The 281,255-nt window shown below is 43.5% G+C and overlaps 7 protein-coding genes across 22 annotated transcripts in view; 5 read left to right on the plus strand and 2 right to left on the minus strand.

The window, feature by feature from the left end:
• Nucleotides 1-16,793: 16,793 nt before the first annotated feature.
• ZC3HC1 (zinc finger C3HC-type containing 1) lies at nt 16,794-37,116 on the minus strand. The gene is made up of 10 exons (XM_049641856.1): nt 36,316-37,116; nt 34,696-34,807; nt 30,238-30,388; nt 29,615-29,698; nt 24,087-24,214; nt 22,554-22,708; nt 21,242-21,485; nt 20,217-20,429; nt 19,351-19,557; nt 16,794-17,223 (listed from the first exon to the last, which is right to left on the minus strand). The coding sequence occupies exons 1-10, from the start codon at nt 36,459-36,461 to the stop codon at nt 17,155-17,157; spliced, it is 1,509 nt and encodes a 502-aa protein (XP_049497813.1). The 5' UTR covers nt 36,462-37,116; the 3' UTR covers nt 16,794-17,154.
• A 12,284-nt stretch (nt 37,117-49,400) lies between these two features.
• KLHDC10 (kelch domain containing 10) lies at nt 49,401-120,989 on the plus strand. 4 transcript variants are annotated; one of them, XM_049641857.1, is made up of 10 exons: nt 49,401-50,631; nt 79,473-79,559; nt 94,927-95,148; nt 97,116-97,270; nt 98,446-98,594; nt 100,222-100,306; nt 101,395-101,461; nt 101,992-102,039; nt 104,091-104,230; nt 120,731-120,989. In XM_049641857.1, the coding sequence occupies exons 1-10, from the start codon at nt 50,460-50,462 to the stop codon at nt 120,944-120,946; spliced, it is 1,341 nt and encodes a 446-aa protein (XP_049497814.1). In that variant the 5' UTR covers nt 49,401-50,459; the 3' UTR covers nt 120,947-120,989. The 4 variants fall into 4 exon arrangements, with proteins under 4 accessions (XP_049497814.1, XP_049497816.1, XP_049497815.1 ...); XM_049641858.1 differs by lacking the exon at nt 120,731-120,989 and adding an exon at nt 104,865-109,996 and having other exon boundaries at nt 49,413-50,631; XM_049641859.1 differs by lacking the exon at nt 79,473-79,559.
• Nucleotides 120,990-134,808: 13,819 nt separating this feature from the next.
• On the minus strand, nt 134,809-171,019 carry TMEM209 (transmembrane protein 209). 6 transcript variants are annotated; one of them, XM_049641863.1, is made up of 15 exons: nt 170,943-171,019; nt 169,310-169,446; nt 169,090-169,148; nt 167,780-167,911; nt 167,012-167,253; nt 162,420-162,621; nt 157,317-157,492; nt 156,630-156,701; nt 154,568-154,664; nt 147,957-148,082; nt 145,528-145,625; nt 143,657-143,771; nt 143,466-143,563; nt 140,758-140,831; nt 134,809-135,084 (listed from the first exon to the last, which is right to left on the minus strand). In XM_049641863.1, exons 2-15 carry the CDS (start codon nt 169,444-169,446, stop codon nt 135,030-135,032), a joined length of 1,683 nt encoding a protein of 560 aa, XP_049497820.1. In that variant the 5' UTR covers nt 170,943-171,019; the 3' UTR covers nt 134,809-135,029. The 6 variants fall into 6 exon arrangements, 4 of the variants coding, with proteins under 4 accessions (XP_049497820.1, XP_049497818.1, XP_049497822.1 ...); XM_049641861.1 differs by lacking the exon at nt 170,943-171,019 and adding an exon at nt 170,597-170,679; XM_049641865.1 differs by lacking the exons at nt 167,012-167,253; nt 170,943-171,019 and adding an exon at nt 170,597-170,679 and having other exon boundaries at nt 162,420-162,566.
• Nucleotides 171,020-171,226: 207 nt separating this feature from the next.
• Nucleotides 171,227-182,372, plus strand: SSMEM1 (serine rich single-pass membrane protein 1). Of its 5 annotated transcripts, none has more exons than XM_049641869.1 (3): nt 171,227-171,309; nt 178,975-179,029; nt 181,522-182,372. In XM_049641869.1, the coding sequence occupies exons 1-3, from the start codon at nt 171,289-171,291 to the stop codon at nt 182,016-182,018; spliced, it is 573 nt and encodes a 190-aa protein (XP_049497826.1). In that variant the 5' UTR covers nt 171,227-171,288; the 3' UTR covers nt 182,019-182,372. The 5 variants fall into 5 exon arrangements, with proteins under 5 accessions (XP_049497826.1, XP_049497825.1, XP_049497827.1 ...); XM_049641868.1 differs by lacking the exon at nt 171,227-171,309 and adding an exon at nt 171,573-171,690 and having other exon boundaries at nt 178,972-179,029; XM_049641870.1 differs by lacking the exon at nt 171,227-171,309 and adding an exon at nt 171,573-171,690.
• Nucleotides 182,373-206,373: 24,001 nt separating this feature from the next.
• On the plus strand, nt 206,374-227,755 carry CPA2 (carboxypeptidase A2). Its single transcript, XM_049643015.1, has 11 exons — nt 206,374-206,542; nt 208,452-208,533; nt 209,206-209,340; nt 210,136-210,231; nt 211,997-212,098; nt 214,381-214,479; nt 215,829-215,939; nt 217,070-217,160; nt 218,726-218,925; nt 220,992-221,076; nt 227,521-227,755. The coding sequence occupies exons 1-11, from the start codon at nt 206,478-206,480 to the stop codon at nt 227,706-227,708; spliced, it is 1,254 nt and encodes a 417-aa protein (XP_049498972.1). The 5' UTR covers nt 206,374-206,477; the 3' UTR covers nt 227,709-227,755.
• A 2,413-nt stretch (nt 227,756-230,168) lies between these two features.
• Nucleotides 230,169-253,288, plus strand: CPA4 (carboxypeptidase A4). The gene is made up of 11 exons (XM_049643017.1): nt 230,169-230,640; nt 235,228-235,309; nt 235,726-235,860; nt 236,956-237,054; nt 239,908-240,009; nt 241,322-241,426; nt 242,165-242,275; nt 243,677-243,767; nt 244,985-245,184; nt 246,157-246,241; nt 250,735-253,288. Exons 1-11 carry the CDS (start codon nt 230,573-230,575, stop codon nt 250,920-250,922), a joined length of 1,266 nt encoding a protein of 421 aa, XP_049498974.1. The 5' UTR covers nt 230,169-230,572; the 3' UTR covers nt 250,923-253,288.
• A 14,704-nt stretch (nt 253,289-267,992) lies between these two features.
• The window catches only part of CPA5 (carboxypeptidase A5), a 21,563-nt gene continuing 8,300 nt past the window's right edge, over nt 267,993-281,255 (plus strand). Inside the window, exons 1-5 of one of the 4 annotated variants that reach the window (XM_049643001.1) lie at nt 267,993-268,512; nt 269,021-269,080; nt 269,583-269,794; nt 271,654-271,735; nt 272,774-272,908. In XM_049643001.1, the coding sequence (XP_049498958.1) occupies nt 269,679-269,794; nt 271,654-271,735; nt 272,774-272,908 (333 nt within the window). In that variant the 5' untranslated portion in view covers nt 267,993-268,512; nt 269,021-269,080; nt 269,583-269,678. Of the gene's footprint in view, nt 269,081-269,582; nt 269,795-271,653; nt 271,736-272,773; nt 272,909-281,255 lie in introns of all 4 variants that reach the window. The other 3 variants (XM_049643003.1, XM_049643000.1, XM_049643002.1) reach the window with 3 other exon arrangements.

The raw sequence follows: 281,255 nt of genomic DNA on the forward strand, positions 1-281,255 counted from the left end.
CGGGGAGGCAGTTTATTTTCTCAAATAACAGCAAGTCCAGGGGAATGATAGGCTACAGGTTAATGGTCCAGCGACCACGCGATGTCAGAGAATCTAGGTTCCTTCCGTCTCTCCCTTACTCCACCTTTAGTACGGACTTCATCCTCAGGCTGGCCGGAAAGGGCCCTGGCAGTCCCAGACTCACACACAGACACAACTGTGCAAAGGGAGAGAGACCATTCCCTCGTCCGGCTCTCTTTTGCCTGGATTCGCTTCTCTACTTTCTACTCAGACATATTGCTCTCGCAGTTAAGTCTCTCTCTCTGGCATCAGCACTTTTCATCATGTTTGCCCCACCCCACTGGATCATTCCATCGGCATGCAGACACTCAGTAATATCTTTGCTCTTGCAACAAAAACAGGCAAAGTGCTCTTCTAGCCACCACTCCTATTCTCTGTATAGCTAAAGCCCATCGGTCGTGTTACCTACATCGGTCTTCATTACACACACACACACACACACACACACACACACACACACACACACACATCATTGGTGTCTTTACTCCCATCAGCTATGGGCTTTGCCCCCACCACTGCACTGAAACCACGGCCTCCAGCTTGCCAAGGTCACAGTCAATTCCCAGCCCTCAACTTAGCCAAATGACACTGTTGATCATCCCCTCCTTAAAACTCCTTTATCACCTTTCAGGACACATCCTCTTCACGTCCTATGTCCCTCCACCTCTTCTCTTCTTGGCTTCTAAATATCAGGGTTCCCAGAGCTTGGTTCCTTGGTTGTCCCAGGTGACTTCCTCCAGGCCCATGACCTTAACACCAAGTGTACTCAGATCATCTCCAAATTTTCACCTCTAACCCAGCCTCTTCCTGGGGTTCCAGGCTCATATACTGCCTGCCTGCCTGCTTTCCTTCCTTCCTTCCTTCCTTCCTTCCTTCCTTCCTTCCTTCCTTCCCTCCTTCCTTCCTCCCTCCCTCCCTCCCTCCCTCCCTTCCCTTCCCTTCCCTTCCCTTCCCTTCCTTCCCTCCTCTCCTTTCCTCCCTCCCTCCCTTCTTTCCTTTTTCGTTTTAGTATGGGAAAATTCCAATCTATAGAAAATAAAGAGAACAGAATGATGAACCCCATGGTCCTAAGTGCTTCCAAGATATCTTGCCATGGATTCCTAACGAGTATCTCAAAGTTAACTACAGCCAAATTAAAACTCTTGACACCCCCTCAAATACGCTGCTTTCTCACTCTTTTCCTTTCTATATGCTTACCCCCAAACCCAGCTTGTCATTCTTTGTTGAAGGACGGGCAAGCAAGGTCCAGACCATGCAGATCCTGTTATCGACCCTATGAAATCCCAGCCCTGGAGCTGGTAAGGGCTGCACGCTTATCTCTGCCCTCAGGGTAAATATACACCCTCAGTAAATAGGAGGCTATAGAGCCCTTACCTACCAGTGCTGGGAGGTTACCCTTATTTAAAAAAATTTTTTTTCATCTTTATTTATTTTGAGAGAGAGACAGAGTGTGAGCAGGGGAGGAACTGAGGGGAGGGAGACACAGAATCCGAAGCAGGCTCCAGGCTCTGAGCCGTCAGCACAGAGCCTGACGCGGGGCTCGAACCCACGAACCCCGTGAGATCATGGCCTGAGCCGAAGTTGGATGCTTAACCGACTGAGCCACCCAGGCGCCCCATCCTCATTTTAATGAAAACTAAACCCAAGGGCTGACACAGAAGCTCTCTCATGTACCTCCCCCTTGCTGAAAATGTCAAGTGAGCTGGAGAGGAGCCACAGAGGTGTATCTTAGGTTACAACCTTCCTATTGCTGCCACACGCAGGCCACACACCTGCTGGGACACTCTCCTGCTCTTCGTTTCTCAGCCTTAACATCGTCCCAAATCTCCCCTTTCTAGCCCTTGGCTAACTTCCCCATCCACTTCTCACCCCAGTCTGCTCTCTTCTCAAGAGGAGGGCAAAGCATGTCTTCCCGACCCCTGTCAAAGTAGGTTCTTCGAGGGACCAGAATGGAACCCCTCGTCTTCATGCCGCACAGTCTGCAAGACAGTGAGTTTTGACTCCGAACTCCCGCGCCAGCTCTGGACATCGATTTGTTCATTTACGCAGCAAATATTTCCTTAGCACTCTCTCTGGGTCAGGCGCCGGGCCGGGCACTGGGGATACAGGAATGAGGAAGATCCACGAAGGGGGCAGCAGATGAAGTAGCTGAGAAGTCCTGAGAGATCGCCTTACACACGACCTCACGTTTTTTCAGAGCTCAGTTGCCTCCGTCCTCTCTTCATTCCTCACATCCTTTTCTGTAACCGTTGTGCCCTGCTGAAACTCAGGCCGAAGATTTTCAGAGCCCAAGGGAACAATCACAATCAGCTTCTCATTGGAAAGCTGCTCCTGTATCAGGCATCAGTATGCCTCAAGGGCACCCGGTTCCTTTGTATGGAACAGCTTTTTCTGAAATGGAGACGGAGGTATCCTGACTCCGAAGCTAAACTGGCCTTAGGGTGCTAAAGGCAAAGGGCAGAGGACTGTGGAGGGGAGGAGAGGTTGTGTCTGTCTCCTTCCTGGCCTCCTCTGTCTTGCTTCAGGTCCCATATGGTTTGAAGACGAGGGCCAGAAGCTTAACCAAACCATTCACAAATGGCTTTGGGAGACTTGGACCGTGCACTGAAGCTTTGGGGTGCGCTGACAATGCTTGCCACTAAATCAAGGAGAGGGGTATTGTTCCCGCATAGACAGGCAGTCCACCTTCTTGGGGCACCTGGAAGCATGGGGGCCTGGGCTCCCTCGAGAAGCTGTGTGGTCAGCCGGTGGGAGCTGAAGCCCGGTATAAGATGCCCGGTGACAGACTGGCTTGTGGATGCTAGTGAGGCACCCTTTGGGGACTCCCTGAGAGAGCTGGGGACCTTGGGTGGCACTAATTTTCCCCTAGGGCGGTCAAGGGGGTAAAAATCAGAATTCTTGGGGCACCTGGCTGGCTCAGCCGGTGGGGCGTGCGACTCTTGATCTCGGGGTTTTGGATTCCGGCCCCACGCAGGGTGTAGAGATTACTTAAAAAGCAAATCTTTTTTTTTTTTTAACATTTATTTATTTTTGAGACAGAGAGAGACAGAGCATGAACGGGGGAGGGTCAGAGAGAGGGAGACCCAGAATCCGAAACAGGCTCCAGGCTCCGAGCTGTCAGCACAGAGCCCGACGCGGGGCTCGAACTCACGGACCGCGAGATCATGACCCGAGCCGAAGTCGGCCGCTCAACCGACTGAGCCACCCAGGCGCCCCAAAAGAAAATCTTTTTTTAAAAAAATCAGAATTCTCTAAGGATTGTCTTACTTGCCTAGGATGGACCCAAACCCATGATGGGGTGACCCGTTCTGCAGAATTAATGTCATCTCTGGCATTCACGCCCGACAGTCTGCAGGCCTCTGCTGTTTGCTGCTGGCTTAGCGAGCAGTGTCCAGAGACGGGCACAGCCTGGCATCCAGACGTCGCGTCCGTCAGTGGACAGGCTGGGGACTGACCGCGGGCCTGCATCTAGCTCCGGAGGGGAAACTTCGGCGGCTGCCGAGGGAAACAACGTCCCTCTGCCTGGGGCATCACCTGACACAGCCCCAAAGCTTCTCAGCTTGACCTCTCTGGGTCCTCGCTCCTTGGCTTCTCACTGCCGTCTCTCCCGTCTTATCTTTCCCTGTTCTTGACTCAGATACCAGCCGCTGTCTGCACACCACCCCCACTCTTGTGGTAGTGCCCCTCCTCCTCAAATCAAGTCCCAACTCATCGCAGCTCACGTGGTATGTGTGTGTTTGTGAGTGTGCGCGCACGCGTGTGAGAGAGAGAGAGAGAGACAGATAGACAGACACTTTCCAACTTCCCGGAGGCTCCTTGGCCTCATCAGTGAGTTCTAAACAAGTTAGATAGTTACTACTACCCCATTGGACAGACAGACTGAAATGGAGACTGGCTTGCCCAAGGTCATCAGGGTGACAGGCAGTGCTGGGGCACTGGGACCACCAGGCTCCCCGTTTCCAGCCCAGTTGCCCCCTGCACCACAGTACCGCCTGCATGAAGTGCGCCGGGCACAGAGATGGTGTGTCCCTTGTCCTCTAGGGCAGTTCCAAACTGTCATATTTTCACGAACTCGGTCCGGCTCTGGGACCGCATGTCCCAGGATATGTGGTGATGGAGAGCCTCCTGGCATCACAGGGCGCAGGCCCCGTCCCGAGGGAGTGGAGCCGTGAGGCCTTGTTTAGTGGAGGAAGCACACGGGGCCCACGCCTGGCTGGCCTCCGTGAGGGGAAGCCGATGGCTGCTCGCTGCCTACCAGGAGCCTTTATAAGGCCGTCGTAAAGGTCAGGGCCGGGAGTCACCCTCAGTCGGCAGGTCGACCGGAAAGCCAGGTGTGAGGACGCTGAGGTCACGTTCTAGGGAGCAAGGAAGAATTAGGTCTCCCTCCACCCTCCTGCCTTGCCTCTCCCTCCCCTCCAGGGATAATCTGTCATCAGTCTCACTTCCTGCCCAACTACAAAGTGTGAGGGGCCACGGGTGGCACCAGGAATGCTGAGGCTTTCACGGGGAGCAGATTGCACAGCAGGAGACGCTACTGCTGAGCCCCCCAATTACTTGGGGAGCTGCAGGGAGAGCCGGATGCAAGCAACAGCCACAGCTGTGGGGAGGCAGGGCCTGAGGCAACCCCACTAATCAGGTCCTCCAGCCCCCGGGGGAAGCTGGTCTCTTGGCCTGAGCTTGCTTTTATGGGGCTTTCTAGCTCTTTTCTTGGAGGAGAGAGCCACATCCCTAGGCTTCTGGGATTGCTGCCTTAAAACATTGCTTCCTGTGTCTCCTGTCCCACCTACAGTGTCCCCAGTTGGCCTTGTTGGGTTCTTTTTAGCAGCCGTGCCACAGATGGTCCTGACGGTGGAAATCACCTCAAGGCTGTAAACTTCCTCCAGTCCCAGAGAAGGGGCCCACCTTTTTCTTCTCTGTCACATCCTTCTAGTTTCCCTTACTCAGTGAGTCAGAAAGGGAGTAGGGGATTCTCATTCTTATTTCGTTTATACTTTCTGTGAGAGTACTTTCTAGGTCTAATCTTAAAATGTTTTTGCGAGGGGTGCCTGGGTGGCTCAGTTGGCTGAGGGTCCGACCCTCGATGTTGGTTCAGGTCATGAGCTCAGGGCTGTGGGATCGAGCCCCGCATCAGTCTCCGCACTGGGCGTGGCGCCTGCTTGAGATTCTCTCTCTCTCTCTGCCCCTCTCCCCAGCCTCTGTGCACTCTCTCTCTCTCAAAATAAATAAATTAATTAATTAAAAAAATGTTTTTGTGAAATACAGCACCTATTTTCTTCATTTTACTTCGGAAAAACCCTGGGTGGAACTAGTGGGAGTTGAGCCTAGATCGCTGCTGGCCTGCGGGGTTGGCCTGTGCAGCGTCGTGAGGACCCCTGAATGGGGGACAGGGAGCAGCTCAACGGTGAGGCTGGCGGGTGGTATGGAAGCGGCGAGGCAGCTGGCGCCCTGGCCGTTCTCTAACGCCTGGTTTCATCTCTGATCCATGGAGGTGACCTTCCGAAGGCTGGCTGTGAGGCCTCCGCTCTGGTTCTGCTCACCCCAGAATGAGCCCTGGCCGGGCTCTTCGCTCAGTCTGGAGCTGTGTCTCCGGAGCTAAACGGTCTCCGCTTGCTTTCGGGAGGGGAGAACAGGCAGGAAGCGCTGGCACTCGCCAGGTTGAGCATGCAGAAGGTGTTCCAGACTCCGGGCAGCCTGCCGGCCCAGGTCCAGACCCAGGTGGCTATAGGCTACGGGCTGGATGACTCAGGTAAGTTGTGCTAGACAAACAAGCCAGTATTCTCAACCCAGCAGGGTGACGACTGTAATTAGCTTTCCTGTCGTCATTATCCCACCTCATTCAGAGGGTGGGCTTGCCGGCCCGGAGCCAAGGCCTGAGGAGATGGGCAGGAATGTGGTTATCTTGGTCTGTGTCTTGTTGCCCAAGATGCCTTCTGATGCTTCTAGCGCTGGGCTGGGAGCTGAGCCAGCAGCACCTGCATTGTCTGATGATGTCACGAAGGCTGCTGGGCTAAAAGAGCCTACCTCGGAGTAAGAGAAAGGGGAAGAAATTCCGGGATGTCTCTTTCTCCTGAGCCCAACGTCTATTCTTTCACTGCTCCCTTCTCTCAGGAGACCCAGAAGGCCAGGCAAACTGGAGAAATGGCCAGCGAGACAACTGGGCTGGACCCAGTAGGGGAGCTGAGTGGCCAGGTGTAGAGCTAAGGATTCTCATACCTGCCTTGTTTAAATAATGCTACAAAAAATTAGCTATGTATTTTTAAAAATTTTTTAAAGGCTTATCCATTTTTCAGAGACAGAGAGAGACAGAGTGTGAAAGGGAGAGGGGCACAGAGAGGGGGAGACACAGAATCCAAAGCAGGCTCCAGGCTCTGAGGTGTCAGCCTAGAGCCCGACGCGGGGCTCGAACTCACGGACCGTGAGATCACGACCTGAGACGAAGGCAGACGCTCAACCGACGGAGCCACCCAGGTGCCCCTGCTACATATTTTTGTTGTTATCATTTTTTTTTTTTTACATTTATCTACTTCACTTCTCAAAACATCCCGACGATCTAGCTACTTGCATTAGCCTCATTTTATAGATGGAGAAACTGGGGCACAGAGGAGCTGGCTCGGATGCACACAGGTGGTAAGCAACGAATCCAGAATCTGAACCCAGGCTACCGAGCCCGAGCCCGTGCTTGTAACTCGCACAATCCTGCCTCTCTCCTGCTGTCATCCGGGTGTACAGGGAGTAGCACACAGCACCTCAGGATGCAAGGCCTGGCCCACTCACAACACCCATGGTGTGATCTTAGCTGTCACCCTGGCCTCCAGACTCCTCACTGTAGAAGCAGAGGTAGTGGAGGGGTTATCGAGCCAAAGGGTCTTTGCAACTGGGAGTTGCTAGTTCTATGGCTCTGGTCCACATAGAACAGCACGGAGGAAAGGTCCTGCTCTTCTCCTCTGAACAGCCCACGGGAAGTGTTTACTCCTGATTGTCAAGGGCAGCCTCGAGGGCATTTCAGCAGGGCAGTGATAAACTCGCGGCCTGGTGCCCCTGACTAATGGAGCAAAGCTGCTTCCCCACTCTATACCTCAGTTTCCCCCCACTGGACTCAGTGGAGACAATGACCTCTTTGTGCTCAGTGTTACAGTGAGTCATGGTTAATTACCATTAGTCACAGGCTTTGGAATCCTCACCAGAAAAGGGTCATCTGCTAGGTCCGGGCCACACTGCGGTCATGATGAGACACCATTCTGGCCCATGCCCCTATGAGCATGTCTTCAAAGCGTCACTAGTGGCTTGCCTAGCTTTGTGGGTTGACCCTGAGGTGACCCAGCTCCGAGTGCTGGTGCTGAGACTGGCAGGAGATGACGCCTCAGGAGGGCTATCGCACGTGTGCTGATGTCCCTGCCAGTGGCTGATCGTCCCCTGGGTTTCCTCTTACAGCTGAATTCCTATTCCAATCTGCTTCTCAACCGTGCTCCTCTCTCTCGCCTCTGATCCCGGACACGGGGTCCTAACCCTAAGTTTTGGTTTTTTTTTTTTCCTTCTCTGGCTCCTCAATAAACATCCATTCTATTTCTCTCTCTCCCTACTGACTGTCTCGTGCTTTCAGTCCATCTCTTTTTCCATCCTAGTACAAGCCTATGGTAGAAACAAGGCAGCTTCAGCCTGTAAGGAACATCAGTTTGGTTAAGAGAGAAGACCGGTAGCAAAAAGTAAGGACAATGGGAGACTGATGCTGAATGTGAAAATAAGCCACTTGAGAAAATAAGAGCAGTAATGTCTGCCACTGCCGATCTGTTAGTCGTTCATACAAAGCGGGGAGGCGAGGTTTGTCTGGTCTCTCTCTGTTCCTGCTAGAATTCAGAAAGCCTGCAAGGAAGTCAGATGCGGAGCATGGGGGCCATCTAGCGGCTCCTGGCAGGTACTGCTGCACCACCGCTCAGCACCGAGGCCACGCATCTGATCTTGATTCTCAAGTAGGCTACGGGGACCTCAGCTCAGACCTCAGCTCTTCCGGGACGCGGCATGACGGTTTAAGGAGGGGAGATCTTCTAGTCACTTAACATCTGGTAAGTCGCCTTTCACTTGACATGCAATTTCCTCGAATCTACAAAAGAAACTATCACGTCCACTTTCTTCCCTTATTAGAGGAGTAACTGAAATCCATGGAAGACCAAGACCACGGCACAGCCGGAGGGTCTCAGGGCAAAGACGTGTCAATAGAAAGAAAAGGGATGATGGGCAATGTGGCCCAAACCTAGGTGGTAAGGGTTAAAAGGACAGTGTTCAAGTGGTGGTTTGCTTCTGTAGAAGCGGCCATTTCTTTTCTTCGTTAATGTGGCAACAACAACAACAACCACCACCACCACCAAAAAAGCACACGTAACATAAAACATATCATCTCAACCATTTTTTAGAGTAGTGTTGACTACATGCATACTGCCGTGCTCAGATCTCTAGAACTTCTTCATCTTGCACAACTGAAACTCTATACCCACTGAACTTCCCCCTTCTCCCGGCACCTGGTAACCACGTTCTACTTTCTGTTTCTGAGTCTGACTCCTTTAGATCACAGTGGAATCACACGGTTTTTGTCCCGGCTTCTTTCCTTCGGCATAATGTCCTCAAGGTTGATCCATGTTGTCGCGTAGGACAGGATTCCTCCTCTATTTAAATGGCTGAATAATACTCCATTGTACATATAGCACATTTTCTTTATTCATTTGTCCACGGACATTCAGTTTGCTTCCAACTCTTGGCAATTGTGAATAATGCTGCAGTGAACACGGGTGTGTGGCCATTTCTTTGTTAACAGCTATGAAGAGACTCCGCTCACCAAAGGACGGGCTACACTCCACAGAGGAGCGAAGGTGGCTTGAAGGCGAACTTCGGAAGGAAGGGAGGGAAGGAGGGCACAGCTCCCTCTATATCCTTGACTGTAGGATTTACGACAGGTCACCCTCCTGCCCAGTCTATAAACTGTGAAAAACGATACCACTATGAGCTGGTAAGCTACAAAGGATGGGTTTTGTATATTTGTTTGCATATAAAATATTTACTAGAATGAGGTAATACATTACTTGTCCACTTTCAAGATAAAGCTTTATTATTATTCTTTCTGAACACTGCCACTTACTGCTATTACTTGTATTGTTTCTCACCTACCTTCTATCACAGGCATACAAAACAGAACAGGAAAAACAAACAAATACGAAAACTTAGATAGCTGGGGCTATCTTAGATAACTTAGAGAACGTAACGTGACCAGAAACCTTTGCTAGGCCACGGACTACTGATTGTAGAATTACAAAGACTAAGGAGACCATTTTTTTTTTTTTTAATATATGAAATTTATTGTCAAATTGGTTTCCATACAACACCCAGCGCTCATCCCAAAAGATGCCCTCTTCAATACCCATCACCCACCCACCCCACCCTCCCACCCCCCATCAACCCTCAGTTTGTTCTCAGTTTTTAAGAGTTAAGGAGACAATTTTTAAATTAGCCACACAAGCGGTAGGGTGACGATTAAAAAAAAAAAAATCCAAAGAACGTCACACGTCCCATTTTAATACATGAGCTTTTTATTCTCTCAAGTTTTCTTCTAGTCGTGGCCATGTAAACCACAGCGGAGGTACATGCCCTTGCACCGTTTTCCACACAGGTCACAAACAACTTTCTGCCCCACAACGGATTTATTACAACGATCGTTTTAAGAGTTCGAATTGTGTTCTGCCGATTTGCACTCTGTGGAGTTAATCACTCTTCAACCGTTAGATGGTTAAGTTACATTCAACTTTTTATGATAAGTAAGCATGTGCTGAACATCTTCCGGTAGATCACTTTTTCTCTTTTGAACTATATTCTTGGTTAGGAGGCAGATAGCAGAGGGTTAGGCAAGCAATGAACTTCTGCTTTAATTTCCTCACTTGTAAAGTAGAGATAGTAATGTGACTTCCTCATAGGCTTGTTCTGAGGCTTCAGTGAGGTAAAACATGTGGTGTTTAGAAAGGTGGGTATCAATAGCCCTTACAGGGAATGACAGCTATCTGTAGCAGCAGTAAATTCAATTTTCAGGGGTTCTCCTGTTCCAGAATGTTCTTCTCTGGCTCAGGTCGCACGAGAGAGGCGGGCTCCAGCTGCAGTCTCTGTCTCTCAAAATGGCTCGAAACCCACCCTGCCACCCAGGCACTCACATGTGTGTTTCCTTCTCCTTTGGTCCTAGTTAGGCTGGACAAGACTCGCTAGGAAATGGGCACCGAAGCTAAACAATGATCTTCTTATCTCTGGGACCTTGGTTTCCTCATGAAAACGGTGGGGTCCTGGAGGTAAAACCTCCTTCCTGGTCAGACATTTTATGTTCCTACTCCCATCCTCTCGATGGCTGTTCCTCACCTACTGTGGGCAACCGGCCCATTCCCCCCACCCCACCCCACCCACACCCCTACCTACTGCGATAGTGATAGGCAGCTGACAGAACTGAAGTCAGAAAGCTGAAAAGTGTATTATTAAAGTGGTCTGAATCTTTGAATAAAACCGCCAAGTCTCCGCGGCCTACTGCTCCTCCCCACAGACCTCCATACAAACTTGGCTTCCCCTTTCCTGGTCTTCCTAATTGGCTTCAGTTCCACAACAGACCAGAGAGGCACCATGGAAAGAAAAACAGTGGCCACCAGCAACACTTGAGCCACAGCCATGAGAGAGAAGAGAGAATGGGAGGCAGATGGAATGAGTGGTCTCTAATTAGAGACGCGGCATCTACTTCGGAAGGCATGGGTCAGCTGACCCAGATGACCGCTACATAAAGCCAAAGAAAACCCAGGGTAGGAATAAAACTAAAAATAGCAAGGAAAACTGAGGAGGAAGTGTTTGTACTTTTTGCTGCTGGTCAAGCTGTACGTGCAGCTGTTTTTGTTGCTAGGGTGGAATAGGGTGGGAAGGGATTTAAAAGCTGGCTCCGAGGGAGCCACGACTGGTCTAAGGGCTTGACGAATGAGGAAAGCCCCCAAACAGCATGTTGCACCCGCTAAATCGATTAAAGTCGGCTAAAACTTAAAAAGAGCCGGGCAAAAGACTCACCTCTGGATGCCAGCGTCCCACGGGCAGCTGCAAGATAGTCCGTTCAGCTGTGAGGGGCAGATCTCAACTCTGTGCTCGGGAAAGGAGGATCACAGAGTCACCACGCTGGAAGTTAGTCCCAGCTGTATGACCATGGAAAGATCAGAAGGGTGGGAAACACGGATTTAACTGCCAACTCTGCCACATTCTAGCTGTACGACAGCACTTATTGTTAAATGTCATTGAACTTCAATCTTTCCCAAAGCTACTTGGATGGGAAGTGCAACCTTTGCTAAAACAGAATCCTTGAGGGGCACCTGGGTGGCTCAGTCGGTTGAGCTCAGGTCATAATCTCACGGTCTGTGGGTTCGAGTCCCACGTTGGGCTCTGTGCTGACAGCTCCGAGCCTGGGGCCTGCTTCGGATTCTGTGTCTCCCTTTCTCTCCGCCCCTCCCCTGCTCATGCTTTGTCTCTGTCTCCAAAATAAATAAAAACATTAAAAAAAATTTTTTTAAACATAGAATCCTTGAGACCTTGGTGGACCAAAACAGTAAAAGGAGAGGCCGAAGGCAGGGAGGACTGCCGAAATGAGGGAGTCTAAATGACCCAGAATAGCAGGGGGTCTCCAAGATATGGCCACCCACCCTGATGCTGGGACCAAGACTGCAAAAGAAGGTTCTCACCTGCAAAGTAGATAGGAAGGCATTGGAAGTTCCATTTGCTGGCAGATGATGAACACAGAGATTCCACAGCATCCCCATAAGCTGCCTAGTGTGGCTAACGAAAGTAGGAAAATTCCCTACAATGATGGCTTATAATGCCACCTTGGAGGATGGTAAAGTAGCAAAAATGAAATTTTAGGCAGTTATCTTTAAAAAAAAAAAAACGACTTTTATTTATCTTGAGAGAGAGAGCACGCACATGCAAGCAGGAGAGGGGCAGAGAGGGGAAGAGAGAATCCCAAGCAGGCTCCGAGCTGAGCAGACTCCACCAACCTCACGACTGCGAGATCACAAGCTGAGCTGGTATCAGGAGTTTGGACGCTTAACCGACTGAGCCACCCACGTGTCCTTAGGCAATTATCTCTTTTAAAAGGGCCTGCCGAAAGAAAGCTGTATTTCCAAGATTTTAAGTAATCCGTACACCCAACATGGGGCTCAAACTTACAACCCCAAGGTCAAGTTGCATGCTCTACCGACTGAGCCAGCCAGGTGCCCCGAAAAATTGTATTTTCAGATAAAAAAATCAAATCATGGTGGGGGTGGGCTGGGTGGCTCAGTTGGTTAAGCGTCTGGACTCGTGATTTATGCTCAGCTCGTGATCTTGTGGTTTGTCGGTTCGAGACCTGAGTCGGGCTCTGTACTGGCCGTGTGGAGCCTCCTTGGGATTCTCTCTCTCTCCCTGTCCCTCCCCTGCTCACGCTGTCTCTCTCTGTCTCAAAATAAACTTTATAAAAATTTAAAAAGGGGCACCTGGATGACTCAGTCAATTAAGCGTCTGACTTCAGCTCAGGTCATGGTCTCACGGTTCGTGAGTTTGAGCCCCCCATCAGGCTCTGTGCTGACAGCTCGGAGCCTGGAGCCTGCTTCGGATTCTGTGTCTACCTCCCCCGCTCCCTGCACCCCCCCCCCCCCCCCCATGCTCTGTCTCTGTCTCAAAAATGAATAAACATTAAAAAAACTTAAATTAAATCAGGAAAAGTGGGTTTCTAGAGAGGCCATGCCAGAAAGAGTTATAGGAAGAACTCACAAGAAGAACAATAGCCCAGGGCTGAAGTGATGTCCTAATGTGTGGAAGAGACCAGCACCTTTAGGAAGAAATTCATGAACTCAATGCCATCGTTATCGGTCAGGGTTCTCTAGGAAAACAGAACAGGTAGAATATATATAGACACATACAAAGAGATTTATTATGGGAACTGGCCCACACAATGACAGAAGCTGAGGAGTCCCCTCCTCTGTCTCACGCAAGCTGGAGGCAAGCTGGTGGTACGGTTCCAATCCAAGCCTGAAGGCCCGAGAACCAGGAGGTCCGAGGTCCAAGAATAGAAGATGAAATGTCACAGCTCAAGGGAAAAAAGCATTCACCCTTCCTCTGTATTTGTTCTGTTCAAGCCCTCAATGGATTGGATGATCCCCACTCGCACTGGTGAGGGTGATCTTTACTCCTTCACCAACTCAAAAGCTAATCTCTCCCCGAAACATCTTCACAGATATGTCCAGCAATAATGTTTTGCCTGCTATGTGGGCATCCCTCAGCCCAGTTAAGCTGACACATAAAATTAATCATCATGGGGCGCCTGGGTGGCTCAGTGGGTTGAGAGTCCGACTTCGGCTCGGATCATGATCTCACGGCTCGTGGGTTCGAGCCCCGCATCGGGCTCTGTGCTGATGGTTTGGTGCCTGGAGCCTGCTTTGGATTCTTTGTCTCCCTCTCTCTGCCCCTAACCCACTCGCATTCTGTTTCTCTCTCAAAAATAAATAAACGTTAAAAAAAAATTTTTTTAAGTCAATCATCACGCCCTCTGAGAACACCCATTACCATTTGAAAGTATACTCAGTACGGCCTAGCGGAGTATGTACCAGAAACTTGAAACCGGTAGCCTCGAGCCTCAGGTACGCGGTGACACAGGCTGACGATAAGGTGGATGGCTTCACCTCCACGCAGCTCTCTAGATGGCAGACATTTGAAACAATGAGCCTTGACTTGAACATACTGGATCCTCTTCTCCGGTCCTCTGGAACATCATTTCTAGACAGACACTAACCCCAAAATGTTAAACAATACAACTACTTTCTTCCCTCCCCACCTGGATTCTTGATCTTGAATGGCTGGCCAGAGACCTCGAGGTCACCCGATTGCTCCTTTTTCTTCATGCCCAGACTGTTCGTGTTGAAGTTGTCCTGACATTATTCTCAAGCCATCCTCTGTCCTTGCCATCGTACCTCCCTTAGAGCCTTCCTGTCTCCCCTAATGCGTGCTATCCACACACACCAGAATTATCTTCCGAAGCACTAATGTCACTTCCCCGCTCAAAAACTCTTCGATGGTTTCCGTTTTCCAACAGAATCGAGACCACACTCCTCAGCAGAACATACAAGATTCCTATCTGGCCCAACTTTTATTTTCTTTTCCTCTCTCTTCTATTCCTCGGCGCAAAGGTCTAGCCACAGCAGAACACCTGCTCTTTCAGGAACACGTGAAATTCTGCTCATTTGCTCACAACACTCCTTTAGCCTCAAATGTCCTTATTTCATTAAGTGTCTATCGTGAGCCAGGCAGTTTCAAGTGCTGACGTTATAAATAAGACAGACAAGGGGGCGCCTGGCTGGCTTGGCTGGTGGAGCATAGGACTCTTGATCTTGGGGTCAGGAGTTTGAGCCCCATGTGTGGGGGTAGATTTAAAAAAAAAAAAAAAAAAAAAAAAAAAAGAGGCACAAGGTCCCAGTTCTCACAGAGCCTACATCTCCCACTCATCTCCAGGTCCAGGTCCAGCTCAAATCTATACCTTCCTGAAAATTCTCTCCAATTCCATACGTGAGAGTTGATTCTTATTTTTCTTAAATAGGCTCTATGCCCAACGTGGGGCTTGAACTCACAGCCCTGAGATCAAAGGGTCGCATGCTCTACCAACAGAGCCAGCCAGGCGGCCCTCGCTTCTTTTGTTATACTAATTCTTCCAGAGTATTGAGCACTCTGTCTTGTGCAACAGGTGTTTATAAACATGACTTTCAGCCTGGGAGACAGACTCCTTGAGGGCAGGAATCAGGCAGTCCTTCACCTTTGCATTACCCAAGGGCTTGTACAGGGCCTTGCACACGGAAGAGACTGAATGTTTCTTGAATTGCACAAAGCCCATCCCAAACTGCTTCCATTTATACTTTAAACACACACACATAAACAAAACTTGTGGAGCTTTGTCTTTTTTAAAAGAAATGTGACTATTTTCCCTGGAGGGAGGTATAAATTAAAAATTGCAGTGGAAGGGCACATGGATGGCTCAGTCAGTTGAGCATCCAACTCTTGATGCTCTTGGCTCAGGTCATGATCTCATGGTTCAAGAGTTCAAGCCCCACATAGGGCTTGTGCTGACAGTGCTTGGGATTCTCTCTCTCCCTCTCTCTCTCTGCTCCTTCCCCGCTGTGTGCACTCTCTCTCTCAAAATAAACTTAGAAAGATTTAAAAAAAAAATCTCTCTCTCCCTCTACCACTCTCTAGATCACAAGTGTGTGCACTCTCTCTCTCTCAAAAAAAAAAAAAAAAAATGCAGTGGAAAGACTTTTAAAAATTTACCCACATTATTATAACCTGGAATTAGGGTTGCAGTCCTTTTGAAGACCTTGTGTTAATGATTCTACACCACTCCTAAAGTGGTGACCTAGACAGGAGCTTCCAGAGAGCAGACTTCAAACTCACTTAGTCACCAGTCAGCAAAGGGCTTACCCCCTGGGCCCAAAGGCTCATGTCCATGAACATCAGAGAGCTGCCCGGCAGTGTGCCCCTCTAAGGAGACCACGGGGCCTGACAACGCACGCTCACGCTGAAGGCAAAAGAGCACCCCTACAAAATAACCTGGAAGCAGCCTCTCCTGGCCTCAGCCACTGACCGGGGCTTCATTCGGAAGAGATATCAACACTATTTACCCTTTTAAAAATTAGGATTGAAAAATGACAAATTAGAAAATCTGACATGCATTAAAAAAAGGGACTCTCCTTCAAACTAAAGAGATTTACGTAACCCATGATCTTGAATTGGATCCTGGTTTAGACAAATCAAATGTAAAAACATTCGGAATACCCAGGAATTTTGCATACGGACTGGGTATTAGATGATGTTAAGAGATCGTTAATTTTCGTTGGGTAAAGAAAATAGAAAAAATGTATTTAGAGATGGAAACCGAAGTTTTAGCAGGGGCAGAATATTATGATGTCTTATTTTCTTTAAGATACTGGAGTATAAAAGTGAGTCCTAATTGGTTAAGCGTCTGACTTCAGCTCAGGTCATGATCTCGTGGTTCGTGGGTTCAAGCCTCATGTCGGGCTCTGTGCTGACAGCTCAGAGCCTGGAGCCTGCTTCGGATTCTGTGTCTCCTCCTCATTCTGCCCCTCCCCTGCTCACTCTCTGTCTCTCAAAAATAAACGCTAAAAAATTTTTTTTTAAAAAGTGAGTCATAAAACTACAGTTACTCAAAGAAAATATGACATTTCAGAGAAATGTCTCTTTATCAGTGTCCCTTTATCAGCTTTCACAGTCCCTTTATCAGAGGGCAGTCTTATTTAGACGGGGCAGGTCAGGGTCAATCTTCACCACAGAGACTGATGCTCACCAGCAGCAGTGAAGGAGCCTGGGGTAGTCCCCCTCGGGGGAGCCATGTACCGGAAGGCATGTGGAGGGTGTCTCTCCTGAAGGACCTTCCTCCCTCACCTAGCCTATTGTTGTCAAAGTGAACAGAGAACACGAACAGCCTACCATTCACTGTAACACATCAGGAGACCTCCTGGTGACATAACGAACACTCTCTGGTTCAGAAATACCTCTTTGATGAGAATCACAAGCAAATTTCAGGCTTTGCGGCCAATCTGAAAACGAAAATTTTGATTCTGCCTACTGCTCCCCTGACGTGTGCTCAGTGTCTGCCTTGTTTATAACAGCCCAGAGGCAAGGAGGAACACAACTCGCCGGCAGTAAGAATCCTAACAAGTATTTTATTAACACGTTCTGTCACATTCCTGGGACACAAGAGTCTTCACAACACCAGCCCGTACTGACAGACACCAGAAGAGCTCAAGTGCTCGGTCCTCCATCTAGTTTAACAACCCCGCATTCCCTTAACAGAGCCAGGCTTGGCGTACTTCACCTGTCCAATCCCGGCACGGAAACAGGCTTCCCCTCAGGCAGACGCAGACAGTGACGCTGCCTTTTGCAAAGACGGGGGATCCTTGTGGTTAAACCGGGATGGAGAAATCAGCCGACCAAAAGGGAATTCAGACTCTTGTTTCTCCAAGTCACTCATTCCGCTTCTCTCCAGGAAGGGCTGGAATATCTTCAGGATGAGCATAAGGATTCCCACTGCCGGAATATTCGGAATACCTTCCTTGATTTCTCAGAGAGACTCTATAGGTAGAAAAGCTCATTGTTAGAGATTAAATTCTTTTATAGAGGTGAAAGACGGGTAACGGCGTTAAGGCTTCGTCTATAAATTCCTCCCACAGGGATCTAGGTACATCTAGAATTGAATAAAACCCATTTTATATTTCGTATTACTTTATATTGTATACATAACACACACCTAAAACCAGACTAAAAAGCTGCGTTCTGTCACAAGACTGCTAACACACTCTGAGCCTCTAACACATGGCTCATGTCCTCCCTCCAAGTATCTGCATCTGTCCTCATCTTTGTGAGGCTGACACTCCTGACCTACCATCAGTGCAGTGCACATATCACACCGGTTTCCGAATTGGCCCTGGTTCGTTATTTCTTGTGAACAAAGATTCACATTCATGTGATGCTTCGGTGGGGTTAACAGTATAATTCAAGGCCAAGGAGTAAAATAAATGACTCTTTGGAGCTTAAACTATGACCCTGGCCTTCTCAGCTTCATTTTTAGCCAGCAGAGCTAATAATAGGAAGACTCTCACTGCCACTTGATCATGCCTATGAAGTGATCTGAGATTCTGAGAAATGGTGTTACAGGGAGACAAAACAATTCACTAAAAGATAAAAGTTCTCAGAGAATCAGAACACGCTGATCTCTCAGCCTTTGAGAGGCACAATAAAGAGCACAGGGTCTCAATGAGAACATAAATAATAATCTAGCAGATAATCCATAAAGTTATCTCCAGTTTCTGACATCAGATGACATTTTCACTGTTTTCTCATCCTCTTTGTGGATGAATGTTTCAATAAAATAAAAGTCCCGGGGTGGGAGGTGAGGGTGGGGGGAGTTTGAGCTCTTACTAATGATCGAGGGGAATTTAGTTAATACGGTGACAACGTTAAAAGGAACTTAAGTTGAAAAACAACATAAGCTTTTTTCTAACATGAGGATCCTTTGTGTAGCCTCATTAAGCTCTGAACTTCCCAGTCACAGCAGCTGTGGGAAGGTTAAAAGACAAACCACCAAAAAGGATCTTAAAAGTCCTGGAAACCAGGGTCAATTATGAGGCCAACTTTTCCCACTACAAAAACAAAAAACCCCGTAAAAACCCTGTGGGATTTCTTGTTAGTAAGATAGTGACAGAGGGGAGTCAATAAAAACTTCCAGTACACTATTTCATGAAGATGTAGGCAGAAGAATTTACGTGCAGACATTTGTCTTCAGATAGCTTTATGTATTTTCAAAAGTTTTAAATTAGAAAAACGTAGATTTTCTACCTGCGGGAAAACCTGGAAAGCCTTCATTTGTGTATTTTAAGGGTACAGATGTACATTCTCGGGCTCGCTATCGTTGCCCCCAGTAGAATCCCATGATCCTACTGAACCACGAACCTGGGACCACTTCTTTTAAACGTGTACCGGCAAGTATTATTTTACTTTGTCCTTGGAGGTTACGGAAATCAGGAATTATTCTATTTACACCGTGCTAAGAGGCAAATTTGCCAATGAGCCAGCAAAGGAAAGCGAACCCAGTTTCCGTGATTCCTTAATGCTTACCCTCCTATCACTTCCATCCTTTACACACAGTAAACACGTGACCCGTCTTCTCAGCTGTCATGACGGATTTGCATTTGCCCACATGTGCGGTAGCAGCAATCACTACTGCCGTGGCTTGCTGAGGCTCAGTGCCCAAGTCTGGGGCTGTGGAACAGAGCCAAGTAACGTGCCCACCGTGAGGAATGAAATCGCAATCGTGGGGTCAGGGCACAGTACTCAGACGGCTAAGCTAACTGGCCAGGCTCCAAATGCAAGTGACAGCAACTGATAGAAAAAGCAGCTGTTGTGCAACATGAGGCCGGAACAGCCGCCTCATCATCTAGTTCTGGTTCTGTATTCCTTTTCTACTTTGAATCACTTTAGTTGAGAAGACAAAGAATTTACTAGAATTTGATGGAACGCCAAATGCTAAACTGCAGGAAGACTGAATCAGTTCCACGCCTGTTCTCCAGGACGAACCTGGACTCAGTCTAACCTGACTTAGGAGAGCTGAGGGCAGGCAGGGTGCTAATTATAGGACCAGCCCCTGTTCCTCATCCCGTAAACAGCGAGTGCTGCACACACAGAGGCAACGGCTTATCTCACCATGGAGTCTGTGTCAGCTGGCTGGCTGGACTGCTTGTGGGCCAAGAGGATGTTCAGCACGGCCTTCCAGCCTGGCTCTGCCGCGGCACTGGCATCTGTCTCAGTTCTGCCATCCTCCCTGGTATCCTGGCCAAATGCGACATTCACCCAAGGGCACCAGTCTCTGTGCTGAGAGGTGGGATCAAAGAAGCTTCGGGAAGATGTGTCCTGAGAGGAGGAAAAGAAACAGTGCTGATGAAGGGCAGAGGCCATGTCAATCCAGAGAGGCACTGCTGTGACTTGTCCAGTTCAGAATCTCACAACTGCCCACATTTCCGATTTGATGTCTCCTTTAAACACTGCCTATGTCGGGGCACCTGGGTGGCTCAGCTGGTTAAGCATCTGACTTTGGCTCAGGTCGTGATCTCACGGTTCATGAGTTCAAGCCCCGAATCAGGCTTGCTGCTGTCAGTGCAGAGCCTGCTTGGGATCCTGTCTCCCTCACTCTCTGTCCCTCCCCAGCTCATGCTCTCTCTCAAAATAAATACACTTTAAAAAAAAAATTTGAACACTGCCTATGTAGTGCCCACTCTCTTTCCAAATTCTTTCATTCCCTTTGTGTTAAATCAACAGCACCTGATCGGGTATGTCCTCCCATCCCCCTGCCATCCTCATGTGCTTGAAATAGTTACTACCTCTGCAGAACCATTCCAAAGAACTGAAATGACAAACCTCTTCAAGTTTTTTCCTTTTGGTCACCCAACTATCCCATCTTGAAACTTATTGTCTTCTCACAGCCACAGGACCACACCTGCTTCTCTGTACTACGCGGTGAGGGTCTCGCGTGCTGTCTGCGCTCCATGACCTCTACACGCAGGTGGACTCACCGAGCTGCTGGAAGAGCAGAGGCGAGCCCGTTTGGCTCTCCGGAGAGGGCTCGATGGCACTTCCAGGCCAGTGCCGTCTCCTGTTCCCATGCTTCGGGTCACAGGACGAGTTCTCGTGGTGGGGCTAGCAGCCTCTGGCTCAGGACGGTCAACGGGACTAGAAGAGTCCCAGCTCCGAGTTCGGGAGACGACAGGGCCTGGGCTCCTTTCAGCCTGAAGGAAAGGAGAGGGAAGAGAAGTACACCGACGATGGAAATGACTATGGTCAGAAGACGTATTTCTAGAAGCAGGTGAAAACAAATACTTCACAGTTTAAACTGTGAGAATTTACTTTCTGAACTGTCGACATATCTAAACTCTTCAAAAAATAATCGATTTTTATGCAAAATCATGAATTTAGCTTCTGCGTTGCAACTGGTGAATAAAAACATGCGGTATTTTGATCACTGTGGTCAGAACTAAAGCTTCCCCACCTAAGTTAATCTCCAACTTTTCCACCACAACACTTTTGGCAAGAATGCTTTTTTTTTTTAATGTTCATTTATTTATTTTGAGAAAGTGTGAGAGAGAAAGCACGCATGAGCACGGGGAGAGGCAGAGAAAGAGGAGGAGAGAATCCCAAGCAGGTTCCTCGCTGTCAGAACAGAGCTTGACGTGGGGCTTGGTCTCAAGAACCACTGAGAACATGACCTGAGCCAAAATCAAGAGTCGGAAGCTTAACCAACTGAGACATCCAGGCACCCCAAGAACGCTTGCTTACTTGCTTTATTATTTTAAATGTTTATTTATTTTTGAGGGACAGAGCACGAGCAGGGGAGGGGCAGAGAGAGAGGGAGACACAGAATCGGAAGCAGGCTCCAGGCTCTGAGCTGTCAGCACAGAGCCCGACGCGGGGCTCGAACTCGTGAATCCTGAGATCATGACCTGAGCCGAAGTCAGACGCTCAAGTTGGACCGAGCCACCGAGGCGTCCCCAAGAATGCCGCTTTTAAAAAGGCCACCCCAACAAGCCAAGTAAGTCTATACCTGCTCGGAGCCAGGGGAAAATGTGGCATCCTGACTCCGAGTCATCATCCTCCGAGGAGATTCAGGCACCAGAGGAAAGCGCTCTGCCCGCCCCTCAGGGCCTTGGATGGGGGAGCTGGTCAGGCCAAACGATGCGTCCAGTTCAGTCATGGAAGACTCCATCTGCTGGAAGCCCCAGAGCCCCACCTTCCTCGTACACTGTGAACAGCTTATCAAGGAGAGCTGCATGGGTTCCAGAGAAGAACTAGGTAGGAACAGAAAAGAGAGTTTTCTCAAAAGGTAACACTTCCAAGGGACTAAGTGTAATCATTTGTGAGAATGCTTTATCTCATCAAATAAGTCTCTGGAACAGTCCAGTGGATTGGGAATCATGGCATCTCGAGGCCCCTGTCCTCTGATCTCGGGACCCCAACTCCAGTGTCGTTCACAAAGTTCCTACAGAAAGATCTAATGGTCTTGGTGTCATCTCGAAGGCAAGACTACGTTAAAGCTTATTTTATAAATTTCTTCTGTTCCTTTTAAATGAAAATATCCCCGGGGCACCTGGCTGGTTCAGTCGGAAGAGGATGTAATTTTTGATCTCGGGGTCTTGAGTTCAAGCCCCACAATGGGTGTAGACGCTCAAGTCTACAAGACGCTCAACTTAAAGAAACTTTAGAATAAACAAACAAACAAACCAACCTTAAATTAAATAAAAAATATCCCTTGATCTATCAAAGAATGCATAGTTAAGGTAAATCAAGATTGGTTCAAACAGTTTTTTGTTTTTTTAATATTTTAAGTCGTCTCTATACCTAACAGGGCTGGAACTCATAATCCTGAGATCAAGAGTTGAATGTTCTACCGACTGAGCCAGCCAGGTGTCCCAGTTCCAACAGTGTTCTATCTCAGAGGGAGTCTATGCTAAATTGAGCAGCTGGAATACAAATACCAACATGGAGGCTCAGAGGACTCTGGCTGACGTTTCCTTTGGTGGTTTTTATGAACTCAACTGACTTTTCTTCCTTTCTATAAACAGAAAGGAGCTTCACTGCTCACAGGAGCACAAATTCCCAGCTGGGAAGCGACAGTAAAAAAAAAAAAAAAAAAAAAAAAAAAAAAAACAAAGTTCAGGTGTGTCCAAGAATTCCCGCGTTCTAATTCTGGAACTGTTACTGATTCTTATCATCCCCTCACCACCCTCTTAGGTTTTCCTTGTCTGCTTTTCTGACAGGAAAAACACCACGTGATCTACAAATACTATCAGTGACTGATGTAAACCAGGGTATGACGATGTCAAAGTTCATGTCACCCTGCAAACTCACTGACTGACCTGCATGCCCAGCCGCACAGAGAGAGGACACAGGCAGTGACGTGGACTTGGATGTCTGAGCCTAATTTGCTTACAGCTTTTCTCTCATCCGTTCGGTGATCAAGTTCGTCTTCAAGCAGGTGCAGGAGAAGACTGATCTTGTCTTCTGTCAAGCACTATAAAGGAACCAAGGTTCCTTAAATTAAACGTCCAACCACAAAAATGACATATAATGATGTACTTAGATGGTACAACGCAAAAATCATGAAAGAAGTGCCAAACACGAAGCCAATTCTCTTCATTACGGAAGGCTTACTTCTAGGACAGGGCTAAGGTATTACAAACCTTTCTGAATTGCTCCGGATCTACTGACTGAGAAAGGGAGCAGTTTTCCTAGAACTACTAAATCTTTTCTTAGTACTAATTTGTTTTCAATTTACCGATTGCAGGGGCACATGGGTAGCTCAGTCAGTTGGGCGCCCAAGTCTTGATTTTGGCTCAGGTCATGATTTCACGATTCATGGGACTGAGTTCCCTGTTGGGCTCCAAGCTGACGTGAGGAGCCTGCTTGGGATTCTCTCTCTCCTTTCAGCCCCTCCCCCACCTCGCTCTCTCAAAATAAATAAATTAACTTAAAAAAAATCAATTTACAAGAGTGCCTTGGTGGCTCAGTCCTTTAAGCACCTGACTCTTGATTTCAGCTCAGATCATGATCTGACCGTTGGGGAGATTGGGTTCTGCGCTGACAGTGAGAAGCCTCCTTGGGATTCTCTTTCTCCCCCTCTCTCTGCCCTTCCCCTGCACGTGCACTCTCTCTCCCAAAAAAAGATATTTACTAATTGCGGATTTTCTCTCAAACCTGTACACTTCAAACCAAAATAGGAAAAACAGATTACTATTTATATCTTGACCCGACACTAAATTTACTTCTTGACAAAATGAGAACTTACCAAGGTCTTTATTTTTGTATAAAGAACTGACAGGGTGAACAAAAAAGCTGCCTTGGCTAGGGACAAGGGACATTTATAATAGGCACAGAGGGTAACACTTCAGTTAAAATCCAAATGGCCTCGCAACCTGAGGAAGCAAAATAATAGCTACTATTTCCTACAGTAAAGCTTGTCTCCAGAGTGTGTGCAGGGTGATGAAACAGGACACTAGATAGGGACACTAAAGATAGGGCAGAGCATTTCTAATTTCTACGCACAGGGCAGAAGGGAGTTTGTAACTTCTCCTGGAGTATTTTCTTTGGGAAATGATAAGCAATAAACCATATGAAGTCACATTTCAGTATCTTCTGTTAAATAGTTTAAGTAACAACTCAAGATAAAATTGAATGTATGCCATTTAAAGAATATCTAGAAGTTTCGAGGGAACCATTTACTTAACTGTCAATAGCTGCCCTTCTAGCAGAGACTGAAAAAGTTCAGTTGAGGGGCAAACAACTAGCTCTCTTCACAGCAATCTGAATCCCCTGGTCATTTAAGGAAATGCTTCACGTACAATCGCTAGTGACAACTGAAGGCGGCTTCAGGCTCGCTAAGAAAAACTCACCATAGTTTTCAAGTCCTCTGGCCTCAGGGAAGGAAGCTGAAGGTCCAAGTGACAAAGGCTTTGAAAACGATCTAGGAATTCGCTAACAAGAACAGCAGGCTCATCCAACGGCAACATCCCAAATCGATCTGCGGACAAGGTAAACTGGAAGATCATATTGGTGTAAATGGTGAAAAGTCAAAGACGTGCATGGAACGACAGGGGACAGGTACTGATAAAACTGATCAAGTACTTGAAGATATTAAGAATCACTGACTTTTTTTGACAGAGCTGTGATGTTTTTGTGAATATGTTTAAAAAAGTAGATTTCTCGAGAAAGGTTTCTCAGAAGCAGTCAGGTCTAAGCTGAATTTGAGACCAACAACAGTGTGTAAAAGCGAAGGCCCAAAGGATGGGACAGGTGCGGAGTTTCTCAACAGTTTCACGGGACTGGAACCCAGTGCGCCTGTGGGGAAAGTAGTAGGAGACGGGGTTGAAGTGTAGAGAGTAACTAGACCATGATTTTACTAATGTATGTGAAGAGCAATTACCGAAAAGATTTTTTTAAAGGAGGAAGTGATATTATAGATAATATGCAGTAGTTTAGAGATCCTAAAGGGCCAGCTGGGATGCAAAAAAAAAAAAAATAAATAAGCTTAGCAGACATTAAAGTGACCTAAGGTAATAATCCCTGCAAGATACTGGTGGCATAAAGATGGAGAGAAGGAGCATCAATGTAATAAAACTCTTAATGATCAATGACACTTCATACTGTAAGAAAAATAGGGCATAGTAATATATAGTGTTAAATTGGGATAATGACATCAACTCCTGATGTTAAATAGAAATCTAGCAGTGATGGTTTCACAAGCCCACAAGTATGTCACAACTTACCAAACTGTATACCTAAATATGCACATTTTATGTCAATTATTCCTCAATAAGGCTGTTTAAAAAAAAGGGGGGGGTGGGGGTTCTGGGTGGCTCACTCAGTTGAGGGTCCAAATCTTGATTCTGGCTCAGGTCAACGATCTCACAGCTGTGAGATCGAGCTCCATGTGGGGCTCTGTGCTGGGTCAGACTCTGAGCTGGGCACGGAGCCTGCTTAAGATTCTCTCACTCGCCCTCTGCCCCTGCCCCGCTTGCCCACATATATGCGTGTTCCTGCTCTCTCAAAAAAATAAACAGAAACAGAAAAAAGAAAAGAAAGGGCACCCAGGTGGCTCAGTTAAGCGTCCAACTTTGGCTCAGGTCATGATCTCAGTTTGTGAGTTCGAGCCCCGCATCAGGCTTTGTGCTGACAGTACAGAACCTGCTTTGGATCCTCTGTCTCCCTCTCTCTCTGCTTCTCCCCTGGGTAAACTCTCTCTCTCTCAAAAATAAACATTTAAAAAAAAAAAGGAAGAAAAAAATCTCTTTTCCAGTTTTATTACTAAGAGGTACAGGGGCACCTGGGTGGCTCAGTTGGTTGAGCGTCTGACTCTCGATTTTGGCTCAGGTCGTGATTTCACGGTTCATGAGTTCAAGCTCCACGTCGGGCTGTGTGCTGACAGTGCAGAGCCTGCGTGGGATTTTCTCTCTCCCCCCCCCACCCTCTGTCAAAATAAATAATAAAAACTTAAAAAAAAAAGAGAGAGATACAAAAGTAGTTAACAATAGCACTTTTGTCTGCCATTTATTGTATCATTAACAACCAGATTTTGGTCTCTAATATTATTAAATATTATCAAACTACTTAAACCTGTTGCAAGTAACCAAATATGTCAAAAATATATGCCATCAATTTAAAAAGATGTATCATTTTACAAGGAATGTCTGATTATAAAAAACTAAGGTCAACAAAAAAGGTATGGACTTTACAAAATCAAGTGAGGTTTAACAATAAAAATAAAACATGTTCTGATGACCAGTGGCTCACGTTTGACAAAACTTAGGAGAAAAAAACAGATCCCAATGTCCTTCTGATCACCTTCCAATTTAGGGTTTGGTCTGATTCCGACAATTCTAAGAAAATACTAGTAAAAATTGATGAAGGCAAAAGAGCAAACAGAAGAAATTAAACCCATCATGTAAATGTTTTAACATGAATTAAAATATGTTTCATAACTAACATATGTGAGCATTTGGTCTACTTCAGTGTTTGATATGTTCAAAATAATCAGTCTAGTAAATTAGTAATTATAATTATTATAATTTGAAATGTTTAAAGGGATTTAGTTTTGTTTGTAAATACTGGTAAATGTTAGAAAAAATTACCTACAAAACTGTATTTATTAGATATGCTTAATAAATAAAAGCACTAAAAGTACAGATAGTTGTCGGTGTTCCTTTCTTCACACTAAAGTCTCTTGAATGTGAAAGAACCAAACCAAGGGATGATGTAACTGAAAGGTCACATTTCAGATTTGGGAGGTAGGATGGATAGGACCAGGTGGTGACAACAGGGAAGAGCATCTAAGGTGACTTCCAGGTTTCTGGCTAGGACAACTGGTGGGGGGGGGGGGGGGGCGGTGTCAGTACCATTTACCAAGATGGAGAACATAGAAGATGAGAAGCAAGTTCTAGGTATAAAATGAAGCATTCAGTTTTGTATATGTTGAATTCCAGGTCTGTGCAGCAGATATTACATGGAAATGTTTAGAAGGCAGCTGGAAGTGAGTCAAGCTCAAAAGAGAGGTCTGGATAGGAGTTAGAGGTATGCAAGTAGGTGGCAGCTGAAGTTATGAATAGGACCAAGAAAGCTGAGTGTGTAGTACCAAGAGGCAGGAGCCACCAGCAGGGTCCTGGGCGGATCCTAGAAACCTGGACAGGGCACACGGAGAGACGACTCACATCCTCAAGGAGCGAATGTGGTTGTACTATCCAGAGAAATAGCTGGGCCAACAGCAGAAACTTCCGTTACCATGACCTTCACTTTACAATGTTATTTCTTGGGTCACCTGAGTGGTCAGTTGGTTAAGCGACCGACTGCGGCTCAGGTCATGATCTCGCAGTTTGTGAGTTCGAGCCCCACATCGGGCTCTGTGCTGACAGCTCAGAGCCTGGAGCCTACTTCGGATTCTGTGTCTCCCCCTCTCTCTATCCCTCCCCTGCTCATGCTCTGTGTCTCTCCATCTCTCAGTAACAAATAAATGTTAAAAAAAAATTTTTTTTTAAATGTTATTTCTTGGGGTGCCTGGGTGGCTCAGCTGGTTGAGCGTCCGACTTCGCCTCAGGTCACGATCTCCCGGTTCATGGGTTCAAACCCCACGTCGGGCTCTGTGCTGGCAGCTCAGAGTCTGAAGCCTGCTTCGTATTCTGTGTCTCCTTCTCTCTCTGCCCCTCCCCTGCTCATGCTCTGTCTGTCTTTGTCTCTCAACAATAAATAAATGTTTTTTTAAAAAAAAAAAACCTGTTATTTCTCGGGGCACCTGGGTGGCTCAGTCGGTTAAGCATCTTACTCTTCCTTTCGGCTCAGGTCACAGTCTCACAGTCTGTGGGTTCAAGCCCTGCATCAGGAGCGGAGCCTGCTTGGGAATCTCCCTGCCCCTCCCCTGCTCACTCGCTCTCTCAAAATAAATAAAAACCTAAAAAATTAAAAAAAAATCATTTCCTAATAGTCCCTTTCTATCACCTGTTCATCTATCAGTAGATGGCACTCTATGAACATTTTCAATCTATTTTTTTTTTCCTTCTTAATGGTTATTCATGGAATATTCCCAGGTGTCAGTGACCCTGGAATTAGCCTGAGTTGTCCTACTGAAGTAATAAAAAGTATACCTACTTTTTGGCACTAATGTCTGGTCAAGCATTAAGTTTTGCACCTGGTCTTGGTGAGCCCTCCAGAAGGCTCTGCTGTAGAAGTTACTCACTCAGCAGGAATATGCCCATGTGACCAGTAAAATATTTAAAACTCCCACTTGTGACTACATTTTGGGCTCCCTCATTCTGAAGCATTTTGTGGATACAACACTTAAGAGTCTTTAAGATTCCAAGATACTATTGGGGCACCTGGCTGGCTCAGCTGGTAGAATACACGGCTCTTGATCACAGGGTCATGAGTTCAAGCCCCACATTGGGCATGGAACCTACTTAAAAAAAAAAAAAAAAAAGAGTATAGATACAATTAAAAAGAAAAAGAACTAAAATAACTTTAAAAGACATGGAAATATTGGGATGCCTGGGTGTCTGAGTAGGTTGAGCATCTGACTTCGGCTCAGGTCATGATCCCCGGTTTGTGAGTTTGAGCCCTGTGTCAGGCTCTGAGCTAAGAGCTCGGAGTCTAGAGCCTACTTCGGATTCTGTGCCTCCCTCTCTTTCTCTGTCCCCCCCACCTTGCTTGTGCTCTGCCTCTGTCTCAAAAATAAATAAACGTTAAAAAAAATTGAATTAAAAAAATATGAAAATGTTAGCAACTGCATCACCTTAATATTTTTCACAAAACAACTTTTAAATCAAGATCCTAAGACGAGTAACAAAGGAGCTATCATATATTTTATAAGGCAGGGCATTCTAGAGTATGAGGCTTCATAAAATTCCTGTCTCTTTGCCTAAGTATGAATTTTGGAACCATAAAGTAAACATATCCTGTTGTTAGTCTCCCAGAATACATAGTCAGATTCACTCTAAAGTAGCTTAGTTTTTTAAAAAAGTAATGATTAAAGTCAATAACTCAAGTGAAGACAATCACAAATTCACCAGATTCAAGAGAGGGCGCCTTGCCAAGGCCCTTAGAGAGGCGGTCTTTGGCTTCAATGCTGTTGTTTATATTGTGTCACTTCACTGGGACAAATTATACATTTGTAATCACTCTCATCTGGCTTCCAGTGAGTTGGTTTTAGGAACCGAACCCCAACTCCATTTAACTGCCACGGTTAGCGCACCAAAGGAAGCCTGGGGAGAACATGGGACTGCTTGCTATGGGGGGCAAAGCAGAGAGTCTGAAAGCAGATAAAACCACAGTTTTGCCTCCTCACCAGTTGGTTTTAAGATTTCTGATTCTGGGTGCCGGGGTGGCTCAGTTAGTTGAGTGACTGACTCTTGACTTCAGCTTGGGTCATGATCCCAGGTTCGTGGGATCGAGCCCCGTGTCAGGCTCTACATTGAGCCTCTTTTTTTTTTTAAATTCTCTCTCTCTCTCTCTCTCTCTCTCTCTCTTTCTCTCCCTCTCTCCCTCCCTCCCTCCCTCCACCCCTCTCCCTTACTTGCATGTGTGCGCTCTCAAATTAGAAAATAAAATAATAAAACAAACAAAAATAAAAACGTTAGGAAAAAAAGATCTCTGATTCTGTTTCCTCACTTAAAAAACTGTGTTGGTAATCTACCTCCCACAGCCCCTGTGAGAATTAAATGGGATAATGTATGCATGGCTAAGCTGCTGTCATGTCAAATGCCCTTAATAAAGTTAAGTAATAACCTAACAAGTAAATGAATGTAAATTCTTCTTTAAAAGCCCAAATAGAAAGGAAAAAATGAAACTCCAAAGACTAGATTTTCACAAAGAAACAGACAATATTAGAAATGCAACAACCAAGAAGGGATGGTCAATGGGAAATCTTGGAAATAAGTACCTGGGGAGGGGCTGTCTGGCCAGAAACAGAACTTCTCATGGGCGGTGCACAAGGCTTTCTTCAGCTCAGCACATCGGTCCTTATCTGAAACCCATACAGGCAGCAGTGCCTTAGAAAACACTATATGGATTCAAAATCTAATGACTAAGAACCTTTAAGAGTGTGGATAGAATTAAAAATAAAAATGACTAAGATAATTTTAGAAGATATGAAAATACCAGCAACTGCATCATCTTAATAATTTTCAGAAAACAAGTTCTAAATCAAGATCCTAAGGTCAGTAACAGTATTATGTATCTTATAAGGCAGGGCATTCTAAAGCACAAGGCTTCATAGAAGTGCTTTGTCTCTTTGCCTAAGTATAAATTTTGAAACCATGAAGTAAATATACTCTGCTGTTAGTTTCCCAGAATACAGAAAGTCAGGTTCACTCTAAAGTAGCTTAGTTTTAAAACACAGTAGTAACTGAAGCTAATGATTAGGACAGAGACAATCACAGATTCGCCTTGCTATATGTAACAGTACACATTCTTTGATCAAACACAAGTGACTGGTCTTCTTAGAAAACCAGTCTAATATATCTTTGAAAATGGAGGAAAACGTAATTTGTACTTTATACTTACATCTGTCAAAATCAAAAGCTGGTTGTAAACTGGCACAGAGAAAAGCCTGACAGCTGGAACACTTGAGCATATCACATTCAACTGTGACCCAGCCGTACTTTGCACAGACAAGTGGAGACAGCTCAGAGGGCTTACCTGCCCATTTCAGAGAGTATTCATGTTAAGAAAAACAATGCTGCAAGTATATTAAGATGAGTAAGTCAGAAATGAAAACTTTAACTCATTCTTTACATATATAGGAATAAACACGTTAGATTAAGAGGAAAAGCAAGTAAGGAAAGTTTGGAAAACTAATTTTTACTTTTTTATTTTTTATTATTTTGAGAGAGAGAGAGAGAGAGAGAGAGAGAGAGAATCCCAAGCAGGCTCCATGCTCAGTACAGAGGCTGACATGGGGCTCGATTCCAAAACCTGGGATCATGATCTGAGCCGAAATCAAGAGTTGGATGCTCAACCGACTGAACCATCCAGGCACCCTGAAAAACTATTTTTAAAGCACAGGCAGGGCGCCTGGGTGGCTCAGTTGGTTAAGCCTCTGACTTCAGCGCAGGTCATGACCTCATGGCTCATGGATTCATGCCTCACGTCGGGCTCTGAGCTGACAGCTTAGAGCCTGGAGCCTGCTTCAGATTCTGTGTCTCCCTCTCTCTCTCTCTGCCCCTCCCCTGCTTGTGCTTTGTCTCTCAAAAATAAATAAATGTTAAAAAAAAATTTTTTTTAAAGCACAGGCACATACTTCACAGAACAATGGAAGTCATTTGAGTAATAACCAGAGGGAAAAAAATTTTGAACTTTTCCTCTACAAAGCCCTATGTATTCTACATGTTTAAAATGTTGATGCTGGGACGCCTGGGTGGTTCAGTCAGTTAAGCGGCCGACTTCGGTTCAGGCCATGATCTCGCGGTCCGTGAGTTCGAGCCCTGCGTCGGGCTCTGTGCTGACAGCTCAGAGCCTGGAGCCTGCTTCAGATTCTGTGTCTCCCTCTCTCTGACCCTCCCCTGTTCATGCTCTGTCTCTCCCTGTCTCAAAAATAAATAAACGTTAAAAAAAAAAAAATTAAAAATAAATAAATAAATAAATAAAATGTTGACGTTATTAATGGTTGTGGGGTGGAATACAGAAGCCATTCCCTTTCACTTATTGTGAAATACTAGAGATTTAAAAACACTTGTAAAAGTACAGGGATAGGCCTCAGCAATAAGGATGGTAAAAGTCAAACAAGCAGAAATATTTTCTGCCACTCATCTATGCTCTTTTATTGTGCCATGTTTGCTTTTACATTCTAAAGAATAGTCAGCAAAATTAATAATAATAATATTCCTCATTATTTCCCCTGCCCAAAATTTGATTATTATGAACTAATGTGTGCACGTAGTCTATGTGTGTTAAACAGGCTGAGAGTACCCAGAGCATCTAGAAGCATGCGCTTGGGAAAATGTCCTAAAACATTTATTGATCTTTAAAACTCAATACTCAACATTTTACCTAAAGAGCTCTATTTTACAGAGCACACACACACCAACACACACACAACACATGAAAGAAGATGCAGGAAAGTTCTATATTTTTATAAGGGATACAGGAATTTGAAAACATTCTAATATTAGCAAAAGAAGGACTGAAGCCTAGAAAACAGAATTTAGATACAGATGTTAAAGGAGGTGGCATCACCTAAAATAAAAGTAACAGAATTACTTAACTGGCTAAGTGAAAGAAATGATTATCATACCCAAAGCGGTGGTCAATTTATATCCAATGAAAACAAAAAAGAACAAAGGACAAGGTTCCTTTGCAGAAAATGAGGAATTAGTCCAAGGCACGGCAGTAGATGATTAAAATACCTTCCTCTTCCTGAGAAATTTAGTCCTAGAGCCATCAGGTGGTGAGCAAGGAGAACAGCCAGGAGGGTGAGGGAGGCAGTTCAGCACAGGGTGTCAGAACCCAAGTTGGGTAAAGAGGCGCTGCACCTTGAGGTGTTGGGAGTCAAGTGGAGTGTAAAGAGAATCTCTAAGGGCCCCCACTCACCAAATCAGGGATAACTGTAATATCAAAACATATAATGATAGTAACAGATTAAAATCCACTGAAAAAGCAGCCCATGCTGCTACAAATAAATTATATAAAGTTTGATGAGGAACGGGATATTTGCGTATTTTCAAAGCACCTCTGCACAAAACACTTTTTTTTAATGTTTGTTTATTTTTGAGAGCTAGAGAGAGACAGAGAGAGAAAGAGCCAGAGCAGGGTAGCGGCAGAGAGAGAGGGAGACAGAATCTGAATCATGCTCTAGGATCCCAGCTGTCAGCACAGGGCCCAACTCGGGGCTTGAACACACGAACTGCGAGATTATGACCTGAGCCTCGGAGGTACCCCGCCCCCCCGCCCTCACCCCACTTTTTAATTACAAAAGAAGTGTTACAATGGAAAAGACGGGCAAAGATGGGCAGACACTCCCTAATCAAGTGATCAAAGTGATTATCACCAGGAAAGGGATAAATCAAATTCATGTGCCACCTGACAGGATACAGTGAGAACACAGCACCATTCTGTGATATTCCTAAGCTACTTGAATCTAACTATAAGGAAACATCAGATGGATGTGAATGGAGGTACTCTCTACAAAACTACTGGCCTGTAATCTTCAAAAGTATCACGATCATGAAATTCAAGGAAAAACAAGAATCTCAACTGGATCCTTTCACTATAAAGAATATTATTAGGGGGTACTCGGGTAGCTTAATTAGTTGAGCATCCGACTCTTGATTCTGGTTCAGGTCATGATCTCATAGTTCGTGAGTTTGAGCCCCACATTGGGCTCTGTGCTGACAGCAAAGCACAGAGCCTGCTTGGGACTCTCTCTCCCTCTCTCTCTCTCTCTGCCTCTCCCCTGCTCACTTTCTTTCTCTCTCTCTCAAAATATTTAAACCTAAAAAGAAAAAAAAAAGAATATTATTACAACAACTGATGAAATGACTGGGGTCTGAGGGTTGGATGGCAGTAATTTATTATGTGAAATTTCCTGATTTTGATGGCTGCATTGCAGTTACGTAGGGAAAAAAGTCCTGGTGTGTAGGAAATATCTGGGGGTAATGAGGTATCACTTTGGCAACTTACTTAAAGGTAGCTTAGAAAGGAAGTTCTTTGTAACCTGTGCGACCTTTCTGCAAGTCTATAATCATTTTATGTTTTTAAAAAATCACTCTAGTGAATAGAAAAGGGCACAAGTGATGGGATGCCACCTGTGAGATTAGGTTACAAAAAGAGCTTAGCTTCTGTCTTTGCTCTCTTTCACTTGCACACTCCGATGGAAGCCAGCTGCCACGTTTTGTGAACTGTCCCTGTCAACAGGCCCACGCTGCAAGGTGCACAGGGAGGTCTCTACCCGAGAGCCACTATAGAGCTGAAGCCCTCAATCCAGTAGCACGTGGGTGAGCTTCGAAACGCATCTTTTCCTAGCGGAGCCTGGAGATGACTGCAGCCTGTGAGGAACCCTGAGCCACAGGACCCAAGTAAGCCATGCCCAGATTCCTGACCCACAGGAATTGTGACAAAAAATGTGGGTTTTTTTTTTTTAATGTTTATTTATTTTTGAGAGAGGGTGAGTGAGCGGGAAAGTGGCAGAGAGGGAGGGAGGCAGAGGATCCAAAGCTGGCTCTGTGCTGACAGCAGGGAGCCCAATGGGGGGGGCCTCAAACTCATGAATCATGAGATCATGACCTAACCTGAAGTCGGACGCTTAACCTACTGAGCCACCCAGGCACGCCCCATGTTTGTTGTTTTCAGCCACTAAGTTTTAGTGTAATTTGCTATACAACAGATAACTAATATATAGGGGAAAATCCAGAAAGAGACAGGAAGTGTAGTATACATAGCCTCATGCTATAATCCTGGCTCTGCCATTAGGTAGCAGGCTGACCATAGGCAAGTCACATTACCTACCTGAAACTGTTTCCTCTTCTGTAAATGAGTATAATAATGATACCTATTTTCACGGGTTTAAGGTGAAGACTGAATGTGATAATGTACATGAAAACACACCACATACAAATGTTAGTTACTATTCCTTTTCCTCTCAAGCTCTTAGTGTTTTCTTCTGTAAAAAGAAAAGGTCAGAGGCACCTGAGTGGCTAAGTTGGTTGAGCATTTGCCTCTTGATTTCGGCTCAGGTCATAATCTCAAGGTTCGAGAGTTGGAGCCCCATATGGGGCTTGGGGTTCTGCTTGGGGTTCTCTCTCTCTCTCTCTCTCTCTCTCAAAATAATTAATTAACAAAACAACAAAAAGCAAAGGCCAGATCATCTCAAATATCCCTTTGAGGAATAACATTTTATGATGCTAATTTTCCTATAAAATATCTTACCAAGTTTAATTCTTAAATTTACAACATCAGAATAAGTGCTGTTATTCCTCGTTCCAGGAGCAGAAAGTGCAACTCACATGAACTAATAAAGAAGGATATAGAAAATGTTTCCACCCTGCTAAAGAAGGCTTCTTTGCTTGTAGATTCCAATGGCGGCTGTTCCGCTTGGGGTGACCCATTAACTGACTGGAATGTGGCAGAGGTGTCCTTCCTAAAATAAAGGAGCAGAACTCTCAGAAATCTTTCACAGCATCACTCTCCCTAAACATTTTGCATCTCGCTTCTCGGCACATCACAGCGTCCATCACGCCACGCTGGATTTTAACCTTTCTAAAAATCATTTCAGTAATGTCATTCCTCTGCTTAAAATTATTAATTAGCTTCACAATAATTATTAAATAGAATCCAAATTCGTCAGTCTGGCATTCAAATTTCTTTACTGTTCGTTCATATCTAAGTTTCAAGTAATTTCTACCTCCACGGTGCTCCACTAATCCTATACCGGAGAACTTCTAGCTCACTTACTGCTCTCCAACAGTATTTCACACAACTTTAGTAAACACAAAATGAGACTCAAAGCTTCTATGCATTACAAATTTGAGCCACCTTACAAATTGAACTCCTTTAAACACAGAGAAAAAGAATTTTGATAGCTTTCTACCTGAGTCGACCATTGATACCCACTCTCCCAAAACAGAGTTTCAGAATTCAAATCAAAGTAAAGATCTTTGGGCAATTTCATGAAAAAAATTCAGGGAGGAAAAAACCCAACAATACAATTATCTATTTTTAGTGAAAGGCATTTCAACAGCACCTGGAAGGGGTAGAGGGAGGAATCCTTGAGGACAAAAATCATCTTAATAAAAACAGGATGACAGCAGCTATTATAACTCGAAAGATATAAACTCATTCTAGGAATCTTTCTCAGAGAGCCAGCCTCAGGGAGGTGCGGTTCTTGAAAGAAATTCAGAGGATCCATAAACTTGGATGAGAAAAAAGTGATGTTTATTTTATTAACCTCTAGCTGAAATTCAGCACGTCCTTCAAATACGAATGAAGGTACTAAAAAAACCCTCACAAAACATAGTAGCATCAGCAGTACTTATGAATTTGTCACCAGTGGAAATCGCAGGCATTTTGTCACATTACGGTTGTTCAACATGTTGTGAAATACCACTTATGCCCATGATTACTTCAAAATTATGGTAAATAATAGACTTATTACTAGAGATTACTTAACTTTCCAGTAATGAGGCATGTTACTGCACTTTTTTTCTTTTACTACCTTGATAACCGCATTCTAAAGTAATTGGTCCCCTTTATGTTCCTATGCACTTTATTTTATGCATTTAAAAATATTCTGAAAAGGAATTCATAAGCTTTGCCAGGCTGCCAAAGGTGTCTAAGGCTCAAAAAAGATTAAGAAACCCCACTAACAGATGTCAGATGCATATTCAGTTAGCAGTCCTCTTTTTTTTTCCCTTCCGCCCCCAACCCGTTTTATAGCATTGCCGCCCGTGGTGCTGAAAGCAGTACATCCCGAGACTAAAACCGAGTAAACGTAGTAAACCCGGTCTCTTTCAGATCCCGGGACGTTGCCAACCCTACAGACAAAAGTGCCGACCCAGAGGATTCCCTCCACCCCCCGCCCCGGGCCCGCGTTCCCCAAACCCTCTCCAATCCGCCGGCGCCGGACCCAGGATGGACTCGTGAACTCACGCTTCGGCGCCTCCTTCTTCTGGAGCAATCCCCTCATCTATCAGCTGCCTGACTTTTTGGGGCGTCCCTTCTGGGGAGCGAATAACCGCACCCCAATTCTTTTCAACCCCCGCGACAAACGCCTGCCCCTCACTGGGCGCCGCCATCTTGGTCCGTTGCCGACTTGCTTCCCCGCGGGCTTGAAGGCTCAGGAACTTCCGTTCTGCGCGGTTAAGATCCTCCTCTGGAGGCGCGGTCCGGCGCGTTTGCCCACGCAACTCGCAGAATCTGACCGCGGGGCCCACCCCTTCGTGGCCATCTTAGAACGAGGTAAACCCTCATTACAGAACGAGGTAAACCGCCTTGGGAGCTCCTAGTGTTTAAGCCTAGGTTGAGGCTTATGATGTGGGGTGTTTGGAGCGGTGTTTCTGCAAATTCGACAGGGATGGGGGGCCAGGTTGAGTCTTAAATTAATTAACTGATAGGGCCTTCCTGAGTTACGTGTTTTTACAAGGGAAGAAATGGCGACCGTTTCTTGAGAGTAAAGCATTTCGAACTTTTCTTAGAAACCGAGTTACAGTGGGTTTCTAAGAGAGAGAGAGCGAGCGTCTGTGGCATTGGCACTGAACACCCTCCCTCCTTTGTCTAACAAGTATTTATTGAGTGTGCCCTACTGACGCCGTCCTAGGCGTTGTCAGTGACGACAGCGAACAAAGGAGACAGGTGTTAGTGAAGTTAGACATTCAACAAATACGTTTTCCTGTAGTTTTGAGATTATGATTAGAAATGCTCCGAAGACGTACTAAGTACTAGGGACCCAATTTAGTCTGTAAATTGTCCCGGGACAATCAGGTGCTGGAGCTAAAATAGATGTGATTGGGGGAAAGAGATCAGATTGGAGGGAGTTTGTCTCATCCGATCAACTGGCAAAAAAGACTTGTGACTGAGCAATAGGCCGAGATGAAAAGTGGGACCACCTTTAGCATAGGGTCGTGGAGGCAGTGTTGCACCACCGAGGGCCCCCTTTAGGAATAAAGAACTAAATCTCATAGCTCCTGGGAGTACCACCAGCAGGAAGCCCTTCCCTTAGCTGTCAGTTCCTGGAAGAGTTACTTGAATGAAAAGAGCCATTTGCCTTCCCCAGGGAATCCTGCATCCAGGGACTAATCAAGAAGGGGATATAAAAGGCCCAGCATCCTTGTCCCAACTCAGGACAATGCTAAAGGGCCATCCAGCTTTGGAGTTTCCTGTGGGGTCCCCTGGGGCCAACCTTGAGACATCATGGCAGTCCAGCTTCTTCCCTACCTTATCCTGCTTCCTTCCCCTCCTTTCCATGGTGTTGATCCCAAACCCTCTGGCATGCTAATCTCACTCTCAGGGTCAGTTTATCCACTTTATTTATCCCAGGGAAGCAGACAGTTCTGCTGATAGCTCCAGCTGTCAGACTGTCTTTATTGTATGTGTGGGGTGTTGTTTATTTATTTATATTTTAGTAATCTCTATACCCAACATGGGGCTTGAACTCACAACCCCCAGATCAAGAGTCACATGCTCTTCTGACTGAGCCAGCCAGGCACCCCCGTGTGTGTGTGTGGTTTTTTTAATGTGAGAATATACAAACATGTATGTAAGCTTTTTATGCCGTGTTGGACCTCTTGAGAATGAGTCAAATATACTATGTTTGCTAAGTACAATTCTTTCATAAAGTACAAAGGTGTGTCCAACAGCAAGATTGACGTTTTCAGTGAAAATTTAAATCTATAAAACATGACTAAGTTCTTAAGTGGGTATACATTTGTCAAACATTTTTTATTTCTTATGGGCTACTTTTTATTGATATGTAACTTCATAACATAACATGGTTTTTAGTATACTCACAGAGGTGTGCAACCATCACCACCATCTAATTCCAGAACATTTCATCACTCCGTGAAGGATCCTTGTACTCATTAGCAGTTATTCCCTATTTCTCCCTTCCCCCAGCCCCGGGTAACCACTAATCTATTTTTTTTTTTTTTTGGTCATTATGGATTTGCTTTCGCTGGGCATTTCATATAAATGGAGTCATACAATATGTATTTCAGAGATTTTATTTTTAAGTGATCTCTACACCCAACGTGGGCCTCAAACCTACAATGCCAAGATCAAGAGTTGCACGCTCCACCGGATGAGTCAGGCAGGTGCCCCAATATGTGGCTTTTCGTATAATGTCTTCAAGGTTCATTCATGCTGCAGTTTTTTTTTAATGACTGGATAATATTCCATTGTACGGATGGATGCCTTATTTTGTTTTTCCGTTACCCGTTGGTGGACGTTTGCGTCGTTTACATTTTTTGACTGTTACGAATAATGCTGTTGTAGATGTTTGTGTACCAGTTTTTGTGTGGACATAGGTTTTCATTTCTCTAGGGTATATATCAAGGAGTAAAACTTGAGTCAGCTGGTAACTCTAACATTTTGGAAACTCTTAAACTTTTCCAAGGTGGCTGTACCCTTTGACAATCCCATTAGCAGTGTATGAGGGTTCTAATCTCTGCACATTCCTCTCAACACTTATTGTCTATCTTTTTTATGTTAGCTGACCTAGGTAATGTGACGTGCCATCTTTTGTGCTCTTGATTTGCATTTCCTTAACCATAGTGGTGAGCATCTTTAAAAAAATTTTTTTAATGTTCATTTATTTTAGAGAGAGGGAGAGAGACAGCGCAAATCAGGAAGGCGGTGGGGGGTGGGTAGCAGAGAGAGAGAGAGGGAGACACAGAATCCGAGGCAGGCTCCAGGCTTCTAGCTGTCAACACAGAGCCTGATGCCGGGCTCAAACTCACGAACCCTGTAAGATCATGACCTGAGCTGAAGTCGGGACACTTAACCGACTGAGCCACTCGGGTGCCCCAAGTATCTTTTCATGTGGTTATTGACCGTTCTTTTTTTTTTTTTTTTTTTTTTAACGTTTATTTTTGAGACAGAGAGAGACAGAGCATGAACGGGGGAGGGCCAGAGAGAGAGGGAGACACAGAATCGGAAGCAGGCTCCAGGCTCTGAGCCATCAACCCAGAGCCTGACGCGGGGCTCGAACTCACGGACCGCGAGATCGTGACCTGAGCTGAAGTCGGACGCTTAACTGACTGAGCCACCCAGGCGCCCCAGTTATTGACCGTTCTTATTTGGAGAAGTGTCTATTCAGACCCTTTGCCCATTTTTCAACTGGGTTGTCTTTTTGTTGAGTTTTAGGAATTCTTTATATATTCGTGACATTAAACTCTTCTCAGATACATGCTTTGCCGATATGTTCTCCTATTCTGTAGGTTGTCTTTCACTTTCTGGAGAATGTCCCCTGATGTGTAAGTTTTAAATTTTGTTGAGATCCAATTTTTCTGTTTTATCTTTTGTTACTTATGCTTTTGGTGTCATACCTAAGAATCCCTTGCCAAATCCAAGATCATGAAGATTCACCTCTATGTTTTTCTTCTAATACTTTTATGGTTCTAGCACTTATGTTCGGGGCATTGATTCATTTTAGATTTATTTTTATATATGGTCTGAGGAAAGAGGTCCAGCTTGATTCTTTAGTGTGTGGAAAATCTAGTGGTTCGAGCACCATTTGTTAAGACTGTTATTTCTGCGTTAAATGTACTTGGCACCCTTGCCTAAAATTGGCCACAAATATAGGGTCCATACCTCTTTTTAATGAGGCATGTTTACTAGTGTTTTTTAATTTCTTCATTATATGGTATCTATAGTTTGTATTTATCCAAGGATTCCTTAAATCTATGAGACGTTGTACATGTTCTTTTTATACTAAAAGAATTAAATATGACTGTACATTTTTCCTCAAGAGAAACTTTTCTGGTTAATCTATAACCTCACAGATATATAAAAGCAGGAGCCTTTTACCCATCCAGGTCCCTTTGCCTTTATGCCAATAAAATTATCTGAGGCCAAATTCAAAGAACTTTTATTATCTAAAAAGTTGCTAATGATTAAAATCAATAACATGTCATAATTTCTTTATTTTTTACTCTGAAAGTAATAAAGTCATATTCTAGAACTTTCTAAAATTAGAGATAAGGAGAAAACAATCCATAATTTCACTCTTCAACACAATAACCATTAGCATTTTTCATCATTTCTCTCTTTCAGACTTCGTACTGATTCCACTTAAACCAGGGAATCTGTGAACTTGGATAGTATACTGGGTTGAATAGTGTCCCCCACCCCCCACCCCCACCAAAAGTTATGTCTCCCTAGAACCTATGAATATGACCTTATTTGGAAATGAGGTCTTTGTAAATGCAATTAAGTTAAGATGAGGTCACACTGGATTTGAGTGGGCCCTAATCCAATATGACTGGTGTCCTTATAGAAAGAGGGAAATTTGGACACAGAGATGCACAGGGAATGCATCATGTCACAAGATGGGAGTGATGTAGCTACAAGCCAAGGAATGCCAAGGATTGCCAGAAACCACCAGAAACTAGGAAAGGGACATGAAACAGATTCTCCCCCAGAACCTCCAGAAGGAACCAGTCCTGCTGACACCTTGATCTCAGACCTCGAGCCTCCAGAATTGCGGGAAAATACATTTCCATTGTTTAAGCCACCTACTAAGTGGGGTGTTGTAATGGCAGCCCAAGCAAGCCAATACACCAAGGAAACTAATGGTTAGGGAAAAAAGTCCCGTGATTTTCACAATCCCCTAACTGAAATTTAGCATTTCTGTCAATAGAAATGTAGGCAATAAACTGCAGTCGTATTTTTTTTCTTTTCTTTTTTTGAAATTTTATTTAAATTCCAGTTTGTTAACATACAGTGTAATATTATTTTCAGGTGTAAAATGTAGTCATTCCACACTTCCATAAAATACCCTGCGCTCATCACAATAAATGCGTCCTTAATTCCCATCAGCTGTTCAAACCACAGTAGTATTAACTGTACTGTCACTTTGTCACCCATAGAAATCCAGATATTGTCATATACCATTAGAGTTACTGCAAGTACCTTAAAATATTGTTTATACCGTTTTAAATATAGTAGTTCTGGAGACTCCCACTCAACTTTGTTATTTCATGTGTTAGTATCAGAGGCATATGATTTACTATATCAAAAAATTAATTCTTTTAATATTTTGATAGCTATCTTTTAGTATAATTAGTCTCCTTGGTAATTTTATACATTTTATTTTATGCATTAAAAAGATTATTCTGAAAAAAGTATCCATAGGCCTTACCAGGCTAAAAGAGTTTCAGAATCCTTGATTTAAGCAGTGAAATTTGCATGGAGAAACAAGAATATAGTCTTGTGAAATCTCTCAGGGGAAATGAAAGTCAGTGGAGTTTTTCAGCCTGCCATGCAGCATGGCCAAAGGTATTCCCAGATCCACCCAGACCTTGACAAATTATCTTTCCCATTTAGAGGAATCCTCCCTCCCAAATCCTATTCCTTTGTTTGTTTTTTGGTGTGAAAGATTATCCAGGTGCTGAAAGCAATTCCAACTTTGCTTGAATTTATTTGGAGTCCTTGGATTTCTTTACATCTTTTCGTTTGCTTTTTGCTGTGTTTGTAAATTTACATCCTAAAAGACAACATGCTGTTTTGGGACTAAGAGATCTTCACTCTTCCTGTTTCCACCAAAGGACGGAAGAATGTCTGCAGGTTAAAAAAGAATAACGAAATCCTGTTAAAAACTAATAAGAATGTGTCCAAGACATATTGTATAGAAGAGCAAAAGCTGCCTGCAGAATACACCGTGTAATCCCATCTGTGTAACAAACTAAAATAGAATACCTGCATGTGTGTGTAAAAGATCTGGAGGGGCATCTGGGTGGCTCAGTTAAGCATCCAACTCTTTTTTTTTTAATGTTTATTTATTTTTGGGAGAGAGAGTGGGGAGTGGGGGAACAGAGAATCCCAAGCAGGTCCGTGCTGTCAGCTCAGAGCCCCATGTTGGGCTCGAACTCACGAACCATGAGATCATGACCTGAGCCGAGATCAAGAGTTGGATGCTTGGGGTGCCTGGGTGGCTCAGTCCCTTAAGCGTCCGGCTTTGGCTTAGGTCATGATCTGGCAGTTCACGAGTTCAATTCCCACATCGGGCTCTGTGCTGACAGCTCAGATCCTGGAATCTGCTTCAAATTCTGTGTCTCCCCCCACCCCCAAAATAAATAAACATTAAAAAAAAAAGAGTTGGACACTTAACCAATTCAGGCGCCCCCAACATCCAAGTCTTGATTTCAGCTCGGGTCATGATATCACAGTTGTGAGATCAAGCCCCATGTTGGGCTCCTGCTTGGGATTCTCTCTCTCTTCTCCCCTTTCCTGCTCATGCTCGCGCTCTCTCTCTCTCTCTCTCTCTCTGTCTCTGTCTCTCTCTCTGTCTCTCAAAATAAATAAAAATAAACTTAAAAAAAAGAAAAAGATCTGGAAGAATAGACATCAAACCATTAACGGTCTTTTGGGGGTGGAGAGTAGGATTGGGTAGCAAGTGAATGGGAGAGTTTCACTTTTTCTATATCTTCTTCTATTTACAGATTATACAGTAAGGATGTATTCATTATTTTACAAATCAGAGTTTGATATAAAGACTCAAAATCATTTCCCATGTGGCTATTGGACCAATCTTGGGACTATTACAACTTTATGTATTTTTGTCTTATTTCACCTCTCCCAGCTGACTAATTAAAAAGCATTTTTTAAGAATCTACTTTGTGTAGGGTGCCTGGGTGACTCAGTCGGTTAAGCGTCCAGCTCTTGGTTTCGGCTCAGGTCATGATCTTACAGTTTCGTGGGTTCAAGCTCTGCATCTGACAGTGCAAAGCCTGCTTGGCATTCTCTCTCTATCCCTCTCTCTGTGTCCCCGACGTGGGCTGTCTCTCTCGAAATAAATAAATTAAAAAAAAAAATCTACATTACGTAGGAAATCCCTCACATTTGTATTATACTGTATGGTTTACACCTGTTTCTTACAACTCTCGAGGTAGTATATTAATTAGGATTATATTGGTTTCGCGTGACAAACTCAATTAAATCTATCTTAAGCAAGGAGCATTTGGTAGAACAGTATTTCTTAAAATAATTAATGTTCATTCTACCTTTTGATTTTATTCATCCTGTTTTACACAGAAGAAAACCTCCTCCTCAATGTTGACATGTTATTTTTATCAGAAGTTCAATGCATACATTATTTATAAGCTTATATATGCTTATAGTGCTTTAAAAACAAAATCAGAATAAACTTCTAAATTAAATAACCATATATTCAAAACAGTTCACATTACTGAATGATGTTTGCTGAACTATAATCACCAATGTTGGAGAAAAGTAGAAAAATATGGCCTGGTTTAGGCTCTTTATTTAATCTTCTTGTGTGTGATTTAGTTTCAATAGTATTAACATATGCAGGGAGTGCCTGTTCATATAAGCTTACCACACCAAAAATACAAAATGACATTAATAGTTTCAAGGTTTTGTTTATTTGTTTGGGATGAGACTTAATACTTGACAAATCTTTGCCAGAGAGCATTCTCCTGAAGTCAATTTAATGAGATGTCACTTAATATCTTCATAAAATTATCTTGTTCCTTTGCAGTTAAGTTAGTGTCACTTAAATCTGAATCAAATGAATATGTAAAACAATTATTACTGGAATTGGTAACAGTAAATCCTATCTGGACTTCAAGTTCAATATTTCAGATGTTGAAAAAACCGTCCAGGGGCACTGGGCTGGCTCATTCGGAGTGTGCCACTCTTGATCTCAGGGTCATGAGTTTGAGTCCCACGTAGGGTATAGAGATTATTTAAATAAATAAATAACTTACAAAAAAAAAAGTCTGGTTTTAGCCCAGAACTTTCTATTAGATTACTGAAGTAAATAAGTAAATATCCAAATGACTCTACACATAACTTTAAAAACAATTGACCATTATTCAGTTTTCTGTAGAAACTTACATTTCTTATTGGACTTGGAACATCAGGAGCACTGTGAAACTCGCTTTTGGATTGCTTTCTGTGATGGCATGCAACCTTCAAATATGCCATGAGTGTATTTTTTCATGTTATATGGCAGTCCTTGTCGTCTTCTCATTAGCCTGCAACAGCTAAAGTAATATGTTACTGCATCTCATTATGTCATTTTTCTGATGTCAAGTGTAAAAGTAAATTTATCAAAAGACAATAGACTAGTTTAATTCTGTTTCAGTCTTTCAGTTATAAAGCACCGCTATAAGAGTGTTATTTTTTTTTAGGTTTATTTATTTATTTCTACTTTTTTTTTTTTTTTTAGTTTATTTATTTTGAGAGGGAGAGAGAAAGTGCATGAATGAGTGGTGGAGGCAGAGAGAGGGAGAGAGAGAATTCTAAGCAGGCTCCATGTGCTATGAAGCACAAAGCCCGATGTGAGGCTCGAACCCATGAACCATGAGATCATGACCTGAGCTGAAATCAGGAGTCCGATGCTTAACCCACTGAACCATCCAGGCGCTCCAAATGTTTTTTTTTTAAATGTTTGTTTACTTTTGAGAGAGGGAGAGAGGGAGAGGGAGGGAGGGAGACAGAGGATACAAAGCAGGCTCTGTGCTGACAGCAGAGAGCCTGATGTGGAGCTTGAACTCACAAACTGTGAGATCATGACCTGAGCTGATGTTTAACTGACTGAGCCTCCCAGGCACTCCTATTTGTACTTTTTAATGTACAGGTTCCAATGTAGAACTTGAACTCACGACCCCAAGATCAAGAGTTTTTACTGAGGTAGCCAGGTGCGAGAGCATTGTCTTTATAATTGATTATAAGACTACATGGCTTAGTGCTAGAGCAATATTGCATTTAAGTCATAGCCTAAACAAGTATTCCAATCTTTTGTGATACTGCTCAAAAATATGCATGTGAGAATAGATTTTTTTTTTAAGTTTATTTATTTTGAGAGAGAGCACAAGCAAGGGAAGGGCAGAGAGAGAGGGAGAGAGAAAATCCCAAGCATTCTCCGCACTGTCAGTGCAGAGCCCCACTTGGGGCAAGGCCCCGGTTCCATGAACCGTGAGATCATGACCTGAGCCAAAATCCAGAGTTGGACGCTTAATGGACTGAGCCACCCTGGTGCCCCAACATGATAGATCCTTAGTGTGGCCAGGAGAAGATATTTGGGAGCAGAGGTCTTTTCCCTGAGGGTGCTGCCTATAGGCAGGTTCACCCACGGCAATGGACAGCCTCCCATATAAATCCTCAACCCAGTTCTCTGGAGTGATCTTTGAAAACTAATCTGATCATGTCACCTCTTTTCTTAAAGACTTCAATGACTCCTCACTCCATTGGGATTCAGCCTAAGCTCCTTAATGAGATTTGTCTTTCCGGTGTCATCTTAAGCAGAACTGTTTAATACCTTCCCTATCCAAAATGAAATCTTGGTTTTACCTTTACAAAGTCCAAGGCCTTTTTTCCACCTATCAAAGGCAAACTCAGGCTTTTATGTTTAAAGCTACACAAAGAAACATGGAAGCTTTGAAACAGTGGGATATTTGTGTGTGTGTGTGTGTGTGTGTGTGTGTGTGTGTGTGTGTGTGTGTTTTAAGTGGGGGTGGGATAAGGGCAAAGAGTTGCATTCAAAATTTCCATATAAGTTTTTTAGACAGGGCTGAAGTTACTGGGCTTCTGGGAACCTAAAACTTTGGTAAACACATTGGTTGCTTACCCTTTTGCTGATCAAATGCCTGCCTAAACATTGTGAGAGGGGAGCTTAAGGTTTCTATAACCCTTCAGAGGAGGCCCTTCCAACTTGAATACCTAGAGGCAAGGTGTTTCAAGACCTTCCTGAACCACTTTGTCCCCCCACCCCTTTATTTTCTTGCACTCTTACAGTTTCATTCTTCTTTTTAGGAAATACTGGTCATGTTCCATTGAATTGATTTCATGACTTAATGTTTCAAAAATGCTATGGTAGGTAATCTGCCTATTAAAAAACATAATATACATAAAAGTGCCTAGTTCACAACAGGTGAATCAATAAATGTGAGCCTTCTTCCTTCTTTTCTCTGGGCAGCCAGACCTAACCTTAGCTACAATTTATACTTTGCGTTTTGACGACATCTGTATGTGTGATGCTTATGTGTGTAATGTTTATGAGTAGATGGTTATAATTTTTGTAATTAAGTAAACTACAGACTCATTAGTTTGGGCTTCTCAGTATCAATGCTGATTTGATCTGGGCTGATGACAAACAGTTAGTCACCTTTGACTATTCACCAAGGAATTTGTAGGATTCTGGGTCATGTTTAATCTATGACAAACTAACCAACAATCCAAGAAGTAAACGTTTTTATTTTTTCTTTAAAAAAAATTTTTTTAACGTTTATTTATTTTTGAGACAGAGAGAGACAGAGCATGAACGGGGGAGGGCCAGAGAGAGAGGGAGACACAGAACCGGAAACAGGCTCCAGGCTCTGAGCCATCAGCCCAGAGCCCGACGCGGGGCTCGAACTCACGGACCGCGAGATCGTGACCTGAGCTGAAGTCGGATGCTTAACCGACTGAGCCACCCAGGCGCCCCTATTTTTAAAGGATTGCTATACATTGATTGATTGCTAACATGAGAATATGACCTTACATTTATATAAAACATACTTTTCCATGTACTTTCACATGTACTGTTTTTTATATCCTGTAAACGGATAGAGTTACACGTTTGACTTTATTCAGATTCAGTTTTTTGGCAAGAATAGTTAATCATAGGGGCCACTGGGTGGCTCAGTCGGTTGAGCATCCGACTTGAGCTCAGGCCATGACCTCATGGCTCATGGGTTCATGCCTCACGTCAGGCTCTGTGCTGACAGCTCAGAGCCTGGAGCCTGCTTCGGATTCTGTGTCTCCCCCTCTCTCTGCCCCTCCTGTGCTCATGCTCATGCTCTCTCTCAATAATAAATAAACGTTAAAAAATTTTTTTTAAAAAGAATAGTTCACCATCAATGATTATACTTTTGTTAGCACACACGTAATGTCTGCTTGTTCCTTTTTGTTATGCTAGCAGCCATTGATTGTCATTGCCTACCTCTATTATTTCGTTAGGGGTCACCACCTTCCCATTTTGTTTTTGTGTTATTTCATTTTGTTTTTCATTACATTGACTTATTGACGAAACCAGGCTAGATATAGTGAAGATTGTCTCCTTGGATTTAGTTGTTTCACATGTTATTTAACTTGTTCCTTTGTGCCCTGAAAGTTTCTGTAAACTGGATGTTAGAGGTTAAATCTTGAATAGATTCAAGTGAATATTTTTGATATGATGACTTCGTAGGTGGTATCATGTACTTCATGTTATGTTATGTTAGCAGGTACATATTGTCTGCATGCACTTAACTTTATTAACTTTTTAAGTAATCTCTACATTTAACATGAGGTTCAAACTCATGGCCCAAAGATCGAGAGTTGCATGAGTACTGACTGAGCCAGCCATGTGCCTCTGCATGCACTTATTTTGAAGGCCCCTGTCCAAATCATGTCAATGTCCATCAAAGTGTACCTATATTCCACATTAAAAAGTTTTGATGGCAACCTAATTTTTAGAAGGTTTTCAAAATAATTTAATAATTTTGGGGCACCTGGGTGGCTCAGTTGGTTGAATGTCCGACTTTGGCTCAGGTCACCATCTCAGGGTGTGAGAGTTTGAGCCCCATATTGGGCCCTCTGTCGTTGGCACAGGGCCCACTTCGGATCCTCTGTCTTCCTCTTTCTGGCCCTCCCCCATGTGCTCTCTCTCTCAAAAATAAATAAGCATTAAAAAAATAATAATTTAATATTTTAAATTTAGTTAAGAACAAAAGTTTCATTTTGTTTCTGGAATTAAAACTGATTATCATATGTATTACATACAAATTATATGTGTATTATATATACTACGTAATATATAATAACTACATGAGATAGTTTTCAGTTGATTCGTTAATATAATCTTGTTTTTGTAGACCTTTTTTTTTCCTTTTTATTATGAAGAGTTTCTAACATATACAAAGGTAGGGGCAACAGTATAATGAACAGTTCTTATGTCCTTCTTCACCACCCAGCTTCAGCTTATGGTTCATGTGTTTCATCTAGCTCCACATCCATTCCTCCCTTCCCATATTATTTAAAATTTTTAATTCAGATATAATCCACATAAAATCCACCATAAAATTTACCCTTTCAAGTGTACAATGCAGTGGTTTTTAATATAATAACAAAGTTGTGCAACCATTACTATTCAGTGATTCTTAGTATATTCACAATTATACCACTATCACTGGTCTCTTATCATATAGATTTTTCCTTCCAAATCTCTCATTTTCCTTTGTAATTTATTTGTTGAAAAATTTGATTATTCTGTAGAATTTCCATAGTCTGGATTTTGCGGTTTGTGTCTCTGTAGTATTTTTTTTTTTTTATATTCCTCTATCCTCGGTATTTCCTATAAATTGATAGATATAGATATCTGATGAGATTCAAGTTCAATTTTTCTACAAGACTACTTCATACTTATGTTTATGTTCTAGAGGCATATATATCTCATCTTTAATTTTGTGATGCTAGCAGTGGGTAATATTCAATAGGTTGATCTCTGAGTGTATTAAGGGTTGAAAAATGGTGATATTGTATTGTTCTTTATTTAGGGAATACTCCTATAAAAAGAAAATTTCCTTCATCTACTATTTGGTTTACTCAATGGTACAATTTCTTTAGAAAAATTAACATTTATTAATTTTGACTTTCATATTTTAGAGCCATAAACTTTTTTTTTTCAAGTCTCAAACATTTTCATAAGCAGTGCCTTATAGTGCTTACAAGGTAAAACACCTGCCTTGAGGGACTAAAAGTAGGAAAATAAGGAGGCAGGACCACTGGTGACATGAGATTTGACCAAAAGCATATGTAGGCAGCCTCAGCTACAGCAGATTTTCTCTTTTTTCCTTGCATCACATAAGGTTCTCCTATGTAAAGGTTTACAGAAAAAAAAGAAAAGCCACCGTACCTAAGAACCTTGAAAAGTTGTTTTCTCTGAAGAGTATATATGCTTTTCCCTTATTCGTAAACATTTTTAATAATCTGTATTTTCCCACTTTGCACTGCCCCCCCCCCCGTAAGTTCATAGCCAAGTTTTCTGTTTAATTTTGGAACAATAATTTGACAGTAATAATTTGACAATTATTTAACAATAAGAATTTCTGAACTGTACATCTGCAGTTTTCCTCAATCTTCATCTTCCGTACCTATTTCTGTGTTTCAGGTGATTCAGATTTTCTACTAGCAAAAAAGGGTTTGATTGGACAAAAACATTTTCATAGCCATCAGTCATCCATGAAATTACCTTTTTCCTGGTACTCTTCTTACTGATAGGTGTTATTTTTAAAATCTTTACTAACCTAATCAGCCAGAAATGGTTTCTCATTGGAGTCTTAATTTGTATTTCCAGGATTACTGGTTAGCTTCAACACTTCTTTATGTTTATTAACCAAGTTTAAAATTGCTTGCTTGGTAGGTGGCTGGTGTTTAATTGAGGAGCTCAGCCACTCAATTCAAAGACGAGACAAATGAAACCCAGACTACCTCACTTTTATATTTAAGTTATGACTCCGCCTCTGTTTTTTTTCCTCCTCCAACAGAGCCCTTTGCGTGTGTTAACAGTCAGGGAAAGGGGTCTCAGTCTGCACAGCCGGCGAAACACTGTATTGCCCCCAAACATGTGTATTATGTTCACAGCCTAGTTCTGATTTGAGTACTTATGGGAAGAGTTCCTGAACCCTAACCGCGGCTGGAAGACCGACTATCGCCGGGACTCTTTCTGCAGGCGTGGCCTCTCTTGCTCGGCCTTCGATTGGCCCTCCTGATCCCGCAGGACTCGCGACGCGGGCTTGCTTAGCGCGGTTGATGCGTGTGTTGAGTGGCTGCTTCTGCCTTTCTCTCTCTCCACTTTTTTTTTTTAGCCATAGCTATGGTTACCACGTCTCTCCCCGCCTCCCTCCACCTGCCAAGAAGGCGACTGGCCATTGGCTGCCTGTCACCAAGTAAGCCAGTCATTGGTCGCTGGTGAGGACAGGGCGCTCCCCCTACCCCAGTCTCCCGGGTCTCTTGAGGAGCCCAGCAAGGAGGCTCCGCTAGTGCCGCCGGGCCAGGGGCTGCCGGGACCCGGCTGCCGCAATCGTTAGCGGGTCATGTCGGCCGCCCAGGGCTGGGACAGGAACCGCCGGCGGGGAGGAGGCGCCGCAGGCAGTGGCGGCGGCGGCGGAGGTAGCGGGGCCGGCGGGGGCAGCGGGGGCAGCGGGGGTCGGGGGACTGGCCAGCTCAACAGATTCGTGCAACTCTCCGGGCGGCCGCACCTGCCAGGTGAGTCGTGGGACAGGGTCCTGCCAGCTTGCGGGCGCGAAGGGAAGGCGACTGCTACCTTTTCTTTTCTCCCTGGCTTTCTTTTCCTTGGGAGGAGCAAAGGCAGGCCCCACGCATAGCAGAGGAACTGGGGCTTAGAGAAAAGGAAAGGTGTCTTTGAGGTCAGGGACGGAGCAGGAACACAACGAAAAGAAGCATTTTTGCTTTGTTGAAAGCTCTGTGCTGAGAGTTGTGTTTTCTTTTCAAAGGAGAGGCCGATGTTTCATTGACATTCCCAAATGTTTCGGTGACTCTGTTCCCAGTCTCATCCTCTTCCGCAGTTTGATCCTGTAAAAGGAGGGTATTGGCGCCTAGCTGTGGGACATTATTTTTTAAAGGGTGCTAAGTTGAGAGAAGAGGGAGGAACATTCCAAAGAGTGTTTTTGTAAAAACCACCTCGAGTGTTTAAGAGTTAGGCATTCTGAGACTAGAAAGGAGGAGGAAAGGCGCGGGGAGGGGGGTAGAGGGTGTTGGGATGTGGATGGGGAACAGAACCAAGAGAATTAGGAAAAACTAGTTAAATTATTAATATTTTGCAATGTCCAGAGACAGAATCGATAACGTGGTCTAGATTTTAAGGGGAGAAAAATGAAGATCAAGAATATACTTGGTGACAAAATTATGATAAAAGCAGCTGATTGAGAATTGGAAAAATGTATCCAATGTGATTATTTTACGTTTTGGCCTACAATTTCCTATCCTGGAGTTCAGATGCTTTAAAAAACAAATCAAATCGATGTGTGTGTGCAGAGAATTTTAAAGAGGTACATTTGTAAGTGAAGTGTAGTAGAGGGAAGGTAGGGAAGTAAATATTGCACAGAATGTCAAATATTATATTGGGCAAGCGTATTTTTTTTACCTTGAAGAGAACGATCAGGAATGATGTGTTAATCATTCACCATATTGTTTGTGAATAATGTTGATTTTATCAGTGATATATTTGCTTAGCCGGTGAGTTTTGAGAACATGATGGTTTTTGAATTCATTTTAGTACCATGCCTGTGGTTCTAAGTAGTCAAAAATTATTTGATTAATTTGGAGACAACAAAGGGAATTTTGCACGTTCAATGAGACAGTTGCTTGCTGGTGATGAGGTTATTGATGTGTTAGAAATGCACATTAACCATTTATATGTGCCATTAAAATTCACATTGAAGCAGTTGTAAATAGTCAAATATATAATATACTAGGAGTTGAGTTTGAGGTGGTAGTATCAGACTGGGTATTTTAGAACTGCTATATATGTGATCTTAAACATGAAAAAGAAAAAAGGAGAAATCCTTTTACCTACCTCAAATTAACAGCAAACACTTCTATTTTTGTGTATTGACAGATTAGAAGATAAATCTCTTACCAAAGACTTTTACCGGTTTTCCCTCTACCACTGCGATCTTTAGGTCTTTGATCTCAGATTAATTATACCATGGACTACATATAGGCATTCCCAGGCTCCAAGAACCTAGTTGGTGCACTTCCTCACTGCCACCACCAGATGGCAGTGGAAGCCATGCTTTTTGATGTGGGGCTTAGGTGTGGAGCTATTTCTGCGTTTCCTTAGCACACAAGGCCACGAACAGCCATTTGTCCAGAGGGAAAGATAAAACGTGAAAAATTTAAACTGTGAGAATTCATGCAATGGGATGATCAGCCTCTTCTCTCTTTCTTTTCCTTTTGATTGGTGCTTCATTCTTCCTTCCCCAAGTAGGCAGCTTCTGTCATTTCTTTACTATCAGAATTGGGAACATCTGCCATCTCAATATATTTCAAATTCTTTTACACCAATTAATTATTTTCCCCAACATTGCATTTTGACCGTCCCCTCCCCCCACACTCATCGAAAGGTTGTGTATTGAGGTGTTTAAGAAGATTTTAGGTGCTGGTGAGGCATAGAAATATCTAGGCCTGTTTTATGGCTGACCCTGGAGGTTAAAAAAGGATTCTTTTTTTTAAGTTTTTGTAGCTAACTTTCTCTCTCCATTGACATCTAATCCCATTTTCCACTTTTTGTCCGGCTCTACCAAGACTGCCAGATACTAAGCACCCAGAACCCTTTCTTGCTTTTTGCACGCAGACCCTCCATCTAGTCCCTGATGAAACAAAATACAACACTCTGGTCTTCCTGGAGTGTTCTTGCGCTCTCCTTCAGTGGTGGCATCTTTATGCACGCAGTTACGCAACCTGAAACTTGGGCATCCTCCTGAAATTTGCTTCTCCCTTGTATTTCAGGTATAATTAATCACCAAGTTCCATCTATTTTATTTCTGCTCTATAACTCCAGCTCATGCTGCCATCATCCCTCACTTAGGTCTCCTGCAGTTTTCTAAGCAGTCTTCCTGCTTCTCCTCTTGCCCTGCAATACATATAGCACACTCACCTTTGCAAGCGCAAATCTATTCTCATCTCTGCTTACAGCCCTTCACTAGCTTTTCATTGCTTTTAGCGTAAGGCAGAAATCCTTAACATGACCTAAAAGGCACTGCATTGTGTAACTCTTGAGTTAATTTTACGTCATACGGTCTTGCTCTTAGATCGTTTTCTGCTACCTTAGACATATCATGCTCTTTCTGCCACGAGGCCATTTCACATGCTATCCCATCATCCAAGAACTCTCTAACTCCACTTCTGTTTTTTGGCTTTTAGGGTTTTTTGTTTTTGTTTTTTAGCTTCTCTTCCATTAGAACTTAACTCGATCACACTGTGTTTTCAGGGATGCCTTCTTTGACCTTCTGATTTATTCTCTTCTCTCTATACACACTTATAGTGCCGTGTGGTTCTCCTTGGGCATACTTATCATTTATGGGTGATTCCTTGATTTGCATGATTTGACACTCTTCGTATATGCACACACACTAATTGTGTATATACGTCTGTACATATGTACATGTACTTAAATTCTAGATGGATGCATTGGCATTATATGTAAGCAATTAGTTTCTTGTGAATTTGATTGATTAGTGTGGTTCAATCCTCTACAGCCCCATTGACTCTGGACAAATGGATAAAATCAAGTTCTTACACTTAAAAGTAGACCACACTCTGCATTCATGGTGACAGCACAAATGATAATTTTGTGAAACCTTGTTTGAGCAGCTTCTTGCCTTTTTGCTGTCTCCTCCTAAAATGCAGTCGTGAGTTTGTGTTTGTCCCATAGGCCAAGACATTCATAGCTTGTTGGTCCTGGATTTCTAATTCATAATCTCTATACACATGGTAAAGAAAGAACAGGGAACATTTTTGTAGAATAGGTATGCAGAGGTAGAGCTCAGGGGCACCCAGATCATGGAGATAATAGAGTGCAAGTTACTATTGTGATTTCACGGTGTCAGTTTGATTAAATGTATTACCTGCGATGACAGTTAGACATTGCTGCTAATGAAGGAACTGAAAAACTGACAAAGAGAAGGAAATATGTAACAACTGGTAAAGCTGGGCAAAAACAGTACTGATAACTTAAAAATGTGAAATGTGATATATGTTGCTGATATAAAATCCAAATGGTACAAAAGAGCATATGATAAAAGGCAAGTTTTCCTTCTACCTTTGACCCCAGCTGATTGGCTTCTTTCCCTAGAAGCAAGCAATGATAAATTTTGAGTGCACGTGCGTGTGTGTGTGTGTGTGTGTGTGTACATGCACATGGAAAGAAATGGTAGCATTTCTTTGTTTGGATGGGCATTTAAAATGTTTACAGTCTTGCTAATATAAATGATGATATGATGAATATCTGTCTATATATTTTTGCACATGAGTGAGTCTGTCTTTAGAATAAATTCCTAGAAGTGCAATTGCTGGGTCAAAGGATATGTACTATTTAGATTTTCATAGATATTGTGAAATTGCCTTCCATAAAGATTGTACCAGTTTTGTTTTCACTGTTGGTGTTGGAGTGCTTGCATCCCAGACCCTTGATAATAGAGTGGGTTATCAAACTTTCTAAAATTGCCAATTTAATAGGTGTATTTTTCTTCATCTTTTCAATAGGTATGAGAACCATATTTGTTAACTTTATTTATAACATCTGCTTATAGGTTTTATTCATCTGGTTATATTTTTTGTTCATTTTCTATCAGGATGTTTAATATTGTTTATAGGAACTCTGTGTTTTAAGGAAATTAGTTGTCTTTGCTGTGTGTTGAAGGTATTTTTCATAGCTCATCATTTGGCTTTTGACCTTGTTTATGGTACAGTTTTTCAGCAGAAATTAAAATTCTTTTGTAGTTGTAATTATCATTCTTTTTTGGATTTTAGATTTTGTACCATAAGAAAGGCCTTTCCTATTTAACTATTATTTCTGATTAAAATGAAAATTCTTGTTTTTTCTAGGTACTTTTATAATTTTACTTTAAGTTAAATGTACTTATCTATATAAAATATAAATTATGTAAAGTGTTAAGGTAAGAATCCGACTTTTTTCTAGGTGGCTACAAGTTATTGCAGTATTAAAATACTGTCTATAGGTGTACTTGATTCCTACATATAATTTGAGGTTCTTACTGGGCTTTTATCCTGTTTCATTGATCAGTTCACCTATTTATACCTTAATGACCCCATTCTTTGATTATAGTCTGCTCTTACTCTACTTGCCAGGGTTTTCCTGGATAGTCTTGCTTGTATAGCTCCTCTCCCCCATGCTGTTGATATTTTTATTGATAGAACATTATAGATTGATTTAGAGATATTTGATGTCTTTTTGCGGTTCATTCTTCTGTTCCAAGAGCAGGGAATATATTCATTTCTTGTTCAAGTCTTCTTTTGCATCTCTCAATAACATTTAAACATTTTTTCATAAAGACCTTTCACATTTCTTATGTTTAGCCCTTGGTATTTTATCTTTTTTGTTGCTATTGTAAATGGAGTTTATAGTTTCATTATATCTTTTATCTTGTTTGAATGTGGGAATGCTGTTAATTTCTGATGTTAATTTTGTATCTAGCCACTTTTAGAATTCTAATACTAGCTAGTTTCCCAGTTGTCTTTTTAGAGTTGTGGGGTTAAATAATCCTATCATTACCAAATAAAGATAATTTTATCTGCTTCTTTCCAGTTTTTATACTTCTTTCTTTCTTTTGTCACATTATTTTGGCAAGTACTTTCCAAAAAATATGAAACAGTAAGATAGTGGATCTTTGTCTTATTCCTAAGTTCATTGGGTGTTTTTGGTGCTTTCCTGTTGGAATGTGATCTGACTTCAGATTGAAGTGTACGTATTTAATCATGTTAAAGTAGTCCACTATTACCATTTTATTAAGATTTTTTAATACAGAAGTAAATTTCATCTAAAGCCTTCATCTATAGCTTCTTTGAAAATTACATAATTCTTATCCTTTGATCTACTTTTGTGGTGAATTGTACTACTGGACCATCCTTGCATTCCTGAATCAATTCACTTTGTCACAATGTATTACTATTTTAAATGTGCTGTTGGGTTCTATTTGCTAAACTTTATTTAGAAATTTTGTATCACTCCTCATAAGCTAAATTGCTCCGTAGTTTTTGGTTTATCTTTGTTGGATTATGCCACTTTCATAAAAGTTATTTCAAAGTTTTGGTTTTTTGTGCTTTTAGATTTGTGTTCTTTCTATCTCTGGCTAAATGGCATTGAAGTTAAAGGTTTGATTCAATTGCCTGTGAAATCTTTGGACCTTGAGTATTTGAGGGGAAGAAAAACTATTTGACAAATAATGTCTACTTTTATGATAATTTGGCTGCTTACAATATACATCTTTTAGGGGAAGCTTTGATAATTTTATTATCCTAGAAAATAACCCATTTCATCTAAGTTTTTAAAATTATTTTGTGTGACGTTGAACAGATACTCTTTTATGATTAAAAAAAATTTTCCTGTGTTTTTTTCTTGGTTCTTGGATTTTAGAACCAGCTCTTGGATTTATTTAAGTTAGTTCTACTATTTTCTTATTTATTACTTTTTTCTTTCATTGCTTTAAATCCTTCCTTTAGCTTTTCTTAGGTTTTATTTTGTGGTTGTATTTCTGTCTTTTTATGTTGGATGCTTAATGCTCTTTTCATTCTAAGTGTTTAAATCATAAGAATGCCTCTAAATACTGCTTTAGTTGTGTTCTGTAGGTTATAGGCTTCCTGTTGTAGTTATTTTCTAAATATCTTGCAATTCCATCAATTCCATTTTTATTTATTTTCTTTAGTACAAGAGTAGTTAATCCCTTTATTATTATTTTTTTTTAGCCCCCAACTCCCTAGTTAATCCTTTTAAACTCTTTCTTAACATTTCCATTTCTGTTTTCAATAGCTTGAGATACACTTCACATGTCAAACAAACAATTCACCATTTAAATACCAGGGTTTTTAAATATAGCCAGATATGTGCAGTTATTATCACAGTTGATTTTAGAACGTTTTCATCACCTCAAGAAGAAACCTCATATTTTTTAGCTGCACCTCCCTTATCCTCTTGCTTCCATTCCCCACCCCACCCCCACCCTAAGCAACCACTACTCTACCTTTTGTCTCTATAGATTTCCCTATTGTAGACTGTCTCATATGAATGGAATCATATAATATGTGGTCTTTTGTGACTGCCTTTTTTTACTTTGCATAATTTTTTCAAAGTTCATCCATGTTAAATTGGTGGATATCAGTACTCCATTCCTTTTTATGGATAAATAATATTCCATTGTATGGATAAACCACATTTTGTCTATCCATGTATCCACTCATGAGCATTTAGGCTATTTCTACTTTTTGGCTGTTAAGAATAAGACTGCTATAAATTGTGTAGAGATTTCTGAGTGAACATATGTTTTCATTTCTCCTGGGTATATACCTAGGAGTGAAATTGTTAGGTCGTATAGTAGCTCTGTGCTCTATGTTTAATATTTTGATTAACTGCCAAACTTTTCCAAAGTGGCTGGAATTTAACATTCCTACTAGTAGTGTATGAGGGTTCCAATTGCGTCCACATGCTCTCATCAACACTTGTTGTTATCTGACTTTTTATTTGTATTTATTTATTTTTATTTTTTTAAGTGTATTTATTTATTTTGAGAGAGAAGGAGTGAGGAGAGGTGGAGAGAGAGGGAGACAGAATCCCAAGTAGGCTCTGCACTATCAGCACAGAGCCTGATATGGGGCTCGAACCCAACTGCGAGATCATGACCTAAGGCAAAATCAAGAGCTGGACGCTTAACTGACTAACCCACCCAGGCACCCCCCACCAAATTTTTAAAAATTTATTTTTAGAGAGAAAGAAAGAGTGCGCACATGTGAACAGGGGAGTGGGGCAAAGGGAGAGAGGGAGAATCCAAAGCAAGCTTCACACTCATCATGGAGCCCGACAGGGGCTTGATCCCATGACTCTGAGATCACGACCTGAGCCTAAATCAAGAGTTGCTGCTCAACTCACAGAGCTACCCAGGTTGCCCCTGCCTTTTCACTTTTTTAATTGTGTTATTTGAAGTGCAAAAGTTTTAAATTTTGGTGAAGTCCAAAAATAAATAAATAAATTTTAATGAAGTCCAGTTTATCATATCTAAAACTCTTGCCAAATCCAGGGTCATGAAAACTTATCCCTATGTTTTTTCTAAGAGTTTTATATAGCTTCACTTTTACATTTATGTTTGATTCTTTTTGCGTAAGTTTTCATGTTTGGTGTAGGGTAGAGATTGTCTCAGTTGGCTGCCCTGTTGTCCCAGCACCATTTGTTGGAAAGACTGCTCTTTGCCCATGGAATAGCCTTGGCATTTCTGTCAAAAATCAGTTGACCGTAAACATTCAGGTTTATTTCTGGACACTTGATTCTATTCTATTGATCTATATGTCTGTCCATGTGCTGTTACCTCACTGCCTCCCATGCTTTTGCTCTGTAGCAAGTTTTGAAATCAGAAAGTATGAGTCCTCTTACTTTATTCTTTTCCAAGATTGTTTTGACTATTCTAGGTACCTTGCAATTCCATATAAATTTGAGAATCAGCTTGTCAGTTTATATGAACTCAACTGAGATTCTTATAGAGATTTGTGTTGAATCTGTATATCAGTTTGAGGAGTATTACCATATTAATAACATTAAGTCTTCCAAACTCGAACATGGGATGTTTTTAATTTATTTAGATCTTCTTTAATTCTTTCAACAATGTTTTATGGTTTTCAGAGTTCACTTATATCTTGCTTGCCTTTCTCAGTCCTCTTGTCCGTGTCCTTTACTATGTTTTCAGCAGTGTTTGTACTCCTTTGTGTTATATTCAATGAAGATTTCATTTCTGTGTCGGTTTTATTTTTTCCTTCCATTTCTTTCCTGCTTTCAACCTGCTTATATTTCATCTCTTCTATGGTCTATCTTCTTTGAGTTAGAATCTCTTAAATTTTTTCTGCCTTTGAAACATCATTAATTTTGGTTCAGTATGGTTTATTGCCTTCCACTTCTTACCACCACAATTATAAAAGGAATAGAAGCTCATTAGTAAAATTTGGTAAGTATTGAGTGAGCACTTGAAAATCATCCATTGTAATTCCGCTTAAAAACCACTATATCAACATTTTGATATTTGCTTTCCTTTTAGTTATCAGTGAATTGTTTTTTCTTTAATACTATGTAAGTAATTACATATCACTAGCAGCAACTTGGATTCTGTTAAAACTGTTGTGTATTTAGGGGCGCCTTGGTGGTCCCGTTGGTTGAGTGTCCAACTCTTGGTTTCGACTCAGGTCATGATCTCGCAATTCACAGGGTCAAGCCCGGTGCTGGGCTCTGTGCTGACAGCATGGAGCCTGCTTAGAATTCTCTCTTTCCCTCTCTCTGTGCCCCTCCCCTGCATGTATGCACTCTCTCTCAAAATAAATAAATAAACTTTAAAACAACAACAACAACAAAATAACCCAAAAGCTGTCGTATGTTTAAATATTTTACTCATAAACACTCATTTATATTTTCTATTATTAGGAAGAATTTGTTTCTCTATTATATGAATAACTTTTAGGTTTTCTTCTAGCTGATGTACTATTTTATTTCTTTTCTTTTTTTAAAAAAATTTTTAGTGCTTATTTTTTGAGAGAGAGAGACAGAGACAGAGAAAACACATGAACAGGGGAGGGGTAGAGAGAGAGGGAGACACAGAATCTGAAACAGGCTCCAGGCTCCAAGTTGTCAGCACAGAGCCCGATGCAGGGCTCGAACTCACAAACTGCGAGATCGTGACCTGAGCCAAAGTCAGATGCTTAACTGACTGAGCCACCAGGCACCCCATGTCCTGTTTTATTTCTCTCAGTTACAGCCAAGCTTTCAAAAAGAATAGACTCTGTTATTTATTTTAATTTCTTTTTTTTCTCTTCAATCTATTGCAGTCTTGCTTCTGCCTCCTTCATTCCACTCAAGTGCTCTTGTTAAGGTAATAACTTCCTAATTGTTCAACCCATTGGATACCTCTTAGTCTTCATCCTACCCAACTTCTCTAGATTTTTATTTTGACTACCTCCTGTACTAGAGCCTAGGAATCCATAATTAGACAAAGTCTCTATTCCTGAAAAGCTCTTAGTTATCCTTTTAGCTCTTGAACTTCTCATTAGTTTTCCTTTATCTGCCCCTTAATATTAGTATCCAAGAATATATCTGCCTGTTTATTTGTTTTCCCTTCCTACTCTTGTATTCTCCCTGGGTGATGTTATTAATTTCCTGACAATGCCTAAATCTGTCTCCAACCCAGACCTACTTTCCTGTTGGACTGTTTGCCTGTGGCTACCAGACATTACCACCCAAGTTACTGAAGAGTACCTTAAATTCAGTGTCTAAAAATAATTTCATCATCTTCCTGCCAAATCTGTTCTTTCTTCTTTGCTCCTTATCCTAACTAGTTTCATGGCTAATTCATCCATTTAGTGACCCAAGCCAGAAACCTGGGAATCACAGTAGATTCCTTCCTTTTGCTCACCTCTTACCCAACTGGTCACAGTCTTCTCAATTTCTCCTCCTTACCCTAACTCTTCAGTTTGTCCCTTTCTATCTCTCTAACCTCACCACTGATGTCTTTGATTTTATATTTCAGCTGTATAGAAGTATTTGTAGTTAGTTGCTTTACATTCTTGGCAAAAGGTAGGTTGGAGAGAGAGATTTAAAAAAATGTGTAATTTACTGTAATACTACAGTACATTTTATTTCTTCTTTCTAGAGTGCCATTCTCCTAATTGTCTTCTAAGACCCATTCAAGTGTACTTTATACAACTTTTTAAAATTCTCTTTTTTTTAAATCTCTTTTTTAATACAAATAGGTTGTTTGTAATGAGTAGGTACTATGTGTCTGGCCCTGTTCAAGGTGTTTTATAACCATTAACTTATTTAATCCTCATAACCTTGTGAGGAAAATAACTTTTGTATCTTCTTCTCTGATGAGGAACTGAGGCTTAGAGAGAAGCTACATAACTTGCCCAAAGGTATATAGCTAATAAATGTCAGAGTTAAGATTCAGACCAGTCTGTTGGACTTCAAAGCCCATGCTATTGTGCCCCTTCTTTGTGTCACCACCTTCCTTTGTATATATATACAAAGTGTGTATCACAGTACTGATGTATACTGAATTGCAATTCTCAACTTACCTGCTTGCTAACTATGGGTTCCTTAAAGGCAAAAGTAATGTCTTACTCTTTACCGTATTCTGCAGAGATTAGAACACTGTCCAGCTCATTACTATGCTTTTAGTAAATGTTTATTGAATGAGTTGGTAATTGTCAATGTCTGCAGGTATTGATGCAAGAGAGTTATTTTACATTACATGGTCTAAAATAGATTTTCTTTACTGAGGCATTTAGCACATACAAGAGTTGTATGGCTTTTCTAAATATTCTTTTTTTCCGAGTACACTTTTATGTTGAACATTATCATAAATAGTTGTACCACTCTTCCATCTGTACCTTGATTCTGTCCCCTCCTGCCTTTCCAGAAAATGTACATTATGTTCTGTGTCTTCAACCTTTTTCTCTCCATCAAATCATTCCTATAGCGTTATGGCTTTAAGTTTTATGTCTTCTAATCTCTCCTTTTCCTTTTTTGTTTTTAAGTTTATTTATTTATTTAGAGAGAAACAGCGAGTGTGAGCAGGAGGGGGCAGAGAGAGAGAGGGGGAGAGAGAATCTCAAGCAGGCTCTGTGCTATGAGCCCAGAGCCCAATGTGGGTCTCGAACCCATGAGCTGTGAGATGATGACTTGAGCCAAAATCGAGAGTCAGACACTTAACCCACAGAGCCACTCAGGTGCCCCTCTCCTTCTCCTTTGATAGCCAAGTTTGTGAAAGCATTGACTAGAGTTGCTGTCTTAATCGCCATACCTCCCCATCACGTCTTTGAAGTAGGTCTTGTTAAAGTCACAGAATGACTAATGTGTTATCAAATCAAACGAATGTTTTTCAATCTCCATTTTATTTGATCTCTCTTCATTTTAAAGCATCCTTTTCCGTCAGCTTTCTAGGTGTCGGATCTGCTCTTCTTATTATGAGTCTGACCTCTCATACCCAGTCTTAATTTTGTCAACTCTTCCTTTTCGACCAGGCCTTAATGTGAGTTCTCAAGTCATGGTCCTATGCCTCCACCCTTTTTTTTTTTCAAACTTAATTTTAAGTATTCTCTTCCAAATCCATGGTTTTCAATTTCTATCCATATGCCAATAAGTAAGGCCACTTTCTAACCTCTGCCCAAATCTCTCTTGAGGGCCGTATACTTACTGTCTTCACGTCTTCACTTACATGCCTTATATCCTTCAAGTTCTGCATGTCTGAAACTGAATTTGTGACCTTTCCTTATTCTAAAGGTGAAGGGAAGCTATTGGGCAGGTTTTTTTTGTTTTTTTTTGTTTTTAATTTTTTTTTTAACGTTTATTTATTTTTGAGACAGAGACAGAGCATGAACGGGGGAGGGCCAGAGAGAGAGGGAGACACAGAATCGGAAGCAGGCTCCAGGCTCTGAGCCATCAACCCAGAGCCCGACGCGGGGCTCGAACCCACGGACCGCGAGATGGTGACCTGAGCTGAAGTCGGACGCTTAACCGACTGAGCCACCCAGGCGCCCCTATTGGGCAGTTTTAAGCAAGGGATTGATAAGATGTGATTTACATTTTTTTAATGTTTTTTATTTAAATTCCAGTTAACATACAGTATAATATTAGTTTCAGGTATACAATATAGTGATTCAACGCTTCCATATAATACCTGATGCTCATTACAAGTGTGCTCCTTAAACTTCATCACCTATTTAACCCATCCCCCCACCTACCTCCATTCTGGTAACCATCAGGTTGTTCTCTATAGTTAAGAATCTGTTCTTGGTTTGTCTCTCCCTCTCTTTTTTCCCCTTTGCTCATTTGTTTTGTTTCTTAAATGCCACATATGAGTGAAATCATATGGTATTTGTCTTTCTCTGACTGGCTTAACAGTCCAAGTGTCTGTTGACTGATGAATGGATAAAGATGTGATATGTATATGTGTGTACACACACACACACACACACACACACACTGGAATATTACTCAGTCATAAAAAAGAATGAAATTTTGCCATTGGAAACGACGTGGAGCTAGAGAATAGTATGCTAAGCAAAATAAGTCAGTCAGCAATTTACATCTAAAAAATTTTTTTTAAGTTTATTTTTCAGAGATAGAGATAGAACATGAGCAGGGGAGGGACAGAGAGAGGGGGAGACACAGAATGCAAAGCAGGCTCCAGACTCTGAGCTGTCAGCACAGAGCCCGACACGGGGCTCAAACTCACGAACTGTGAGATCGTGCCCTTCAGCCGAAGTTGGAGGCTCAACTGACTGAGCCACCCAGGTGCCCAGCAATTTATATTTTTTAAAACTCCCTCTAGCTGCTGGATGGAGAATGGAGTGTGGGAATTGGCTAAAGTGAAGCATAAAAGCCATTTAGAAGACTTGTAGTTGTCTCCTCAAAGGATTATGGTGGCTTGGACTAGGGTATAGTGGTATAGGTGGTGAGAAGTGATTGAATATGAGATGTATTTTGAAAGTAGCATTTTTTTAAAGTTTATTAATTTTGTGAGAGAGACCACACTGTGTGTGTGTGTGTGTGTGTGTGTGTGTGTGTGTGTGTGTAAGCAGGGGAAGGGTAGAGGAGGGAGAGAAAGAATCCTAAGCAGGCTCCGTGCTTTCAGTGCAGAGCCCGACTCAGGGCTTGATCTCACGAACCATGAAATCATGACCCGAGCCAAAATCAAGAGTCGGATGCTTAACCTACCGAGTCACCAGGTGCCCCTTGAAAATAGCATTAACGGGATTTACTGTGAGGTATGAAGAGAGGAATCATATGTTTCTGTCTTGAGCAACTGGATGGATGATGGTGTCATTAAATGAGATGGAACAGACGGGAAGGAGCAGGATTGTGGGGGTAAGTCAAGAATTTTGTTTTGGCTATGTTAAGCATGTGATGCCTATATGACCTCCACGTGGAGAATATGGGGTAGGCAATTTTCATATATAAATCAAACTTAAGGGAGAGGTAGAGGGTCAATATATAAATTTTGGAATTATTAGCATATAGATGGTATTTTAAAGCTGCTGGGCTGGATGAGATCACCAAGGAAGAGTAAATAGAAATAAGCACAGAGGACTAACTTGAAGGTGGGAAGGAAAGCAGAAGCAAGCAAAGAAGGTCCGTAAAATAAGAGGAAAACTGGGACTACTTGATTTCACACAAGCCAAGAGAAGAAAGCCTTTCAAGAAGGAGGGAGAGAGGTCATCTCGTTCAAGGCTCTAAAATGATGGACTCTAATACTACGGTGCTCTAGTTACCATTGTCGGTGTGGTAGGCTTTGGTGGGCTGGCCTACGGACCTATGAACTGTTTATAACACAGTTCATATCACAAACCGAGATATAAATTTAGAATTTTGAAGCACAGCCTAATTTTTAATAGCCTCTATACTTTTTAAGGTTCACTTTGTTTTTCCTTCCTGAACTATTTTTAAGACCTTTTTAAAAGCAGTTTTTTAGTGGTTTTGAACCCTAAGATCACTAGACCAGATTACCAGTTGTCTATACTGAGCAAACTTGTAGAATGAATAAAAGTTATGCTCAGGCTAAAATATGTAAATATGATTTCCTGTTGTTGGACTCATCCTAGCCTATCCCCTAATATCTTTTCATAACTTTTTTAACTAAAAAGCACTACATAAATATGGTAAAATCAAATAGTATACAAAGGAGACAAAATTTCCCTTCTGCCCTAGATCCCTAGTTCTCTAGACTGTCTCCAGGGGAATCATCTGTTAAGAGTTTCTGGTGTACCTTTCCAGAAATAGAATTTGCATATGTATGCATATAGATACATTGTATCTTCATTTTTAAGCAATTAGAGTACAATATAAAGTATTCTTTATGAACCTATCCTTTTTTTTAACTAAAAATATATTTTGGGGGTAGTTCTATATTACTATTTAGATTTTGATTGATCTGATTGATCTGATTCTTCTTCATGGCTGAAAGTATTGTGTTACATGGATGTACAGTAATTTACCATTCATGCAATAGATACTTATTTAAACTGTTCCTCATCTACAATTTGAAAATATTGCTGGGGCGCCTGGACGGCTTGGTTGGTTGAGTGACTTTGGCTCAGATTGTGATTTCACGGTTCATGAGTTCAAGCCCTGCATCGGGCTCTGTGCTGACAGCTCGGAGCCTGGAGCCTGCTTTGGATTCTGTGTGTGTGTCTCTCTCTCTGCCCCTCCCCCACTCATGCTCTGTCTCTCAAAAATAAATATTAAAAAAAATTTAAAGAGAGAGAAAACATTCCTGCAATGGATAGTGATAAATATTACCAACTCACCCATATAATGTCTGTTTTTAAAGTTTTCTTCAAGTTATGGAACTAAAAACTCATGCTTCTATTTATCCCTTTATTTTACTCAACTTTCCCATCCATTTTGTCTGGGAGTGTTTAGGTTTAATCCTCATAATAATAACACTAGGAACTTTTATAAACATAACCCAGTGAGGGGTAGGTACTGTTATTGTTCCCTTTTCACAGAGAAGGAAGCTGAGACCAAGCATTTCTTGTCTAAGGCCATTAGCTAACTAGAGACAGAGCCAGAATTTGGAACAATCAATGTGGTTCTAAAGTCCATGCTCTTAACTCTGTGCTGTATTCTCTGCTGCCTGTCCTTCCCACTTCTTTCTCTTATTAATGTAATTCAGGCCTTCACTGCCTTATAACTGGATTATACTAATTAATGTTTCTGTCATTTCCTGTCTTCTTCTCGTATTCTATTCTACATACTGAAACAGGATTAATCTTCCTAAAGCAAAACTATGGTTTTTAGGATGTGCTTCCCAGATCAAAATCCTTCAGTTGCTTCCTGCTACATTTAGAATCCAACCTGATATCATGTTCTTATTATATTTGCTATACGGTCAGTGAATTTACTTCAAGCTTTACCTAAGATATCATTGATTTGTCTATAAGATTAGACAGTGAAATTAGGGGTGTCTGGTTGGCTTAGTCGGTTACGCATCTGACTCTTGATTCGGCTCAGGTCATGAGATCGGGCTCTGTACTGGGTCAGGCTCTGCACTAGGCATGGAACCTGCTTAAGGTTCTCTCTTTCCCTGTCTCTCTACCCCTTCCCCGTTATCTGGCTCACGTGTGCACGTTCTCCCTCACTTACAAAAAAAAAAAAAAAAGAATAAATAGTCTTTGGAGTTGAATAGTGCTTTTTCTTTGAGTTATTTCCCTTTTTACCCACAGTAGCTCCTACCATATGGTTTTATCAACAAACTCTCAACTCAGTTAATTTGAATCAGATGTGTAATTGATCAAAAACTGCTAACCACAAACATCTTGGTGTCACATAAAACAAATTCCTCAAAATACAAACATGCAAACCTCATGCAAGAACATGGAATTTCTTTTTCTTTTTTTTAAGATAAAAAAAATTTTTTTTAATGTTTATTTAGTTTTGAGAGAGACAGAGTGAGTGAGTCCAAGAGGGGGAGGTGCAGAGAGAGAGGGGGAGACACAGAATCTCAAAGCAGGCTCCAGGCTCTGAGCTATCAGCACAGAGCCCCGCACAGGGCTCAAAACCACGAATGACCTGAGCTGAAGTTGGACGCTTCACCAACTGAGCCACCCACATGCACCTTTTTTTTTTTTTTAAAGATTTTATTTTTAAGTAATCTCTACAGCCATCATGGGGCTCGAACTTACAATCTCAAGATCAAGAGTTGCATGCTCTACCAACTGAGCCAGCCAGGCACCCCAGAATACGGAATTTCTAATGTGCGTTCCAAACTGGGTACTTTAGAAAGAGGTAACATATTTAGTATTAAATGCACATGCATATACTAAACCAAACATTGAGAAAACCATTTCGGAAGAAAAATAACTTTTTAAAGCTACATCAGATTTTTTTCTGCTCATTTATAATTTTAAGTACAAAACTTCACTCTGCATTTATGGAAAAAGTACTACAATGCAAATGTTCTTGTGAAATGTATCTTTTGAAATTTTTATTTTTAAGGAAGGAATAGCTATTATTTTATTTTTTAGAATAGCTCTTCTTTTTTAATATGATGCTTCATGCAAGTATCTTACTAGAAGTCATGTCTGCTTTAGCAGTATTCAATCTGATATTTTTTAGTTTTGCATTTAAGTTCTTATTGGCTTTCTGCTTGTTACATGACAGGATTGTCACCAATTTTTCAAAATAGCTTCATTTTATTTTATTTAAAAAAATTTTTTTTAACGTTTATTTATTTTTGAGACAGAGAGAGACAGAGCATGAGCGGGGGAGGGTCAGAGAGAGAGGGAGACACAGAATCTGAAACAGGCTCCAGGCTCTGAGCAGTCAGCACAGAGCCTGACGCGGGGCTCGAACTCATACCGCGAGATCGTGACCTGAGCCGAAGTCGGACGCTTAACCGACTGAACCACCCAGGCACCCCTAAAATAGCTTCATTTTAAATATTGAACTTCTAAAAACAGTTTTGTATAAGATAGCAAACATTTATTATTTGGTGACTGTTTTGTTGCTTTTTTGCCAGGTTTGGTCCAACACAACTTTTATTGCTTTTGGTCAAGTCTAGATATTTTCTTTGAAGACATTGCGTTTGCCAACAGAAAATGGTGACTTGAGAGAAGGGAAAGTGAATTCATAAAGAACAGTCGTGTCTTAGGGTGCCTGGGTGGTTCAGTCGGTTAAGCGTTCAACTTCGGCTCTGGTCATCATCTTACGGTTTGTGAGTTCAAGCCCGCATCAGGCTGTGTGCTGTCAGCACAGAGCCTGCTTCAGATCCTCTTGTCCCCCTTTCTCTCTGCTCTCCCCTACTCTGTCTCTCGCTCTCTCAAAAATAAACAACAAAAAATAATTGTGTCTTCACTTCAAAATTGATTACTTTTCTAATTTTAATCAAGGAACAGAATGAGTAGCAAAGTATTAAATGACATTTCTGGATACAATCATTTAATAGAATTTGTGAATTCCTTCTACTTGATTCCTCAGTTTTACTTGCAGAAATAGGGAGTGTTCTGTGTCTGAAGAGCTAACTGCCTTTGGTGCCTCTTAAAGGAGGGAGTTTGCAAAATTTTAGTTCATCAGGCACTGTCAAAATGTATTGATTGAAAGATCTGTTTTTCCTATTCAGTCTGTTATATCTACACTCACTGAGTACATAGTGTTTCTATCTCTCCCTTAAGGATGAAGGATGTTTTTGGGGAGAAAGTTTATTCTCTGGATACTCATCAGAGTGCAGGAAATCCAGGAATATGAAAAGACCAAATCATGTAGTTTGACTCCTGAGTAGGTTATTACTATACATTTTTATTTCAGTATATTAGGATTCACATACATAGTTGTTAGTAAAGAAACTGGCTAAGTTATTTTCTAGGGTAGTAGGATGTATACCATACTCATTTTTTTAAACTATTTTTTTAAGTGTATATTTATTTTGAGAAAGACACAGTGTGAGTAGGGGGAGAGGTAGAGAGAGAGGGAGAGAGAGAGAGAATCCCAGCCAGCCTCCATGCTGCCAGTGCAGAGCCCAATGCAGTCCCCAAACTCAGAGTCCAGAGGTCATGACCTGGGCTGAAACCAAGAATCAGATGCTTAGCTGACTGAGCCACCCAGGTGGCCCTCTTTTTTTTTTCTTAAACAAAGTTTTGCTGGAGATAAAAAAGGAGATAATATTAAATTAAGAAAAACAGACTCTTGGGGTTCCTGGGTGACTCAGTTGGTTGAGCGTCCAACTCTTGGTATTGGCTCATGATCCCAGGGTTGTGGGATTGAGCCCCGCATTGGGCTCTGAGCTGAGCGTGGAACCTGCTTGGGATTCTCCCCCCCCCCCCCTCTATCTCTCTCTCTCATCCCCTCCATCTCTAAAAAGAAAAATAAAAGAAAAGAAGGAAAGCAGACTCTCTGGCTATGGTTTACATTTCAGGATGGCCACATTAACACAGATACTCATAGAATACAAATGCAGGCAGTTTTATTTATATTAAGTAATTAATTAATTAATTTATTTATTTATTTTTAATATGAAATTTGTTATCAAATTGGTTTCCATACAACATCCCAACAGGTGCCCTCCTCAGTACCCATCACCCACCCACCCGTCCCTCCCACCCCCCATAAACCCTCAGTTTGTTCTCAGTTTTTAGAAGTCTCTTATGTTTTGGCTCCCTCCCTCTCTAACCATTTTTTTTTTCCTTCCCCTCCCCCATGGTCTTCTGTTAAGTTTCTCAGAATCCACATAGGGGTGAAAATATATGGAATCTGTCCTCTGTATGACTTATTTCACTTAGCATAACACTCTCCAGATCCATCCACGTTGCTACAAAGGGCCATGTTTCATTCTTTCTCATTGCCACATAGTATTCCATTGTGTATATAAACCACAGTTTCTTTATCCATTCGTCAGTTGATGGACATTTAGGCTCTTGTTTATTTTTTTAAATCTTAAACACAGAAAATATTTTATAAGTAGTAAAAAAAAAAAGTTTTAAAATTAACTTTTTATCTTTTTCCTTTGTCCTCTCTTCTAAAACTCTTTAGAGCCATAAAATGTTAAAATTGAAAAAGACCTTAGAAATTAATTATCTTGCCCTAGCTTCTACACAATATGAGAATCCATTCCACAATAGTTCTAATCTTTTTATAAAATCTCTATTTTAATATTGTTGTTGTTGTTGTTGTTGTTTTATGTAAGCTCTATGCACAATGTGGGGCTTGAACTCATGACCCCAAGATCAAGAGTCACATGCTCTACTAACTGAGCCAGCCAGGTGTTCCTAAATCTCTATTTTAAAGATGTCTCCTTATTTTGACCTCTTAGACTAATGGACTACCTATTACATTGTGGAGAAAGCTGTCAAATTATGTGTTGGCTCTAATTATTACAAAGACTTGCCTTAAGTGCAGCTACAAATTCTATGACTTTCTCCCAGTTATATCTTCTTATAGGTTATAGAATGAATCTGTTCTTTCTTCCACTTAACCACCCTTTGGAAAACATTGATAACATTCTGGGTCTGAATTCCGTTTTACTTTTTAACCTGGGGCCATCAGTTCATGAGTCTGTCTTCAGGGGATGGGTCTTCAGGGGATTATATCATATGTAAAATTGTATATGTGCATTTTTCTGGGAAGGGAGCCAGTAATTTTTATTAGCCTCAATAGAACCTGATTCCCCACCAAAATTAATATGCCAGACCTACCGGGGTAGACCTGGTAACCTGCTTTTTGGTTTTGTTTTTATTTTTATTATTTTTAGTAAGTTTGCAATGAGCGGCTAGTCTAGCATCTCAGGAACTATCGCACTAGGTAATTTCTGAGATGCTTAGAGTATTTCCGACTCCATTGAGAATTGTAGAATTTTTAGAGCTTTAGAGACCATTTAGTTTATATATAGTTTATGGTATATTTATAGTTAATTCTATCAAAAGATTAAGCTGATCCAAAGGAGTAAGGTTTTTATTTAAAAATTTATTTGAAAACCTTGGCAGCCATTCATAAACATTAAGAATGTGGTAGTGCTATTTTAAATCAGGAGTGTTCCCAAGATTTTTTTTGTTAGACTTAATATTTTAATCTAACACAGGTTTATGAGTTATACTTTTTTATTAATTTTTAATCTGTAAAGATGTTAGCCTATTTTATTCTTACTATTCCGAAGGAAGGACAGTATAGCTTAGGATTCACTTAGGGGCACTAGTTTCAAATATTCCATGTACCTTTTAGAACAGTTTGAGCCTAGTAAACTCCTCCTGTGCCTACCTCCCTTTCCCAAAGACAAAACTCAACCAACGAGGCTTTTTTCTTTTCTCCAGTAAAGTAATACTTGAATAACTAATAATGTAAACCGAATGACAAAAAGCATCTTAAGATTTGAAGATGTCTTTCAGTGTGCTATGATTACTTCACTTTTCTAGAAGTCTGTGCATGATAGGCCTACTTTTTGCAACAAATGTCAGAGGAGTAAAGTCAGAAGAGACAAGAGACTAATGTGAAAGAAAACAGAAAAATGCAGCACAGCGGGGGAAATGAACATGTTTTAATAAACAGCAATGACAAGCAACAGAGATGGCAAGAACCAGCAATTTTCATTCATTTACCATTTATCCCTCTCTTAGTGTCAAAAGTACCTGAGTTAGCTTATAAACAGAGATATATCTGAAAATAGAATGTTTTTTATAAGTAGGTAAATAAGTAAATGGTGTAGTTGAAGACAGATGATATGACGTATCTGGTATCTGGGGGGTATACAGCTGCTTTTGCCTCAATATTGTAACTCCCTAAAGATACATTTCCTGTGTATGTATTAGGGAAGGCGAGTAAGTAGTCAATAGCTGCTTACCCCTAGCTCGAAGGCCCTTGAACCAGAGTGCATGCTTCTTGTTTCCTAAAAGCCTAAGGGATGAGAAACACTACAGTTGTTTCATTCATTACAATGACTTACTATGGCTTTTATTTTAATAAGGGTGGCAATATGATGGTATATGGGGGGGGTGGTGCGGGTAACACCAGACTCTTGGGAGAGGAGAACAACTTCTTTGGAGGGGTTGGGAGAATGTACCTTTAGTTGAGAGTCCTTGCCTTAATGTTCTTTCATTTGTTCATTCGTTTGTTCAACAAGTATTTAGCAAATGCCTCTATTAGACGCATTTCTGAGGTGCTGAATTGAATTGTGACTAAGAGCATTATCATAGAGTCGTTAAGAGTGGTTTGAGTCTAAACTGCATGGGTTTGAATCCCAGATTTTTCATTTGCCTGCCTAAGTGACCTTGGGAAAATTACTTAATTTCTCTGTCTTGGTTTCCTCCTCTGTAAGTTGGGAATCATAATAGTATCTGTCTCATAACAGATGTGGTGAGGATTAAATGAGTCCTGGAACAGTATTGTTATTAAAGGGAATTCAGTTGTTTTTATACACACACACACACACACACACACACACACACACAAACACACACACACAAACACACACAAACATGTATATGTAAAATGCTGCCATGACTAAGCCATACACAGTACAATATAGCACTCCAATTTATATTTTAGTTTGTGTTGATTTACATACCTCTTTGTCTCCAAAAGGATTTGAGACCGATCCAAAGCCTCCAAAAGAATACCCTGTATTCAACTAACACAACAGAATTAAGATTATGGGTTCAGATCTTCTTGCTTTGAGAGGCAAAAGACAGAAACTTAAAAATGAGTGTATTTAACTGCTAGGAGTAGAGTAGACACTGGATAAATGTTAATTCTAAGTGTAAAAGAAAGTCATTTACTTGAAAAAGTGGTCACTGCCAGCCCAAAGTGTGCTGTTATGCAAATTACTTAAAAATGCCTCTTCCAGGGGTGCCTGGCTGGCTTAGTCGGTTGAGCATGTGAGTCTTGATCTTGGGGTTGTGAGTTCAAGTCCCACGTTGAGTGTATACTTAAAAAAAAATAGGGGTACCTGGGTGGCTTATTTAGTTGCGAGTCTTGATTTTGGCTCGGGTCATGATCCCAGGATCATGGGATTGAGCCCCGCATCGGCCTCTAGGCTGAGCATGGAGCTTGCTTGAATTCTCTCTCTCTCTCTCTCTCTCTCTCTCTCTGTCTGTCTCTCACCCCTCCCCCTCTCTCCGTCTCCCCCTCCGCCTCCCCCTCCGTCTCCCCCTCTCCTCCACTCATGCACTTTCTCTCTCTCTCTCAAAATATCTTAAAATAAATAAATAAATAAATAAATAAATAAAGCCTTTTCCAGGTAAGCATAGTCCTGTTAGTACACTGGGGAGTAGAGTGTTGGCTGGATTTTAGCCTCACTTAGCCACTTGGCCTGGAGCTCTTGTGCAGTGTGCAACCTACACAACGGTGCAGTGATTCTGAATACAGTATTAATTTGCTTCTCTTCTGAAATTCTTTATAGACACTGAATTGTATAAAGCAATAGGATCATGCCACATGGCATAGCCACCTAAATCAGAATTCTTAGATCATGTTAAATAGTTTGGTTTATTAAAATATTTATAATTGTTTCAGACATAGCATTTTGAATGCAGTCTGCCCCATATCAACGTAATCAGTTTTTGTCATGTTTTTAATACTTTTTCCTTTGAGATATTGTAGATTTACATGCAACTGTAAGAAAGAATGTGGAATGCTCCATACACCCTTCGTTTAGTTTCCCCAAACGATAACATTGTGTTACTATTGTGTAATAACACAACCAGGAAGTCAGCGTTGATACTGCTTGTTTGACCTTACTTTGATTTCATTAGTTTTGCACGTGTTCATTTGTGTGTGTGTTTGTATTGAGTTCTAGGCAGTTTTATCCCATGTGTAGATTTGTGTGACCACCTAGTCAAGATATAGAACAGATCCATCACAGTGACTCCTCATGTTACCCTTGTATAGTCACAGCCATCTCCCCTGGTAAGCCCCTGACAACCACTAATCTGTTCTCCATCTCTATAATTTTGTCACTTTAAGAACGTTATATAAATGGAGTCCTACAGTTTTGGCATTGACTTTTTGGCATTGACTTTTGGCATTGACTTTTTTCATTCAGCACAATTCCCTTGGGAGCCATCTAAGTTGTTACACATATCAGTAGTTCATTAATACTGAGCCTTATGCCATGGTATGGATGCACCACAGTTAAATTACTCATTCATTGGAAGGTTGTTTCCAGGTTTTGGCTGTTATTGATGGAGCTACTATGAACATTTGTGTACAGGTTTTTGTGTGAGCTTAAGTTTCTTTTTTTTTGCAGTTTGGTATTTTATCCAAAGGTTTTTTTGCACCGATTGAAATGATGTTGTGGTTTTTCTCCTTATTTTGTTAATATAGCGAATTATACTGATTTTTTAATGTTAAATCATTCTTACATTCTTGGAAGAAATTTTACTTGATCATGATGTATTATCCTTTTATATAGCTTGATTTTATTTGGTAATATTTTGTTTGGAATTTTTGTGCCTGTTTATAAGGGATTTTGACCTGTAATTACTTTTAATGTTTTTATCAGATTTTGATATCAAGGTTCTATTAGTCTCCTAAGTGAGTTTCTCTATTCTCTGACAGCATTTGTGTAAGATGGGTGTTATATATCTTCCTTAAATGTTTGGAGTGAAGCCATCTAGTACTGCTACTAATTTTTTTGCACAATACCTAAATTTGTGTTTTTCTATCAATATCTGTATTAATCACTTTCTGCATCTTTCTTCTAAACAAGGCAAAGACTTTATTCTTCTGCTTTCCCTCCTCTCAACCCCCTTCTTACCCTCACAGTGATTCCTGTCAATATCACCTAAGATTGGAGTTTTGAATGTTAGTAAACTTTTGTGTTTTGTTCTTTTCCCAATCAGCACTTAACTTCAAGATCTTACTGGTTTCCCCCCTTACTCTTTTCTTGTACCTTGTTTGTTGTTTTTGGATTAATTTTTTTTAGCTCCAAGTAAAGTTTTTAAGTTTATTTATTTGAGAGAGGGAGAATCCCAAGTAGGCTTTGTACTACATGCTAAGCCCAACACAGGGCTCAGTCTCATGGAGCGTGAGATCATGACCTTGAACCGAAATCAAGAGTCGGACACTTAACCAACTGAGCTGCCCAGGTGCCCCAAGTATATAGCTTTGAGTAATTCTTTTGCCAGAAGTCTGAAAGAAGCAAAATTTTTGTTTCCTAGTACATTAAAAAATGTCTTAATTTCACTCTCACAATTGAGAGTTTGAGTAGATATAGAATTCTGGACCATCTGTTGAAAAGACTGTTCTTCCCCATTGAGTGGTCTTGTCACCTTCGTCAAAAGTCAGTTGACCATAGATGTACGGGTTTACTTGTGGACTTTCAATTCTATTCCACTGATCTCTATGTCCATCCTATGCTAGTACTAAGTTGTTTTGAATACGGTATTTTTGTAGTAAGTTTTGAAGTCAGGAAGTGTGAGTCTTCTAATTTAGTTCTTTCTCAAGATTGCTTTGGTTTTCTCGGTTTCTTACATTTCAATATGAAGTTTACAGTTAGCTTGTCCATTTCTGGAAAAAGGGCAGTTGGAATTTTGGTAGAGATTGCTCAGTTCTCTTTTATATCTTAACTTTTGAAAATACTTTCTACTTCTTTTTCCTTCTATACTATATTCTGGTGAATTTCTTGGCCCCATCTTTCATTGTAGTAATTTAGTTTGCTGTTTAACTGTGTCTTTTCAGTTCCTAGGTTTTTTAGTTTGGTGATCAAAATTTAATTTCTGAGAGTTCCAATTGATTTTTTTTTAATAAATGTATTATTACTTTGCATATCTGTGAGGATATTAATTATACTTGATGTAAGGTCTTACTCTATTTAACTTGTTAACTCTCTTTCTTTAGTCTGAGTTCCTCTGTTTGTCACGTTCATGCCTGAGTCTTTTTCATGTCTGAGTCTTGGTTTTTTGCTTATTCTTCTTTATTTGAGAGTCCTAGTTAGCCTTCCTGTGAATATTACATCTGTTGCTGCAGCAGATCTTTAATGGTTGTGGGGAGAGATGAAATGTTAAGTAGGATGGAGCCACCATTGCCAGGGTCTTCTTTAGTGTGAGCGTCCCCTCTTCTACCTGGGAGTTAGTATCCACCCAGGGCTCTGTCCTGTCTGTCTGACCCGGTGTTTATAGTCATTGTTCCTACCCGGGGAGGGGAGGGACACCTCTCCTTTGATGCCACCGTTTCCCTCTGGAGCAAATACCTCTGTTCTGTAATGGTTGACCCAAAGAGGTAAATGAGCGGGAGAGGCTGATCTGCTTTGTACCTTCTGTGCTGGCCCCCAACCTGTAAATTCTGTAAATTGTGTCAGTTCTTCCTGCTGTTTTCCACCTCTGGGCTTCATTTACTGTGAGGTCTGCTCTGACCACTTGCAGTAGCCCTCTCCTCTGGGTGTATCGGACTATGTTTTTCACGTTGCAGTGATTCCTGATAGTGTTAGTCCACCGAAGACATTTCTTGCTTTCTTTTGATTATGGATTTGTAAAAAATTCAAAAATTCAAAAAGATTTAAAATGGCTTTTGTGTAATTTGCTGGGCTTTGGAGAAAGGAGAATGTGCTTGGCCTAATAGCCTATTTCAGCCAATGACTATGTCATTTTTATAATGAAATAAATTTAATAAAAAAAAACATTTAAAAGCAAAAAATAGGGGTGCCTGGCTAGCTCAGTCGGTAGAGCATGTGACTCTTGATCTTGGGGTGGTGAGTTTGAGCTCCATGTTGGGTGAAGAGATTACTTTAAAAAAATAACAAAAATCAGCAAAAATAAAATATTGATGAAATCATTGAAGAAATTATCCTTTTTGTTTTTGTTTTGAAGAGTAGAAGCAATCACGAAGGAAGATTGGCAGTTTGAATTTATACAAATGAAAGCTTTAACGAGCAAAACTTCAGACCAGGAACATATCTATATGAATTTGGAACGGCATATATTTGCTCTATTGTTGGTTTCTCTCTTTTTCTGATCTTTGAGTGAAGGAAGAAAACGTGGGTTCTGAAGTCAGTGCCTACCTTGTGTGAATAACCTCAACATTAGCTTATGCCTATGACAGACTTCATGTTGGCGGCTGAGTGAGGCCAAAGATGTTTGGCAGAGCTCTGAGAAAACATCAAAAGCATTTTTTATTATAACTTTGATTCAGTCATTTTCAATGTTATTCCCTCAGTGTCATTCTAAATTTGCTTGTGTTTTTCCATTATAAAATATGTCCTAGAAATTTGGATAATATAAAAGAGATGATAACCCTCAACCCTAATCATAACCACTGTTAACGCTTTGGTATGTTTCTTTACAGTATTTTTTTAACATAGCATAAATAAATTAAAGTAATATGGTATTATTTTTCTTCCAGTCCAAAAGTAATGCCTACTCAATGGGAAAGCTTGGAAAATAAAGACCAGCATTAAGGAGAAAAATCCAAAAATCATTCATAATAACCACCCAAAGTTAACCACAATTAAAATTTGATGTACATCCTTCCTGTATTTTTTGTGAATCTATACAAGCACTTTTTTCTTTACTAATATGGTATCAGACTCTAGTACTATTTTGTACTTGCATTTTTTTGTTTGCAATATATTGTGAATGTTTTCCCATGTTAGTAAATATTCTTGTATATACTTTTTAGTGGTGTGTGAAATATGAACATATTTAAGTATGTTTATTTAGCATACTTACTTAACCATCCCCCTATCACTGGACATTGAAAGTGTTTCTAATTTTTTGCCATTATGAATAATATCATAGTGAGTATCTTTGTCCATACATCTTTCCATGCATCTGTGATTGTTTCTTTAGGAATAAATTCCTAGAAGTGGAATAGCTGGGTCAAAGGGTATGTACATTTTAACACTTTTGATACATAAAAATGTCAAATTTTAAGCTAATCACTTGTTATATTCTGTCTTGTATTGCTATCTAATTGTTTTATGTGTCTGTCTTGTCTCCCTAATTAGAATATAAGCTTCTTGAGGGCAAGGGAAGTTTCTTATACATCTTATGTATCCTTTGACAGTGTGGTTTATAATGTTGGACTTCTGAGTCATCAACAAAAATTGTATTGATTTAACCTGTGATTCTCCAGACTTTTGGATGTCATAAATTTGTAATTAAAAAAACATATATATGCATATATATATGTATATACACATACATACGTATATATGTATATGTATATGTATATTTTGGGGATACGCATAGACTTGAAAATTTTCTGTTTTTCTAAGAAAGAATAATTCAACCAAAACCAACTAACCATTTCCTCTAACCTTCATCTCATAAAATGAAGCATATTTGATCAAAAAAAATTTCTAATCTCTGAAAAAAGGACAGGCCATTTACTTAAATGGAACATTTTCCTTTAAAAAAAAAAAAATCACTACCTTGTCCGCTTTTTTCTCATTTTGTTTTGGACTGGTGAATCTTCACCTTAGCCTAGCAGGGGTCTGTAGAGCAAGATTTGGGCATTGCTGATTTAAAAGACTTAGACAATTAAAAGATAACCCCTTTTGCAAAACAAAGAATTCTTCCCCTTGCCAAGGAGTCTGTCTACTCCACAGTATGAAGTGCGTAAGGCACGCACCAGTAATGCCTTTTCATCGCACAGGATTTGTGTACCAGAACCTTGCTGACGAACATCTAAGTATATTTGCAACTGCCAAACCCAAAACCTATACGCTTTCTAATGAATATGAGACAGGAAAGTGTGGTGTAGTGGAAAGAAGGCAGGTTTTAAAGTCAGGCTGAGCTTGGATCCTGGGTGAGGCGTTAAGTCGCTTTGCTACCTGGCTTGTAAAATTAAGATGATAACATCTTTCTCAAAATGTCTTTACGGCCACTGTTATGGCAGTTACTTCACTGTAATGTAATTGTTTGTTTAGACATCTGCCTTCCTCATAAGACCAAGAGCTGTTGAGGGTAGGGGACATATCCTTGCGCTACGCTAGAGCCTGGCCGAGGGCTCAAGGCATAGCAGATGCTTCATGAAATAACTGTTGAAGCCGTACAGGATTGTTGTGAGGATCAAATGAGGTAACATGCGTGGAAGCTCTTTATAAACTTTAAACTCTATACAAATGTTAACTTTTTGTATTGCCAGTAAAAGCCATCTTTGGGAGCTATCAAAACTTTGGAAAGAGACAAAATTATTCCTTTAACAGTTCAATAATGCTTTGTATTTCTCTACTATATTACAAGAAAACAAGCTTTAATTGGGGTTAATATGGAACTGGTTTCTTCCTTGGAAGGCAGATGAATTTCCTTTTTTCTCTCTCCCAGTGGAAGTGCCAAGATATTAAATGTTTGCTTTATTTGGTTGTCACCATGACATTTTAATTATAGCAAGATCTGCTTATTTCATATTCAAAGAATGGTGCCCATTGCTTTATTAACTCTTAACCATATAACCGATAAAAGAATACCAAACCCGGAAGAGAACAGGAGCCTGCATTATGTCGAATTAATTTTAGTCAGTGCTCCTTTTTTGACATTCACTGATTTTTTAAAATGTCATAATTTCTAATTTGTTTGTAAAGCTACTGGTGAATTTTTGCCACAAGATGGCATTGGTGATTATTGAATGCATGTTCTGTTGAACCAGAATTCTGAAAAATGGTGCACATATTGTTTGTATTCTTTGGGGGTGAGTTGAATACCTTCATCACTGCTTGTATATTAATTTAATTTTGTTTTGACTTCCAAAACAGGGTTAAATGCTACTTTACATCACTTCTTTCTGTATTCAAGTATTGTTTTGTTTCCTGTTTTTCTGTCTTTATAGCTACAGTAACTATGTATTATTTGCCATGTGTTGTATGTGTCTGACTTATTGCTGATGATTGTGGTAACAGGTAAGAAGAAAATACGATGGGACCCAGTTAGGAGGCGCTTCATTCAGTCCTGTCCCATCATAAGGATCCCTAACAGGTTTTTGAGAGGTGGGTGATAACTAGCAAGAGATCTGTGCTTCATATGGGTTAAAGGGAACTTTGAATTTTCTAAAGTCAAAACTCTGGTTTTTAAAAATTGTCTAAACAGCTAAAATTGCAGTAAGAAAAGTCTAGAACTTAATTTTAAACCTGTGTCTCATATTGACCACTGTTGGAGTTGGAATTGTAAGTTTTAGGGAGTTAGAAACACTTAATGTGTACTAGGTGGTAGAAATAAATCATCTAACTGATATCAGTATTATTCCACTGTAGCCATATGAGAGAGAACTTTGAGTGAATAATCTATAAAATATGGGCGTGGGAAAGAACTTTCTAAATATCATCTGAGGAATAAATAAAGATTAACTTATGTGACAGTATAAAAATTAAAAACCTCTATGTCAAAAACCATAAATAACAAGATAGATTAAAAGGGGGAAATATTTGTAACAAATGGTTACTACCATGAATATATAAAGAGCTCTTATAAATCAATAGTTTAAAAGCAAATGCCCGCTAGAAAAATAGATAAAAGAACATGAATAATCAATTCAGAAAAAGGAAGCATCAGTAAATATGAACAAATACTTATTTTCACTGTTATATAAACATGATAATTAAAATAATAAGATCTCATTTTCACGTATGAGGTTGGCTAAAGGCTAAAAATAAGAATGCCCAGTGTTGGCAAAAGTATGGGGACGTGAAGCTAATATATTGAGGGAAGTGTAAAGTTAACACAGCCTATCTGGATTCAGTTTGGCTATATGATATAAAAAACCTTAAAAATGTTGACATCCTTTGACCTAGTAATTCTTACTTTTAGAAGTGTTGCATTCCTTCTATTTCTTATTTTTTCTACCAGAACATACTCCATACTGAAAAAGAATCTCAGAAGAGGGTTGAAAACTGGTTCACACTGTTTTTCTAGGTATAGCAAATTGTCAGACAAGCATACTTAATGTGATGATTTAGACTTTATTAAATTATTTATAAGCCAGTATATCTAATTTTGACTGAAGATTATTACAAAAAAAAAAAAAATCCTGCAGCTGCTATAGATGTTTCTATATCTAGTACCTAATCTATTTTTAGCAGCCATGTTCCACAGCATGGAAAGAATGAAATCTGGACTTAATGGTCAAAATAAGATACTTAGGGTATTATGCTCCCTTTTAGAATGAATAATGATTTTATTGATACAGACTAAGAGATAATTTTAATATTATATGACAAAACCATTTTTGCATATGTGGCCAAACAAGTGGCACATCTAATTCTATAACATTTTTTTCTTTTTTCTATTTATAAATTAAAATGCCAATTTATTGATTTACAATGAGAAGGCTAACTTGGGCTGACTAAATTTAAGCACAATTAAGAAATTGTTTAATTAGGATATAGAATTTAATATAATACAGTTTTGTACAAATGTAAACATAAAAAAAAAAAACAAAGGAAACTGAACCAACATTATATCTGGAGGGTGAGATTTTATTTCCTTTTGAATATTCTGTTTTTCCATTCTTCAGTCATGGAAAAAAGAGATTAGTACAGGTAAGTTGCATATCTTCGGTTCTTTTGTAAGCCCTAAATTGCCTCCAACAATGAATGGCCTAGGAAGATGGCCTCTGCCTGTGCTGAGAGGGAGGTGGGAGTAAAACCAGCATCACCATCATCAGTCACCAGTGACTGCCTCTAAATCAGTGGTCTTGTCTTAGTTCTCGCTTTCTTTGACCTGTTTGTAGTGTTTGATGCTGTTGACCACCTGCACCTTCTTAAATATTTCTCTTCTTTTGGGTTACTTTCCTGTACAATCCTAGATGTTTTCTTCTTCTCTTTGATTGTTCATTCTGTTTCCTTCACTAGCTTCTTTCTTCCTACCCACTACAGGTGGGCATTTCTCCAGCGTTCTGTCCTTCTCTCCATTATCTCCTTTGGTTCTCTCATCAGCTTTCACAGACTTAACTCTCTCCGTTCGTTCGTTCATTCTTTCATTCTTTTAGTATTTCTTGATTGCCTCCTGTGTAGCAGGCAGTGTATCAGCTCAGTATCTAAATAACAGAGAATCAGATAAACAATTACAGAAAATAATTTGAGTGTAATTCTTTGTGATAAGTGTCCTGGTGAGGTAGCATGGTATGGGATTGCACAGAAGAGGCTCCTGACTCAGCTTGTGGGGAGCACAGACAGAGGAGTGGCCATCAGGATGACTTTTCAGAAGAGATGTACTTAAACGCTGAGTAGGTGTTAGTTAGCAAGGGAGGGTTAGCAAGGGAGAACATCTCAAACCATGGGGACCACATAGCTTAAGGAAAGGCAGTTAGGCAAAACAGAGCATAGTCTCCAGAGAACCGTAGGGGGCTCAGCATAGGGGGAAGGAGTAAGGAGAGAAGAAGCTGGAGAAGGTCCAGATCAAGTGGGGCACAACCCAAGGGAAGTTTTCAGAATCATTTTGTGTTTTTAACCAGTGAAGATATTTAATTGAAAGATTAGTTACAAGGTTATTACAGTTATTGGGGTGAGAAACGATGGAGACTGCAGTGAAGGTAGTTGTACTAGGAGTGGAGAGTAGGGAGTTGATTTGAAATATAAGGAAGTAGAATTTGATGACACTTGATTCGACTAATATTGAAGAGGAGGAGCTTTCTGTGTGGACCTTTGTGCTCTTTACCCATGTTAAATGGGTGGAGAGTGGGGCAGATTTGAAGAGAGGATGATACATTCAGTTTAATCTCCCCAAGCCAATAATAACGTATCCTTGAGCCCTCAGGTTAAGAGTTATTTCCAGGGAAGTTCCTGGGAAGGCCTGGCTCTGCCCCGATGGCACCCTCGGTGTACCTGCCTGTGTCATAGCACTTATCACACTGAATTACAGTCATCAGTTTCCTTGTCCGTGCCTGCCGTTAGACTGTAAGCTCTGCAAGGGCAGGGATGGTGGGACAGTGCCTGACATTTCTCTGTCTCCAGTTTGTAGCACAGTGCAAGTGGTAGGCATATCATATGTATTTCAGTTGAATTGAATTATTAAGGTCACTGTCAGGGAATAAATAGGATGGGACTAAAATTTTCGTATGTTCTCAACTTCTCTCTGGTGATGTGGCAGTAAACTAGAGTTGTTGAGAACACAAAAATGCTGTCATTTATCGTTTTCTTAGATTAAAAAAAATCTATGCTTTTGAAGTTGCCACCTTTAAGTCTTTCATTTTGGGAATCCTATGCATTACCTCTGTTGATTCTGATTTAACAGTTTCAAAGGGCTCGTTTTCTGTCACTGGATTCCCTCTCTAGAACCTGCATTTTCTCTGAAAGATATTTCTACCAATTAAAGTGTGGTGTGAAAACAATATTGGTGTAATAAAAACAATGGGTTTCCATTACAAAGTGATGGCCTAAACATACCCATTTATCTTTCCATACTTCTTAGATATCATTGCAAAAGACAAAACAGACATAAGAAAACTAATAAATCGTGATTGTAGAAAAGAAAGGCTTTGAATCCAAATTATCTATGTCTGAATCCAGGCTCCACCATTTACCAACTGTGTGCCTTTGGGCAAGTTCCTTACTCTTTTTTTTTTGTCCTCAATTTCCTCATCTGTAAAATAAGGATGATGATAGCAGTGCCTACCTTCTAGAGTTATTGTGAGGACCGAGAGAGGTAATGTGTGCAAAGTACTTGGAGTTTTTATATTTAGCCAATGTCGAATTAATGTTAGCTGCTTTCATTATTATTTGATGATACCAGAAAGTCTAAGGAATTTCGAGGTAATAGAAAGCAGTTGGAATTTTATTGATTGAGAAACCAAAACAGTAACATGGAACTCAAAATAGGTGCTCCGGCTGCATGCTGAAGTCAGAGAATTCTCCATAGGGCCTCTTTACTGAAACTCCAAGCCTAGAGTCTGCAAGTGTGGCAGTAGGGAGCAGGTTTAGGAAAAATGGAACATCAAGGCAAATAATTAAGGGACTTCCTCCAAAACAGTCACTTCCCTTCTTCCGTCTCTCTATAGACAGAGCTCTGGCAACAGCTTTAGTTCCTAGGATAAAGCTACGAGAACAGCTCTTCAGGTGGAGTTAGGGGATTTGCTTTGGGGATGGTTGAGCAGGCCCTGTTCCCATGGACTTGGACTGGAGAGAGAGTGGGAGCACAAAGCAGAGCTTTAGGTAGTGTGCCTCCACAATAGATGGGTGAGGAGGATGGAACAGGAGCAGGAAAAGAAAGGGAACTCAATCCGGGATTGACGTACATTAAAGGACCCTACCGTCAAAATACGGCCTTATTCTGGCAATCCTGAGGCAAAACTGCTTACCTTTTCTCAGCTTCTTTCGAAAGGGAAACCTGTCTGTCAGTGTACCTCCACTGCACCACTTACCTGCAGAGACCCACAGTGAAAGAGACCTCTCATTTGGAGTCTTGGAGACAGAGTAATACAACTGTTGAGGAAACCCATGCCTCTTACAGTCACTAACCCATGTGGTCCTTCACTTACTAATATAAATAGGTGATCCAGGCCCATCAGACATTTGCAGGAGACTAACCTTGAAAGAGGATGACTAAGATGAACAAATAGCTGACGTGGGAAAAACAGAGATAATGAGGAAGCAGAATGGAACTTTAGGAAGTTCTGATCATAGGAGGTTTCCTCAGAATCAAGAGTGAATTGGGCCCATAAATTAAAAACCAACTGCCGTGAGAAAAAGGAATGATTAAAGAATTAGTTCTGTGTTGAAGTCTTTTTAAAAAATGTTTATATTTATTTATTTTGAGAGAGAGAGAGAGAGAGAGAGAGAGAGCAAGCACATGCAAGCATGGGGCAGAAAGAGGGAGAAAGAAAATCCCAAGCAGGCTCTACTCTCTGTCAGCACAGAGCCTGACATGAGGCTCGATCTCACGAACCATGAGATCATGACCTGAGCTGAAATCAAGAGTTGGCCACTTACCTGACTGAGCCACTCAGGCACCTCTGTGTTGAAGTCTCGATTGCTGAAAGAAAAATGCAGTTGGAGTGGTCAGTAATAGTCTTAAGACCAATTTTTACAAAAATAAAGGAGGAAATGTAGAGACCATAAGGCAAGAAGACCAAAAGAGAAAATACATGAGAGAAACTCATACTGTCGGGACAAATCTAAGTGGTCAATATTCATTTTGTAGAGTTACAGAAGGAAAGATCAGACAATGGAAGGGAGAAAATAAAGAAATGGAGAATATTTCCCTAAAATGAAGAGGCTATGAAGGGGCCACCAAGGAACAAGCAGGAAGAACACAAACGAAAGCTTCTATCTGTACATGGGTGGACTCCTTATGATTCCAGAGACAGAAAATAGTTTACATGGAAAGACTGGTGTTGCATTTCTCACCTGCAACATGATTTGCTTGAAGAGAAGTAGCTTCAGTGTTCTAAGAGAAAATTATTTTGAACAGAAACTCTGCACCCAGCCTCACTAATGTTTATGTGGGGGTCAAAATAAATGAGAATTCTGAAAGTTTACCATACACACCCTTTTTGGAAAATTACTTTGAAGAGATACTCCCAGTAAAATGAAAACAAATCCAAGAAAGAGGGAGATTTGGATATAGAAAGCAACAGTGTGCAAAGAAACCAGTAAAACTTAAAGTTGTGTCCAGATAAAGGGGCTATGAAGCCTAGTTTGATTTTTAAGAAAAGATTTATAAAAATGTAGAAGTATAATATAAATGAGTGTATGTGTATGTATGTGTGTGTATATATGTTATATATACAACATTCTGTAACTAAAAACAGGATAATATAAATATGTGTATGTGTGCATGTTTATGTGTGTGTGTGTGGATAGATAGATATACCTGTAAATAACATTCTGTGACATTTCAGGTGATTTAAACAAATTGGGGGTAAGGAGAAAGTGAAACTGCTTAAGATCATCTGATTTTTTGTTTTAGAATTTACAGGTGTAATATGGGTTTATTAAAACTCAAATAATACGGAAGTACATAGGAGGGTGAAAAGTGAACGTCCTTATCTCAAGCATATATAACAAACTTAACAGATTAGTAAGAAGAAAATAGACATCTCAATAGAAGAATGTATTAAAAGCTTGAGCAGGCATTTCCCAAAGAAAAATCCAGTTGGTCAATAAATAAAAAAAGGTAATGAGACAAATGCATATTTTTTCAATGTTTAGTTTTGAGAAAGAGTGTGTAAGCGGGGAGGGGCATAGAGAGAGGGAGACACAGAATCCAAAGCAGGCTCCAGGCTCAGAGCTGTCAGCACAGAGCCTGACGCGGGGCTCGAACTTATAGACTGCGAGATCATGACCTGAGCCGAGGTCAGATGCTTGATCCACTGAGCCACCTAGGCACCGCAGAGACAAATGCATATTAAAACCATGATGAAAAGAGGTCTACAAACCTTTAGGAATTGCTAAATTAAAAAGACTGACAATACCAACTATTTTGTAAACAGGCCTTATCTAGTAAAGGTAAAGATTTACACTATGACTCAGAAATTACATTTCTAGATTTATAGCCTACAAACATTGACCCCTGTGCACCTGAAAACTTGTACAAAAATGTTTATAGCAGCATTAAGAACCACTAATTTGAAACAACCCAAATCACCATTCACACAACATAGAGTGGATAAATCATGGTATATATTCACACAAAGTAATACTATTTGGCAATGGAGATGAACAGACTAATTCACCCCAACAACATGCATGAATCTCAGAAACTTAGTTATGAAAGAAAGAGCCCAGAAAGAATACATACTATATATCATTCTATTAAAATACAATTCAGGGGCACCTGGGTGGCTCAGTCGGTTAGGCGTCCAACCTCGGGCTCAGGTCATGATCTCACGGTCTGTGGGTTTGAGCCCCACATCAGGCTCTGTGCTGACAGCTCGGAGCCTGGAGCCTGCTTCGCATTCTGTGTCTCCCTCTCTCTCTGCCCCTCCCCTCCTTACTCTCTGTCTCAAAAATAACATTAAAAAAAATTTTTTTTTAAATACAATTCAAATTTAGGCCAAAATAAACAATACTGTTTAGGAATGCAAACTTAGGTATGATAAAGCCTTTAAAAGAAAGCAAGTTTAATAGTTGCCATAAAAATCAGGAAATATATTTCCTCTAGAAGTGAAGGAGGTGGGATGGATGGAGTTGTGACCAAAAGAAGCAGGTAAGGGGTGTCTCAGCGCTGCCAGTATTCAGTAGTTTGACCTGGGTGATGATTACATATTGCCTTTTTGATAATTTGTTAAGCTACACATTTATAGTTTTATGTGTTCTGTACATGTGTTATATTTCACAGTGAAAGAGATTAAATTAAAAAAGCAAAGGTCCTACTTTATATCTTTATTCTCCACTTTATTCCCCTCTGCAGAAGTAAATGCTGTTAATAGCCAGCTTCCTTTCCATATGTGGTTTATTCTTAATATTGTTAGAAAAACCAAAGTTTGTGGGTTTTAAAAATTATTAGAGGTTATAGGATGAAGATCTGCCTAGGAAAAAAGGAAAGGAAAATAAGAAAGCTTAACTATTTCAATAAAATCAGAAAAGTGGGAAAACAAGCTTTTTTGATATCAAAAAAAGCATTTTATAAACTTTGATTCTCAGTGTGTTCATTTTGTTAAGTGTTAAATGCATCAAGCTGTACTCTCCTATGCAATTTTCTCTATGTTACATTTCAGTAAAAATTTTATTTAAAAAAATCATACCCATTCCTGACAGGGAACATTTGCAGGCATCCAAGAAAAAAGGAAAATTTATTTTATTGATAGGCTATCTATAAGAACCCAGTTAATTGTAGGGGCACCTTGGGTGGCCCACTCAGTCAGTTAAGCATCAGACTTCGTTCAGCTCAGGTCATCATCTTGCAGTTCGCAAGTTTGAGCCCCACATCAGGCTCTCTGCTGCCAGTGCAGAGCCCACTTTGGATCCTCTGTCTCCCTCTCTCTCTGCTCCTCCCCCACTCATGCTCTCTCAAAAAAAATTGTTAAAAAAGAAACCAGCCGCAAGTATATATAATGGTGAAACATTACCAATATCTTCATTAAAGTAAAAATAATGGAAACCAATTTGACAATAAACTTCATATACTGAAAAAAAAAAAGTAAAAATAAGACAAAAATGCTTACTATCATCTCCACTCTTCAACCTTATTCTGGAGGTTTCAGCCAATACAATAGAAGACAAGGAAAAAAATTAAAGGTACATATATTGGAAAGAAAGCAGAAAGTTGTCATTAATAACATATATATCATTGTCTACTGTAAAATTCAAGATAATTAATGATAACTAATACCAGAGTTCAGACAGTTGGCTGGATGAAATTTAAACTTGCAAAGATAAATTACTTTCCTATACAGTAACAGCAACAAATTAGAAAATAAAAGAGATATCTAGTCACAATTATATGGAAATTTGTAAAGTACTTAGAAATAAAAACAATGAAACTACTGATGACTATCAAACAAGATGAGGATAAAAGGCTAGAGATTATGTTCCTTCATGACATAATTTCAGATTCAACAGAGAAGCTACAAGAATGGTAAAAAATTCTGTCCCTTTTGCCCAGATTCTCCAAATGTTAATATTTGATCACATTTGCTTTATCCTATTCCCTCTCTTCTCTCTCTCTCCTCTCCTCGCCCATCCCCCCCCCTTTCTATATGTATAACACATGTATACATATACATGCATATTGTTTGTTTGAACCGTTTTTGAGGGTAAGCTACAGACATCATGCCCCTTTGCCCCTAAATACTTGTGTCTTTTCCTAAAAAACAAGTAGTCTCTTTGACTGCAGACTCGTACACAAAATAGGAAACTATAAGTAATGGATAAAATTAACACTAGTGTCTAATTTACAGACCTTATTTTCAGATTTTGCCAATTATTCCGATGATATCCTTTTTAGTAAAAGAAAATCCCAGATCACGTGTTGCGTTCAGTTCTCATCTTCAGCCTTGATGTTGATATTTTTGAACAGTAAACACCAGTTACATTGTGCAGTGTCCCTTACATTCAGCTTAATGCATTTTTGGTAGGAATACTCTGAAGTAATGCTGTGCTTGTCTCATTGCACATGGTGTTGATTTGTCCCATTATGACCCCGTTAACTTTGATCATCTGTATAAGATGGTGTCTTATACCAAAGAACTTCTTATAGGTTTTTAACAAACTGATTTCAAAATTCATTACATGAGTAATGGAGAAGAACAGCCAAGAGGTTTATGAAAAAGTAACACAAAAGGGAATTTCCTACTAGATGTCGATTGATACTTCAAAGCTAACATAATTAAGACAGTGTGATAATGGTATAGGAATAGACAGTGGAATTGAACAGATCCCAGAAGCCCATGGCCACTGATCCCTAGAACAGTGTGACTGCTGTCTCAAGTATGCTGTGCTCAGCACTTGAAACTAACTCATGATAACACCAGAACCTGTCAAAGCGAATTTATTTTATTGCTGCCATCTTAGACGCTAAAGATTACTCTGCCCTGAGAAGCCAAATATTTACATACACATCTCGTATAGGGCATAGAGTCTCTTTGGTAGGAAATGCTTACACAACTAAGTGATATTGCATGCTGATATGAATGGGTTGCTTTTGCCTGAGCAGCTTGGACTCTGGGAGTAGTAAAAAGGTCTGGTTGCTGGTCAGGGGCGGGAGCTAGCTGGCTCAGTCTTCCTTGGATTTCCTGTCAGGTTTCCAGGTGTACAACAGAAGACCTGTCTTCTCCGGCAGAGGTAATGGAAAGCTTCACATTTGGAAAAAAGTGACCAGTTAAACAATTTATCCTTTAGCTATTTGATATTTATAACCAGCTAATACTTTTAGCGGTAAAAGTTCTTATTTTTTTAATGGCCTCCCCACACATATTTGATAGAACATTTAGAGGTGGCTACATCTTGTAAGTAATAGACTTATTAAGCAATAAATGTTAATATGCTATTTTATTTGCAAGCTTTTGCCATTAAGATTTTGTGGTTTTGCTTTGTATTGATTGTGTGCATTCTTAAAGAGTAATCGATTTTGTGTCTAAATTTGTGATTAGACCTGGATAATTGGGATTTTCCTGATTCTACTCTAGAACATGTCAATTTCGTGTCTGATAAAGGTGATATTTCGATTCAGTATAGAAGAGGTGGCTTTCCATAAATGGTTTGGGGGCAACAGCCTATCCATTTGAGAGGAACAGTTAGAGCCCTACCTCATATAATACACAAAAATAAGTTCTGGATGTATTCAGGTTCTGAATATAAAAAGTCAAAACTATAAAATTACTAGAAGTAAGTGGGAATTTTTTATAATTTTATAATGATTTAGAAATAAATGAGATACAGAGCAGCCTTGTTTCTTTTTCTTTTTGCAAAGAAACCTTAGAAGAAAAGATTGAAAGATTCAGACGAAAACTTCCATCTGTTAAAAGATACCATAAACAAAATTGAGACAAGTAGCAGGCTGGAAGAAAGAAATATAATAATCTCTATAAACCTGTGAGAAGAAAACTCAGTAGATGGAAAAGTAGGCAAGAGATGTGATCAGGCAGTTCCCCAAAGAAGAAATAAAATGGGCTGATAAACATGTGAACTAGTAAAAATCAGGGAAATACAAATTACCTGACACCAATTTGCACCATTCTGATGGGCACAAATGAAAGAGGTTGAAGACAGCATGAATAGGCACTTCCGGAAATCATTGCTGGAGTGTAAATTGTTCCAGTCTTTTTGGAGAGCAGTATGGCTCTATGACAACATTGCATCTGTAACAGATCAAAGCATATATTCCTTTGACCCAGAAATACTGGGACATTTGCATCTCAATATACATAACGGAAGCTTTGTTACAATATTGTAATGGTGAAAACAGCAGCAACCTAATCATCTATCCCCTCATGGGGGACAGCTAGCTTCTTCCTTCCTCTAGGCTGGAAACTAAAGCCCATTTCCCTGGTTACCATAAGCTCCTGCTTAGTCCCTGGGGTAAACAGCAAGTTGTTGTGACAGGGTGAGCACACAGAAGAGAAGATGGCTCGGACATCGTAGGTGCACACTGCCTTAGCTGGAGGTTGCCTTCTGGATATTAGAAGTTCACCTCCGCACACAAGTTCACATTGGAGTTTTTTACATTTTCTAGTGGAAGTTCCTGAATCAGGTAACCTAGTTCTCTGGGTGATTTTAATAGTAGCAGGTCATTTTTAGGAAGGTGGGATTTACACGTGGAGAATTTGGGGGAGGATTCAGAGAACTATTTAACAATCTAAAACCTGATTTTATTTCGGTCAAGTTGATCAGCCTATGCTATATCCCACATAATGAAAATCAATGCTTAGTCTCCATGACATTATCCCTGACAAACTCCCATGATTTATGCAAAATAAAATTTGACTTTCTGATATGTTAGTCACTCTTGGGCTATAAATATGTACAAAGAAATCTCTAGTTACTGACCAAAGAGAAAGAAGAGTAACCTCTTCACTCCCGGCTATCAGACTTCTTGACAGGATGTTTAATATTTATCAAAAATTGATCAGATGCTCTTTACCCAACAGTCTAATTTGCATAGATAATGAAATTACTTACAAAAGCCAGCAATTGAGTTAGACCAGCCCTGTTCAATAGAAATGTTACGTGAACCACAACATTTAAAAATTTCTAGTAGCCACATTAAAAATGTAAAAGGCCATTTGTGCTCTTTTTTTTTTAATTTTTTTTTAATTTTTTTTTTTATGGTGCTTGAAGTAAAACAGCCCATCCTCTGCAAGTCCATCGATGTTGTTCCTTAGGCATTCTCTCTCTGCTCAAATTGTTGAAGGATGGTGGTTTGTTTCATGGTTTTTGTATTTGAGTCTAATGCACGTTCTAACATGATAGAGGCAATGCATTATTGTGTAGCCACGGTTTTCTGGAGAAGTTGATATTTTAGGAATTGTATTTCAGATCTTAAATAAAATTTGTTTCTAAATTTCAAAGCAAAAAAAAAAAAATGTAAAAGGCAGGCAACATTAATTTTAATAATACTTTTATTTAACTCAGGATATAAAAAATTTTTCAACATGTATTCAATACGAAAATTTGTAATTTTACATTCATTTTTGGGTATTAAGTCTTTGAAATCCAGTGGGCATTTTACATTTAGAACATATCTCAGTTTGGACCATCCTCATTTCAACATTAATGTTGATTGATTAATTAATTGATTGATTGATTTAATTAATGCTCAACATTAATATATGACTAGTGGCTACTGCATTGGACAGTGTAGGACTAGCCTTTACAAGCTCTAAAGGACAGAAATGGTTATGGTGTCTCCATTCTCTATCACTGTATCCCCAGCATCTTACACAGTACCTGGTACATAGCAAGTATCTGATAATATTTTTGGCTTAATGAACGAGTGGATAAATCTAAAACTGTCTTTTCACTAACTCCTCAACCTTTCATACATTTGAGTTATAGTTGTCACAAAAATAGTTGCCAATAAACTTATAATGGAGTATCTGCTGTACAGCCATTTAGAGAAAATCCTAGAATAGACTGTATGTCCTTTCTGTCCAAAAACAGTTTTAAAAAATTGTCTGTTGACTGCAGGTAATAAAAGTGAGTGACGGTATAGAGATTCTTAGAGTTCCCATCTGCTGACCACGGCAATTCTGTTTTTTCTTTAAATTTGCCTCACTAATTTTTATTTATTTATATATTTTTAAAATATACATATTTTCAATAAATATTTATTTTTAATAAGTACTATTTATTTTTGAGACAGAGAGAGAGAACAAGCAGGGGAGGGGCAGAGACAGAAGGAAACAGAGGACCTGAGGCTGGCTCTGTGCCGACAGCTGTGAGCCCAGTGTGGGGCTTGAACTCATGAACTGTGAGATCACGATCTGAGCCGAAGTCGGACTTCGGGCGACTGAGCCACCCAGGTGCCCCTAAATTTGTCTCACTAATTTTTAGAAACATTTATATTTTGAGAAGACCGTTGTGTAACCCAACTCCTGCCCCCCAAATCGTATATCTCTTAAGTATAATTATATCAAAGTCCACTGAGAGCTGGACTGTTTTGAGCGTCCCTGTCATTGTTTACTCTGACTTAAAATCAGTGAAACTTCTAGTGCCTTAAATATCTCCAGCTGTTTTAGGTGTTGGAGGTAGTACGGAATAATTGTTACACATGACCTTTCCCCTTGAGGAGCTTATAACCTATTTGGAGGAGAAAACCCATTAACAAAATGAGTAGAGAAGAATTAAATTTGTAAGTTTTTGTTTAGTGTTTTCTGTGTGCCTTAGGCTTGGTGCTAGAAAGATGAATACAAGTACATTTCTCTCTCTTCAAATAGCTTGCAGATACGTTGAAGATTCATATCTAAACCAATAAACATTTTAGGGGCACCGGGGTGGCTCAGTCAGTTGTGCCCGACTTCAGGTCATGATTTCACAGTTCATGAGTTCGAGCCCCACGTCAAGCTCTGTGCTGACAGCTCGGAGCCTGGAGCCTGCTTCAGGTTCCGTGTCTCCCTCTCTCTCTGCCCCTCCCCTGCTCGTGTGCATTCTGTCTCTCTCTCTCAAAAATAAATAAACATTAAAATAAAACTTTATTAATAAACATTTTAATAGCAGTATGAAAAATCTGTGAGGTACAAGAATAATATCCCCTTATGCAGATGAGGAAGCTGAGACTCAGTGAGGGTCAGTGACTTGCTCAAGGTAGCAGTTAGAAAAAAACCTGGATTCAAATCTAGATATTTGTAGGAGCCTTTGCTGTTTCTTCCACACCACACTTTCTGTATTTCAAGATTCCTAGAAAGAGAAATTGAGTTCTTCACTTGAGGTAAATCACGGCTCATGAGTCAATTTTCTAACTGATTCTAGATTGCCTAATATATTCATGTGTTTACATAATCTTATAGAAAGTGCATATCCTATCATTTGAATTGTAGGGTGCTGAACTGTAAGGGCCCTAGGGTTTTATTGGTGAGAAAGCTGTAAGGGCTGGACTTGGAGGCATTTCCACAAGTAGGCATTGAAGGGTAGGAGGCCAGGCCAAGGTCTAAGGGAAGCACTCGCCTTTCCAAGCAGGGAGACAAACTTAAACAGGCAGGAGTGTGAGAGATCAGGACAAAGTGAGGTCATCAGAGGCCCTAAATCACTAGTTGAACACTCCGTACTTGAACAGGAAGGCACCATCAAAGATTCTCAAGCAGGACTAACAGGTCGGAGTTGAGTGATTCGGTGATTCATGGTTCATTAGTTTTTAGTTTCTCTTAGATCTGTGCAATTTCTTTTCAGTTCTTATTTAAAACTATACCTTAGGAAGTGGGATTTTGATTAAGAATATATATATATAAGGCTTATGTTAGGTTGATAATAAATGTTTTTTTATATGACAGAAGTTTGTTAGGTGCCTAGCATCGTCCTAAATATTAATTAACATTATACTAGTGCCTGTTCCTAATATAAGAAATTAGATAAGTCCTTAAGGTAACAGACAACTATAGTAGCTTCTTATTCTATCCAATATGTTATTTAAGCATCTTTGGTTCTATAGCTATGTAAGGGTTTGTGTAGACTTGTATAAACAATTGTAAGGATAATAGAAACCATATAAAATTTTAGGTTTTTTTTACTCTAAAATAATTGTGAAGTCGTTTTTAGTGAACTAGGTGATATAATTTCAGCAATTACAGAAAGCTTCAGAAAGCTTTCAAATATCAATTGTAGAAATAGCTTTCCTTAGTAAAGCTCTTAATAGGGTGAAAGATGCTCTTTGAGATAAGTATAAGGATATTTTTTGTTGACTGCCATAATGTCTGGAGTGGGATTTAAATTCTAAATTTTGCTATAACTCTTTGAAAGCCAGTTTTCTTTTTAAGTGTGTAATTATATACTGTGGACAAATCATAGGTTTTATGTGTGTGTATTTTTATTTATACATGACTCATTCACATTTGTGATTATATTTATGTAGTTCTCTAATATTTTCAGTTTAATTTAGTTGGCCTGTGTTTTTGTTCTCCTCTAAGGCAATAAGAAAATTTGTCCTGTTAGCTTTTGGATTATTAAACCCCTCCTCCTTCTCTTGCAAATTTCAAGTTGTCAGCCATTTTCTTGAGTTTATAATGCTATTTTTCCTCCCTTGGAAAAAAATTTTTTTACAGTTTCCAAAATCTGAAAGTAGTTGTATGAAATAGAAATGGAGACTAGCTCCTTAAAATTATCTTAAGTAGTATGTGCGAATGTCTAAAATAACCTAAGCAAATAAAAAGTAAATCCACGTTATAAATCTTCCCCATCCCCTCTTAAAGCTAAAATGATTATGACCAAATTTTGTTTGTGTTTTTAATCTGCTTGGCCATCTGTGGAAGACTGTCCTCTTCTTTCCTAGGCCACAGACCTCCACCAGCACGAAGTGGACATCGTTGTGTGGCAGATAATACCAACCTCTATGTGTTTGGAGGTTATAACCCAGATTACGATGAATCTGGAGGGCCAGATAATGAAGACTATCCTCTCTTCAGGGAGCTTTGGAGGTATCATTTTGCTACAGGAGTATGGCACCAGATGGGCACAGATGGCTACATGCCCCGGGAATTGGCATCTATGTCACGTGAGTGCAAGCCGTCCTGAACTTTTGACTCTTTCATAATTAAGCAATGTCTGTGAGAACAGGTTCAGTGCCGAGTGTTTTTTGTTCATAATTTATAATAATACTGTAATATGATTAAACCCTGTTAATGGGTAGACTTTTCACTATGGTAATACTATAGCATGGTGATTCAGAATCACTTGGCAGTTGGATAGTCCTGAGTTTAAATCTAGCTGTGTACCATTTGCTTGCTTGATGAGTTTTAGCGTCAAGTTCCTTACCTGTAAACTGGGATTAGTAATATCTCAGAGGGTTCAGTATAAAGTTTCATATATATGTATGTATGCTAAGCACAATGTAGTAGAAGATCAACAGATGGGGCTTATAATGGCAATGATAGCTTCTGAACAAAGTACTTCACGTGTAGTATCTGTTTACCTAATGACGTCTACGTAATGCACAAACTAGAATTACTGCCATTGTACAAATGAGAAACTGAGTGGAAAGAGCCCAGGTATGTCCATCGACTGATAAATGGGTAAACAAGATGTGGTATACACACACACACACACACACACACACACACACACACACTGGAATATCACTCAGCCATCAAAAAGAATGAAATCTTGTCATTTGCAATGACGTGGATGGAGCTAGAGTATATTATACTAAATGAAATAAGTCAGAGAAAGACAGATACCATATGATTTCACTCATGTAGAATTTAGGAAGCAAAACAGATGAACATATGGGAAGCAGGGGAAAAGAGGGAAGTAAATCACAAGAGACTCCTAATGATAGAAAACAAACAGGGTTGATGGAGGGAGGTGAGTGAGGGGGGTGGACGAGATGGGTGATGGGTACTAAGGAGGGCACTTGTTGAGATGAGCACTGGGTGTTATATGTGAGTGATGAACCACTAAATCCTATTCCAAAACCAGTATTATACTATATGTTAACTAACTAGAATTTAAATCAAAATTTGGAAGGGAAAAAAAAAAGAGAAACTGAGGCTACAGAGATGCCCTAAGGAAATGGCTAAGAGTGCAGGCTCTGGAGTTAGATTGCCTGGAATTGAATCCTAGCTTGGCAAGATTCTTTTTGGGAAACGTTCAACAAGGTTAAACCACTCTCCACTTGTTTCATCAGCTATAAAAATGGAGAAGATAAGATTAGTTCCCACCTCATAGGGCTGTTGTGAGGATTAATTTGGAGATTAAATAACTTTCCTGAGGTCACATGAGAATTGAAACCTAGCTCTAGCTGGCTTCAGAGCCCATGCTGATTCTTATTCTATATTAACTGAATAATTGATTTTAGAAAAGAAATGCCATTGAAATAATACAGTAGCACTATTTTGGGAGCATTTGTCATCAGAGAGAAAGAATGTGTGTGTGTGTGTGTGTGTGTGTGTGTGTGTGTGTGTGTGGTGGCGGCAGGAACAGAAGAGATCTAGAGAAGAACACCAAAGTTACCAGCAGGATATTGGTGTTTCTTTTTATCTGGTGGAGGATTAAGGTGACAGAAACCATAATTTAAAATGTAGAGATCATTCATTCCCCTGGCAAAAACAGAATGATCATTTTATCCCTTCATCCAGAGCCCTGCTGGGCCTTTGCTAAGACAAAGATAATACTTCATGTTCCTCTGCTTTGCTGCGTACTTGAACCGCCTTGAGCCGCAGTGGTTCATGTCATTTAGTATTATTATCCACAGTGTTTCATGAACTCCACAAATACGCATTGAATACATGTCACACACCTAACAATGAGCTGGCTACATGACACAGTCCATAGAGTGTGAATTAAACCTTTTTCTGCAGTACTTTGTATTAGTTAGATGTCAGTGGTTTGGTCTATCTTCTGAGAGCATTAAAGCAGGCTTTTTTTTTTTTTTCCCCCAGTTTCTCAGCGATTCTGGGTTTATGTGGGAACATACTACAGGTAGCCAGTACGTAAATGGAATTTGTGCTTCTCCTTCCCCAGTTGTGCTGCATGGAAACAACCTGTTGGTATTCGGAGGTACAGGCATCCCATTTGGCGAGAGCAACGGCAACGATGTCCACGTGTGTAACGTGAAGTATAAGAGATGGGCTTTACTTAGCTGTCGTGGGAAGAAACCCAGTCGTATATATGGACAGGTACCAATCTGTGGCCAGTCACGGTGGATGTATTTCTGCAGATTTTTCTAGTTTGGGGGACAATGTCAGAATAATTATTTCCATGTTTTTAACAGAGAATAAATTCACTGGGGTTAATACTTGATTTTTCAGTTGTGATACGAAGTTGTAATTTATAAATCTGGTTGCTCGCCTTCTCCCTTCCTTTTTTTCCCTCACTCTTTGTTTCTAGTCCAATTGGGCATCGTGATCTAGATCTATACGGAAGTATTTTTCAGTGTCAGGACCCACCACATCCCCACCCCCACCTCCAGTGAGAGATTGGGCTGTACGTATGGTCTGCACGCTGCCACCTTTAGAACAATGCGATTCTGTGGAGAGCTTTCTAACCTAAGTTAGTAGAGGAGGTGATCTCCGCACTTTGGTACAAGACTTTTATAAGACTAATCTGAGCTAAAACACAGATTATGTGGAGATGAGTTTCTAGTTACATTGCCGTGCTTCAAATCCTAGGTTTGAAAAGTTATATCCAAAAAGATAGGGTGCGACCTACCAGCATCAGAGACCCTTTGAAAGTAATGGACTAAGCTTAAAACAGCTAAGCTTTGGCTTCTTGTTTAGCTGGCCAGCTTTCGTACTGGTAAATACCTCCCTTCTGAGCTATGTGTAGAGGCACACCCTAGATAACTCTGTCCCACCACAGGAGGCATTTAAACTCTGATAACATGATCGTAACAAAAGCTGAGCTTATGCTAAAGAAGAATCTGGTGGAAAATGTGAAGTTTTATGACTGCTAACTCTAGACATTTTACTTAAGGAGTTCTGGTGGCTTATTTTCATATCTGCTTCTTCTTCTTAGAGCAGTTTTCTTCATACTGCTTAGAAAGAGAAGCAGCTTTGCATGGAAATGCTAATGCCCCCGATGTATACATTCTTGGGTTGGCTAAGACCCGTAAGGAACATCCAGTCCTCTTGCCTATCTAGGTAGGACTGCTTTCCAGTTGAGCAAAGCTCTACCTTTCTAAAAGTAATCTCTGGGTTCTCTAAAATCTTTAATCCTTTAAACGTCTGATATTCTAGAAGGTTAAAAAGTACAAAAGAATTTCATAAAGTCTGATTTTGGGGTATTTAGTAAGTTTACATTCTTTAACAAAGTGTTCATGAGTCAGTGGTGTTCACATTTCCTTGTTTTCCAGGCCATGGCGATCATCAATGGCTCCCTTTATGTTTTTGGAGGGACAACTGGCTATATTTATAGCACAGATCTGCACAAATTAGATCTCAATACCAGAGAGTGGACACAACTGAAACCAAACAACCTATCCTGTGATCTGCCAGAAGAGAGGTAAGGTTCTAGGATTAAAGCATATTTATTCTTTCTTGCTAAGATTTGACTTTATTCAGAATATTGGTAATATATGGTTTAAAGAAAATTCTTAAAGCCTGGTTAAAATAGCTAACTGGCTGGTAGATCCCAGTTCAGCATTAAAGAAAGGTCTTCTGGTTAAGGAGTGCTATTTCTCCATTAACTATAGATTTTTTCCTCATGTTATTTTCTTTTATACCTCAGTTTTTCTGCATTAAGAAGATAGTAACACTTTGAAGAAGAAACCAATGGTAGCAATTGTAATTAAATACCATATTACAGACAAAACAATTACTTTCTAGTTACTTTTTTGATTTCCCTTCTTAACTTGCATATTAGGGTTCTTTGGCTCATTTGCTCGCAGCTGTATACCCAGAAGAAGGCGCAGTGCCCGTGGCATCAGTTCCCATAGTAATACTCAATGAATGTTGATCGGATGGATGGGTGGAAAGGAGGAGGGAGGCCACTGATTTTAAGTGCCCTGTTAAGCACGCAAACATCACATGGTGCTCCTAGTTGCCTTCTAGGAACAGGTGTAGGCCTTTCACTTTTCTTTCCTGATAGGAGTTGCCTCTTAGCAGTAAGCTCTATGAAAAACTTAATTTCTTCCCCTCCTGTTTAAAAGTAAAGACAGTGGGGGCACGTGGCTGGCTCAGAAGAGCACACAAGTCTTGGTCTTAGGGCTGTGCGTACAAGCCCCATGTTGGGTGTAGTGATTACTTACATGAATAAACTTAAAAAAATACATATTAAATGCAAAGACAGTAAACATTTTTTTATTCACTCTGTTCAGATGAATGCAGTTAACTCTGTTTCCTTTAAACAAAATAGCATAGAGGTGCTAAGGAAGACTTTATTGCAGTATGTCAGTGGGCTGATGATTGTAGAACTACCGTGTGAGGACTTGGGAGGTGGACCGCTACTGGAATAATTTTGATGTAATTTATTTTATCAGCACCAGGGCCTTCAGGGAAAGGAGGAAATAGATTAAGTTTTCAAAGCATTTTCACATGGTTGCCTTCTTGAATCATTTTATGGACATATTATAAATTGTTTCAGCTTCTAGCTAGACTGCTTGGATGAAAGTTCTGGTAGGTGTTTCACATCATATTCACAGTTCTGAGTAGCGTAATTTTTCTGATATCTTTGTATCTATTAAATAAGTATCTTCATTTAAAAGCGCATAGTCTAGGGTTTCTAATGAAATGTAGACAGATCACTTTTTAGAAAATCTGGAAAATACAGATAAGCAAAATGAAGAAAATAAAAAAGCAAAACCTAAATCTAGGGATAACCAGGGTTAACATTTTGGATGTATCTCTGTAGTCCTTTTCTGTGCATATTTGTGTAACTATAAATTTTTAATGAGATTATAGCCTATCTGCTCTTACATGAGAGCATTTTTTTTTTAGTTAATGACACGAAAAGAAGTTTCCAATATATTAACCATCGTCTACACCTACTTTCTTATTGGAGCATACTAATCCATTGTATATATATTCTATAATTTACTGTGAATAATTATCCAATAAAAATATCCTGTAGCTAAATCTTAGGTAGATAATTTTTCACTTTATTATAAATGGATTTTATTGTGTATTTTCAGATACAGACATGAAATTGCACATGATGGGCAGAGGATTTACATCTTGGGAGGTGGTACTTCCTGGACAGCTTATTCCTTAAACAAGGTATATTTAAAAATAATAATAATGAGAGACAGAGAGAGAAGGATAGGAAGAGGCATGTTTCATACCAAGCAAGATAATTCTGTTACTGTAGATATTTAGATTTCTGGACAGGTTCTTCATTAACACCTGTTGTGTGTTACCTGCTCGTCGTAACAGAAGGCCGAACTATGCCTCTGTTACACTTTCCAGTCGACAGTTGTAGTGATCACACACTAAAAACACATGAAAATGAATCCTGGCACAAACTGGATGAGGAAAGAGACCAAAAGGAGGACACAGTAGCTTAAATGGAGAAACCGATGAGAACTGGAGCCACGTTGCTCAGAATGTCCCACAGAATGTCTCTCATCATCAGTGAGATGTCTAAAAAGAACAGTATTTTTAGGGCTCTGCATCACTCACTTTAGAAAGCTGTACTCTGAAGGTTTTTATTCATCCATTCCTATGGCATTTCTAAATGCACATCTCCCAGGGAAGATCTAGATTAGGCTACAGAGCTCCTGCTCTGCTTTGGAACCTTATTGATCTTTTTCAAGTTTTGTCAAAACTGCATTCTCATATTTTCTTATGAACAGTTGCTTTTTTCTGGTATAAAAAAATGATACACACGTTCGTTGTGAAAAATGTGGTAGTTGTAGAATTCCAACTTTTTTACTTCGTTTTTTTTCTGTGATTTTAAAAAATTGGAGTCCTATATCTGCTAGTTTTCAACTGCTTCATTTAATGTTTTTTGCCTTAATATTAAGGAAAATCAGAGAAAAGCAAAAGAAACGAAGACTTTTCAACCAAGAATACATGTTTATTACAGGTTGTTGTTAAAAATTCAGTTTTCAGGGGTGCCTGGGTGGCTCAGTCGGTTAAGTGTCTGACTCTTCATTTCAGCTCAGGTCATGATCCCAGGATCGAGCCCCACATCAGGCTCTGCGCTTAGCACAGAGCCTTCTTAAGATTCTCTCTCTCTCCCTTTGCCCCTCTCCTCCGCTTACACACTCTTTCTCTAAAAAAATAAAAAATAAATTTAAAAAATTGCAGTTTTCAGGCTAGCTAAAGTTATTTATGTGTGTGTATCTTCTCTTTTTCTCCCCAAGATCCATGCATACAACCTTGAAACGAATGCATGGGAGGAAATTGCCACAAAACCCCACGAAAAAATAGGTAAATTTAAATTACTGATTCATTTTTCTTTAATAACTATGCTTTATATTTTTACTTATTTTAGAAGAGAAAAAGTGCTTTTATTGAGTTATATGACAAGTATAATATCTGTTGTACTGGTATTATAACTTATTTTATTCCTTAGCCCAATTATGCTTCCTCCGCAACTGTGCAGAGACTTTTAATGGGGATTGTTGAGTTCTGTGGAAATAGGGAAATGTGGATGGGTTAGGAAGCAGGCACTTTGAATCAAGGTCCGCTTGTTTTTTGTGGGCATAAGGGCTTGGGAAGGCCATTAGTAACCCCGTTTTGTTCCCCTGGCACCTGAGCATTGTAGTTATGATGGGACTCCGATGGCTTTAATTTAATGTGAAAAAAGGAAGGGTTGGAAGGACTAATCAATGATTGCTTAATGCAACAAAGGGGTTGTTTTAAGTAAGTGACTCATAGGATGTCTTTCACCGTGGCACATCACCGTTATTCTATTCTTTCTGTGGATAATGGGTTATTTGTGTTCATGTGTTTGGCAGGTTTTCCTGCAGCCCGAAGATGTCACAGTTGCGTTCAAATAAAAAATGGTAAGTGTTCTAAAGAACATTCTAGTTTCATTTTTGTAATCGTATATGCCAAGAACGTCTTCTTTTTTTTATGTTTATTTATTTATTTTGAGAGGGTGAGTGAGAGTGCGTGAGTGGGGGAGGGGCAGAGAGAAATGATGAGAGAGAGAGAAGAATCCCAAGCAAGCTCCATGCTGTCAGCACAGAGCCCGATGTGGGGCTCAATCTCCTGAACCGTGAGATCATGACCCCAGCCAGAATAAATATGCTCAACTGACTGAGCCACCCAGGTGCTCTGAGAATGTCTTATTTCTTAATAATAGTTCCTTAAAGGGGGCATAACTTTGAGAAGAGTCTACTTCTTATAGTTTAAACTTAAAGGGAAACCCATAAAATTATGGTTCTCTCAGCAGTTTTCATCCAGTAACCTAGTGGGGTGTTTGGGTTCCCTCAGTTACCAGAGAACTCAAAAATTGGTGATAAGTAAGCTTCTATTACACCACCTGACCTTTCAGCACCTCCCCCCAACCAGTGTCTGTGGCTGTGGTGGGTGATACTAACAATCTTGACATACAAAATGGACACCTTGGTGGGCAAAGTATTAAAATTACAATGAGTCCTTCAGAGTGGTATTTTCTAAAGTTTATTCTGTGTTCTGTCAGATGCCAAATAGGACTCTTGGCTCACTCTTTGGCCGTATTACAACAGAGGCATTGTGTGGCTTCAGAAAGCAGCTGAGGCTACTTCATCCGAGTGTGATAAATGACTCCTCTTTGGACAACCCTCCTGTCTTTTAATTTACAACTTACTTTATCGTTTGGTATACCCCCTTCCATTTTCCCTGGGAGGAAGGTGTGTGTAAATGAATTTGATAGCCTGTATCCTTTCGGCAGTTTTGTTTGGATTTCACTAGGATCATGCTGCCATCTCTAATACAGAGGTACATTTTATTATGCTCCTGCTTTCTCGGTAGGATTTATAGATAGTGGCATCGTTCGGCTTTGCCTCTGGAAGAAGCAAAGCTGTACCTTGCTTTGGAGCTGAACTTTTCTTGAATCTTAGGCCAAAAAGTTTCCGGTGTATTTTGTAGTTTAATTAAGTATTGGCTTAAACCTGATCTAGACCTGAATTAAGACATCTATTCATTTGATTCGTTGAGGCCAGGCAGTATACTAGTGGAGTTCAGCCTTAGTTTGGGGCATTTAGTATGAATGTTTATGTAGACTTTGTTACAAGTCGTCCAGTTATAACTGTCTAATTTTACAAAAACAAAGCAATGACGACGGTAAAAAAAAAAAAAAAAAAAAAAGAAAGACCTTTGATTTTGGAGAAGGTTTAAAGAACTTAAAAAACTGTTTATCCAATGGGGCTTCAAACTATCCTCTTTTGGCTAAAGAAAATTTGTAAGAACTACTTTTTCTGCCCCCAAACTGAACATTGCAGTGAATGTTTCTCCTCAGGTTAAATGTCTACATAGAAGACATCTGTCTCTATGGGCAGATAGGTGTCCATCCTTTCCAGAGCATTATTTAAAAGAAGAATTTGTAAACTGGTGACCTGCAGTTATGTTTTGTCTGGCTCACATGTGTATGCAATTTTTTTGGATTAGAATCGAAGTGTTTCACTTAAAAAAAAAATCCAGATTTCCAGCTTCTCTTATAAAAACAGATCTGGCAGTTGCTGACCTTAAGCTCTACATGGTGTCAGTCAGCTGGTGCAGGGCATGTGCACTCTTCTTATTTGTTTCCCTGGATCTCCTGTTTGTGTATTTTCCCTGGACCTTCTCATTCATTCACTTCCTGTGCCTACAGGTATTTGAATTTGAGGACCCAGACACGAGGCCTGCATAGAGGCTTGCTGCATCCTTAGCCTTAGCAAAGATCCCAGCATAGTATCCATACTTTAGCAAGGGACAAGACAGCAGCAGGGGAGGACCACCCGGCTAGAGCCGTCTGTAGTAGGGGGGAATCCACTGAACTTGTCCCCTGTCAGCCTGCCAGGTGATCTACAAAACACGCTGTGGCCGTGACTCTTTTCTTTGGTGTGATCATGGGTCTCTCTCTTCTTGATAGACGTGTTTATTTGTGGGGGCTATAATGGAGAAGTGATCCTGGGAGACATCTGGAAGCTGAATCTGCAGACTTTTCAATGGGTGAAGCTCCCAGCTACCATGCCAGAGCCAGTTTATTTTCACTGTGCAGCTGTTACACCAGTAAGTTCTTGTTTTCATATCTTCCTTACATAGTTGCAGATGATAAGTCTTTACAGTGATATTAGCGAGAAAAAAAGATTCTGATGTTACCAACCTTGGATAAAGAATGTGTTTCTAAAACTTTCTTCAAGACAAAGCCAGCCCTTCTTCTGAGAAGAGGGGAGAAAAGCCATCATACACAGTTTAAAAGAGCAGCATAAATATAAAAGAAATGCTGTGCATGGCATTTAGGCCCCTGCAGTGACATAAAAGGTGTTTTCTGGAAGGGCAGGATAGCTCTATCCCCCCGATGCCTTGTTCTTAAAGATCCCACCAGTTTCTCAAGGCAAAGACCTTTATTTTCATCTTTGTGTTCCTAGTATTTGGCACAATGAATACTTAATATAATGTTACTTTAATGTTCGTTGAAGTAAAAAAAAAACAAAGAAAAAAGCTACAGTTTTCCCCTAGTAAACTCATTTATTATTTAAACGCCTCTTGATCTCTGCACTATGTTGGGATCAGTGAGAAATTCTTTTTGTTTTGCCCCGTCTCCATTTGGCCTACTGTGCATTTTGTCGCTGACTCTTCAGCCTAAGTTATCTGCTTCTCTCCCATTTGAATTTGTCCTCTTTTGACTGCCGTCTGTTCATAGGCTGGTTGCATGTACATTCATGGAGGAGTGGTGAACATCCATGAAAACAAACGGACTGGGTCACTGTTTAAGATCTGGCTGGTGGTGCCGAGCCTGCTGGAACTGGCATGGGAGAAGCTGCTTGCAGCCTTCCCCAACCTAGCAAACCTCTCCCGCACACAGCTTCTGCACCTTGGACTCACACAGGGACTCATCGAGCGCTTGAAATGAGGATTTCTGGACTGTTCATTGATACTGGAAATGTTAATTTAAAGAGACTCCTTTATTTATGGGCAGTGTAGAATTGGTTACCCTGATCAAGGCCTTATTCAGAAAATACATCAGATGCCTTTCTGTAAATTGGTTTTAAGTTTATGGCAATCTCACTTTCCCTCGTGCTTCTTTCTTTGCTTCTCTCCCTCCTGCCTCAACACACACACATACTCCCATACTCCCTCTTCCTGGATGGACTTGAGGGAAAGTCTGAAAGTACCTTAACAATGTTATGAATCATGATCAGATAAAGAATTTTTTAAAGGATCTCTGAAACTATGACCATGTCAGCCAGTGCTCCACAAATTAAAGCAGCATCATTGACAAAAACAAATAAAATTTTAAAAAATGTAAATCCAGCAACAACAATAACAACAACAAGAAGGCTGACCTTGAGAATTGTGCAGGTTACATGCCAACCTAGATGTCAACCTTACTGTTTTCCAAGACGCCTCTAATTGCGTGGCTGGATCTGATGGCAGCACCGGTTGACATCTTGCTGCATCGATACCCAAACCCATCCTTTGACTTTGGAGGAAAGTCAGGCGGCTCAGCAACTCTTGATCAGTGATTTCTTTCCACATTCTTCTGGTGCCAGCAATGGTTAGATTTGGCCGTCAAAAAGCTTGTGTGTGTGTGTTGTAGTTGTGCTGTTTATTGTTGCTCTTAGAAATTATGGCACCAAGAACGTTTCAAATCAAGGAATTGATGGTGGTCAAAGTTCTTTGTTCTGGGCAGTTTTGAAATTCCCTTGTGCTTATAACTGGTTTCAAGTATCTCTGACTTCTTCGTGGGGGGACTTGTAGACCCTAAATATGTGGCATAAATGCCATGGGGCGTAAAAGTAAGCTTGTGAGAGGCCAGAAAAGAGCAAGGCAAGGAGGGCTTCAGCTCCAGGCTGTGAGCTTTGACCATCATATTGGCCGTTTCCTTTTCAGAACTTGAACACTGGGCCATGCACCTGCCATTTTCTCAGGCAGTGGGTTTTATCTCTAGAAAGCCAACTGGCCCTTGATTTTTCCCTTAGCTTATTGCCTCTTTTTTGTCTGCTTTAATGTGCATGGTGCTGTGAGTAATTGTCTAGTTATTGGATAAAAGGTCTTGGGGGAAAAGCCACAGGCCATCCTTCCCAAAGAACTATTGTTTTCAAAACTAGCATGAGGAAGGAATGAAGCTGAAGATCATTAGCTTTTTGGTGTGACATTTTAGTTCTGGTTTGTTTTGTATTTTAACTCTAAAAAAAGGAGTGACCTGAATTTTCACTTCTTTGCCATCAGGCTGCTAGAGTAGTTGAGCAAGTCACTGAGACATGAACATTTGGAAGTCCTCAGGTGTACGAAAGGTGCGGAAGGCATGCAAGAAGGCACAGTGCTGATCATCCCGTTGGTCACCTCACAACAGGAGACTCAGACGGGAGATTTGGGACACATTTTTCCTTTAAGTGCCTCTTTTTCACTTAGCTTTTAAAGTTACTCTTCTTTTTTCCTTCATCCCAGAAGGGATCTCTTTAGCTCATGTGTGGATTTAAAATCACCTTTGAGTTATGGCTAAAAAGTCACCCTCCAGTGTTGAGTTCTGGGGAAGAGAAAACTGTGGTCTCTAGACTTGGACTCTTAACTTCCATGCCTTATTAGAACATCCCATCCATGTTGGGTTGAGTTCATGGAGCCCAAATTCTGCAAGGTCTTATGATACCACTCACCTGTGAGTTTGGGTCCTTTTGGGGGAATGATGGGTGTGGGGCAGAGGCAGGACAAGGAGCAACTCCTCTAGAGGTCCCACCCCCATCTTGCCATGACCAAGTCTGTTTGACATTTAACCTCTTACCGCCCACTGCTAAGCTTACTCCAGTGAGGAGCTCTCTCCGGAGCAAGTCAGGTCGAACAGCCCCATGAGTTCAAAACAAAGCTTTACCGCACGACTCCAGCCTGGTCTCTGGATATTCGGTGGACTATATCCAGTTAAATAAGCTGTGCAGTCTAGGGTGGTGAAAGGGTATTTGGTCATGGATTTACGTAGGGACCAAAGCCTTAGTGCTCAGCCTCTGTGCTTACCCTTCCGTGCTCCTTGGGAAATAAGCAGGTCTCTAGCTTTGCTACACTGGAGAGCTAGAAAGAGCGTCTAGTTCAGTCCACACTTGCTAGCAAAAAGGATTTAAGCCTTCTGAGGGCAGTCTTCTTTGAGGTAGACTTTGGAGGCCCGACATCCAAGACCTTGTGTGTGACATTTTTATAAAAGTACATATCCTTGGTCTAAAGTGTCTTCTTTTCATATAACACTAGTGAAAGCGATGTAGCATGACCAGCTCTGAGTGCTATAGAACCACACATATGCACATGTTCTGGATGCCAAATGAGACTGTGTGTATGATGACTTAAATGTAGATGAGCAGAATTTTATACAGGGGGTCCCCGACCATTTAGTATCCCTATAACCAGCACCCTGAATTCCCGACACTGTTACTTGGTTTAGGAAAGTTTATGCCTGCTGCTTCTCTGCCTCTTTGAGGTACTCCCTGCCATCTTACTGCAGTCCTGTAAATTCAAGTGCAATATATAGAAACACATATGGATATATACAGATTATATATAGGGTGTAACTATAAAGCAGGTAGACTACTTTTTTTTTTTTTTTTTTTTGAAATCTGCCTTGGGGAAAGCCAGCTCATTCCTTTAGAGTCAGCTTATACCAAGAATTTGAGATGTGACCAGCTAGCGTAAGCCAACTCTTGGTCAATCTGGATTTTCAAGTCCTTGTCTTCTTCCCCCAGTTCTTAAAGACTTCTTATTCCTTGGGTTTGTTAGAGTTGAGACTTTCCCCCGGTCATCTTTTGTACTATCTCACGCTTGCCTATCTTACTACATTTCTTGCCCACGAAAAAAGGAAGTCTACCTGTAAGGAATTTCTAAATGGAGAATTAAAATCTAATATTTAATACTGTCAGCTTTCCCATGTACATACTAATTTATCTGTGAATATAAGACTTTGTTAAACGAAGAAAATGATGCTTTCTTCATTTAATAAAATATTTTCCACATTCTGGAAAATCTTATTAACCAATATAGAATAGAATGAAATTTTCACTGTTCTTCAGGGGCCAAACTGAAATCCTTTCCACTGGCAGAATCTGTTTTCAGGGCCCTCGTGACATGGTGTAAAAATTTGCTCTAAATTATTCATGTCCATCACATAGCTAGATTTAAACATATGATGATAAACATTAACATTTCTAAGCAAAAGGTTTATTAACGGTGACCTTCGGTTACCCAGAGTAGCAAGAGTAAAGCACAGATAATTGAAACTCATAGATAATCAGCGTTTCAACTTTTCTATCAAACAATTGATCCATTTATATTCTTCCTCCTCCTTACCCCTTTCCCACAAGCACCTCCTTTTCAGTGGAGCAGGGCTAATAAGTAGTTAGAAATGAAAACGAAGAGTCACGGAGGGCTAGAAACCAGCAAGCATATAGGCAGCCCTATTAGCTGTAATTGTCAATTTGACGACAGCTGTTGAATGCTGAAATTAGGACCCACGGGTGGTAATCCTGAGTTGAGATGTTAACTCTTCACTCCTCTGCTTCGGCACGGTTTTCCTGCCCCGAGTTCTAGGCTGTCTCTCCTGTAACCACCAAAGAACTCTTAGCACCTAGAGGAAGAAAAAGCTGCTGTGTGTGATGCAGAGGGAATCCCATCGTTTGAACACATTTCTTTGGCTCTTGACAAATACTTGCTTTTCCTCTGTTCTTGCAGGAGCCTTATTTTTTCCTTTGGGAATACCTTTTCCAGCCATATAGCTTGGCATGTGGGAAAAGGTTGAATTACCCTGTAAGTCCGTGTTGGTCTTAATTCTGTAAAACCAGTTTGTTTTTATGTGGTCTTACAGATGTTTAGCAGGTGGCACCGTTACTATAAATCGTCTACCTGCCAGCACTCTGATGTAGCACAAGAAGCCGTTTTCCTTACTCTTCATTGTTCTGGCGTTGAGCTCCAGGACGGATGAGGGCTTACGGTCCCGTGATCACGAGCTCCAAAAACTGGTCACTGTTAGCTTAAAGTGCTTTGGTTCCCCAAATTCCTCGGGACTCTAGGGACGTTGGCAGGGCCCGAGGTCGGCTTCGTAGAGCTCTGTACCTCCCGTGTGTGCCGCCGCGGGTCGTGCCCAGTGATGCGGTTTCCCTTCTGAGGTCGCTGGGTTTGGTGGGAAGCGACCTCTTCTCTTACCTGGTGTTACAAAAAGAAGTTCTGAGTTGTGCTTCAAAAGCGGTACCATCTTTTTCGTTGTAATTTTCATGATTTTATTTTATTTTTTCACTTTATAGAAGTTTTTGAAAGGCCCTGCTTAGTCAGTGCGCAGCGTGAGTCAGAGGCAGTCTCGCCGAGCTGTAGTGATTGCTGTTTTACTAGTTGCACATTTAGAATACAAAGGAGGCATCAGAAACACACTGACTTTCTCTGAAGCCACTTCCTTGTACACAGAGTCTGAGCAGGGACAGCGCCAGGCATTTCCCTGTAAAGGCACCTGCCGGTGAGGATCTGACTGGAAGAACCTAGGCAAGAAAGGGGAACCTCTCACGCAGTCTCTGAGGGCAGGCCTGGGCTTGGCTCTTTGTACAGGGTGTGCTTAGGCCACACACGATGCTTGCCTTACTGTAAAGCTATTTGCCACAGTCCTGTTAAATAGTGTGGAAGTCCTTTTGCAGTCTGGTGTGCATGCCATATATGATCAGGACAGCTTTTCCACCTTATTTGGTCTCCTACGAGCAAGTAGGAAAAATAGTGAATTTACCCTAAAATGTCCAATCTGTATTTATGTACCTTGTCAGTGTTTTGCTGTTGGTTTTCTAAAACAATCTGATCAATAAATCTTATCCAAATCTATTTGGCTCAAGGCGACCTTGATTGTGGGGCGGTGATTTGCGTGTACGCGAGCTCACCTCTATGACGTAAGCATCAGTCTGCCCGCCTCCGCCACCCCTTTCCCACCCACCAGGGTGCACTTTTCTCTGTAATTAATATCTGTGAGTCATCTGCCTTCCACCGCCGCCTGCCGTGGGTCCCTCTCTCTGTTCACCATCCGGGACTCCTGGACCTACAACCGTCCCCTCAACAGAACGCTGTTCCCCTCAGGACACCAGCAAGGGAGCGAGTGACTGTGGGGCAGACCACACTCCCTTTTCCTGTCCCGTTCTGTATATTCCCCAAACTGCCACTAGCCGAGTCTGTACGGATGTCTCAAGGCTTTTCTGAAGAGTTGGAGGAGCTACAGGGAATTCAAAGGGAAGATGTGAAACTTTACATACAGAGTCACAACTGTCTCTGAGTCAAGGAAAAAACCCCAGGAGGAGCTGAGCCCTTCCCAGGGGGTCCTTTGGGGATGAAACCACAGTTCCTGGTTCTTGCCTCGGTCTTCCAGATGCTTCTTTCTCCAAAACCTCTGCTTTGTATCGCTTCACCCTCTGCTAGGATCCCTCTCCCAGCAGTGCTTTTCTTCAGGCTCTGAAGTCCGGTGTAGGTGTGGACACTCCCAAGTCTGGTCACTTTTAAGGTCTCTCATCCAGAATCGCACATATGCCTCTTAGTTTTCAGTGTTTCCATCGACAAACTGTTGGATCAAATATACCTTCCTGGGACAAGTAATCTTCGATATTCTGCCATAAATCGACCAGAGGAAAACATGACAATTTCTACCCCCTGATTTATAGGGCTTCCCAGCCCACGTTACAGTTAGTACGCAGAGCACATTCATTACGCAGAGCAGTCTCGTTTCCTTTGCTTTATTTCTCCTACGTCTTCTGAAGTATACTCCGCTGAGGCCCATCAGGGGCAAGAAATGGACCCTGTGCCTTTTAGACTTTAGACCAGCCAGAGCTTTGAAATGAACTCTTGTTGGTATCTAATTCGGTTCTTAGTTAAGCCCCGTCTCAGCTTGGGTGGGAAGAGGTTTCAGTGGCTTAGTTGGTTTGGGTGGTTTTGTTCTTCCAGTTACACGTGTAAGATTCTAGTTTGTCAAAATGCTATTACGAAGCTCTGATAACTGAACAGTAGGACCACAATTCTCTTGCAGTTAATCTTTGGTAGTAACTGCTTGATGGGAGACGACATTGGTAAAACCATCCAGTTTCCATACTTACCTTCAGATAAAAGGCCCAGCTTCCAGACCAGCGCAAAACCAATGGTTTCCTGCGGTGATGGAAATGTTCTATATTTGCGCTGTCCAGTATGTGGTAGCCACTGGCTATTCAGCACTTCAGATGTGGTTAGTGTGACCGAAGAACTACAATTTTCATTCCATTTAATTTTCATTTCTGTAAGTATAAGCTGTTACACGTAGCTAGCGGCTACCTCAATACAGTGCTGGAAGGAGATGGCCTGGAGAGCTGGAGAACCAAGGCTTGGTTAGCTCTTGGCTCTCGGCTCTCGGCTCAGTCCTTGTTATCGTGTGGCTGCAATAATGTGTGAGGTGCTTTGAAGCATGCCTGGCACATAGTAAGCAGGATCTAGGTATTTACCGTTCTCGCTCTCTACAGTTGATGGCACAGGGAATGAAGACGAAGTATTTACCAAAAGTTACAAAATTAACCAATAAAGAAACTAAGAGGACGAGACAAGGGAAGTGGGGTGACATAGGTGAGAGCTAAATCCTCATGTTCCATGGCAGGAAGGTAATATACAGAATATCTCAAATTAAGCACTAACCAGGAAAGCATATTGACTAGAGGCATAAAGGAAGGTATCAGAAAACACAAACAAAAACAGCCAGAAGAGCTAACAGTGGTAAGGTGGCCCGGGAGATGTAGAGGGCCACAGCAGGGACTGCTGGCTTTTTTAAGTATGTTCACGGTTTTTGTTCATTTTTTCCCCCTTTTCTCTCCTTTAGAAATCAGAACCCTTCATGACTCTTTCGATTTAGCCCTTTTTCAGGATACTGTGAATCTGGTTCCGTTCTGACCAAATCAGGCTGTAAAAAATTGGGTGATTCAAAGGGTAGGGCTGGAGTATTAGTATTTTTAAGTTCTTCATTGATTAAGAGGTAGCCTGACTGGTATTTGGAAATCTTTGATTTAAAAGCCCCTCTTGGAAGCCGGTAGGAGAAAAAAAAATCCAGGAGAGGGAGAGGAAAAAAAAAAAAAAAGTCTCAAGATTTAATTGTTGCCCGAAGACCATTCCTCACCATCCTGTCCCTTCATAAAATCAAGCAAGATAATACATTATTTTAAAGGCTTTTTCTGTCATCCACTCCACAGTGAGGGGAGGGGAGGGGAGGTGGAAGGCTTCTGAGCGATACACAAAGCAGACCCGGCAAACCCACCCATCCAGCACAGGCCTTGGGGTCTGGCCTCGAAGTCTCCGGTGGAAGAAGGAGACACTTTTCTCAAATCCTCAAACACACGAGTGTGTCTGAGTTCCTTTCCAATGGTCCGCCTAACAGGAGGGCCTCCGCAGCGCTCCTAGGAAGGAAGGCGCCGAGCTCAGCTCAGGCAGACGGGGCAGTGACCAGCCCAGCCCAGCTCAGGGCTGCGAAGGAGAGAAGGACAGAGACAGCTGGGAGCTCCGGCCACTTGCTATTTCAGGAGCCCGCACCCAGCCTGGAGCTGTAGGGTGGCTGTGCCCATGGCAACTGTGCAAAGAGAAAGCCGCTGTTAGTCCGCGTCACCTTAGACCACACCGGTCAGTTCGTCCCTCTTGCACCTTCCACCGAAAGCTGCCCGGCTACCGGAGCCGAGGTGGCTCTCCCTGCGACGGCCAAGGATGTCTACAAGAGCTCCTCCACTTGAAGTGAGCGAACTTGCTCCGGCCTCCGCCAGGCATCTGGGGTCTCATTTACTCCCTGAGCCTCACCCTGGAGGAAAAGGTAGCGTGCACTGCAACAGCCAAGGTCAGATCGTGGCTCAGGATGCTACCAACTGCCCTTGCCCCCTCCCCCCCCCCAAAGGAAGAGGCCCCCTTGCCACCCACAGAGAGGTGATCCGTAAGAACGGTAACGCGGACGTTGCACGGAGTGACATGTACCTAGGGGTGCACCGAGGCGCCCAGGACTGGAACTCCAGCCCTGCTCCCCCACCGCCAACCTCACCACCTCGGAGCCCACCCAGCCTGTGCCTCCTTCAAGCGCCAGCCGCGCCTTTCCCTGCTTCGTTTCTCCCCGCCAAAGCGGTACTGGAATGTTAAGCCTGGAGGGCTGACCCCCACTTGGTGGCAAGCCAAGCGCAGTGACGTGCCTGCAGAGAGAGTTACCCAGATCCGCAAAGCCCGGAGAAGGGGTGGCCTTGCCTGCAATCCCCCGCCCCACAACGGTCGCCCTCCGGGGCCCTGGAGCCCTGGGCCGGCGGCGAGGGCGGCCCGGCCGCCGCCGCCTCCCCCTCGGAGCGAGGCCCGCAGCCGGTTTCTCCCCCTGCGGCGCGCCGGCCTCGGGCCGGCGACCTCGCGTCCCGGGGCTTCTCTGTCTCCCCCTGGCGGGCAGCGGCAGCCGGCGGAGCTCGGCCGGGAGGGGGCGCCCGACCCCCGGCCCGAAGGCGGGAGCGCGCGGTGCGAAGGCCGGGGTCGGCGCCGGCGCGCGCCCGCTCGGACCGCTCACTAACTGAGCACCTAGTACGCGCCCGCGCGGGGCCGGGAGCCGGCCGGGCCAGGCGGCGGGGAGCACGCCTGCCTTCAGGGAGCTTCCACGGGAGGCGGGGAGCGGGGAGACAGCTGCTGTGAAGAAGCACGAGCGGCCGGACGCGGACAAGTTAGGGAGAGCCTCCCCGAGGATGCAATGACTGCGCGCCAGGAGCTAGAAAGCACATGAGGGAGAATGCCACTACATCAAGGGGCCAGAGCATTCCAAAGACAAAAACCCGGCCCCTGGCGGCTTCTGGAAGGGGAAGAAGCCGCGTAGCCGGAGGACGGGAACCCGGGAGGGGAGGCCAGGGAAGCAAGGAGAGGCAGGCTGGGCAGATGATGGAAGAGCCGGGCAAATCGTCTGGTTTTCATTCTAAGATCAACTGGAAGCTGGAAGGCAGAGAGAGGACGAACCGGTCCCCCCCGCTGCCGAGGGAGGGTGCCAGAGGAAAAGGGGACCTCGGTCGGGAGGCCACGGCAGTGGTGCGGGCAGGGTGAGGGTGCTTTGGGCCAGGTCACAGAGCGGAGCTGGACGTCGGCTCCCGTCGCTCCCCCCCCTCCGCCGGGCGCCCTGGTGTCGTGACCGACCGACCACCGCCGAGCAGAGGCCGGCGAGCCCGGGCGGCACGACAAAGGCTCCGCCAACCCCCCGCACCGGCGGGGAGGAAGCCGGGGCAGGCAGAGCGCAGGCGGACGGGGAGCCCGGGGCGGGGGGTGCGGAGTAGCCTCCAGACCCTCTCCACTGATCTCAGGGCGCGGAGCCGCCGTCCGCGGCCCACGCCTAGTTGGAGAGCCTACTTGGAGAGCCTCTCGGGGGTAGAGCGGGGAACCGCTCCGAACCGGATTGATCTGGTTTAGAGCGGCTGCCTTCCCCTCCTCCCTCCCTCTCCCACAGCCGCCCTCCCTCCCCTTACAGCGACTGGCTGGTTTTTGCCGCAGTCCCTGACCAAGGTAAACAGAAGAGGGAAGTGGGAAGAATGCTTCGTTTCCATGGCAACCCAGAGGGCAGTCGGTGCGGCTCTCTTGGATGTGCTTCAGGGGAAGAAAAGGCTCACTGGAAAAGCAACAGGGAGACCGGCCCCTTCCACAGACGCACGGTGGGGGATTGTTCTGGAACGCGGTGTGGGCCTGGATGGAGGGAGGAGCGGGGGAGAGGAGTCAGGCACCATCCGTGCTGTGGCAGATGAGCGGGGAGGGCCAGGGACACACCAAAAAAGCAACCACACATGCTACTGTGACAGCTGTCGGTCAGTGGCTCCATCCCCACACCTAGGGGGCAGAAAACAGGGATGGCGGAGATCTCAGAGCCTCCCCAAGTGTGCACCTGGCTGTCCCTTTCCAGAAAAATCCTTCCGTGGGGCAGCTCAGCCGGAGGGCAGCCACAGAGGCTGGATCCAGAGCCTCAAGGCCATAGATAGGTTTTGTCTGAAACAGAGAAGCCCACAGTTCTCCTGCTGCGGAGTGAGCTGGAGGTGCCCACCCTCCCCCCTCCAGGGGACAGGTGCTTTCCATTTGTCGCCACGTCACTCCAGCTGCTGACCACAACTCCTGCACGCTGAGGGCATCAGAAACCTCTTCTGGTTTCCAGGCTTCATAAGAGATTGATCAGAAACTGGCTCCACCTCAGGCATGGGCCTTCCTGGCTGGGGGCGGGGGCGGGGGTGGGGTGGGGGGTTCACTGTTCGGCTCTCACCTGTGTAGGCAGAAATGGGAGAAAACCTGGGACAGAAGGAGGTGGGAGGCAGTAAGCTTCCTGCCACCGCAAAGCAGAAAGAAGGTGGATGCTTTGTGGGAAGCTGGAGGGAGGTGCCTCGGTTTCCCGGGGCAGATGCATCGAGAACCCTGGCGGCGGGACTACAGGCCTGGGAAGTGCTCACCTACACGTCGTGCAGTCCACACCCTTCTCCTTGAGTGGGCCCTTAGACGCTGGGGTCTGCCTGGAAGACGCCTTCAGGACAGGACCCAGGGCTGGGAGGGAACACCTGCAGAGAACAGGATCGACAGACTTGCTTTTCCCTTGCAAAACACCCCAAAGTGCCAGGTTTACTCAGCTCTTTCCATGGCTCATGGATTCCAAATTTCTGTGACCTTAACTCCTGCCACTGCCCCTTTGCTCGTTCTATTCCAGCTCCCCTTTGCTGTTCCTTGACCAGTCAGGTTTCCATGCCAGGTCCATGGCACTGGCTGTGCCCTGGAAAGCTCTTTCTCCAGCATCCACATGGCCAGTCTCTCGCCTTCAGTTCTTTATTCAAATGTCATCTCAACGAGGCAGGACCAGGGTGAGGTAAACGAGGCAACACGGTCTTCCCTGACCCTTGGTTTAAAATTGTATGTTTCCAGGGGCTCCTGAGTGGCTCAGTCACTTAAACGTCCAACTTCAGCTCAGGTCATGATCTCACAGTTCATGGGTTCGAGCCCCGTGTCGGGCTCTGTGCTGACAGTTCAGAGCCTCGAGCCTGCTTCAGATTCTGTGTCTCCCTCTCTCTCTGCCTCTCCCCTGCTGGCCCTCTGTCTCTCGCTCTCAAAAATAAATAAAACATGAAAAAATTTTAAAAAGTGTGTATTTCCCCCCCCCCCCCCCCCCCCCGCTAGGTCTCCCTTATCCTCTTCACACCCTGTCACTTGTCATTTATCTTGTTTATTGTCTGACTGCCTCTGTTAGAATGGAAGCACCAGGAGGGCAGGCATTGTCTCTGTCATGCACCAAGAGGTCTCCACCACTGCAGGAGGTGCATTGGGAGGGGACGTAGGGATGGTGGTGCAGAGAAGGGGGGAAGGGACCACCGCTTAGAACCACACTGGCTCTTGTGTCGAGGAGCCTCGACACCTGCGACCAGGGGCTCCTGTCCCTCTGCCTCAGGAGGCTACCGCTGTGCCTCTCCTCGGCGCAAAGTCTCCTGTAGCCAACTGGCAACAGCAGGTTCTACCAATCCGTCAGGCAAACCCCCCACTTGCAGTATGTCACCTTCAATTTCCTGCCTGCCTGCCTCTTTCCTGATTGACCTGATAAAATTCGGGACAGCTTTTATTGCTTTTGGCAAAAAACCGCCGTTAAGATTTACAGAGCCAAAAGCCGGTACAATGTAATCTTCAGGGTAATTTACACAGTGAGTTTCAAAAGATGAAAAGTTAGCATTTCAGAGGTAATTTCATAAAAGGGATTATCAGATTAATCACCGTGTCAATTTCATAGTGGTGTCTCCAATAATTAATTAGCTTTCTCGGGAGTCAGCAATGCAAAAAGGGACTCTAAGAGGAATAGAAATGGCTGTGTCAGACAGTAAGTGTGTTTTGGGCGATAGATCTTGAGACACTTCGCCTCGGAATTGCCTCCGCGGAATGTCTGGCATATGGGTTCTGCGGCTCAGAGACGTCGTAAGAGAAGAAAAGCGCTGGGAGCGCCCAAGTCTCCGGGAGACCTTTTGGATGTGCCGGGCTGAGGCTTGGCTGCACCTGCCGAGTGAAGGCCACCCTGCCACGTGTTGCATCGTCCCGTGACACCTGGAAAATGTGTCTAACCCCGCCGTGCGTTGACAGGCTGCTCTAGATGGGGAGAGCCAGGTGTGAGTTGCAGCCTGCTTGTGAAATCACCCGTGAGAATTCCGAGCCGGAATACCGCCAGGGACACACGCAGTCCGAACAGCGACATAGCCATGTGGCGCTCAGTCGGCCGCCACAGGTCAGGGCAAGGCTGTGTCTTCAGTGGGTGTTAATGGGTACCCCCCCCCCCCCGCCACCTCCTAAAATGTAGGTTGCAGTCCTAACCCCCTGGTATCTCAGAATGTGATCATGTTCAGAGACGGGGTCTTTTCAGAGGTAATCGAGTTAAAATGAGGTCATTAGGACGGGTCCCCATCCAGTATGACTGGTGTCCCTATAACAAGAGGGTATCTGAGAACAGACACACACGTGTAGGGAGGACAGCACTCGAGCACGGAGGCGGAGAATGGGGTGATGCGTCTGTAAGACCAGAGATTGCCAGCCAACCACCGGAGCTGGGGGAGAAGCAGGGAATGGACCCCCCCCCTCCCCGCAGGCCCCAGAAGGAACCGGTCCTGCGGACGCCTTGACCTCGGACTTCGAGCCTCCACCACTGTGTGAGAATACGTTCCCGTGGTTGAAGCGTCTCAGTTTGTGGTACTTTGTTGAGGCTGAATTGGGAAACTAGCTCGGGGGGTGGGGGGGGGGCATCGTGGAGACTTGGGTGTCATCGTTCTTAATAATTGTATTTCTGTGTGTTTTTAAGAGACTTCGTCTTTTTTTTTTTTTTTTTTAGCAGTTTTAGGTTCATAGCAAAATTGAGAAGGTCCAGAGATTTTCCCAAGTGCCTCCCCTCCCCCACCCCAGCCTTCCCCTCCAACAACATCCAGCATCAGAGCTGTACCTTGGTGGCGACTGATGAACCCACACGGACACGTGGTTATCACCCAGAGTCCGTGGTTTACCTCGGGGTCCACTCTCGGTGGGGCCCATTCTGTGGGTTTGGACTGATGATGAGTAATGACACGTATCCACCATTGTACGGTCTCATACACGGTGTTCTCACCGCCCTAAAAATGTTCCACCTATTCCCCCCCCCCCCCCCCCCACCAACCCCTGGCAACACCTGATCTTTTTTACTGTCTCTGTAGTTTTGCCTTTTCCAGAACGTCACACAGTTGGAATCACACGTTATGTCGCCCTGTCAGCTTGGCTTCTTTCACTTAATGATATGCATTCAGGTTTCTTCCATGTCTTTTCATGGTTTGAGAACTCACTTCTTTTTAGTGCTGAATAATAGTCCATTGTCTGAAGGTACCACGATTTGTCCCTTTCCTGTATTTTCTTCTTTATTGTTATTTATTTATTTTTTAATTTTTTTAACGTTTATTCATTTTTGAGACAGAGAGAGACAGAGCATGAACGGGAGAGGGTCAGAGAGAGAGGGAGACACAGAATCTGAAACAGGCTCCAGGCTCTGAGCCGTCAGCACAGAGCCCGACGCGGGGCTCGAACTCATACCGCGAGATCGTGACTTGAGCCGAAGTCGGCTGCTCAACCGACTGAGCCACCCAGGCGCCCCTGTATTTTCTTTTTTAAAAGATAATTTTTAAAACACCAGCTCAGGACAGAATATAAAGATACGACAAATCCAGGTAGTAGGTATAAGAGTATTCTCAATACTTTCTCTTAAAGAATTAGAGACTCGGGGCCTTTCTCTTGGGGTTGCTGACCAGATAGGCTGCGAGCCTGAAGCTGTGGGGGCCAGCGGCCTCTGTTGGAGGAGAGCCTGCCCTGCAGAGAACAAGCTGGCAGGCCCAGGGGGGCCCTGATGCCGCGGGTGCGCCTGGACCGGGGCACTGGCCGGGGCACTTTAGTTACATGAGCTTTAAACAGTACATGGCTTTGGGTCTCAGTGATTCTACTTAGAATGTGATCTTCTGGGCCTTGCCTTCCTCCTTTCTCAAATGAGGAAATCTAGGGCGCCTGGGTGGCCCAGTCGGTTAAGCACCGGACTTCAGCTCAGGTCATGATCTCACGGTTTGTGGGTTCGAGCCCCGCGTGGGACTCTGTGCTGACAGCTTGGAGCCTGGATCCTGCTTCGGATTCTGTGCCTCCCTCTCTCTGCCCCTCCCCTGCTCACGCGCTCTCTCTCTCTCTCTCTCTCTCTCTCAAAAATAAACATTAAAAAAAGTTTTTTAAATGAGAAAACCTGGGGCGCCTGGGTGGCTTGGTCGGTTAAGCGTCCGACTTCGGCTCAGGTCTTGATCTCACGGTCCGTGGGTTCGAGCCCCGCGTCGGGCTCTGTGCTGACAGCTCAGAGCCTGGAGCCTGTTTCAGATTCTGTGTCTCCCTCTCTCTCTGCTCCTCCCCTGTTCATGCTCTGTCTCTCTCTGTCTCAAAAATGAATAAACGTTAAAAAATAAAAATAAAAATAAATAAATGAGAAAACCTGCCCTCAAAAGTTGTGAAGATGAGACATAAGAAGAAACTCAGGGTGACCTGGAAAGTGCCAGAATATCCACAGCTCCATGGTTAGATACTTCCTGAGCAACTGACACCACACTTAACAGCCTGGAAGCAGCTCTCGTCCCAGACTCAGGATCCCCCCACCCCCACCCAGGTGCCTCTCACTGGCCCTGTTCACCCTGAAAGCCCCTTGTTGACCTTACGAGGGTGTCTCTCTGGGGTCTGACTTCAGAGGTCACCCTTCAGGGAGGCAGCTTCTTCCCACTGCATTCGGGCCACACCAACCTTTGCGGTCTGGGGTGCTCCTGGGAGGATGATGGCCAGTTCTTTCAGAAAGGGCCCTAAAGACCAAGATGACAATGACCCCCGGGGCCTGCTTGTGGTGCCTAACCCTTTGAACCGGGCAAAGCTTCCATGGCTATGAAGGAAGCTTCTATGGGCTTCCACAGGCTGTGGAAAAGGAGTCTGAGGAGGGGAGTGGGGTGAGAGGGGGAGCCAGCCAAGTGGCTCAAGGCTGAAAATATATCCTTCGGTGGGGAGATTTACCTCAGACTGTTTCCTCTTCCTTGTCCCTCTTGGGGAGGAAGAGCCTGAGCCCCTTCCTCACGGCACTTCAGAGCACAGAGCCTGAGCCCCAGGCTCCAGGTTCAACCCTGCTACTGTGGTGGAGTCCTTCCCGCTCCCCTTTGCCTCTTTTTCCCAGGGACACACCAGATGGGTTAAGGGCTAGTCGGCCATTGCCAGAGGAAGCTATGTGGGAATTTAAGGGCTGCCTCCCAGGTCTACACCCTGAAGCTCCCTCTCAGGGGCTCCTTGAAAAAGGGAGACCCAGCCTGAACCACCAGCACTCTTCTCTCTCAACTGTCACCTGCTGGGCACCTTGCCCATTCTGTCTTTCCTTCATAGATTTGAGTTTAGGTTCTCCCCATGAGAGCAAGATGGCCCCAGGAAGAGGTCTGGTAAGTCCTACACTTGGACCTGGAGGAGGAATTCAACCAATTTTCTTATCTTTTCAACCAGTGTAATTTATTTCCTGCTCTTAGACTTGTCCACGTTTCTTCACAGGGAGCCCTCTGTGGTGCCTTGAACTGTCAACCCTTCCCGAAGATGCCATGTTGGAATTCTGGGCCTGGAATAGGGAAGAGAGGAGGGCTGGTTTGGGGTGGGGGCAGTGGGATGCAGGAAGCAGATGATATATTAGATACAAGCTGTTTGGGGGGCACACATTTTCTTATTTGGGGAAATAAATTTTTTGTAAACTTGGATCCTAAAATGGCATAATTGCTCACTCTTCCCCAGGAGGGAAGTCAAGCCCAGATGGTGTGATCCATTTCCCAGGCACTCTGGCAAGGTCACTGGAAGGGCCAGCTGGCGGCTTTCTTGTTATTGTAGAGTTATTTTATTCTTTAACATTTTACTGATTAAAGTCCTTGAGTCTCAAGAGACCAGATGGAAGCCAAATAATATAGCTCTTTTGGTTTCCTTTTAATGAGATCAGGGTTGGGAGAGGACTTGGGCACGACAGAGATGGAGAAGCCGTCTGCTGGGTGCCCCGGGACTGGTTGCCCAGAGGGCTTGGTGAGCTGTGATTTCTTTCATCCTCTTCCCTGCAGGGATTCTTGTCAGTCTCTATTTTCCAGAAGACTCTCCTAATGGTTTCTGTAGGACTTTGTGCTTCGCAGGCTTCAATTAAAATTTGACTCCAGCTTGGGAGGTGGGGAGACGAAAAAGCCTGCCAAGACTTTGGACCCTTAAAGCCCCCAAATCCTCTTGCTCCATGGGGGGTTGGGGGCCGCTTGGCCTACGAGTATGGTGGGGGCTCTGAGGATGTGCTGCTCCCTCCCCTTGATCCTGCTGCCTGGGAGCTAAGGTGCAGACTCAGGTCTGGCGTCCTCTGGATAAGCTTTGAGCAGCCCAACAGCAGTGCCCCCCGTTCTGTGGGGATGGAAGGGCCTGAGCCCATCCAACCTAGCTCTCAACCACGCAGATGCAAGATGGCCACCGGCTGGGCTGCCTCAGCTGCACCCAGCTCTGCTGTGGGTCTGCCAGGAGCTGGCCCACCCTCACATTCACGTCGTGAAGGGGGTGAGGGAGGGCGGGCGGCCCAGGCAGGTCACCTCAGCCAGGTGTGGGTGCTGAGGAGACAGGGCCTTGCAGAGAGGGGCACACTACATCTCCAGTAACCGCCACGGGCCTCTTAAGAGTCTCTCTGTTAGTACAGAGCCTGATGCGGGGCTCGAGCTCACAGACTGTGAGATCATGACCTGAGCTGAAGTCGGACGCTCAACCAACTGAGTCTCTCTGGACCGTCTCTAAGCTGTCACCATTTTATTTAGCAAGCAGTTCAGCACCGGCTGTGTACAGAACCCCACGGTAGACCCTGGTGAGCAAAAAGGAAACAAAAGAAACAGGAACTGTGTTCTGTTTCTCAAGGATATTCTAAAAAGGTCAGGAAATACAAATATACCGACAAAATGGCCCGAGGACTAAACCACCCCAGCGGCTGTGCATACGTATTTATGGTACATAAACCATGAGGTTTCAAACGCTGAGGCAGAGGGGGCTAATCAGAGGTGACGTGAAAAGTTCTATACCACTCGGGGCACCTGGGTGGCTCAGTTGGTTAAGCGTCTGGCTCCTGGTTTTGGCTCAGGTTACGTACGATCTCACGGTTTGTGAGTTCGAGCCCCGCATCGGGCTCTGTGCTGACGGCGCGGGGCCTGTTTGGGATGCTCTCTCTCCCTCTCTCTCTGCCCCTCCCACTGTCAAAATCCATAAATAAACTTTAAAAAAGTAAAATTAAAATTTTTTTAAGTTCAAAAACACGTGCACGCAGGGGATGACTGTGACCCAGGGAGGCATCTGCTACCAAGTGTGAAGATGGGCCAACCTTCACACGTCCTCGCACCTCAGCGGGTGTGAAGGAAGCCTGCCCACGCCGTGCTCCCTCCAGGTGGGGGATTCCTGTGCACTCCTCAGTCATTGCCTCACGCTGGTCGGGCTGCGCGGGAAGGTGAAGGCCTCTGGCTATTGTTCCTTTACCAGCTCTGCCGTGGAGGAACCTCTTACGTCTCAGCTGAGATGTATTGATCTCATTTTTGCAGAGAAAATGGATACAGGGAAGGGCAGCGATCAGCCGCAGGTGAGAGCGGCGAGGCCCTGAGCATATTAAGAGCTCAATAAATTTGCTGACTGACGTTGAAGGCGGGGAAATGACACCGAAGTCTTGTAGCCAGATCCCTTCTTCCGAGGCCTTGTGTGGCGGTCAGGCAGTGGCGACAGAGGCCAGGGCGAGACCGGCCTGGCCCTTCCCTCTCTTAGGTCTGGCCAAGCAGGGCAGTGACCTTCAGCTTTCCGGACACACGCCAGTGCCCCCCACTCTTCTCCCCAACCAGGGCAGAGGAGCTTCTCAGGAGAGGAGCCAACTCACGTGACCACACGGGTGTAAGAGACCCCCTCCTCCTCAGCAGCCACAGGTACAGTTTTGGAAAGGCCGACATCCGGCCTGTGACACCCCCGGGTAACCCCGTGGATACAGAGAGAAGCCAGTGGAGCTGGTGCCTGAATAGCCACAGGGACCTTCAGGAGGAGAGGCCGTTGTTTCCCTACCTCCCTCTCCCGGGCAGCAGCCTAGTTAGAGGGCAGAGGTTAGGAACAGAAGCTCCTTCCAGGCCTGCAGCTGGGGCTGCTGCAGCTTCCTGGAGAAGGGGGGGCTTCCTAGTGCCCTTTCTTGCTTAATGTTTATTTATTTTTGAGGGAGAGGGAGACACAGAATCTGAAGCAGGCTCCAGGCTCTGAGCTGTCAGCACAGCCCGAGGTGGGGCTCGAACTCACCGACCGCCACATCGTGACCTGAGCAGAAGCCGGAAGCTTAACTGACTGAGCCACCCAGGCCTCCCTTCCTAGTGCCTTTTCTGAGGCAGGCTCCCTCGGACCCACGGCCACCCCTCTCAGGGCCCACGTCGGGGAGGGAGAAGCAGTCGACTCTGAACAGAGCCTTCTAGAAACTCGGGCCACAGTGGGGACCCAGGTGCCTTCAGGATGAAGGCCTGAGCCACTGGCAGCCCTGCGGCCTACTGGCGGGGATGAAAACCACTTGATTTCTTTGGCCCTCGGCCCCGCAAGGCACAGGGAAGCTGGTGGTCACCGGCCTGGGCGTCCCGGCCTGGCAGGGAGGCAGGGACAGCATCTGTCCTGGCCGGGAGGGCCTCCGCCGGGACAGGCAGGGCGCCCTTCCCTCCTGCGGTGCGGGGCCCGCCGCGTGCGACCGTCGGGCGGCCCCGCTTTGTCCTCCCGCCGCGGGGGGTGGGGGGCGCGACGGGATGGGGGTGGTGGCGGCGCCGGGACCGGCAGGGCCCCGCAGGCACAGATACCAGCGTCCTCTGGATTCACGCCAGGAGCAGGTGGCCATCAGATCCCCGGCTCCGGCCCCCACCCCGCGAGGCCCCCGCAGGAAAGCTGGCACCTTTCCCGGCGCCAGCTGCGCCGCCTGGCACCGAGTCCGCACCCAGGGGAGCCCGCGGCGCGCGCCGCTGCCCGGGGACTGGATGCGTGACTCACGCCCGCTCGCTAATCGCTCCCCTCTCCTCCGCCTCGCGTCTCGCGCAGCCTTCTTTCCCCCCCGGAGACAAGCATGCCCATCTGACACCCCGCCCGCCCCGCTCCCCGTGACACATTCATCTGCCCTTGCGCCTGCCCCGGCTCGGCGCGACTCCCACACGGCCGCCCTCCCCGGCCCCGGCCTCCCGCTCCGGCTCCCACCAGGAGGGCGTGCCTGGCCTCTACCCTGGCCAGTGCCCTCGGGGCGAGCCCTCAGCACCTACCTGGCAGGTGCGCCGCGTCCCGCCCTTACCTCTGTGCCCACCTCCACACCAAGGCCGCGGATGCCCAGCCTGGAGGCATCTGTGGAGAGGAAGTAAGTATCAGAGCGCAGTGGCCAAGCTCTTCAAGCCACCATTCAGCTCCCGAGGACTCGTGGCACATCCCCTAGAAGGAGCCAAGGACAGAGAGCCTCCTGGTTTTGTCTGCTTTGACCATACAGGCTGGAGGAAGAATCTAGCCCAAGTGGGCGCTGGGAGGTCCCAGGAGTGTCAACGATGCCTTGTGGCCTGGCACCACAGAGCCGGCCTGATGGGGACAAACGACTACCTCCTGCGGCACCGCGGAGTCTGAAGGCCGGACTTCTAGAGTGGCCCAAGCAGGACCCTGGGCAGGGGCAGGCCCTCTTTGGGCTTCTGGGTCTTCTGTACAATGAGACGGTCCAGCTGCTTGATCCCCAAGGCCACTTCCAGGCTTTCTAAGCTATGACAAGGAAAAACATCTCACCCCAAAACTGAAGCGGCCCCCAAAGCCAACACTGCTTGCCTGTGGTGTTTCACACAATCTAAAGAGCTCCTTGGGGCGCCCGGGTGGCTCAGTCAGTTGATCTGACTCTTGATTTCGCCTCAGGTCACGATCTCACGGTTCACGGGATTGAGCCCCACATCAGGCTCTTTGCCGGCAGTGCGGCCTCTGCTTGGGATTCTCTCTCCCTCCCCGCTCACACACTCTCTTTCAAAATAAACAAACTTAAAAAAGATACACACACACACACACACACACATCCTTTCTTTTACTAGGCTAAACAGAGAACTGGTGTCAAAGAACTGCCACCTGGACAGCCACCCAGGACCCCACACTTAGAAGGGCCTTGTGATTGGTTTAATGCTCTGTTGTGGCTGTCTTGAAATTCTTGGTAATTTTTAACAAGAGACCCCACATTTTCATTTTTTTTTTTTTAATTTATTTTGAGAGAGACAGAGACAGAGAGCACTTGGGCAGGGGAGGGGCAGAGAGAGAGAATCCCAAGCAGGCTCCATGATGTCAGCGCAGAGCCCATCGCGGGGCTTGAACCTGTGAACCTTGAGATCATGACCCACGCCAGAATCAAGAGTCAGGCCAACTGATCCACCCAGGCGTGTTCCCTGCCCCCCCCCCCCCCCAATTTTAATTTTGCACTGGGTCCCACAAATTACGTAGCTGGTGCTGGCTAAAAATACTTAGAGTGTTAAGCAGAAGCATTGTAGACGTCCCTGCAATGTTTTGCTCTACAGATCTTGGCATCCGGAACACAGAAATGTTGAACATTTCCTTATCTTCGGTGCCTGGGGACCAGGGAGAGGGTTAGGAAACCCTTGGTGAGTTAACACCGTTCCAGGGGACAATGGACTCTGTACCATGTTCATGGCCCTTGGAGGCAGGCACAGCCAAGGCTCTGTGGGTTTGTATAGACATCTCCTCGGTGACTGCTGCTGCTGTCCAACATCCAACCCCTCCCCTTCATCTGTAGTGCTAGGATTATTAGCTGGCCATGGCCATGATCATGGCAGACAGAACCTACTTTCCTCAGATTCCCCTGCAGCTTGATGTGTCCCTGTGATTAAGGGCTGGCCAATGGGATAGGCCTGGAAGTACCTGCCACTATGCAGGAGACATTCTTAAAAACCAGTTGGTGGGTGTCCTTTCTTCTAAGTTGTATTTTTGAGCAGAGAAGTTTTCAATCTTTAGACTGAGCTCTGGAGTCAGAAGAATATATGCCATGTGTTATTATCATTTCATAACGGAAATTCACATAAGAGCCAATCGGCGCCCCGTTGCCCATTAACGTGCAGTTCTTAACACAGGACGATGACGCAGGCGTCCCATCTCTAAAGGGGGGCGCTGGTGGGGGTAAGTAAAGTCTCACGTATGTGCAATGAAGAAGAGCTGAGCGGGGTAAGGGAGATGGTGACAGCAGTGCCATTTTAGGGTGGCAAGAAAGCGTCCAAGGAGGTGGCATTTGAGCAGAGCTCTTCCTGAAGACAGGAAGCAGATGTTACACACAGCTGGGGGAAGAGCCTTCTAGGCCGAGTGGGAGGTTCAGGCTATTTTGCCAAAAAGGGGATCTCTTCCCTAAGATTCAGACTTTATGTTTCCAGCTATCTGTTGTCATTCCATCTGGATGTCCCAGTTAACAGCTCGAACTCAGCGTGTTGAAAATCTCTCTTCTGCCAACCGGTTCTTCTTCCTCCAATTTCCGCGATTAGCGCTGCAATCGTCATAACCACGCAGGCCGAAGTCTCGGGGGCTGTGTCTACCAAGGTACCACGTTGTGACCGTTTCTGCTTTCACAAACGCTCTCCAAGCTTTCCTGCCCCACCTGGACTTCGGCAGCAGCCTCCCCCCAGGCCTCCCTGCCTGCTTCTGTCATCCTCGGGACAGCGGGCAGGGGCATCTTCCTTGGGCACACCTTTGACTTCAATCTCTGCTCAAAAAGTGGCAGAGTCTCTCCGGTCAACTCTGCAGCCTTAGGTGAACCTTTCCTTCGAGCCCCAACTTCCCAGGCTCTGGTAAACACGGCTCGGGTGGGATGCTTTGCAGTTTTCCAAAGTCAGCTCCCCTGCTCCTGTCTTCATGGCTGGATCCCTGCTGCTTTCTCCTGCTGAAGCTCATTTGCCACCTGTCCCACCTCACCTTCTCACTCAGCAGAGCCTTCTCTTCCTTTGACCTGTAAAATTCTATTTTGCACCACTTTCCCCCACCCCACCCTCCTTTCTGGACTTTTTTTTTTTTTTTTTTATTGTAAAAGCGACATACCATTGAGAGGGAATTGAAAATGGAAAAACAATCATCCACGTTCCCGTTTCAACAAGTGAGTTCACATTTGGATATTCTGTTGTAGTTGGCGATCCGCATGCATATTTTTACATAATTGTAACCACAGTAGACGTACAACTTTGATTTGCTGTCACTTCTACCCGACATTTCCCCCATCTTTTTACATAGTCTTGTTAGAGTTGTAGGAATTTTAGAAAGAGGTCAAGATAAGTCTGTAAGTATCTCATTCAAGGATAGATCTCACAGAATTGAGGTACAATAATTGATTAAACGGTTCTATCACTAGACATTTGGATGGATTTTGTTTTTAGCTATTGTAGACTAGAAACCATGGGAGGGGAAAACGGGTATATTAAGTCTCCTCTGTATTCCTAGCACCTAGCAAAAGAATTTAAACAATATTTACTGGGGGGATGGATAAATCAATAGGCAAATGCTCACAATGAATATCTTTAGGCATAACTTATTTTTTTCCTGTTGAATATTTTCCTAGGATACATTTTCCTGGGATCGATGAGCCAAAGAGTATTATCGCAGGAGGTGGGCATTGCACTTTGTGGTAGATTGTATTTTTCAAAAACGGCCACATCAACATATGACCCATCCCACATACTCTCTCCATTGAGAGGTGGGGTCTAGGCTCCCTCCCTTTGAAAATGGTCCGTTCTTTGTAGCCGCCTCGATCAACAGGATGCAGTGGAAGAAACGTGCAACTTTCGAGTCTAGGTTATAAAAAGTAATATGCTTCTGTCCCCATCTCCCCCCTCCTTTCTCAAGATACTTGCTCTTGGAATTAACAGGTGGCTCAGGCCGCATGTGGAAGCCCTGTGTGGGCATTCCGCCCACATTCCCAGTTAGGCCCCCGGCCAATAGCCAGCGTCGACCACGAGCCATGTGAATGAACGAGCCTTAAAGACGAGTCAGTCTTCCAGCTCCCCGGGGAAAAGTGATACTGAATGATGCTTTGGGGGAATAGTTTGTTATGCAGCAGGAGTGACGGAGATATACGTGCAGCCCCGTGTTATGTTCCGAAAAGGCCGTACTAATTTCCAGGGCCACCAGCAGTGGAGGAGTGTGGCCGATCCTGGTGCGGCGGGGGGGGCACAGACTCTAACTGTGGAACGGACGGACGCTATCCTCGGAGAAAGCATGTTCCAGAGAAGCAGCTCAGGAAGTACATCTTCAGGTCCAATGAGACACATACTTGGAGAAAACTCTGCAGTGTGCCAGGGAACGGGCTGATGGTATCCCGGGACCGGATCACGGGGTTCCCAGCTCTCACACCTCGCACCTATCCTAACACAGCTCCGGCTGTGTCAGCTTGCAGGATGCCACCAATTTTGCACCCAATTGAGAAACTGCTGGCAGGTGTGCATCTAGATGGCTCCACCCACTCCCAGGCGTATACGTACTCCTTACTATTGAATTAATTTCCATAGAGCCCAATAAAGAAGGATGCATGGAAATGTAGAGTGGGTCCTCTGACCTTCTTCTCTACAAGTTTAGAGCCAACTGCCAATTCCTAGCTTTTTTTTTTCCTCTCTGCCACCCTTCTACTCACCAGCCAGAGAGCTCTCTACGGTCTTCAGCATGGAAAGCACACTGAAAATTCCAGTCCAGAACAAGAAAACGATTGCTTTTCAAGTGAATTTCTACTCAATCCACTTGGTAATCCAACAAATAGTTCCTGAGTATCTCACATGCACCTGCCCTCAAGGACCTGAAGGAAGCCAGAGTCTCACAGAAGCTCCATCATTTACAGGAGTTCCACTGCCTGCTGGGCCTCTAGTTTTCCTCGGTATTTGTTCTAGCACTGCCCCATTGTTGCACCTGCCGGGACAGGGTCAGAAGGGCAAGCCAGTGAGAGCTGCAAATCCCTCACCAGCAGAAAACTACTGCGGGTAGGTGAGAGGGGAGGGCGTATGGGTGGGGAAACAGAGTCTTGAGGCGGGAAAAAGTAGCAACTTACTCAGAGATAGTTTCAATGAAAGATCATTTCTCTGGCTGCATAGAAAATACGTTGTGTCTCATTTAAGAGAATCCATAATTCTGGGATGTGGACGTTAGCTCCGAGTTCTAAGTACAGTCTAACCACAACTTTAAGGTAGTTAGCTCCAGGAATTTTCAAGATGGCTTAAAAAAGACTTTATTTTTTTTTTTATTTTTTTTTTCAACGTTTTTTATTTATTTTTGGGACAGAGAGAGACAGAGCATGAACGGGGGAGGGGCAGAGAGAGAGGGAGACACAGAATCGGAAACAGGCTCCAGGCTCCGAGCCATCAGCCCAGAGCCCGACGCGGGGCTCGAACTCACGGACCGCGAGATCGTGACCTGGCTGAAGTCGGACGCTTAACCGACTGCGCCACCCAGGCGCCCCTAAAAAAGACTTTAAAGAACTCATGCAGAACTTTGAACTGGAAGCAGAACATCGTACCGAATTTACTTTTTTTTCAAAAAAATTTTTTTTTCCATTTATTTATTGTTGAGAGACAGAGACAGAGCACAAGTGGGGGAGGGGCAGAGAGCGAAGGAGACACAGAATCCGAAGCAGGCTCCAGGCTCTGAACTGTCAGCACAGAGCCCGACGTGGGGCTCGAACCCACAAACCGCGACATCATGACCTGAGCCGAACGCTCGACCGACTGAGCCACCCAGGCGCCCCTTACTGAATTTACTTTTAAGAGTGGTTAACTAACTTGAGACGGATGCCACGTTAACACCTTTTCAAACCACCAGGTTTGGGGGCTGAGGGCTTTAGATCTTTCTTCTGCCAAGTCTTCCTTCCACGAGTTAGCCGGCCTGCTCTGCCCCGCAGGCTGTCCAGTGGATGATGCCCCTCCCCATTAGGAGCACAAGGGGCCTTTCTGTGGAGCTGGAGCTCAGGACGCTGATGCCTGTAGTCTGGGCCAAAACTATCACAGAGCTGCCCGGTTCCAGTCTACACACCATGTGTCTGAGGAAGAATCGTGCCTGGCCGCTGCCTGAGAAAACAAGTCTTGCCCCCAACGGAGCAGATCACCACCTTCTGACTTTCCCCCTATGGGATGCAGTTCATGAAAGCAGAGTCTGATTCAGGGTTGTTACTTTTTCCTTCTAGTTTAGAAATGGGAAAGGAAGGAGACGGTGTTTTCTTGGTAGACCAGAAAGCCCAGCCTTCAAGGTACAAAGGTAGCACTGTCTATGCTGGGGAAGGGCCAGATCTGGGGTGGGGGGAGGAAGGAGGGAGCAGGGGGCAGATCCAGCTGGGCAAGAGCAGTTGGGGTGGGGCAAGGGCCTGTCAAGGCCATGAAGATCTCCTGGTCCATGAAGGAGATAGTGGCTTCACAATGCCAAAGGGGCCATTTCTTACGTTTATGCTAATAGGCTGTTTGGGGACTTTGCAAAGCCAGTTTTTTCCCTACCTAAAAGCACTGTCATCCGTTATTTTAGCTTGTAGCTTCTCAGTGATCTCTGAATCAGAATCAGCGTAAAAGGTGATTACCCTGCGCCAGTCAGGGAAAAGAGCTCAGTCCTCCCAAGCCTCAGCCCATTCAGGCCAGTGGCTCTTCTAGCCAGACTGGTTTTGGAGTATTCATTTTGCTTTGGGGACATGAAAGGATGTAACTATAGCTTTATTGTATTAAAAAAATTTTTTTAATGTTTATTATTTATTTTTGAAAGAGAGAGCGAGCAGGAGAGGGGCAGAGAGGGAGACACAGAATCCAAAGCAGGCTCCAGGCTCTGAACTGTCATTACGGCACCCACGGCAGCAGCTGGGGACTGCCTGCAGGGGACATTGCGGCGAAACATCCCTGGGTGGACGGGGTCCTGCTTGCTCTGCAGCCCCATTCTGCTGTACCGGACTCCTCTTCCTAACCCTGACTGTGGAACCCACGACCTGTCCCCGAGGTGAGTACAGCTCAGTCAGTGTGGAAATGGAATCCTGGATGACCTTCCAGGGCTCGAATTAAAGATGTGGCTCAGAAGCAACACCTAACAACCCTCTAGACTCAGCAGAAAGCCACTGGCACACCCAGTGAGATGTGGCAACGTCACCAGGCACCAGGAAGCACAGGTGCTCGTTGTGCAAACCCCTCTCATTTTAAGTGTGCAGACAAGGCCCCCCCAGATCCTTCTCAGAAGCTTTCCCGCCAGAGAGCCCAGCCCCCTGTTGCTCACAGTCACGCGTTTTTGCCTTCGGCCACTACCCACGGTCTGGAGGCGGCCGGGACCGGAGTCACCGAGGGATGGGTGCAGCCCGCGCCCCTTCCCGTGGACGCTGTGGCATTTGGAACAGCGTGCTAAGGCGCAGGGCCTCACCCAGCTCACTGAGGAAGACCTTTGGGGTGCAGGGACCCGGTTGTGGCATTTTCCTCACACCTCACTCGGGCAGCCCCCCTGTTGCTGTCCGGTCCCGGGGCTGCTTCACTTCTCCTCAGGCCTAACACAGAGGGGAGGCCAGGGTGCCTGGCTGCTCGAAAGGCGTCCTTCAAAGAGGAGAATGCAAGCCTTTCCCAGAAGGTGGCTTTAGCCATTGTCAAGTCGTCCCGAACAGCAGGACAGCTCAGACTAGTAAAAAACTCCGTTCTTTTCGGCAGATGAGAAAAGATACGAGGACGCACCGTTAGACCAAAAGTCACTTCTGAATCTATTCATATGGCTGCTGAGTGCCAGAAAAGGGGCACGGATCCAATCACCCTGGGGGGAGAAATGACTGCCAGCTGGAGTGGCCAGGACTAGCTCCAAAAAATAGCAGGTTTAATCAGAGTGAAGTCTCAAGGCAGGGGCAGGCTGCTCTGGGGGTTCCCCAGAGAGTGAGGGGGACAAGCGGGAGGAAGCGCACAGAGAGCCCAGCGAGCGGCAGCCCGCCCTGGCTGGGCCCGAGGATCTGGGAGGAGAAGGCTCGCTTGGGGCCAGATTGTGGAGGGCTTTAAATGTCAGGCTAAGGAAGTGATCAGGGGAATGAAATGATCAAACAGGTGTTTCAGGAAGATGAATTTGAAGAGAACGTGCGGGATGAATTGGAAAGTCTGGAAGCGCGGCGACAATTAGGAAGCTGCGAGATGAATTAGGCTGTTGCAGTGGTCCTATGTGAGTTGATAAGGGTGCAAATGAGCACAGGGGCAGCAGAAACGGAAAGGGCCAGCTGCAAGAGACACTGTTAAGAAAGAATGGATGAGGTTTGCTGCCTAATTGGACTGGGGACCCAGGGAGCGAAGGAATCAAAGAGGACACCGGAGGTTTGAGCGTGGGCGACTGGTAGTACAACGAACAGAAAAAGGGAGGTTAGAAGAGCGAGCGGGTTTTGGCAGATGTGAATTCAGTTCCGGTCGCAGAGTCCACAGGACACGCGAATGGAAATGTCGGACGCCAGAGCTCAGGCGGGAGAGACGTTATGGTTGGTGGTAAATTTGGGAATCAGATGCAGAGAGGTGACAAACGAAGTTGTGGAGGGAATGAGATCTCTAAGGAAAAGCAGAGACAGGGAAACACAGGACCAACACTGACCTCTGAGGAAAAGTCCACATTTAAAAGATGGATATTCTAAAAAAATAAAGGACTTCTGTTCCAAAGCCGGGTTTAGAAGTGCCAGCCATATGCTACATGTCTTCACCACGGAAATATCAGTTTAAAGTGTACCATATATCAGTTCGAGAAAGCCAAGCAACACAGCATTTTTATGTCTTCATGGGAACTAAATTATGAACACCTAGATATGCCCCTAAAACAAATTTGGCTGAAGTAAAGGCTGATATTCATAGCGGGGGGGGGGGGGGGGGGGGGAAGGATAAATGATACAGAGAACATAATCTAAAAATCAACATAATTGGTGGATCTGATCCCACAAGGATGAGTCAAGCAATGAAAAGAAAAACTCGTGAAAAATACCCTATAAATAACATTTAATTAAAGTAGGTATTTACTCATTTTAACGCAAAGACCCAAAAATTTTACCATATTTGCAGTGCACTGTCTTCCTGACGTGTGAATGCCAACTAATTTATCAAAGTATTTTTAATAAAGGCTACATTAAAGTATAAGTTGGCTCAAACACTTGTGGAGACTAGTCAGTATAGGAAAACTACCGAGAATATAGTAACCCACGCTAGACTCACAGTATGCAAACAAAAGAGCTTTTCTTTTTTAGCATGTCTCTCTAGTCTTTTTACATGTATATTTCCCACATATTATATTTTCTTGATAGTCACAAAATAAAAATATTATAGCTTTGAATTTTTGGACTAAAAGCTGCCATAAGTCCTATAAAGAAAAAAAACCTTTGCCTTAACGTGTTAAAATTTTTCCCTTATTCCCTTTAATAAAGAATGTTAACCATGTAACAACTGTTATTCCGTGACACCTTCAATAAGTTTTGAAACAGTACTTAGATTTTCACATGTTCTCGTATTTAACATGTTTAATTGACATTTTCTTCTAAAATACCACAGCAAACATGTTCAACATACATCAAAAGCAGTGAAAAGAAACCTCCTTTCCTCTGGACATAGGACCTTCAAAACACAGGAACGACTTGTTGAAAAACAGAATTTACAAATTATTAAAAACGGGATGCACATATAGGACCAAAATGCAGTTACTCAGAAGATTCTAGTTTTGTTTCCAGGTTTCCGTAAGGTGACAGAAGTGGTCTCTAACAGGACGTCAATCCGGAAAACAAACACACTTGCTAGCTAGCCTTCAAGGTCCTATACATATATACGTAAGAAAATAGAGTCAAGCAAAACTCAGTCACTTCTTACTCTCCAGATATTTTGAACATATCTAAAAAAATTTAAACAGATATTGTATGATCTTAAAAGAGAACTCTTAAAATAACACAGTCAGATTGAATTTTTTTTTTTTTTTTTTAATTTTTTTAACGTTTATTTATTTTTGAGACAGAGAGAGACAGAGCATGAACAGGGGAGGGGCAGAGAGAGAGGGAGACACAGAATCAGAAGCAGGCTCCAGGCTCCAAGCCATCAGCCCAGAGCCCGACGCGGGGCTCGAACTCACGGACCGCGAGATCGTGACCTGAGCTGAAGTCGGACGCTTAACCGACTGAGCCACCCAGGCGCCCCCAGATTGAATTATTAAAAAAGCAAGAGTTTCTTAATGTCTTCAGCCTTTTAACCTAAGACCCAGATAGTTTAACTCTGTGAGTTAATCTGAGAGCTGACTTCTAAACATGCCAACACTGTCAAACCTCTTTCAATATTATTTAAAAATGCACATGGACTAATACAAGTTGATCTCATCTCTTTACATGTGGGCCTTGGGCTGATCTATAGAACAACAGGGAAGTAAAGAGATAAAAAAGGTGAATTAGCAATTTCCTTGTTTCTTTTTAAGTATTTACACCAAATAATGCGATTGAAAAAAATAATTTTTTTGTGGGGAAAAATCAGGTGGATGATTCTCATTTGTAGGTTACAATGAAAAAGGACTCAAATTTCTTAATTAAGGGGAAATTGCAGTTTTGGGTCAGTTTTTGTCAGTTTCACAGACAACTGAAAAATCTGAAAGGTAATAAAAAAAAGTGAAGGTAATGTCTTTTGGTGTAGAGAACACAGGAAATACTTTAACAAGAAGTTTCAAAATAGCTAATTTTTCGTTAAATCTAAAAGAGTCTGTTAACACACACATATGTATCTTATTTCAAAAGACACAGTGACTCAGAGATGCTTAGATTCAACTCCTGGTTCCATCAAATAAAAGTCCTAATGTTTGGAATTAAAAACGACCCACATTACTCGCCAAAAATCCACAAAATATTCACACCGGATAGACCAAGATTAACTCTCCTATAAAAAGAAAAAAAAAAAACTTTTTAGTTGAATTGATTTCCAAACATAAAGGAATACATATTTAACTGATAACATTTATGCCATTCTGTAATGAGTTATGTTACCTGTGGCTTATCAGGTGGACCCTAGCAATAGTAATTGCTTTCTTCACTGGGCTTAAAACCCCAATTTAGGACAAATGCGTTTACAGGGTGTGGAAAATTCAAGGAATATTACAGAATAATTTTAGCAAGATTAAAGTAGAGGTAGCAATTAAATTTTTTTTTTTTTATAATTTTTTTTATTTTTGGGACAGAGAGAGACAGAGCATGAACGGGGGAGGGGCAGAGAGAGAGGGAGACACAGAATCGGAAACAGGCTCCAGGCTCCGAGCCATCAGCCCGGAGCCTGACGCGGGGCTCGAACTCACGGACCGCGAGATCGTGACCTGGCTGAAGTCGGACGCTTAACCGACTGCGCCACCCAGGCGCCCCTAAATTTTTTACATGGAGGATATGATATAGAGCTGCTAGGTTTCTTAGAGAATTTTACCTATTAAACCCGAATTAAGAATTTACTAATTATTATGGATGCTTTAGTGAATTTGTACATGGGAATTCTTAATATAGCTTAAACTAAACCTACTTATATATAAACAAAAAGAAAAATCTACTTCTACTCTAGAGAGTACTATACAGTATTCAAAGTACAAAGGAGAGGGCTATAAGAGAAAGAGATTACTCATCTGACAAAGTAAGAAATCAACCTCTGATGTCCCAAACTGAAGAATCAAGAGACAGCTGCATGCCTCTATTATTTGGAACTATAATAATATCAGAAGAAAAAGGCTAAGAGAGTTTCAAGTGGCTGTCTTTAGTGGGCTTGGGGAACAGGGAACTGGTTATTTCTGTCATGAACTTCTAGCACCACAGGACTTGTAAAATTATGAGCAGTTATTGCTTTTGACAAAAATTTCAAAAATATATATACATATTACAAAAATGCCCTTCAAAAAAGGTCATTTATATATTAAGTGGCTTTTCCCATTTCTTCAAGGAACTCTTCACCAAAACTGCAAATGAGAGGGGCACCTGGCTGGCTCAATCAGTAGTGCATGCAAATCTTGGTTATCAGGGTTGTGATGTTGGGTGTAGAGTCCCATGTTGGTATATTAAAAAAAAAAAAGAATCTCAAAAAAAACCAAAAAAACCCTGCAAATGCTAAATGTCAATCTGATTGAAAAAAAAGTTTTAATTGTGGCTTGTTTTATATGAGGCTAACCAGCATCTTTTTGTGATTATTAGCCATATGCACAAAGCTTTTTTGGGTAAGTTTTTCATGTCTATGACCATTTTCTATATATTTTCTTTCTAATGAATTTATATATGCTCTTTACATATGATGGATATTAGCTTGGACTTGCTATATCTGTTGCAACTATAAAATTTTGTTTCAGTTTGTCATTTAGTTGTAGCTTTAAACTTTATTTATGGTTTATTTGCTGAACAGAACACTTAAATTGTTGTGCAGTTAATTCTGTCTAGATTTTTCCCCCTTTTGGAAGTAAACCAGTCATCTCATTCCAGGAACTGCACAAATATCTGGCATTGACTGGATAATGTATTTGGATCAATCTGCTGCTGCTTTATGGGCATGATTCCAAATGGACTCTATTTGAGCCACTTGCTTATTTCCTTTAAGTTATAGGATAGTTTTTAAGCATCTGATTGTTTTAGAATGTATCAAGTAGATTAATCAATCATTTAAAAAGTTAATAATTTCAAAGTTTTTCCCTTGGTTAAGAAAAAAAAATCTCAAATAAATAAAAGATGTATTAGTTTTAGTTTGAAATGTTTCTTTTCCACATTTAAGTTGCTCAATAAGATACGCACTTTAAAAATTGTATGAATTCTTCTTGGCCTCTAAGTAAGTCATTACCCCACTAAATATTTCTATCTTATTTTATTTATTTTTTAAGTAAGCTCTATACCTAACACGTGGCTTGAACTAATAACCCAGATCAAGAGTTGCATGCTCTACAGATTGAGCCAGCCTCCTAAATACTTCTGAAAATTTTCCATTTTTATGTGGACAAAGCGTACCTAGCACTCAACACAAACTTCAAGCTATCATGACAAATCATTAATGCATCAAAATGTCAATTTGGATCTAGAGAGGAAAAGATAAACTTTCAATTAAAACCAAACATTCGAGGGGTGCCTGGGTGGCTCGGTCAGTTAAGCGTCTGACTTGGGCTCAGGTCATGGTCTTGCAGTTCATGGGTTCTAGCCCTGTGTCCGGCTCTATGCTGACAGTTCAGAGCCTGGAGCCTGCTTTGGATTCTGTGTCTCCCTCTCTCTCTGTTCCTCCCCAGCTCACACTCTGTCTCTCTCTCTCTCTCTCAAAAATAAGTAAACATTAAACAAACACTTGCTGTTGATTTAAAATATCTTTTTTTATATAAAAAAAATATTTTTTTAAACATTTATTCATTATTTTTTTTTATTATTTATTTATTTATTTATTTTAACATTTATTCATTTTTGAGAGACAGAGACAGAGCGTGAGCAGGGGAGGGGCAGAGAGAGAGAGGGAGACACAGAATCCAAAGCAGACTGCGGGGCTCCGAGCTGTCAGCCCTGGGGCTCGAACCCACAAGCTTTGAGATCATGACCTGGGCCGAAGTCGGACGCTTAATCGACTGAGCCATCCAGGCGCCCCTAAAGTATTTTTCAATTAATTCTTGGCTTCAAAATAGCCCTTCTGAAGCATTAAGTGAGGAATAATTATAAAACATTATATTTATAACATATTCCATATTTCTAATACATATTCATGCACATATTTATAATTATATACTGCTAGAAATTTTAGGAAAAAGGTCTGTATTCACTGACATGGAAAAATGTCTAAGACAAACTGTGAGATTAAAAAGCAGAGCACAGGGGCGCCTGGGTGGCTCAGTCGGTTAAGCGTCTGACTTCGGCTCAGGTCATGATCTCTCACGGTTCCTGGGTTTGAGTCCCACATCGGGCTCTGTGCTGACAGCTCAGAGCCTGGAGCCTGCTTTGGATTCTGTGTCTCCCTCTCTCTCTCTGCCCCTCCCCTGCTCATGCTCTGTCTCTGTCTCTCAAAAATGAATAAATGTCAAAAAAAAAAAAAAAGATTAAAAAAAAAGCATAGGATAATATGTTTAGGCACAATACATGTTTAAACAAAATGAAAAATAAAACCCAGATCAACTTATTCCCAGAAAGTAGTCTATAAACATACACTTTTAACTGCTAACATTGGGTACTCAGAGGCAGTGGGACTGAGAGGCTGACCAGATGGGAATTTTCAATTTCTAGTCTATATACACTGCTGTAGCATTTAAGTATTTGCATATTGGGCATGTATTACTTTTGTAATTAAAAAATAAGGAAAAAAGAATAGTTTAGATGCTTCACAAAAGTGAGTTTCCTATTTAATCTTTCTTACGTTAAAACATATGTGACAATGGGACATATGGATGGCTCAGTCAGTTAAGCGTCAGACTTCGGCTTGGGTCATGATCTCACAGTCCGTGGGTTCGAGCCCCGCTGTCGGGCTTTGTGCTGTCATAACAGCTCGGAGCCTGGACACTGTTTCAGATGGTCTTCCTCTCTCTGCCCCTCCCCTGCTCGTTCTCTCTCTCTCTCAAAAATAAACATTAAAGAAAAAAATGTATACATACATACATATATACATACATATATATATATATATATGTATATATGTATGTATATATATGATAAAAGGGGATCCTGCGTAGCTGGGTCGGTTAAGCATCTGACTTCAACTCAGGTCATGATCTCATGGCTCAGGAGTTCGAGCCCTGCACTGGGCTCTGTGCTGACAGCTCAGAGGCTGGAGCCTGCTTCAGATTCTGTGTCTCTTTCTCTCTGCCCACCATCCCCAAAATAAATAAATATTAAAAAAAAATTTTTATATATGCTAACTAATTTGGATGTAAATTAAAAAAAATAAAATTAAGAAGAGAACTAAAAAAAAACTTGCTAGGATTTTGATAGGAATCACATTAAAACCATACACCGACTTGGTGAAAAAAAATTTTTTTGGACTGTTTATGTCTTTTAAAAATCTTTGAATCTAATATGTTTAAGGACAAGAACTTGGCTTTCTCTAGAGCAGTACTGTCCAGTAGAAATATAATGTGATGTCAGTGAAATGCAAACCACATACATCATTTAAAATTTTTTTCTAAATATATTTTTAATTTATTTTTGTTACTTCTTAAATTTTATTTATATTTAATTGTATTTATATTTAATTTATTAAATTTATTTGTTTACATTTAATCTTATTTATATTAAAAAAAATTTTATTTTAAGTGGGTTCTATGCCCAACCTGGGACTTGAACTCACGACCCTGAGAGATTGAGTCATGAGCTCTACTGACTGAGCTAGCCAGATGCCCCCATAATTTTAAATTTTCTAGTAGACATCTTAAAATTTTTTTAATTTTTTTTTTTTAACATTTATTTATTTTCGAGACAGAGAGAGACACAGCATGAATGGGGGAGGGTCAGAGAGAGGGAGACACAGAATCCGAAACAGGCTCCAGCCCGACGCGGGGGGCTCGAACTCACAGACCGTGAGATCACGACCCGAGCCGAAGTCGGACGCTCAACCGACCGAGCCACCCAAGCGCCCCTTAAAATTTTTATAAAAAGTAAAAAGAAACAGGTTTAATTAATTTCAGTAATATGTTTCATTTAATCCAATATATCCAATGTATTAATTCAACAGGTAATCAATGCACAAAAGTATTAATGAGATCTTTTGTATCCCCCTTTTTCTTGGGTCTTCAAATTCTGGTCTATATACATTACACTTACAGAACATCTCAATTCAGATTAGTCCTGTTTCAAAGGCTCATTGTCACATGTGATGGATGGCTGCTCTATCGGACAATGTAGTTCTAAAACACATATAAAACAGGACGCCTAAGCTAAACTGAAAAGAGGCATGCATATCGGAACTGGAATGGACCCCAGACGTTCTCCACTCCAAGCCTTTCCCTTCACATTTTCTTAACCTCAGGTTTTGAGAGTTCTAGACCTTGCATTACGAGATTTCCCCAGCCTTAACCAGTCCTCCTGCTTCAAAATATTATTTGATACGCTAATATTTCGTATCACCAAAATGGCCATATGACAATTCTGAAGTTATTGAAACAGGACGTGAGCTTCATTCTAAATATTTAGAACAACAAAGTAAACAATTTCAACTGACCATTTTTCCGTCCCAGTTAATAATATTATGGAATGGGTGCTGACTCAGTCTCTCTAGAAGTATAAACATTTTGCAGAAGGCTGTGTCTGAAATGGGATGGCTTTTGTTTTGTTCTGTTGATAAATTTTAAATTGGCAAGAGCTTGATATACATCCTCAGAGTTGCTTCTTGAGGGACACAACCGTAAAGCCAGTGAGGGAAACCAGTAGGGAAATGGAGGTTGGTGAGGAATCAATGGATTTGCCCGAGAGAATAGAACTGGTTAGTGACAGGGCTGAGCCAGTGCCAAAAGCCACATCTCTTGTTCAGGCCACAATCTTTTCAATATATGATGCTGTTTCTGCAGAATCTTAACATGGGAAGAAAAACAGTAAATAAGTTAAGTACTTGCATTTTTAAAGCATCAATACCTACCCAAGCATTCCTGACTCTTTGGTTTTTATGATGTAGAGAAACATTAACAATGTATGAAACATATTATTTCGGCCCTGGAACAAAGACAAAAAAAGACAGCAAGATTTAAACCAAGCCAAGCCAAAGATTATACAAACCAAACAAAAAGATAAATGCAGATCCTATCAATTCACATTCTACTAACTCAGAATTCCGTGTAATTCAGACTTTCATTTGCATGGATTTGTACAGAAACTTCAGTGGCCCAAAATATTAGCACTTATAAAGCTGGAATATTAAATTTGAAAAAAATGCAATTAATACTCTCTTCTAGGAATCTGATGGAGAACACGATTTATGATTATAGTCAATATAAAATTTTTTTGTAAAGAAGCTGGTAACAACAATAACTACAAAGCTCATCAATAGAACTGAAGTCTGCAGTTAAGAGTAAGATACCTGAATAGAAATGTAAACTGGTACATAACCTTTTGTATAAAAGTAGTTTGATGATATATTTTAAAAGCTTTGAAAATATTCTGTAACCAAGAATTCCACTTTTGGACTTTAACGAAATTACCCAAAATGTAGACCGCTATATCCATAAAGATGAATATTCAGCAGTATTTATAAAACAAAGATTTAGAACATCCAAAATGTTCAATGGTAGGGGAACGGTTGAATAAATTATGTTACAATTTTATAATAAACTTAAAACAATTCAGAAAAAAAATTTTTTTAATGTTTTTATTTATTTTTGACACACAGAGAGAGACACAGCATGAGTGGGGGAGGGGCAGAGAGAGAGGGAAACAGAATTTGAAGCAGGCTCCAGGCTCCGAGCTGTCAGCACAGAACCTGATGCGGGGCTTGAACTCACAGACTGTGAGATCGTGACCTGAGCCAAAGTCGAACGCTCAACCGACTGAGCCACCCAGGTGCCGCCCTCCCCCCCCCCCAATTTTTTTAACACTTATTTATTTTTTGAGAGACAGAGTGTGAGCAGGGGAGGGGCAGAGAGAGAGGGAGACACAGATTCTGAAGCAGGCTCCAGGCTCCAAGCTGTCTGCACAGAGCCCGATGCAGGACTTGAACTCACGAACTGCAAGATCATGACCTGAGCTGGAGTCGGATGCTTAACCGACTGAGCCACCCAGTCACCCCATATAATGATAACTTTTTTATAGCCATTAAAAAGTATTTCTATGAAATATTTTTATAGGATGGAAAATTATATTTAAGTTAATTAAATTAAGAAAGATTTTTTTTTTCTACCATTCACTTTAAAAAAAAAATTTAAATCCAAGTTAGTTACATAGAGTGTAATAATGATTTCAGGAATAGAATTTAGTGATTCATCACTTACATATAACACCCAGTGTTCATCCCAACCAGTGTCCTCCTTAGGGCCCATCGCCCATTTAGCCCATCCCCCTACCCAACCCAACCAGCAACCCTCAGTTTGTTCTCTGTAAGAGTCTCTTCCGATGTGTCTCCCTCTCTGTTTTTATCTTATTTTTGCTTCCCTTCCCCTATGTTCATCTGTTGTGTTTCTTAAATTCCACATATGAGTGAAATCATGTGATATCTTTCTCTGACTTATTTCGCTTAGCATAATACACTCTAGTTCCATCCATGTTGTTGCAAATGGCAAGATTTCATTCTTTTTGATTACTAGGTAATATTCCATTGTATTCATATACCACATCTTCTTTATACGTTCATCTGTCGATGGACATTTGGGCTCTTTCCATACTTTGGCTATTGTTGATTGCCCTGCTATAAACATTGGGGTGCATGTGCCCCGCCAAAACAGCATTTCTGTATCCTCTGGATAAATACCTAGTAGTGCAATTACTGGGTCATAGGATAGTTCTATTTTTGATTTTTTGAGGAACCTCCATACTGTCTTCCAGAGTGGCTGCACCAGTTTGCATTCCCAGTGCAAAAGAGTTCTTTAAGGAAGTTAATTTTTAAAAGGAAATAAAACTACATAAATAATACGATTTCAACCCATAAAATAGCACAGAGAAAAGGCCAAAATGAAATTTACCAAAGGCAATACAACAAAAATGTTAACAATAGCTGCCTTTAAGTAATGGAATGAGTGATCTTTCTTTTCAGAATTTATTTATTATGAGACAAAGTGTGAGTGGGGGAGGGACAGAGAGTGAGGAGAGAGCACGGATCCCAAGCAGCCTCCGCACTGCCAATGCCGAGCCCGACGTGGGGCTCAAACCCGTGAGCTGTGAGATCATGAACTGAGCCGAAGTCGCATCCTTAACCGACTGAGGCACCCAGGTGCCCCTGCTCTTTCTTCTTTATACTTTCCCAAATTAAGCATATATTACTTTTATAGTTTAAAAAAGGGACATTTAAGAAACTCATTTTCCCTAATTTAAACAGTTTACCTGTTCCTTAGACAAGAGACTTTAATTTAAAAAATATTATCAAAGCAAGTCACCATGACCTTCCTCAATAGCCATTTCTACATTTAGAAGTAACTTTGGGGGCGCCTGGGGGGCTCCGTCGGTTAAGTGTCCGACTTTGGCTCCGCCATGATCTCACGGTTCATGAGTTCAAGCCCTGCGTCCGGCTCTGTCCTGACAGGTCAGAGCCTGGAGCCTGCTTCAGATTCTGTGTCTCCCTCTCTCTCTGCCCCCCTCCAGCTCGTACTCTGTCTCTCTCTCTCAAAAATAAACACTAAAATTTTTTTTAAAAAGAAGTACCTTTGGAAGATTGTACACATGACGCTGGTAGATTAGCTCATAATGAGGAGGGTTGATAGCACTCTGATAGATGCAAAAAACATTCTCATTTGTCACATCTGTAAAGGAAATATGCTACATTAAAAAACAAGCTAAACCTCTAGATATATCTCATGTGAAAATCTCAACTCATTCTGTTAGGAGGTTTATACCTGGTTTATTTGGTGTCTGAACAAAGTGCTGAGAAGTAAATGTCTTCCCGTCAGGGTACTTAGGATGGGGAGGCAATCTGGAATCAAGGTAGGTGCAAAATACATGCATGATGATCTGAAGATGAGGAAACAATTTTTTTAAATCAGCATGAAAATCTATCATAGATATAAGCCCTTTAAAAACACTGCTGTTTATGATGACTCCAATCTTTAAATGTTTCTCTAAAGAGAGAACTAGCAAAATGCTTTCAAGTAGTTATATTTATAAGATGAAATCTATAAAATGAAAAGACAAAGCAAGACATTCCAAGTCTTCTGTTAAGTGGATCATTCATACTCATATGGTTAATAACAAAAAACCAAGATAAAAATAGACATACATTCTCAATTTGAATATCATCATTTGAAGCTTTATGTTTTCCACACTGACAGTCACTATTAAAAAATAAAAAACATGACCTTGAAACGCTTAAATGTTCAAAAACTTTACACTCTTTGATTTCATAAATCTTAATTCTAGGAATCTTTCTTAAAGCCATAATCCCCAAGAATAAACATGAACCATGATATTCCTTACAATATTAAATTTTTTTGTAATGTTTACTTATTTTTTTTTAAATTTTTTTTAACGTTTATTTATTTTTAGTATATGTGCTGCCGAAGCGAGCACGACGTTTATTTATTTTTGAGACAGAGAGAGACACAGCATGAACGAGGGAGGGGCAGAGAGAGAGGGAGACACAGAATCCGAAGCAGGCTCCAGGCTCTGAGTCATCAGCCCAGAGCCCGACGCGGGGCTCGAACTCACGGACCGCGAGATCGTGACCTGAGCCGAAGTCGGACGCTTAACCGACTGAGCCACCCAGGCGCCCCAATGTTTACTTACTTTTGAGAGAGAAAGAGAGAGACAGAGAGAGACAGAACGTGAATGAGGGAGGGACAGCGAGAGAGGGAGACACAGAATTCGAAGCAGGCTCCAGCCTCTGAGCTGTCAGCACAGAGCCCGATGTGAGGCTCGAACTCACAAACCATGAAATCATGACCTGAACTGAAGACGGATGCTTAACCGACTGAGCCACCATGACGCCCCAGTTACAATATTATTTAAAACAGAAAAACAAAAGTTCCTCCCCTACCACATTTCTCAAACTTTTAGGTCCAACATAGGAAAAGTTAATGGACATTGGGTAATAATGAAAAAATACTTAAACACAACAAAAGTGAAAAAAAAAAAAAAAGGATACAAAATTTTATGTATGGGATAACAACTATGATAAAAACATTAAAAAATAGCACAATCTTGGGGCACCCGGGTGACTCAGTCAGTTAAGCATATGACTCTTGATTTTGGCTCAGGTCACGATCTTAGGGTTGTGAGATCAAGCCCTGCGTTAGGCTCCGTACTGAGCATGGAGCCTGCTTAAAAGATTTTCTCTCTCCAGGGGGTGCCTGGGTGGCTCATCGGTTAAGCCTCCAACTTTGGCTCAGGTCATGATCTCACTGCTCGTGGGTTTGAACCCTGCGTCGGGCTCTGTGCTGACAGCTCAGAGCCTGGAGCCTGTTTCAGATTCTGTGTCTCCCTCTTTCTGTCCCGCCCCCACTTACACTCTGTGTCTCTTTCTCTCACAAATAAACATTAAAAAAAAATTAAAACAACAACAACAACAACAACAACCAAAAAACCCCACCAAACTATTAAGTGGTTTGAGATAGATGGCAGTGGTTAAGATAGATGCTGGTACAATTTTAAACTTTTATTTCTTAGTTTCTAAGTTCTTTTTAATATTTATTTTTATAATGGAAAATAAAAGCACATAAATCCAATTAACATGGGAAAATGGTAAACTGAGAAAACAGAAGTAGTGACTTACAGCTGAGTCAGTGGGCAGGTCTGTATCCCACTTCCGTCCTTTGAAGTCTCCACCTCTATTCCACCTAAATGAACTCATACAGCCTCCCTGAGAAAGTTCTGAAGCAACAAAGATGAAATTTAAGAAGCCAAAAATATGCAAAAAAAAGAAAAAAAAAAAAAAAAGAAGAAGAAGAACAAGAAAAGGCTAAGGGGTTACAATAAGGGAAGCATAACACCTTCAAAACCTGATGAAAACACCCTAACATAAACACAAGATATAAAATAGTAACTCACACATCACCATGAAAAAAAAAAAACCAGACAATTCCAAAACACAGAATAAAACTACCATTCGGGATTCTTAAAAAAGTCTACGTCATGTGGGGAGAAAAGGGGGACAGAACTGTTCTAGAGAAAGAGACCAAAGAAAGATAAAACACCATAAGGTAATGTGTGAAACCAGACTCTACTCTGGTTAGGAAAAAAAAAGAGTAACATTCTTTGGACAATTGGGAAACTTGAATATGAATTATATATTAGATGATTTTAGAAATATTGGTAATTTTAAAGGTCTGTTAAATGTACTAGGTTTATGTAAGAGAATGTTCTCATTTTTAGGAATTATCATACTAACAAGTAATGATGTCTGTAATGAATTTCAAATGGTAGAGTAAAAAAAAAAGTGTGTGTGTATATAGGTAGACAAGGAGAATCAACTATAGCAAAATGTTGCTGTTTAATCTAGAAGGCCTCTATCTGTTCATTGTACTTTTTTAAGTACAATTTTTTAAGCTTTTTTGTATATTTGATCTAGTATATAACAATACTTTATATGTACTTTGTATATATGTGTGCACACACATTTCTTTCTGGATATACAAACACCTTGCTATCTGTCAGGCAATCTTGCCAAAATATTGCAACCTGAATTTACACGAAATACAGAGGACAGAGGATCGTGTAAAACCATACCCCATGGGCATGCATTCAGTAAAATCCACAACGTGGACAACTCTACAGGACAAACAATCCAGTTTTTTCAACAAATAAGTTGTAAATGAAAAAAAGGATGGACAGGAAACCTATAGCTTAAAAGGAACTAAAATGCTGTACCAACTAGTCACAATATATGATAATATCTGAATCCCAATTCAAGCAATACCAAACAAAGTAATTACACATTTTATGAGATGGATGGATGGATGGAAATCCGTACATACATAGGCTATATATTTCATGATATAAAGAAATTGTTTTAAAAATAATAGGTGTGGGGGTGCCTGGGTGGCTCAGTCGGTTAAACGTCCAACTTCAACTCAGGTCACGATCTCATGGTCCGTGAGTTCGAGTCCCGCGTCAGGCTCTGGGCTGATGGCTCATAGCCTGGAGCCTGCTTCGGATTCTGTGTCTCCCTCTCTCTCTGCCCCTCCCCCGTTCATGCTCTGTCTCTCTCTGTCTCAAAAATAAATAAACGTTAAAAAAAATTTTTTTTTAAATAATAGGTGTGATAATTGTACTGAGGTTATGTTTTTAAAAGGCCTTATCTTTGAGACACATACAAAGCTGTTTACAGATGAAGTGACAACAGCACATAGAACTATATATAACACAGGAGGGGAGCAGGTAGATGGGGATATAGATAGGGCCAGGGGTGCCGAGAGGCTAAAGGCTGCCAGGCCCAGGGGCTGTGTACAGGAGGCTTGAGCACACTGTTGTGTTTAGTGTTAGGAATATCTGAATTCTCCTGATAAAAGTTTTTTTAAAAGTCATGAAAAATGCTTATTTCTGAACCCCAGTCCAAACCTGGGGGAGAGAGGGTACCATAATGTTTTCAAGTTAAGATTTATGATAAATCTGAAGAGTGAAATACTATTTCTAAAGCTTTTTTTACTGATGAGAAATTTTTACAGTTTATCCAAATAACAGCAGGGAAGCATAAAGAGAGTTTGGGAGTATCAGGGAGGCTAACTTTCCTGATTCTCAAGTCCGTCTCCTCAGAAGATCACATTTCCCTCCAAATAATCCGAATATAACAGAAATTCAAAGTAGCAACACATTAAATATACATTACAAGAATTGAAAGAAAGAAGGACCAACATGCTAAAATGATAAGGAATGTCACAGTGGCACCCGTTCTTAGTGGTTTAAGGGTAGAAAATAGGTGAAATATTTACTGCAGCCCATGTATCTCACATTTAAGTTTCCCTCTACAGAATGCAATTAATGAGCACATTTAAGGCTAACTACATCATTTTGACAATTCTTAGGCAATATGAAATATAAAACCCAAACGTTATTCAAGTATAATAAGCCTTAATTAAGCCCTAATTAAATATATGTTCATAAAACAAAAAAAAAAGTGATACTTAAAATTTTTTTCCCCTTGTTACTTTTATTTACAAAATCTCAAAGTAGTGAAATTTTTTTCCTCTTCAAATTACTAGTTACCTTTAATCCTTTCGAACAAGTATTCCTGATTGGGTGTAAGGTCTAGATACTGCACAATCGTGTTCAAAGTCGGGATGAGAGGAGCTTTGACCAGAGCAGCTTGCTTCAAGCTAGTAATGCTAGCCTCTGTTAAAAACAAAACACATAGGACACAGATTATTCTTCATGTGGCGTTCTTCAATAGGCGTTGAAGGAATAAGTGAAAGTAAGAATAGAATAGTTTATTTTCACCATGAGCATTATCTCCTTTACCTACAATTTATTTTATTTCTGGCATGGTGGCCAGATTTATAAAAACACACACCACATGCACACACATGCCAAAAGCAGCAGCCAGATCCATTCTGGTAAATCTATAAACAACTAATACAAAATTTTTTTGTGGGGGTATGTATAAAAAGATGCACGATAGCTTTCAAAATCAGGTTGAGCTGGGGTGCTTGGGTGACTCAGTCGGTTAAGTGACCAGCTCTGATTTTGGCTCAGGTCACGATCTTTCAGTTGGTACGTTTGAGCCCCCAGTGGGGCTCTGCGTGTAGGGCTCATCGCTGACAGCTTAGCCTGCTTGGGATTCTCTCTCTGCCCCACCCCTACTCAGCTTGTGAGAGCTCTCTCAAAATAAATAAACTTAAAAAAAAAAAAAAACGTTGAGGGGCGCCTGGGTGGCTCAGTCGGTTAAGCGGCCGACTTCAGCTCAGGTCACGATCTCGCGGTCCGTGAGTTCAAGCCCCGCGTCGGGCTCTGTGCTGACAGCTCAGAGCCTGGAGCCTGTTTCAGATTCTGTGTCTCCCTCTCTCTCTGACCTTCCCCCATTCATGCTCTGTCTCTCTCTCTCAAAAATGAATAAACGTTAAAAAAAAAAATTAAAAAAAAAAAAAAAACAAACGTTGAGGGGTTCTGGGTGGCTCAGTTGGTTATGTGTCTAACTCGATTTTGGCTCAGGTCATGATCTCACAGTTCGTGGGTTCGAGCCCCACGTCGGGCTCTGCACCGACAGTGCCTGCTTGGGATTCTCTCCCTCTCTCTCCCTCCCCTGCTCTCTGTTCCTCTCCTGCTTGTGCTTGCTCGCTCGCTCTCTCTCAAAATAAATAAATAAACTTAAAAAAAAAAAATCACATTGAGTTAAAAGTTGCCCCTTGGGGCACCTGGGTGGCTCAGTCAGCTAAGTGTCCAACTCCTGATTTTGGCTCAGGTCATGATCTCACGGCCGTGAGACAGAGTCTAGTGTTGGACTTCCTGCTGAGCATGGAGCCTAAGATTCTCATTCTTGGGGCGCCTGGGTGGCTCAGTCGGTTGAGGGTCCGACTTCAGCTCAGGTCATGATCTCACAGTCTGTGGGTTCAAGCCCCACATCAGGCTCTGTACTGACAGCTCGGAGCCTGGAGCCTGCTTCGGATTCTGTGTCTCTCTCTCTGCCCCTCCCCCGCTCATGCTCACTCGCTCTCTCTCTCTCTCTCTCTCTCTCTGCCAAAAATAAAAAAAAACTTAAAAAAAAAAAGATTCTCATTCCCTCTCTTTCCCTCTGCCCCTCCCACTCTCAAGTGCTCTCTCTCTCAAAAAAAAAAAAAAAGTTGCCTCTTAAGCCACTGACAAGCAGAAACTTTTTATGACAGTGATTTCTCTTATCATATCAGGAAACACAACTATACAAAGAAATTAATAAGCAAAAATTTTCAGAACGTCCAACCTTACTAGTAATATCCAGTGTTGGGGAAAAAGGCATTCTTCTATGTGACATGGTTGCTAGAGTATAAACTGGCATAAGCTTTTCAAAGGGTTAGGTACATCATCAAAGCTTTGATGTATTTATTCCTACTGAACTAACCACTTCTTTTTTTTTTTTTTTTAATGTTTATTTATTTTTTGAGAGAGAGAGAATGTGCGTGTGCCCACTGGTGAGGGAGGGGCAGAGAGACAGGGAGAGAATCTGAAGCAGGCTCCACGCTGACAGCAGAGAGCCCGATGCGGGGCTCTAACTCACAAGTCCTGAGATCATGACCTGAGCCAAGACCAGACGCTTAAACAAGTGAGCCACCCAGGTGCCCCAACTCCACTTCTAAGAAATTATCCCCAAGAAATCATTACAAATGTACACAAAGATTTAGGCAAAATGGTATTTACTCACAGCATTATTAATAACAACAAAGGGAAAAAGCCCTACATTTTAGATAATCAAGATCAGTTAAATACAATGTATTACACATATAAAAAAAAATACAATCTAGCCACAAAACCAGTACTGGAGAATATTTAACAAATAGAAAAACTGGGGGAAAAAGCAGTCAACAAAATTGTATGACCCTAATTTTTTTTTTTTTTTAATTTACATCCAAATTAGTTAGCATATAGTGCAACAATGATTTCAGGAGTAGATTCCTTAGTTCCCCTTACCCATTTAGCCCATCCCCCCTCCCACAACCCCTCCAGTAACCCTGTTTGTTCTCCATATTTATGAGTCTCTTATGCTTTGTCCCTCATCCCTGTTTTTATATTATTTTTGTTTCCCTTCCATTATGTTCATCTGTTTTGTCTCTTAAAAGTCCTCATGAGCGAAGTCATATGATATTTGTCTTTCTCTGACTAATTTCACTTAGCATAATACCCTCCAGTTCCATCCACGTAGTTGCAAATGGCAACATTTCATTCTTCTTGATTGCTGAGTAAAACTCCATTGTGTATATATACCACATCTTCTTTATCCATTCATGTATGACCCTAATTTAAAGTGGCTCAGTTGGTTGAGCGTGTGACTTCAGCTCAGGTCATGATATTGCGGTTTATGAGTTCAAGCCCCACACTGGGCCCTCTGCTGTCAGCACAGAGCTGATTCAGATCCTCTGTCCCCCTTCCTCTGCCCCTCCCCCACTTGCACACACAAGCGCTCTCTCTCAAAAATAAACATTAAAAAAAAATGTACAGCTAGGAATTTACCCAAGGGATACAGGAATGCTGATGCATAGGGGCACTTGTACCCCAATGTTTATAGCAGCACTCTCAACAATAGCCAAATTATGGAAAGAGCCTAAATGTCCATCAACTGATGAATGGATAAAGAAATTGTGGTTTATATACACAATGGAGTACTACGTGGCAATGAGAAAGAACGAAATCTGGCCCTTTGTAGCAACGTGGATGGAACTGGAGAGTGTGATGCTAAGTGAAATAAGCCATACAGAGAAAGACAGATACCATATGGTTTCACTCTTATGTGGATCCTGAGAAACATAACAGAAACCCATGGGGGAGGGGAAGGAAAAAAAAAAAAAAAGAGGTTAGAGTGGGAGAGAGCCAAAGCATGAGAGACTCTTAAAAACTGAGAACAAACTGAGGGTTGATGGGGGGTGGGAGGGAGGGGAGGGTGGCTGATGGGTATTGAGGAGGGCACCTTTTGGGATGAGCACTGGGTGTTGTATGGAAACCAATTTGACAATAAATTTCATATATTGAAAAAAAAAAATGTACATGTGTGATATATGTCCTCGGCTCCTAAATATACAGTTTTTAAATTTTAATGTTATATTATGGTATAACTTACAATTGATATACATATATGTAGTTAGTATCATAATCAAAAATAATAATTGTGACTTAAAATTGATAGTTGTTATCTCTGGAAGCAGAATTATGGATAATATTCTTGTGTATTTCTGTCTCTACTTTCCAGCCTTTCTACAATGAACATAATATACACTGCATTTTGTAGTCACAAAGCAATGTTGTCCTTTTTTATTTTAAAGTTTTTATTTATTTTTGAGACAGAGTATGAACGGGTGGATGGGCAGGGATAGAGGGAGACACAGAATCTGAAGCAGGCTCTAGGCTCCAAGCTGCCAGCACAGAGTCTGATGTGGGGCTTGAACCCACAAACCGTGAGATCAAGACCTGAGTTGAAGTCAGACGCTTAACCGACTGAACCACCCAGGAGCCGCCCCAGCAATGTTGTTTTTTTTAAAAAGCACATCACACTGGTAAAATGCTGTAGAAAATAACATTTTTATAGCTTTTAAAGAAAGCTCAAAGAAAACAAGCACAGGTTCAAATAACATTACCAAGATCTAGAAAGTAACTATTCTGGGCTTTGCAGTCTAACAGCTCTGGCCTCAAAACACTATTCTGTGTTGACACTGGGCAAGATACTTAATTTGTGTCTTAGCAGCCTCATCCATAAAATGGGACACTGACAGCTAGCTTTCAAGGTTGATGTGAGGGTTATACAAATTACACGAAACATTTAGATACTGAATAGACACCTTTGGGATATACAATTCTATTCTTAGTCTCCAGAGAATAAAGGCTGATCAAAAGACACCCAAAGTAAAAAAATAAATAAATAAAAGACATGCAAAGTAAGTAGAAAGTACTAATGTGCAATCCAAAGCACTTAAATATTTCAAGGAAAAATTTATTCTCTACAAAGAGGTGGTTGAGGGGCGCCTGGGTGACTCAGTCGGTTAAGCATTCGACCTTGGCTCAAGTCATAATCTCCCAGATCGTGGGTTTGAGCCCTGTGTCAGGCTCTGTGCTGACTGCTCAGAGTGTGGAGCCTGCTTCAGATTCTGTCTCCGTTTCTCTCTGCCCCATCCCTGCTCATGCTCTGTCTCTCTCTCTCTCAAATATACAACAATACAAACATTAAAAAAATTTTTTTAATAAAAAAAATAAGAAAGAGGCGCTTGACTAAGATACTCCTTTTTATTTTGAAACCTAATTACTTAACCCTAAATAAGTTATGGTAAATATATTTTTGGCAAATTATATGGAACCTTAATAGTTTCATTTTTTGCAGGTAAAAGAGTTGAAAATAGGTGATTTTCAATTAGCACTGTTACACATTCTTTATGCTTTGTACAACTTTGGAATTAATATCTGACAAGGGACTTGTATCTAGAACATAAAAAACACCTCAATGATAAAAAGACAAATAACCCAGGGACACCTGGGTGGCTCAGTCAGTTTAGCGTCCTTCTCTTGATTTTGGCTCAGGTGATGGATCTCATGGTTCATGAGTTCGAGCCCCATGTTGGGCTCTGTGCTGACAGTGTGGGACCTGCTTGGGATTCTCTCTCTCCCTCTTTCTCTTTCCTTCCCCTGCTCGTTCTCTCTCTCTCTCTCTCTCTCTCTCTCTCTCTCATAATAAACAAACTTAAAAAGAAAGACAAATAATTGAATTTAAAAATGGTAAAGGATCGGAAAAGGTATTTTTTTCTCCTATGAAAATGTATGAATGGCCAATGAGCACAAGAAAAGATGCTCAACATCAGTAGACATCAGGAAAATGCAAATCAAAACCACAATGAGGAACCATTTCACACCCATTAGGATAACTATAATCAAAAGGATAGACAAGTGTTGGTGAAGATGTGAGGAACTGAAACCCTCATACGCTGCTGGTGGGAATGTAAAACAGCACAGCTACTTTAGAAAATAGTCTGGCTGTTCCTCAAAAGAATAAACATGGAGTTACCACATGGCTCAGTCATTCTAGCCTGGAGAAATTAAAACCTATGTCCACACAAACACCTGCATGCAACTCTTTATAGCAGCATTATTCATGATAGCCCAAAAGTGAAAACTCAAATGTCAACCAACTGATAAATGGGTAAACAAAATGTTGTAGATCAATATAACAGGACACTGTCTGGCAATAAAATGAAACGAAGCAATGATAAATGTCACAACACACATGGATGAACCTTGAAAACATATTAAGTGAAAGAGCCAGTCATAAATGACAACATGCTATACGATTCCATTCATATGAAATATCTAGAACACACTTATCTATAGAGATAGAAAGTAGATTTGTGGGGGGGCGCCTAAGTAGCTACGTAGGTGGCTCAGTTGGTTAAGCATCCAACTTTGGCCCAGGTCATGATCTCGCAGTTTGTGGGTTTGAGCCCCACATCAGGCTCTGTGCTGACAGCTCAGAGCCTGGAGCCTGCTTCAGATTCTGTGTCTCCCTCTCTCTCTATCCCTCCCACACTCACACTCTCTCTCTCTCTCTCAAAAATAAATAAACATTAAAAAAAAATTTAAGAAAGTAAATTGGTAGTTGCCTTGGGCTGGGGAATGCGTTATTGGGAAAACAGGGTGACTGCTAAAGGTTATGTGGGGTTTCCTTTTTGGGTGATGAGATATTCTAAACTTGATTGTTTGCACAACTCAAATCTCTGAATTGTAGACTTTAAAGGGGTGAACTGCGGGGCGCCTGGGTGGCGCAGTCGGTTAAGCGTCCGACTTCAGCCAGGTCACGATCTCGCGGTCCGTGAGTTCGAGCCCCGCGTCAGGCTCTGGGCTGATGGCTCGGAGCCTGGAGCCTGTTTCCGATTCTGTGTCTCCCTCTCTCTCTGCCCGTCCCCCGTTCATGCTCTGTCTCTCTCTGTCCCAAAAATAAAAAAAAACAAAAACAAAAACAAAAACAAAAACGTTGAAAAAAAAAAAAAGGGGTGAACTGCACGGCAAGTAAATTCTAACATATATCATAAACATTTAGTTTTGTCCTCACCTCAAGATAACAAAGGAAGTTGTTAAACAGCCCAATAAAAAAAGAAAATTTCTACTTGGCAGATTCACTGAAGGAAAATCAAATGTTGCTCTCTATTTTCACATACCTCCTATCTGAAGCTCGGGACAGCCCATTCGTCTCATCTGTGTGCTGACAGACTCAATCTCTTGTACCAGTGGCACTAATATTGTCTCATTGATCCACTAGGGAAGAAACAAGGCAAAGATTTCACACACATAATTCTAAAGTATTTCTCAAATAATGATATTCATGAAACACTAAGAATATTTTTACTGTCTTGTACTTGAATATTCTGTTAATATTGTAAAATATTAGTGTAAAAAGTAAAAAAATAGTGTAAAAAGTTATACTCTTAAAGCACATATGCCTGCTTTTTGCTGACGAAAATATAAAAATTTTAGTTAAGTTTTTCTCAAAATTTCCTGTGGTTATTATACTTAGCTAAAAAAGGATAATCTCCGATTTACATTTCTACAGCAATTATCATACATTTATCCATGTCGTGTTTATATTGGTTTGTAATTAATAAGATAGTTTTTCAAACTAACATAATTAACTCAGCAGGCTTACTCAATTTGCTAACTACGTGGAAAACAGATCTATTTGATAGTGGTTTATGCATATTAAAATATTCCTTTAGGATTAGAACTTCAAATGCCACTTTGGATGGCTAACATCAATCCAATTCCGGATGTGAAAAGACTGTCCAAGGAAACACCCCATTTGAGTTGTTCGTGTGTTATGTGTTTCGCGTAGGTGTTCGTGGCAACTTTAACTGCTACTTTAGTTCTGTTTCCATGCTTCTGTTTAACTATAAAATGGAAGGGTGAAAAAGTTTCCGATGAAATACAAGTCTACAATTCCTTATACAAATTTGTGAATTAAGAAATCTATAAAAACAAAACTTTTCAGTAATCCATTTAGCAAGCAAATCAGATACACCGCAAGGCCTGAACTAAATTCCAATGAGGCTATTTACACACTTAGTGTGACTATTCACATGTTTTGCTACAAATATTGATGTCTTTGATCACCGAGTGCTAACCAGACTCTGCTAGTAAGTAGTATTACACAATATTATATGCTATATGCACACTGCTTTTTAAAAAATATCCAAAAAAACTTGAAACTTTCAAGACTGTAATTAGAAATAAAAGAGAGTACAGTACTAGGACATCATTTTACTCATTCATTCTTCCAACATTTACTCAATGCATTGTACTCGCGAGCCACCCTTGGGCTGCAACAAAATTACCCAAGGGGTTCAGGGCTATATTCCCTATGTTGTACCTTTCATCCTCGTGAGGGAATTTTTATGTTTAGAAAGCCATCCAGTGCTTCTGGTTCAAGAAAACAGGCTGCTATTTTCACTACTCCCTCCTGATACCTAATTAAAATTATAGTAAAAGAATAAAAAAGTAGACAAGTGATTTCAACGTATTTCTCGAAGATGTAGAGTGAGTGGATGAGTGTTGAAGGGTGAAATAGTGGAAGAAGTGGCAGCCTCCGTGGAATCCAAGCGGAACTACCTGCAGTGGAGGGGGGCCAGCGTGTCCAACAGAACTTGGGACATACAGAGACTACAGAGGGGCAGAAAGAGGCAGGGCTGAAACAAGGGAACTCACTTATTCTGTATGAATTGGCCAAAGAGAAGAGGGTTCTTCTCTAAAACAACTGAAGAAACTGAAATATTCTGAAGGAGCTTATAATATATATTACCTTCTCTCTCTAACTTAAAAGTTCCCTGAGGGCAAGGACCTCATTTTTGTTTCCCTCATATTTCCAGACATATAAAAGGTTCTGCCAGAAAAGCTCTTTGAAAAATAAAATTGAAAAAAAATTTTTTGAAAAAAAAATAAATAAAACTGCGCTGTTGGGAAGATCTTAATAACTAGATATGTTATTTCTTTATCCACTCCAAAGAAACTGATTTACTAAATATGGAGAGAAAAACAATCTGATGAAAACAGACACCATAAGGTAAATGTCATGTTTATCCTTACATGTGTGCCATCCATATTGCATTTTTCATAATAATTAATTCTGATACTCTAATTAGTAATTAACACCTCTAAATAATATTCTAATAACACACTTCGCATAGTAAGAGGCAACAGTATTGTCTGAAGAGTAATGTCAGAACTTACATTTCTGAACTTAGCTGTCCACGAATCCATATGATCAAGAAGTTGTCTATTCATAGTCACTCTTGCCCAAACCTATTAAAAATATGTTTCAAATGAACAATCAGTGAGGAAAAATCTTGTCAGAAATTGGTCACTTTCCTCAACTCTCAAAAATATGTGGAAAAAAAATCTGAAAAACAACTTCATCAACACTGATATTCATCTAATTAATATGCAAGAATTTTCTTACTACCCACTTGGTTGCTATTCATGCACAGATAGATCTTTAAAATTCCTTACGTTGGTATGTTTAAAAAACATTCCTGCTTTAACAAAACAAAAATCTTATTTTTGGTATTAAACTGATAAAGTTCAAATGTTCTAATCCAAATGTATTTTAAAAGCAGGAGTCTTGTATATACAAAGTACAAATAGATACTTGAGATACCTTCTTATAAATGAATGCAGAAAAATGTTTTAGGCATGATACTAATGTCAACTGTATGCAAGGAAGACTAAAACGTACAATACAATTCAGTTTTAGATACACGAAGTTACATAGGAGTCTCTCCAGTGTTTAATGTGTGCCAGATTTATGTTTCTGGCCAGTGAAAGTGAAGACTACAGACAAAAAATGTTCCAGAAGTAGAAGAGACTTTCTAACAATCTGCCATCAGAAATATTAAGTCATTTTTATTTTCCATTTACCTCCTCTGCAGCTTGTTTAGAACTGAGATCAGCCTCATCTTTGTTAGCACACGGGGCCTGAGACCTACAGGCAAGCTGATACTGAAACTTCTTCAAAGTCTGTGCATAATCTCCCATGGAACGATTGTAGTTCCAGAAGGTAGGACTGGTGGAAGGCGAGGTAGAATCTGGACTCCCTACAATAATGAATTTAAAGAGCATCAGTGTGTGCTGTAGTAACTGTGACACTTAGAGTTAGCACACGAACACTGGGTATCTGGGCACCTAGGCGATGGCAATCAAGGAAGACAAAGCCCCAAGGGACTCTTCTCTCCCCTCCTCCCTGACATTACCTCTTCTTTAGGGAACACAGACTGCCTGTGCTAAAAATTAAAAAGAACATTTTCTGAGCAATATCAATCAAGTGGTTGAAAGTATCTGTTTATTTTTGTTGTAAAATTAAGCTTGTTTCATTCTCTAAGACTTTCAAATGACTCAGCAAGAAACAAACAAAAGACAAATTTCCTCAGGAAATAAACAGGCTAAGGAAGTTCCTTGCCTGAATTTTTAGTAGCTCTTTCTGAATGGTACGACTACAGCTTCCTATTAATAAACTACTCTGTGGGCCAGCAGCTCCACTCACTCTTCCCTGTACTACACTGCATTCTCTTTATAGCCTGTAATAATTCCTGCGTTGCATTCAAAGAGACTGCCGATTACACTTTTAAATTTATAAATTTACTTTTAGGAAATGTTAATACTTAATATGGGGACTTAATCCTCTAGAGGATTCTACCAGAGCAGTTATTACACTTTAAGGCTACAGTCTGTCTTTTTACCCAAACAGAATTTGAGTTCCTTGAGGGCAGGAAATATTATTTTTCCCCAGCATCCCTGTGAGCTGATGCTGTGGCTGCTCTGGAGAATTCAGTAGGCTTTGGGAAACCTATCAGCTTGGATTTCACTGCCCAAGTGGGAAATGGTAATGAGGCAAAGGAGAGGTAGGGTTGGACTCAGACCCTTTTCTCCTACCTCTATCCCCTGTAGCCAGCACAGGGCCAAGAACCTCAAATGGCCACATTCTTGTAGATAAGGAAAAAATCTGTCCACTGGCACCAGGAGATAATAAGGAAACTCATCTAAGTTGTATGGGGATTTAAAAATTATCCATTTACATATGGGTTTAGAACACCCATTTATACTACCTGTGAAATCCAGGAACCTCCTAGCCCAGAAATTACCTAAGTTAGTTCAAGGTCATAATACTCCTTAGGTACTTGGCAGAGGCAAATACAAAACTGCTAGGAGACAAGGCTTGTATCCAGCCTGCCCAGGATAGAAAAGCACAGATAGAACTGTACTGCAGATAAACTTACCAAAAACAAACAAGAAATACATAAATCACAAGAGGAAACAGGGTTCCAAGCAAAGGAATCAACAAGACAAAAATGTGAGTATTTAATCTTCGAGAACTTTAGATAACTGAACTACAGGACAGAGACTTTTAGAAAGTCATGTTTAAAGTGACTGAGATAGGAAAAAATTGAAAACATAAGAACAAAACAAGATACACTAAAATAAATCATGCATATATGAAAGAGAACCAAGTAAAACCTTGAAAACTGGAGAAAAAAAAAGAACCCACCCACAACAAATGAAAAAACTCAGTGAGTTAAACAGCAGGTTAGATACTGCTAATGGAAGAACCAACCAGCAGCACAAACTGTGGGGTGAGGGGGACAACAGAAGAATGCCAAACTACTAAATGCAGAAGAAATGAAAGTATTAGAAAGTCTCCATTTTGCAACCACCACTGCGTTAACTCATTCAGATGCTAAAACCACCAGGTAAAAGGCTGTTGGGGAACAGGACTCACAAGTCTCAAAGTATCGCACTATAGATTATTTATTAATTACAAAAGGGAAAGGCCAAGGTTGCCATCATCTTGACCAACTGATCCAATTTAATCTCACCAATAAAGGGACAAAATGGTATCATGGGTCTCCTGATGTGATATGCTGAAAGGAGCACACTGCCACCTAAGTTGTAGTCTTGCCAAAAAATCGTATTTAAACTGATTCTTATCTAATCCAATAATGAAAAATGATCACACAAATCCAAATTTGCAAAACAACTAGGCTGACTTCTTCAAATGTAAATGTCATAAAAAAACAAAACAAAGAAGCACAAATGTTCTAGATTAAAAAGGACAACAGAAGCATGGCAGCTAAATATGGAAAAATGATCCTTGATCAGATCCTGCACCAGTAAAAGAAAAAAAGCTACAAAGGCCATTATTGGGTCAATTGGAAGAAATGTGAATATGAATAACACTAGTATCTCAAGTATGGTAATTACGCTATAGTCAGAAAGGAAAATGTTCACATTCTTGGGAGATGCATTCGAAATAGTTAAGGATGAAGTGACCAGGCAGCAAAAAAAGTGTGTGAGAAAGAGTAAATGTGAGTGTCTGGTTTCTTACTATTGGAGAAAGGAGTTACAAATATGAAAAGGGAGGAGGCTAGAATAAACCCTGCATAGTTGGACTGCAATTGGAGGTATCAGTATGTACTCATGGTTTTTAATATATAGATGGATGGATATGGAAACCCATATAGGTGTATTTGTGTGTGTATATATACATATATATTCCTGGCTGTCTGTTGAGAGGACCTAGAGTAATGATACCACATCAACAATGACATATCCAGTGCCCAGACATTAATTTCTCAACATCATTCTCCGCTAAAAGCAATCATGGTCCCCTTGGAGAAATGGACTGACTCCAGAGCTAGTTAATCAGGAAAGTACAAGAGAAGCCTGGACTATCTTGTGGTGCTAGACAGTAAAACAAAACAACAAACAAAAACCAGAAACCAGAGGATCCCACTACCCAAACCTGAAACAATCTAACCACTAAAATAAATGACATAATTGGGGAGAAGAAAAAGTTCTTACCTTGCAACAGAATGCCAACAAATGAACGTAAAAGGTGGTTGCACAACAATGTGAATACCACTGAATTATACTCTTAAGAATGGTTCAAATGGTAAACCTTATGCATATTTTAAACAAAATATTTAAATTTAAGCAAATTTTAAACAAAACCTTATGCATGTTTTAAACAAAACATGTTTAAAAATGTAAAAGGGAATAATATAGAAGGAATGATGGAATGAGATAGCCACTACAACACAGTAATAATTTTGAAAAGAAACTTAAAAGGATGTTAAAGCCAGTAAGTCAAATTTGATGAGGAAGAAGATACTTATATAGTCTCAAAGTAGCTCCTCACAAAAATACTTACTATTTAATTTATATAAATACTGAATTACCTAAAACCTACAGGCACAGAGAGTTCAAAGTATAAGGATGGACACGGATACACCAGGCAAATACTAACAAAAGAAAATCAGTACAGCTGTGTTAATATCAGAGAAAACAGATTTCAAGGCAAAAAGCTTAAGATAAAGATAAAAGAAATAACTGACCAGAATGATATTAACAATCATGAATTTATATGCACTTAACATAATTTCATATACATTTAGCAAATTTAACAGAATTACGAGGACACATTTAATGTAAAACAATCAGTGGGAGCTTTTAACCGACTTTCTTACTAATAGAGCAGGTGGATGAAGATTAAGAAGATAAAGAATTTAAGAACACGTTCAGGAAGTTTGGTTCAATGAGCAAATATGGAGCCAAGTATGTAGAGACTACGCCATCCTTTTCAGCATACCAAAACCCATTTATAAAAAGTGATCACACAACAGGCCTAAATGCAAGTCTTAAAAAATACCAAAGAATTAACAGGGTAGAGGTCACAATCTCTAGTGTAGCACAATTAACTTAGGAGGAAAAATAAAAGATAATCAAGCCTTCATTTCAATGTTTGGAAATTAAAAGCAACACCAATCACTAATATAACTTTTAAACAATAATAACACTTTTAAGTAAGTCCTATGGATCAAAGAGGAAATAAAAATGGAAGCCAGAAAATATCTCAATAAGACAAAGATAGGGAGAGGGAATGACATAGGTTGTTCTTTGCATTATACTCTATATAATTTTCAGAAAACTTGAAATAGTTCAAAATTTCACAAGAAGAAAAAGCATGCATCGACAAATAACAAGATAATATTGATTTGTTTCTTTGACATTTCTGGCACTTTCAGGCAAAATTAAATTAAAAATCAATGGAGAGATTTCAAGTGACACAAAGAGCCATGGTCCAATAACGGACTTCCTCATTGTGGCCATGCTTTAGCACCTAATGTGCTTTCTGTGAAAGTTCCTGAGGGGGAAAAATCATTACGTGGCTCAATAACCTAATTTGGTTTCAAATAATTGACTTTGTTATAATCAAATCCACCCCAAATGGATTAAGATTTGCTAACACTGTTTCTCAAAGTAAACTAAAGAGAAGTTCGAAAATGTTCTGAAAAACAGCAGCACTTCTGGAGTAAATATGTTCTCCCTCCTTTATCCCTCCCTGTCATGCCAATCTTCCCAAGGACCAAAAAGAGACAACTATCACTTCAATAAGCTTTGCTCTGCACCGCTTCAAAAACATTTTATAGCCTCAATTTTTGAATAGAAAGTATAACTTATATATAGAAAAAGCTTTCAATCTTAATGTAGATAAAAGGTTCAAGAATTCTCAGTTCAACTGCATTTTACTTTTTTTTTTTTTAATTTTTTTTTTTTTTTACGTTTTTTTTTTTTTTTTGGGACAGAGGGAGACAGAGCATGAACGGGGGGGGGGCAGAGAGAGAGGGAGACACAGAATCGGAAACAGGCTCCAGGCTCCGAGCCATCAGCCCAGAGCCTGACGCGGGGCTCGAACTCACGGACCGCGAGATCGTGACCTGGCTGAAGTCGGACGCCCAACCGACTGCGCCACCCAGGCGCCCCTGCATTTTACTTCTTAAATTTGGTGCACTTAAAATTCTAACTCTACAAAATATAAGAACAAAATGTATTTCTCTCTTAAGCTACACATATTAGTAAAAAAGAAGTATTTATGTACAGTTATCAAAATAATGAAAACAATAGGGTAAGGATAACATAAAAGCAACACCAAAAATGAGAGGTGGATCTGAATAAAAATATACATACCCAGCTTAACTCTATGCTGTTTCTCTTCTTCACTTCTAAGAAAAGTATCCAAAGTTCGTAGGTCTGTCATGTAGTCTTCTTTGTCAGTAGGCGAGTTATAGACGGTGGGTGAAGAACGGTAGCGAGATCTCAACCCACTGCCCTCCACTGGTCCGACAGTTGTAGGGTATGGAGAAGAAGGAGAAGGACTATAGCTTGCCAACTACACAAAATAAAAGAACTTTTTCTTATTGAAATTTGCTTTTGTGTTGGTTTTTGACTTTCAGAAGGTAACGCACCCATTAGAACGGCCAAAATCCAGAACAGTGACAACACCAGAAGTCGCTAAGGATGTGGAGCAACAGGAACTCTCATTCACTGCTGGTGGGAATGCAAGATGGTACAGCCACCTTGGAAGACAGTTTGGAGGTTTCTTGCAAAACTAAACTACACTTATCATCTGATTAGCAATCGTGCTCCTTGGGACTTAGCCAAAGGAGTTGAAAACTTAGGTCTGTACAAAAACCTGCCTACAGGTATTTATGGCAGCTTTATTCCGTAATTGCCAAAACTTGGAAGCAACCAAGACATCCTTTAGTAGGTGGACGGGTAAATAAGCTGCGGTACATCTGCATAATGGAATATTATTTGGCATTGAAAAGAAATGAGCTATCAGGCCATGAAAAGACATGGAGGAACCTTAAATGCACATGACTGACTAAAAGAAGCCAATCTGAAAATGCTACACTGTATCATTCCAATTATATGATGTTCTGAAAAAGACAAAACTATGGAAAAAGCAAAAGGATCAGTAGTTGCCAGGGATCGGGGTCAGGAGTGGGACAGGATGAATAGGTGGAGCATGAGGGACTTTTAAGGCAATGAAATTACCCTATATGATACCGTACCATAATGGTGGGTATACAGAATTATATAGTTATCTAAACCCACAGAATGTACACAACCAAGAATGAATCCTAAAGTAAACTGTGGACTCTGGGTGATAATGATGTACCAACGCAGGTTCATCAACTGGAACAGATGTACCACTCTGGTGGGGGATTTTGATATTGGGAAGGCTGTGCCCGTGGGGGGGCAAAAGGTATAGGACAGGTCTCTGTACCTTCCTCTCAGTTTTGCCGTGAAACTGTTTTGTTTTGTTTTTTGAGAGAGTGAGCGAGCGAGCGCAGTGGGGAGAGAGGCAGAGAATCCCAAGCAGGTTCCACATCAGGGCAGAGCCCCAAACCAGAGCTTGATCCCACCACCTTTGGGTCATGACCCAAGCCGAAATCAAAAGTCAGTCGCTCAACTGACTGAGCCACCCAGGTGCCCAAACCTAAAACTGTTCTAAAATATAAAGTCTATTTTTTTTAAAAAGCACTATGTGCACGTCTTAAAAAATGGAAAGTTTGAAGACAATAAGTCATACTTAGAACTACAACCTAGAGGTAATATAATCCCTTTTCATATTTTATGTATTTTCAAAATTTAAGTGCATATAGCTATATCAATATATCGTTTTTACATATTTTTTAAACAAAACAATTGTTTTTTAAACCTCATTTTTAACTTTTTTTCTACGAGAGAGAGAGAGAGAGAGAGAGAGAGAGACAGACAGAGACAGCACGTATGTGTGCGCACACAAGTGGCAGAGAGGCAGAGGGAGAATCCCAGCCCCGTGTGGAGCTTGAACTCACAAAGTGTAAAATCATAACCTGAGCCCAAATCAAGAGTCGGACGCTTAACCGAGTCACCTAGGTGTCCCTAAACCTCATTGTGTTTTTAAAGGTAACCAAGGATTTTCCTATAAAAATCCTCTGTAATATTATTCTTACTAGCTATACAATATTTCATTATACATACGTACCGTTATTTATTTTTACATTCAATACATTTGAATTATCTACAAGATTTGGCCACTGTAAATAATGCTAACATCTCTGTACATAAATCTTTTCTTTTCTTTTTAGTAAGTTCCACACCCAACGTGAGGCTTGAGCTCACGACCCTGAGATCAAGAGCCACATGCCCTACCGACTGGCCAGCCAGGTGCCCCTACATAAATCTTTTCTTAATTTCTGAGAAATGTCCTTCAGGAGATTCTTAGAACAGAAATGATCTGATCAAAGCATATGAACATTTAATACATATTCCGATTCTATTAAATGAAAATGTTGTGCTAAGTACTATTCAGAAAAAAGTTGATAGGCGGACCTATTTTGGTATATGTCCATTTCACTATTTTAAAATGTTTATTGGATATAGAAGAATTTTAAAAAATTTACATTTAACTTGTGTTTCCTTATGAAGTTAAACACTTTAAAAATATGGAGGCACGTGGCTGCCTCAGTCAGAAGAGCATCCAACTCTTGATCTCAGGGTTGTGAGTTCGAGCCCCAAGTCTGGTGTAGAGACTACCTAAATAAATAAAACTTAAAAAAAATACAACTACTGGTCACTGGTACTACCTATTTTATTAACTACTTACTCCAGTATAGTGGCAAAAGAAATAAAGTTGAAAAAAAAAGAAAAACGTTACTCCTCTTCCACATCGATTTTTCTTTTTTTTGAGAGTGAAAGAGAGCGTGAGTGTGTGAGCAAGGGAGAGAGGCAGAGGGAGAGTGAGGAAGAGAATCTTAAGCAGGCTCCATGGTCAGCACAGAGCCCAACACAGGGCTCAATCTCATGACCCTGAGATGGTGACCTGAACCGAAATCAAGATTTGATGCTTAACTGACTGAGCTACCCAGGCGCCCTGCTTTCTCTTATTTATTTTTTTATTAAAAAAAAAAAAAAAAAAAGTTTTATTTGAGAAAGAGAGCATAAACAGGGAGAGGGGCAGAGGGAAAGAGACAATCCCAAGCAGGCTTCATGCTCAGCACGGAGCCCGACCCAATCCCACAACCCTGGGATCTGACTCAAGCTGAAATCAAGAGTTGGCCACTGAACCGACTGAGCCACCCAGATGCCCCCTTCTCTAAGATCCTTCTATATGCCATGATGATATCTGCGCTATTCACTAATTGGTTTATTTTTGCTGAGGGGCACATCTTATGCATAATGTACATTATTTTATTTTATCCTCTCGATAATAAGTAAATATTACTACCATACTAATTTCAGATATGAGAGATTAGGTAATTCACTCACGATTGTCCCAGGATTTCAATCCAGTTTTCTGACTCTAGAAATGCACTGTACTAGTCCCTTCGTTTTTGTCTATGTTTCAACATTTCCAAAATCAAAAGTTGAAAAGTTTCTTGAAAACTTAAAAGAACTCAATGACAAAACTTCGGAACCCTAATATATTCTGCAGATATATTTGGTTAAAGTTCAAATTTTTTCTTATTTATTTAGGTTTTCTACCTATTAGTCAATCTCGGCATTTTTTCCCTAGAAAAATTACTATTCCATTTCATTAACTTTTCCATGGTATTAACTTGGTTCAACAAATATGTATATATAGCATCGATATTTCATATACTATGCTAAGAAAACAAACAAGAATAAAAACACACAATCCTGTACTCAAGAAGGTTACAGTCTAGGAGAAAAAAGATAATTAATGTTACCAAGTTTATACAGAGCTATTTAGTACAGATTAATAGTTTTTAAGAAATAAAAATAACTTACATATTCAAGAGTAAACTATGGTGTTTCCATTAGATGAGTATTAAGTAGCCATTAAACAGAAATTATGTTTGGTTGGTAAAACTATGAGTGATTTTTTTTCTCATGAAAACAAAAACTGTAAGTCATATTTGCCTATGGGTTATTAATTATCACTACACATACATTTCCTCATAAAATTTAACTTATACAAAATTTTCTAAATGTTATTATTTGCCAAAATTGTTATTGGGTAACCAGTAGTATGCAATTTCATTACAAAGAAATATTACGTAACGGGTAAGGGCAGTGTGTTGATTTCACTTCCAGACATTCCTCATTTAACTAGCAGCTGTAGGGATGTAGTTCTAACTAGTGAGAGCATCTGAAAACGTGACCATGCCCCCTTTAACACTCCTTTTATATTCTTACACTTCAGGCAGGAGTCACAATTTCAAATTTGTCAATTTTGCTTCTATCAAACCCACTTTGTGGAAGTTGGAATGGAGGTTTCTAGTCATCCCATGAAGGGTGGTGCCCATCATGAAGAGTCAAACTACACAACAATCCCAGTTTTTAGCTTAGGAGATATTCCACATGATGAAAAGCATTAAGATTCTGTAACGATATACAAAAGTTTCATATAAACAAGCAAAGAAAGAGGGCAAACATAGATTTAAAAAACTAAAGTAAAAAAATTATCATAGTCTCAACTTGTTTGAAAGACCCTGCAGAAAGATCCTAGAGGGTGACTCTCAGTCCATTATCTTTCCAAAAGCTGATTTTTTTCTTTCATTTTAGGGTGTGGTATACATAACGTCTGACTAGGTATCAGGATCTGGGTTCTGTTCTTGGCTTTTAAATGGGCAATTTGGGCAAGCCAATTACCCACTGTTTCTCAGTCCTGTCAGTGAGAAAATGAGGAGTTTTGATTCATTTGGTGATTTTCAAGGTAGCTCCCAATTCTAAAATAATGTGACTGGCCAGGAAAAAAGATTCATTACCTTATTATAACCACTGATGGGAGAGTAAGTCACTCCAGGGCTATAGGAACTGCTGCCACCTGATGACAGACCTTGCAGCTGAGGGCTGTATCCGGTTATACAGCTGGTGGTGAACTTGGGGCTGGTACTGGGTGAACGAGATGGGCTATAGCTCAACACGCTCTGACCCTGAATTGAAGGAGAAGGTGGCGAGGGAGGGATTTGGGTTGCTGCCAGATCGTGTGGAGGAGTAGTCTGTACAACTAGAAGGAAGGAAGGAAGGAAGGAAGGAAAGAATGAATGAATGAATGAATAAATAAGTAAATAAATAAATAAATAATATGTGCGTGCATGTGTAAGTAAAATTTCTATAAAAACAGACTTAATGAAATGAATCTTTTTCTTCAGGAAAAGAGAAAGTAATAGAATAACTTGGCTGTTAAATTACATATTATTACCTAAGGACACAAAATAGTGGTTTACCATTTCCATACAGTTTAAAGTAAGAGATTAGCTTCAATCCATAAGGGTTAGTCATTTAATTTTAACTGTGATTAAACAATGGAACAAACTTTCATGAGGTTGTTGAATAGTATTTCCATTCAGTTTATACAAATAGGAATGATAATCATTGGTCTTAAGACAATTTATTATAGACTTGTTTAATATAGTTGAACCAGATGGCTTTAGAAGTCCCTTCCAGCTGAGTCTATAAAAAGGGCAAATTAAATTGAGAAAGATTTATTGCCAACCTTTCCCCCACCTTTGCAAAAGATATAAAACACTTACCAGCTGTTTTCAACCCTAAAAGTGTTTGCTGTCCAGGGCTAACAACCAGACTTGTTGGTGCCACAGTATATTTGAAATACCTCCAAAAATCAAATAAGGCGTTTAGGCTGAAGAGGGACGCAAGGGCAAGCTCTGGAAGAGAACAGTTTATTTTTTTTAAGGGGGAGGATGGAAGGGATAACATTTAAAGGTGAGTGGAAAACAAAACCCTTCATACTTTAGCAATTTAACAACAAAACTGAAAACTATCTTCTTAGTCCTCATAACAGTTACCATTTAATGAATGTCTATTAGGTATAATGTCTATGGCATTTACTAGTAAATTTCAAAATATTATCAGGCACCTGGCTGGCTCAGTTGGTGGAGCATGCGACTTGATCTCAGGGTTGAGTTGGAGCCCCACGTTGGGTGCAGAGATTGCTTAAAAATAAAAAAATCTTAAAAAAAAAATCACTAACCCTCACAACCTTGTACAATAAACATTTTCACCTTCAGTTGACTAGAGGAGTCAAGTGACTTTTGCAAGAGCACACAGCTAGTTACCGAAGTCATGATTATACACTCAGGTATGCAGATCCCAAAACTCTTGCTTATTAAATTTTTTAATGTTTATTTATTTTTTGAGAGACACAGAGAGATAGAGCACGAGCAGGGAAGGAAGGGGCAGTGAGAGAGAGGGAGACACAGACTCCGAAGCAGGCTCCAGGCTCTGAGCTGTCAGCAGAGCCCAACGTGGGGTTCGAACCCACGGGCTGTGAGATCATCACCTGAGCCGAAGTCGGACGCTTATTCGACTGGGCCACCCAGGTGCTCCCAAAACTCTTGCTTATTCACTTGCCACACCATGGACTCCACATTAACATGTGTATTAGACTAGAAATTCACTTTAATGGCCGTAAAGACTCTTTATACCCTCTTTATACTGAAGAGCAGAGAGAAGTAGAGAGGAGGACAGAACGAGGAACCTGAGGAAGGCTTTAATGGAATAGAAATCTGATTGTTCTTGAAAGGAGACATGGTAGGGATTTAGGGAAGGCATTTCAGAGAAAATAAATGCGAATCACCACCACCAACAGTTATTTTTCATCAGAGAACTCTAATGATTACCTGGAACTGTACTGTTTAATTACTAGAATGTTCCTTCCATGAGGGCAAGGATCTTGTTCCCTGCCTGCTATATTCCCAGTTTTTGGAACACACTACACACTTGAATATTTATGGAGTGAAGGAATGAATACTAAGCTGAATTAAGCATGAATGCAGTTTTTCATTGGTAGCAAACCTAATCACGGTAAAAATTAATTACTTACCGATATACCAAAGGGGCCAGTATGTCACATTATAATATGAACTAATCAACTTTCCAGTCCTGAAAAAATTAAGAAGGCTTTTCAAAATCTTAAAAAACAAACAAACAAACAAACACAAAAACCAAACAACAGAAAACACCTAAAATCAAAAAAACACAAAAACCTGTGGAACCAACCACTGTCCTCTTTAAGTTTCACTTTTTTTGATTAATTAACTTACATTTCAGTATATATCATTCCAGCCACAGATACATTTAGGAGTCCCCAGGCTAAAACCACTTTCTTAGCTTCTGTTTCTTTTCTCATCTTGATGGTTCTGTCAATAAGGGAAGCACTAGGATTTGCCTCCCCTTGCATCTATCCAAAAACAAAAAAGCACAGGAATTACCGAAGAGAAACCACTTCCCCATTTAAGAAATCCAACTTGTGTCCTTTATAATTGGAACTAAAAACTGCACATATTTTCCCTTATCTTTAATGTCTTTCCAAAAAATTTTATTTATTATTGTATGAAAAGGAAGCCCTAAATTATAACTTTATAGGCACCATATTGTAATCAATAGGGAACTTGCTCATCACTTCAGAGAACACTTCCAATGAATAAAAATGTCTTATTTTGTAATTTAAAAGGGTGGTGATTTTATGTGCAATTATTCCGTATTGTTTTGGAATGTCACAAAGACTAGCCCCTCAAAATACCAAGCTTTGAGAGAAAATATTCCATATTAGCTACAAGCCATTAAAAACTCTCCTCTTGGGGCGCCTGGGTGGCTCAGACGGTTGAGCCTCCGACTTCAGCTCAGGACATGAGCTCATGGTTTGTAGGTTCGAGCCCCAAGTCGGGCTCTGTGCTGATAGCTCAGTGCCTGGTGCCTGCTTCGGATTCTGTGTCTCCCTCTCTCTCTCTCTCTCTCTGCCCCTCCCCCGCTCATGCTCTGTCTCTGTCTCAAAAATAAATATAAATATTAAAAAAAAATTTTAAGGCTCTCCTCTTAACATCTTCACGCAGAAGATCGTAAACAACTCTGCACTCGGACCGCTGGGCGCCAAAGATCCCAATTTTGTGTTGCCGCCGGTAAAGTGTGAGGACTGAAGTTTTATAAGGGTGAACGCTCCTGTTGTGAAGGGGATGAGAGCGACTGGGGAGTGTGCAGTTTGGGTCCACGCGGGATTTATATTTCCTTTGTTTCGCTAGGCCTCATCTCCGGCAGAAAAACATTAAGACTTCCATATCTGGAGTCGTTGCCCAGAAAGTACAGAGCAGCGCTCTTCCCGCCACCCAGTCCGCGAGTCAAAACTACCCAGTCCCGAGAGCTTCCCTCCCTGGGTCTCCCAGCACAAACTTCAGCAACCCCTATCATTTCTTTCTTCCTTTCCGCTACAGGTGGAGGGACGCCTGGCCACACCCCCCTTTGGCTGAACCCTCTGCAGATCCGCAGTCGTGGAAACCCCACAGCACGCGTGGACTCCGCGTCCACTAAGCACAAAAATAACCCCGAAAACCCACCATGTTCTTCGGCCGGAAGCTGCTGGCTCGCGCCACTCTCTACTGCACATGCGCGAAGCCAAGCACTAAGGCGTAGGCAACCAGTTTGCCGGACGACAGTTACCGGAAGAACGGACCTTCTCGCGAGAAGAGGAGGTTGGGGAGGGCGGCTGGGAGCCCTAGGGCTAGGAACGTTACCAGGGAAACAGCTTTAGGGTTTGTGCCTCCCGCTCAGCTGCGGGGAGGAGGTTGGGCAGCAAAAATTCAGACCAAGCTCTGAACCCGCAGTAAAAAGAAATAACTGTAACAAGCTGAATTTCTATATACTGATATAACTTTAGCTTCCTTAGAGCATTTATGGACTCACTTTTTAAAGCAGATTTTATTAAGCAGGGTAGCTAATTGTAGGGTAAAGAATGTGGTAATGTGTCCAGACGCCCATCAGCCTCAGCGAAGCATTTCTCACAAAAAAAGTGTTCTGACCCAGTGTAAATTCTTAAATATCCCTGTGATGAGGTTGCAGCAGTGAGAGGAAACCCCCAAACGTGTCAAAGTTGCTAGTGGTTTTGAGGTTTAAAAAAAATGCAATCGTTCCTTTTCTTGCATATTCTTCAGAACTGATCCCGAGGGGGAAAAGAGGTTCATCGGGGAGTTCAGTTTGGTTTCATCGAACGAATCCAAACGCCTACTTTGTGCCACTGAGCCGCGCCGGGATGCGAAAGTGGAGCTCCCTGGTTAGTGTCTGGAAGAGCTCAGCCAGCTGGTGACCTAGGTGGGCAGGAGAGGTGGGGGCAGGTGAGCCCAGAGGCGTGCCACGGATGGGCTCCCGGAAGGAGAGCTTCCTGGAAGAGGCGACGCCGGCCTAAAGCACAGGGCCAACAGCCAGGAAGAGCAGGGCCCTGGGACCCGCCGTTGGGGATGTGGAGAAATGTTACCCTAATGAAAACATCACACCTTTCCACAAGAAGCTAGTGGATTGTTACGTCATGTACGTCTCAATGACCCAAAAGTTTCCTAAAATGCATCTAAAGTCAAATAGAAGAAAATTGGTTCCTTAATAGATAATAATTATTATTTATTTACTGCGTATCATTAATATGCAATGGAATCTGCAGGTATGCTATGCTCTTAAAAGATCTAACAGATTTTTTTTTAAACTGCGATTTTAATAATTTTTGGACTGCCTTAGCAGCAGTAGTGTTTTGCTCTAGTTTTAGATTGAGACGGACTAACTCAAAAATGGTTCGCAGTGAAAGGGTTCAATGTACAGTCAAAATTAGAATACTAGGTTCCTCCCCACCCCATGTCTCTCTCCTAGGAAATTGTATACATTTGATGTCATTTACAACAGACTCCTCGTTCCTCTCTTGATGTCCTTAAGTTATCGTGCATTTGTTGAAGGCTTAAAAAGGAACGGTACTACTATCCAAATTTGATATATAGCTGGCATTATGTATTAGTTTGCTAGGGTTACTGTAAAAAGTACCCTGGACTGGGTGGCTTAAACAACAAAAATTAAATTTTTTCACAGTTTTCCAGGTTGGAACTGTTTTCTCCTGAGGCCTCTTTCCTTGGCTTACTGACTTCTGTGTCCTCACAGGGCCTTTTTTTTCTGTGTCCACATACCCCTGGGGCGTCTCTTACTCTTCTTATAAGGACATCAGTCATATTGGATTAGGGCCCTATCTTTATGACCTCACTTAACCTTAATTATCTCTTTTTAAAAATTAATTTATTTATTCTTGAGAGCTCGTGAGCAGGGAAGGGGCAGAGAGAGGGAGAGAGAATCCCAAGCAGGCTCTGCATTGTCAGTGCAAAGCCCTATGTAGGGCTCGAACTCATGAACCTGTGAGATCATGATCTGAGTCGAAATTAAGAGTCCAATGCTTGGGGCGCCTGGGTGACTCAGTCGATAGGGCTTCTGACTTCAGCTCAGGTCATGGTCTCACAGCTTGTGAGTTCAAGCCCTGCATCAGGCTCTGTGCTGACAGCTCGGAGCCTGGAGCCTGCTTTGGATTCTGTGTCTCCCTCTCTCTCTGCCCCTACCCTGCTTGTGCTCTCTCTCTCAAATAAATAAACATTAAAACAAAAAAGAGTCCGACGCTTAACTCATGGAGCCACCCAGCTGCCCCTCACCTTAATTGTCTCCTTAAAGCCCTATCTGTGATTATAGTCAAATTGGGGGTTATTCATTCAACGTATGAATTTGGGGGAACACAATCCAGTCTATAACACATTAGACCCACGTATGTTAATCTATATATGGTATGTGATACGATACGTGTAAAAGACACTGAAAAAAATGAATGAATACCTCAGAGGCTTAGATTTTATAGGCATTAAAATTTAAGGAAAATACAGTGTATACAAATTTCAAGAAAATAAAAAAAAAGATTAGGGCAGAATGCACCCTATTGACACAGGGGGTAAATACCATAACCTTTCATAGAAATAATTTACGTAAATCTTCCAAAAGCTTAGAAATCCTAGAAGTGTTTGCCGGTTCCTGTCACAGTTACTGAAGTGTATGTCATAATAGGTTGCCAAGGAAATTGTCATACACATGGAGTGAAGTACTTCTCTGTCATCTTCATTCTTTCGAGCATGCTTTATTTCCAAAGCGAGAAGCCATCATGGGAGACCTTTTTTCCTTATTTTGGGAGGTGGATCCTCCTCCCCTACCTTTAAGTTTTCCTATTCCAAGTCAGGATAATGAATGCCAGAAGGATGACTCTTGCGGGGCAATAGGGAGCTTCCTGCTTTGGTATTTTGTCATTATATTGGTCCTGATGTTCTTTTCGCGGGCTTCTGTCTGGGTAGGCTATCCGATTTCATTTTATATAATATGTTTACTGTAGAATAGGGGATTTTCCATAAAATAAATTCACTTTACTTCGATCCAACTACTTTTTAAAAGTTATTTTAAAAATAATGCAATCTCGCTCTAGAGCATCCAAGAATATGGAAAAGGATGAAGAAGAAAATTTAAGCTAATGTAATCCTATTCTCTAGAGATAACCGTTGTTAACATTTTGGAGTATATTCTAGTTTTTTTTTTCTTTTTCTCTATCTCAATATATTTCTCTCCATTTCTCCTTGATCTTACATTGTCGGCATTGTATTGTACATATTTTTGTATCCTGCTTTTTCAAAACTTAGTATTATATTGCAACACTTCCTCAAATCGTATTCACACAGCAGCACTCCTCATGACTGCATGACTGTCTTGTGGTTGCACCAGAACAAATCTGTGATTCTGAGACATTTAGGTTTGCAGTTTGTCCATAGGCTATGTAATGCTGGGATGAACTTCCCTACTGGTGAATGACCTCCACATTCCTTTTGTAGCCACGTAATTCTAATCAAAGATACTAAAGTTGTCGTATTTATAGAAGACGTGTTGTAGGATTTGGGAGTTTGTAGAATGAGGCACTATACTCTCCCGACAGATAAGATGTAGAAATAAACTAAACAGAACGAAGGTCGGCATTCTAGACCACCTACTAGCAGAAGAAAATACCATCCTCTTAGGAAGGAGATAGCCCAAATTTTCAGGACTGTGAATCTCCAACATATTATGAGTAACCGAGCTCTTATAAATTGCTGACATGGAGTCCTTGCTGGCCATTCATACAGGTTGATGATTACTCAAACCTCCATCATTTGGCATTACAGTCAGAACACAGGGCTGGCAATGGGCAGCTAGACCGAGTGCTGCATCAGCTCTAGAAGGAGAGCAGGAGGGTTGGTCTATCTATGCCAGCTGGATTCCATTATGATAATCAGAGACTCTTCCCCTCACCACCTCTTCCCCCTGAGAAGTTTCATCTAAAGTCTAAATGCTTCTTCAAGTAGATACTTTGCCAAAAGGAGATTTAGAATAGTGATCGCTGATATGTGTCCTAAACTCCCTAGCTAAGTATATTGAATTTGTCTGGATGGGCCAAAAAAGATACTTTAGAAAATTAACAAAAAATTGAAATTGATTCCTGGCAATTTCCTCATGAAGACCACTTACGAGGTCTAAGCTATTCTTCTGCTCCTTTGCTTGCGTCAGCTCTTTGGAGTCCCAGAGTCCTGAGCTTCAAGGACCTGAAGAGAGCACGTTGTCCTGCTTCCTTTCTGTAGGCGAGTAAGGTATCAGTATCCCTCCTTTTTTTTTTTTTTTAATTGATAAACCCCAAGGAAATCAAGTGACTTGTCCAATGTCACACAAGTGGTTAGTGACAGAGGAGATATAGACCATGGTTTCCTGCCATATACTTCGTTTGCTTCAAAGCATAGCTGAAATGTTGAATTAAATCTATTCAGTGCTGATTAAAACCTTAATTATCTTAGAGGTTTCGTCTTTCGCTTTGTATCCTTATGGCAGTTACAATTGGTTGAACTGCTTCTTCTGAAGGGTCCCAGATTTGAAATCTGAGAACCATATGAGAGCTAGTCAAGGAGGATGGAATTTTTCTTTCACTTTGAACTTCATTTTCTCTGCTAACCTATGAGCCTTTATTTACAAACCTTGAAGTAATGGTAAAAGTGTGATGGAAATGTGGTGGTAATTATCCTCCACTGCGAAGCACAGGGATTTCCTCTGGATTTGCCACTCTTCAGGATGCATGTACTTTTTTGCTTTCAGAGACTATGAATACTATATTTAGTTTACACATTTGTTTAGTGTTTATTCAGACTGCTGGTGCCGGTATTTTTCCCAACAATGCCAGTCCAAAGCTTCTTGTTTTGCATATGTGGAAACTGAGTTTAAGAGGTGTTAAGTGAATCGGAGAAATTGCAGAGTTGTCCCCTGGTAGCCTTAGCCTAGATCTCTCCTCTGTTCTACCCTACTCCTCAGGGCAGGCTCTGCTGCTGTTTTCACTCACGGAGTCACACACAGATAGTTAATAAAATGCTTTTGATAACCACAGTTCGTATGATTCCACTTAGCTTGATGCAAAATCTTTCTCAGGATTTTGTGATTATGTTTTAATGTGACATTAAGTCAAATATAGAGGCTTTCTGTGAAAATGATATAAACCTAATAAATGTTTTTAAACATTCCCCCTTCCTCATCCATTACAAAAGTATGCATTATAGAAAACGTAGAAATTATAGAAAAGTGCAAGCAATGAAATAAAAATCACTCCAGATTACATGGAAATAGCCAACTACTATAATTTTTAGGCTTATAAACTGCTAATCATTTAATAATTATCTCTATACATATTCAATTTAAAATAAGCCCCCCCCATCATTTCTAAAAGAGTCGTTTCTTTTATATATATATGTATATGTATGGATATGTATGTGTATATATGTACATATATGTATGTATATATGTATTATATATTAAATATACATTAAAATATATATTAAATTAAATATATATTATATATAAATTAATATGTATTATACTTATAAATATATATAATATATATAAATTTCTGTATAATATATAAATTTATAAATATATATTTATATATATTATATAAAAATATATAGGTTAATATATATTAAAATAAATATATATTAAATATACATACATATATACATATATATACATATATATACACATACATATATGTACATATATATTTAATTTAAATCCAAGTTAGTTAACATATAGTGTAATAATGATTTCAGGAATAGAATTTAATGATTCATGACTTACATATAACACCCAGTGCTCATCCCAACAAGTGCCCTCCTTAATGCCCATTGCATCTTTTGTTCAAAAGAGTGGTTTCTTAAAAGAAGATTCCATTCTTAAGGTTTTCAGAGAATGGTTGCCGTAACCCAAAAAGGAGAGAGGCACCTTGTTAAAGACACTTGCCTGCTATTGCAGAGATCAGATATTAAGAAAGGAATGGGCCAAGGGTCCTGGATTGTAGTTATGAATACCCAAGTACAGCACTTTCTACCCGAAGGAAGTTGGACTTTCTACAAAAATTCATTTTTTTCCTAACTGGAGACAACTTAAAAAGTTATAAGGAAAACTATCACTCTTTCACTCAAACTCAACCATTGCTAACACTTGTGGACATTGCTTAGTCTTTTTTCATATTTTTAGTGAACTTGTGATCATACTGCATATACAAATTTGCATCTTGATTTTTTAAATTTTATTTTTAATTTTTTTAAATTTACATCCAAATTAGTTAGCATATAGTGCAACAGTGGTTTCAGGAGTAGATTCCTTAGTGCCCCTTTACCCTTTTAGCCCATCCCCCCTCCCACAACCCCTCCAGTAACCCTCAGTTTGTTCTCCATATTTATGAGTCTCTTCTGTTTTGTCCTCCTCCGTTTTTATATTATTTTTGTTTCCCTTCCTTTATGTTCATCTGTTTTGTCTCTTGGATTCCTCCTATGAGTGAAGTCATAGGATTTTTGTCTTTCTCTGACTAATTTCACTTAACATAATACCCTCCAGTTCCATCCATGTAGTTGCAAATGGCAAGATTTCATTCTTTTTGATTCCCGAGTAATACTCCATTGTGTGTGTGTGTGTATATATATATATATATATATATATATATATATATATATATATTTATATACACACCACATCTTCTTTATCCATTCATCCATCGATGGACATTTGGGCTCTTTCCATATTTTGGCTATTGTTGATAGTGCTGCTATAAACATGGGGGTGCATGTGTCCCTTCGAAACAATACACCTGTATCCCTTGGATAAATGCCTAGTAGTGCAATTGCTGGGTCGTAGGGTATTTCTATTTTTAATTTTTTGAGGAAGCTCCATACTGTTTTCCAGAGTGGCTGTACCAGCTTGCATTCCCATGCATCTTGATTTTTAACTTAATATTATAACATGCATTTTCTTATGTTGTGACATGCCTTCATTATAATAGTTTTTACAACTATATATGATGATTGTACCATAATTTATGTAACCATTGCCTCCTTTTGAATTTTGCGTTTTATATTATCTTAATTACTTTCTGATTATTTTTGTGCATAGTCTTCTCTCTTTGGGGGATTATTCCCTGGATTATTAGATTCCTAGTGAGAATTATTGTGTGTCAAAAGTATTACCAGTATTTCTAAAATTTTGATACATTCTGAAAGAGTTGCTTTATATTTATATCTTTTGGCAAAATCACGTTCAGCATCAAAAAATGGGGCATGGATCTGAACAATGGAACAGACTTATTTATGGAATATTGGGCTAGAATATTTGAAATTGGAACTCTTCAAAGAAATCCATTTCTTTTTTGCTGCAAGATTCACAGATAATGCGTCATGGTTGCCTTTTGGAGGAAAGTTCCTGAAGGATTTAGGAGATATTAAGTTTATGAACTTTGGTAAAGATCTTCAAAGATAATAGAAAAGGAGACCTGATGAAATGTCCTTTACAAAGTAATTTAAGGGGTGCCGGGGTGCCTCACAGTCTGTTAAGCGTCTGACTTCAGCTCAGGTCATGATCTCACAGTTCACGAGTTCGAGCTGTACTGACAGCTCAGAGCCTGGAGACTGCTTCACATTCTGTGCTCCCTCTCTCTCTGCCCCTTCCCCACTCACACTGTCTGTCTCTCTCTCTCTTTCAAAACTAAATAAACATTAAAAAAAAATTTTTTTAAGTAATTTAAAATCAATCCCAGTACCATCAAATCTGTTTTTAAATGATATTTAGGGGCACCTGGGTGGATCAGTCGGTTCAGTATCCGACTCCTGATTTCTGCTTGGGTCATGATCCCAGGTTCAGGGGAATCAACACTGAGCATAGAGCCTGTTTGAGATTCTCTCCCTCCCTCTGTCCCTGCCCCTCTCCCCCACTCAAGTTCTCTCTCTCTCTCAAAAAAAAAAAAAAAAAAAAGAAAAAAGATGTTTAAATAACATGTCTTTGCAATGTGAATACAGGAAAACTTTATAACCTACAGATCCTTATCAGTATTGTTTTCTCTCAAGTCTTTGTTCCATTTGGTTTGGTTCAAAACACATTGGAAGATTTGGCATCAAAGCCTGATCTTCAGTGGGCAGCAGAAGGATCACTGTAATGGAAACTCAGTAAGAATTTATTGAATCGTACTGAATGTTTAAAATTAGACATTGTCCAAGAGTCTAGGGCAGCAGTGGAATTTTTTTTAAATTTTTAATGTTTATTTATTATTATTGAGAGACAGAGAGAAACAGAGCATGAGCAGGGGAGGGGCAGAGAGAGGGGGAGAGACACAAAATCTGAAGCGGGGTCCAGGCTCTGAGCCGTCAGCACAGAGACCGACACAGGGCTCGAACTCACAAACCATGAGATCATGACCTGCGCTGAAGTCGGACGCTTAACCGACTGAGCCTTCCAGGTGCCCCTAGGGCAGCAGTGTTTTACAAGTAAATGTAAGCGAAAACCAACCAACTGAGATTGCTATTACTAATCTGTATTTCTGAAGCAGATGTCAGAGAAGAAAAAGGAGGAAGACAGTGGGACCAGCACCTCGGTCAGTAAAGGTGAGCGTGGGTACATATTTGGTATTGGACTGTGATGAGAGAAATATGTGCTGAATGTGGAAAGCAAAGTACAGAGGAGAACAGCCCAGAATGGTTATAGGGCCTCCCCAGACCTGTGGTGGCCCCTTGCGGGAGCTCCTTGCTTTAGCCCAGGACAGCTTACCTGCTTTTGCAGAGCCGCTAGAGGCTATAAATTACTGGTAGGTAGAGCTCAAGCTCTCGCTTCATTCCTCAACATTCTCCCTTCACATAGCTCCCTTTTCATATACCTTTATTGTTCGGGTTGCTACAGCACTGTGAGCTTTGTATGACATCTTTTTAATTTTTTTTTTAACATTTATTTATTTTTGAGACAGAGAGAGATAGAGCATGAGCAGGGGAGGGGCAGAGAGAGAGGGAGACACAGAATCCGAAACAGACTCCAGGCTCTGAGCTGTCAGCCCAGAGCCCGACGCGGGGCTCGAACTCACGGACCGTGAGATCATGACTCATGGACCGTGAGATCATGACCTGAGCCGAAGTCGGACACCCAACCGACTGAGCCACCCAGGCGCCCCATGTATGACATCTTTTTAAATAACCTATAAGCTGGGGTGTGCTGTTAAGTGTTTTAACAACTGACTCCCCAAAAATGTGGATGTGTGTCTACGTGGGGTTTTTTTAAATGTCGCTGACATGAAGGATGTATGTCGCACAATTTACAAGTAACAAAACATGTAATACACTTTATAGTAAATTCCACATAGATCGCCAGTTGTAGCTAAATGCTTTCCTTGATTTTTGCCAGACCCTTGCATCCTTGGCTGGCCTGTGGCTGCAACGGACGAACAAGTGTAGCTCCAAAACGAATGTTCTTTTCCTTTAAGTTAAGGAGTAAGATGAAAGAAACAAGATGTATGTTAGAACTTAACCTGGTTGTCAATGATGTGACTTCTTTGCTGAATTGGATAATAGTTTTAGAATACTCTGGAAGCATATTTCCCTTGTTTTTGGGTGCTATTCAGAATGTGGTGGCTACAGGATGACACTTTTTTTTTTTTAAGTTTATTTGTTTATTTTGAGAGAGAGAGAGCACACATGTGTGGGCAGAGGAGGGACAGAGAGAAAACCCCAAGCAGGTTCCATGCCCAGCACAGAGCCCAACATGGGGCTCAATCCCATGACCCGGGAGATCATCACCTGCCACAACCAAGAGTCGGACACGCAACCAATGAGCCACCCAGGCACCCCATGACACTTTTATTTTTTAGTTTATTTCATTTTTTTAAAAGTTTATTTATTTGAGAGAGAGGGAGGGGGACGGGGAGAGGAGAGAGAGAATCCCAAGCAGGCCTTGCACTGTCAGTGAGGACCCCAATGCAGGACTTGAATTCAAGAACCAGAGATTATGACCTGAGCTGAAGTCAAGAGCCACCCAGGCGCCCTGCCCATGACACTTCGAAATGTAACCTATGTTAGTAACCTGTTTTTCATCACTTTAAGCCTAGACAATCCACAAAACCATAAACCGAGACCTGATTTTTAGTGCTTGTTGATTTCTACACCATCCATCAAAACTGATTTCAAATTACCAGTGTGATGTTACAGGGGAGAGATGCAGGGTAGCACATGATTACGTGGTATTTCCAACCAGATAGGACAGAAATAGCTTTAAGAGCCTACCTCATAATAAAATGTAATAAAATAATTAGGAAGTGATTAGTTTTGAATATTTATCACATTTATGTAACCTAAATTGATTTAATGGCGCGTTTGTATAATTTCATTTTTACTAATGGCTGTGTTTTAACAGCTATCTTATTAAACTCCTGAAAGCTTCACAATCTGTTTTTGCCAGCCAGCTGGGCAAAAGACAACTCCAGCACACTCACTGTGTAGAGAAAAGATCCTTTTTAGTTTCCCGCTACCCAAATCACATTCACATACATACTGGAATCTTTAAGACTTCGAGGCAAGGTTAAAAAGGGTCCTTCTCGGGGCGCCTGGGTGGCTCAGTTGGTTAGGCGGCCGACTTCGGCTCAGGTCATGATCTCACGGTCCGTGAGTTCGAGCCCTGCGTCGGGCTCTGGGCTGACCGCTCAGAGCCTGGAGCCTGCCTCAGATTCTGTGTCTCCCTCTCTCTCTGCCCCTCCCCCGTTCATGCTCTGTCTCTCTCTGTCTCAAAAATAAATAAACGTTAAAAAAAAAAAAAAAAGGGTCCTTCTCTGGAAAGGCTTAGAGGCCTTTCCCTTGGTCTTATATCGGGGGCCCACAAAACTTCAAAAGCCGTGTGTCAAGCTTCCATTTGACCCTTCTGGTCTTTAGGAGATTTGGTGTACAAGTGGTATAGATGCAAGGAGACGCCAACACTTGCAAGTGAGTGGAGAAAAGTGGTGGCTTGGCAAATGGCAACTGAGAGTGAGTCCACACGTGCCATAGGCTTCCTTAGGGAATATGAAGTTCCGGTGACCAATAATATGCCTAACATATTCATCTGTTTCCTTGGCTGTTAGCAAGCAAAGATACTTCCTTTAAGCGGCAAAGCAAAGATGGTGACTGGGCCTCTTTACAAATGATGAAAAAACCAAAGCAGAGCCAACTCACCCCTGTAACTGAGTCTGAACTGGCTTTGGTCAACGCCTCTCTGGAACAAAGACGAGCCAGGCTCCATTCTCAATTCAGCCGGGTGAATCAGACCCAACGTGATAGTGATTCTACCGAGTGTGACGGTGAAGAATCTAACTCGGGAGCCTCTTCGTGGAAGGAGAGTGAAAGTGAACATCACCCATCGCCAGCTAGTATTCAGAAGAGGAAAATAGCTCAGAGGCAAAGGAATGCGGGAAGCTACCAAACCAGGGAAAGGCCCTGCCTCCACTGCAAAGCCATGAGAACCAGTGAGTGGTTGACACGCCATTTCCTTCAAAACACTTCAGGAACAACCCACACGAAGGCAGATATTCAAGAGGAAAATCGTGTACCTGACATTAGCACAAAATACAGCAAAATTTGAATTTTATCAAGTCCTTACCTTACGCGAAGCCAAATGAAAGAGACGAATAAAACACAAAAAAAATCACCAGAGCTCTAGGTAGGGAGGCTTTTACAATAGAGTCTCTCTACTAACAACAAAAACATACTTGGAACCCAAAAGGTAAAATTTCTGATAATCCTTTGTCCAAAAACAGGCCAGTGAATTTGTTTATGGCACCGTTAGAACATCAAAGATCTGCATCTCCTATGGGTTTTGTTTTTTTTTTTTCAAAAGAGCAGAAGACATATATTATTCCTTGCGTATTTGTATTTTGTTTATGTCTGTACTACAAACAAGGAAGCTCTTTGAAAATATACTTATGTTCACAAGCCATTTAAATGTATTCGTATGTTTTGACGGTCTGACTGACTGAATGAATTCGGTGACATTGGTTGGCATGGAATGGACCACATTCTCCAGGTCCATATTTTCAGGTGACTCTATCTGAGCTGCATTGTTGCACATGCATCAGCTACAGTTGGTGAGGAGGAAGAAAGCCTGGAGAAAGACCCGAATAAGTTTTGGGCAATCTAATGTACAGCATAGGGACTCTGGTTAACAATACTCTTACAATGCCATCGTTGAAAGTTGCTAAGAGTAAATCTGAAAGGTTCTCACCACACACAGCAAAATGGCAATCATGCGAGGTGATGGAGTGCTAAATAATCTTATTGTGGTAATCTGTCACAATATATATGTGTATCAAATCATCATGTTATACACCTTAAACTATACATGTTATAGATTATGCATGTTATACGCCAGTAAAGTTGGAATTATATCTCAGCAAAGTTGAGATTAAAGAATTAAAAAAAAACTATGCCACAAAGTGCTACCAAAAAAAAAAAAAATCTATCAACCATTGCTTGAAAAGAAAAAGACTATTGTAATAGGGGTTAAATCTGTTGCCACTGGGGAGAAAATCAAGCTCAGCTCCAAATACAGCAAGGACGAGGGGTGATTTACAGCCAAGGAGCAGGATGGGGGGTGGTTAATGAATGGAAAATTACTAAGAGGAGACATCAAGGGTAGAGGATTCTCAACAAACTGACCTAACAGGATTCTTGCTAAAGATAGTCAAGGATTTAGGCATCAAAGATAGAAGAAGAGAATATTGATCAGATATTAAGGGTAGGGAGCTCTCACTAAACTTACTTAAGCTGGATTCTTGCTAAAAGTGGGGCCAGGCACCAAAGTTGAGATCTAGGTGTGAAGAAGGCTCAGAGGAGCCTGACTAAAATTTGGTCAGAGAGAGTCTTTATGGAAAGTTAGCCACAATCCAGACGTATGTGAGGTTGGGCTTTTGAGTTAAGTGGGAACCCCAGCAGTGGGACATTCAGGCAGGTCTCAGTAGATGGGTGGCCATTCTGGAGACCATTCTCCAGATGGATAGCAGAACCCCAGCTGGGATATGAAAGGAGGCCCCGGATCCCAGAGAAGAAGGCTGGCAAGGACAAGAGAAACAGCAGGGACTGTAGTCCCTGGGCTAGAGTTCAAAGAAGGCCTTGAATCTTGGGGAAGGACTTAGATATTATATATGATAAAGACTGCAACCTGACTGATACTGGGGACTGAGCCCTTCATGACTCACAAGCTATGATCACAAGCTATGATTTTTGGCTCAGGGGTTACTCCTGCTAATAGTAGCTTTAAAAAAAAAATTTTTTTTTTAACCTTTATTGTTGAGAGACAGAGAGAGACAGAGTGTGAGCAGGGGAGGGGCAGAGAGAGAGGGAGACACAGAATCCGAAGCAGGTTCCAGGCTCTGGGCTGTCAGCACAGAGCCCGATGTGGAGCTTGAACTCACGAACTCTGGGATCATGACCTGAGCCAAAGTCGGACGCTTAACCGACTGAGCCACCCAGGCGCCCCTGATGGTAGATTTCTTAACTGATGGCAACAAAGGGAACTGGGGGGCAATGTGGGAACCCCAACCACTGGAACTAGGTCACTAGAATCCAGGACATGGGTGAAATTTCTGAACTTATTTGCGGAGACTGTCTTGTTCAGATTGCCTGAGTTTTGGAACAGGTCTGAGGCCATGAGCGAAGAGCAGGACTTCAAGAGTCACCTGAAGCATCAACCTTTTCCATGAAAACTTCCCTAACTCCTTGACACCCTCTTCCACGTTGTTCCCTCAGGCAGAACTCACTGTGCACTCCCTTATGCCCTGGCGTACTTTGCAGCATTCTCTATCTCAGCATCCTTAACATTTTGATGAATGGATTTCTTTGCATGTCCCTCTGATCTCTATACATATTTGTCCACCTTTAAGGGAGAGTCCGTGATTTGTCATCTTAGTATCTCTATGACCCAGCACAGTGCCAGACAACATGACAGATAAATAATGCAGCTGAATGAATACAAAAAAGGATTCATGACTGCAAAAAGGAGGAGTTGGGGAAAGCCGAGACAGGACAGGACAGGGGCCAATATCCAAGACGTAGTGAATGATTCTGATGTTTCTAACTTGATATGATCAAGATGCTTGTTGTTTACCAAAATAGCACCAAACAAAAACCCAAACCCCCCAAAAACAACAAACACAAAAAACAAAGGAACAAGCTGAAAATATAGTAGCAGGTTGCAGGGACAAGATTTAGACCCGCATTGTCTGGCTTCAGAGGTTGGGCTCTTTTTTTTTTTTTTTAATTTTTTTTGACGTTTATTCATTTTTGAGAGACAGAGAGAGACAGGGCATGAGCAGGGAAGGGGCAGAGAGAGGGAGACACAGAATCTGAAGCAGGCTCCAGGCTCCGAGCTCTCAGCACAGAGCCTGATGCGGGGCTCGAACTCACGGACCGTGAGATCACGACCTGAACCAAAGTCGGATGCTTAACCAAGGAGCCACCCAGGCACCCCTCAGAGTTTGGGCTCTTAATTACCTTGATTTTAGCCATTATTCTCTGAAGATAAAAGATCTTGATTTTTTTTTTAAATTTTTTATTTATTTTTGAGACACAGAGAGAGCATGAACGGGGGAGGGGCAGAGAGAGGGAGACACAGAATCCGAAGCAGGCTCTGAGCCGTCAGCCCAGAGCCCAACGCAGGGCTCGAACTCACGGACCGCAAGATCGTGACCTGAGCTGAAGTCGGACGCTTAACCGACTGAGCCACCCAGGCGCCCCTAAAAGATCTTGATTTCAAGGTAAGTCAATCACCACCTCTCACACAGCCAGAAGTGATGTCCAAGCAACATGATCTCACCAGGAAAAGGAAGATGATGACTATTTTCCGGATAACAGAGTGAGGACCCGTGCCTCAGATGTTTTGCTTGTGGGTTTAGAGTTTAAATCACATTATATAATACAAACATTATAATCTGAAGAGTCCTATCAAAGACTGCTACTTTTCTTGGCCTTATCCATGGGGGCTAGAACAGATTAGAGTGGGGGATAGGAGATAGTGCGGGTAGAAGAAGGAATCAGGATTGAGTTAAACCAGGGGCTGTAAAGATGAGATTAGGGTAAATGTGTGAATACATTAAACCAAAACAGAGGTCCAGCACAGCTGGGGGGACATCCCAAGCCAAGGAGAGAAATGCACAGAATAAATGGAACAAGGCAAGGATGGGGTAGGGGAGGATCCAAAGCATGGCCAGGCATGGTTGGAAGTGGATTAATGGGAGAGGAATAGAACCTGTGAGGTAGGAGATCATTCACGAAACCAGGGCTGCAAACACTAGTCGTGGCTGGGTGTTGCTTGTCTGTAGAGCCTGGCATGAGCTGTAAGGATGGGGTCCCTGGGTTGCTCTACAGTTCTTCAGTCCCTCCTTGCTGCACGGGATAAAGTAAGCCACCTCTGCTTTTCATGGTTGAAGTTGTAACCTGTTTGGGTAGCTTGCTTGAGGGAAGGCATGGGGTTCTTGGGCTTGCTTCCTATCTGTGGCCCCTTCAGGCAGCTAAGCGGTCACAACTGACTTCTGGCCGCTTACATCACGCATCATACTTCTTGTCAAGCACTGAAATGCAGAGAACTATGGGGTGGAAGCAAGGGTCTAGCAGATGGATGTAGTGAAGGAAGAGTATGACACAGGAGGTATTTGGAGAGGGGCTGGAGAATGGGGAATGAGAACTATGTCTACAGGGTATACCGTCTCAAACTCTGAACCAGTATCTGCCTTCCAAGACTGGGTGGTGTGGTTTTGGCGGGAGAAGAGAGGAGCTGGTTAAATCGAAGCCAATAATAACAATAATACTGATAAAATAGGCAACATTTAGAGAATGTTTGTTATGTGCCAGCACTGAAGCAAGCATTTTATTTTATTTTATTTTACTTTGTTTTATTTTATTAAAAATGTTTTCTAGTGTTTATTTTTGAGAGGAGAAGAGAGAGACAAAGTGCGAGTGGGGGAGTGGCAGGCGCGCGCGCGCGCACACACACACACACACACACACACACACACACACACACAGAATCCCTAGCAGGCTCTAGGCTCTGAGATGACAGCACAGAGCTCGACGTGGGGCTGGAACCCACGAACCGGGAGATCATGACCTGAGCCCAAGTTGGAAGCTTAACCAACTGAGTCACCCAGGCGCCCTCATTTTATTTTACTTTTAAAGTTTATTGTTTTTTTTTGAGAGAGAGCCCAAGCAGGGAAGGGGCAGAGAGAGAGGGAGAGAGAAAATCCCAAGCAGGCTCAGAACTGTCAGCGCAGAGCCAAACGCGGGGCTCAAGCTCACGAACCGTGAGATTATGATCTGAGCCGAACTCAAAAGTGAGACACTCAGACGATTGAGCCACCCAGGTGCCCCCAGCATAAGCCCTTTTATAAGGATTCACAAGCCTGCAAAATAGGTGTTTTCCCAATTTCACAGATAATGAAACTGAGGGTCAGGGAAATTGAACGACATACCCGAGGTCACGTAGCTGGTGAGTGTGGGGGTGCTGGGTCTTGGGTTTTGTCTGGCCATAAAGATTTTTGTTTTCACCGTGATGGTAATACATTATCCATGTCCTTAATGGAGAGCAATTAGATAAGAACTTGGGAGACCTAAATACCAAACCGAGCCCAGATACCAGAGGAAGACTGTTCATAGAAAATGGAGTCAAGAATCAGAGATGGGAGCAGTAGGGTAAAACTGGGGAGGGTCCCCACCGTGGAGCGGAGAGACCTCACAGCGTCAGCTCGCCTCATCTGCCATTGGTGAGCGTGGCCAGCTTATTGATAGCTCAGGCAGAAACTCAGGGTGGCCTTTTGAAGAAAAGGAGGGAACTGGAAACTCGGCTGGGAGGGCTGGTGAGGATAGAAAACGAGCTTTGCACAGCACATCCAGGAACAAGAAGAGACAGTAGTGACTAGAGCAGTGAGGTTGATGGCCAAGGATTTGAGAGGAGAGCCAAGAAATCTGGGAGCAACCACAGCTCTTCCCCAGCACCAGCCCCTTTCTCTCAGGATGGAATGCTATCTCCCAACAGATCCTCGTGTTTTCAAAACAGCAACCCATTCATAGATTGTGAAATCAATTTTCGAGGGCTGTGACTAGCATTTAGGAAAAAATAAATAGAAAATAACAGTGTACTGCGCATAATAAGGGTAAGTACTGTTTTTGTTTCAGTGTGTGCGTACTGAGTTGCCATGCAAAATGTGTTTCTTACTCTGGCAAAATGAGAAATAAAAGCCGCGGCTCCGGAGTAGTGTTCTTTGTAGATTTTCTGTGTCAGGCAGCTTTTCCCCCAAGTTAGTGAAGGTGGTCGTCACTCTGCGTTCCCGATTGCTGTATGCTAGTACTTAGTAACTCTTCACCCACACTGTAGGATGGACCAACAGTCAAGATTAGTGAAAAGCTTGAATTAAACGATACTGCTTTAAAAGAGCTTCGGTTTATTATTTTCAAATAGAGTAGGTGGAAGCAAGCTAACCAACTGTTGCTTGGTAAGCAGGGGTGGGTTTTGCCTTGATGAATAAACAAGAGTAATTTGTAATTGACATTTCAAAGAAGGCTTAGAAACAGGCCAGCCTTTGTTTAAGTCATAATTATCCTGTTTGTATGTAAAAGGATACTTCTAAAGCTTTTCAAAACAACTCGTTCTTTTAAGTAGATAATTATTCCCCTTCCAATCTTGTTTACGCTATTCAGAACTTCAGCGAACTCTTTTTTTTTTTCTTCCATAGATAGTACAAAGGTTAACTTCAGCCAGCCCTTCCTCAAATGATCGCAAATTCCCAATTAGTACATTCTAAACAGGGTTTCCCTGTAACAATATACCAAAGACTTGTGTGATGTGTTCTTTATTGCTTTGAATAACATCTGACAAGTTTCCAAGTACCAGGCCACCTGGATCTTCTCTATCTGTCAGGAACATGTGGTCACAGAGGTGCATGGGAGGGTAAGAGGAAATACAAATTACGCACAAACATGCAGGAATGGTGAAGGAGATGAAAAGGAGAAGATACTTTTTTTTTTTTAAAGTATCTATTGCATGTGAACTGAACTGTACGTTGATAGGCACTTTTTAGCGGAAAGAAGAGCTTCACTTTATATCTAAATTTCACGAAGCTACAGATAAAAACAGAAAACGGAGCTTTTTTTGGTATGGAGACTGGAAGTTATTAGAGAGACCTCGAGGAGTTGGCAGAGGAATGATGTATTATGAAAAAAAATAGAATTGTCCTGTTTTGAATAACTTATTTCTCATTGCAGATTTCAGCTAAGTGCGCAAAGGACATGCATGAAATACTTTTCTAAAAAACAAAAATGTTATATAATCCCAGGCAATGCCCTCTTCTAGTTCTTACCTTTTATCTTTGGAGCTTGGCCTCTTTCATAGATGCTTCCTCAAGCTGCCTTATTACAAGGACCTGTTGTCTAGTATTGTCTTCATTTATTAGGGCCTTCTGTCACCATGAAGTTTCATGGGCTCAAAATCTTGATTTAGCAGTGAGAATATCAGGCGGGGAGCCAACTCTGTTACTAATTAGTATAAATCAAGAGAGGGAAGCAGGGAGATAGAAACCAGGCCCCAGTGGAAGGGTCTGCAGCCAGAGTTAGTAAGACTAACAGGTCATTGAGTTGAGTGTGGGACAAAGGGACTTGGAAAAATGCCACCTCAGGCCAGGGTCTTCTTGTCTCTTTGCATCTGTGGGGGTTTTCATTCTTGCCCCCATTCCTTTGTCAGCGGGTGGTTCACACGTGGGCATGGCAGCTAATTCTGGAAAGGGAAGTTTGCTGGTGGGGGGCATGCTGAGAAAGGTTTCTTCAGTCTTATAAAGACCTGCACAGGGAAGAAGTGGTCCCTTTTCATTTGGTGAAAGATGTCTAGTCTGCACGCGATGGCTGCAACAGTGACAGCTACCTGTATCCAAATGGAATTACTCTGAACACTTCCCAGCAAGAATATGGAAGAGATTAGGACCTGAGTTGCTGAATTAACAAATTCTGGAAACATCCTACTTTTCGACTTCTTTTGGGGCAAGAAAATTAGCCTTATTGAGCATTTTAAGTTGGTTTTGCTGTGATTTGCAGCTAATACAGGGTCTTAGCCATCTTTTTGTTCTCTGTGATTCTTAGAGAGGCTCCTTTCACCTAGAAGATAAATAACTTCTTTCATTTATTTAAAAAAAATTTTTTTTGGGGGGCGCCTGGGTGGCTCAGTCGGTTAAGCATCTGACTTCAGCTCAGGTCATGATCTCGCGGTCCGTGAGTTTGAGCCCCGCGTCGGGCTCTGGGCTGATGGCTCAGAGCCTGGAGCCTGCTTCTGATTCTGTGTCTCCCTCTCTCTCTCTGCCCCTCCCCTGTTCATGCTCTGTCTCTCTCTGTCTCAAAAATAAATAAACGTTAAAAAAAAATTTAAAAAAATATTTTTTTAATGTTTATTTATTTTTGAGAAAGAGAGGGAGATAGAGACTGAGCAAGGGAGGGGCAGCAAGAGGAGACAGAATCCCAGGCAGGCTCCCTACTGTCAGGGCAGAGCCTGATGTGGGGCTAGAACCCACGAACCATGAGATCGTGACCTGAGCCGAAACCAAGCGTCAGACGCTTAACCAACTGAGCCAGCCACGGGCCCCTTGAAGATAAATAACTTCTAATACAGTGTGTGTGCTCCTTGGATGGGGGCTGGACTTTGCCTGTGATGATGATGGTGGGAACTATTAATCTCTGAGAAAAGATCTTCATAAATGCTGTGGACCTTTTTCAGTTGACAGCCTCATTCCTTTTTTATTCCAGGAGATTCTTTCTCCCCCTGCTTCTCATGAATGTCGGTACATAGTGATCCTGCTTGTTCCCATCTCACTTTCACCCCATGCAGGCATGGATTTCAGAAGGAAAAGGATTTTCTTCCTATCAGAGTCCCTTCCTGCAGATTTGGAATTGGGACCAGGAAAGAGATCAGTCTCAGGTGACTGGACTTAGCGGCAGATTTTGGGGGTCCACGGTTCCCTTTACTTTGGGAACCAGAGAAGGCAGGTAGTGACTGAAAGATAAGAATGAAACCGACAGTGAAGAGCAGAGAGATGTGATGGCTTCCAAGTCCCTGATTCTAGTTAATTCCTGAGACCCCTTTGTTTATGCATTCATAGGCATCCGACACTTCACTAGCAGATTCTTATAATAATTTCCCCTTTTTGCTTACTCTAGCTCAAGTGGGTTTCTATTACTGGAAACCAAAAGAATCATTAAAACAGTGGTGTGCTGGTAAACGTTTAACAATCGGCTCTGATTGTTAAAAGCCTTGATTTTGTAGCGCTTGCTGATTTGCATGATATAAATACTCCCACTATTGCTTATTTCAGCCACCAAAGTGGCATCAGTGAACATGGAGTTGGGAAGGGAAGAGCAGGTTGGGTTCTGGCGAGCTGGTCTGAGACGGTTTCAGAACATCACTGCCTGAGGAATACAGCCCGCAGCACACTTGGCAGAAAATCCGTGTTATATAGGAGGTCCAGGGATATATCCTGGTGGTTGCTAAATTGGGAATACTGGTATTAAAAGTTTTTAATTGGGGCGCCTGGGTGGCTCAGTCGGTTGAGCCTCCGACTTCGGCTCAGGTCATGATCTCACAGTTTGTGAGTTCAAGCCCCGCGTCGGGCTCTGTGCTGACAGCTCAGAGCCTGGAGCCTGCTTTGGATTCTGTGTCTCCCAGTCTCTCTGACGATCCCCCCCTCCCCCCCCGCCCCAGTTCATGCTCTGTCTGTCTCTGTCTCCAAAATAAATAAACATTAAAAAAAATTAAAAAAAAATAATAATAAAAAAAATTTAAAAAAAGTTTTTAATTAATTTCAAATGTGCAGAGTCTTGGGCCTGAGGGAGTAGAGCAAGTAGGATTAAGTTTTTAAATAATACTGAAAAATTCTTTTTTTAGTGTAATAACGATCTGGGTGTATTGGGACTTCGTGGGAGGTAGGGGGCTCAGACCAAGGAAGGGAAAAAGGCTGGGAGTGCAACTGGAAAGATGTGGAAGAAGGTGACCTGTGCGAGGGCAGGATCTAGGCCTTGACCCAAAGGAGAGTGTTTACCTCCTGCCGGCGAGGAGAGGCATTCTGGGAGTGAGAAGCTAAGGCTACCACACCTGACTTAAGTTTGGTCATTCAGTTATTGCCTGTACAATCTGCTGCTCTGCTTTGTTTTTGTTTGAAGTTTAAGGAGGGAAAAGCCTTTTTTTTTTTTTAATTTTTTTTCAACGTTTTTTATTTATTTTTGGGACAGAGAGAGACAGAGCATGAACGGGGGAGGGGCAGAGAGAGAGGGAGACGCAGAATCGGAAACAGGCTCCAGGCTCCGAGCCATCAGCCCAGACAGAGCCTGACTCGGGGCTCGAACTCACGGACCGTGAGATAGTGACCTGGCTGAAGTCGGACGCTTAACCGACTGCGCCACCCAGGCGCCCCGGGAAAAGCCTTTTAAGGTATGAAATGTATATGCGGGGTTGAAACAATACTTTTATCATGAATGAGGTCAAATGATCAGTCAGTAAGAAGAAGCCTGACAGTGGATCCTTTCCTCCTTTGGTGAGGGGAGGATGAGAGGACTTTAAGAAGCCCCTTCCGGCCTAACCACCTTTCCCACACTTGATTCCTCTACCTGAAATGCCAGTCACCAACTCTTCGGATGTCGGACTCCTCAAATGTTGACGCCCTCCTCGCTATTAAGACCAATCTCAAAGATCACCGCTCTAGTAAATATTTCCTGTGGCTCTTCCAGGAATGCTGGGCTCCCACAGTTAAGCCCCCTGTTGTAGCCCTGATCCTATCGTACTATAAAGAACCCCCATCCTTCTTCCTCTCATGTTTCAAGGTCAAATAACTGGAATTTTTGGACATGATGCATTGATAACGCCTAACCTCCTTAGAAATTGGATTTTTGTACCTGAGGTCACAGATGAACATTTTAAGCAACTGCGTTTGTTTGCTTTCAATGGCATCGCCGTCTTTGTTCGTCAATGTTTATATATCTATTTGAATATTTAGTTCTTGACATGTATACATGGAAAAGTGAATGTGTTGATGTTAGCGATAAGAAAAGGAGATTTTACAAATTTAGTTCAGTTGAGAGAAAGCTGGAAATCATTAGACATCCTCGAAGTGGTGCATTTTAGCATCAGTCACCTATTCGGATGTAAGCCGGTTGACTCTGTTCATTTGTGGGGAAAAAAGAGATCAAAATTAAAGAACACGTATAAAATGCTGAGAAACATATTCCTGAAGAATATGTCTGAAAGGTGACGCGAACCAATTCCTTATATAAAAGTTAATTCCAGATGGAACAAAACTAAAAGATAAAACAAGGAAACCACAAAAGTACTAGAAAAAAAGCACTAGTAAAAAGTTTCCTAATCTCAAGGAAGTCTTGGGAAGACTTTTCCAAGCATAATATAGCTAAAATCCAGAAGTCTTAAAAGAAAAGGGTGTTACTTGGGCTACATACAAATATTTAAACTTCTGGAGAGAGAGAGAGAGAGGGAGAGAGAGAGAAAATCTCAGTAAATAAAGTGAAAAGGCAAACTGAGAAATTTTTTGGAACACAAAATTAGGACAAGCCCTAATATCCCCAGGATGTAAAGATTTTTTAAAAAGAAGACAAAGCCAAACTAGTTAGTAGCAAAATGATCTATGGAATAGAATATATGGATAGGAAGTTCACAGAAGAGGAAATGTGAATGATTCTAAATGATATGCAGAAAGATGCTCAACCTCACAATGAATTAAACGAATACAAAATAAAACAAAGTATTGTTCTTATGTTAGCCCAGCCTAGGTCCAGTGTTTGATGATATCAGTAGTGGGAAGAAAGGCCCTTTTGAAGCAGTATTGGTGGGAAAGAAAATTGGTATAATTTCTTTGGAGGAATATAAAAAATCTTCATGCTCTGTGACCTAGCAATCTACTGTTAAGAACTGGTCCAACAGAAATACCCTTTCAGGTGTATACACAAACAAAATAGGTACATACTTCAGGATATTCATTGAAATAGTGTATGTTTAGATTGCCAGGTTTCCAGAATCTGCTATTTATTTATTTATTTATTTAGTTAGTTAGTTAGTTAGCTTTAGGTAGGCTCCCAACGTGGGGCTTGAACTCATGACCCTGGGTTCAAGAGTTGCATGCTCTCCCAACTGAGCCAGCCAGGTCCCCCCCCTCCCTCCAACCCCAGCCCCAGAATCTTCTTCTTAAAAATGACATTTTTGTGGTGGTGTTTTCTGATTAGAAGTGCACAGGTGCATTGTAAGAAACTCACAGAACACAGTTACATTAAAATAGAGAGAAAATTCCACCCCAAATGTGGTTACTGCTAACAGTTCAGTGTATATTATTTCCAGGCCATTTTTGTGCATAAACACACGTAATAAGCTCAACTCTTGCTTTCCAAACCTAACAACTAATAGATTTGGACAAATACCCTGAGATACGTTTCTCTGTATCTCAACTCTTACTATCCATTATCTGAAACTCAGGACCTGAATACATTCAGAAAACTTAATATCCTTCACAATCTGAATTCACTACCCAGATTTTAACACTTGCTCTCTGAATTTAGAAATAAAAAATTTGGATAGCCAGGCAAAATGGTACAAATACTTTTTCTCTTACAAAAGTTGAATTGTAATGTACACTATTCAACAATTTGCCTTTTTTGCTTACATGTATATTTTTGACACCATTCTGTGTTAATTCATAAAGATCGATCTCATTTTTCATGTCTGCATAGTATTCCACTGTATAGTTATATCATAATTTATTGAACACATTTCTTATTGATGAGCCTTTACTGGTAACTTAAGTATATGCACTAACATGGAAAAATGTCCAGATAATACATATATTTTTCTCTTCCCTTCCTCTCTATGACTGTGGGTCTACTTTTAATTGAGAGCTACATGGTTTGGCTCTTAATTATAAGCTAGGTTATAATTATATGTTTAATGGAGGCATGTTTATCTCATCTTTCCATACGCTGTAAATTGTAGGCTCTTTGGAATGAAGGATTATCTTCACTTAGGTGTCTTCCAAAATACTTATAAAAATGCCAGGCACACATTTTTGCAGATTCTCAAAAAGTTACACATAGTGTTACCCTCTGATCCATCAATCCACTCTTTTTAAAAACAATTTTTAAATATGAATTAAAATTTCTGTTTTGTATCAACTGCATGTTTTTCTTTTTACCTTTTGACTTCCTCTACCCAAACAATCTTTTTAAGTTAAAAAGTATATTGGGCGTGGGGGGCGCCTGGGTGGCTCAGTTGGTTAAGCGTCCGACCCTTGACCTTGGCTCAGGTCATGATCTCATAGTTCATGAGTTCAAGCCCTGCGTCGGGCTCTGCACTGGCAGCGTGGAGCCTGCCTGGGATTCCCTCTCTTTCTCCCTCTCTCTGCCTCTCCCCTGCTCTCTCTCAAAACAAATAAATGAACTTTAAAAAAATTGTTTAAAAAGTATGCTGGATAGCGTGTATAGTCTGTCTAAAATTTTGTGAAAGAAAAAAATAAGCTGGTTAATATAAATTTTTTTCAACGTTTTTTATTTATTTTTGAGACAGAGAGAGACAGAGCATGAACGGGGGAGGGGCAGAGAGAGAGGGAGACACAGAATCGGAAACAGGCTCCAGGCTCCGAGCCATCAGCCCAGAACCTGACGCGGGGCTCGAACTCACGGACCGTGAGATCGTGACCTGGCTGAAGTCGGACGCTTAACCGACTGCGCCACCCAGGCGCCCCTAAGCTGGTTAATATAGATACAGAAAACAATTCTGGAGGAATACTACATCCAACTGGTAACAGTCATCAGAGGTACAGATTGGGACAAGGGAGAGTGGGCAACATGAGAGGTAGTTACTTTTTGTGTTAGAGTTTTCAGTTATGTTTAAATGTTTTTACTATGCAAATATTATTTTAGAAGCAGAAAAAGTAAACGTAAAAAGTATACAAAGGTACTACAAGCAGGGCCCCTGTGGGGCTCAGTTGGTTAAGCATCCAACTCTTGATTTTGGCTCAGGTCATGATTCCATGGTCATGAGATCAAGCCCCACATCAGCCTCCAGGCACTGAGCGTGGAACCTGCTTGGGATTCTCTCTCCCTCTCCCTCTCCCTTTGCCCTCACCCCCACTCACACTCTCTCTGTCTCTCAAAATAAATAAATGAACATTAAAAAGAAAAGTACTACAAGGATGTTTCTTAAAAGAAATTTTTTTTAATGTTTATTCATTTTTGAGAGATAGAGCATGAGCAGGGGAGGGGCAGAGAGAGAGGAAGACACAGAATCCGAAGCAGGCTCCGGGCTCTGAGCTGTCAGCACAGAGCCCGACGCGGGGCCCAGACTCACGAACCGTGAGATTGTGACCTGAGCCGAAGTCAGATGCTTAACCAACTGAGCCACCCAGGCGCCCCAGGAATGTTCTTTGTAATATTGGATGCCATAAATAAGAACTGTGTAAATATATTATAGTACATCCATATTGTGGAATATAATTCAGCTCTTCCCAGAATATAGTTATCATGTCACACTAACAAAAATAACTGATAACAACAACGTGGGTTTTTTAAATTATTATTTTTTAATTTACATCCAAATTAGTTAGCATATAGTGCAACAGTGATTTTAGGAGTAGATTCCTTAATGCCCCTTACCCATTTAGCCCATTCCTCTTCCCACAACCCTTCCTGTAACTCTCTGTTCTCCATATTGAAAGTCTCTTACGTTTTGTCCCCCTCCCTGGTTTTATGTTATTTTTGCTTCCCTTCCCTTGTGTTCATCTGTTCTATGTCTTAAAGTCCTCATATGAGTGAAGTCATATGATATTTGTCTTTCTCTGACTAATTTTGCTTAGCATAATGCTTTCTCGTTCCATCTACATAGTTGCAAATGGCAAGATTTCATTCTTTTTGATTGCCGAGTAATACTCCATTGTCTATGTATACCACATCTTCTTTATCCATTCTTCTATCGATGGACATTTGGGTTCTTTCCATACTTTGTCTATTGTTGACAATGCTGCTATAAACATTGGAGTGCGTGCACCGCTTCGAAACAGCACACATGTATCCCTTGGATAAATACTTAGTAGTGCAATTCCTGGGTCCTAGGGTATTTCTATTTTTAATTTTTTGAGGAACCTCCATACTATTTTCCAGAGTGGCTGCACCAGTTTGCATTCCCACCAGCTGTGCAAAAGAGATCCTCTTTCTCTGCATCCTTGCCAACATCTGTTGTTGCCTGAGTTGTTAATGTTAGCCATTCTGATAGGTGTGAGGCAGTATCTTATTGTGGTTTTGATTTATATTTCCCTGATGATGAGTGATGTTGAGCATTTTTTCATGTGTCGGTTGGCCATCTGGATGTCTTCTTTGGAGAAATGTCTATTCATGTCTTTTGCCCATTTCTTCACTGGATTATTTGTTTTTTGGGTATTGAGTTTGATAAGCTCTTTATAGATTTTGGATACTAACCCTTTATCTGATATGTCGTTTGCAAATGTCTTCTCCCATTCCGTCCGTTGCCTTTTAGTTCTGCTGCTTGTTTCCTTTGCTGTGCAGAAGTTTTTATTTTGATGAGGTCCCAACAGTTCATTTTTGCTTTTGTTTCCTTTGCCTCTGGAGACGTGTTGAGTAAGAAGTTGCTATGGCCAAGGTCAAAGAAGCTTTTGCCTGCTTTCTCCTAGAGGATTTTGATGGCTTCCTGTCTTACATTGAGGTCTTTCATCCATTTTGAGTTTATTTGAGTTATTTTGAGTTATTTGAGTTTATTTGAGTTTATTTTTGTGTATGGTGTAAGAAAGTGGTCCAGGTTCATTTTTCTGCATGTCGCTGTCCAGTTTTCCCAGCACCACTTGCTGAAGAGATTGTCTTTATTCCATCGGGTATTCTTTCCTGCTTTGTCAAAGAGTAGTTGGCCATACATTTGTGGATCCATTTCTGAGTTGTCTATTCTGTTTCATTGATCTGAGTGTCTGTTTTTGTGCCACTTAAAAAAATTTTTAATGTTTATTTTTGAGAGACAGAGAGAGAATGAGTGCGAGCTGGGGAGGAGCAGAGAGAGAGGGGGAGACACAGAATCCAGAGCAGGCTCCAGGCTCTGAGGTGTCAGCACAGAGCTTGGTGCAGGTCTTGAACTCATGGACCACGAGTCATGACCTGAACTGAAGTCAGACGCTTAACCAACTGAGTTACCCAGGCACCCCACAATATATTTTTTGTATAGCTAAAACTGTTCATTCTTTCTTTTTTTTTTTTTTCTCAACTTTTTAAATTTTTTTGGGGACAGAGAGAGACAGAGCATGAACGGGGGAGGGGCAGAGAGAGAGGGAGACACAGAATCGGAAACAGGCTCCAGGCTCCGAGCCATCAGCCCAGAGCCTGACGCGGGGCTCGAACTCACGGACCGCGAGATCGTGACCTGGCTGAAGTCGGACGCTCAACCGACTGCGCCACCCAGGCGCCCCGACCGTTCATTATTTCTAAGAGTACCTTAGCTTTCACAGTTATTTCTGTAATGTTTCAATTCTTAACAAGCAGCATGAATTACTTTTTCAATTGGGATAAAAGGTTATTACTTAATTCATGTTGAAATTGAGGATTTTACGATATTTTTTTTACCTCTTGAGAATTAATTACTCTACTCTATCAGGTAAGTCTACTGCTTAATTTTTATGTATTAGACTTTGTGCACATTTGCAGGAAACTGTAATGTATTTTAGTAGGAGACTGTTTAGATGCCACTTTTTTTTTTAAGTCTAGACAATGCTATTCAATAGAAATAACATACGTTATTTTAAATTTTCTAGTAACTACATTTTAAAAGGTAAAAGGAGGGCACCTGGGTGGTTCAGTCAGTTAAGTGTCTGACTTTGGCTCACTTCATGACCTCACGGTTCATGAGTTTGACCCCACATCGGGCTCTCTGCTGTCAGCACAGAGCCTGCTTGGGATCCTTTGTCTCCCTCTCCCCGTGTTTCCCCTGCTCTCTCTCGCTCTCTCTCTCTCTCTCTCTCCCTCTCTCTTTCTCTAAAAAATAAATAGACATTTATGGCACCTGGGTGGCTCAGTCAGTTAAGCGCCCATCTTTGGCTCAGGTCATAGTCTCACAGTTTGTGGGTTCGAGCCCCACATTGGGCTTTGTGCCGACAGCTCAGAGCCTAGAGCCTGCTCCGGATTCTGTGTCTCCCTCTGTCTCTGGCCCGCCCCCATTCACACTCTGTCTCTCCTTCTCTCAAACATAAATAAACATTAAAAAAATAATAAATAAATATTTTTAAAAAGGAAAAGGAAACCGATGCAGTTAATTTTAATAATGTTCTATCAACCCAAGATATGTATACTATCTAATCTACACTAGGTATACTATCTAACAAATGCTGTCATTTGACATGCAATGAATATAAAAATTATTAATGAGATATTTTATATTCTAATTTTCATACTAGTCTTTGAAATCTCGTGTGTATTTTACACTCACAGCATATCTCAATTCGGATGCTGAATTTTCAACAGTTAAAAATGTCCTACCAACACATTAAAGTGTTTAAAGGGAAAATATTTTACACTGTTTTAGCTCTAAAATTTAGGTTAAAGTTAATTAAAATAAAATAAAATGATTCAATTCCCCAGTCACACTAGTCACATTTCTTTAAAAAAAATTTTTTTTTTTTAACGTTTTATTTTTGAGACAGAGAGAGACAAAGCATGAACGGGGGAGGGTCAGAGAGAGGGAGACACAGAGTCTGAAACAGGCTCCAGGCTCCGAGCTGTCAGCACAGAGCCCGACGTGGGGCTCGAACTCACGGACCACGAGATCATGACCTGAGCCGAAGTCGGCCGCTCAACCGACTGAGCCACCCAGGCACCCCACTAGTCGCATTTAAAGTGGTCAATAGCCACATGTGGCGGGGCACCTGGGTGGCTCAGTCACTTAAGCCTCCAACTCTTGGTTTCAGCTCAGGTCATGATCTCACGGTTCATGAGTTCGAGCCCTACATCAGGCTCCTCACTGACAGTGACAGTGAGGAGCCTGCTTGGGATTCTCTTTCACCCTGTCTCTCTGCCCTTCCCCCACTTCACGCTTCCTCTCTCTCTCTCTCTCTCAAAATAAATAAACAAACTTTTACAGAATTAATAAGGGGCACCTGAGTGGCTCAGTCGGTTAAGCGTCTGACTCTTGATTTGGGCTCAGGTCACGATCTCACGGTTTGTGAGTTCAAGCCTCGCATTAAGCTCTGTACTGACAGTTTGGAGCCTGCTTTGCTTGGGCTTCTCTCTCTCTCTCTCTCTCTCTCTCTCTCTCTCTCTCTGTCTCTGTCCCTCCCCTGCTCACTCGCTCTGTCTCTCTCAAAGTAAATAAAGAAACTTAAAAAAAAAATCGCCACATGTGGCTGGTGGCTGCTTATGGGACAGCACAGATATAGAACATTTCCATCATTATAGAAGGTCTATTGGACACTGCTGGTCTAGACATCGAGCTCTTTGGCTGATAAAATCTTATCCATCTTTGAAGCCCTATTACTTAACCGCGCCGGTCATGTCGGAGATATTCCATAAATGAGGGATCCATTCATGGATCCTGAACCGGGACCATAAATGGGATGGTCGCATTTCTGATGCAGAAAGAGAAGGATGAGAAGGATGAGAAGGAAGAGAAGGATGAGAAGACGGTTCTTCACAGTTTGGCATTGGCTGGCTCTGTTGACTTCCAGCTGAGGAAAGACGAATAGTTATTGTACTGGAGGTCGTTTGAGCTTGGTGCTGCGAACAGCAAATGATCTACGGAGTCTGTTTGTTCTCAACTGACTTAATACCAAAAAGAATTTGTGTAATGGCCCAGTGTAAACTGGATCCCACTGGATCGACACAGTGGTTGTCTGCTGGGGGCAGGAGGGGGCAGCAGAGAGCTGCTGGGGTGGTGAGCTCTGGGGAGCCCCAAAATACTGACAGGTGAGAAAACGGAGTATTAGGGGGAACTCAAATCGGGAACTCACAGGCCAAAAGGAAAGCCAGCCTAGAAAGCACAGTATTAGGAGGGCTGCCAAACCAAGGTGAGACCAAGGAAAGATGCTGGGGTCTGTAGTTTCCTATCCCACCTCAGAGGGAGATTTGGTCTTTCTTTCTTTTTATTTAAATTTTAAGCAAAATGAAGAAAATTAACATTACTGCCAACCATGCAAAAGTTTTGGCCATTTGTGTAGACAAATCATTAGGTTAACCTTTGGGGGTATTTTCTTCCTCCGTATATAATCATTTTCTCCCCTATATAATCGTTTTGTTTTGTAAGTGGGTTTTTTCTAAAAAAATGTAATATTCTGTGAACATCTTTCCAGGTCTTTACATACTCTTTTTTTTAACATTATTTTTCAAATATTTATTGAAAGCTTTTTTTTTTATTATTATTTTTTGGAGAGAGAGAGCACACATATGAGCTGGGGAAAGGGGCAGAGGGAGAGGGAGAGAGAATCTTAAGCAGGCTCTATGCTCAGTGCGGAGCTTGATAGCGGGCTCGATCCCACAGCCCTAAGACTATGACGTGAGCCAAGGTCAAGAGTTGGACACTTAACTGACTGAAGCACCCAGGCGCCCCTACAACATCATTTTTAATGGTCCCTTCATCTTTGGTTTGTGTGGATTTCTGCCTGATTTAACCAATTGCCAGTTAGAAAACATCAGGATTCTTCCAAGTTTTCACCATTTGGAACGATATCAACCCCAGGTAAATCTTTGTGCCTGTCCATAACGATCTTCTTAGAACAAGCACCTAAGAGTAGAATGGCAGGCGCGGAGGTCCGCATTGGTAGATTTTTGGACTTCAATTGCCAAATCCCTCTCTTGGAAGGCTGTAACAGCATATACCCTTTCACTAGTGCTCATGCTCCCAAACCCTCAGCAGTTCTGGGTAATATTAAACATAAGCAAGCAAACAGACATCTATAACACTCCAAAAGCCCAACAATTTTGCCAACTTAGCAGGGAAAAAAATGGCATTTCATTTTTAAACATAGAATTTATCTGGTTATTAGAGATATTGAACATTTGAGAAAATTGGTCATATATTTGTGTGTATGTGTGTGTGCACTTGTGTTCCTATTGTTATTGTCCACTTTCTTTTTCTTTTTTTAAAACATTTTATTTTATTATTTTATTAATTTTTTTAATGTTTATTTATTTTTGAAGGAGAGAGAGCCAGAGCATGAGTGGGAGAGGGGAAGAGAGAGAGAGAGAGAGAGAGAGAGAGAGAGAGGAAGACACAGAATCCCAAGCAGGCTCTAGGCTCTGAGCTGTCAACACAGAGCCCAATGTGAGGCTCGAATTCACGAGCCGTGAGATCATGACCTGAGCCAAAGTCGGCAGTTTAACCGACTGAGCCACCCAGGAGCCCCTAAACATTTTATTTTTAAGTAGTCTCTACACCCAGCGTGGGGCTTGAACTCACAACCTGAGATCAAGAGTCACGTGCTCTCCCGACTGAGCCAACGAGGCATCCTATGCTATTGTCAATTTTCTGTAAGATACTTTCCTGTAGAGTTTTCTAAGTGCTGTCTACATAGTGAAGATATTAATCCTTTAAAGTATATACTGCAACAAACAAATAAATAGCTGTGCGTATTTCCCACTGTATATCATCTCTTCATTGTTTTTATATGTGGCTTCCCAGAGGTTATCTTTTTTTGAAACAAACGTTTTATTTTGGAGTAATTTTTGAAACAATTTCACATTTATAGAAAAGGTGCCAGGACAGCATTGAGAGTTCCTATCTGCCTTTCACCCAGTCTGCCCTAATGTTTACTTCTTAGATAACCGTGGTGTATTTGTCCAAACAGAGCAAATACCGTAAGATTTTAAAGTTGCCTGTTCCTGGGTGCCGGACAACCAAGCAACTCCTATCGTCTTCATCTTCCTCTGATGGAAAATTTGGTTTGAAGTTTGGCTGATGGAAATTTGGAGCGCATTTGTTTTTCAGACGCTATGATTTTGTGTATTTTCCGGTCAGAGCGCAGAAGTCTATGTAATCCGGAATGTTCTGAAATACATCATTAATAGTTTACTCACAGAGCTGCAGGACTCTTTTTACTATGAATAATAATGCTTCCACACGCCAAGGCATTCAGAGTTTTGATTTTGTAGTGCTCTGGAGGCTGGAAGCTCTGCTGGAGGGTTTAATTTGTAGTCGCGTCTCCCGTGGTTCCATTTAATCCTTCACTCTCCTTACTATCAGGCCGCTTACTTCCTGGGGTTAAAGGGCAAAAGTGGGCAGTGTGCCTAACATCATCCTTAATAGAAAGTAACATGCCATTAGAGCCCTTTTCTAAAGAGAGCTATCATCTTTCTCTTTCTAAATTACAGCTTCCCCACTGATAGATTGATAAAGAAGTATTTGGTCTCAAACGGTCTTTTCCTAGAGCAGAGAAGAATTACTTGGGATAACGGGACAGGCCAGTGTCAGAGCAGTGACCCGCAGAGCGAGGACGGAGCTCCTGGTACCTGCTCCACCTCTCATCAGCCCTCATCGGGGGGCTTTGCGTGGACCGCCTCCTCCCTGGTGCCTCATTTCCTCATCTGCAGAGCGAGGGGGCTCCGATGATCTCTTTCCGGTTGGAGATTTTCTCAGTGATTCTCAAAAATGGGCTTTATTGGGGCTGATGGATACGTTTATGATGTGGCTTGTGGTGAGGGTTTCTTGGGTGCATGCACGTGTCAAAACTTACCGAGTGGCGTATTTTAAATATATGTAGCTTATTGTAGGTCAAGGATATCTCAATACGGCTATCTAAAAAGAGATTTTATCCAGTTTAATCCAGCTTCCAGAACGATGAGGCAGTGGAAAGGATGGTGCTCTGTTCTGCTAAAAATCTGGTTCCATTGTCAGTGACAGAGAGACATAAACAGTGTTTTCTGGAGTTTTCATTACGGCCTCCAACTGAGGTTTGTGTTTTCTCCTTCTCTGATTTCTATTTGTTTTTTAAAATTACTGTTTTTGTCCGTTCCAGGCAATGTTCATTCTGCTCATCTCAGGCATCGGCCTCGAATTCTCTCTCACTCTTGAGGCTCAGGAGTGTGGGGTCCGGGCTTCTCTCGGATGCCTACTGCAGCTGTAGGCTCACTTCCTGTTTAAAAGACATTTTTGGGGGGTGCCTGGGTGGCTCAGTGGGTTGAGCATATGACTTCGGCTCAGGTCATGATCTCGCAGTTTCTGGGTTCGAGCCCTGCATCGGTCTCTGTGCTGACAGCTCAGAGCCTGGAGCCTGTTTCAGATTCTGTGTCTCCCTTTCTCTCTGCCCCTCTCCCACTCTCTCTCTCTCTCTCAAAATGCTTATTTATTTTTTGGAGGGGGGGTGGGGCAAAGAGAGAGAGACAGAATCCCAAGCAGGCTCCAGGCTGTCAGCACAGAGCCCCACATTGGAATGGAACCCCCAAACTGTGAGATCATGACGTGAGCCGAAACCAAGAGCTGGATGCTTAACCGACGGAGACACCCAGGTGCCCCTAGGTTCATTTCCAATAACCTTTTCAGGAAGAGGAGAGAACTCGCAAATCTCTGACATAGTGAATTCAGTTCATTGGGTAGTACTCCCCAGCAAAAAGTCCTCTTTGTTCGAAAGCGTGCTGTAAGGGTGATAACACAAATCCTTAAGGTGGGACTTCACAGTGTGACGCGTGGGTGCTGAGCTTTGGGGAGGCAGCGTGGAGATCGTGACCCGCCCCTCTTTTAACACCCGCCGGAAGGCATCCTGTCCCCGACTTCTCCCATCTGGTCAGGCTCCAGTCACTCACCACAGACCCGGGGTTCTCCCCCCTGCAATATCTTGGAGCCCATCTCACACATTCCCTCCGCCACCACCACCTAGTCCAAGCGTGTCACTTGCAATCTGGATTGTTCCAGGAAGCTCCTTACTTGGCTCTCTGCTTAAAGTGTCCCTGCCCTGCAGCCCATCCCGCAAGAGTCATCATTCTTAGGACTGCCTTCCTCAATCACTTACTGGCTCAGCAACCTCCTGCCGCTCTCCATAGCTCCCTTTCCTCAGGTGTAAACTCCTTCTCTTGGACTGTGAGGTCCTTACTATCGGCTCTTCTCATATTTTCTTCTCATATTTTACCTTTCTCACCATGCCCAGGGACACATCTGCCCAAGCGGTGCCCTGCTAGGCCCAACTGTCTGCCGTGTGTTCTCCAGTTCTGTACCTTTCTCATGTTTCCCTCCCCCCCAGGTCCCCCTCAGGAAATCCTGCCTTAAGACTCACTTAGCTCAGGGGCACCTGGCCGGCTCAGTCCATTAAACGGCCAACTCCTAATTTTGGCCCAGGTCACGATCTCGCAGTTTGTGAGATCGAGTCCCGTGTTCGGCTCTGGGCTGCACAGAGCCTGCTTGGGATTCTCTCTCTCTGTCAAAAATAAATAAATAAATGTAAAAAAAAGAAAGACTCATTCGGCTCAGACCCCATTTTTCCAAGAAGCTTTTATTGATTTTCCAAGTATATTCATTTCAATTTCTATGACTACTGTTTACTTGGTAGGTGCTGGGCATTTGAGGATGAATGATGGCCTCCATTTCTTGGTTTCTGTCTTCTCCCTGACACCCAAGAGAATGAGAAAACATGTTAATCCAGGAGTTTCTGAAACCAGACACACACTACACACACACACACACACACACACACACACACACAGAGCTTTCCCCTTCAAGCAGGTACTTGAGAATTCTAACCCAGCAATGATGCAGAGGACAGACGAAATATTCCTTGTGTCTTTTTTGTGGCGTATTCTTGCTGGGCTGAACATAATGTGTGTGAATGATTAAATGCAATAAAGTATGATTCCTAAAAATAGGTAGTTCTTTTTCTTTTGCAATGAAGAACAAAGTCAGATTAATGAAGAATTACGTTTATAGACAAGGGAAGATCACCTTTGTTTAAAAAACCCTTTGCTCAGGGGCGCCTGGGTGGCTCAGTAGGTTGAGTGTCTGACTCTTGGCTTCAGCTCAGGTCATGATCTTGTGGTTTGTGGGATTGAGCCCTGTGTGGGACTCTGCACTGTCAGCTTGGAGCTTGCTTGGGATTCTGTCTCTCTCTTTGCCCCTCCCCTACTCATGCTCTCTCCCTCTCAAAATAAATAAATACACATTAAAAAACAAACAAAAAAACATTTGCTTAAAAATCAGAATGGATGGCATCATCTAATCTTCAAGGGAAAGCTCTAAAACATAGAACAAAATTTGGAAAGGTATACACCAAATGATTTTCACTGGGTGGAGGAACCATGGGTGATTAAATAAAACACACTTTTTTACCCAAACTTTCTATAACAAGCACTTTCGTTGTCATAATCAGAAAGACATTTTCATTTTGGGAAAAAGCACAGAAACAAGGACATCAATTTGGTACAAATGCTGATGGATCACTTTAGAAAGAGTCCAAAATTGAATATTAAAAGGCCTTCTGTTTTGTTTTAATATAGAGTAAGGATGGGAATGGGCCACCTCTACAGGGAGATTCAGCAGATGTGGACTGAATGGTTGCAGCATTTCAGGGTAAACATTATAAAAATAAACAAATGAGCAAACTAATGGAATGTGATAGACAGGATGCCTGAATAATTAGTCTAAATGCTGTGCCCTTTTTTGTTATTTGGTTTTTGGTGTTTTGTTTTGTTTTGTTTTTTAGTCAGAGACCCAGAAAGGACTTTAACCTCAGGTCTACTAATCTGGCTTCTATCACTGGTCAGAGTTGGTGGCACTTTATGTTCTAAATCATAAATACATGATTTGCCCTTGGAATGCTCTAGCAATTTTGTTTTCTTTCCATCAAAATTTGTTATCTCATGGTGGGAATGGAAAATGTACGAATTGGTGATATCACACAGGTGGGTGTTTACGACCTTGAGAATTTGACATGCAGGTGGGAATTTTAACATGTGGGCATTCACTTGAGTTCTTAGACTGCCTACAGATCAGCCTCAGCCATGGGCCCTATAAATAAAGTTCAGGAATGACACTGAATTCTGGACTCTGGGAAGACCCTCGACCATGAAGTTGATCTTGGTTTTTGGTGCCCTTTTTGGGCATATCTACTGTCGAGAAACATTTGTGGGGTAAGTTATGTCTTCTGGCGCCTCTTTGAACTTTGTTGCCTGATTCACAGAGTCTCACTGGATGGTGGCAGAATAAAAAGGTGTAAGTGTTCAGCAGTTTCAGAGAAGTTCTCTTAGATTTGGAGAGGGGATAGTGGGAATAACAGAAATGAGTGACCAAAAAAAAAAAAAAAAACACCAAAAAAACAAAAAAACAAAAAAACAGAGATGAACGACATTTAAAGGAAAAAAACAAAGTGAAATCTGAACACATATACCTTTTTCTCTCTGTATTTACTCACATCCCTTGATGATCAGAAGGTAGGGATGGTAGACATCAGTGAAAATCAAGCTGTTTGGCCTACTGTCTTGGCGCATCTCACTCAGTAAGTGACAGGTTACTCTCCTACGACCTCCTCCCAGCCATTCTGGGCTCCATCCTCCATATCTGCCCTTCAGACCGAGTGCCCCCAGCTATGGAACCTCATGAAGTCGGAGAACCGGCGCTGCAGATTTCAGCCCAAATCCAGCTCTCACGGCTTTGTAGGATTCACCTTTGCTCCCAAGTGTATTGGTTCCAAGATTCTATGAAAGGTTTTAGGCAGCATTTCTTGGAGAGTGTTCCAGGGAGTTAAGGAAGTGGTCAAATAAATTTGACCCAAAGAAGTGGGTGGTCAAATAAATTTGGGAATCAGAGGGTTTAACAAACTATAGGATTTCTAGTGACTTTTACTAAATTCATATGCATTGTAAATCTATAAGAAGGGATCTAGGTTGGTACGTTTACCCATTTTTTTGATCATCAAACTCCTCCCCACTTTTCTTTTTTAACGTGCGGAGAAACTCAAAGGGTTACTCTTCCTCAAAACACAGACCAGTAAACATTAGCCCAAAGCAGTACTTTGCTCAGTACCTTCCCCTTATAAAAGAGGACTCCTGGGCGTCTGTGCACTAAACAAAAGGAATGAGACTCAAATGGAAGAATTTTCAGATCATGTGGCAGGTGGATACCTGGAGGCAGAAGAGCCTTGAAGATCTCACAGTCTGTTACTTATTTTGCTAGCGTTCACTGGAAGTTTGCACGGCACTTGGTTTCAGAAGACCCGGGTTCTGGTCCTTGTATAGGGCTCTATACCAACCCTTTCCCCACTGCACAAATGCTCAGGGCAGTGACTCAGGAAGGCAGCCTACTTGGAGAAAGCGGTAGAAGGCAAACCGCTACCACTGAGGAAGGGCTATACAAATCCAGATCTACTCCCAAATTTCTTTTCTAAGGATATGCGTTGGCTTGTTTTCCAACTTCTCTTTCCTGCCAAGGTGTCCTTGATATCCTTTATCAAAGATAAAGTGTGGATGGGTGCACGGAGTGAGAAGCACTCATGATTTTTCAGCGTCCTAATTGTCTTTGGCACACCCCAAGTTTGGGTCACATGAATGGGCTTTGGAGACGGCACTCTGATACATTTCAGTTAATGACGACAACAAAAACGTCCTAGGTCTACCCAGATGTGAATTCGATTTCTCTCACAAGCACCAAACTAATTATTCCACTTAAAAAAAAAAAAAAAAAAAGCCCCAACCTCATTTCTGAGAGGCAGAAAGAGTTTTCAAAGCTATCGCTTTATGACCAGCAGGTGTTATTTTAGAAATAATCATTAGCTAAAGGAAAGGTAACTTTAATGGCAAGCTTCCTGCTAGGAGTAGGTACACCTCTTAATTATTATCTAGATACCATTTCCTCAGGGGAAGTAAGCTCCTCATTCTGGGGATACGGGTCAGTATACCTTTTATTAGTTTCTCGATTGTCAAAGAGATTATTAACCGCTTCATTAAACTCCTTCCTATGTGCGGAGACTAACAGCAGGCGTAACGCAACAGGAAACGGTGTCCAGGGTTTGCTTTTAAGGTCATGTCTGGTTAATATCCTTAGGGACCAGGTTCTCGAGGTCGTACCAAGGAATGAAGAACAAATAAGACATCTGGTGGAATTGGAGGCTGAAGAACACCTTCAGGTATCTGTCCTACAGGGAGTTTCTGTTTTGCCACATGACTACTGCACAGTTAGACATGATGACTGGATCTCTTACTTTGGACTGTGGCTCATCTTTGACATGGTGTGAAATGTTAACTTCTGGAGCTGGGGTGTGGAAAACCCAGGCTCCAGTTTCAAGTCTGCGACATCGGGCAAGTCACCTGCCTTCCCTGTGTCTCATGATCCCGTTCAGTATAATGAGGATAAACATGCCATTCTTCTATCTCAGAGGTTTATTGTACGAGTGAAAAGAGAGATCAAATGTGAAAGTTACTTCGAAAAATTGCCGAACAGCTTTAATGCGTTATTTCCCTCCTCCAATAATTTACGGTATTAATGTTCTGTTATGAAATGAATTGGATCACTTGAATGTCAACTGTTAAAAAAAACTGCCATAGTTTTAAATAATCTTTGCCTTCTGTCAGTTTTAATATCTAACCACAGGGGGGGAAAAACAATATAACACATATGTTCATGCTTGGATATTTAAAAAAAAGACCCTCTTGCCATATCACAGTGACTCCATAATGATTCTAGTCTTGTGGGCTGGAGGCAAAATGGATACAAATTGATTTCTGGAAATCTATCCATGCTGAGCTGTCCATTTCCCTGGAATGACCCATGTATTGCCTTGGCCTTTTACCCCTTCCAGCTTGATTTCTGGAAATCACCAACCATCCCAGGGGAGACAGCCCATGTCCGAGTTCCCTTTGTCAGCGTCCAGGCGGTCAAAGTCTTCTTGGAATCCCAGGGAATTGCTTATTCCATCATGATTGAAGATGTTCAGGTATTTATTCCACAGACCTTGCTGGTCCACATGAACTGAAGGTCCATGCTTTTTTCTCCTTGAATACCCTCTGCCAGGGAAAGGACCTGTGGGTGCCACAAGGGCCTTCCTGCCATCGGGGCTACCCTGCAGAGTGGGTAGGGAGGCACTGTCCCTCTCCTGTCTGCATTTGGCATGAGTAGGATATGGTAATAAAAACAAAATTTGAGGGAAAGGGCAAAAGAGAGTCCCTGGCATGAAACACAGAGCGCAAACCAAAGCATGTTAGCTGAAGTAAATAAAAGTAAAACGTCACTCATTTAATTTAAGTTTATTTATTTATTTAGAGAGATTGATCGTGTGCGCACGAATGGGGGAAGCGCAGAGAGAGAGGGAGAGAGAGAATCCCAAGCAGGATCCGCACTGTAAACGCGGAGCCCGACGTGGGGCTCAAACCCAGGAACTGTGAGTTCAGGACCTGAGCCAAAATCAAGAGTTGAATGCCTAACTGACTGAGCCACCCAGGCGCCCCTCATTTAGTTTTTAATTGGGGGTTAACTCGGGCCCTGGGTTCCCAGAAAGGCAACCACAGGACTGTCATCCTATATTTTCAGCATCTGGCTGGCCCCAAAGTCCCGTTAATGCCTCCTCCCCTTTCAGGGTGCTCTCAGAAAGGAGGAAAGGCGTGACCCCAGAGCCTGGAGGACCGGAAGAGGATGCTTGGACTGAGGACCAGGGTCTTAGCATTTCCTTCACAACTGTAGATGCAAATGCATGGCTATAAGCTAATCAGAAGTGCAACTGGTTTTATCTTAGGTTCTGTTGGACAAAGAGAACGAAGAGATGTTACTCAATCAGAGAAGAGAACGGAATGGCAACTTCAACTTTGAGGCTTATCATACTCTGGAAGAGGTAGGTGTTTCAAAATGAGTATCAGAGCAATGGGCCATTTTCTCCTCTGATGACAAGGCTTTTGCTTCGGCCTGGTGATTTAATGGCAAGTATTCTCCTACTATTTCCTAACTTCTCCAATTTTCTCTGGGATTTCACAGCCAGTATCAGTGTCCCTGCTTATTTAAGGCAGGACCTGAAGCCCACATACCCATTCCAGGAGCCATTCCATTAGTTGGAACCGTCTAGGAGAGTCTTCAGGGAGCACACAGCCGCTCATGCTGATGAGCCTCTCCCCTCAAGGCCCCTTGGCCAATTTCTGACCTGTGCTACCCACGAAGCCACCTGAGAGTTGTGCTTCATGGCTGGAATTGATGAAGACAGACACCTCTGCCTGCCAGCGGAGGGTGGGGTCTCCCAGCCTGACGGATGTGCCCAGACCTCATAGAAGCCGAGGCTTGTGAGGTCTCTGCTGTCTTTTCTGTTGACCTGAAGAATGCCCCCTTTCCTCCAGCTGGGTCACAAGCTGCCCCCTGGACACCTGGGCAGGGCCGCACCGCACTTGCCTCTTTGTGACACTGAGCTTTTCTCAGGGTCCACAGGGGGTCTATTTGCACTAAATGATTTGGAGTGGGGGAATGGAGGGGAGGGGGTGACAAGACGGGGTGGGGGTGAGGTGGGGAGGTGGGGTTGGAGGGGAACAGGGAGAGGCGGGGGAATAGGAAAGAGCCAGGGCGGGGGAGAGATCTGGTAGGAACTCATCCCCTAAATCACCAATTTTAAATGCAAAGAACCCTGAAATCAATCGTCCCCCCCCCCCCCCGATTTATCCGATGGCAAAAGCTGACCCGACCTAAACGCATCTGGGGACAAACTCTGCCCTGAACTGCCTTGCTACTCATTTGTTTCACCGCCGGCAGTACGAACGTGTTCGAACACGGAGCCAGGCCACGTGCATCATGTGCAACATACGCTTCCCACGACCCTTCTGAAATTAAAACCCCAAAACGAAACGCCGCCACGATTCTTTATTTGAAATACTCAAGGCCCCGACGAAGCGCCGCCACGATTCTTTATTTGAAATACGCAAGGCCCCGACGGCTTGCGGACAAGGGACTGCGAACCACTGGGGAGAGCGAGGGGAAAAGGGAGCGGAGCAAGCGAGGCGCTCCCGCGCGCTCCCCGGGCCTCGCACACCGGCGTCCGTGTCCCGCGGACAGCAGGTGCCGGCAGCGGCCCCTGGAGGGGCTGTTTTGCCTGCCGGTCACTGTCCCGACACGTCTCACGCCCAGCCCCGGACGCAGCGGCGCAGCGTTTCCATCAGCCTCGCCAAGAGGGGCCCGAGGTAGCCGGCGGCGGACACGCCTCACGGGCCGGCGCCCCCGGCGTGAACCCGCCCCGCTGCCCGCAAAGCCACCTTTCTGCGGGTGCCCCTGGTAGTCGCGGCCCTCCGCCCGGGAGGGCGAGCGGGGGACGCCGCCCCGCAGGGCTGGGCGGGGGACGGCCTCGGGCAAGCCAGACAAGGGCCATTTTGTCGGAAGCACAAAAGTGGAACGAGCCGCCTCCGCTGCCACAAAATGGCTCCCCCCCTCGCCGGCCCCTGCAGACGCCCGGTGACTCATCATCTCTCCCCTCCGCTCCCCGCGTCCCCCATCCTGCGGCGTCGGCCGCGCGGCCCTCTCCGGGGCCGGGAGGGAGTGGGAGTGGAGGAGGGGGGAAAAGTCGCTCACGGGGGCGTCACGTCATTCATTTGCAAATGTCTGTTTGTTCATCTTAAACACTGCAGATTTCCCAAGCAATGGATAACATCGTTGCCGAGCACCCCGGTCTAGTGAGCAAAGTGAACATTGGCCATTCTTTCGAAAAGCGGCCCATGAACGTGCTCAAGGTACACAGGTGCAGCTGTGGGTTTTCCTCCCGAGAGGCTTCTAGAATCCCGGTCCTCCCAGGCGGGCCGTCAGTCCTGGCTCTGCCTGCAGAGCGGGTCCTTTTTTTTTTTTTTTTTTCCCTTTCCCCCTTTTTTCCCCCTCCTAACCGGTCCTTGCTGGTTTTGAGTATCCAGCTCCCCACAACCCCCGCCCCCCCTTTCTGTTTCTTTTTTCTCTTTCCTGCGCAAGCTGACGCAGGTCTGCAGGAGTGAATTAATGCTCTCATCTTGATAGATTCACTCTCCGGGAACCAGAGGCGAACGCGCCAATAGGAACGGAGGAAGGGGGAGGCGGTGCGGGCCCCAGGGCGAGGGGGGCGGATGGAGGAGGTGACGAGGGTCCCAGGGTGAGAGGGGGTGGTGGAGGAAATGACGAGGGCCCCAGAGTGAGGGAAGGTTGGGGGTGGCGGTGCGGGCCCCGCGATGAGGGGGGGGGGTTTGGGGGAGGGGGGGGGGGGCCCAGGGGGGGGGGGGGGGGGGGAGGAGATGGACGTAGGGGTGCCGCCTTGGGGTGAGCAGGGGAGAATGGGGGAGGTATTCTGTAATTAATCAAGGTAGGAGTTCTGTACCTTGTTTCTCTTCTCTTTTTCTTTTCTCTCTCATTTTTAAAGTAAGAGATTTACAAAGAAAAAAAGCGCCAAGTACTTGCCTGAGCTGCATTTAAAAAACAGAAGCGTTCCTGCAGCGAGCAGGAGAATGACAGGGCAACTTAACTGCGCAGGCAAATGCCCAGAAAACGAAGGCTTTTCTTTTCCTTCCTTCTTTCCTTGCTTCCTTCCTTCCTTCCTTCCTTCCTTCCTTCCTTCTCTTCTTCCCTCCTTCCTTCCTTCCTCCCTTCCTCCCTCCCTTCCTTCCTTCCTTTCTTTCTTGGTGCTAGTTGAAAAGGGTTAGGGTTTTACTCCAGCCTGTAACCTCTGACAGTCTTAGTGCTGATAGTTTCAAGCTTTTGCACTTTGCCCAGAAAGAATGAAATTTATTTCCGAGTTTCCTAGAAAGAGTTTGTGAAAGAGAGAGAGAGAGAGGGAAAGAAAAACAGAAAGATAATGTCACAACTCCCTACTAAATTTGGAAATGTTATGGCTGAGAACCAAGGGACTCATTGGGACAGATGGATTTCTCCAGAGTGTTTCTCCCAAAGCAGGCTTGAGAGGAGTGGTTTGCTTATTTTATGACACCGTGGTACATTTGCTAATATTTACTACCTTCTTTAAAAAAAATTTCCTTTTCTGTGTTACTGCTACCATTGGGCCAGGAAATCCCAGATTCTTCTCCCCCTTGGATTGTCCTGGCCTTCTCTTATCTAGGGTGGTTCGTGGTTGAGAATGTTCTGTGTTTTTTTGAAAGGTCCGCTTTTTACAATTGAGCTCTTTGGAGGAAAAGATATGAAACCCTTTCAACTAAAACTCTCAAAGCCCATGAAATGTAATTTTTAGCAAGGATTTGCATTTCTCATTTACCTTATCTGCTATGTTTAGAATGCAGCACTGAGACAGAAGTTGATGGTGCAAACAACCATCCTCTTTTCCTTCCCATTTACTGATCCAATTGATAAAGCCACTCTTCCAAATAAAACTGAGACCCTTAGGTCATAAAATTTAAACTCTGGAAAACACCTCCAGAGCCTACTACCTATTCTGCTTCTATGAAGGACTCGAAAGGTTATCCCAAGCATTTTTATCACAGAAATAACACAATCGGTGCACAAGTTGGAAAACAGAAACAAAAAAGGAAAAGCATCCCCATGTTCCTAATTCCACAACTACGGGGTGATCGGTGTTAATATTTTGTTGTGTATCTTGCTATGTCTGTGTTCTCTCTTCTTCCCCCTCTTCCTTTTTTCAGATGGTTGTGTGCATACGTATATAGACATGCGTGAACTGGCCTTTCGAGAGAATCAAAATGGCATCGCACTAGTCTGTAACCTGTTTTAGAAAATTTACCCCAAATGATGAACCTGTGTTTTCATGTCATTACGTTACCCGCAACGATTTTTTTTACAAACATCAAAAAGAAAGTCCACGCCCTCTTGTTAGCTTGCATTTAAACTTATGGTAAAAGCACGGGGCCAGGAAAATCACGTGAAATGGGAAGAGTTAGTTGACAACATCACTGTCTACACCTCCTCCTTCTCTCTCGATCACATCAAGTACAGAACGAGGGACAGACAAGGCCCCTGGGGGAAAAGAGGGGGGACAGGAGCCCGCAGAGGTGGAGCCGTTCACGTTTCTACGCTTGTCTCACAGTTCAGCACCGGAGGAGACAAGCCGGCCATCTGGTTAGACGCCGGGATCCATGCTCGCGAGTGGGTTACCCAAGCTACTGCGCTGTGGACAGCAAATAAGGTCGTTTTTCCTAAAATTCCTCGATTATTTTGACTTTCTGGGTTAGGCCCCACCCAAACACACAACAGTCTTTGTGATCCGAACGGCCAACGCTGATGCTCTCGGGGAGGCTTTCTCTTGTCGTACTGGCAGGAAGCAGGCCCATTCAACCTTTTTTCGTATTTCTGTATTGCACTGTCCCTGGGCCTGCCGGCCACTGTGTGCTCGGTTAACAGACACCGCCAGAAGAGATTGAGAGGGTGGTAAGTATAAGGACCCCAGGAGTCAGATTTCAGCATAAGAACAGACTAGAGAAAAATTGCTTCGCTGCCTGGAGCCGTGAGGGCTGAGGGACTTTGTGCTAGAAATCTACAAAATCACCAAAGGGGCTCAGATGGAAAATAGAAATGGGTGCCAGAAGAGTTTACTCTGGCCTACGGATCCAAAGTGAAATTAGCTAAGGGTTTTTGGGTTTTTCTGAAAAGTTTCCACATCAGGTTTTGAAGTCGGAGTGTGGCAATACCTTTCTTCCACATGTTCGTTGGAATTAGAGTCAGGACACCGGGCTGGGTGTGACCTAGTCTGGTATTGCTTAAGTAATTCAAAAATGACACGCTATAAATCAGAATGTTAATTCATGAGCAAAGGAAATCAATCCACATCAGATCATTCAAGCATGTGCAACCACGTGCATACCGACTGATACATTTTTCCCTTCAATTAAAATGCAGTTACCTTTAGGGTATTATGAAATGGATATTTAACAGTTGAATAATAATGCCTTAGGATGGCTGAGCACAGGAAATGAATAAATTTTAATCCAGCAGAAACTCCAGCCCTACTGCAATTGATGGCAAGTAGAAATTTAATTCCCCAAATGGAATTTAACCGGTTCTCTGTATCTTCAGAAAAGTCTCTACGCATTTAAGTAATCTGTTGTTTGTCATGAGTACTTTTGGAAAGCCTGCCTATGTGACGACGAAGAAAAAACTGAAAAACATTTCTTTGGTTCTTAGCTCCCCTGTAAGCCATACAACGCCATCGCGAAGTGCTTTCCCAGAATGAACAGAAAGAATTCTGCTTTTGAGAGAGAATGGATAGGCGATATCTGCGTTTTATTTCATATAAGTAAATTATCCTGACTAGAGATAAAAGTATAGACATTGACGTATTGAACACAGGAGCGTTGCAGGAGACCGGACTGTAGTCCTGGCAGGCTCTCATTGACCGGCAGTATCTGGTCATGGTCATGACCGTGGTCGTGGTATCTGGTTCATGTTTGAAAAAAAACCACACTGTCTTACTATTCCATCCCTTGTTCCCTGGTGAAAGGGGAGTGTGAGATTGACATATTTGTTGTCTCTGCTCAGATTGCCTCTGGTTATGGAACTGATGTCGCCATCACTTCCATTTTGGACACGATGGATATCTTCCTGCTGCCGGTTACGAACCCCGATGGATATGTGTTCTCTCAAACCAAAGTAAGCCTGGACCTTTTTCTTCTTCAATAAGAGTTGATGGAGATGCGTAGGACTTTAACAAACAAACGTAATCTTTCTGTTCTTGATTTAGCAAAAGTGGAATGACTAATTTCTCAGTAGTGGCCCTGGATGGAGGCACATAGTGGCGTTTATAATCACCTTATTCCAGCACATGATGTCTTTACGTATTGCCGCGGTCAGAGCCCATTTCAGCGGTTAGGCTGGGCTATTAGAGCTCAGCGTTCACAGTGAGTCACCTAGGAGATTTGTTCCGATTCTCTCTGCGTTTTTTGTGGTGGGATTGATAGAAAAGAGGAGGCGGATGCTACCTGCTGACAATTAGATGGCAGTAGGATTTGGGTAGGCAGTACAATGCATTCGGCATGTTACTTACAATCTGTAGAAGAAATCCTCTGTAATATCACTAAAAGGAGTAACGTAGTTTCTTTTCTTTTTTCATTTAAAGTCTCATTACAAAACACCGTTGTGGCAACTGTGACCCCACATATATTCAGAGTGAATCAGAGCTTCAAGTTTATTTTTGGAGGGAGCCGAGTACGGTAGTGTTTTCCAACGGGCGTTTAAAAAGAACTCGTACAAATACTAGTACTCAGATACCCTATGAATAGAGAGTTCCACAGTCAAGTTTGGGAAGTACCGCCTACTGTATCCCCCTCCTGGAGCATCGTAGAAAACATGAAAGTGTTAAAAAAAAACAAAAAAAACCCAAAAAACCCTAGAAGTGCTGAAGTAAATTAGCCAATTTAGCTCTATATTTTCCTGAAAGATTCCATCACAGAACCCTTGCTCTCTCCCCGCTTTGTTTATTGTTGTTTTTATTTTCTGTTATTGTTAAGAGAACTGGTATTCTATGGAAAATGGTTTGGCAGGTATTGACTTGAAGAGATGGGGATTATTTCTCGTCTCAGTGAAATGACCAAGAAGCTCCTGGCAGAACCCTGGAGGAGGACTATTCGCCACCTTTGTGGGCAAGGGAAATTAGCATCATTCCAAAGGGACCTTCCCGGGAGGAAGCAAGGGAAATTAACAGAATTCTAAAGGGACCTTCTCATCAGGCTGAGTGACGGTCCTTCTTTTTTTCTGTGTTCTCTTTCGGTTGGATTTTAAAGAATCGTATGTGGCGGAAGAGTCGGTCCAGGGTACCCGGAAGCCCCTGTGTTGGTGTTGATCTTAACCGGAATTGGGATGCAGGGTTTGGAGGTGAGCGCCGGGCCTTGCCCCCCAGGGATGGTCCGAAGTTGTCTGGCCCAACTGGCTATTTTGCATGGTTGTGCAGTGTCGTCAGCCTGCTAAGCCCATTCAGGATTGAAGCCATTTAAAAACCCATTTAAAAAACACTTAAGTACATTCCCTTCACAGGCGCGCAGCGCTGTCCCAGATCTCTGAGCAGCATTTAATATATTTTGTCTCACATCTTAGTTTTCCCACAAGCTGTAGCCCAGCTCGGCTTCGCTTCTGAGTTTTCAGAGCGAGACTCGGCACAATGGCGGGAGGCCTCAGGAAGCTCCAGACCAACCACTAGAGGGGGTTAGGATCTACTCAGAGGAGAAGCATTACATCATCTCTGGATGTTTCGAGAAATCAAACTAAAAAGAACAAATAGGATTAGGAAATTGATTTTCAAAAACAGATTCAGAGGGAAAATGCTGGCTTGCTGCTCTGGTCTCGTTGACTCGTGGCTCTAATTTTTTGGCAGGCTGGTTGGGGGGCTCCTTTATGCTTGTAGGGACCAGTTAAAACCCCTGTGTTTCTCTAATTACAGAATTGAAATTTGTTTGTATTTTTCTCATTAGGCCTGGTAACAGTGAGGTTAGGAACTGTCTTTTTCATCGTACTATCCCTAATACGTAGTACAGGTCTGGCATGATTTAGGCGATCACTAAATATTTGTCAGACGAATGAATTAATGAGAATTATTGAACCAAGAAAGGACCCACTAGGGAATTGTGACAGGATGTGGATGAGTGGCAACTTCATTCATCGCTTTTACAATAGTTTTTTTAGCGTAGGAAAAAAAAATCAAAGCATACGATCTAAAATACCGCGCAATGCCCAGGAATTCAACGTCAGGCTCCCCACGCCCCCCAAATGTTATTGTTCTTATTAACTAATCTTGAGATAAAGTGACAGGTTGTATTTATACTTTGTTTATATCCTTTAGAGACCCTGGGGAGTCCCAGCCCCTACCCAGCCCCTCGGAGTTTTTCTAGCATTCAGAGCCCTGGCCAGGTCATAGTGGACCACTTGGTGGTCACGAGTAACTCTAGTTGCTGAGAAAATCAAGGCCAAAGGTGGCCTCGTTGTCGTCAAGTGTAGTGATTTCCTCACCGCACAAAGGGTGTCAGGGTTCCTTGCATTTGTGGCTTTGTGATTTAGAAGTACAGATGCATAGAATCTTCTACTCTTGGACGCTAAGAATTGGAAGCAATCCCAGAAAAGAGCTTGCTCAACTCCCACCCAAGGCAGGAATTCCATCTATAATGTTAAATCTAGCTTTTCTTCCAGCGACTCCCACAGAGAGGAGATGATCTAATTTGATAGCTCTTTCTGCCATATAGAGGAACCATATTTCTAAAGAAGAGAGATGTGTCCAGAATCACTTCAGTTTGGCCTCCCCTGTGCCCTTAGACAGCAACTCGGTGTAGTGCATGGACAACCTTGGTCTGATTTCCAGAGGAAGAATTTAGTGATGCATGGTAAATGTATCCACATGGTGTCTCCTTAAAGCTCACTGTTTCTACTGGGCTTCTTCTGCATCCCATCAGGACCTGGAGCCAGCAACAACCCTTGCTCTGATTCCTACCGTGGACCCCAGGGTACCTGTGAAGTTGAAGTGAAATCCATAGTGAACTTCATCAAGAGCCATGGGAGAATCAAGGCCTTCATTACCCTCCACAGCTATTCTCAGCTGCTGATGTTCCCCTATGGGTATACATGTACCAAGCCTGATAACTTTGATGAGCTGGTAAGTTTCTGCAACTTCATTTCAGCTCAGCCATGAAGGTCCATTGTGTGGACAAGTGTCAGTTGTACAGTCAGGTACTGAGATGGGGGTGTACTAGTGACAGGTTACAAATGAATAGGTCCAACTGCTGAGAAGTTTGAGGTACTGGCAGATGTTTGAAAGACTGGTTGTGGACTTTCCTAAATTAAGTTTCTTTGGGAAATAGAATTCATGAGATTCCTGTTACCTTAATCCAGATGAGCAGGAGCCTAAATTTGACCATAAATTCCCAGGATGTGCTCTCTGTTGCTTAGGAAATAACCCACTTGAATTTGGACCCGAGGCTCTTAGCTCTGTAGTCAGATGCTGTTGTATGCCAGGGAATACTGTCGCCCAGCTCTGTGCCTCATACCTTCCTGGTGCTTTCGGCTCTATGACCGGTTATCATGCTGTGCCGATGTGTGACGTTGGGCATAAAACACTCAGCCTGCCTAACCTGCTACCTTCCATCATCTCTCCTGTTTCGGAATGAGCAAAATAGTGGTGACCTTAAGTCAGATGGTGACATCTCGGGGGCTACTTATAATTCAGCAAGAGCTATCTCCAGCTGAAGAGAATGTGCAGATATTCCCAATTTGGCTTTTAGGCTTGGTTTTCGAGACCCATGTGTTAGAGGTAAACCCTGAGATGGGACTTTTTGGTCAGTTTACTTTCAAATGCATTATTGACAGCAGCTCCTGGCAGAAATGGAATAAATTATTCCAATTCAGGCGTATCTCTCATCTCGTCAGTTGGACGTTAGCGCTGTAGGGCAATTTTCAGGGTTTTGATGGTGAGTATTACCACTCAAGGTCAAATCAGAGAGAACCTTAGGATTGAAAAGAACCTAAAAGGTACTTTTCGTGGACCCAGATGACCTTAAATTATCCAAACTGGGTGCTCACATCTCTGCCAGCCTGTGTTTGGACAGTTTTCTGCCTCCAAGGGATTCTATTCCATGTTGGGGTATAATTGATTGTTTGAGTTCTTCTTATGGAGACCCAAATCCTTCTCCTTAATGGTTTTTACCTGCCAGTCCTGGTTTATCACCTTGCTCCATAGAGCAAGTTTGTTTCCCTTTGAAAAGAAGCAAATCCGTTAATTACTTGAAGAGTGATAACCTGCTTTTCCTAGGTTTTTCCATATCCCTACTACATACCTGCTGTTCCCTCAAGCACTCATACCATGGTCCCAAGTTCCCTCGCCATTCTGGTTGCTTTTCTCCCAACATGCCTTGGTTTGTGCGTGTTCTTCAAGGGTAGCTCCCAGAAGTGAGTGTAAAACTTGTGTCGTGGGTTAACCAGCACAGAGCAGAGCATGACCATCACTGCCCTCATCCAGACTGTGCACTTCTGCTTAAACAGTTGAGGGTCACGTTAGTTTTTTGGCAGTAGCATCGTGCCGTTGACTCACGTTGGGCTTGTTGACAACTGAAACCCCCAGGCTCTCTGAGGATTCTGCCGAGCCAGGTTTCCCCCATCTGGTAATTGTACGGTTGTTTTCCTGGACCCAAGTTCAAGACCTTACATTTATCCCTAGCAAGGACAGTAAAGCCTCAATCAGTCAAAATTGGAACCCTCAAATAATGGAAACTATTTTGCTGAGCTCTACTTCTTGGAAAAAGAGACAATCATAGGGAAGGAAGCCAACGTAGGGATCTAGTAAAAAAAAAAAAAAAAATCCACTTCCCGGGTACATCCTGGGGTCAGTACGTATTTTCTTTAGCCCCTCACTCCCACCCTATTCCCATCCACACCCCTGAGCAAGGAGAGCTGGTGGCAAAATAATGACCCTGGTGTAGCTGTTGCAAACACCTGGAAGAACACATACACAGTGAAGGTCTTCGTGTTGTATTTTCCAAGCCAACAGAAGTGAGCTAGTGCTCGCTTGTCCGTGAAAATGGCCGAAACGAAAGGGCATGGTGCTTAAGCCTAAGTTAACCGGAGTCCAGTTAATCAGACTGCCTCGTGCCACATTCTGCTATTGGGCATCCGTTCTTCAAGCGACAAGTGTTATCCATCCACCTTTCCTCGGTTCTCTCACTCTAGAATGAAGTGGCCCAAAAGGCTACCCGGTCTCTGACAAGCCTGCATGGCACCAAGTACAAAGTGGGACCTATCTGCTCAGTCATCTGTAAGTATCTGATGTGTTTTCACAAATGACCCAGGTACGATGGCCGGTACGATGTGGTTTTGGGCCAGAGCCTTGCAATGCCCTGATGTGAAATGGAGAGGTCTTCATGCATGGCACCCGGCGTTGCCCAGTTTCCCTCTGTGAGGCTAGGTCCCTCCCATGGGATACTTATTAGGTGATATCTGGAACAGAGAACTTCTTAAATATCTGAGTTATGTACGTTCCTCTCTGTTCGTCCTGATCCTTACAGCTCGCTGTCATCGTGTGGAATCTTGTGGCCGAAAAATAAGCTTTTGTCAAGACGTGGTCCTACGTTACCACTTTTATTAATTATCCCTTTCTTGGCTAAGAGGGATGGTGCTGTGGACAGGGTGTGGGGACAGAATGGGTGCGACTTTTTAAAAGGACCCCGATATTTTAGTGGATGGCCTCTATCGCAGTCCTTTGTGCAGGTACCGTTTGGGGAGCCAGAGGGGAGGATAAGTCAGAAATACCGGCAGCGTCGGGAGTAAAGCTGGGGAGCCTGCTGGCGGGCGTTCTGAGACTCCCTTCTCCCACGGTGCACTGGGATAGAAACAGGAAACTGCAGTGCTGTGGGAAAGCCTAACGCATCCGTCCAGATTCTGAGTCCCCCAGAGGAATCCCCCGCTTCCTTAGGGACAGACCCAGAAACTCAGGACCCCACAGTCGAATGCTCAGGAGTCTCCCAGTGCTCCCGTGCCCGTGGATCCTTTGGAAACAAATGTCTCTTACAGGCACGCACTCTGCTCAACACGCATTTATTAAGCATCTACTGTGTGCGCATCATTGCGCCAAGTACTACAGACATAGAGAACTCATTGTTTAGTGTGGGAGACGAACAGGAAGACAAACGAGCTTCAGTGTGCTGTGTGCAGCAGTAGGTCATAAGTGGTAGACAGCTGGAAGGATTGGACAGTGGCAGAATCAGGAAAAGCCACATACGGGAGGAGGACAGGATTTTGATGGCAGCTCACCAGATGGCCGGGGGAGGAGAAAGGGATGGGGCAAAGGCATGGAAGTGAGAACGTGCAGAATGGGCTCTGTGACCCACAAGGAGATTTGGGACTGCTGGGATAAAAGTGGGAACAAGGGGAGCGGGGCGCTCAGGTTTTTGCGTGCCATGGTAAGTTTAGGTTTTAACCCAGAGGGTTCTCAAAGCCTTTGGAGAGTTTTCATCCGGCAGTGAGTGCGCTGAGGCTTCGTGCTTCAGGGAAGACACAACCAGCAGCAGTGTGGAGGACGGAGTGTGGTGGGCTGGAAGTACAAACATCCCGCAGGAAGAGTAGGAATTGTTCAGGGAGAAATGGTGGTCCACGCTAGTGTAGTGCCAGTGAGGGTGGAAGGCGGACATTAAGCAGGTAAAACCAAAAGGCTTTTGTCGTTCATTAGAGGGGAGAGCTTCTCACCGAGGGGTCATTAGATCTGGGCAAGTTGAGGTTGAGAGAACTGTAGCGTTTTCAAGTGGGGATGTCCTGTAGGCTTTGGGCTACGTGGCGCTGGGATTCTGGAGAGAGGCTTAAGAGTCGTTGACGCGGAGAGGATGGTTGGAACAGGAGAGCAAGGAGATCACTTGAGAGGGAAGAGCCCTGGATGGAGGAGGGGAGCAAGATGTCGGACAACAGAAGGGGTTAGTGAGGGAGGGACACACAGTGGGCCTGGGCAGAGGGGCCGGGAAGCTTGTGTTTCGGAAACCAGGGAAGGAGCAGTTGTTGGAAAGGAGGCAGTGGTTAACCATGACGAAAGGCTACAGAAAGGTCAACTCTGACAAGGACAGAACATTTACCATTGGATTTTTTTTTTTGAAATGTTTACTTATTTGTTTTTTTGAGAGAGCCAGAGAGAGAGCATGAGTGGGGAAGGGGCAGAGAGCGGGGGTGGGGGACAGAGAATCCCAAGCAGACTTTGCACCGTCAGTGCAGAGCCGGGTTGTGGGGCTCGAACTCAGGAGTTGCGCGGTCGTGACCTGAGCTGAAACCATGGGTCGGAAGCTTAACCGACTGAGCCACCCAGGCTCCCCCTTTGGACTTTCATCACTAGCTTATTGGTGGCCTTAACCAAAGCAGTTTCCTAAGCGTGGTGAGGGTCAGGGGAGAAGTACATGGGGTGGGGGAGAGCGGAGGTCCGGTGAGTAGACTGCTCTTTGGAGGATCTGAGATGAGAATGGAAAGAGAGAGGAATGGAAGGCTTCGTTTTTGAGATGAGAGCCTAACGTACTGACTGTGGGAAGAGGACCAATAGAGAGGGAGAGGTGGGAGATACGGGAGAGAGGAGAAGTGACCAAGGCAGTGCCGTTCCCAAGTGGAGGAGAAGAGGGGCAAGAGGGGTCCAGCAGAGGTGGGTAGATCAGGCTTGACTAGGAGGAGCAAGTGTGCAAGCATGCTCGAGGCACCAGCACGGCTCCATTTGTAGGAGGGGGGTGGTGGGAATCCAAGGGAAGGCACATTTGTTAGTCATGGTTTTCTCAATGGGAGTCTTGGAGAGCGGAGGAGGAATAGTTGACTTACCATATCTAGAACAATTGATGGAAATCCAGAAACTACTGATCATGAAAGTTTTTTTTTCCAGTTGGTGGTTTTTCTTTTCTATTTTTTTGCTATCATGATACATTTAAAAGACTTCATAATGGGGTGCCTGGGTGGCTCAGTTGGTTAAGCATCCGACTTCGGCTCAGGTCATGATCTCGTGGTCCGCGAGTTCGAGCCCCGCGTCGGGCTCTGTGCTGACAGCTCAGAGCCTGGAGCCTGTTTCAGATTCTGTGTCTCCCTCTCTCTCTGACCCTCCCCCGTTCATGCTGTCTCTCCCTGTCTCAAAAATAAATAAATGTTAAAAAAAAAATTTAAGGATAAAAGGCTTCATAGAAAAAAGAAATGGCAATAATCATCATATTTTCTTTCAATTTCATCAGTAATTTTGTCAGTGAACACAAATGTATCTAGTTGTAATCAACATCTGTATTCTATTTTGTGTCCAGTTTTTTTCAGTTAACGTTGTTTCCTGTATAGTTTCATGTATTTCCACTCTAGGTACTTGTTATTCCATTACATTGCTGTATCCTGGTTATTGGGCCTTTGTATTGTCTGCTAAATGGTGCTACTACATGTTGGTGCAAACTTGTTTTTCTTCTAAATGATCTCTTTGGTGTATATTCCTAAGGCAAGATTAGCAAGTCAAATGTTGAATGAACAGATTTGGAGTTATTGTTGCATATTGTTTTAGGCTATTCTCTGGGAAGACTGATCTGCTTCCAGTTGCCCAGACTTTTTTTTTTTTTTTTTAGGTTTTTTCTTTTTTGGGGGGGGAGGGCTTAAGCGGGGGGGGGGGGGGGGGGGGGGGGGGGAGAGAGAGAATCCCAAACAGGCTCCACGCTGTCCGGGCAGAGCCTGATGTGGGCTCGATCTCATGAACTGAGATCATGACCTGAGCCGAGATTAAGAGTTGGATGCTTAACCGACTGAGCTGCCGAGGTACCCCTACAGTTGTCCTGTTAAATCATGACCTTTTAAATCATGTTCCATGTGGAATTGTCCTCTCCTTTGGCAGAGGCACCTCCAAAAAGCAGAGCTCTCTGACTGGTGGCACTGGGGAGGAAGGCCGTCATGGCCACTTAAGGCTGAGGAATGCACGTTTTCTCTGTTTGGCAGCCTCTGAGTGGAGGCTGGAGTTCAGAATGTCAGCAAAATGGCATCATATGTCCCCCCACATGGGATCTCAACCATTTTATTACAAGGAGTCTAGTTTTTCACCTTTCTTATCTGCGGTGTGTACAAGGGAGGTAGATCTTGGAAGCCTGAGGTTTTTTGTGCTTTTCTTGGTAAGGTTACAGATATTTCTATTTTTAAAAAGTTTATTGGAGAGTGAGAGAGGAGAGAATCTGAAGCCGGCTCCACTCTGTCAGCACAGAGCTTGATGCGGGGCCCAAACCGTCAGATCACGCCCCGAGACGAAATCGAGAGCTGGACATTAACCGACTGAGCCACCCTGGTGTCCCCAGATATTTCCTTTTTTTCTTTTTAAATGTTTAACCATTTTTGAAAAGGAGAGAGAGTGTGTGTGCACAAGCGGGGGGTGGGGGCAGAGGAGGACAGAGGATTCAAAGTGGGCTCTGTGCTGACAGCAGTGAGCCCGAGGTGGGACTCGAACTCATGAACCGGGAGATCAAGATCTGAGCCGCAGTCAGATGCTCAATTGACTTAGCCATCCAGGTGCCCCATAGATGATCAAGTATCAGACAAGCATAGCGTTTGCTGTCTGATCTTTTGGAGCCTGACCATTAATGGTCAGGCAAGTTCTGGCTGTATCTTTGCCCAGAGCTGACTCTGTTTTCGTTGATTCTGGCCTCATTCCAGCTTGGACAAGCACTGCCTCTAAGAACAAGGCTCAATTAAGTACTTTTGCCTCCTGCCCCAGATTGGTATGTAGCTCTGGGCTGAACACCTGCTTCACTCCACCCACGAGGTGGCTGGACTTCTGTGGTGGGTGAGACATTTCCTGGGTAGTTTCTCACCTGGAAAGGGCTCTGAGAAGCTGCACCACAATAGGTGTTGTTACTTGAGTTCTTTCTTAGAGAGGTAGTTGGTGAAAAACCCAGACCCTGGGGGGGAGCGGCCTGGTTTTGAGTCCTAGTTCTGCCACTTTGAAACCAGGTGATCGCGGGCAGGCCACTCATTCTCCCTTTTTATGTATTTATCTTTTTTGTTCTTCTGTGAAGAAGCTTGTTGAGAAGCTCAAGACAAGAAGAGCTTGTTGAGAAGCTCAAAAGATAGAATGTGGAATGAAAGTGTTCACTAGCGTTAAGGCATTATATACATGTTGCTGGTTAGTTTCCTGGGGGATTATTCCCCTGCGGGTACCTCGTTTCTTTAATGTGGTCCAGATTTTTTGATAGGATCGTAGTCATTTATTCACGATGATGGTTCCAGTCACAACGGAAATTTATCGAACGCTTCTTCTGCATACTTTATCCCAGCTCCCTCACTTAATTTCTCAGAACCTCGGTTTCCTCGCTTGGAAAATGGGAATAATACTAGTATCTACCTTGTGGGGGTTAAATCAACCAATTTAGCGTAGTACCTAACACAGTTAGTAGGTGCTCAACAGGTGTTGGAGTCAGACACATAATATTATCCCACTGCATTTCTCACTGTGAGATAAGTACTGTAATATTATACCCGTTTGGCAGATGAAGCCTTTGGGAGTCAGAGAGGTAAGTGCCGTAGGTCCCCCAGCGAATGATCTGCAGAATCAGGATGCAGTCTGCAGCCAGGGTTCCGTCCACTGTGGGCCTCTTAGTGGGATAGGCTGGGTCACGTAGCATCAGTTAGTAATTTTGGTACCCTGGGGGATTTAGTGCAAGTTGGCAACCATTTGGGTGAAGGCCAAGGCACAAATCACAGGTGTTTATAGTGTTAGTTCACACAGTAACCACTAATTCTACTTCTCCCTGGTACAACGCCCTGGTCTCCCTGTCTGTCCAGCCCCATTTCTTTTTAATTTAAAACCATTTTTTATATATTTATTTTGGGAGAGAGAGAGAGAGAGAGAGAGAGAGAGAGAGAGAGTGTGTGTGTGCACACGGGGAGGAGCAGAGAGAGGGAAAGAGAGAATCCCAGGACGCATGGCTTGAACCCATGAACCGTGAGATCATGACCTGAGCTGAAAGTAAGACACTTAACTGACTGAGCCACCCAGGAGCCCCTGTCTAGCCCCATTCTTAGGGGCTAGGTGACTTCTTCCATCTCTCCCATCCGTTTCTTCCATTTGACCTCTACCTACCTTCCCTGGGAGGAGCTTCAGAGCTCATCCATCGCTCAGATCTTCTGAGTCACGATTGCCATTAAGTCTTTGTAGGCTAATGCCACCTTCCTTCGTCATCTATCACGTCAGTGGCCACGTGTTACACAGGTGCACATCACTTTATTGATGTAACCCATCACATATGGGTGCTGGGCATATTATTTGGTATCAGAATAAAACTCCCTCCACCCTTACGCTGAAAGTTCCCTGAGGGAGGGCAGGGGCCAAATCTCTTACTCTATTTGTAATCCCTCCTGTCCCATAAGAGAAAATAATGTCTACACCTAGCACTCATCTAAAGAAGGAAGTGATGGTGTGGCCTCCTTAAGGTGTAGAAGATGCCAATGAGGAGAGCAGGCAGGATTCCAAATGGGTAGATGAAGCCAGAGGCTCCTAAAAATGCCAAAGGAAGGCTAAGTATAGCGTCCATTTAAGTAACTTTTTGCTTTTCAGATTAATCTTGTAATTTTTCATAAGTGTGATCCCCTACAAAGCTATCTCTGCTTTCAAGGTCCATGAAGATAGGGGTCTGACTTATCTTTGGTAATGGTGAAACTTAACATGGAGGTTGATAGCTGGAGAGGCCAGCGGGAATAGCATAACCAAACTTTATTCTCATTTGCCCTTCAGACCAAGCCAGTGGAGGAAGCATTGACTGGTCATATGACTATGGCATCAAATACTCATTTGCCTTTGAACTGAGGGACACAGGTCGATATGGCTTCCTCCTGCCAGCCAATCAGATCTTGCCTACAGCCGAAGAGACCTGGCTTGGCTTGAAGACCATCGTGGAGCATGTGCGAGACCACCCCTATTAGGGCTCTGGGGAATAAACACCATTAAAAGTTCTTTGGTTTAAAGCAAAGTTGGGTTGTGATTATTCCTTTTTCCAATCCTGATCTAGGAGCACTATTTCTTTGATTTATGTTGCCCTAAAACATAGTAAGCCACTTAGGTTACCCCTTCATCTTAAAAAAAAAATCTGTCTTGAGTAAAAAGCTTCCAACATGCTTTAAAAAAATTTTTTTTAAATTTTTTTTTAACATTTATTTATTTTTGAGATAGAGAGACAGAGCATGAACGGGGGAGGAGCAGAGAGAGAGGGAGACACAGAATCGGAAGCAGGCTCCAGGCTCTGAGCCATCAGCCCAGAGCCCGACGTGGGGCTCGCGCTCACGGACCACGAGATCGCGAGATCGTGACCTGAGCTGAAGTCGGACGCTCAACCGACTGAGCCACCCAGGCGCCCCTAAAAATTTTTTTTAATTGCAAAATATACAGATCATAAAATTGATCATTTTCACCAATTTTTTTACAGGTTTATTTCTTTTGACAGAGAGAGTGAGAGAGAGAGAGAGAGAGAGAGAGAGAGAATGAGCAGGGGAGGGGCAGAGAGAGAGAGAGAGGGAGAGAGAGAGAGAATCCCAAGCAGGCTCTGTGCTGACAGTGTGGAGCCCAACAAGGGGCTCTATCCCACAAACTGCGAGATCATGACCTGGGCCGAAATCAAGAGTCAGATGCTTAACTGAGCCACCCAGTCACCCCCATTGTCACCATTTTTAAGTATGCAATTCACTGGCATTAAGTACATTCACAGGGTTGTGCAATCGTTACCACTGCCCATCTCCAGAGATTTTTCATTATCCCAAACCAAAATTCTATACCCATTAAGCAATAACTCCCCATTCTCCCTCCCCCCAGCCCCTCGTAACGTCCATTCGAGTCTCAGTCTCTATGAATTTGCCTATTCCAGGTACCTCCTATAAATGAAATCATATAGGATTTGTCCTTTTGTGGTTGACTTATTTTACCTAGCATAATGTCCTCAAGGTTCAACCGTGTTGTGGCATGTGTCAGCTGCTTCACCTTAACAGAGTAGTGTTTAGAGCTAGCAAGGGACTTTCGAGTTCATTTATTCAACAAACACTAATTAAACAACTGCATTGTGCCAAGCATTATCCTAGGTGCTGTGTGCCTTTTGCTTTTTTCAATTTCTAGTGTGCCGCATTATAAAAGCAAGTGGGGACTCAAACAAGTGACACTCCTTCTTCCTGGTTGCCCCATCAAGCCTGGGCTCTCCGATTCTCTATATGTTCTTTTTAGACATTCACTTCCATTAGGGATTGAGATTTTCTTCATGTTGATGGTTTTCTCTGGGAGAAAGGGTGGGAAGTAAATTTCAGCTTGCCTGGAATTCTGGGTACTTGATTCTTTAGTTCACATTTCTTGCCGATTCAGCTCTCAGCTCTTCTTTTTACTAATTTCGGAGCTGAAATCTGTGTCGGAGCCCAGCCTTCATTATGGACCAGGGTGGGTGTGGGAGTTCAGTTTCACTGCTGACAGGACAAGAGTCCTAATAAAGCCTCTAGCTCCATAATTCCTGACAAAGACTCCTTGGCCCAAACTTACTTAGGCTTCTCTGAGCCCTCTTTTTGACCTCTTTTGTCCGTGGGCCCTGTCTAAGTCAGTCTTAGCAAAGGATCCTGTGAAGTCATCCCCCAGTCCTTGATATCTGATTGAGTGCCTCATCCTCCACCTTTGATGACTAAGTCCTTGGTCTGCCTGCGGCAAGAACCCTGTTAGTCCAGTTAAACAAGAAGCCCCCTAGCCCTGATGTCTTCCCTCAGCAGTTTTCCATCTACTGACCCCCCCCACCCCTACTGTCTTTACTGTCCTAGGAGTTGAACACAATTGCTCTCTTCTGATGCATGAGCCCTATTGGAATAATCTTGAATAAAGTCTTCCTTACAGTTTCAACAAGGGTCAGAACAATTTTTCTTTAACACTCCCAACCGTGATCTTTGGTTGTGTCCACTCCCCTTGGGCAAGAGCAGAACGAATGATGTAGGGCATAGGGACAGTGGGATGGGGGGAGCCTTTGGGTGTGGGGCTCCAAATTTGAGGATTTGGAGGTCCCAGGACAGACTCGAAGGCCTCAGAGTCCCTGAAGAAGTTGTGGAGATCACGAGTGCCTTTCATATGTTCTGCTGTGATTCGGCAGAAAGGACACTAGACTGAGAGTATAGCGAATGTAACAGAGTCTTATTATTAATAATACCGTTAAGCCTTACCTTTACTCAGACCCCAAGGAAAACTGAGATTTTATCCAGACTAACACTTCTTCCTATCCCATTTACCTCCTGTATTTCTACTTTTTTAGTGGAGTCGTAAGAATTAGATGTCAGATTCATAACAGAGGTCACAAACTCTCATCGTTATGACCTGTTCTGGTGAAATTCTCTGACAGGGCTTATGGAGTGTGTGGTCTTGAAGTTGGCTTGGGGTTTCTTTGATAGTCTTCACTTTCTTTCTTATTCTAGAGGTAACTTCATTTCAGGTTTACAGTTTGGCCTCTCCTATCACCGTAAATTCTTTCCAGCACTGTGGGACTTCCCTGTTTATTCAAAAAACACTATTTAAATACCAAGTGATGAGCAACGTGGCACCCTTGGCACAGGCTTTTCCAGCCTGAGGAGCAAGTTCCTGACCTTGTAAATCAAGAGGGTTGGCCTTTATCACTCGAAAGGAATGGAAGAGGCATTGGTAGGTGCCCGTCTGACCTACCATCACAGTTGCAAGGGTGATTGGGAATCGCATTAGCATTTTTGAGGACATGAGTCTGCTTCAGACTCTTTATAAATACAGCTTGACTCAGTCACTCTATGACTGACACCCTTGGGACATGAAGTGGATACTGTTCCTTGGGGCCCTTATTGGGCTCAGCTTCTGTGGCCGAGAAAAGTTTTTTGGGTAAGTTCCTTTTGGACTTATTATTATTATTATTATTATTTGGCTAGTTCAGAGATATAGGAGCCAAATGGACTTGAAAATGAATGGCTGATTGTATCTCAGGTGGAGTGGCATTGGGAAAGAAGACATGAGCTTCTGTCCCAGTCCTTCTGGGACAAGTTCCTTCTCTCTCAGGCTCAATTTATCTGTGAAATCAGGACCAGGTGGGCGCCACAGTCCCTCCCCAGCTCCCTAATCTCCCATCAGTTCTCTTACTTCCTAGTTCTTATTTTTAAGGTCAGTTCCAGGCCTTTCCTACTTTCTTCTATATTATGAATTACTGAGAATTACCAGAAAGTGTTTCTAATTTCTGCCATGCTTAGGGGGAAAACTTGGGTCTTATTAGGCTTTTTGGTTTCACCTCTTTGTTAATGGTGAAGGCTTTGTAGAGCTGGTGTTTTCTCATCAGTGCCTGGGACGTGGAGATTGCATAGGTCTTGCCTAGCCACAGCTGTGAAAATTGACACAGAAGGATACACTTGTACACTGTGTGTGTGTGTGTGTGTGTGTGTGTGTGTGTGTGCGTGCGGTGTGTTTGCAGAATGCTTTGCGCTTTGCAGTGGAGAGGACATTTGGGAGGTAGGTGAGATGAAGGGGTGCCTTGGTCCCCCGCTAGAAGATTGAATTCTAGTAACTCATTACCGCATAATGCTTTGCCATTTGCAAAGAGCTTTCATGTGCATTATCTTTTGGATCACGCAGCAACTCTGCCAGGCAGGGGTGTTATTTTCCTCAATTTAGACATGAAAAAACTCAGCCTTAGAAAGGTTAAGGAACCTGCCCAAGGCCACTTAGCTGGTAAGCAGGGGAGCTGCAACTCTGGAGGCAAAACCCATACCCTTTTGCTATCACCCAAGTTAGTCTCCGGACAGAATCCCGTATCTCACAGATATGTCTATATGTGTTAGTTTACTCTCTAATATACTATCTGGCTGGAGGGACTTTGGGGATGTTTATTGACGTAATTACTTATACGAGATTGAGTAATTTTTATGGTGATGATTTCTTTTCACCCCCGGTGTCTACTGTCAAAGAGCTCAGAGAGGTTGGGCATAGCAGGTGGCCAGAGAAGGAGATTTTTCCGCAGGCAGCTCAGCAGTAGGTGTGTAATAACTATGCTCGCTGCCATGTGGGCTGACGCAGAGAGCCGTCAGGCTCTCACTGCAGCTATTCACGTGGCTGGAACAATCTTTATTTCTCCGGATACAGACTTCGCTTACAGCGCACTGGACGGACCCCTGAGTTGAGACAGCCGGGCCCGGCACTCGATCGCCCGCCACAGGGACTTGCACCGAAAGGGCTGCGTGCCTGAGCTAATTACAGCTGTTTTTAACTGCTGCTGTCATCCTCACCCCCCCAATCTGTTCTCATCCTATAGTAGGGAACCCAGTAAGGGTGGTGGTGGAATCCTTCCTAGGGTCCATAGACATGTCCCAGACACTTGGCTCAGTGAACGTTTCTAGCAAGGCCTTTCTGGGCATTCATGTGGTAGGAAGCCAGAACCCAGCTTGGCTGGGGGTTGGGGGGCAGTAGTGATGGAGATGAAGATAATGGTTGCTCTCCCCCCGCCCCCGCCACCCCCTAGCTTGTGTTTCTTTCACCCGACTCCCTACTTCCCCAGTGTGTCTCACTCTGCTGGGGTCTCGTGGCCTGGTCTTCGGCCATCTGAAGGATGGACGGCGGCCAGGATGCCTAGAGGTGCAGGGCAGGCAGAGAACAGGAAGTATGAAATGATGTCTTGGGGTGGCTGCAAAGCCCGGCCGGCGATCTGGGCGAGAAAGGCACAAGGGCCGGGCCTCTTGGCTTTGCCCTCATGGAAATGGGGGAAGGATAGAAGCTTGGCACTAGGGCGTCCAGAACATGGGATGAGTGTGAGGGTGAGTGAGAGGAGGTCACCAGCCATCGCGCTGGTGGCAGCGGGACAGCCCGAGGTGTGGAAGAGGACCAGAATTAGCAAGAGCGCAGAGATCACCTGTGGGGAGCATCAGGGGTAGACGTGGCAACTTGCAAATCCCAATATATCCCCTGTCCTGGACCAATCTTGCATTTCCAGGAAGAGTTTGAGGTCTTTGACTGGATTTCCAGATGGCAGAGATAGGTTGGGTTCGGCCACCCACACTCCCAGGACCTGGAAGGAGCATTTTGCAAACAGAGACAAGGACAATTAGGGCAAGAAAATGGCTGCCTTTCACCCGGCACCTACTTATGTTCTCTCTGCTTCTAGGCACTGGGGGGCTTACGCTTATGAGAATGATGTTAGATCCCCTCAACCCCCCCCCCCCCCCCACTTTTTAGGGCCATCTGAAGACCATCCCTCACGTTGCCTCCGGGTTGGGGAGAACCTCATGGCTGATGACATTGGTTCTTGGAGCCTGGGTGTGAGATTGCCAGGAAGATAAGGAAAAGGGCTAGCAACCAGGTAGAGGGAACAGCATGGGCAAAGGCACGGAAGGGCAAAGTACGCAGTGAATTTGGGATTTCGGTGAGGCTGGCGCTGAGAGAGTGTAGGAGGGAGAGGGGGAGGAGAGACAGATGGGGAAGGGCCCCACTCCGCACCAGCCCTTCGACCCTGCCTCCCTGCACCCCACAGTTGTGTCTTTATCCCCGGTAGCTTGGCTGATAGGGTATGATGAAATGTGCTGTGGATTTACTCACGCTCAGGGCCAGTTCGATTCACTGTGTTCCGCTGCTGTGTGGACTATGCCCAGGAGTGTGGACGTGCTGTTGTGAACTTACCACCCTGGGAAAGTAAAACACACGTTCGGGGTGCACGTGTAACGTGCCGTTCATACTCTCGAGAGCTCCTTGCTCTTGGTTCCTTTTTTTTCTTTTTCTATTCCCATTCCTTCTCCCTCCACTCCTTTTTTATGATTGTTCTAGTCAGCGTTGTGTTTTACAAGATGCCTCATTTTGCCAATCGAGATGTCAGTGCACAGGTGCTCTCTAGAACACTCATTTTAAAGACTCCTCGTTTCTGGAGTGCTGGGGGTGGGTTGCGACAGAGCGTAAGTTCGGCAGATGGGGCCCGGGACTTAGCCAGGAGTAAGGATTCCCCTTCTGTTTTCAACCTGTTCCTTTTTTGCGAGGCTGCTTGCCTGCGTCCGGGAAATGGTAGTCTGACTCCCCACCTTCCTAGGGCTGCAGTTCAACTCCTGGCAAGCCTGTTGGGCTCAGGCTGAGACCCCCCCCACCGCCCCAGCCCAGCCAGTGGCTTCTCCAGTGTGGCCTCAACAGCTCCGGGGGGATGGGCTCAGCTGCCCACCTCCAAGGACCCTGTGGAGACTGGACGCCTTGGGAGAAAGTGAGCCCTTGGCATTGGCATTTCCACCAGACCTCCCCCCCGCAGCGGAAGCAACCCTTGCCTCCTCGGGGCTGGACTAGACGACCCCCTGGAGATTCTCCAGAACCTCCCAGAACAAAGTTAGGCCCTGAGAGCCCCATCTGGATCGAGCCGGTTTTCTGATCAGAAGATGCGGATCTGCCACGTGAGGCTGCACATTTAGCTCCCTGTGACAGAACCATTTTCTCTGTCAACAGGTCCTTCAGCCCACAGCCCTCTCCAGCAGCTCTTCCCGCATTCATTCGTGTAAAGGGATGACGCATGTGACAGCGTTGAGTGCGGATTCATTCGGGCCGTCACCTAGCAACGGGCTAATGGCTCTCCTGGCTCCCTGAGCCGGCTGAGGGCACAAAGGCAGCTTTTCAGGCTCGGCCTTCTCCCGCCCACACACAGGACTTCGGGGGGCCTCTGCCCCTGCCGCTGCTGCGGAAGCTAAATGGTGTACACGAAGCGAGTTCAGGACAGAGGACAAAGGGGGGCTCGGGACTGGCCGGCTCCCTTCTGGGCCTTCTCAGGGCCCCCTCGGGAGGACTGAATCCCAAGTCAGCCCCAGCACCCTAGCCCGTATTGTAATTCGTATTTGTATAGAGTTCTGGAGCTGGACAGGATTGAGAGACCACCCAGCAAATAGCTAATAACCCTCCGAGGACAGAAGGTCTGTTCTCTTTTCCAGCTCTTTCCAGCACGGACCTTTAGCCAGAGTTTCAGTCCTAGCCCCTGACAGTGAAGAAGTGCTTCTTTATGTCTTGAGTTAGCTTTGCGTGTAACTCAGGAACATTCCTTTCTGCAAAATATATATGTTTTTCATTATAAAGTAATATGACCACATTACAGAAAACAGATACAAGGGGAAAAAAAGTAAGTCATCCATAATCCCACGACCCGGACATAAGCACTGTCAGCATTTGCTATATTTCCGTTGTCTGTTTTTCTTCCAATGCATCTGCTTTTTCCATACTTGTAATCATGGCATACATACAATTTTGTGTCCTGCTCTTTCGCTTAATATTTCCCTTCAAGTTATACTATAAGCCCTTTTTCACATTTGCCACGTAGTCTTATTTTTAATGGCTATACGTTATAACCAAAGACTAGACCGTTTCCTCTCATTCGGCCCAGTTATGTCTGGGAGAGTAGGCTTGGGGTTTATCTGCCAGCTGAAAGCTGACCATTATCTCTTGCTTTTTTTTTTTTCCCTCCCCCTCCAGGGACCAAGTTTTTAGGATTAACGTCAGAAATGGAGACGAGATCAGCAAACTAAGTCAGCTAGTGAACTCAGACAACTTTAAGGTACCTGGTTCTTCTTAGTCCTCTTGGGTATCTCTGACTTTGGTGAGAGACGATTAGCACCGCTGGCGATGTTGCTCCTGAAGAGTTTCTGTGCGTAGTCCTGTATCAGTCAAGTGCCTCCGCACGCCTAAGAGGGCTGTAGGTCACAGCGCTGCTGTCCTGGGAGATGGGAGGCCTCAGCAGTGGGCTCCATCTTTCTGTCTGCCATCGACTTTTTACTTCTTGGACTTTGCCAGGTATTGCCTTCTGCGTAGGCCTGACCAGACACCGCCGCGAAAAGGGCAGCGTTTGCCCTTGGGCGGAGCCCAGCTCCTCAGGGATCACCCTGGCTTTTGGCAGTTGTTCCAGAAGAATGAGCTCATTGTGCCTTTTACCTGAACTGTCCTTTAACCTGGTTTTATTTCTGTTCTCTTCAGCTCGATGTTTGGAAAGCTCCTTCCACCTTCAGTCGTCTTGTGGATGTCCTGGTCCCATCTGTCAGCCTGCAGCCAGTCAAATCCTTCCTGAAGTCCCAGGGCTTAGAGTACTCAGTGACCATCGGAGACCTGCAGGTGGGTAGAGCAAGGTCCCTAACTGGTCTTGCATAGGCCAAAGCATCCAGAGTGGATCCGAGACGCGTGCAAATCCTGGTCTTATCCTTCTCCATTCTATAGATGAGCTCATTGAGGCCTAGGGAGGTCAAGTGCAGTGACTTGTTAGTGGAACACGTAGTAGAAAAGAGCATTATGTCGGTTAGGGAACTGGGCAGATCTGGATCCAAATCCTGATTTTGCTAACTACCAGCTGTGTGACTTTGGACATGCTATTAATGTCTCGAGCCTCCATTTCTTCCTCAGTAAAATGGCACCAGGGAGGACCTACTTCCCACAATTTGTTGAGAAAATTAAGTGATTAAGCGCATGTAAAATGCCCAGCAGTGCCCGGTCTGTCGTAGGTGCCCCGCAAGTACTAAACCTCCGTCCCTTTTCGTATTTGAAGTCAGGAGGGAAGAAAAGAGTGTGCGTGTGTATGCGGGGGGGTGTGTCGGAGACCAGTCATGAAAAGCGCCTTTTGAGAAAGAGGGAATGTCACCAACAGTTCTCAGCAGAGGGGACATCACCACCCATCCAGACACCAGCCTCACGACCTGTATCTGAGCAGCAGGACAGTGCCTGGCTCATGTTCTCTCCTTCACCGAGGTGGGTTATGGACTAATTGGTGATTTGGCCCGGGAGTTTCCTGATGGCGTGAGCAGCTGTGAGCTTATTAATCATCCTCACATGTCACAGACATCTGCCAGGAGCCTTCAAAGTATGAGTGGTTATAAGAATTTCTTTGTTTCTGAATGGTTTCCCAAGCTGTGTATTTCAGAGGCACTGGATACCAGATGCGGGCTGATGCCTAGAGAATTCACAGCGTAGAATAACCAAATAGCACATATGTTGCTTTTGGGGAGTAAGTGGGTTTCGAATGGGGTGATGTACATCGGGTGCCAAGAAGTAAGCTTTTATAGATATGGAGAAAAAAATCTGACCCCCTTTTACACCCTGGCATTTGTGTGACGAGGGTGCCGCCATCTTGGCCAGCTCGTGCCAAGACATGGCAGAAACAACACGAACCTCCATGTCCAGTGGGTCACTTCACGACATTGCCGTGTCTTTTTTCAGGCCCTTTTAGATCATGAAGATGAAGAAATGCAACACAATGAGGGGCAAGAGCGAAGCGGTAATAACTTCAACTATGGGGCCTACCATTCCCTGGAAGCGGTAAGTGTCTCAGAGCAGGTTAAGAGAAAGGTCGTCAGAACCCTGGGTTTTGTGACCCGTTTTCTTACTTCCAGGAGGTAGGTGTTAGTCCTTAGCACAACACCCTTTTACTAAGGGGCTACAATGTGAACGCTTCAATTTCTTCGTAATTCTTGGGTCATTTATCTCCCACCAGCACCTAAGAGCACAGTGAAACACAACTGAACATTTTCTCCCACATGTATCCTTCTTTTCTAAGGCAACCCCTTAAAGAAAACCATGGAATAATTACAATCATTTCCGTCCTTGTAATTCAACCTTCTTATACCCCACCATAATCCCTGTATTTTACTCACCCAGATTAAAATGTTACTTATTCCAGGCAAGTAGACAAGTGGTTATTTCCAAGGTTAACCAAATATTTCCACTCATTTATCATGATTACTTACAACGTATATTTGTTCCCTAATGTGTTTTGGTGCTGTGTTTAGTTAAAAACCACTTTATATAGATGACTGACTTTCAAGGTAAGCCAACCCTTACAATAAAACACTTGGAGCAGAAAAATTTAATATGCTATTAGAACTCAAGGAATCAAGAGGGGCTAGAGAAGGGGACCGCATCACATATAGCAGAGTTTTGTTATGACCCTCGATGTCTTCTGCATTAGTCTGGAAGCTCTCTTCTAGCTCAGAACAACACCTCAAAACGAAATTGTTACTCTCCTTCCTGTACCTGCGTACATGTTGTTCTTTTTATCCAAAGACGGTGTTCCTGGCACGCTTTGCATGAGGCATATACTTTGAGTCGTTTTTTCTTCGAGATGAGGGGTGATTTCCAAGGTTGACCAACTGTTTTCACTTCTTTCCCCTGATTGTCAGTAGCTTTGTTTATTGTGTATACTTCCAACCGCCCTGGCCCTTGATCCCTCTTGTGACCAATGACACGCATCTGCAGAACAGCTGGATAAAGTTAGGAGTTCAGTCCCGGGCCATGGACAAAAGCAGAGCTCAGGGCTCACCCAGGGATCAAACCCGTGACGTTAGCTTCGTTAACGTGGGGCACTCCCTAGCTGAGCTTAACCGGTTGCAAATGTCACCCAAGACCCCAGGAACTCCGTCCCCTCGCCTGCCTGCCATGGGATCCTCACTCTCTCAAGCACTTGCTTTTGCCCTCTGGCTCTAGGTGTCCCCCCCCCCCCCACCCCTCCCGTGAGGCCCCCCGCTGGGCATTGGTGTGCTATCTCCCTCTTGGCTCCGTCACATGCAGTTCTTTCTAAAAACAGCTTTGAAGAGCTCTCATCCCGTAGCCACTTAGGCCTTCTTACGTCTCTGGTGGGAATCTCATGTTTGCTGTTATTTCTGTCAGTTGCTCGGCCGAGTTTCCCCTCATGCCGGCAGTGTGAATTGGACCCCTCCCTCCGGATATAGCTTGGCGTTGTAACTTTACCTGGGTGACTCTCTTGCCTGTCCTGGCTCGGTGCGGGCCTCCGGCTTTGGCTTCACTTTCTGGGGTCAGTAGGTAGAGTTTCCAGGCCCTTTTCGTGGCTGGAAGGGCTGGTTCCCAGCTGTCAAGTTCCAGCCCCTTGCCCACGCCGGGTCCTGTGCTCTATGTTGCTATTCCTGGTTTGCCGCAAACCCGCAGTGCCCATGGCAGGTGTTTGGTCCCCGTGTTGCGTTTTCTACCTTGCACCCAGATGGCTAGTTGTTCCCTTTTCATTTCTCGCCCCTGCGGTGTCTACTTTCTTGAGTTTTAAACTTGGCTGTGGGTTATTCTCATTGTAGTTTGCCTGGCTTGCTGTTATGCATGTGGTGGGGGGGGGGGGGTCGGTCTCTTGCTTCTCTGCTCAGTCTGCCATATTGACTGCAGCTCTGATAAACCATTGAAGCTTGATTTTATTTTATATTGACTGCACGTTTTCCTCCTCTGTAAAGCTCCCTCTTCCAATTTTAAGGTCTAAATATAAACTTATTTATTTCCTTCTTTTGACCCTCAAGAGGTTTGAGCAACTAAGATGGATGAACTCTATTGAAATCAAATTAAAAAAAATTGAAAACAAATGGAAGCATTTGTAACTATGATTTACAGTGCTTCACTTGTTCTCTTAAGGCCGATAGAGGAATCTCCAAAGTGGGGTGCTTGCACTACAGGGGGTAAGGAAGACGCCTCACTTAGATGGAGGAAGAAACCTTACAACTTCTTCTTTTTTTTTTTTTTTTTTTTTGAAACCTTACAACTTCTATTGACGTTCTACATATGCGTATATTTACTATCAATGCAATTATTAATGTTTTTGTTTCTTTGGGTTGTTTTATAGTGTACGTAGTATATTTTTGTGGTGCATTATTCCAGTGATATAACATACATAATATATGGTATGTATGTAGAATACATAACATATGCACATTATAAAACAAATACACACACACGCACGCGCGCACACACACACACACACACACACACGGGGCGTATGGTAATTAAAAAAAAAAAACACCTCGTGGAGAAAGTGATCAAAAAGCTTAGAGAGGATCGTTTTTCAAGAACCTTGGCTAAATGGGGCAATTGCTGATTTATCCAGTCTAGTATATGGCGCAAGGCACCACACTGTTGGAGAAGTATCTGCACAAGTCTCTCTCTAGGTTAGTGGCCTATAATTTTATGGACAAATAAAATGTGTTATTTTCTAGAATATTGTTGAAAAGGACTCTTTAGGCAGTTCTTCAAGAATAAGTATTCCAGGGCGATAATGTTGCCAATCCCACGATCACAGGGCTGGTAGAAATCACTGAGATCAGTAAGATGAAATTCACAGATACCTACCCAGAGCTGAACAAAATTTTTAAACGCCCCTGAGTTCACTTTTTCGTGCTTCAGATTTATCATGAGATGGATAGCATTGCTGGAGATTTTCCTGATCTGGCGAGCAGAGTGAAGATTGGGCATTCATTTGAAAACCGGTCCATGTATGTACTGAAGGTGAGACCCCAGGCTCTTCAAGGGGCCAGACTTGGACTCAGGCTCCTGGTCCCTTGTGTCTAGGACCCAGCCCTCAGGCCTCTGAAGGAGACAGCGTCTTAGGATCTCCTTGACTTCAGGGGCGTGGGGAGACATCTACTGGGGTTCAGGTTTGGTCTGACAGAGAGTCCTCTGCTTTTGCCTAATGTGGAACGAGTTAGAACTTAGAAGGAATCCATCCCATTGCAAGCTTTGACTGAAAGGCAGGATCAAAGGGAGTGGGGGTGAGGGGTAGTGGGGGTGGGCATGGGGTGGGTTCGATCAGTATTCCAGAAAGCTCTCAGATGGGCCACAGTCTTTTGCCCTCATTCCTACCTCTGTAAAGTAAGACAAATGGGGATAGTTCTACAAATTCTCTTCTGCTTTTAGGGGTACTTATTGGAAAAGCAATCTAGGAAGCTAATTTTAGGGTTGATGTAATTTTAAGCCCAGCCTATGCTCCTTGGCTGCACAAAGCCTAATTTCTAGATATTTCTAACAGATTCAGGTCTATATTGGCAAAAGAGGTAGGGAATTTATGGCAGGGACATAAATTACATAAATAATCCAGCCAAATGAATAAAAGGAATTTGGAGATAGGAACCACGGAGCAACTGATGGTGCTAAGCATTTGTCAAATCCTTAGCTTTGTATAAGCCGTGAGGAACCCTGGCTCATAGCGGTGCTTGAATTACCAGCCGGAGGAGATTTGCCACTGAACTGCTTGCCCTAAAATAATCCCCATAAATTTAGATTATTTGCCAATCTGATGCAGACTCTGGCTTCATTAGCACCACACTCTGACCCAAGGCGGCCCAGCCCCACACTAAAAGGCGGGAGCCAGAATTCATTTCATGCCATTTACAAAGAGCTATAGTGAACCTCTCTCTTCCTCCTTTTAAAATCGAATTCATTTATTGCATCAACGAGAACAGGCTGGTTCATGCACTTTTGTGTCTCTCTCTGTCGGGATACCATTTGAGGTCTTTCAAGAGACATAATATTATCTCTAATCACACTGGCATTATAATTCACAATAGCAATTGTTTCCCTTTCCCATTTGCTTCCAACCCGGGGGCAGCTCAAGCTGCCCGGAGCTTCGGCTGGGCCCTGACAGCCAACCAATTAAGCTCCCTGGTCACGGAGAAGCCTGATAAATAGATGGTGCCCTCAGGAACATTTGGTCTCTGAATTATCTTAAATGGATTAAATGAATAGGGGTGAGCTGGGGAGAGGAGAGGTGAGTGGAGACGTGGCAGGAGGGTCATTTTCTGGCCTCTTTCTCCTTCCACAGTTCGGCACTGCAGAAGGCGGGCGGCGGCCGGCCGTTTGGCTGAACGCAGGCATCCATTCCCGGGAGTGGATCTCGGTGGCCACAGCGATCTGGACTGCGAGGAAGGTCATGTCGCCTGGTATTAGCTGAGAATTCTGGTGGGCCAGGGGTGCCCCCGCAGCATCCCATGAGGCTGGGCCTGGGGGACGAGGTGGGAAGGCACTCTGCATAGACACAGTAGGCTGGGGGCCTTTTCAGATCAGAGAAGCAAGAGGTCAGAGCCCCTTGGTCAGGGCACTGCGGTTAAATGACAAAGTGCATTCATGGCAACGAGCAAGCTAATGAGCTGCAGAGGTGGCCCCGAAACACTGACCCGCAGTCAGCCCCGCAGAAAGGGAGCAGAGTCTCCTCAGCAGCGAAACTCAGACGAACTTTGCCTTCAGTCCCATCCTAGCCCTCCAGACCCTCGAGGACCTCATGTTGTCTCCGTGTCCCTCCGGAGGGTCTGCTTTAAGGCAGCGCTAGGGAGAGGAAGGGTGCTGCGCATGGAGGATTTATTTTCCCGAAGCTTTAGTGTGGGGGCCCAGATTCCCCCCAAACTATCATATGTGGCTCTTCCCTCCCCTCTTCCCACCCCCTGGAAGGAATGAATAAACCAGGCAGCCCTGGACTCCTTGCAAATGTTGACGTCCTCATTGAGCCATGTGCCCCCAGGTTTCGAAGTGCTCCAAGAGCTTTGCACGGGGCCGTGTCTATGAGGGCGGCAGGGAGGCTGCAGAGGGGCATCTGGGGAAGATACACCGGCTTAGACCTAGCACCCCAGCCTGCCCTGGCATCGCTGACGAGCTTCTCGTCTCTGCTCAGATTGCATCCGATTACGGGAAGGACCCAACCATCACCTCCATCTTGGAGAAAATGGATATTTTCTTGTTGCCTGTGGCCAATCCTGATGGATATGTGTACACACAAAGTCAAGTGAGTAATACTGAGCGGGCCGGGCTTGGAGTTAAGGAGAATTGGTTGAATCCCTTGCTTTGCCGCCTGCATAGCTGTATGAACGTGGAGAAAACTCGCACACGTGTGCATGTTAGGAGCTCTCTTGGGCTCTCGTTTTTCAGTCTCTCTCTGAGCCGAGAGTCACCAGGGAATATTTTTGTTAGAGAGAAGAGTCTAATGAACTCCCTGTCATGGCTCTTGAATAATTATCAACACTTTACCAATCTTCTTTTCATTTCTTTCCCTCCCACACCTTTCCCCCCTTTTCTTTAAAAGCAAATCCCAGACATCAGGTTATTTTACCCCGAACTCCTTTAGTATGCATCTCTAGTCGATGATAATTAAAACAAAACAAAACAAAACAAAAAAAAAAACCCAAACAATACACCACTGTCACCTTTTAAAAAATGAATGGAAGTTCTTTCATATCATCTAATTCCCCCAATTATCTTTAAAATGTCTTTTGACTCAATTTAATGAAATCAGTACCCACATAAGGCCTGCGCTTGTATTTGGTTGTTCTCGCTCTGCAGGCTTTTTAAATCTACAGCAGTTATCCACCCCCGCCCCACACGCATCTTCTAAAATGTCATTCATTTGTTGGAGAAATCGAGTAAATTGTCCTGCAGAATGTCTCACGTTCCGAATTTGGCTGATGGCTTCTTTGTTGTGTGTCATTTGTTTCCGGATCCCCCATATTTCCTATTCACTGGCAGTCAGATCCTGAAGTTTGACTGGATTCAGGTTGGTTTTTTAGGCAAGAATAAAATAGTTGCTGTGCACTTCCTGTCACTCGCGCCAGCGATCATTTGGGTATATGATGTCTGTTTGTCCTACTTTTGCTGAAACCGAGAGTTATCCGGTGGGTTCAGGTGGTATCAGGCTGGTTCTCGCATTATAAGGTCCTTTTTTTTTTTTTTTAATTTTTTTTTAATGTTTATTTTTGAGAGAGACAGAGACAGAATGCGAGGGGCAGAGAGAGAGAGGGAGACACAATCGGAAGCAGGCTCCAGGCTCTGAGCTGTCAGCACAGATCCTGACGCGGGGCTTGAACTCACGATCCGTGAGATCATGACCTGAGCCGAAGTCGGACGCTCAACCGACTGAGCCACCCAGGCGCCCCAATAAGGTTCTTATCAGGACACTTTGGGGGAGTCCTTCTCTCTGAGCCAGAAGGGCTAAGCCTTTCCTTCCTGGGAGATGAGCGGAGACGGCTCAGTCACTGAGGACCGGAGCCCCGGTGAAACTCCAGGCAGAGCCACAAGCAGCTTGCCCCCTCGGTGGTGCCCGTCTCCATCATAGACCCCAGAGAAAACCTTCGCCTCTCCTGTGCCCTGACCCGTCTCTGGATGTGTGTTCCTTTCTTGATGGACTTTTCAGAACCGATTATGGAGGAAGACACGGTCCATATATCCTGGAAGCCGTTGCGTTGGTACTGATCCAAACAGAAATTGGAATGCTAGTTTTGCAGGTAGGTTGGGGACATGGTTTTCAAAGCCTGGACCACAGGGCTCCCAGGTGGCGGCGAGGGAGCCAGTTTCTAGGCTGGCTCCATTCCTGCTTCACTGAGAGACTTGGACCAGTCCCTTACACTATGTCTTGGGTTTTTGTGTTTCTTGTTTTGGATAATTCTGAAAAGGAGCAACTCTGCAATTCTTGTTCTCCTAAAAGAACACTAACATTTGGGGCACTTGGGTGGCTCTGTTGGTTAAGTGTCAGACTCTTGACTTCAGCTCAGGTCATGATCTCACGGTTCGTGAGTTCGAGCCCCGCGTCGGGCTCTGCGCTGGCCGCTCAGAGCCTGGAGCCTGCTTCAGATTCTGTGTCTCCTTCTCTCTCTGCCCCTCCTCCTGCCCCCACCCCCCCAATAAATTAAAAAAAAAAAAAGAAAAGAACACTAATGTTTGAGAAACTGTTGTAGTCTTGGATATACAGATCCATGCCTTATACCCTGGTCACCCCGCTTCTCTTGGGCGGGTGGCTGGATAGATGGACGGGTTCCTGGTGGTAACTCGCAAGAGGGCAGCTTGCCTGCCACACACACCGTTGGCGGGGACAATAATGTGTCTGTGGGAAAGGAGCTGATAGAAATGTGGGAACCGAGGGCATCAAAGTGAAGTCAGATCTTCCCACAACTGGGGTGGTTTTACACTCATGCCAAATACCTCAGGGAGCTCTGTTGTGGAGTACAGAAGGCAGTATTTCTAAATGCCTGTCAAATACGAGACTTTGGCCACAACAATAGATTATTTTTGGCAGCCCTTGGCCATTAAGATCTGAACCAAGAGAATGAGTTGACACCAGAATAAATGGAGTCATTTTCATTATTAATTGGTCTTCATATTAATTATCTCGAATACTTGTTAATTACAACCCATTGTCAGGTATGATATTAATTATTTATGACAACTGTTGAGCGATACAATACAAGGTCAACTCTATCCGTTTAAAGGATTCCTCCCAGTTTTCCTCCTCTGGAGGCAGATGCAGTACCCTAACTTCCCACTTCTGCGCCCTCCCTGCCATGTACGCAGAGTGTGGACTAACTAGTCTCTTGCGGGGGGTTCTAGCATTGACCTGTCCACTGCCAACGCCTTCCGCCCTTCTTCTGGGTTGAGTGTCCTGCATTTCTGTTTTCTTGCCTACGGGTTAATCTTTCTGCTTGGGCCACCTCCCCACCCCCCACAGGAGAGGGAGCCAGTGACAACCCTTGCTCTGAAATATACCACGGACCCCATGCCAATTCGGAAGTGGAGGTGAAATCGGTGGTAGATTTCATCCAAGAACATGGGAATTTCAAATGCTTCATCGACTTGCACAGCTACTCACAGCTGCTGATGTATCCGTATGGATACACAGTGAAGAAGGCCCCAGATGCTGATGAGCTGGTGAGTGATGGGCTACCTTCTACCGAGCTCTGGGCCTGCTTGACCCTGGGGTGCTGCCACAGTGGTTGTTCTCCAGCTTATAGGGAAAGTCCGGGAGCTTGGGCTTATTTCATCGGGCCGGGTCTTCTCTCTCTGCCCTTTGGAATGTGCCATCAGACCTCCTGGGGGCAGGTAGAAGTCCGTTCTCATTATTTCTGTGTTTGCTGTGAGTTTCAAGGACTGTACCCTGCACCTGTCCTTTCCTTCTCAATTATTTTTCTGACCAAAATGTGTTACGGACCCACTGCTTGCCAAGAACTGTGGGTGGCACTGTGGAGGGTGAGGGGGAGGTGCTCCTCATTCTGGTCAAGGTATAACTTAAGTAGGGTGCAGGCTACAGCCTAGGGGTGCTCCGTGTCACATACAGTGACTCGCCCCAGGATGTGAACAGGCACTCAGGGTGGACTGGCTCAAGCAGGGCTGCACCTACAGGGCGACTGCGCGCTTCTCCCACTGTGCTGGTCGGTTCGAGAGCGCCCCCCTGCCCAGGGCCATAGCTGGCCTATAAACCTCCCGGCAGATGCAGGCCTCATGCTAGGTGTGGACTAGATTCTGGTCTCAGTCAGGCATTCTGCATAGGGCACATCCACATACGGTGGCCCCGTCTCACTTCCACTCCAGGAACGCCCAACTCTTAGAAGGTTTCCTCTGGGACGTAACTTGGCCTTCTCACATGTTCACGACCACGACATTCCCGTCCCTCGGGAGAGGTGAAGATGGTGGTGTATTTACTAGATTCCCAATGGGCTGGTGAGAAGCCCTCCACATCTCTGTGTATCAGGCTTTGGCTCTGGTTGGATGGGAAGGAAGGAGACCAGAAGGGAAACCCAGGGGAGGGGCCGAGAATCTTCCATACCATTGCAGTGCAGAACAGCTGGGGGATGTCAGGCTGTGGGATCCATTCTTTCTCACTCCGCCAATTCCCCCTTCTAGGACAAGGTGGCAAGGCGTGCGGCCAAAGCTCTGGCTTCCCTGTCGGGCACGACGTACCAAGTGGGTCCTACGTGCACCACTGTCTGTAAGTACTCGCTGTGTGCATCGGTTATTTAGAAAATGCTTTGAGAGGAAACTTGAGAAGAAGGAAGCGGGAGAAGAGCTGCAAGTTAGGCTTTACTGCACTGTAGTCGGATTGTTAGTTGTTAGCGGTAGACCAGATTTGTGTCAAGCCTGTGTGATCGTCCGTGCTGCAGGTGTCGTCCTCATCGGTACCGTCACCACTGCTGGGCCATTTATCACACGCCCACAGTGAGGTGAGTCCTGCTGGACTGCGTTCCTCACATTCCAGGAAAGATCCTGACGTAGGATTTTCAAAGGAAAATTCAAAGGAAAGCCACCTTTGGATCGGCAGACCGAGGTGGTGGTACTGAGGGTGGGGAGGGGGGTTCGCTCACCTTCCCGTCAGTAGTGAGCACGTGTTGGAGCACAGCATGCTGGGATCTGGGATCTTCTGTGCAATGGTTAACATCAAGCCGAACCGCCCGCCCCCCAAAAAACCTCTACCGAGACTCCAAACCTGAAGGTGGTCTTGAGGCTCATTACCTACAGCTTCAACCTTTGTTCTGGTTTCTCACTGAAGTGTCTCATCTGAGCATTTCACTCTGTTCCTGCTGAGAACCTTCCGGTTCCCTTATTCTGTGAGCCTGATCTTTAAAGGTCAAATTGAAGAATATTCTCGTTCTCTACGAGTCTAGCTATCAAGGGGAAGTAAAAATACAAACACAAGGAGCACAATTCTGGCACCTTTTAAGATGGCGCCCTTCTTTCCCCCCCCAGTGCCTCCTCTGTAGGCAACTTTCCGACAGTTGGTCCACCCTCAGAGCCCCTGCAAACTTGCTGATACTTCTGTCCTCTTCCATCCCATGACCGTGCCATCCAACTGCTTCATCCTCGGCTAGCTTGTCCCTTTCGCCTTCCCCTTCTGGGAGGATGCTCCATCCGCCCTGCTGGGCCCTCTGGACTCTGACCTCAGCCCTCTTGTCTGCCTTTCATACACCGCTGCCATCATGGCCACCGCCACTGCCACCGTGCTGTATAAAGCAATTAGCCTGATGTTGTCATTGTGTGGCTAATTGCAGCAACCGTCCATTAATTATTCATGGTTTATTGTTATTAGTGTTGTTAAATGGGGCCTCCTCAGAGGAGAAGCACGTCAGGAGAGTCTCCATTCTCTGCTTAATTAGTGAGGACAGAGTTCGGGACTACAGAGAGCTAGAGAGACTTGGTAGGAGTCCTTTGACAAGGCCTTCTCAAAAGAGCTTTGTGGGTCACCACAGTCGGGGCTTTGGGGTCAAACTCCAGTTTAAAAGATGGCCTTGTCGTCCCACATCAAACGCATTCTTTCCAGCTTAAGCTGTGCCAAAATCAAGAGATACTCGTCGGACTCCTCCAGAGCGAGAGGAAGAAGGCTCTCCTGAGTGTCGTCCAGGAGACATAATATTTCCTAAGTCTTTCCAGAGTGCATCTTCTGTATTCTTTAAAGGCTTTGTCTGCCCCCTTGGCTTTCCAAAATGTAATCAATTTTTGTGTAATAACACCCCAATTTTATGGGTTATTATTGCATGTGCTACACGAATAGTTGACATTCGTCCCTTCAAGTGCTGGACCTTTTCTTAGATTACCCATTTTAGCTGAAAACAGTTGTCAAGTGAATTTCATACTTTCTTGCCTTCTTTCTCTTTTTCCTATTTTTGAGAGAGAGCGAGAGCGTGCAAATGTAAGCGGGGGCGGGGCCAAGAGAGAGGGAGACAAAGGATCCAAAGCAGGCTCTGTGCACACAGCAGCGAGCCCGATGTAGGGCCCGAACTACTGTGAGATCATGACCCGAGCCAAAGTCAGACCCTTGACCGACTGAGCCACCCAGGTGCCCTGCTTTCTTGCCTTCTTAAACAGAGCATGGACAAGAGATTTAAGCTCCTTTTTTTTATGATGGAGTGGCCTTCTGAGCATCATTGGTTATGTCCTGAAGGCTTCCTGTGCCATACCGCGTTTTCAATCCCTGTGCTGGACAGCCCCAGCCCATTTTGCTTCTTTAATTCTTGTGTCTGCGTTAAAGAGTTTTCATGTCCCCTTCCTCTGGTCAGACTGTGCGGCTTCAGGCCACCTGCCTCTAGCAACCCTCGCCCCTTCCATTCACTGATTCTGGTCTACTCAGGGCTTGGACACAAGTTCTCTGGGCTCATCTGACTCGTGAGGATGAAGGATGTTCATGACAGCATCGTTTATAGTCACAGAAGACTGGTGAACACCTAAATGTCCATCAGTACAGTACTGAATAAAAGCATTCACACGGTGAGACAGTATGCCCCCCCCCCCAAATGAATGAGGTGCATTTATATGTGCTGATGGGGAATAATTTTCCAATGTTAATTTAAAAAGACAGTGTTTTTTTTTTTTTTAGTGTTTGTTTATTTTGAAAGAGAGAGAGAGAGAGGGAGAGAGAATGAGTGGGGGAGAGGCAAAGAGAGAGAGGGAGAGAGAGAATCCCAAGCAGGCTCTGCATGGTCAGCACCAAGACCAGCTCGGGGCCCGATCCCATGAACTGTGAGATCACGACCTGAGCCAAAATCAAGAGTCAGACGCGTAACCGACTGAGCCACCCAGGTGCCCCTACGTGTGTCTTTAATAGCATATTAGTAGTGTGTTCCCACTCGTGTTAAAAGAGTGGGTAGATTCTGAGCAGAGACCCAAATAAAGTGAAGTACGTGCACTTGATCACTTTGCTCAGCAGAGATCTTCTTGGCTCCTTCCTGAATTCAAAAGGTATTCTGAAATACTTGAGTTTGCCATATAAATAACCTCTAGAAATTTCTGGTGCCATCATCTGTTTTTTATTCAGCCTTTTCCCAGGGTAGAGAAGGACGTGGTAACCGCACAAGGATTTCGGAGACTATAGGAGGGTCTGTTCCATAACCTCAGGGGGCGTGTCATCGCAGTAGAAGCAGCATCTCTAGAAAAATCACAAATGCTATCATGGGAAACAACCCTCAGGAATTGTGGGAAAACAAAAGGAACCCATGTCTTCATTTAACAGACGTGTACTCTACTCAATGGACTGGGAGGAGGTTGAAGAAAGCACGGGCTTTTATCAGCAGAGGGACCCGGGTTTCAATTCCAATCCTGCCATTTTCTGTCTGTATTTCCTTAGGTAAATTACCCACTCTGAGCCTGGATTTCCTCATCTGAAAAATAAGGACAGTGTTACCCACCTCACTGGGGTTTTTATTTTTTATTTAAAAAAAATTTTTTTTAACGTTTATTCATTTTTGAGACAGAGAGAGAGAGACAGAGCATGAATGGGGAAAGGTCAGAGAGAGAGGGAGACACAGAATCTGAAACAGGCTCCAGGCTCTGAGCTGTCAGCACAGAGCCGGACGCGGGGCTCGAACTCACGGACCGCGAGATCATGACCTGAGTCCGCCCAAGTCGGACGCCCAGCCGACTGAGCCACCCAGGCGCCCCTCACTGGGGTTTTTAAAGATTAATGAGGTCATACACGTAAACTTTCCAATATAATGACGGGCTCGTGGTGGATGTTCAAGAAATGATAGTTGCTGTGGACGTCATTATTTGGCGACTCAGTGTCACCCACACTTTGCACTTTTAGCCAGTTTCTGCTCTAGTAGAGTTTGGCTGGGAAGAAGCAGGAAGGTAGGCCTCTTTCCTTTCCCCAGCCTTTTGGCAAAGGGACAGCCTCAAGGGCATGCTTCTTTCTCTCCGTGTATCCCTTATCTCTTGCTATGTAAAGAGTTATCCTAAAACTTAGCAGCTGAAAATAATATAAACATTTATTTTCTTCCGCTGTTTCCCTGGGTTAGGAATTCAGGAATGGCTTAGCTGCGTGACTCTGGCTCAGGGCCTCTCCTGAGGTTGCTAGTCTAGTTCCAAGGCTAGAGTCATTTAAAGGCTCGACGGGGCCGGATAGGTCTGCTTCTAAAGTGGCTCACTCAGGTGCTTCCCAAGCGTGCTGAGTATCAGCAGTACGCCTCAGTTCTTTGCTACATAGACCTCGTCACCGTAGGACGCTTTCTGACTGTCCTACTTGGCTTTCCCCAGAGCGAATGATCCAAGAGAGCGCGGTAGAAGCCACAGTGTTTCTGGTCTAGCCTTGAAGGTCACACACCATCATTTCTGTAGCCGCCTGTCAGTTACCCAGGCCAGGTCAGCCCTACTCACTGTCGGAGTGCACTGTGCAAGGATGTGAAGACCAGGAGACCAGGATCACTGGGGCTGTCTCGGGGGCTGCCTATCATACTCTGTGCAGACTGGTTCTGAGTGACCTGAAGGAGTCTCCACAGTGAGTTAGTGACAAGGTGGGCCTAAGGGTTTAAAAATCTCTTGGCTTGAGACTGTTGAAGATGCTCATCAGGCCAGTGTTCATGGGTCGTAGGCCTGATGACCTACAGAAAGGACTCTAGGTCCCTAAGGAATCACGGGCAGGCTGAACCCCTGGCTCCTTCCCTTCTAACCCTGAAAGAAGCTGGGCTTCAAAGTGTTTTCTTTTCTGACTTACAGACCCAGCTAGTGGGAGCAGCGTTGACTGGGCATACGATAATGGCATCAAGTATGCGTTCACGTTTGAGTTGAGAGATACCGGCCACTATGGCTTCCTCCTACCAGCCAACCAGATCATCCCCACTGCCGAGGAGACCTGGTTGGGGCTGAAGACCATCATGGAGCATGTGCGGGACAACCTCTACTAGACGAAGAGCCCCACCCTGACCCTGTCTTCCGTCATTTATCCCCGCGTCTGCCTGCCCGCTAAAGCACTACTAAAGGGAGCTTGTTCTTTCACGCGTGAGTCAGAGCCCTCTGGCTTTGTGGGGCACGCAGGGCAGCCCCTCTCCAGCCCTCATCCTTGAAGCTCGTATGTTCTGGTGGTGGACCTTAGAGAGGCGCTGCTGCTACCCTGCTGTGTTTTGGTCCTGCTGTTTCACTGGGCCCTTCGTAGGCCCTTCCGTTCATGTGATTGTCTGGGTAGGCCACACGTAGGGTCACTCCTTACTGGGTGGCATGCCTCTACCTCATTTTTGGAACAAAAAGACATTGAACGTGGTTCTCTAGCCTTATCCAATCTAGCCTAGCTGGTGACCTTGCTCTGTTGGGGCCCCAAGAGAGGCACCATGGGAGAGACCATGGCTCGTCTTTGAGATCAGTCTCTGAGATGACACCGAGCTTCCTTTCATTTATCTCACTCCTTCTTGAATATATTTGTCTTTGAAAAATAAATCTTGTAGGGCTATCCATGGAGGTCTTCCTCTTTTGTTTTCTTTTGTTGGGTTTTTGTTTGGTTTCGGTCTGATACAAAGTAGTGGATCACTCCTCCTCACTGGGCCCCAAATTCCCAGATACAACAGTCCCGATCACGGTCTTCCCTTTGTTAGGCGGTGGAACTGGGATCGCAGAAGGGGATCTGTGTCAGTGTAGGTTCCGCTCACCCAGGAACCCTTAATGAAGGGGTGAGCTAATAGCCGGATGGCTGAATTACCCCCATCTGTCCTAATGGGCTCACCTCTACTTTGCCTTTTGAACTTACTTCAAAGATCTTGCCCTCGCCCTACAGGTCCTCAATCACTCCTCTGGCCTGGATAATCTCACCACCCCGGCACATTCCTGTTTGTGCTCTGGTGCACCTTGTGTTTCTTTTGGTCTTAAAGTCAACTTCTTCTGTTTTGCATCCCGGGCCATGGGCGTCAAGATGGAGCAAAGATTCATCAGTCAGGCTTCTCTTGTTCCGTTCCTCCTCAGCACGTACCATCTGTCCTTTTTCCCCCCCTTTTTTTCAAACGTGTCCGTAAATCTTATCCTTCTGCCTAGGATTTGTGCGGCATCTGGTGTGTGCTCTTGGCCAATAAATATTCAGTATGAGTCTCATGATCACCTCCTATTCTTCGCCTTCACCTGAATGGAACCACGCCATGGTTTTGAATATGCAGCTCTTTCAAATGTCAAATGTCAATTTTAATCCCCGTCTGTATCGCGTGACATGTAGGAAGGCCTTGTCCATCAGGCCCAGGGGCCTCCAGGGCAGTGTTACCTTGGTGATTTTGCTCTGGTCCTGGGTCTCGTTCTTAGTTTTTCAGCTCAGAAGCTTGATATTCTCAGTATCCGTGTTGATTAGACTTGGGGATGCTGACTCACGCCCACAGAGCTCAGATGAGGCAGATGATAAAATCAGAATACGAATTTATTAATTTACATCATGGCATGTAACTGTTTAGTGGATTGAATCCTCACGTCGGTCTGAACAGTACATTCTCTCCCTGTAGGCAAGATACATGGGAAGCCAAATTATAATCAGAAGGTTGTTTAGTGAGCGGGGCGTCAGAGCAAGGAAAGTTAATTACAGTCTATGATTAGAATTTTTAATGGTATCCAGTTCTAATAGCATGATATATCCAATTCTATAACCAGAAGACACCTGCCAGCCAGCCAGCTGGTCGCTTGTGCTGGCTAGTCAGGGCTGCCTTGGACTAGACAATGCCCCAGTGGGCATGACAGTGCTTGCCTCTGTGACTCGCCTATAACCTGGCTCTATTTATAGACCTTCTCACCCCCAAGACTGAGATTGTCCTTTGGATTCCTTGAGGGAAAGATTTCTTACACAACACAGGAAAAGCCATAAAAGGAGTACCCGTGACTGTAATAAAACTAAGAGCCTCCGTTCCTTAGAAGACACCATAAAGAAAGTGAGAAGTGAAGTTATAAACTAGAAGGTATTCACTATATTCATAATACATACAACAAAGGACATATGAGGAACCCCGACAGATCAATAAGAAAAGCACAAATAACCAGTAGAAAAATGGACAAAAGCTATGAGCAAGCGTTTCACAGAAGAGGAAGCAGGTATGTCTGATAAACATATGAAGAGGGGCACCTGGGTGGCTCATTCGGTTGAGCGTCTGACTCTTGATTTCGGCTCAGGTCGTGATCTCCTGGTTCATGGGATTCAGCCCTGCATCGGGCTCTGTGGAGCCTCCTTGGGATTCTCTCTCTCCCTCTCTTTCTTCCCCTACTCCACTCACTCACTTTCTCTCTCTCTCAAAATGAATAAATAAACTTAAAAAAAAAACATATGAAGAGATGGTTACTGATTGAGGACATACAAGTCAAGACCACAATGAGATGCCATTCTATACCCGTTCAACTTACAACAATCAACACGTTGGAGAGGGGGTGGATGATAGGATCTCATATATTATTGGTGGGCATGTGAATTCATAAAACCACTTTGGAAAATAGTTCGGCGTTATCTTCAAAAGTTCACGCTTCATGGTCTAGCTGTTTCACCCCAGGCATAAACCCAAGGAATTCTTGCACATATACAACAGGAGACATATATGAGAATGTTCACAGCAACCCTGTTCATAATAGCAAAAACCTAAAAACAACTCAAAAGCCCACCAGGGGGAGAATGGGCGAATAAGGTGTGGCATTTTCACATACTGGAATACTCTACAACAGTCAAAACAAAATTTAGTATGACTTCCTTTCTAGAAAGTTCCAAATAATGGAACAAAATAGAAATAATAATTCCTTTTCAGGAAGACATGTAAAATTTGACAGAACTGTATAAAAAGGGAAGAAAGATAGGAGACATGCTCAGACCTCTGTTCCTGTTCAAGTGCACGGATTCCCAGCTGCCATGAGTGTTTTCTGCCAGCAGCTCCGTTCCTCTCTGGAGAATTGCCGCTAGCCAGCTGGGGGCTGACTCACCCAGGAAGCCGTGCACTTGCTTTTTCTGTATCACCTCCCCAAATGTCAGCCAATGATTGACTGACTCTGGGGCACAAACACCTCATCTTCTGCCTCAACGTAGGGTCATACCGTGGGGCAGTGTGTGCTCCAGAGCTCTGAATACCATTTCCACCTGATTCCACATCCTTGCTTAGCCTTTTTACTCTGCCCTGTCCTGCTTCCCAAACTCCCCTTCCCCTGAGAACTCCCTCAATAAGTCACCTAAACAGGATTCCCATCTCAAGCTCCATTTCCAGGGACATAGACATAAGACAACAGGAAATGAAGAGCCTGGGTTCTGAATGATGATTACCTTAGATGGGGAGGGGCAGGAGGATGAGTTAGGGGTAGGAACCTTAGGGTTAAATGCAGGGCCTTAGCTTCTGTTGTAGGTTCTGTCTTTTTTTCAGGTATTTTTTACCCGATTTAAAAAAAAAAACCAAACTAATTCAACAGCGAAATAAATCATAAAAGAGGGCCACGCATGTATCAATGAGGAACATGCCATTAGCCAAGGATTATGATTAATCTATTTCTGTGGACCTGAAGTCCGGTTTTAAAAATGTTTGTAAAGATACAGATTTCAACAAAGAAATGTTTGTGTCACAATGCATCAATATGCATTTTTTGAATGTCTAGTGTGTGCCAGGGACAGTTTTAGATGCTGGCAATGCACTGGCAAACAAGAAGACAAAATCCCTTCTTGCATGGAGTTTCATTGTAGCTGGAGAGACAGAAAGTACTCCTGAAAACAAATGAAAAATTTTAATTCGGTTACTGAGAGCTGCCATAAATAAAAGAAGACGGGCTGCTGTGAGGAGAGAGATGTGTAGTGGTGGGGTCTGTAGATTGGGAAAGTTCGAGAAGATGGTATTTGGGCTTGTGTTATAGAATTATTCTTAACTCTTTTCTTTGTATTCTTTTTGTACTCCCCAAGCTGTATGAAACATGTGGGCTAGATGTTATTATCCACATTTTGCAGGTGGAAAAATCTCAAGAGCAGTATGTTTCTTGCCTCTGGCAAATAATATTTTCTGTTCTCTAAGTGAAGACCCCATCGAAAAAGAGAAGGCTTGAGCCATTAAGCATTCATGGACACAACTTAAATTTCTGAAACACACTGAACTTTGAAAGGCTTTCATACCTCATCAAACCAGTCTCTATGGAATTTTCCACTATTAAGGACACCAGTGGGGATGGAAAAGGGATAATCCATTGATAATGGAAAAAAGTATTTTGAGTCCTCTTTTTTTTTTTTTTTTGCAGTACTGGGGGTGGGGTGGGGTTTGCCGAGCCATTCCTAAGTCTTACACCCAGTCTTGTTGGGGTCCAAAAAGAGACCTCTGTGAAGTAGGTGACAGGGTGAGGGATACAGTCCATGGCTGCCGATGAGATTAGCTATTATGCCTGTGTTGCCCACTTGAAACTAGAACCATCCATTGAGCTGCAGCCACCTGGGGCCTGACAAACAGACCACATCTGCTTCTGTTCTAGATGGTGAGGAGCAGGAGAGTAGCCCAGCTCCTGCTCTTGGCCATGAAGGTCGTTGGGTCTTAATGTAATTTCCGGGAGCTCAAGTTTCCTGATCTTTTCTTTTTTTAAGCTTATTTATTTTGAGAGAGAGAGAGAGAGAGAGAGAGAGAGAGAGAGAAAATGAATCCCAAGCAGGGCCCACTCATAGTGGGCTCAATCTCATGACCCTGGGATCATGACCGAGCTGAAATCAGCAGTTGGATGCCCAACTGACTGAGCCACCCAGGCGCCCCAGTTTTCTCATCTTTAAAATGAAAATAATGGTGGTATTTACAGTAGTGTATTAAGAGAATTCAGTAAGCTCATGCATTAAAGTATTAAGCACCTTACCTGGTAGAAGTTATGTGGTATGTGTTAGCTTGAATTATTATTCTCACCAAGTGGTAGAAATTCATTTACGAATCAGGTTATTGGCATTTCCCCTAACATCATCCTTTAGATTTTTCATGAGGCTTAATGACAAAGATTTCAACAGTTCACAAAAAGGCACTAGTTGGATGCTAAATCATTTTTAGTATTACATGGGTTTTGAAATACTGGAGTTCTTTCTCTGGGAGCTGATTTCTCATGTTAAATAGATCTTGATGCCCTTCTACGGGGTTAATACGAAGGATTATTGCCTGAAGCCGTTACAGGTCCAGCTTCCAACAATGTCAAGTCTATGGGGCCACCTTTGATTTTTACAGGTTCTGGGAAGACCCTGCCGTAAGGTAAATCTGTGGCAAGTGAAGTTGAGGGTAGGTTCTGGCTCTGGAATATCCTATGTAGGCTGCACATTGTTTAGGTCCCTATACGAGGACCGACTGTGAAGAATCATTTGTATTGTTATCATCATCATCCTTATCTTTCTGTTTGATGACTTCTGGAATTTTGCCAAACCAGACAGCTTGGAAAATAAATTCTCTCTACTATTTGTATCGGGCCCTAAATCATGAACACCAGCTGTTTCTTGTATTTGAGGTAAAGCTCCAGGTGTATTGGGGGCATCCAGAGAGCACAGTTTTTTCCTCCTCTACAGTGTATGGGTGCTGTGGTGCAGCTGGGCAGCTTTCTCCTTTAATCCAAAAAGTGAATCTCATGGTTGTGTGTGTGTGTGTGCGTGTGTGTGTGTGTTTTGTATCTCCTACAAGGTCGAGCTCAGCAGCTAGTAAATATTTGTTGATTTGATTTGCTGCAGGGGCAGTGAGTTAACAATTGCATAAGCCCTACTCTCAACAAGTTAGGGCAGCAGGAAGAGGGGACTTTTTCCAACAAATATTAATCAGTGGAATTCTGGAGAATAGTTTGGAACGCAGGTGCCTGGCTAAGTTCTCGGAGAGAGCATAAATGAAGCCTTCAGAGATAAGAAAGACTTGATATGGGCTAAATTTTGTACATTCTTGTAATGATTTATAGTTTTCAAAATGCTTGTCTAGATATTGGATAATTAAATTATCACAACCACCTGGTGACATATGCAGGATGGCTGTTTCTATCCCTGTTTGACTGATGAGGAATCGGAGTTTTACGGAAGTGAGGTGATGAAGCGGATGCTCAGGAGCAGCACGATAGGTTGTTGCTTCGGAAGCAATTTGAATACCTTTAAAATCCACTGAGTTCCTTCAGTGCCTCTGGTCTCACAACCCTGTATCTTCTGCCTGGCTCCTCAAACCTTTGTTTCCCGTTTTGCAGTGATGTGGGGAGGAAACAGGAGCTAGGTCTCCCTCCCTGGCTGCCACTGCTGGCTGATGACGACCACGATGGAGGGGCATTGTGTGTGGGTCCTATGGGTCTGCTCCTCTTGTACCCACACCCGAGATTGCCATCCAGGGAGAACTTGCGGGTAATTTTCAAATTATGATGAAACATCCAGAATGGACGCGAAACGCTATTTTCACTGTTCAGGGTCTTTATGCCCTTTCACTGGGATTCGACAACCCACAGAACCACCAAGCCCTGTCTTTAACTATTAGCTCTCAAAGTCTGGATGACAAAATGCCCACTTCTCTCAACAAGCAAATAGATACATTCTGTTTGAGTATTTCAACAACTTGGCCTAACCTTAGGAAAATGTTAACCCAGATTTGAGGCTTGTAATTTTCTCAAGGGCAGAGCCAAGGTTTTATTTATTTTGGATCCCTAGCACCGAAGCATATACTGGTGCATCACAAAGATATATTGAATGGATATCTGCACGCGGTGTCAGTTTCACACCTGATCCAAAAGAAGCCCGGCGTCGTCTTCCCACTTAGCTGTCTGAGGCGGCCTCCCTCCTTCAGCTCTGAGTACATTGCCGTGGCACTGTTCTTTTCTGATGGATGTGGGAAACACAGAGATCAGGGAAAGCAAAGCCCTTCTCCAATTTCAGCAAATCTCTGTTAGGGAGCTCAGAGACGCCAGGCCCAGTGGAAAGGGAAGGATGACCTAGCCCACTGTTGTGACGTGGTATTTCTAGAAGTCTTCCAGAGGCAGCTGGTGGCGGACAGGCGTTAACTTGTTAAGGAGGCACGTCGAAGCAGAAGGCACCGGATCTTCTTCCGCCCCCCTCTTGCCTAGGGCCATCAGTAGGATCAATATTTAACAGGCATGTTTCTCTGTGTCCTCAGGCTCCCTAGTACCTGGCAGGTCTGGGCCCTTCCATTTGCTCTGGAAAAGAAGTGAGGGACTTGCGTAGCCAGAAAGATATTTGATCAAGCCGGATAGTAGACAGGTTACTGGATTGGGGAAGGCCTGGTAACGAATAGCACTGGCCCTGGGGAGGGTGTTTTCCTCCCTTGCCAAGGCTTTAGGATAGTGGAAGGGTATAGATGCCAGCTCGGAGACCTCAGAGGCCAATGCCATCAATGACCTTTCGAAATGAAACGAGGAGATTAGGAAAAGTCGGTCCAGAAATATTTCCCTTATTCCCAATAGAAGAAGAAATCATAACAAGTTGATCCATGTTTTCCTGAGTTACTCAAACCCGACGTGGCTTTTCCTCCAGCAATATCAGGATTTTACTTAAAAAAATTTTTTTTTAACTTTTTTATTTATTTAAAACAATTTTTTTTAACGTTTATTCATTTTTGAGACACAGAGAGACCGGAACGTGAGCTGGGGAGGGGCAGAGAGAGGGAGACAGAATCCAAAGCAGGCTCCAGGCTCTGAGCTCTCCGCACAGAGCCCGACGCGGGGCTTGAGCTCACTGACCGAGAGATCGTGACCTGAGCCGAAGTCGGACGCTCAACCGACTGAGCCATCCACGTGCCCCTTTTTTTAATTTTTAATTTTAAGTTTTAAGTAATCTTTGTACCCAGTGTGGGCCTCGAATTTACAGCCCCGAGATCAAGAGTCACACACTCATCGGCTGAGCCAGCCAGGCAACCCCAGGATTTTGCTTGTTATTTCTCTGACCCTCGGATCCAAACTTGTGGACTCTTCCCTAACTCTTACCTTCGTCAATATGTGAGGAACGTACGGTTCGGCAACATAAGGTCGCTTAGGATTTAATGGCCCTGGGTTCTAAACCTCTGATTTTCAACCCCCCTGAGGTATCTTTCAAACAGTTTGTCATGATCTGAACACCCAGGGTATTTCTGTGGTCCTGAGAAAGGATAGGCCTTACTCTAATTGCGAGAACCGTGTCCAGCAACAGGCTCTCCTTTCATACAGGAGAAATTCCTGAACACAGCTGTACATAAAGGCCCAAAGTATGAAAGTCTAGCAGGAGACCCAGACTATGATGAGAAGTATATTCTCAGTGAGCCAAGATCTTTCTACTCAAAGTTGAATGCCAACATCTGGCTATCCCAGGGAGCTTGTCAGAATCTCTGGCTTTGCTCTGACTCACTGAATCGGAATCTGCGTTGCACATGAGTCCCAGGTAAATATACGCATATCATATACCCGGCAAAGTTTGCGAGGCCCTGAGCTAAACATGATTATTACTAATTACTTCTCACCTCATAATCTCTCGGACAGGTGGACTCCACCCTGTCTATACATCAGAATCACCCGGGGGCTCTTGTAAACTGCTGATGCCTGGGTTCCATCCCAGATCAGTGAAAACAATCTCTAGACATTGGTTTTGTAAAAACCTGCCCAGGTGATGCTGATGGACAGCCAAGGCCGAGACCTTCTGTTTTAAACCCGGTTTCCACGGCCCTTTCCCCGGTGTTTTACACATCGGTTGGGAGACGATTCTCCACGGATCACTTACGTTTCTACCTGCCTGGATCACACCAGATTCAAAGAACTGAAATCATAAAAGGTTTTGGGTTCCCTTCGCTCACGGTTCCTCTTCTGTGATTCTGCCCTACTCCCCGTGAAGGTGTCACCTGGCCCCCCTTTGTGGAAAGGGGGCCCACGGAACTGGCACAAAGACCGATATTGCCATGAGTGACAAAGTCCGTGTCTCCAGCCCCGGGATTTTTGTTTCTGCCGCCGGCATCCATGAAATTGTGGCAGGCTAACGTATTAGCTCGAAGGTAGGGCAGACTCTTCGAGCTTTCACAGCTCTGGACAACATCTTTCATAGTTTTGTTCTTCTGCCCAAATCAATACCTCGCTACCTGGGTTAATCCAACAAATGTCTGACGAGGCTATTTCCTGCGAGAATGTCAATCTCCATCGTTAGTTCAGTTGCATCAGGTTCACCTCAATTGTTTCATCATGGGCACTGGTTTACATTTTCCACTAATTTTTACAAAATATGGGCGAAACGCACGAACCCTGCTGTTTAGGTGAAATCAAATAAACTGAGAAGCTACACTGACAAGTGGTCCCCCGGCCGCCCGCTTGCGGTCCTTCCATTACTGCACAGAAGTCTGCTGTTGTAGAAGAGACTATTCCTCACGCAGAGGGAATGTTAGTATATAATTGGTGTCAGTCAAAGAGAGCCTGAAGTTAACATGGACCCAGCATTAGTTTTAAAATTCTTGATCCCAAAGGCCTGCCAGAGGAGGATGGTTCTTACTCTTAGTGACAAAAAGGAACAGCAAAGATTAAAATCCCCACCAGACATCAGGTTCCAAAAAGAGAACCTTGATCATAGCAGTGGTCAAAAAATAGCCCCCCCCCCCCCCGCACCCCGGCCGCATAATACACTGATTTCAAGGATAGTGAAATTCTTCAATATTTGTCCACATTGACTTAAATACATTTTAAATAAAAAATCAGATTTTGCCATCCAACATAATGTGAAAGGAGAGCCACTTACAGAAACAAAAGCATGACCGAGATAAATCGGTCCCTGATCATTAGGCCAGGATTCTTCAGATGTTTTTCATCCTGCACCCATATAAGGAAAACTTTTTAGGGGTGCTCTCGTGGCTCAGCCGGTTAAGCGTCCGACTTCGGCTCAGGCCATGGTCTCACGGTTCGTGGGTTCGAGCCCTGTGTCGGGTTCTGCGATGACAGCTTGGAGCCTGGAGCCTTCTTCGGATTCTGTCTCTTGGTCTCTCTCTGTTCCTCCCCCGCTCATGCTCTGTCTGTCTGTCTCTCTCTGTCTCAAATAAATAAACATTAAAAAAAAAAATTTAGCATATCACACCCAACATACGTAGTTACCTAGAAATCCTGTGCAAATACCATTGTACTATGTATTTTACAAAACACAAACAAAAATTGAAATAAAAAGGATGAGATAAAAGTACACCGAAGTCTTTTTTTTTTTTTAATTTTTTTAACGTTTATTTATTTTTGAGAAAGAGAGAGACAGAGCATGAATGGGGGAGGGTCAGAGAGAAGGAGACACAGAATCTGAAGCAGGCTCCAGGCTCCGAGCTGTCAGCACAGAGCCCGACGCGGGGCTCGAACTCACGGACCGCGAGATCATGACCTGAGCCAAAGTTGGCTGCTCAACCTACTGAGCCACCCAGGCGCCCCAAAAGTACACAGAAGTCTTAATAATTTCTTCCTTTCCCCCCAATAGGAGCGAATGCCTCACTTTTGGAGATCATTGGATTTGATGGGAATGCTTTGAACACGGGGCTCTGATTTCCCTTGAGCTCTGTCATGGCTTCTCATAGTCTTATAAATGAATGCCTGCCTCTTCCGTTAGACCAGGAGCAGGCAAACTATAGCCTGCAGTCTAAATCTAGTCTCTACCTATTTTTCTATAGCCCCAAAGCTAAGACTGGTTTCTATATTTTTACATGTAAAAAAGATAATTCAGTGAGAACACTTGCTCTCTCATACCTTGTGGTCCCCCCAAAGCTATTATGATTTATTTGGGGCCCTTTCTACAAAAGAGTTTGCCGCCCCCTTGGCAGGGAAAGTGTTTGGGTCACGTTCACCTTTCTTCCACACAGTTGGACTTCCTGAGCTCCTCACAGGGCCGTACAGGTGGCTCTCCAGTCCAAGGGGCTGGCCCTGGCTGTAGCTATACCCCTTGGCCTGTAGTCACCCTTTCTCCAAAGAGCAGGAAGTGGCTTCCTCAGTGGTGGCTGCCAACCCTCTGTGTTCCTGGGGACAGGCTCTTGGGCTGTGGTCCTGGGCACATCACAGTGGTCATTAGCTGGGTTCCGGGTGGCCAGACCCTCAGCCACAGGGTGGCCAGAACAGCGGGCTGGGAGCCAGAGCACATCACCGGACAAACCCTCGGCCCTGCAGAGACTAGGTGGAAGCCGGGGAGTGGGGGTAGCTCTGGGCTCCCTTGGTGGGTGGCCGGACCAGTGCGGAAGGGAGCAGGTGTAGTGCAGTTGGGAGGCGGCCAACTGGGTACCCAACTGAAGGCAGCCATGTGGCAAAGGGCGGCCTAAGAGCCCGTCACCAACTGCTTGGTCTAGGTTCAGGGACGGACACCGGTCCTAGGGGAGGAGAAGGCAAGACCCTGGTATTGGAGGGCTGCTCTTAAGGGTGACACCAGGTGAGGCCTCTGACTGTGGCGGGTGGGAATGGGGTCCAGGGAACTAAAACTGGGGAGCAGAACAGAGCAAAGGTTGGGGAGCTCTGAGTGGATGGATGCAGAACTGGTGGCACAGGCAGGGGCGAAGGCCTAGGAGGCAAGTGTGGGTTCCCCAAGCTCTGGGCAGTGCTCACTGGAACGAGGGAGTCAGCGAATCAGTCAATAGGTAGGCCGTGGCCAGTGGCCTGGGCTGCACGCAGGGCTCCCGGGTCACATAGGTGAGGATGACCCAAGGAGATTGTTCCATGTCTAGACTGATGCTTGCAAACAAGTAGAATCTATGCGGTTTGTGATGGTGGAGAGGGGGGCACAAGGCGTGATCAGCTAAATTAAAAGTGTGGTGAGTCAGCTATGGCTTCCCCGGGGAGGTGGCCCCAGTGTGGGGTTTTGAACCATGAAGTGGATCTGGAAACTCCAGAGCAGCATTAACCACCTTTTGGGGGGGTTATTGTTTTCTTGGATTTTCATCGCTCAAGTTCCTTGGAAAGCGCCTGTCTGGCATGTGTCTCGAAGGTGGGATAAGCCTGGTTTTTGTTAATTAAATCACATTTTGAGTGTACCGGGGGGAGCTGGCTGTAGTTAAGAAACTGTAGTAAATCCTCTTGTTAATCAAAGGATCCTTTTGTAATGTGAACGATGACACTCCTGTTATTCTGTGTTTTAAGATTCCACTTGATATATTTATTTCCGTTACACGCCCAAAGGGGACTTTTGGAAATCAAACATAATTTAGTTTGGGAGTTTTATGTGTAAATATTGGAGCACCTCATGCCATCTCTGGAGACCCTCAGGGAGGTCCCCAACCAAAGTGGGAATTAATACGTTTAATGAAGAGGGATTCAGGGCAAGAATCAGATTTCCTGCAACCTCCCCACCAGCTTCGGCTGGTTAACTCCTTCGTATCTTTACCTAACTCAGCTCAAATGCCACCCTTTTTTTGAGCTTTAAGTTTTTGGTGTTGTAAAATAGGCCTAACGTGAAATTTACCACTGTCATCGTTTTAGGCGAACGGTTTCGCAGCATTAAGTGTATTCACGTTGTGCGACCGTCGGTACCATCGACTTCCAGAACTTTTTCATCTACCCCGACTGAAACCCTGCCCCAATGAAACACTACTTCCCCCGTTGCCCCCACCAGCCTTTGGAAGCCACCCTTCTATTTTCTGTCTCTGTGCATTTGACTACTCTAGGTATCCAATGCTTCTTTTTTAATTTTTAAGTTTTTATTGTTTTTATTTTATTTCATTATTTTTAAATTTTTTTTTAACGTTTATTTATTTTTGAGACAGAGAGAGACAGAGCATGAACGGGGGAGGGGCAGAGAGAGAGGGAGACACAGAATCGGAAGCAGGCTCCAGGCTCTGAGCCGTCAGCCCAGAGCCCGACGCGGGGCTCGAACTCACGGACCGCGAGATCGTGACCTGAGCCGAATTCGGACGCTTAACCGACTGAGCCACCCAGGCGCCCCTTTATTTCATTATTTTTTAAAGTGTATTTATTTTGAGAGAGAGAGCATGAGCAGGAGTGGGGGAAGGGCAGAGAGAGAGAGAGAGAGAATCCCAAGCAAAGCAGGCGCTGAACTGTCAGTGCAGAGCCCATTGCGGGGCTCGAACTCACAAACCATGAGATTGTGAGCTGAGCCAAGATCAATAGTCAGACGCTTAACGTACTGAGTCACCCAGGCGCCCCTTATTTTTGATTTTTTAAAAGTTTATTTATTTATTTTGAGAGAGAGCGAAAGCGTGAGTGGGGGAAGGGCAGAAAGAGAGGAAGAAAGAGAATCCCAAGCAGGCTCCACACTGTCAGCGTGGAGCCCAATGTGGGGGGCTCGAGCTCACGAACCGCGAGATCATGACCTGAGCCGAAGTCGGACCCTCCACTGACGGAGCCACCCGGGCGCCTCTGCGATGCCACATTTTGAACTTGACTTTTATTTTAATTGGTTATACGGTACAGTGTTTAAAGAGTCAAATAGTTTCATAAGACTTGTTATAAAAAGCAGCCAAGCCCTCGTTCCTCCTTCCCACGTCTTGCTCTCCAGCGACAACCATATTGAATTCTTTTAGACTTGACATTCACATCCATAAGCCTAGGTAAGGTGTTTATATTGCTACTTCTTGATTTTTCTGTTTTAGGCATTTTCTATTGATTTCTCATTGTGCAAAATAAGAATTTAGCTTTCCCATAGTTCCTTTGAAATAGATTTTATTGGGAAGTATATCCTACAAAAGCCTGTATAAAACGTCCGTAGCCTTTTAAAAATAAAATCCTGTTACTTCAGTTTAAGAATGAGACCCTGACACTGTGAGAAGCCTGCATGTGCCCCTCATGGCACTCCCTTCTCTCTTCCAGATGAAACCACTAATCTGTACTAATAATTTCCTTCTGTTTCCTTATAATTATCCTGTGTGCACATATTCCTAAACAATCTAGTGTTACCTGTTTGTGAGTGCATTTAAATGGAAACATATGGTATGTTTTCTGATTTTACTTCTTTCACTCAGCTTTATGGTTCCAAGTTTCATCCACTGGATGCATGTAGCTATAGCGGGTCCATTTCCTCTACTCTGCTGTGTCCTATAGGAACACGACTAACTACATCCCCATTTATCCAGTCTTGTCCATATAGCTGGTAACCATGAGCAAGAGTTTCTCCAGGCCACACAGGTGGGAGTGGAATTGTCAGGGCGTAGGGTGTGCGGTAACGTTTCAACTTTACTAGGAAACAACTGTTTTGCGAGGTAATTTCATCCAAGTTCCACCAGAAGTGAATGAAAGTTGCTGCCCCCCCCCCCCCCCCGCCCGCAATCCTCGCTGTCATGACACTGGCTATTGACTGACTTCTTAATTTTGGCCAATTTGGTTGGTGTGATACGGTAATTTTAGTGCAGTTTTCATTTGCTTTCCCCTATTACAAATTTTCATGTTTTGAAAAGATCACTTGTGAGTCATCTTCTGTGAAATGGCATTCATATATTTTGCCTGTGAAAAAAGTTAATGCACAGGTGTTCTTGGTACATCACGGATATCAATAGTTTACTTCCAGTTTTATGTGTTGCAAATAGGTCCTCTCAGTTTGAAGTCGGCTTTCTTTTTTTTTCTTTTTTTTTTTAATTTGAGAGAGAGAGAGTGCATGCATGCGCATGCGAGCTGGGGCAAGAGGCAGAGAGAGAGAGAGAGAGAGAGAGAGAGAACTTTAAGCAGGCTCCACACTCAGCATGGAGCCTGAGGTGGGGCTTGATCCCATGATCCTGGATCACAACCTGAGCTGAAATCAAGAATCCGATGCTTCCTGGGGCATCTGGGTGGCTCAGCTGGTTAAATGCCTCACTTCGGTTCAGGTCATGATCTCACAGTTCGTGAGTTCGAGCCCTGCGTCGGGCTCTGTGCTGACAGCTCAGAGCCTAGAGCCTGCTTCGGATTCTGTGTCTGCCTCTCTCTGCCCCTCCTCCCCTCATACTCTCTCTTTGTCTCTGTCTATCTCTGTCTCTGTCTCTCTCTCTCTCAAAAATAAACATTGAAGAGTTGGATGCTTAACCAGCTGAGCCACCCAGGTGCCCCTGAAGTCAGCTTTCTACTCTGTCAAGGGTTTTAAGAACAGAAGTTCTTAAAATTTAATTTAACTTTACTTTTCTTGATTTTATCCATCCTTCCCTCTATGGGAAGGTTTATGTTCTTTTTTTTTCCCATTTGTGTCTTATTTAGAAAAATCATTCCCTATGCCAGTGTCAGGAGATATTCTCTATGTTGTCTTCCAAGTGTGTTATAGTTTTGCCTTTTACTTGTAAGTATTTGAATCTACCTCGAATTGCTTTTTACATGTGGTGCAATAGGGATTGAATTCCAGTTTTTCCATCTATACCTACAATTGTCCCAGTGACACGTATTGAATAGTCTGTCTGCTTCACAGTAATCTGCCGTGCCGAGTCTGTGAAAAATGAAGTTTCCAAATATGCTTCGGTTTGTTTCTGGGCTCTCTCTGTGCCAATACCATACTGTCTCAATTACTATAGCTTTACAATATGTTTTCCTGTCTGGCAGAGAAAGTCTTCTGTTCTTCAGGATCGTCTTGACTCTTCTTAGGATGTTTGCTTGTTTGTTTGTTCGTGTTTTTGGTATACATTTTTATCAGCTTGTGACAGTTGGTGAAATGGTTGGGTTTTTGACCAGAATTGCATTGAGTCTCTAGATCTATTTGGGATAGCTGAAGAATAAATACATGAAGGTAAAACTAAAGGACATCAAAGACAAGAAGATCTCCAAAGCAACCCGGGGTAGGAAAAGATCACCTACTAAGGAACAGTGAATAGACGAATTAATTACCTTTTAACGGTAAAAATGGAAACCAGAAGACTGTGGGAGGATGTTTCCAATGTGCTGACAGAAAAGCAATAATCAACCTGGAATTGATACCCAGTTAAACTCTTTTAAGAATGAAAGCAAGATAACAAAAATTTCAAACAAATGGAAACGGAGACTATCACGAAAGGAAAGTTTTAAGAGCTATACTTCAAGCAGAAGGAAAATGGCCATAGACGCTAGGTATGTTCTTCCAGGAGGAAGATCAAGGACTCTGGGGTTGAGGGAACTCTTCCGTGGGGAGAATTTGCTGACTTCTCTGATGTCTGCCTTTTACTTCTTTTGGGGATCTGTAGATTCTTACTTTCATGCCCACTCAGTGATGTGTTTTAACGTTTATTTATTTTCGAGACAGAGAGAGACAGAACATGAACGGGGGAGGGGCAGAGAGAGAGGGAGACACAGAATCGGAAGCGGGCTCCAGGCTCTGAGCCGTCAGCCCAGAGCCCGACACAGGGGCTCGAACTTGCTGACCGCGAGATCTTGACCTGAGCTGAAGTCGGATGCTTAACCGACTGAGCCACCGAGGCGCCCCTCAGTGATATGTTTTAAAAGTTATTAAAAATATTTCATTTTATCCAGAATTTTAGTGGATAAAATGTTTCATGTGGGCAGGGTTGTTTGGGTGTCTAAACCACCCACTCACGGGAGGTAAAAGTCCTCCAACAAAACTTCTTTCAGGAAACTCTCCCCGTCTCAGCGCGTGCAGAGTCCTTGTTATCTGTCCTCATGATAGATTGTATTTGCGCCTTAGAGCACATACGCCAGCTATATTTTTACAATTATTTATATGCTCTTTAAACTAATTGTCTACTCACCCCATTAGAAATCTAAGGTCCAGGTCTGTATTGTTCTCTGTTTTATTCCCATACTTTATTCCTAGTAAGCGAGTGCCTGGCACATTATAGATATGCAGTAGACGCTTATTGAGTAAATGATTAGATGAATAATTATTTTTTGGTTAGAAGCCAATATTAGGTATTAAGTCAAGCCCCGCTCTGTGTCTCTGCTTCATATCCAGCCATTGAAGGCACTGCTTTAGGGCTAGTGAATTCCCATAGAACTGTACCGTGTAATATGATAGCCATCAGCCACCGTGGTATTTAAATCAGTGAAATTAATTCAAACGAAATCAAATAAAAAATTCAATTCCTTAGTCTCACTGGCCACATTTCGAGTGGCTAGTGGCTATCCTATTGGATGGCACAGGCACGGAACATTTCCATTATCACAGAAAGTTCTACTGGAAGTTCTCAAGAATTCCGAAGTGCTCTTCTCTCTTCCTCTCTCTTTTTCTTTTGCTCTCGCTCTCTCTCTCTCTCTCTCCCTCTCTCTCTCTCTCTCATCCCACCCCTAAACCAAATACAGGGATAGTTGTCTTATTATTAGTGACTTAAATGATGCTTTTGAACGAGACGATGCTGGGTACTTTTGGTGCCTAGCACCATCCCACTTTTTTCTTTTAAATTCCTGAGCTGTTGTTTACTAGGACATTCTTTTATTCCTGTTTCTACTAAGGCTGAATGTTACTTGGGTGGAAAGCCTAATTGCTTTCTTTTCTAGGTCCTTAAACCCTTTGTTAATGTTTCTGTCTGAGAGTTCCCAAAGCCAGGGTTCTAGGAGAGTTTGGCATGTCTGAACAACTGAACCACGAAATAATGGAGTAGGTCCGGCGGGGTGTGGGAGCAGGGCATTCTGTCAATAAAAGAGCTCCCCTCTCTGCACACATGGCCAGTTAATTGGCCATTCTGGGAAAGTATGGATGGGGAGGGGGGCTTCTGAGAATCGCCGGTGACAGTTAAGTGGCCTTTTGTTGACGTCCTCTGCTGAACAACTTTGTTGGATTTAGTCTCTGCCTTCCCCCCCGCCCCCCGCCTCCTGTGGATTTTCTGTTAGTTTCATCATTTACCATTCACACATCATCTTTCACTCTCTCCTTCCAATATGACTGCTTTGTGTGCTGGCCTCGGCTTTATTCCTGCTATTCCCAGCCCATAAAGGGGGCTGTGTGGGCCTTCAGCAGGACTGAGAAATTGACTCTGCTGTCTGTTGAGAACTATAATGATTGCAGTGACCTTCATGTCTGGCAGAAAATCCACTACCTGTGCCGGCATAATGGCGGCCAGCTGAACATAGAGAAAAGGGAGTCTTCACTGAATTCCTTCTCGTGCTATATGGATTTCCTTTGTTCCCCTCTCTATTCCCTTCTGTCCCCCTTCTCCCCACTGCAACTGGAGTGCTGACCTAAGATGCAGCTGTGACTAAGAGTTAATGCTTGGAAATAATAATACATTCTATTTTGCAGGCTTTGCCAAGCCAGTTCACCCACGTTGTCTCATCTAATATTCCCCCCAACCCCTGTGAGGTAGGGAGGGGAGGTATTATTAACCCCATTTACTGATGAGTAAACTGAGACTTAGAGAGATTAGGGCAGTTGCCCGAGGTCTTTTAGACAGGAAGTGAGCCCATGGTCCCTGTCTCTAAACCCGGTGTTCTTTCAATGGCGTCCACACCCTTATGCGTAAGGGGGACGTGGCCCAGGGGAAGCGTGAGCGGATGGGGAGGGAGAAGGAGAGCAAAAGAAAAGAATTAAATGAGGAGGGAGGAACGGAGTGGTTTCCTGGGGACTTCCAGCTACTCTTCTCTTTCTCCGGAGAAGGAGGACTTGATGTTCACCAGAGGCTGGCCCAGCAAACCTCCAGGGAGGAAGGAAAGCCAAGAGCCTCGTCTTCCTCTTTTCCTCTTTCCTCTTGCCAGGAGGGGATTTGCCTAGCCGTGGGAAGGGGTGGCCCTAGCTCTGTCAAGGCCCTGCGTGTGGGAGCCACATGCTGGGTCTCCCCCAGAGAGAACCTAACGCCCCTTCTCAGGCCGGGCCTGCCGGCCTTTAGGTGCTGTCCTGTCCTGAGGCTTCGGCCATGCCTGCGCACGAAGAAAGGGCTTGAAGCTCGCCTGAAGGAAGAAGCATGCAGGGGGCCCCTGGAGGAGGCGTGGGCCCTGGGCTGTCCCCTGTGGACAGGTGGACGCTCCTGGTCTTCAGCTTTATTCTGGCAGCAGCTTTGGGCCAAATGAATTTCACAGGGTGAGTGGCTGCTCCATAGTGGGAGGAAGGGCTGCTGAGAGCTTGGGGACCAGATGTGCCAGCAGGGAGGAGGCTGTCTTCCTGGGACCTGGTCAAAGTAGAGGGAGTTGGGACCTCACTTCCCATTCAGGTCCATAATCTCCCACTCTCACACTCAAGGGTGGGACAAGCAGCTGTCTTACTGTCCTTCCCCACATGAGTTCTTTCTTCTTCTTCTTCTTCTTCTTCTTCTTTTTAAGTTTATTTATTTATTTTGAGAGAGAGAGAGCACGAGTAGGGCAGGGGCAGAGAGAGGAAAGGAGAGAGAATCCCAAGCAGGCACTGCACTGAGAGCCTGATGCGGGGCTTGAACTCATGAACCACGAGATCATGACCTGAGCAGAAGTCAGACCCAGGCGCCACCTCCCCCCCCGCCCCCCCTCCACAGCATGAGTTCTTAATCTGCAGCCCATGAGGAAGTTTCCAGGGCTCCAAGATTCCCCCGATTCTTGCTTATATGTAAAATTGTTTATCTATTTTTTTTCTGGGGGGATGGTTTCCTCTGATTTTGAAAAACTTTTTTGAATGTTTATTTATTTATTTATTTATTTTTATTAAAAATTTTTTTTAAAAGTTTATTTATTTTTGACACAGAGAGAGAGCGCAAGCATGAGCTAGGGAGGGGCAGAGAGAGAGGGAGACACAGAATCCGAAGCAGGCTCCAGGCTCCGAGCTGTCAGCACAGAGCCCGACGCGGGGCTCGAACCCACAAACCGTGAGATCATGACCTGAGCCGAAGTCGGACGCTTAACCGACTGAGCCGTCCAGGCGCTCTGAATGTTTATTTATTTTTGAGAGAAAGAGAGAGGCAGAGCGTGAGTGGGGCAGGGGCAGAGAGAGAAGGAGACACAGAATCCGAAGCAGACTCCAGGATCCCAGCTGTCAGCTGTCAGCACAGAGCCCGACATGGGGCTCGAACTCATCAGCTGCAAGATCATGATCTGAGCTGAAGTCAGACACCTGACCGACTGAGCCACCCAAGTGCCCCTGGTTTTCTCTGATTCTTAAAGACGTTAGTAACCCCCAGAAGACTCTGTATCCCTACCATATGGATACAGTATTGTCCTCCTTCGAATACGAATAAGCATTAGGATTTTACCCCAGGCCCTCTAGGGACATGTTTCTCAGCTTCCCAGACGTCACCTAATGGAATGACCCCAAAGTATCCCCATAGTAGTGACTGGAGGGGGTTGGGGGGGCGGGGTTCATCCTCCCTGATATCCAAGCCAGTCAGGGAGGGAGTCAGCGGCATCCCGGGGGGCGGACACCGGAGGTCACGCGCACAGCCTCTCGCGGCCTCTCCCCCGGGATGGGAAGGGCTCAGCTTCCTCTCGTATGTTAGCGTGAGGCTCATCTCCCCTTCCATGTCCTCAAGCTCTTGAGAGAAGGCTGGAAGGGGCACAGGGTTTGGACAGACCACGGCCTTCGGCCCTTGTACGAAGAGCACTCGGGGCCACTGTTGGTCTCCCCTGCCCTCTGTATCTATTCTTTTCTCCCCTTCGTTCCTTTTGTTTCCCAGGCCTCCTCCATTCTCCCATATTCCTGTCCCATACTTCCTCCCCTGTCTTGCTGCTGGGTTCATCACTAGTTGTGACGGGCTTTATTTAGTGGCTCGGGTGGTCTGTCCTTGGTCTGGAGAGACCGCTGTCCCATGCTGAAGGACTCGCGTGCTTCCCAGAGTGGCACGTCCTTCTGCTCAGTCTCCTCCAGCCTCCCAGCCTTCCTGCCGGGTCCCCTCAGCCTGGTCCTCAGGGTCCCCTAGCCCAGCCTTCCAGGGAGCCGTCTCAGCATCTCCCTCCACCCTCCCTGTGTCTTTCCAGAGACCAGGTTCTTCGAGTCCTGGCTAAAAATGAGAAGCAGCTTTCACTTCTCAGGGATCTGGAGGGCCTGAAGCCCCAGAAGGTGAGGACTCCTCAGGGCTGGGGAGTGTGTTCTCCACTTTCTTACAGTGGCCTGCATCTCCAGCCCCCTGTCCTGCTCCCCGAACCCCAAACCTGCCCCTATCATATCTGCCAAAGATCACAACACCGTGGAAAATCAAATGTGGGATCTTCTTCGGGAAAGGTTGGGAACACTCGCCCGGAGAGTTGGGTGGCCTTTCTTGGCCTTCTCCCCTGTCCTAGATGGGGAGCTGCCGAGCAGACCCTGTCAGGGGCCACCTCACAAATGACTGGAATGTCCGGAAGCCACCCGGGGAGTACATAGGTCTCTGGGTGGGATGCCAAGTAGTATGCAGACTGGACACATCGGTTTCCCCCGCTGAAACGGCTCAGCTTGGCGAACCTGTGTTTTATTTGGGTTCGTCCCTGTCAGCCCGAGCATTTGTTTCCGAGAACGTTTGTCCTCTGCGAGTATTCCACAATGGAAAACATTTTCTTCAACAGTTACAGTAGAAGGGTTTTGTTTGAGGGCTGCCGAAGCAACCAGGTGTTTCTGGATGTGGCCCAAAGCCCCTGTCCCTATTCGTCTGAGTGCCCCTATCTACCAGGACTCATAACACTTTATAAGAATTCTCTCCCTTTTCCAAGTTGGTGAGTAGACGTAGCATTTGGAGGTCATGGGAATCCAGGTCGGGTTCCTCCCCCCCTCCCCAGGGCTTGAGGGCAGGGATGCCTCCCCCTTCTGACCAGGGTTCTTGTCCATGTGAATGCCCCGTATGATGAGCTGTCTCACTTTTAGCAACTGTTTAGGGTTCTTGGGGTCCAGGCGAAGTTGGAGGGAGGCTGGGAGCGAGGGTGCTCGGAATCGGAGAAAGAAACGCAGCTCGGGGGTTTTGTTTGCCCCCATCTCTGTGCTCGGCCTGAGGGTTTTCATTTTGGAACTGGGGCCCTTTTAACAGTCTAAGAGAAGAAGACCGTCTGCCTGTCTAAGGTGCCCACAGGATCATGTATGAGGACACGTGATTAAACATATCCCATTTTCCTTTCCTTTGTGGCCAAGGTGGACTTCTGGCGTGGCCCAGCCAGACCCAGCCTCCCGGTGGATATGAGAGTTCCTTTCTCTGAACTGAAAGATGTCAAGGCTTACCTGGGCTCTCACGGCCTTGCTTACAGCGTCATGATAAAGGACATCCAGGTGAGGTCCTGCCCCAGCACCATGGCTAGGGTTTCACCTTCCACGTGCCTTTCTGGTTTGAGCCCAGCCCAGAAGAAAGCAACCCAGGGCTCACAGTGGACAGGTTTCTAGAGTTCCGTCTGCATTCTTGTGGACCTGCTGTAGAAGGAACGACACCTCACACTTCTCAGAGAATATGTAAAATCTAGGACAGAGCCCACGGTCAGGGGAGGGGGGGACGTCCTCCTCGTGTGGTAGTGGCAGTCACTTGTGGATGAGTCCTCTTGTGGGGGGATTTGCAGCTCACAGCAGAGGAGGAGACCAGGGAGGAGGGAGACAGCAGCAGGTAGCTCGGGTCTTTCCTGGGCACCCGGGGGAGGCAGCTCTGGAAGAGTCCCTTTGCTTTTCTGACCGTCCCTGCCGTCCTGGCTGTCCCACAACACCTGTACCGCCAGGCTCTCGGTACTAGGAGGTCCCAGGCTCCTCTCCCAGGCAGGATCCTCCCAGGGGAATAGCTTTGGGAGGGCTGCACACCCACCCTTGGGTAGGACAGAGAGAGAGCCTTCATCCCGGCCGCGCCAGTGTCCCCGCCCGCCCTGGTCGGCGCAGCTCACCGTGACATTTTATTTCTGTTGTTCTGTCTTCAAGGGTATCCCAAGGAGCCCCCTTCCTAAAGCGCTTCTTGTGGGCACCGCGTGCTGGTTAGGCGCCTCTGGCCGCACCCCTCCACAGATGCTGCGGTGCCCCTGCAGGATCGCAGCCCCAGACATTCCTCCCCAGCCACGGCGCGCTGCAGCTACTCTCTGAGAACCCAGTCTCCCGGAGCGCACACACATGACATCACATGCCAAGGGATAAACGCATCAGGGGCATTCCTTTCCCGCGAACGCACCGGACTGGGCCATTCAGATCCATGCCCAGACCTTTGTCCCTCATGGGGCACATGTGTTTGCTGCTCAGTGCGTAGGGGTGGCCTCTTCCTCTCATTAATCCCCCACAAACCCAAATGGGGAAACTCCCGCAGACAAGACAGGGGACCACATGGAAAGAAACAGCACTCAATTCTCATTTTTCGCCCACGCGGGCATCTTCAGGTTCGCATTTCCTCGCTTCTGCCCCGCCCTGAAAGCCCGCAGCATTGAGCCAGCAGAATGCGAAGAGGTCTCTCAAAATGTTCTGTTGATTTCTGCACATCAGGAATGGCCCCAGAGGCACCTCTGAGCCTGCCCCCTGGCTCCTCTGGAGCTGTCCTCTTCACGTTCCTCGGCCTGTCCTCCCCCGTCGTCCCCAGGCTGGAATCCCTTCTGGGGGCGTTTTTACTCCCTGTCAGTAGATGCCCTGGACTGTCTGCCCTAACCCAGCCGGGCAGGATTTCCCCCAACACCTCGCTCTGTCTGCAGTGCATCAAGCTCCCATTGTCATACTTAAGATCCCATTTTGGCTTGGAGGGAGCTGGGGGGGTAGGGGAGGCTGCCGTGTTGAGTTGATTTGTGGTGACGAGGGGGAGGGTGTCCAGGAGGAGAGAAGCTCAGAGGCGCTAACAGGAGGGGAAGGCTTTGCACCACTCAGGTTTTTGGCCTCTAGCCTTCCGGTTCGGTTATTGACGCACGGGCCTAATCTCTTCTGAATCTTCCGGATCTCTCCGCCCTAGCGTTTGGCGTAGCGTCTCTTGCACAGCGGGCCCTCAACGGTCTCCACAATGACTCTGTTGGCAGGTTCGGAAAGAGTGTGCCCAGACAGAGGCCTTGCTATTAGGTTGGTCTTTGTCTCCAGGGCCCCCTCTCCTGAGCCCCTCAAGGTCCAGGCTCGGGCCTCTTATCTATCTTTATGCCCTAGCGCCTCCCATGGCACCTGCCACTCGGTTGGGGCTTAATAAATGTTGGTTGAATTCATGGATGTGAGGAAAGGAAAGAAGTGAGGGTGTGTTTGCTCGGCAGCACTAGGCTGAGAGGGAGCGTGAAAAACCTTGGTGCCGGCTTCCGGCTTTCGCTTTGGCCAGGGGTGCTGGAGATTTTTGAGGAAGGGAAGTGTCCCCTGCTCCCCGCCCTGCCCACCCCCCCCCCCCAAGCTGTGATCAGACGCCTGCTTGAGATGGAAGAGCTGGGTTCGTTTGTTCCATCTACTGATATGGAGATACCTACTGTGTGCAAGGTGCAGGAAACACAAAGACAGGAACTCCGGTTCCGGTTCCGTATCCAGGGGAGCCGGGTCGCGGGGGTGGGGAGTGGAGGGGAGTAAAGCAGTGATTACAATGGAGTGGATGAGCTTGCTGATGGAGCTGATGGCGTGCAGCAGGTTGCTATGGGAGCCGAGGACAAGAGGCTCTGCACGTAGGGAGGCTCTGAGAAGGCGGTAATTACGGTGCGGCTGAAGAGCAGGCGAAGGGGGACCGGGAGGGGAAGGGCCCCCCCCCCCCCCGCCCTGTTGGCAGTGAGGCCCGACCAGATCACAAGGGGCATCCTCTGTTGGGTGAAGAGGTCGAGATTTATCCCGAAAAATCATGGGGGAGCCATGGGAGGGCTCTGACGGGATCAGATTTGCATTTAAGAAAAAAAATCCCTCTGACAGTGACAATGTTGAGTTGGGGACAGGAGCAGGGAGAGACTGACAGGCAGGAGGGGGCTGAGGAAATTGCAGTGGGCCAGGCAAGAAATTATCTGATTCCGAGTGAGCTCTATTTGCATTTAATTTTTCTTCACCTCCCCCTTTTTTCTCAGCCCTTTGGTTTTGGTGTTGTTGTTGTTTTTTTTTTTTTTCTCTAGGATGAGTCACCATGGAAAAGCTTCACTTGAGCAATCAGCTCTGTGGATTTTAATGGCTTTTTTCTGATTACAAAATTAATAAATATTCATGTTAGATAATTTGGAAAATAGGGGAAAGCACAACGGAGAACACAAAAATCACCCGGGCTCTGAGCATCTAGAGCAAAATGCAATTTAGTGTAAATATTGCTTTGCCAATTTCCCCCTCTCTACTGGATCATTCTCATTAGCATACAAATGTAGAGTTATTTCTCTTACCCCCCAAAATCCTCTCTCGATCCCGTCCCCCCGTCTCCAGCTATCACCCCATTTCTCGGCTTCCCCGAGAAGCCGAGAAGAGCGCAACTCTTGGAAATACGGGCCATACTTGCCACCTCCATCCTTCTCCGTGGGTGGACTGTCCACCCCTCACTTCACCAAAACTGCCCTTGACATTCGTCACCCACAGCTCCTACGTCCAACTCAGTGGCCAACTTTGAGTGCCCGTTGTTCTTCCACCTTATTTAGCACAGCTGGTTGCTCTCTCGTCTTTGAAACATGTCCTGTCTTGGCTTCCGGGACACTGTCCTCTCCTGGATGTTATCCCATCTAACTGGCTCTCCTTTGCATGTCATTTTCCTATTTCCCAGTTCTGTCCTTTGACTTCCCCTGGATCCTCTCATTCAAGATCACGGCGTTGGATACCTTCAGCCTCCTGAATATTCCCATACTTGCATCTCCAGCCAGACTCCTACACTCACCCTGAACTCCAGACTCGGGTCTCCAACCGCCTCTTCCTCATTTCCACCTGCCTGCCTAACGGGCGTCTCAAATGTCACCGTTCCCAACCGAGCCCCGCCCCCCCCCCCCCCCCCCCCCCCCCCCCCCCCCCCCCCCCCCCCCAACTTGCTCCTCCACAGCCCTTCTCCATCTCAGGAAATGACAACACCATCCTTCCGGTCACTCAGGCAAGAAGCCTGGAGTCGTCCTCAACTCCTTTCTCGCATCCCACATTCACCAAATCCCGTCAGCTCTCCCTTTAAATTGTATCGTACCAGGGCACCTGGCTGGCTCAGTCGGTTGAGCGTCCAGCTTCATCTCAGGTCATGATCTCACGGTTCGTGAGTTCGCGTCCTGCTGTCAGCACAGAGCCTGCTTCGGGTCCTCTGTCCCCCTCTCTCTGCCCCTCCCCTGCCCCATCCCCACTCTCTCAAAAATCAACATTAAAATAAATAAATAAATAAATAAATAAAATGATCTTACTATGCTATGCTACCACCTTGGGCCAGCACGCCGTCAGCCCCACACCTGGATTGTTCTAAGAGTTTTCTAACTGCTGTCCCTAATTCCTTCCTTGCCTCCCTGTTGCCTAGTCTCAAAACAGCACTCAGAGGGGTCCTTTAAAATTATTACTATTATTGTATATTATATCCCATTATGTCACTTCTCTGCTTAAAACCCTCAACGACTTCCTAACTGAGAGTAAAAGCCCAAGTCCTTAAAATGGCCCTGAAGTACAACACCCTCGTCACTGACTGCCCTCCCCTGGCTCCCTCTGCTCCAGAGACCTGGACCTCTTTACTGTTCCTTGAACTTGCCTGACCCATTCCTGCCCAAGGGCCCTTGATGAGATTCCCGTCTCGGGGCCTTTGCACTTACTGGTCCTTGTGAGTAGAATGCTGTTTCTGCAGATACCTGCATGACTTATTCCCTTGCTGCTTTCAAAACCTTGCTCACAGGTGAGTCACCCCCCAAATTACTGTCGCCCTGCCACCCTCCTCTTGCTCCTCCTCATGGCTTCGTGCTAGGCGACTCTCCAAGCATTTTACGTGTATTAACCCCTCTAAGCCTCACGGGAACCCCTTAAAGAATGTGCTCAAGTGTGTGCTAACGTGACCCCCATGTTTGAAGGCACAGAGAGAGATGAATACTTTGGTAAACCGAGGCCCAGAGAGATTAGTGCCCCGTTAGTGATGGCGTCAAGATTTAACCAGAGGCAGCCCGGCCCCGGGCCCTGCACTCTTTGCTCCTGAGCCATCTGCCTCCACAGTTGTCACTGTTGTTTGTGTGGGTGGTTTTAACTCTGCCTTTGGGGCAGTGCAGCCACCCGTTCAGCCTTGACCTCTGAGGGGGTCCACGCTAAGAACCCCGGGTCTGTAGCCACCCACCACGTAGGCACAGACTGCATTTGCTACCAGCCACGCAGCTGCTACTGCAAATGTTGGGCCTGTTAGAGAAGGCCAGGGACACATGAGGAGGGGTGACTGCTGCTGTCACGGAGCGGGGGTGGGGGCGGGGGGGGCTGGGGAGATGCGTCCATTTTACGTCTGCGCGGCTGGAGTTCAGCGGCCGAGTGCTGGTTCCCTTCAGGCATCAGCTTCGCCCTTCCTGGGCCTCCCGTGGCCTCCTGCCCTCCTCCATCCTGGAGGTGCTGTTCTTTGCTTAATGTTCCCGTCCTTCCTCACCCCTGTCATAAATTAATTCACACCAAGGTATTACTTTCCTTGTCAGGTTATGGCTTCCAGGGAGGCAAATGGCTTGCTTCCGAGTCGTTTCTTTTTTTTCTCTGAGAAGCCTGACAGGGCTGTAATTAGGCTTCCCCGAGCCTGTGGCAAGACTGCGTTCTCAGTTCTCCCCTCTCCCCTCTCGGCCTTGTGAAGGGAGCCAACATCTGTGTATTTTTCAGGCCAGGGTAGATTAGCGTTCTTGGGATTGGGGCCCAGCTGTGAGGGCTGAGCATTCCCAATTTGTGAGCGGGTGTCACATCCATTCACAGGGCTGTGAGGGTGTTTGGAAAGTTATTTGCAGTTTGGTGCCCATTTCCCATTTGCCCCCAAGCCGTTCTGTGGAACAAAGAATGGCCTCCTGGGAGCTGTTTGCTGCTGTGGGTGTCCCTGGGCTGTGGGAAGAGCTTCCCAATTTCTCCTCCCTGTCCTCCACCTTTTCCCACCGCCTCAGGTCCTCCGCCAGTCCCTAGGAAGTTCATCTCGGTGGGACTGGAGGGGGACTTCCGGGTGCACCAGCCCCGGGCTGCTGGCTCCCTGCGGCTGCTCACCACAGCTGGTAGTGCCCGGCCCAAAGTGATGGGCACACACTGGTCACGGTGGGCTGCTGAGATTTCCGTTGGTTTCCTGGGAGAAGACAAGTCCCTTTTGTTAGAGTGTCCCAGGGAGGTGCCTGCGCCAGCAAGGGTCAAGGCTCCTCCAGGCTTCCTTACTTGCCCAGCAATCTCAGCTTTGCCCAAGTGGGAATGTATCCAGCTTAGCTAATTCAGCCAAAAAACACTGCAATCACAATTGCCTAACGTGTGGTCGGTGCCCAAAAAGAAAAGAAAATGAGGCCCAAGCAGCGATCTCCAGTCCCATTTTTAAATCTGTGAACTTGAGGGTTGTGAGCAAGCTGACTGGGGCAGCAGGGTGAGTGGGTACTGGACAACGGCCTCGTCTGCGGGGATGGTGGTGATGCCTCTTTTCCAGCCCTGGGACTGAAGAGTCCATGGCTGCTACTTTATTTTAGCCATTGGGCCTTTTTGTTTTTGTTTTAGTATTATTTATTCATTAGAAGATTTTACTTATTGAAGTAGGAGAAGCATGCTGCCAAAATATAAAAATAGGGAACATTTAAAAATTGCTTGAAATCATAATCTTTCTATCCTAACAAGCATTGTTTTCATAGTGGTATTTTCTGACATTTTACTGTCTTATTTTTCTATGCTCAGGGTATTGCTTTTTTGTTATTTTTTTCAAATAGTTTTTTTTTATGTTTATTTATTATTTTTTGAGACAGAGAGAGAGAGCATGAACCCTCCCGGGGGAGGGTCAGAGAGAGGGAGACACAGAATCTGAAACAGGCTCCAGGCTCCGAGCTGTCAGCACAGAGCCCGACGCAGGGCTCAAACTCACGGACCGCGAGATCGTGACCTGAGCCGAAGTCGGCCGCCCAACCGACTGAGCCACCCAGGCGCCCCTCAAATAGTTTTTTAAAATGTTTTACTTTTATTTATTTTGAGAGAAAGAGAAAGAAAGCAAGTACAAGTTGGGGAGAAGCAGAGAGAGAGAGAGAGAGGGAGAGAGAGAATCCCAAGCAGGCTCTGTGCTTTGAGCGCGCAGCCCGACGTGGGGCTCGATCCCATGAACCGTGAGATCACGATCTGAGCCAAATTCAAGAGTTGGACTCTCAACTGACTAAGCCACCCAGGCACCACACTTTTTTGCTATTTCAGAACACCTTTTAATTGCAAGAATAGTATGATGGATTTTTCACCTGTTGTTAACATTTTACACATTTTCTTGCCCTCTCTGTACATATACACACATATACATACCTACACACACACAGATAAACATATAGTGGACCCTTGAACAACCTGGGTTTGAATGTGTGGGTATACATGGATTTTTTTTTTGATAAATACAGTACAGTACTATAAATGTATTTTCTCTTTCTTATGATTTTCTTAATAATATTTTCTTTTCTATAGCTTGTTTTATTGTAAGAATACAATATATAACACATATAACATACAAAATATGTGTTGTCTGTTTATGCTATTGGTAAGGCTTCTGGCCAACAGCAGGCTATTAGTAGTTAAGTTTTTTGGAAGTCAAAAGTTATGTGTGGATTTTCAACTGTGGGAGAGTTGGTGCCCCTAACCCTCTCATTGTTCAAGGGTCAACAGTATATACCTATAGGTATGTATATCTATCTATGTGTGCGTATATATGTTTGTTATTTAGTATTACATATAATATATACATTTATTATTCTTATTCACCTTTAGTTTTGATAGCTAGCCAGCCTTAAGGAACCCAAGGCTAGGAATAGGATGTCTGGGTTCTTACCTCACCTTTGCCCCTTGTTGGCTTTGCCATTAAGTCCCTTCACCTCTCCAATCTGTTTTATCTCTGAAACATGAATAGTGAACTCCTGCCCTGTCATTTGGTCATCTGACCAGACCAATGGAGATAATGAGGATAAGGATGCCTGGTAAACTGAAAGGCTCTACCTGAAGCAAGACATCATCAAGACTCCCTTGTGTGACTTCGGGTCGAGGTCTTCTGCTTTCCCAGCATCCTTTGTGGCAGAGAGGCCGAGGCACTTCCCATGCTGCCGGTCAGTGCAGAGTGCTGGGGTGCCTCTATCCCTGGGTGCCAGTGTAAGGGTGTGAGCCTGGGGTGAAGGGCACTTGCCCACCTCACTGAATCCCAAGCTGGGAAGAGTGTCCCAGAATGATGTGGGAGGGCAACCCAATCCAACTGTATGCCCTCCCCATGGTCAGTGAGAAGTACTGTGTGTGGGCGGAGTACCAACTCCAAATGATACCCAGGACATTGCTTTTGGTTCATCCATACTTGTGTTTAAGAGGCAGTTAAGACAGTAAGTAAAAGATTGTTGGCATATTAGTCCTGTAATTATTTGGATCAGCTTGCTCCATAGCTGGTTTCCCAAATGGCCTGGACATCAACTGTGTAGGCTACCCCCTGGGGGTAGAGTAGAGTGGGTCGGGGGGGCCCTCTGCTCCCCCAGGGGGTCCAGTGTACGTGGCTCAGCTTGAGCCTTGACTCAGCAGTGTTCATAGAGGGCAAAAACAATGTTGGCAATAGATCACGAGCCCTCTTCTAGAATAC

Source organism: Panthera uncia, chromosome A2 (assembly GCF_023721935.1).
Source record: "Panthera uncia isolate 11264 chromosome A2, Puncia_PCG_1.0, whole genome shotgun sequence".
Lineage (NCBI taxonomy): Eukaryota > Metazoa > Chordata > Mammalia > Carnivora > Felidae > Panthera > Panthera uncia.

Bases quoted from the DNA above. Each gene is read 5' to 3' on its own strand.
- ZC3HC1 (XM_049641856.1), bottom strand. From the start codon at position 36,461: ATGGCGGCGCCCAGTGAGGGGCAGGCGTTTGTCGCGGGGGTTGAAAAG. The intron at 21,486-22,553 runs GTCAGTCAGTGA...GTTCCTACCTAG, and splicing joins CTGTGCGGCTGGGCATGCAG to TTCTTCTCTGGAACCCATGC. The intron at 17,224-19,350 runs GTGAGATAAGCC...TTCTACCTATAG, and splicing joins CAGCTGACACAGACTCCATG to AGTCTCTCTGAGAAATCAAG.
- KLHDC10 (XM_049641857.1), top strand. From the start codon at position 50,460: ATGTCGGCCGCCCAGGGCTGGGACAGGAACCGCCGGCGGGGAGGAGGC. The intron at 100,307-101,394 runs GTATATTTAAAA...TTTCTCCCCAAG, and splicing joins CAGCTTATTCCTTAAACAAG to ATCCATGCATACAACCTTGA. The intron at 102,040-104,090 runs GTAAGTGTTCTA...TCTTCTTGATAG, and splicing joins TTGCGTTCAAATAAAAAATG to ACGTGTTTATTTGTGGGGGC.
- TMEM209 (XM_049641861.1), bottom strand. The intron at 157,493-162,419 runs GTATGTATATTT...TCATTATTGTAG, and splicing joins ACAGCATAGAGTTAAGCTGG to GGAGTCCAGATTCTACCTCG. The intron at 135,085-140,757 runs GTAGGTATTGAT...TTCTTTTTATAG, and splicing joins AAAGAGTCAGGAATGCTTGG to GAGAGTTAATCTTGGTCTAT.
- SSMEM1 (XM_049641866.1), top strand. From the start codon at position 173,209: ATGGGAGACCTTTTTTCCTTATTTTGGGAGGTGGATCCTCCTCCCCTA. The intron at 173,392-178,971 runs GTAGGCTATCCG...GTATTTCTGAAG, and splicing joins TTTCGCGGGCTTCTGTCTGG to CAGATGTCAGAGAAGAAAAA. The intron at 179,030-181,521 runs GTGAGCGTGGGT...CTTGGCTGTTAG, and splicing joins CAGCACCTCGGTCAGTAAAG to CAAGCAAAGATACTTCCTTT.
- CPA2 (XM_049643015.1), top strand. From the start codon at position 206,478: ATGAAGTTGATCTTGGTTTTTGGTGCCCTTTTTGGGCATATCTACTGT. The intron at 210,232-211,996 runs GTAGGTGTTTCA...TAAACACTGCAG, and splicing joins CTTATCATACTCTGGAAGAG to ATTTCCCAAGCAATGGATAA. The intron at 221,077-227,520 runs GTAAGTATCTGA...TTTGCCCTTCAG, and splicing joins ACCTATCTGCTCAGTCATCT to ACCAAGCCAGTGGAGGAAGC.
- CPA4 (XM_049643017.1), top strand. From the start codon at position 230,573: ATGAAGTGGATACTGTTCCTTGGGGCCCTTATTGGGCTCAGCTTCTGT. The intron at 243,768-244,984 runs GTAGGTTGGGGA...CACCCCCCACAG, and splicing joins TTGGAATGCTAGTTTTGCAG to GAGAGGGAGCCAGTGACAAC. The intron at 245,185-246,156 runs GTGAGTGATGGG...TCCCCCTTCTAG, and splicing joins CCCCAGATGCTGATGAGCTG to GACAAGGTGGCAAGGCGTGC.